Genomic DNA, 239958 nt, shown 5'->3' on the forward strand with positions numbered 1-239958 from the left:
AGGGCCTATGGGGGAGGGAGAGTATCAGGATAAACAGCTAATGATGCAGGCCTTAATACCTAGGTGGTAGGTTGATAGGTGCAGCAAACCACCATGGCACATGTTTACTAATGTAGCAAACCTGCACATCCTGAGCAAGTATCCCAAAACTTAAAATAAAACTTTTTTTAAAAAGCAGATGTTTAAAAACTCTTATTTATCACTCACAGCAAGCTCAAAAGAGGAGAATACCAAGGTTCAGAAGACAAGTGACAACCAGGACTGTGCAGAAATTAGCAGCAGAGCTAGGGTTTGAATTCATGCCAAGCCTTGGCTCTCACACCTACCTGTCCTACCTCTGGAAAGAATATATACTCAGCATCTTGTTTGGTCAAAATATTTTTATGATTTAAATTTATAACAACCACTAATAGTGCATCAACACCAAACAGGTCAAATGTCACCTCCACATGACAGAGAGCTTTTCTTGGAGTAGTCAACCTTCCTCTACCACATCCCTCCCCACAACTTCGTATCTTTCTTTTTCTTTTTTCTTTTCCCTTTTTTTTTTTTTTTTAGATGAAGTCTTGCTCTGTCACCCAAAGTGCTGGAATTACCGGTGTGACCCACAGTGCCCAGCCTCTTTTCTTTTTTTTTAAAGAATTTTTTCCAGATCCTGCACATACCATGTCTTTATTTTTCTTCACAGCATTTGCCACCATGTGACAAAACATAGGGTTATTTGTATTTCTCGTCTGTTCTGCCTACTGGAATATGTGCTTATAGGAGATTTGGGCCTTGTCTCACTTGTTAATTTCTACATCCCTTGTGCCTAGGACAGTGCCTGAAATAAATAATAAACAATTGTTAAGTGAATGACTGGGTCAAAGCAGGTTTCTGAAGGCAGAGTAAATAGCAAGCCTGTGACCCGTTGAGAGCACAGTATGGTTTAGTCTGGAAAACATCTTTCAGTGCAACAAATGTAGCAATTTGTATCATGCTTTTGCCTTAATCAGCTAAAAGTGATTCCCAATTTAAGAAATTTGGCTGTGATATAAAGCTTACCTAGGAATGCATTGGCATCATTTATTTTACTTATTGGGCATTTTTTTTCTTTGCATAAATGGATGGGGTACAAGTGTAATTTTGTTATATGCAGAGACTATGCAGTGGCAAAGTCAGGGTTTTTAAGGTATCCATCATCTGAATAACATACATTGTACCTGTTAGAGAAACAGGAACATAAGAGAGCCAGGGTGACACTATTTTAAAATCAACTTTGTCTTAAAACAAGCAAGGCACATTCCTTGCCAGTCACAACCCATGGTCATAAGATGTTTATGGCTTAAGAAACAGCTTAAAAATACCTGCAAGGACAAACTCATATGACAACAAAAAAAGTATACAGATGCCCTGATATTGCATAATAATGCATGTTTTTAAAATGACTATAGTCATGATTTGATGTACTTACTCATTAAAATGGCATTAATAGTTTTTTTTAAGTTAGCAAAATAATAAATTTTGGCATGCTGTCAGCCCACCCACACGCAGAAGTAGCATAGCTTTTATATAGATATAAGAAAAACTTAAAACAAAGACCAGGCATTCCTCCTCTTGCTTTCTGAGGATGCCCTACTCTGTATCTGAGTACCTTTCAGTGAACTATCTTTCCTCATTGCACTCTGAGACACCTTGAATTCCTTCTTTCATGAGCTCCAAGAACTCTCTCTTGCGATCCAGATCATACCCCTTTTCCTGGTGACATACCCATTAAGTAATTTCTCATCATCCACCCCCTCTCACGCACTCCCCCTTTTGAGTCTCCATTATCTATCATTCCACACTCTATGTCCATGTGTACACATTATTTAGCTCCCACCTATAAGTAAGAACATGCAGTATTTGTCTTTCTGTCTGAGTTGTTTTACTTGACATAATCGCCTCCAGTTCCATTCATGTTGCTGTAAGATACATAATTTCACTCTTTTTTATGGCTCAATAGTATTTCATCGTGTGTGTATACACACACACATACACACACATTTTCTTTCTCCAGTCATTCCAATCATCCATGAAAGGACATTTAGGTTGATTCCACATGCTTGCTATTGTGAATAGTGCTGCAATAAACACACAGGTGCAGGTATCTTTTTGATATAATAATTTCTTTTCCTTTGGGCAGATAGTAGTGGGACTGCTGGATCAAACAGTAGTTCTAATTTTAGTTCTTTGAGAAATCTCCATACTGTTTTTCATAGAGGTTGTACTAATTTACATTTTCACCAACAGTGTATAAGTGTTTCCTGTTCTCCACATTCTTCCAATACCTGTATTTTTCTTTTTTGTCTTTTTTTTTCGGATTCATGTAAGATGATATCTTATTGTGGCCTTAATTTGCATTTCCCTGATTATCAGTGATGTGTAGCATATTTCATATGCCTATTGGCTATTTGTATGTCTTCTTTTGAAAAATGTCTATTCATACCCTTTGCCCATTTTTAAATGGGATTATTATTATTATTTGCTATTGTTTTTGAGTTGTGTTCCTTGTAGATTCTAAATATTAGTCCTTTGTTGGATATATGGTTTGCCAATATTTTCTCCTATTCTGCAGGTTGTCTGTTCACTTTATTTCTTTTACTGTGCAGAAGCTTTTTAGTTGAATTAAGTCCCATTTGTCTATTTTTGTTTTTGTTGCCTGTGCTTTTGAGGTCTCAGTCGTGAATTCTTTGTCTAGTTTAATATTCAGAAGAGTTTTTTTCTAGGGTATCTTCTGCATTTTTATAGTTTCAGGTCTTTAATTCATCTTGGGTTGATTTTCATATATGGTAAGAGAGTCCAGTCTCATTCTTCTGCATATGGCAATCCAATTTTTCCACCACCATTTATTAAAAAGAGTGTCCTGGGGGACGGAGCAAGATGGCCAAATAGGAACAGCTCCAGTCTCCAGCTCCCAGCGCAAGCCACACGGAAGACAGGTGATTTCTGCATTTTCAACTGAGGTACTGGGTACATCTCACTAGGGAGTGCCAGACAATTGGTGCTGGTCAGCTGCTGCAGCCTGACCAGCGAGAGCTGAAGCAGGGCGAGGCATCACCTTACCTGGGAAGTGCAAGGGGGAAGGGAATCCCTTTTCCTAGCCAGGGGAACTGAGACACACAACACCTGGAAAATCGGGTAACTCCCACCCCAATACTGTGCTTTACCAAGGGTCTTAGCAAATGGGCACACCAGGAGATTATATCCCACACCTGGCCGGGAGGGTCCCACACCCACGGAGCCTCCCTCAGTGCTAGCACAGCACTCTGCGATCTAACGGCAAGACAGCAGCCAGGCTGGGAGAGGGGCGCCTACCATTGCTGAGGCTTAAGTAGGTAAACAAAGCCACTGGGAAGCTCGAACTGGGTGGAGCTCACAGCAGCTCAAAGAGGCCTGCCTGTCTCTGTAGACTCCACCTCTGGGGACAGGGCACAGCTAAACAACAACAACAACAAAAACAACAAAAGCAGCAGAAACCTCTGCAGACGCAAACGACTCTGACAGCTTTGATGAGAGCAGTGGATCTCCCAACACGGAGGTTGAGATCTGAGAATGGACAGACTGCCTGCTCAAGTGGGTCCCTGATCCCTGAGTAGCCTAACTGGGAGACATCCCCCACTAGGGGCAGACCATCACCCCACACCTCACACGGTGGAGTACACCCCTGAGAGGAAGCTTCCAAAGCAAGAATCAGACAGGTACACTTGCTGTTCAGCAATATTCTATCTTCTGCAGCCTCTGCTGCTGACACCCAGGCAAACAGGATCTGGAGTGGACCTCAAGCAATCTCTAACAGACCTACAGCTGAGGGTCCTGACTGTTAGAAGGAAAACTAACTAACAAGAAGGACACCCACACCAAAACCCCATCAGTACGTCACCATCATCAAAGACCAGAGGCAGATAAAACCACAAAGATGGGGAAAAAGCAGGGCAGAAAAGCTGGAAATTCAAAAAATAAGAGCGCATCTCCCCCTCCAAAGGAACGCAGCTCATCGCCAGCAACGGATCAAAGCTGGACGGAGAATGACTTTGACGAGATGAGAGAAGAAGGCTTCAGTCCATCAAACTTCTCAGAGCTAAAGGAGCAATTACGTACCCAGCGCAAAGAAACTAAAAATCTTGAAAAAAGAGTGGAAGAATTGATAGCTAGACTAATTAATGCAGAGAAGGTCATAAATGAAATGACAGAGATGAAAACCATGACACGAGAAATACGTGACAAATCCACAAGCTTCAGTAACCGACTCGATCAACTGGAAGAAAGAGTATCAGTGATTGAGGATCAAATGAATGAAATGAAGCGAGAAGAGAAACCAAAAGAAAAAAGAAGAAAAAGAAATGAACAAAGCCTGCAAGAAGTATGGGATTATGTAAAAAGACCAAATCTACGTCTGATTGGGGTGCCTGAAAGTGAGGGGGAAAATGGAACCAAGTTGGAACACACTCTTCAGGATATCATCCAGGAGAACTTCCCCAACCTAGTAGGGCAGGCCAACATTCAAATTCAGGAAATACAGAGAACGCCATAAAGATACTCCTCGAGAAGAGTAACTCCAAGACACATAATTGCCAGATTCACCAAAGTTGAAATGAAGGAAAAGATGTTAAAGGCAGCCAGAGAGAAGGGTCGTGATACCCACAAAGGGAAGCCCATGAGACTAACAGCAGATCTCTCGGCAGAAACTCTACAAGCCAGAAGAGAGTGGGGGCCAATATTCAACATTCTTAAAGAAAAGAATTTTCAATCCAGAATTTCATATCCAGCCAAACTAAGTTTCATCAGTGAAGGAGAAATAAAATCCTTTACAGATAAGCAAATGCTTAGAGATTTTGTCACCACCAGGCCTGCCTTATAAGAGACCCTGAAGGAAGCACTAAACATGGAAAGGAACAACTGGTACCAGCCATTGCAAAAACATGCCAAAATGTAAAGACCATTGAGGCTAGGAAGAAACTGCATCATCTAACAAGCAAAATAAGCAGTTAATATCATAATGGCAGGATCAAGTTCACATATAACAATATGAACCTTAAATGTAAATGGACTAAATGGTCCAATTAAAAGACACAGACTGGCAAACTGGATAAAGAGTCAAGACCCATCAGTCTGCTGTATTCAGGAGACCCATCTCACATGCAGAGATATACATAGGCTCAAAATAAAGGGATGGAGGAAGATCTACCAAGCAAATGGAGAACAAAAAAAAGCAGGGGTTGCGATACTAGTCTCTGATAAAACAGACTTTAAACCATCAAAGATCAAAAGAGACAAAGAAGGCCATTACATAATGGTAAAGGGATCAATTCAACAGGAAGAGCTAACTATCCTAAATATATACACACCCAATACAGGAGCACCCAGATTCATAAAGCAAGTCCTTAGAGACTTACAAAGAGACTTAGACTCCCATACAATAATAATGGGAGACTTCAATGCCCCACTGTCAACATTAGACAGATCCACGAGACAGAAAGTTAACAAGGATATCCAGGAATTAAACTCATCTCTGCAGCAAGCAGACCTAATAGACATCTACAGAACTCTCCACCCCAAATCAACAGAATATACATTCTTCCCAGCACCACATCACACTTATTCCAAAATTGACCACATAATTGGAAGTAAAGCACTCCTTAGCAAATGTAAAAGAACAGAAATTATAACAAACTGTCTCTCAGACCACAGTGCAATCAAACTAGAACTCAGGACTAAGAAACTCAATCAAAACCACTCAACTACATGGAAACTGAACAACCTGCTCCTGAATGACTACTGGGTACATAATGAAATGAAGGCAGAAATAAAGATGTTCTTTGAAACCAATGAGAACAAAGATACAACATACCAGAATCTCTGGGACACATTTAAAGCAGTGTGTAGAGGGAAATTTATAGCACTAAATGCCCACAAGAGAAAGCTGGAAAGATCTAAAATGGACACTCTAACATCACCATTAAAAGAACTAGAGAAGCAAGAACAAACACATTCAAAAGCTAGCAGAAGGCAAGAAATAATTAAGATCAGAGCAGAACTGAAGGAGATAGAGACACAAAAAACCCTCCAAAAAATCAATGAATGCAGGAGTTGGTTTTTTGAAAAGATCCACAAAATTGATAGACCGCTAGCAAGACTAATAAAGAAGAAAAGAGAGAAGAATCAAATAGATGCAATAAAAAATGATAAAGGGGATATCACCATCGACCCCACAGAAATACAAACTACCATCAGAGAATACTATAAACACCTCTACGCAAATCAACTAGAAAATCTAGAAAAAATGGATAATTTCCTGAACACTTACACTCTCCCAAGACTAAACCAGGAAGAAGTTGAATCCCTGAATAGACCAATAGCAGGCTCTGAAATTGAGGCAATTATTAATAGCCTACCAACCAAAAAAAGTCCAGGACCAGATGGATTCACAGCTGAATTCTACCAGAGGTGCAAGGAGGAGCTGGGACCATTCCTTCTGAAACTATTCCAATCAATTGAAAAAGAGGGAATCCTCCCTAACTCATTTTATGAGGCCAACATCATCCTGATACCAAAGCCTGGCAGAGACACAACAAAGAAAAGGGAATTGTAGACCAATATCCCTGATGAACATCGATGCAAAAATCCTCAACAAAATACTGGCAAACCGGATCCAGCAGCACATCAAAAAGCTTATCCACCATGATCAAGTGGGCTTCATCCCTGGGATGCAAGGCTGGTTCAACATATGCAAATCAATAAACGTAATCCAGCATATAAACAGAACCAAAGACAAAAACCACATGATTATCTCAATAGATGCAGAAAAGGCCTTTGCCAAAATTCAACAGCCCTTCATGCTAAAAATGCTCAATAAATTCGGTATTGATGGAACGTATCTCAAAATAATAAGAGCTATTTATGACAAACCCACAGCCAATATCATACTGAATGGACAAAAACTGAAAAAATTCCCTTTGAAAACTGGCACAAGACAGGGATGCCCTCTCTCACCACTCCTATTCAACATAGTGTTGGAAGTTCTGGCTAGGGCAATCAGGCAAGAGAAAGAAATCAAGGGTATTCAATTAGGAAAAGAAGAAGTCAAACTCCCTGTTTACAGATGACATGATTGTATATTTAGAAAATCCCATTGTCTCAGCCCAAAATCTCCTTAAGCTGATAAGCAACTTCAGCAAAGTCTCAGGATACAAAATTAATGTGCAAAAATCACAAGCATTCTTATACAGCAGTAACAGTCAAACAGAGAGCCAAATCAGGAATGAACTTCCATTCACAATTGCTTCAAAGAGAATAAAATATCTAGGAATCCAACTTACAAGGGATGTAAAGGACCTCTTCAAGGAGAACTACAAACCACTGCTCAGTGAAATAAAAGAGGACAGTAACAAATGGAAGAACATACCATGCTCATGGATAGGAAGAATCAATATCATGAAAATGGCCATACTGCCCAAGGTCATTTATATATTGAATGCCATCCCCATCAAGCAACCAACGAGTTTCTTCACAGAATTGGAAAAAACTGCTTTAAATTTCATATGGAACAAAAAAGAGCCCGCATTGCCAAGACAATCCTAAGTCAAAAGAACAAAGCTGGAGGCATCAGGCTACCTGACTTCAAACTGTACTACAAGGCTACAGTAACCAAAACAGCATGGTACTGGTACCAAAACAGAGGTATAGACCAATGGAACAGAACAGAGTCCTCAGAAATAATACCACACATCTACAGCCATCTGATCTTTGACAAACCTGAGAGAAACAAGAAATGGGGAAAGGATTCCCTATTTAATAAATGGTGCTGGGAAAATTGGCTAGCCATAAGTAGAAAGCTGAAACTGGATCCTTTCCTTACTCCTTATACGAAAATTAATTCAAGATGGATTAGAGACTTAAATGTTAGACCTAATACCATAAAAATCCTAGAAGAAAACCTAGGTAATACCATTCAGGACATAGGCATGGGAAAAGACTTCATGTCTAAAACACCAAAAGCAACAGCAACAAAAGCCAAAATTGACAAATGGGATCTAATTAAACTAAAAAGCTTCTGCATAGCAAAAGAAACTACCATTAGAGTGAACAAGCAACCCACAGAATGGGAGAAAATTTTTGCAATCTACTCATCAGACAAAGGGCTAATATCCAGAACCTACAAAGAACTCAAACAAATTTACAAGAAAAAAACAAATAACCCCATCAAAAAGTGGGCAAAGGATATGAACAGACATTTCTCAAAAGAAGGCATTCATACAGCCAACAGACACATGGAAAAATGCTCATCATCACTGGCCATCAGAGAAATGCAAATCAAAACCACAATGAGATACCATCTCACACCAGTTAGAATGGCAATCATTCAAAAGTCAGGAAACAACAGGTGCTGGAGAGGATGTGGAGAAATAGGAACACTTTTACACTGTTGGTGGGCTTGTAAACTAGTTCAACCATTATGGAAAACAGTATGGTGATTCCTCAAGGATCTAGAACTAGAAGTACCATATGACCCAGTCATCCCACTACTGGGTATATACCCAAAGGATTATAAATCATACTGCTATAAAGACACAGGCACACGTATGTTTATTGTGGCACTATTCACAATAGCAAAGACTTGGAATCAACCCAAATGTCCATCAGTGACAGACTGGATTAAGGAACTGTGGTACATATACACCATGGAATACTATGCAGCCATAAAAAAGGATGAGTTCGTGTCCTTTGTAGGGACATGGATGCAGCTGGAAACCATCATTCTCAGCAAACTATCGCAAGAACAGAAAACCAAACACCGCATGTTCTCACTCATAGATGGGAACTGAACAATGAGATCACTTGGACTCGGGAAGGGGAATATCACACACCGGAGCCTATCATGGGGAGGGGGCAGTGGGGAGGGATTGCACTGGGAGTTATACCTGATGTAAATGATGAGTTGATGGGTACTGACGAGTTGATGGGTGCTGACGAGTTGATGGGTGCAGCACACCAACATGGCACAAGTATACATATGTAACAAACCTGCACGTTATGCACATGTACCCTAGAACTTAAAGTATAATAATAATAAAATAAAATAAAATAAAAAAGAGTGTCCTTTTCCCCTGTGTATGTTCTTGTTTATTTGGTCAAAGATCAGTCAGCTATAAATATGTAGCTTTATTTCTGGGTTCTCTATTCTGTTCTATTGATCTATGTGTCTGGTTTTATACCAGTACCATGCTGTTTTGGCTACTATAGCCTTGTAGTATAATTTGAAGTCAGGTAATGTTATGTTACTAGGCATTTTAAATACTACTATTGCAGCTGTTTAAATATTCATTTGATATTATAAATGTAAATGTTATTTATATTTAATATTACTGGCTTCCAGAAGCCTAAAGGCAAAGTAGACATTTTAATTCACCTTGTAAAGCTGTGAAGGAAGAGATGGGATAGGAAGAATGATGTGGGAAATTAAATGGTCAGAAGAGGGCCAAATAAATAACAATCTAAAGACTGTTGATTTTATCTATGGAAAAATTACACAAATTAATCCCTGTTAAAAGGCAAGATTCTCTCCTAATTTGTGTGACATCTTTTTTTTTTTTTTTTTTTCTTTTGAGACGGAGTCTTGCTCTCGCCCAGGCTGGAGTGCAGTGGCCGGATCTCAGCTCACTGCAAGCTCCGCCTCCCGGGTCCACGCCATTCTCCTGCCTCAGCCTCCAGAATAGCTGGGACTGCAGGCGTCCACCACCTGGCCCGGCTAGTTTTTTTGTATTTTTTGTAGAGACGGGGTTTCACCGTGTTAGCCAGGATGGTCTCGATCTCCTGACCTCGTGATCCGCCCGTCTCGGCCTCCCAAAGTGCTGGGATTACAGGCTTGAGCCACCGCGCCCAGCCGACATCTTTTTAAAAAATCAAAATAAACTAGAACTAAAACCAGTGGACACTATGTGATACAACTATGCATCTGATATATCTGAAACTAGCCCTGTGACTGAACCATGGCTCTTTTTATAGCTGGGTAAGTTTTGTTGCGTTTTCTCCCTGCTGTGGACCTCCTTGCTGTAAGTAAACTGGGAAAGAGTAGATAGAGGCTTTGTGGGGTCTATACTGTTACAATTCAATGGTGGTGTGGAGGGCTTTTAAGAAAAAAAATACAAATTATAATTATAAAATTAGACATGAAATTGGATATTTATTTAAAATGAGAAAAAAAACAAAAATGTCAAGTTTTTAAAAAGGTAATAGATACCACAAACACACAGCTGCAAAAATACACAAAATTCAGATAAATGACTGTATTTTTTTCCAACTTTTAGTTTAACTTTGGGGGTACATGTGCAGGATGTGACGGTTTGTTACATATGTAAACGTGCGCCATGGTAGTTTGCTGTATAGATCATTCTATCACCCAGGTATTAAGCCCAGCATCCATTAGCTCTTCTTCCTGATGCTCTCCCCACCTGACAGGCCCCAGTGTGTGTTGTTCCCCTACCATGTGTCCATGTGTTCTCATCATTCAGCTCCCACTTATAAGTAAGAACATGCGGTATTTGGTTTTCTGTTCCTGTGTTAGTTTGCTGAGGATAATGGCTTCCAGCTCCATCCATGTCCCTGCAAAGCACATGATATTATTCCTTTTTATGGCTGTATAGTATTCTGTGGTGTATATGCACCACATATTCTTTATCCAGTCTATCATTGCTGGGCATGTAGATTGGAATAACAGTATTTTTATTAACCATTTGACATACTTTTTTTCGGTTGAGTACTCTGATATTTTATATGACAATAATTTTGTAATATCATATTTTACATTAACCTCTAGCATGGTTTATCAAAATTGGTTTTTTATTATTGATCATAGGATTGTACGCAACATGCAACTTCCTATACAGATGTCATCACTGTAACATGGCTGCAGGTTTGTGCCCCAAAACACAGGAATTCCAATAAATTATATTTCTCATGATAGCCATAAAAATGTATGCTGTGATTATGATTGTGTGTGCTTGCATTATCTAGCATGTTCCTGAAAAGGGAGTCCTTTGTATGTGACTACACCTTAATAAGAAATGAATCCTTCACTGACATTTTTTATTTTTGATGATTAGAAGCGTTTTCCAAAGATTACCTTCTGGCTCTGTACATGTCAACCTTTATTTCTCCTCCACTACCCAAATACTTACAGTGTCAGCATCTTACAATGTGTTGGTGTTGTGGTAAACCTCTGCCCTTTAATGTTTCCACGCTGGGCGAATTGGCACATGATAGAAGTATGACCGGAAGCTGTTCATCTCTTCAATGGGCAGTGGCAATAACTTTACATGAATGCAATTTCAAACCACATACATATATTCCACTAAACCCAGACTGAACAAATCCTCAACTCATCTTCCCTTTAGCTTGGATTCCAAAAATGCTCGCGGCTACTCCAGTACCATAAGACGGGGAAGTTAGAGTTGACAACAATCTTAACCAAATTTGGTTTAAATATTTTACTTTGGCAGATTTTACAAAGGCATACGAACATGTGAGTACATGCTGGGGTCCTTCAGATTCTTGAAGGGATTCTGAAAGTGAGGGCCCAAGAGGCTCAGCTTCATCAGCGTCCTATTAAATTGTTCTCTGGTAATAGGTAGGAATCCACCACACTTCAATTGCACTAGTCTATCTGTTCTTTGTGTTGACAAAGCATGTTTTTGCCCTGCCTCCCACTCTTCTGCTTTTCAAGTTCCTATCTCCTTGTCAGTTTGTGTCTCAGCTATTTGTGTCTCAGCTCAGGGAGGGTTTTTTGATCACATTATGTGTTATATTACTCTCATCACGCTCTGCCATATCACACTGCTTTATTTCTTTGTTAACCCTCATTTCTCTCTGAAACTCTTTTGTTTACTTATTTACTGTCTGGCTTCTCCAGTAAAATGCAGTCTCCAAGGGAGGAGGCATCTTTCCTTTGTGGTTCATAGGTATGTCACCTGAATTTAGAAGAGCACCCAGCATTTATTTGTTCAGATACTTTTCCTACCTTCCTTCCTTCCTTCCTTCCTCCCTTCCTCCCTTCCTCCCACCCTCCTCCTCCTCCCCCTTCTTTTCTTCTTTCTTTCTTTCTTTCTTTCTTTCTCTCTCTCTCTCTTTCTTTCCTTCCTTTCTTCCTTCCCTCCCTCCCTCTTTTCTTCGTTCCTTCCTTCCCTCCCTCCCTCTTTCCTTCCTTCCTTTCTTTTTCTTTCTTTCTTTCTTTTTCTTTCTTTCTCTTTCTTTTTCTTTCTTTCTTTCTTTTTTCTTTCTCTTTCTTTCTTTCTTTTCTTTCTTTCTTCTTTCTTTCTTTCTTTCTCTCTCTCTCTTCTCTTTTCTTTTCTTTTGTCTTCCTTTTTTTTGAGACAGGATCTTGCTCTGTTGCACTGGAGTGCAGTGGCATGATCATGGTTCACTGCAACCTTGACCTCCCAGGCTCAAGTAATCCTCCAACCTCAGCCCCCTGAGTAGCTGGGACTACAGGTACATGCCACTATGCCCAGCTAATTAAAAAAAAAAAATTTTTTTTGTTGTAGAGACAACGTGTCTCTATGTTGCCTAGGCTGGTCTTGAAATCCTGGGCCCAAGCGACCGTCCTGCCTCAGCCTCCAGAAATGCTGGGATTACAGGGAGCCACTGCACCTAACCTTCAGACGCTTTTCAAATGAATGAATGAACTATAAACTTAAAAGCACATGAATGTGTTTTTAGTTTGCTCAAGAATATTATTTTACCCCTTCTTTACACCATAAACAAAAAATCAACTCAAGATGGATTAAATATCAAACCCGAAACTATAAAAACCCTGGAAGATAACCTAGGAAATACCTTTCTGGATATAGAACCAGGCAAATTTCATGAGGAAGACACCAAAAGCAATTTTTACAAAAACAGAAATTGACAAATGGAACCTAATTAAATTAAAGAGCTTCTGCACAGCAAAAGAGACTATTAAGAGAGTAAACACACAACCTACAGAATGGGAGAAAATATTTGCAAACTATGCATCTGAAAAAGGTCTAATAAGAATCCGTAAGGAACTTAAACAAATTTACAAGCAAAAACTGAACAACCCCATTAAAAAGTGGGCAGAGGACATGAACACTTTTCAAAAGAAGACATACACGTGGCCAACAAGCATATGAAAAGAAGATCAACATCATCAATCATTACAGACATGCAAATCAGCAACACAATGAAATACCATCTCGCACCAGTCAGAATGGCTATTATTAAAAAGTCAAAAAATAACAGATCCTGGTGAGGTTGTGGAGAAAAGAAAACACCTACACACTGCTAGTGGGAGTGTAAATTAGTCCAGACATTGTGAAGAGCAGTGTGGCAATTCCTCAAAAAACTTAAAACAGAATTACCATTCAGCCCAGCAATTCCATTATTGGGTATATACCCAAAGGAATATAAATTGTTCTACCATAAAGACACGTACATGTGAATGTTCATTGCAGCACTGTTCACAATAGCAAAGACATGGAATCAATCTAAATGTCCGTCAACATTAGACTGGATTTAAAAATATGATACATACACAAAAAGGAATACTATCCAGCCATAAAAAGAAGGAGATGATGTCCTTTGTAGCAACATGGATGGAGCTGGAAGCCATTATCCTCAGCAAACTAACACAGGAACAGAAAACCAAATATCACATGTTCTCATTTGTAAGTGGGAGCTAAACTTTGAGTACATATTGACACCAAAAGGGGAACAATAGATATCAGGGCCTACTTGAGGGTGGAGGGTAGGGGGAGGGTGAGGACTGAAAAACCACCTATGCACTATACTTATTACCTGGGTGACAAAATAATCTATGCACAAACTCCTATGATATGCAATTTACCTGTATAACAAATTGCACATGTACCCCGAACCTAAAATAAAAGTTAAAAAATAAATAACTAAAATGAAATAAAACAAAAAATATTATTTTATCACTTAAATCAATTTACTTCAGCCCTAGTTCTCCATCTCACTGAGTAGGTGGGAATGCCAATTCAGACATGGTTAGGGCCCCCAGTCCCCAGGCTCTATGAACTGAACTTTTTTGTCTCCTCCAAAATTCATATGTTGAATCCTAAATCCCCAGTATATATTTGGAAGTGGGGCCTTTGGAAGGTAATAACCTCATGAGGATAGAGCCCTTGTGAATGGATTAGTGTAAGAAGAGAGATACAAGAGAGATGATCTTTCTCTATGTTTCTGCTATGTGAGGACACAATGAGAAGACAGTCATCTACAAACCAGGAAGAGAGCCCTCAACAGACACTGGCCCTAGCAGCACTTTGATCTTGGACTTCCCAGCTGCCAGACCTGTGGGAAATACATTTCTGTGGTTTAAATCGCCCAGTGTATGATACTCTGTTATGGCAGTCTGAACAGACTAAAACACCAGCGGCTGCAAAGATCTTGGGGTTCAATAGAGCAGCAGGTAATCAATCATTTGCCCTCACTGGTCACTGAACTGTCAGTGGTTTTGGCTGGCAGTCAGGTACCTAACTGCAGCTTTTGTGACATGCGTGTGGCTGAAGAATGTTGGCGGGGTTGGCAGCCCTGCCCTTGATGTCCACCTCCTCCTGAGACCCTGCAGCCGTTTGCCTCTGAGGCCTGTCGCCTGTCAGCAGCATGGAGGTCTGCACTACTCGAGAGGCCCAGGTGCAGCAGACCATCCCTGTTAGGACGGAATCCTTCCTTGCTTCTCTCAGTGATGCTCCCCTTTCTTTCCTCTCCTTCTGAGACTCCTTGCATTATCATTTCATGAAGGCTAGGCCTTACAAAACTGGGAATCACTGTTACCACCTTCTTTTCCTGCTCAGCAAAAGTCCCTGAGGTAAGGAAATTGTAAGGGTCTGACTACTTGCTCAGAATAGAAGGACCAACAAAATGATCGAAATCTGAAAAATTATTCTGTCATGCTCATTTTATATACTTTGTGCATTGGAAATAAACTAATAGGCAGTTTGGCTATTTGTATGCTGTGCCTTCCTGTTATGGGGGGAATTATGTCCCTCTAAGTTCATATGTTGAAGACCTAATCCCCAGTACCTCAAAGCTCCAGATTTTCACACTGATTTTGAGGGGTAAAATTTAGTGGCAGTTCCAAATAATCATGACCCATGAAAAAAATGATTTTGTTCATTTAAAATCATAGAAGCTGGCTGGGTGTGGTGGCTCACACCTATAATCCCAGCACTTTGGGAGGCCAAGGCAGGTGGATCATGAGGTCAGGAGTTCAAGACCAGCCTGGCCAAGATGGTGAAACAACATCTTTACTAAAAATACAAAAATTAGCTGAGCATGGTGGCAGGCGCCTGTAATCCCAGCTACTCAGGAGGCTGAGGCAGGGAATTGCTTGAATCCGGGAGGTGGAGGTTGCAGTGGGCTGAGATTCTGCCACTGCACTCCAGCCTGGGCAACACAGCAAGACTCTAGCTCAAAAAAAAAATAAAAATTATGAAAGCCACTATTTAAATTTTATTTGCAGTAATTCATTGACATTACACTTTTCCTTAAAAATTATCTTTACTCTTTCTGATATTTCAGGTAATTCAGTATTACTTAAAATATAAAATATGCAACATTTATTAGTAAAAACAGAACATGACTGTGTTTGTGAAAGGGTCTTTAAATAGATAATTAAATTAAAATGAGGTCTTTAGGGTGGGCCCTAATCCAATATGAATGGTGTTCTTATAAGAAGAAGAGGTTAAGATATAGACCTGTCCAGAGGGAAGACCATATGAAGACAGAGGGAAGTGACCATCTGCAAGTCAAGGAGAAAGACTTCAGAAGGAACCAGCCTGCTGACACCTTGACCTCAGATTTCTAGCCCCCCAAATGTGAAAGAATAAACTTCTGTTGCTTAAGCCACCTAATCTGTGGTGTTTGTTATAGAGCCCTAGCACAGTACTACACTGTCTTATGCCCTGATGGGGAGCAAGGCTACAGTCCTGGGCTTTGTGTAAAAGTAAAGCCTCTATGGCAGAACTTTAAATCACTGGCAGTAGTAGCAGTAGTAGTTTTTCCCTAAGCCACCTTCGGCCTCCAAGCGAGAGAGGGCACACAGATCACAGGGAAAATGTTTTGGGGAGGGCCTGAGGGCGTCTTCTTTCACACTGCTCATTCCCTCATTGGAATGCTACAGAGCACCACCCCACCTGCTCAGATGGCTTTTCATGGAGGGGCGCGTGTTTCATTCCTGGAAACCACACAAGTATTCCAGTTGCATCAGCCCCTAGTGTGCCCAGCCCATGATAAATGCGTGATTCTCCAATAATCAGAGAGTTGCATACTTATTAAATATAGGCCCTCAAGTGTTTATCCATCCTGTTGATGATCTATTTATCTATCTGGCACTTATGATAAAGTTCTGTTCTGTGCAATTAATTCCAACCAGCATGTTTCTTTCAGAGGTTAACAATGAGCATTTAAAGACCTTGCTGTCTTTGTCTTGGATATTAATTTCTTTCCCTATACATAATTTTACCTCTTATTGTTGTCGGTCACTTTTTATTGGGGGGAAATAAAATGAAACAACAACAAAATACATTATTTCAAAGCTCCAAATTTTAACACTGATTTTGGGGGGTATAATTTAGCAGCTGTTCCAAATAATCACAACCCATGAGAAAATGATTTGATTGCTTAAAAAATATAGAGGCTATTGTTTAAATTTCATTTTCAGTAATTCATTGACATTACATTTTTCCTTAAAAATTATCTTTACTCTTTCTGATGTTTCAGATAATTCAGTATTTCTTAAAATGTAAAACATGCAATATTTATTAGTAAAAACATAAAGTAGCAAAATTATAGTCAATAGACATTGAGTCAACATTGTCATTTCATTCCTTGACGTTACAGACAAATGCCCTTCAATCTTTTGGAAAAATAAAATGCCTAATATGTTTATTTATCTCATCTTCATTATCCTAAAATATGTGCTCTCTCTCTCACACACACACCCCCCACACACCTTTATAAAGCATACTTTTTGAAAATGAAGCTTTTAATAGACATGTATCCTAAGGGGGCTTTAATACGTGGGGTTTTTACTTGTTGAGCCATTCAAACCATACTCACATAAATATATTAGCTAATGCTGTAAGATGCCTGCTAGTTTTTTTGTTTTTTTGTTTTTTTTTTTAAGGCCTTTTAATAAGCAGGAAGATTTGATGGCCTAAAAGGACAAGAAGACTTAGGCTTGCTTTAGATATTAAAATCATGATGCATCTTTCCCCGTTTTGCCATTTTAAATTTCACATAATTTTATAATAATGTTTACTTCCTTGCTGTAATGCTTTATTTTTCTCCAAAACTTTTACCATTTTATTCATAATGAAGAGTAACTTCTAGTTCTTCGGATAATTAGGAAGCAGTCATAGACATTAGCTCAAAATGGAAAGTAATGATGTTTTTTGAATGAAAATTGAATTAGGAAAAAAAAAAAGAGGCACAAGCCAGGCATAGGTAGCCAATATGAAATTATTGTAGAATAAGTCATTCCTAATGGAATATATGTGCTTCATAATGTGCTCTCTCAGTTCATGTTAGGCCCAGAAATCTTACAGTACTATCAAAATGGGGAAAGATAGAAAAGGTATTATTTGTTAAATAAATAATTACTCGAGTGAATGAATAAATGGTAGTATAAAACAAAGTATCTGATACATTGTTAAATCATTAAAATGGCATAGAATTAGAGTTAGTCCCAGAAGACCATTGTCAACACGACTTTAGCCTTTTTTTTTTAAGAAAATAGATTTTTTTTTTTTTTGCTCTTGCTTTTATTCCTAAAACCCAAATAAAATAAAAGGAGGCAGGCTTGTGTGCCCTTTGATCAGGGCTCTGGTTTCATTTTTCTACTCATTTCTCAGTTTCACCCTGTTGGGTCTGGGATTTGATTTTACTGTCCTTACAGGCTATGAAATTAGCTTGTTACTGTTTCATAGATGCTGGAAGAACCTATGAAACTTCTGGGTCAGAGACAAAAAACTTTATTACTCAGAGCTCTGCAAGCAGCAGAAACATCAGCATGTTTGCATCAGTTCACCTTGCCCTAAGTCCCATAAGCATGACACAATATGACCCAGATGGATGCTACACACACAGTGGGTTTGTATCACAGCTAGGGGGCACTGAGCTTAGATAATTCATTGCTTTTATAATAATGAGTTAGCAAATCTGCTCTTTGTTTCAGATTGAGTTATTATCTGTTTTCTCAAGTTGCTTGCTGTAAACATAATCCTGAGAAATGGCTCAGGAAAAAAGGCATCAGGACTTTGCATTCTGGCATACCCAGGAAGACATATAGAAGCACTAGAGACCCATGAAGGACTGTCTCTCCAAACATACCTTGTGGTGGTTTTGTCCTCACATTGACTTTCTCCATTGGCTGCTAATCAATATCCATGGACAAGGGGCCTTGCCCTGACAACTATCCAGAAAAGTCTTGAGCTTTCCTGTGATTGGCACATACATGAATTAATCACTCAGGCCAAGGGAATCTGCTTGATTTGGCCTAGGTTTTGTATCCATCTCTGTGTTAAGGAGGAAGAATTACTCTGATTGCCTTAGATCAACCGCACTGCTGGGGTGGGAGGATCGATTATACCTAAACCAATAGCTACTAAGGAATGGGAAATAGAATGTTAGGGAGGTGGCCACTACCTATTCCGCAGGTCTCTAAGGAGTATAATTGAGGAATTTTGGTCTATTTAAAATGTTCCAAGTCTAACAAAGTAAAGAAAAAAATAGGCCGGGCGCGGTGGCTCAAGCCTGTAATCCCAGCACTTTGGGAGGCTGAGACGGACGGATCATGAGGGCAGGAGATGGAGACCATCCTGGCTAACAAGGTGAAACTCCGTCTCTACTAAAAAATACAAAAAACTAGCCGGGCGAGGTGGCGGGCGCCTGTAGTCCCAGCTACTCGGGAGGCTGAGGCAGAAGAATGGCGTGAACCCGGGAGGCGGAGCTTGCAGTGAGCTGAGATCTGACCACTGCACTCCAGCCTGTACGACAGAGCGAGACTCCGTCTCAAAAAAAGAAAAAAAAAAAATTAGAAAACTTTGTATCTCTTTTCTATGTCTTTATTCTAGGAACTCTTATTTAACTGTTTTACTCATATTAATTAGGCACCAATCATTCATCAGGAACTATTAGGCTTGGGGATAGAATTCTGAATAAGTCAGCAATGACCCTTAATCTCACAGGGTTAATAACCTAGCATAGGATTCGGACGATTTAAGAGACCATTAGACTGAGAGGGAAAGTACAGAGTGATAGTAGCACGTGGAAGGAACACCTAACCTGGACACCGGGAAGGTCGGGAAAGGCTTCCTGGAGAATGTGATCTCTGATCTGAGGCCAGAGAATGAGGAGGAATTATTAGGTGATTTATGTGTGGGCAAGGACTGAATAGCTTGGAAAAATGCCTAAGCAGGTGAAACAACAAAGCAAGTTTGAGAAAAGAACAGTACTTCTGTGTGTCTGAGTCATAAAATTCAAGGTAGGGGTAGGAAACAAGGTGGAAGAAGTAGGGAGTGGGAGGCAGAAAGTGTTTCCATGTAAGAAAGTTCGGACTTTATTCTGGGAGCCCTTTGATGATTTGAACCATTAGGAAAAATAACATAGACATTATATTTCAAAATTTCACCCTGGCTTTAGAGTAAAAAATGAATTGAGGGTGGAAACAAGCCTGGAATAGAGATAGCAGTTAGGAGACTGTTGAAGTCCAGGTCAGAGATAGATGTGGTCTCGGGAGAAGGAAACGAAGGAAGGAGCAGATTTCTAAACTATTTAGAAGTTAGATCCATAGGTCTTTTTTTTCCCCCCTCAGATGGAGTCTCGCTCTATTGCCCAGGCTAGAGTGCAGTGGTGCGATCTCGGCTCACTGCAACCTCTGCCTCCCAGGTTCAAGTGATCCTCCTGCCTCAGCCTCCCGAGTAGCTGGGATTACAAGTGTGCCCCACCACACCCAGCTAATTTTTGTACTTTTAATAAAGACAAGGTTTCACCATGTTGGCCAGACTGGTCTTGAACTCCTGACCTCAAGCGATCTGCCCACTTTGTCTTCCCTAAATGCTGGGATTACGGGCATGAGGCACTGTGCATGGCCAGATCCATAGGTCTTAATGGATAACTGGATGCATGAGATGAGCATCAGGGAATACATAAGACCTGGAGGCAGAATAGCAATGATAAAGAATAGGTATTAGGAGGCCAGGCGCGGTGGCTCACGCCTGTAATCCAACACTTTGAGAGGCCAAGAGGGGCGGATCATGAGGTCAGGAGATTGAGACCATCCCGGCTAACACGTTGAAACCCCGTCTCTACTAAAAATACAAAAAATTAGCCGGGCGTGGTGGCGGGCACCTGTAGTCCCAGCTACTCAGGAGGCTGAGGCAGGAGAATGGCATGAACCTGAGAGGCAGAGCTTGCAGTGAGCTGAAGCTGAGATCACCCCACTGCACCACACTCCAGCCTGGGCAACAGAGTGCGACTCCATCTAAAAAAAAAAAGAATAGGTATTAGGGCAGACAAATTTGGGCAGACAAAAGTTCAAACCCTGGCTCTATCCCTCAGAATTTAAAGCATAGTTAATTACCAGCAAAAGAGGAACACTAATACCTATCTAGCATGGTTGCTTTGAAAATAAATACAATATTATATTTCGAGTTCCTGGCACAGAGTAAATCTTTGATAAGAGTGGCTAGAGAGGCAAGAGGAAAGCCTACAGCTTGCTGGGTCCCAGAAGCCTAAGAGAGAAATGATTTAAGGAGGACACTGTCATTAATTTCAGGCTAGACTTAAGTGGGTTGAGGAGCAGAAGGGACATGAAAAAGGGAAAAGAACAAATACGAAAGTGTTTTTTTTGTTGTTGTTGTTCTCAGAACTCATTTAAAAAAAAATTTTACTTTAAGTTCTGACATACATGTGCAGAATGTGCAGGTTTGTTACATAGGTATACATGTACCATGGTGGTTTGCTGCACCTATCAACCTGTCATCTAGGTTTTAAGCCCCACATGCATTATGTGTCCAAATGCTCTCCCTCCCCTTGCACCCCACCCTCCAACAGGCCCCAGTGTGTGATGTTCCCTTCCTTGTGTCCATGTGTTCTCATTGTTCAACTCCCACTTATGAATGAGAACATGCAGTGTTTGGTTAACTGTTCCTGTGTTAGTCTGCTGAGGATGATGGCTTCCAGCTTCATCCATGTCCCTGCAAAGGACATTAACACACTCTTGTTTTTATGGCTGAATAGTATTCCATGGTGTATATGTGCCACATTTTCTTTGTCCAGTCTATCACTGATGGGCATTTGGGTTGGTTCCAAGTCTTAGATATTGTAATTAGTGTCATATCTTATGATGTCTCTTGTAACTATTGTTTAAAGGAAAGTCTGGGAAAGTCAATTCGTGTTTCTGAAGAGAATCAAACTGGGGATGAGTATCTGGCCCTCATGACCTTCGAAGGGTCTCTTCCAGTGCCACAATTTCTGATTTCATTGTCCTTACTCCAGTGATGAGTCACAGATAAAATCACTTGATGCCTTTGACTTCGGGGGAGCATGGGCTGCATAAAATGTTCATTGTACCACAGGTCCTTGAATGGGTTTTCTCCAGGTCCTCTGGTTTCCTGCTGCATCCCAAAGCTGTGCTCATGAGATGAACTGGTGTGTCTAAATGGTCCCTGTCTGAGTGAGTGAGAGAGAGAGAGAGAGAGAGAGAGAGAGAGAGTGTGTGTGTGTGTGTGTGTGTGCGCGCCCTCTGATGGGATGGTCAGAGCTGTCCAGGCAGGGCTGGTTCCTGCCTTGCACCCTAAGCTGCAGGGAGAGGCTCAAGCCACTGGAGACCCTGAATTGGAATAAGTGGGTTGCAGGAGGAATGAATGTATGGATGCAAATTATTGTCAAATAAAAATGCATAAAATATATTATAATCACACAAATGAATGACAATAAATGATTCTGTATGGAATTGCTCAGTGAGCCTGCTGTATTTGTGATGGTTTTGAACTGCATTGTGACAGGAAGTACTCCTTGTAATTTTCCCTTTGCAAACATTTGTTCCTTGATTGAATCCACCACTACTACAGCTGCCCTCACTCACTGATTCACCAAAAATTGGGTCAATGATTATCTTGTTTTTGTTAATCTTTCTTAAATGCACGTGTAGCTGACATTTCCATGTTTAATATTAGAAGTGTTTTAATCTTATTTAGAAGTTTGGTGATGTCTTTGTGACCAGAAATAGACTGTAGGCACTTAACCTTGTTTTTATCAATCAGTCTATGGTAAAATTGGTTTTAAAGTCACAGTTTCCATGAACCTATCTGTGATGTTTTAAGTGAGAACTTACTATATATAGTGTTTCTTAGTGCTGAAACAGGCAGTGTGTCTGGAAATCACTTTTGTTTGGTACCACAAGTAACACAAACTATCTTTCCCAGGCTCTTCCTTATTTAGTATGTTTTTATGTGGATGAATGTTATGGAAAACAAAAGTATTGTGGGAAAATTAAAATGTCCCATTGTACATTTTTGGCAGATTGTATTCAGATTTAAAACATTGAAATATTTGGAATATACAAAATCCACTTTTATATTGGACCACCCAGATTCATGATATGGGATGACAAACTATAAAAATAAGAAACCTGTAGGTGACATTGTACATTTTATGCAGTTTACTAACTGTTGGGTTTAGGTTTAGGAAGATCAGCAGGAAGAAAGAAAACAAAACACGTTAAAACTTAACATACCCAAAACTATGCAACAGATGTAGTTATAAGAATGTAGTCTCCAGGAGAAAAATTCATATTCATTCTCTCTCTTTCTCTCTCCCTCTCTGTCTCTTCTCTTCCCCCTTCTCTAAATATATGGTTCAGAAAAGTACTTTTCAGAGTTGGAGGTTTATTAAAAAAAAGTTTATGCTTTCTTTTGTTTCCTCTTATAGGAATAATTCAGGACGCTGCAGACAGAAAAGTAGTAATTTAACTCACTTTAACTCTTTTTTTTTCTATTCCATTCATAAATGTGACAATTCTCAAAACATTTATTTGAGAGAATCTAATTCTCTAGTAGTTGAATTCCCAAAGCTCATACTTTATGACGTCATTCACGGCGTGGAGATTAGACCTTCATGTGTCCTTTACTATTTACAGAATTATTAAATGTAAGTGTTTCAATCATATTTATACCTTTAACCGCTTGAATTTAATCTGTTAGTGCAAGAGAACTTTGGCTCTCCCGTCCTCCTTTCCCCTACCTCGCCCCACGTGGGGACATCCTCCTGTGTGTGAGGCTGCTTTCCTTTCCCTGAAGGTGGGCCGAGCAAAGGAGAGTGACGCAAGAGTGGGCTGTGTCCTGGATGCTGCGAGCGCCTCTGCCTCCTTGAGAATGAGCCCATTAGCTGCACAAATTCGCAGCGGGCAGCCGGGGCAGCGGCTGCAGCAGCAGCGGCGGAGGCTCTGCATTACCCAGTCCTGCGTCCTCTGCAGGCGCCGAAGCTGAGTGCGCATCCTCTACCGCACCCAAGCTTCGTCTCTCATTTCAAGCTCTTCATGCTGCCCAACTAAAAGGAAAACATGGGCACGGGGGATTTTATCTGCATTTCCATGACTGGAGGGGCGCCCTGGGGGTTCAGATTGCAAGGTGGCAAGGAGCAGAAGCAGCCCTTACAAGTTGCAAAGGTAGGACCTGAACGAAGTGTCACGGCTCTGTGCTAGGAAGGAAGGAATGAAAGCAACCTGTTGATGGTGTTTTCAAGTTCTGATGCAGAAGTCTAAGTATTAGTTTGATTTCGCGGCGGACATTGATTTTTCTAGGATGTGAGTTGTTTTCTAAGAAACTCTGGAGAGTAATGGACCACATCCTATGTAATTAACTTGCGATCGATGAGGGGTAGGTGGGAAGAATGCCATATTTATCCGCAGAGGAAAAGGCCTAGTTAACCATGTTCTTCTGACAACCAGCGAGACACTGGGGAGCGTTTTTTCCAGGCAATTTTAGAACGTTCAGTTGAGTTATTGTTTCATGTCACTTCACTTGGCTCTGGCAGAGGAGAAACGCTCAGTTCAGCATAACTACTTTGCTTGGCTATTTTGGGGACTCATATAGAGCGTTGGTAGTGACATTTATTATGCAGCATTCATGAAAAGGCCAATTTTGGGCAATAATTTTAAAAGTATGATGAAATGGCATAAAATCTATTTAAAAGAATACCCTTTTAAGGATTTGACAAATAAATGCAAAAATCCAAGTGCTGTATTCCTTCTTATGTACTCTTTTATTCAAGATCTCAAAAATAAACTTAGAAGATAATCTAAATATATTATAATTAACTAAGAGGTAACTTTGTAACACATTCATAAAAGTGCTTTATGCTTTTATTGCCATGAGATTGCCTGCATTACCAGTTAGCCAGAGGGGATCTGGTATTCTCTAATTGGCATTCAGCTAAAATAAAACTTAAAATGCACAAAACGAAGCAAACTTTTCCCTAACTTCATCATCAAATTGCAAATTATAGTATTGTATTGAAGAACATGCAAGAGCATGGGATTAATTTCCTACTTTATGCTTATGTTAAAAATGGGTACAGATCTTTATGAACTACATGGGCCATTGCCTTTGTAGTTATTGCTTGCCTCTGGCTTTTCCTTTTTTTTTTTTTTTTTTTTTTTTTAAGTGTCCCTTGTGAAGAAAGAAGTTTCTTTGAAACTTCTTTTTGCTTCCAGGCATCCATCTGAAAATCCTTTCGTAATGTGATGGTGGAATCCTGCCACCTAGTGAAAATTGCGAACATCAAGAATGAAGCATAAAACAGTAGATGAAAAGCAGAGTTTTTATAACTGGAAAGTTCCTCCGAGGTCTGCAGTTCAACCCATGAATTTTAGATGAGGAAAGAGCCCAGGGATGTTAAGTAACTTGCCTTGAGTTTTCAGCTTGGAACTGGCAGAGTGATTAAAGGCTCAGAAAGGTGGTTTTGTTGGGTTCCTTTAGGAGTCAATAGCAGGCAACCTCAGATAAAATATGAATGCCCAATTTAGCATATGTAGAATTCATGACACTGAAGCAGATTCGTCCTGAGTCTAGAATAGCAGTTGGCTGGCTCTAGGTATGAGATTTGGGTTCTAATTCCAGCTCTGATCTAACTTGCCGCCTGGCCTTAGGAAAATCTCTCACCCTTCCTGTCTCATCTGTTCTCTCTCTCTCTCTCTCTCTCTCTGTGTGTGTATGTAGGGAGAGAGAGACAGTTTTAACTTAGGTAGTAAAGAAGTAAGGAAGAAATTGGACTGTGCAGTCTACGAAGCTCTGTCTTGCCCAAGTATTCTACGATCCTTCTAGTGTACAGTTTTAGAATCACTTGCCTGCTAATTGAAATATGGGGACAGAGTGGCTGAGTGCTGTTGTTCTCTGGTGGCTCTTTGGCAGTCAGGCCTGAAGAGTAGAGTGGGTAGTGGGTTTCTTCTGAGTTCTCCATGTGCCGATTTCAATGTGGAACCTCCTTGTGGTGACTCACTGAAGAGCTGAAGCAGATTGCTAGGAAAGGGTGCTGTGGAGGAGATTCTCTGCTAATGGCATCTCTATTGCCAGGATTCAGTAAGGTTGTTAGGCTATGTCAGAATCCAGTCCTACACTCCCCCCAATCATCCTTCTTAAAATATCCAGCAATACATTTGTGATTTTCAAAAGATCATTATTGAAGCTTTATTTATTTATTGAAGATTTATTTATTTATTGAAGATCATTATTGAAAACTACAAAAGCTTTGCTTTTGTAGTTTGTGATACTATAGTTAGAGCTATAAATTTTAAAATATCATTATGAAAGTATCTGGAAGTTTGCCTTAATTCTTGTGTGTTTGTGTGTGTAAGAGAGAGGGAGAGAGAGAGAGAGAGAGAGAGAGGAGAGAGAGAGAGAGCAAGAGACAAACTGTAGTCTACAGCCTACCTTTTGTCCGTATGTTAAAAAGACTAAAGAGCTATCTATAGAAGATGTTAAGTTCTAAATTACCGTGGCAAGTCATATTTTTGTTGATCTTTTTCTTTTTTTAGTTGAAATGATTATATTCGATTTCTTATACTAGCATTATTTGTGGGAGAAATTCCTTGGAACAAAGTGCTTATCACTTTCTCTGTTATACAGCTGTTGCCTCACTATGATAACTGTATTTTATTTTAAACATTAAGTCAATTCAGATCTAGTCATGGTATCTCACTGAGTTCAAGGCAAAGTGAATGTTGCTTGGGCATACACTTTCTCTTCTCGTAAGGACTGGTGATAGCTTGTTAGGACTGGATGCAAGGAAAGAGACAGAAAGGCTAGAGAGATGGTTGCTGTCAAATCAAATGTTCACGGTTTTGAATAACATGCACAGAATTAATTTGGGAGTTGAAGGAAAACTTAAATTTTCAAAGAAAAGAAAATTTCAGCAAGTGCTTGAACCATGCTCCTTAAAATGGGAATGCTACAAAGCAGTTCTGTAGACAATAACACATTTTGGCTTGCTGTGAAATATCTACATATTTAGGTTTTTCATAATTCTATATAGAGTAAAAAACTAACAGGCTGAAATAGTGTGAAAAAACTCGTCTAATGTTATTAAGAACAATAAAAATTGAATAACTTTATAATTCCCAATAAATACCTTTATAGTGACATATTTAGTCACTTCTGAAATATGTCCAAACATGTTTAGTATTTGGTTAGCTGGTTGAACTATATACAAACCCCCAATTTTAAAGATAAATAACAGGAATATTCATTATCAAAACCTGTCATTGACATTTAAGCTCAATGCCACGAAAATCTGTTTTGTTTTAAAAAATAAACTGAATTTTTATAAGGCCCAAATAATCAGTAACATAAGCTTGTTTTTAAAATGTTTATATATCTTTTAATTTATATTCTAAATATATGTGATGGGAGGCAAACATTTCTAACACTGAGTTATAGCATAATACTCTGCAAAGTATATTTTCAAGAGATTATAAACAGAAACAAATTTATCCAAACAGAAAACCACACTGTGTGTGCAGATGGCTTTACAAAAAGAATGTGAGCACTTCTTCTTTACAGAACTCTCTCTTTTGGGACATATACTTATCTGGCTCTGTCTCAGGACATACTTTTGGCAAATCACTTTGAAAAATCCTCATATAAAGGAGTGGGGAGAAATTTTTGTTTTATAAAAAAATCTTATCTGCAATTGAAAAATTACTCACATTTTGAAAATAATTAAGAAAAAAATGTTCAGACTGTTTATCCGTTATATGTTTTAATATAGTTAGAAATTTATTTTTTCTTCAAATCTTATATACCACTGTAGTATGCATTTTTCTGAATTTAGTTCAAAATTACAAATAATTGTTCATTAAAATTGAGGTGACATAGTATAATCCTTCATTTAATAAGGCCAACATGGATTTAATAATTCTTATCTATTATTGTATATGTGTTCTTTAAGATTTTGAATAAAAATGTATTATTTACACAAAACACCTTTCAGATAATATAATTCTTTTCCCTTAGTGCCATCAGTAAGGTTTTTAAAATGTTTCAAATAGAAGAATTCCAGAAACATAGGTATTTCTAAAGGGGGTAAAAGATTTTAATGTGTTCGAGTGTGTATACTTGAGAATAAATGCTCCTTCCTATATATGAAAACTAGTAATATCTTTATGAAAATATGCTTAATCACTTAATTTTTAAATTGATTTTTAAGCCCTTTCCAGGAATTTTAAAGCCAAACATGCTTATAGAAGTTAATGTGCTCTAGGTAAATCTATTAAGTAGGCGATATTTAAAAATCCTTATTTTGGAATAATATATTTTAAGAGAGAGTTCTGAAAGATGACAATGAGATAAAATATTCACTATGCATGAACTTTGCCATTAGCTGGACATAGCACATATGTAGCTTACATGTATCAAGCCTTTGCCATGTGCCAGGAAAAGTTGCAAGTGCTTTGCTGGTATTATCTCTTCAAATGTTCCTCAAAACCTAAGCAGTAGGTATGAGAAAGGCTACATTGCTTGCCAATGGTTAAGCTACAAAAAATGATGAGATCTGATTTTTCTTCTTCCTCATTGGTGGCAACAGGTGCCTGAGAGGATAAAAGTAGGTTAAATCAGTCCCAAAAGGAAAGATTATTTAAAAGAAATGCCATAGTTTGTGTACAACCCTGATTTAATTGATCTGGGGTTCACCCTGGACATCAGGATTTATAAACACTCCAAAGGGAATTGTGATGTGTGGTCAAGATTCACAAAAGCTGCTATAGAAAGTTGAGGCCAAAAAAAAAATCTGATGTTCTACCGCACAGCACGGTGACTATAGTTGATAATAATGTATTGTATATTTCAAAATAGCTAAAAAAGAGGAGTTTAAATGTCCCCATCACAAAGAAATGATAAATATTTGAGGTCATGGATATGCTAATTAGCCTGATTTGATCATTCCACAATGTATACATGTTTTGCTACATCACGTTGTACCCCATAATACATGCAACTATTATTTGTCCATTAAAAATAAAATAAAACTTAAAAAAGAAGATATATATGTATATGAATATATATTATATATATTTTGCTGGTTCATGAAATCATCATCATCAATCATCTAAGATTCTTTACTGCTCTGATGTTCTATAATTGTCATGAAAATTCAAGAAAAGGTTAAAAAAAAAACAAGTGAGGCCAGATAGGTCCCCACAGGACTTACTGACGGGTGGTGGCACGTTATGTCCCTTCCGCCCTTCTCCACTGCCTCTCTCCTAGTCAACTTAAGAGGAAGACCAGAGAGAGGCTAATCATTATCTGGGTTTTTGGCACTGTGAGCAGGTCATAATAGTGGTGGGAGGATTTTCCCTTTCTGAAGCCAGAATGGATGGGCTGCCCGGGTCAGCGGGAGTGGGGAAGAGGAGATATTGGGAAGCTCCAAAATGATTACTGTAAAGATCAGAGGAACTGGCAAGAAGGGGAGACTAGCAGTTTATTCCCTGGTAGTTTGTATTCTCCGTCCATGGACTTGCTAGCCTCCCTAGTGCCTTCATAAGTGGGAGTGGGTGCAGAGTGTTGGGGGAAAGTCAGGGGAATAAAACTGCAGAAAGATGCAGGGGGAAGGAGAGTAGGAGAAAAAGGAAGAAGGAGAGAGAGAGATAATATGATTTGCTTTAAAAACAATTACCTTTGTTTAATACTCAATAAAAGTTCAGAGATTTTATTTCTAAGCTGAGAGTTCTATACTCTGACAGTAACATTCAAGAAACACTTCTCTAGGCTAACTGAAACTACACATCTGCCTAATATCGAAACGCATCCCAGGTTACTAAAGTACTGATTCACATTTAACAAAAAGAGAAGAAAAAGGAAGAGGGAGAGTATACAGCTCTTGTCATGCCCAGTCAAATTTTCATTCATTCTGCCTAGAAATACTAGTTTCAACATGATCATCAATGGAAGTCACATGAGTTGGTGATAAGTTTTCAGGACTAACATACATAAAGAACACGTGATTGATATGAACCTATGTGATGTAACTGATTTTTTTTAAAGAGCGTCAACTCATTCCGTTATAAACATATATTTCTTCCAGTAACTGCTTTCGACATGATAAAGATGAATCCCTTTGTTAGTAATATTTTGGGCAGATCTCATCATTCCTGGTGGCTTTTAGTTATTAAAACACTCAACTTTAATTAAAGCTTCAGTCAACTATCTGACTCTAAACTCTCTCCCTAGTCACTGTGGCCAGGCTTGTGGCTCCAGGGTGTGGCATGGAAAGGAGGGTGTCTGCTGTTTACCCATATCCCTCTAGTCCCTCCATGGTTGAAGGAAAGAGGAAAGATTTGAAGAGGAAAGGGGCAGATAGATATATTTATTCATAACTGAATGAGGTGGCATTTCTCTCTTCTTTGGGTGTTGTGCTTTTCTGGTTAATGTGAATGGCCATTAATGTCCTCTCTGAGGCTGGTGTCCAAATTCTGGAGCATGTGTGTGGTTTCTTCCGGGAGAGCTAGAGGGCCTCATTAGTGTACAGCCCCTAATACAGGAAATCAGGCTTCTGACAATCTCTTCTGTACCTCCTACAATCCCACTGGTTCATCAAGATACCAGCTTGCTCCTGCTAGACTCTGGTTGAGTTTGGCCTTTCTGGGTAGGGCCTTGGCAAGATGGTTCAAATCTAGCTACCTTTTATGATAGTAACTCACCCACAGGAAATGCAAGGATCCTTGCCTTGCCAAATGGGGAAGTCACTATGCAGTGTCATTATGACATACACATTATACCTAACTGGATATTCTGCATATTTTTCATAGCTATCATCTTAATGTAGCTTCCAAAATAACATCTGTCAGTTAATTAGTGTTTAAGAATATAAACTAATTTATATATTTGGCTAAAAATATTTCACATGTGTATATCTTATAATTTCTGAAGTGTCTTAATATATGTTATCTCTTTTAACATTAATTCGGTTGATAAAGTTTTGTAATTCTCAGTTTATAGATTAAAAAAACTGATCCTGAAAAATAAATTAATTGTGAAAACATTATATAAAGAAGCCCAAAGTTAAATATAATTCTTTCTGTCTATTAGGGGCATCATGCTACTCCACTGCCTCTACCTGGATAAAAAGAACAGGCTGTCACTTAGTACTGGTGAAAAGTGCAATGACTTCAGTACAGGGTTTCTATGAAATAGAATCTCACCAAATTTAACCTTATTCCTTAAAAACATTGATAAGAAACTATTCTTTGTTTAATGGGCCAGAGGAAGAGGATTATAGGTAGTGTGCAATGGGAGAAAGACTGAAAATGGAACCAGTCTGCTTATCAATAAATCTGAATAATATATAGACTCCAAGTTTATTATGTCTTTTCTAACAAATTCATGATGAAACTGAATGCAGTGAGGTTCTTATAAAAGGAAATGGAGAATTTCTGAAACAGGTTCATTAAACAATTCTGAAGAGTAAACACCTTCATGAAGTTAAAAGACTCGTCTAAGAAAGAAAATAACATCTGCTCTTTTGATGGATATTTTTGACAACCTCAATGAGAACATGTTTATGATTTTGGATTACTTTAGCACTTAATGTTTCTGAATTGTCTATCATTCTTTTCTGTTTTTCAAAAGCAGGGATGGCCAGAGTCTCAACAAACTGTATCTTCAAGTCTTTGTGAAATTGTTTGCATGTGGCAGATTATTGGATGTCGTTTCCTTTAACTAGCATATAAATCTGGTGTGTTTCAGATAAATGAACAGCGAAATGTGGTGGATTTACCATTTGGAACGTTGTGAATGAAAATTTGTGTCTCTAGATTATGTAACAAATAACTATTTCCTAACCATTGGTCTTTGGATTTTTATAATCCTACTCACCAATAACTAGCTTCTCCTCTTGTATTTCGAAGCAGTGTGGGTACTGGATTGATTAAAAAAAAATGAAGGATGAGCTTTCCGGAACAGAATTATGGATTTATGTCTGTATTAGTTCATTTTCACACTGCTACAAAGAACTATTTGAGACTGGGTAATTTATAAAGGAAAGAGGTTTAATTGACTCACGTTTCACATGGCTGGGGGGAACTCAGGAAACTTACAGTCACGGCAGAAAGTGAAGGGGAAGCAAGGCACATCTTACACGACATCAGGAGAGAGATAGAGAGTGAGTGGGGGACTGCAAAACACTTTCAAAACATCAGATCTCATGAGAGCTCACTCACTATCATGAGAACAGCATGGGGGAAACCATCCCCACGATCCACTCACCTCCCACCAGTTCCCTCCCTCAACATGTGGGGATTATAATTTGAGATGAGATTTCAGTGGGGACGCAGAGCAAACTATACCAATATTTTATCTGATTTGACCTATAGATATGCCCCCTTCCTTCACCCTTCTTCCTTCATCCGGTTTAACAAAATTTACCTTCTTAAATTTCACCTTTTCAGGACATGTTATTTTTATCCTAGGAAATCTGTAATCATGACCAATGACTGCCATTTAACCCCAAATATCTTTTTGTCTTTAACAGTATCTTCTGGAGAAATTTTTATTTAAGAAACTCATATATGACGTTTACTAGGTGCCAGGCGCTTCTTGAATAACCGTTTAAATATAATGACAGAACTCTGAGGTTACCCTTAGTTAAGATCCCCATTACAGGGGCACAAAGAGGTTAAGTGACTTCTCCAGGTCACATGGGTAGTTTAGACCAGAGCTGGGGTTCACATCTAAAGAGCCTGGATCCAGGGCTTGTGTTCTAAGCTCCTACACATGTCACTTCTGGATCTAGTGTAGTTTGAACAGCCAGTTAAGACAGGAAGACGGCATCTCAACAAGAGCATGCTGGAGAGATTGTTGTGACCCCTTAAACCAAACCTGCTTTTCTTGTTCTGACATTAAGTATAATCTCAATTACTTAATGTTAAATCATTTTATTTGAAACTTTTATTTCCAAAATGAATAATTTAGGAAATAAAACAGAAATAGGCTAGAAACATTCATAATTCTGTCTTCTGAAGGATAATTTTCTTTTATTTTCTTAGCAAGATTTTCCATGTCTTCTTGAAAACTATGGCATGATACCTTGTTTTTGAAGCAAAAACTTTCAAGCAGCTGACCATTTTTGAGAATTTTGTTATTCAATTCAAGACATATCAGAGGTGAAATTATTAAGAGGATATAAATCCAGTGTGTTTTGCTGGCAGTCTAGATACTGATTTTCTACCTCCTCAGTAACCTCTACTCCATTTCCTGCTCTGTATTCCTGCTCCCACCACCTCGGCTCAGGTCCTTATTTTTGTCTCTTAGATAATTACATTGGCCCTGTAACTGGTCTCCTTGTTTCTGGTTTCACATTCCTTGAGTTCATGCTACACAGAGCTGCCAGAGAGATTTTTCTAAATCACCTGTTATATCACTTCTTAAAATACTTCAAAGGCTCCCCATCTCTGTCATCAAGATAACTATAACATTGGTTTATCTTATGTGCAGACATGGGTTAAGCACTTTAGGAATTATTTTGTTCCTAATATTCCTACAATCCTTTTTGTTTTTTTTTTAACAGTGGAGGAAACTGAGGCTTAGATAAGTTAAGTAAAAAATTGAATATCATATAGTTAGCAAATGGCAAAACGAGGACAGAAGCCAGTTTGATGACAAAGCCCATGCTCTTAGCTGCCACCCTGCAGTGGGGCTTGTTCACAGACCGACGGCCCCGCTGTGGCACACGAAGCTCTCTGTGATCTGGATGCTGACAAACTGTCCAGCCCCATCACCTGTCACCCTCCCAGAAGTGCATTTAGCATTTGAAAATACCACGATTCTCTCAAACACTGTTCCTCCCTGGTTGCTTCATCCCTGCTGTGTCCTTGGCTGGAATACTTGTCCACCCCATCTCCTGGCGCCTTCCCTAAAATGCTTGGAGAAATTTTACTTACCCTGGACATCTCTGTTAAAGTCAGTTCTCTGAGAGGTTTGACTCAATTGTCTAGTCGGAGGGGAGCACTTGCTCTTCCGTGTTCCTGTGATCACACACTGCTTTCACCTTGAGCTCCCACATGCAGCCTGACGCTGAAGCTTTTGTTCACAAGTCTGCTTCCTCCATTAGACCAGTGGTAGCCAAAAGGTTTGATTGTGCCTCTTAAAACAATTTTGAGCATATCCCATATACAGGGTGAATGTACGTATATATGAAATATAGTATATATGTATATGTACTGATGGGCTATATTTTATCTATAGCGTAAAACATACCAAAAAGAAAACTTTAAAACATGAGATAAAAGGTGAAATAAACAATATTTCAAAACTATTTTTATTTTATTTTCTTGACAATACAAAATGTCTTTTCATTCTCGCTGACCAGACTTTTTTTTTAAGTGAGAACAATGTTATTGACAGACTTTTTCAGATTTTGAAAATCTTGATGTGACCCCATGGGGTACAATGATTCAAAGGTCTAGTGAAACTTTAATTTATTTCAGTTCTTGAGTTTAAAGATTGTCATAGCTGAAATGATAATCTCTTAATATACGCAGGTGTACACTGAATAAATTAATCATTACCTGATAATCATTTTTCATTTTCATCAACAAATAATGCAACTATTTTTGTTGCAATTTGACCAGTAGATTTTTCATTTTCTCCGATGTCTACCCTTTGTTCTTACAAACTAATTGGAATAGGTTACATTTTTATTTTTGTATTAAACCCTGACTGTACTTTTTTTTTTTTTTTTTTTGAGACTCAGCCTCGCTCTTGTTGCCCAGCCTGGAGTTCAATGGTGCCATATTGCCTTACTGCAACCTTTGCCTCCCAGGTTCAAGAGGTTTTCCTGCCTCAGCCTCCTGAGTAGCTGGGATAACAGGCACCCACCACCACCCCTGGCTAATTTTTGTAGTTTTAGTAGAGATGAGGTTTCACCATATCGGCCAGGCTGGTCTAGAACTCCTGACCTCTGGTGATCTGCTTGCCTTGGCCTCCCAAAATGTTGGAATTACAGGCGTGAGCCACCGCACCCAGCCTGCTGTACTTTTTATTTAAAAAATATGAAATCAGGTTAGAAATTCTTCTTCCTAGTTAAATGTGCTATTATGACATTTTAAAGAATAATACATTTAAGTGATTTCCAGCCCCAAATCACTTAATTATAGAAATATTTTCAACAGTGGCCGGGCGCGGTGGCTCAAGCCTGTAATCCCAGCACTTTGGGAGGCCGAGACGGGCGGATCACGAGGTCAGGAGATCGAGACCATCCTGGCTAACATGGTGAAACCCCGTCTCTATTAAAAAATACAAAAAAAACTAGCTGGGCGAGGTGGTGGGTGCCTGTAGTCCCAGCTACTCCGGAGGCTGAGGCAGGAGAATGGCGTGAACCCGGGAGGCGGAGCTTGCAGTGAGCTGAGATCTGGCCACTGCACTACTCCAGCCTGGGCGACAGAGCGAGACTCCGTCTCAAAAAAAAAAGAAATATTTTCAACAATTCTGTTTCATTTCTTTTTGAAGTTGCTTTCAAAGCAATTCATGTTAGGGAATGTATCATGCTTATTATCCTAAAATGTGTGTCAGGTGACCAGCAACTAAAAGCCACTTGTCATCACAGAAAACGTCAACAAATTTGGAATATTCATTTATCTGTTAAATAAAACTGAAATATCCTTAGGTTCCACAAGTATTTTAAGGATTTGTAAGAGATACCATTGGAACCTCAGTAGTACAAATTTCTGTATGATATAAAACTTTTCCTAGTCACTCCCTATATCATTGGTACGTTTGAAAGATTCCAGTATGGTTTAAATGTGAGTTTCTATAAAATTACTCATATTTATGACCTCCTGTAGCACTTTTCCACTTCTATTATTTTGCTGCATGAACTCGCCTACAAGTAATGCATTGAATGAATTTGATTTAAGGCACCTCTGTAATCTTACCCTAGAATCTCTCTCTATATAGGTAGGTAGGTAGGTAGGTAGGTAGGTAGGTAGGTAGATAGATAGATATTTGTCAATTCCTGCTAAAGTCGAGTACTTTATTAATGATTATCAGTGTACATAGTTTTTCTACAAAATATTCATTTTCTTGAGTTAAAGACTTCATTTACTTTTGAGAATTTATCTCCAGTATCTTTCTTTCTTGGATCCCCAAAGAAGTAATTTTTTATTTCAATATTGAAATATAACTTAGAAAATGCCATAAGCCGAGGTATACCAGCAACATTTTTTTAATCCAACCATACAGCAAACTTCCTCCAATATGTAGTTTGTTTCAGTATTATTCATACTAATTTTCTGGTATTTTGTTTTCTTTGCATCTTCAACAGTACTTGCAAAAAAATACATTTTGTTGCCATATTGTATTATTTTAGCCATTTTTAATTTGTACCCATAAAGATCTTTCTAAACATTACACTTGGCTTAAATTCTGTTAAGTTTTAAATTGAGTATTGCCTTTGCTGAAAAAACAAATCCAGAAGTTTTTCCTGCTCAGATGTTAGTTTTTAAATAGCTTCCAAATCCCAATTGCTTCACAGTAACATTAACTAAACTAACATCATAGGACACAATAAGGCAAAGTTCCTCTGTCACATATTCCAAATAACCCATATTCCAAATTATCTTCTTGATAATTTTGAATATTTTCCCTACCTGTCACATAGGATTAAGCAGTAATGGTATTAATCTCACAATATGATGAAGAGTATCCATAGGAGCAGAGCGGAAGAGTCAGCTCTGGCTCTGCTGTATTCTTGTTGTTCTGTTGTGCTTGAAATGTGTTATTTTTAATTAACAACTTCCTTTCAGAAATATTTTAATAGGAATCATTTTGTGAGAGTCGATTTCCTTGAAACTAAATAATTATGTGGAAAATCACTTAATCAGACACAGTAAAACATAATATGTTGCAAAATACTGAAAGAGAATGAGCTGACGAGAAACCCTCCACCCTTCTGGGAGGTGAGTCCCCTTTTTGGTGAGGTCACCGAAGCACTGTGGGAAGTACATAACTGTCTGGCCCACAGACCAGACTGGACCAGGATACCACTGTCAATTCACATTGTAAAGTAGATTCAATGTTAGTTGGTGCTCATTTCCTTTTCATGTTGTAGATGAAAATAAATGTGCATAAGAATCCAGTGGGCTTGTTAGATAGTTGGGGGAAGAGCCTTCCAGACACAGGGTTCTAAAGGTACAGGAGCCCTGAGACAGAAGTGTGCTTGATATGGTCAAGGAACAGTAAATGTGCCAATGTAGCTGGCACATATTTCCATGACACATTGTTATGAGAAGTCCAGTCTTTCACAGTGGTAAAAATGAAAAACTCTCTCTCCTGGGAACTCTGGCCATGTGGTTATTTTCCTATCATTAAATAATTAACACACTGGTCTTATAAGAACGACTTTGCAATTAGATCTTTGAATTTCCTCTTTATCCGTTTCGGCTTCTCATAATGTAGCAGCCTACTGACCTGTCTCTAGAGCACCTGTATTAGTCCATTTTCACACTGCTGATAAAGACATACCTGAGACTAAGTAATTTATAAAGAAAAAGAGGTTTAATGAACTCACAGTTCCATGTGGCTGGGGAGGCCTCACAATCATGGTGGAAGGCAAAATGGCAGCAGACAAGAGAGAATGAGAGCCAAGCAAAAGGGGTTTCCCCTTATAAAACCATCAGATCTGGTGAGACTTACTTATTTACTACCATGAGAACAGTATGGGGGAAACCGCCCCCATGATTTAATTTTCTCCCACCGGGTCCCTCCCATAATACGTGGGAATTATGGGAGCTACAATTCAAGATGAGATTTGGGTGGGGACACAGCCAAACCATGTCAAGCACTTATTTAAGTGAATAATCACTACAACCTTTTATGTAACAATTCTGATAAAAATAATATTAAAGTAATCTTTTCTCTTCATCTGAAGTGCATTCTCCCAGTGTGAGAAGAGGAATTTAAGGAGTATTGAGGAGAATTTTAATACTTAGATCCTGTTTGTTTTAACCTTGACACCATATCTAGAGCAAAGTAGAGTTTTGCTGTATTTTCTAATGTGTCTTAATTTCAGTTCTCCTTAAAAAAGAGATAACCCTATTTGGATATTGTTTGGAAACGAGCCCATGGAAAGGATAAAAATATGTCTCTGCTGGTTACGACTTAATGTGTAAATTTAAAGACATTTTTCAGAGCTTCAGTTTCCTCATCTGTAGACTAAGGTACTATGTAATGAAATTGCTGCCTTTGTAGGTAAAAAATATTGGAATATTACTCAGTTTTATAGGTGAGAAATCTGAGACCCAAATAGCCAGTCAATAACATAACTCAAAAGGCTTTTTAAAGACTGTATATTAAGATGATTTCCTTGAAACTAGATAATTATATGGAAATTCACTTAATCAGGCACAGTAAAACATAATATATTGCAAAATGCTGAAAGAGAATGAGCTGATGAGAAAGCGTCTTTCTCTTTCTGTGTACCTGGCACACAGTAATCATGCAGTAAAGGGGTTTGTCTTTAGTATTGTTATTCTAGTTAAAGGAGGAAGTAACTGTCTTCTAAACAAGTTTTATTTATTCAAAAATTAAGAAAAGCAGTAGTCCAATTCACTGAACTCCAGATATACACATAAAATCTGTAGCACAAAAGCCAGTTAGAACAATTTGTGATGACACTTTCACCCAGTGCAAGTTTTCATTTTTGATAAATATGACATTTCAGAAAATGTTTGCAGTATCAGTTACTAATCAAGGTTACTTTCTTACGTAGTTTAATCAGTTTAAGACACAGGATCCTAAAATTATGTATTTTATGTGGCCAAATACAATCAAATGATTGTCCCACTTAAAAATGGTGCAATTTTTTTTTTTTTTTTTTTTTTTTTTTTTTAGGCAGAGTCTAGCTCTGTCACCAGGCTGGAGTGCAGTGGTGTGATCTCGGCTCACTGCAACCTCTGACTCCCTGGTTCAAGCAATTCTCCTGCCTCAGCCTTCCGAGTAGCTGGGATTTACAGGCACACGTCACCATGCCCAGCTAATTTTTGAATTTTCGGTAGAGATGGGGTTTCACTATGTTGGCCAGGATGGTCTCGATCTCCTGACCTCATGATCCGCCCACCTTGCCCTCCCAAAGTGCTGGGATTACAGGCATGAGCCACCGTGCCCAGTCAATGGTACAAATTTTTGAAAGGAAATATCTCAAGCTATAATTAATCGCATATAATTCTGTTGAGCTCTATTTAGAGCAAATGGGCTTTCTTTCAATATATTAGTCTTTATGCCTCAGTTTCTTCATTTGTAACACAGCGATAGTTATAACGCTCATTTCCAAGGATTGTTTTCAGGATTAGAAATTATACATTCAAATCACTTAGTACTTAGAAAACATTCAAGAGTTTAAAAATTATTATTAGCATGTTTGCGGTTATTCTGATTTTATCTCAGTAACTTTTATGAAATTAAGGCATATCTGCTGTCTTCTCTTCAGTGATTTTTGAGACCCGAATGTCATTGGAAGGGCTCCTGTAGTCCTTGGAGTCCCACCTTGTGAAGTGGCATTTAATAGTTTTAGAATGCTGCCTCACATTTGCTGAATAACCTATTGCCCTTTAATTGGAAACAGCATATGGAAATCATCACGAAGAGAAGAAATCATTTCAAGTGCTTTGAAAATATAAAAGAAAATAAATTGTCCTTGGTAAGTAAATATAGGACACTGATCTCTGAATAGTCAGGAAAATTCTGTGCCAGGGCCTTTGGCAAAGGCTAATGAGGATTTTGTTCCCTCCCCCACCTCCACCCCCACATGCTTGTCTTCTAAATTACAAGACCTTATTACTATATAAGGCTGCTTTTTCTAAGTAAATGATAGTACATTCAACTCCTTGGAGTTTGTAGCTTTTCAAACAGTGGTGAGTTATTTTCATCAGTCAAGATCAAGCTAAAATGAAAACCAAAATCTGTGAGAGTCAGATAATACCATAGAAGTTACCTTTATTTATTTTTTTTTCTTTCATGAAAAACATAGCGTTTTCCACTGGATGGTGCTCAGCATGATTGCTATTAGATTGACTTGTGTAAATATTATATTACATTTATCGGTTGCTGTAGGGAGTCAAAATGTAATGATCCATTTTCAGATCTCCACTCTTTGGCTGCCGGCCTGCCAGATGGGGAAATGTTGATCAGAACAATTGTATCTCAGTGCAGAGCTGTGGTCAGGGAGAGGAAGCTCATTACTCCATCCTACCCCCATGCCACAATGACCAGATAGCTTCATGTTGACTAGGTTACTGTGGATCCCTTCAGCTGCAGGCACAGGACTGAGAGTAGACACAAATTCAACTAAGGATCCCATCATGTTATTTATTCCATTATGTTCTTCATGATATCCAATTACCCTGACCCTCTGCTTCTCTTTCTTATTTGAGCTGGAAAATTCCTTCTTCTTTCTATTCACGGCTCCCATTCTCTTAATTCCCATTCTTTCTTTATCTAGATTTTTGAAGTCTCTTCTCCCTGTAGCTGCCTGAGCAAATTGAGACATTGAACCTAATACTGCCTTACGTGCAGAAGAAACAGAAGTGATACCTGATGTGTGTGTGTGTGTGTGTGTGTGTGTGTGTGTGTGAGAGAGAGAGAGAGAGAGAGAGAGAACACAGGAAGTCTGGCATAAGTCTGTCTTAATTCATTTTCATGGAACAGTAACAACATAGTATGGAAAATTGTTTCATCCTTATAGGCATTGTGTGATTTTCCAGGAGTGCATTTCAACAGTCCAGCACATCTCTCATAGAAAATCCCTTTTCAGGGTTGTAAGACCCTTTACTTCCTTTCATTGTACGTGTCCTCCTCCCTTTCCCCAGCCAACCACACAACTTTCCTATCAGACAAGCTTGTTTTGTCTAGTGAGGCTGTTCTCATGTTCTCCTGAATGTGTCATCCTCATTCGTCACTCCAGTCTCGAATTCTCACCTGGGCCTAGTGTCCTGGAGCCAAGGTGGCAAGGGAGACTGCAGTCATTGGAATGCGTACCTATTTGATACTTAAACAAATATTATTGTTTTGATATAGCTAATGTTATGATATAGGGGCTTGTTCCTCATTGGTATTTTTAGTTAAATGGCTTGCATTTTTTGCACTTACATTGTCACCCTGCTCTTTGAAAGTAGGAACCACATCTTTTCATAGTTCTTGACATTTTCCAAAATAATGCTCTTCAAGGTGAATGATTAACATATGTCACATACATGTATAACTAGATACTTAAGGCAGGCTGATATACCTGTTGAAAGGTTGTTGAATAAATGAATGAATGACTATATATCTTTTACTGTTTGTTCAAGAGTGGCAACTATTGAAAAGCCTGATTTTGCTGAAGTTTTATCTGATGCTTTTTTTTAAATAGGCAACTTATATAAAGAGTAATTAGAAGAGTGATATGTATGTTGTACATATGTGTGTTCAGATTTTTCATGTAACAGTATGTAGCAACAAGATGCAAATCCAAGAGCTTCAGTGAAAAGACTGTTGGTTGAACTGAGAATCAGGAGACCTGAATCCTAGGTATGAGTCTAATTTCCCTCGTGTCCATTACTTTAACTGTATCACTGACACTAACTGGCTCTCAGTTGCTCTATTTATAAAATAAAAAAAATTTAGAGTTAATGATTTTAAGGTTCTTTTTGGTTAGAGCTATTTTAAATCAAGACAATAATGAGAGAAAGAAAATGCCAATGAATGGTCATATTTTCTCAGTGAATTTGAAAAATAAAGAAATGTTTTCTGGAAATGATAATTATTTATACAGTATTGTATGGGGCTTTTATTTGAATTTCTCCAAATTATAATTTGCATCTTAGTTTAAAAAAAAGAAAAACTCTCAAAATGCTACCAATTTAATGTGTACCTTACTAGATCCTTTTTTATGCCTAAAGTGGTATTTCAGCAAATTACTATTGAATTCAGCATTTTCCAATGCAGCTCCTTTCTAATTATTCTGTTATTTTTATTTTACTTAGGAAACAGGTTGCCCAGGCTGGACTGTAGTGGCACCATCATAGCTCATTCCAGCCTCCAACTCCAAGTGTTTCTCCCACCTCAGCCTCCTAAGTAGCTAGCTAGGACCACAGGTGTGTGCCACCACACCCAGCTAACTTTTTTTTTCTATTTTTGTAGAGACAGGGTCTCGCTTTGTTGCCAGCGCTGGTCTTGAACTCCTAGTTTCTTTTTTTTTTTTTTTTTTTTTTTTGAGACGGAGTCTCGCTCTGCCGCTCAGGCTGGAGTGCAGTGGCCGGATCTCAGCTCACTGCAAGCTCCGCCTCCCGGGTTCACGCCATTCTCCTGCCTCAGCCTCCGGAGTAGCTGGGACTACAGGCGCCCGCCACCTCGCCCGGCTAGTTTTTTGTATTTTTTAGTAGAGACGGGGTTTCACCGTGTTAGCCAGGATGGTCTCGATCTCCTGACCTCGTGATCCACCCGTCTCGGCCTCCCAAAGTGCTGGGATTACAGGCTTGAGCCACCGCGCCCAGCCTGAACTCCTAGTTTCAAGCTATTCTCCCACCTCAGCCTCGCGAAGTGCTGGATTACAGGTGTGAGACACTGAGCCTGGCCCTTTTGAAAAATAAATGCTTAATTCTTTTCTTTTCCTTATAACTTTTAAAAATAATGAAGCAGTTCCCCAGCATATGAAAATGTAATCAATTTTTTTAAAAAAAAAATCATTAACAGTGCATGACTTAAACACAATTGATGTTTTTTTTTTTTTTTTTTTTTTTTTTTTTTTTTTTTTTTTTTTTTTTTTTGAGACGGAGTCTGGCTCTGTCACCCAGCTGGAGTGCTGTGGCCGGATCTCAGCTCACGCAAGCTCCGCCTCCCGAGTTCACGCCATTCTCCTGTCTCAGCCTCCCGAGTAGCTGGGACTACAGCGCCGCCACCTCGCCCAGCTAGTTTTTTTGTATTTTTTAGTAGAGACGGGGTTTCACCGTGTTCGCCAGGATGGTCTGGATCTCCTGACCTCGTGATCCCCCGTCTCGGCCTCCAAAGTGCTGGATTACAGGCTTGAGCCACCGCGCCGGCCAATTGATGTTTTTATAAATCTAACTTCTTTACTCAAACTTTGGATCCAATATGATTTATAGCTTTTATGTTTTGTTTCCCTTCCCCCACTAGAAATCCCAAAGAAACAACTGATACAGACCATCTTGTAGAGTTAAAACCATTCATTTCCATTATTAAAACTGCTACAATACTCTGACCTGGCTGTCTACTTCTATGAAGTATTCAAATTTGATGGAAATGGGAGAAGAGAGGATGTGTTTATTCCTTAAACCCCTCATTTGGGCAAATATGTCAAAGAGAAAAAGGAGTCATTGGTATACTTGGACTTGATTAGTCTAGTGCCACATCTTAAAATGCACTATTGTAATCAAACCATGGCTGTGTCCCACAAATGACTTTTTTTTTTTTTTTTTTTTTTTTTTTTGAGGCAGAGTCTCGCTCTGTCGCCCGGACTGGAGTGCAGTGGCCGGATCTCAGCTCACTGCAAGCTCCGCCTCCCAGGTTTATGCCATTCTCCTGCCTCAGCCTCCCGAGTAGCTGGGACTACAGGTGCCCGCCACCTCACCCGGCTAGTTTTTGTATGTTTTAGTAGAGACGGGGTTTCACTGTGTTAGCCAGGATGGTCTCGATCTCCTGACCTCGTGATCCGCCCGTCTCGGCCTCCCAAAGTGCTGGGATTACAGGCTTGAGCCACCGCGCCCGGCCACAAATGACTTCTTTACAGTCTATACTACAAACCCCTAAAATAACTAGAATTGAAAATGGCTTTAATTTTTGGAACATAAAAATGACATATTGTCATTATAAAAGTAAATCAAACATTACAGAAAAGGATAAAAATAAGTAAAAACTATACCAGCCAGAAATACCACATTATTAACACTTTGGGGAGCCACTTTTCAGACCCCTCCGTACACACAGCAACTCACAATCACTCTTACTTTCCATTCCATGAAAAAGAATGGTACTTAATCTGCTTTGTTATTAAATGACACATCATGGACATCTTTCCATGCCCCCCATGAATTCTGATTTACATCATAATTTTTAATGGCTGTGTAGTATTACATTATATAGATTGACCATTATTGACTTAACGAATTCCCTATTGAACATGTAATTTATTTCTAAGTTTTAACCGTTACAGATAGTGCTGAGATTCATACTTTTGTATATGTAAAATATATTTGTGCACTTTTCTGATCATCCCTCTAGAATAAATTCCTAAATGTGGAGTTGCTTAGTATGAGAATATGATAAATGATGGCTTTCTTAAAATTATTTCCTTTCTTTTATTTTATATTTTTGTAAAAATTAAGAATATGTGAATTAATTTGAAGGCTGTTTTATACATAAAGAGAACTTCTCTTGTCATGTACTTGTTACTCATTATATTGGCCAATACAGATTTCTTTTGGTTGATAAAATAAGTGTATGTCAATGTCAAATAATCTAGGTAATATACTTCCATTTCTAAACATTTAAAAAATATTTATAGTGATTTGTAACTTTAAAAAATGACTTGAAAAAATTTTTGATAGAAAAAATTTCTCACATTTTAGTTTGATTAGATTTCCAGATCGTTTCAGGACAAAAAACATCCGTAAGTACGATCAGTGTTCTAAAAGCAATGGGCAGGAAGATATTAAAGCTTAGGAAGTCTGGGTCTGCAGCTTTTCATGGAATTATCACGACAGGATAAATCAAATAAAAAAATCTATCCTAAAAATAATTAAATTCTGATATGTCTGTTTTGGGAGATATGTGAAAACAGATTGCACACATGATAAAGCCTTATAGAACAGGAGTTACAAATGCCATCATACCACTGTCCTACTAAGGTTATAGAATCCGTTTCAAGAGAAGGCCATTGAAATTTGGATCTTGTAATTAATTTTTTGTTCTAATTCACAAAAATATTATAAAAACTTTTATTTTGTTTTTAATATAGTTTACATAATTTAGTTTTAGCATCGTTTAAAGGTTCCTGACCTATCTGGTTGTTAGAAAAAGGAACTAAATAATTTTTTTTTAAAAAGATTGGGCCCCCATAACATAAAGCCATAGAGGAATGACCATCTTCTGATCCATTGTTCAATTATCTGGCACTGCAGACGTACCCCTCAACATGCCCAGCAGCCTGACCTGGAGTCCTGATCCATGGGAGTGACCCTGCAATGAAATATGGACATGTGGCTCATATGTACCCTCAAACATCCTTGTGACATTAACAAAAATACCTGTGATTGCAAATTCACACTGAGGGATGCCTAGTATGGCAGATAAATCTCCTTTCAGGGTTGTGAAACATCCGGGGAATGAGAACTGACATACATGTAGACATCTCTTCCATTTACATGGCTCTTAATTGAGTTTTGAATTGGTAATGGGGCTGGTCCTGAGTAAGCCTAGGCTAAAAAGATGTCCCTGCGGGTACTGACCTACAGGAGTTGATATGTTTGGGGGTGTGGCAGAAGGGAGAGCATGTGTGGGATATGACGATGCCTGTTCCCTGGACTTGCTCAGGGACACTCTGGAGAGAGTAAGTGGAGAGAGAGTAAGTGGGAATTTAGGAACTGTTTTCCATTAAACTCAGGACACTAATTGTGCCAGAGTCCACGTGATAATGTGGGACACAGCACTGTGGAAGGGTGTTTTCTCATTCTTTTTTCTCATACAGTTTTGATAGGGGCAGATGCAGAATAAATTGTGGGCCCTGCTCACGCCTGGGAAGGCTGGAGTAGAGGATGTGAGTGAACTTATTCCTGTGCATGGAGGAGGAGCAGAGGGAGATGCTGCATCTGTTGCCAGAGCTCTTGAGGCAGCAAACTTGCAATTACTAGTGTCCCAGAGGCATTGCCGTTACACTTATATCTGTGTGATTTCCAGGGCCCAGCCTGAGTCCATATCTCTGACTCTTGACAGAAGTTGGTATCCACATACCAAAGGTTATCTATAAACTAAAATAATTACAAATAAGACAACACCACAATTGTACCGTGGCATTTACTGATCACTCACAATGTGATCCTGATCTCTCCCGTTTGTTGAAAACAGATGACCTAAACATAATTCCACCTCCTTCCCCATTATTTTTTGTTTTCCATTTTCAACGACTGTTTTACTATGACTCCCAAACCATTTATCTAGCTGAAGTATTGACGGCTCACCAGTCCCTTCTGGATTGTTGTGTTCCATCTTAGATTTCTGTCTTTGCAACAACACATGTGGCTATTTCTCACTGTCGTTTTATCTAAAAGATTTTCCAGGTGCGGAGTTTGATATGATGCTTCTCCTCTCCTAAACCCTGACTTGTAGCCTCCTTATGACAGGAGACATTATGAAAAAAGATGTCAGTGGAGAATGAAGTGAGAATGAGATCAGTCAACTTTGTTTTTCATTTCTATGCTGTGATTGTTTTTCCCTCCCTCTGAATTTGCTTTTGACCTTGCATAACACGCCTATACTCGTATCTGAAAGGGGTGCGTTGCACCGGGAATTTCCGTTTTTACAGCTTTCAAAAATCCCTTAATTTTTATGAGCACAAATGTTTAGAAGTTACTTGTTTAATTATGTGTGTGCATGTGTTTATGAGAAATATGGTGCACTTAAGTATTGCAAGTTTCTGCTAATTGATAGGATAGGCTCGGAAAACCAGTGTGCTGATTTCCAAACAAAGAGAATAGTGCTTTTAGGGACTGGTGGCTTCAGAGAATTTTCACCAACTACCTTCAGCATTTCATAGAAAAGTTATATTGTTTAAAAGTTTAGCATGTGGGTGGATGAGTGTGATTCTGTGTGTGTGTGTGTGTGTGAGTGTGCAGTCCAATTCAATAGTTCATTTTGAGTTAGCTTCAAAAGAACGCAGCACCAGAACAAATTCTTGTTTCTTATTTATGTATCCAACTACTTTTCTTTTACTTTCTTTTTCTTTTTTTTGAGAATCATCCTTTAAAGTCCAGTTGTTTTCATGACCCCTCTCCAAACAAAACATGAGTACTTTATTTTCTAAAATCGTCAAAGCCTTGTGCTGTCAATGCCTGTGCACTTGGTGCTTAATCATATAGTGCTAATTTATTTCGACTTTTCACAAGTGTATGTACTTTTCCTCCAAAGAAAATGGACAGTCTCTTACAGACAGGGAATAAACTTTATATTTCTTTTATCTGATGATTTCTCACACATAAAAGATCTTTAATAAGTATCTAAGAGATCTATCCTGGATTTTCCTATTTATTGTCTGTCCTTTAGTCCTCGGATGAAGGAAAGATAAAAAAAAAATTTTGGTTTAAGAAAATCTAATTGGTATGAGGATGAAATGTTGAAGCTAATGCATCTTTGAGTTGAGATATCAAATCATTTTATGCTATGCCTAGGTCCATTATCAGGGATAATTGGGAATTGCCTGCATTATAACTGCATGAACTGCCTTGGTTATCTATTAATATGGATCAGTCACAAGGAATTTCTCTGCTTCTCTCTTATAAACTCCAGATGTATGTCTGAGATTAATTCAATCTTTGTTTTCCCCACTTGATCATTTGTTTTTCTATTGAATCTAGTCACTTTTCAAGCAGCTGGAGTGGAAATATCAGAATGTTCTTCTCTGATGCCTGATCCTTTCGTTCGTTCTTTTATTGTTTTATTTTCTTTGTGCATGCAGAAAAGTTTCTTGGCATGTTCCTATGATAGCATTAAAAACTCTATTGTCTCCATAGTTTGCATGAAGTCTCTGTGTAAGAGTCAAAGAAAAACTATGCGTGAAAGATCATAGGGAAGGTTTTGCCATTTCACCATCATGGGAAGAAATAAGAGATACCAACATTTAGAAGCTCTTTAGATCATTGATTCTAGGAGTTGAGATGAGACGTGAAGTAAAAATTATTTTGTTTACAAATCCCATTTTCATTTAGCAACTCCCCTCCAACTCCATATTGTATTTAGCTTCATTGTAGAGCTATTGTATTTAGCTTCATTGTAGAGGTAAATACAATGAACACACAGATTTATATGGTAAAGAGAAATTTCCCTCAAGGCACAGAGATGAATCACAGGTTAAGCCAATTGACAGGATTAAGTCTAGATGCAAAATAAGATTGATTGAAAAATGCCAATGAGTGAAAATTATGGAAAGCATTAATGGGCTCATAAAATCTTAGAATTTGATATAACCTGCCTCTAGATAGAGGACGTCTTTTTACAACATCACTGATAAATAAACCACTAGCCTTTAAAAAATTAGTTCTGATCACGAGATCCAATGAAATATAAAGAATTAATTGTTGGTCATCATTAAACAAAGAAATTTGTTTGTTTGTTTGCTTGTTTGAGGCAGGATCTCACTCTGGTTGCCCAGGCTGGAGTGCAGTAGAGTGACTATGGTTCACTGCAGCCTCAACTTCCTGGGCTCAGGTGATCCTCTCATTTCAGCCTCCCTAGTAGCTGGGACTACAGGTGCGTGCCACCAGACCCAGCTAATTTTTGTATTTTTAGTAGACACAGGGTTTCACCATGTTGCCCAGGCTGGTCTCAAACTCCTGGACTCAAGTAATCCACTTGCTTTAGCCTCCTAAAGTGCTAGGATTACAGGCATGAGCCACAGTGCCTGGCCAAAAGGAAAAAAAATGTTTAAAAATTTAGGTAAAATCTTCCTCCTTATAATTTCTTATTGATTTAAGTTCTGCCTTTAGTAAAAACTTGATTATATACTCCTTTCTATGACAGCTGTTCAAATAAAGACTTTTCTATAAATTCTAATCATTAATTTCCTCTAATTATCCTTCGAATGGAACTATCTACCTGAAAGCCCTAGATAGAACAGTACATGCAAAATCCACGTTTAATTTAAAGAATTATTTTTTAAGGTAGTACCAACAAGATAGTAGTTCTGAAAAAAATAGGACTTTAGGGTTTTAGTTGGGCAAGGGATTCAGCAGTTATAAAACAATCTCAGACATAATTAATAGAAAAACTTTTAGCTAAACACATGGTTATTATTTTTGTTTGTAGCTTCAACTTCATTGTAAGAATTATTTTTTCAAGTAATTTTCCAAGTTAGGTCTATAACCTTTAGAAGAGTTATTTCAAGGCAAAATCAACCATACTTCCCAGGTTTATGGATTCCCACTAATTGTTAGCATCAGCTTTTGATATTCATTTTAATTCAGTAGCATATACTTACTGTTTGCTTTGTGCAACAGTACTATGCTAGGTTCTGGGGTGAATAAGACATTATTCTTGCTCTTAAGAAATTTTCATGGAAAAGGCAGATTTATAACTATTATACAAGATGACAAGGCTTTAGGGAGAGGAATATATTAATATAATGTATTATGAAATACAAATCATGAAAAAAATTAATTCTGCATAGTATCATCAGGGAGCAATAAAGAGAAGCGTTAACGTTCAAACCAGACCGTGATGTCTGTATCGGACAAAGAACTTCCAGACCTAGGGAGTACCTAGAGCAACGACACAGAAGGCTTGCAAGATCATGGCATGTCAGTGAATGGCAAGATGTCTGTAGAGACTAGACTCTTTCAAGAACATTTTCAGTTCTGGTGCTATAGTTTCAGATTCAGTATTGTGAGAAAGGTTAGTGAATTATGCATAAAACAGAATTCAAATAGCTAGAATTCAAAATGCCTATCTTGAGCCTTCTTTCATGTATTGTTTTGTTTTTTTGTGTGTGCACACATAAAAATTCATTGGTGTGTTCCTGTAATAACGTTCAAAGCTCTACACTCATTTTCCATAGTTTGTGTGAGGTCTTTATTTCAGGGTCAAAGGAAAACATTGTGAGAAAAGCCATAATGAAGATCTTGCTACCTCATCATCATGGAAAGGATTAAAAGATACTTTTACAACCTGTGAGTTTATTAACTCAAAGAACCAGGTTTAAAAGTCTCTGTCTTCTTCCTTTCAAATGCATCATCTTATTCGTTAAAATTGTTTCTCCCAAATTCTTACTAAAGATTTCTAAACAGGGAGGTGACGTCATCTGATGCATACTTGAGTAGATGACTGATGGCAATGTGGAAATGGATCCAAAAGTGGAGCTTGGAGAATGGTGATTACCATACGTTATGTGAGAATTACTAGGATTCTAGATCACCATAGCACCAGGGCTGAAAAGGAAGAAACACAGACAAATTAGAAGAATATAGGATATGGATGGTGAGATCAGGAGAGGAGTGGACAGTAATTTGATTGTTTTATCTTGGATGACAAAGGGATGGATGTTGGGTTTATTGAGAGATTGTATTAGAGGACAATGAGCAATTATAGAAAAAGAAAATAAATTTAACTTTAGATTAAATTGAATTTAAGTTATCTATAGAACATACAGAAGGAGCTGTTTAATGCAGAAATAAGAGTATCAGTCTGGGCTCAGGAGAATGGCCAGGGCTGGAGGAAATCTAGGGATAATAGCTGAAATACATGAGGTAAGAAGCCAAGAGAACAGAGTATGTACAGAAACTTGGAGAAGACCAATGATTAAAGTATGGACAGAGAAAGAAGAGTCAATGGAAAGAAGTTAAAAGAAGTCACTAGAAAGATAGAAAGAGGATAAGTATTTCTGGTAAGTTTAAAAAGGAGAGTATTTCAAGGAATGAGTTATTAGTGACAAATATTGTGGTTCAATGAAGAGGATGGTAAGAAGACTATACATTTGATATCTAGGAGGTTTTTTGTGATCTTTCTCAATAAAATGATAGGGATGGAAGCCACATAATAGTTGGCTGAGAAATGAGAATTAGAAGAGAGCAAGTGGAGACATAGAGTCTAGACAATTATATTTAAAGTTTGGCAGTGAAGGAAAGACAGCAAATACAATGTAATTGGTGAGGAAACAGGGAGAGTGAAGATGGCACCTACTTGAGGGAAAAGATGGCCCAGGAAAGTGTTTCTTAGAATATTGGTAGGAGAGGGAGAAAGAAAGACTGAGTAAAACAGGGTAGTTACTCTTGTAGCAAAACTAGTGGAGTTAGAAAGGATTAGAATCCACTGAACTTTGTACTTAATATGTTTATATTTTATATACTTCATTTTGATATTTGGAAGTATTCATTATATGATGAAAAATACTGGATGCAAAATAGTTCTACAAAAAAACAGAAAAATCAATGAATAAGGTCATTGCCTGAAAGCCTTCTAAAGCATTTGAGCCATGGATCGTGAATTTTTAGTTATTTAAATTTATTTTTTAAATTTTACTTTGGATAACAGGAATATAGAGCTGAAAAATCATAATTCTTAGTACATATCACACTTCTTAAATTATTTCTAATAATATCATAAACGTATGTAATACCAACTCCCCAAATAAAAACTGAGATAATACCTGATGTCTACATTAAGGACCTCAACCCCAATATTATCACCCTGCCTCTCCCCACCTGAGGTAACTGTCATTCTGAATTCTGTTCCATTACTTACCTTTCTTTTTATATAGTTTTACTGAATACATATTCCTAGGAAGTAGATATTTTTATTTTAGTTGGTTTTAGCTTTGTAAAAAGGGTACCATGCTGTATGTAATGTTCGGGACTTGTTTTTCCAGTTAAGATATTACCATTAGGATTTATCCATATGGCTGTAACTCTGGTTAATTTATTTTTTCTAACGTGTAATATGTCATTGTGTGACTATCCCACAGTCCGCTCACCATTCTCTCGTTGATGGGCATCCGGGTTGCTCCAGGTTTTTGCTATTGTGAATATGTGTTACTAGAACATGTTTCCTGTTCTACATGAGCAAAGACTTCTTTTAGTTGTATACCCAGGAATGGAATTGCTGGGTCATAGGTTTGTGAATGATCAGGCTTAGGAGGAAAAGCCAAACTCTTGTTCAAGTTGATGCATGATTTTACATTTCCACCAACAACATATAAGGCATCCTGTGGCTCTACAGCTTCTTAACACTTCATTAATTTATTAGACTTTTTATTTTTACTTTTTTGCCGTTTTGCTGGATATAAAATGGTACCTCATTGTGGTCTTGATTTCTGTTTCTATGACTACCAAGTAAATTAAATATCTCTTCATACATTTATTGGCTGTATGTTCTTTAGAACATTTTTATATTAAATTGTGTTCTTATTGATTAGTACAAGTACTTTATATAATTTTCACATTACACTTTTTCATTGTATATATGGTGAATGGCCTTTCTACATTATAACTCATATTTTCACATTATTTAAGTCTTCTTTTAATGAATTACGATTTTAATATGTCAAACTTAGGGTTTTGGTGGGTTTTTTTCTGAGACAGAATCTTGCTCTGTTATCCAGGCTGGAGTGCAGTGGTACAATCTTAGCTCACTGCAGCCTCAATCTGCTGGGCTCAAGTGATCCTCCCACCTCAGTCTCCTAAGTAGCTGGGAATAAAGGCACGCACGGCCACGCTGAGCTAATTTTTGTATTTTTCGTAGAAATGAGGTTTCACCATGTTGGCCAGGCTGGTCCGACCTCCTGGGCTCAAATTATCCACCCCCCTCAGTCTCCCAAAGTGCTGGGACTACAGGTTGAGTCACAGAGCCTGGCCTATTTTTTTTTCTTTTACAGTTGATGTTTTCAGGTTTTGTTAGAGAAATCTTTTACTACTCCAAGTCTAAGAAACATAAACCTATTATTTACTATTAGATCTTGAGTTTTTAAATAATTATTTAAAAAATTTTTTAACATGTTTTACCATATTTTATAATAAACTTTTTATTATTAGATATAATACTGTTTTTGAAGTTTCAGAGCAGTTCTGCTTTCTTTTTCTTCTTCCTCTTCCTCTTTTTTTTCTTCTTCTTTCTTTTTTTTTTTTTTTTTTTTATATTCTAGAAACAGGATCTTACTCTGTCCCCCAGGCTGGAGTGCAGTGGTGCAGTCATAGCTCACTGTAGCCTTGAACTCCTTGGTTCAAGTAATCCTTCCATTTAAGCCTCCTAAGTAGCAAGGACTATAAAGATACATGCCACCATGCCTGGCTAATTTTTTTATTTTTAATAGAGACAGGGTCTTGCTCTGTTGCCCAGACTGGTCTCTATCCCCTGGCCACAAGTATTCCTCTTGCCTCAGCCTCTCAAAGTGTTGGGATTACAGGCCTGAGACACAATGCCGTGCCCTTTTGTTTTCAAAAAATTTGTTTTAATCGTCTTGGAGATTTAAAGTCATTTGATTAAAAAACAAAGAAACAGGCCAGGCACAGTGGTTCACGCCTGAAATCCCAGCACTTTGGGAGGCCGAGGCGGTGGATCACCTGAGGTCAGGAGTTCAAGATCAGCTTGGCCAACATGATGAAACCCCATCTCTACAAAAATACAAAAAATTAGCTGGATGTGGTGGTGGGCGCCTGTAATCCCAGCTACTCGGAAGACTGAGACAGAAGAATAGCTTAAACCCAGGAGGCGGAGGTTGCAGTGAGCCAAGATTGTACCACTGGACTCCAGCCTGGGCATTAAGAGTGAAACTCTGTCTCAAACAAAAAACCAACCAATGAACAACAACAACAAAAAAAACCAGAGAAACAAACAAACAAAAAAATTCACCTTAAATTCAGAGAATTCAACCACAGTAATCTCTTGAATGAATAATAGTGTTTTGCGATTTAATACATGAAAATCTAGCTTTTTAATTTTTGAATTCTTCAGCTATAGCTTTGCTGCTAGAAATAGAAACAATTTAGTCAAAACCAAAACGTGATTTCATGCTATGTAAATACATGTGCATAGATGAATATGTTTGTCCCTTATTATATGTGACTTCCAGGCAGCAATGCTAATACAATATTTCAATTTGTGAGAATGATTTTGTGTTACTAAATAGGTATAATCACTTATGCTTTTAAAAATAGATTTTTTATTATGCCATGACTCATTTCTCTAGTCCATCCTGAGACACTGACAAAAAAGATCTGTGATAGAAATACTTTGGTATAATGTAAGGAGAATAACATGATTGTAAAGTATTTGAAAAATAGCTAAATATATAGTGGCAGGCCCTATATACTGAATTTTTACCTTCTGTCACTTTACAAATTCAAAGAATACAAAAGAGTTAGAAATACAAACTGAATTGGCAGTTTTCCCATCAAATTGTTGAGTTAGGTAGAAGATAAATTAAGTGAAGAGTGCCTGCTGCATGAGCTTACCTTTAGCAATCCTTCCCATTCAGCTTTTTATACAAATTATTTGCCATACAAATTCCACATTACAAAACTTTTCTAGGAACTGAAAGTTATTTTTTTAAACTTTAAAAAATCAGTTTTTTAAACAACGTTTGCCGACATATAATTCCAAACTGAAAACAGATGTCTTAATGTTTGCTGAAAAAAATTCTTTTATTTTATCATTTCACATGTACCCAGGTGTGTATATTTATACAATTTGTTTATATGTAATAGATTATGGTATGTGAAAAACATTAAACAAACCTACAGATGTATTCGGCCAAGTGGTTCATCCAATAGGTAATGTGTTTTACACATTATTTCGTAGTATTCTGTTCGTTGGTTGTTAAGACTATGTTCAAATATAAATGGAAAGGGGTTTATCACTAGAAACAGGTTTGATTTCCTTAAAAGGCAGTTGTTTCTTTTTTCCTTTGCTTCTCTGGAGAATTGGCTGCAAACTGGGAATAGCTCTCCTCTGACTCATTTGCAGAGCAGCACTAGAGCATATAGAGTTCAGATAAAATTATAATGAAACATTCTATTTTGATGATGTGGAACAGAAGAGTAGTTTCTAAAAGAAAGTTTTACAGATTGTATTTACTTAAATCTACTTTGCAGATAAAGTAAGTTGTTCCTTAAAAACAACTTAGTCCAAACAATGGGATAAGATTTTCATTTGCCTTTCAAACTCAATAATGCTAGTTTGCCAGAAGACATGACATATACAGTTATATTAGGTAGTAATAATTTAATTCTTCATCAAGTATTTTGAAGATAATGCAATGACTATTTTAGATTTCCAAGTCCATCAAAATACAGATTAAATAGTTTAAAAATATTTGTAAAAATATTATTAATTGTACAAACCAGACAGAATCGGCTAAAATTAAGACTATTATAAAACTAAATATACATTTTAAAACTTCTATGGCAGCACCAGCAGAAATATTCTTCGCCATTTTTAGCATGGTGTTCCTAATGAATATATGCTTTGAATACAGACACTGACTCACTCATGTGCACGAGTATTCAAAAATACTCATTGAATACTTAATCAAAAAGGCTTGCTTATTGAATACTTACATGATGTGAGGGAGAGCAAATATTAGGCATTAATATGACAGGAAGTGCTAGTCGATCATTGCACTCATTCTTCTGAGTTTGAATTGAGCCTCCCTGTCTCTCAAGCTTGTTTCCTTGTCAGTCATTTGGAATTGATGAGAATTGGACTTTGGGCTGAAACCTCTTTGTAGTCACTGTACCTCGCCATACTCTCCTCTCATAATTTGGCTACTTTTTGTATACTGAAGTAATTGAATGAAAAAATAAAAGTTTATTCATCTGGGCATCAACTTTTAAAACTGTTTTGATGTCAGTAAACACCAGTTAAGGGCCCACCATAAATCAAACTGGGCTCTAGGGATGCTAGGATGAATATTATAAAGTTCTTCTCTTCAAAAAGTTTACACTATTATAGAGGGAGTCAAATATGTGACCCAATTAGTGTAATATGATTTTGCAAGTGGTATTGTAGAAGATAGTATAGTGAACAGTGGAGGCACAAAAGAGGATGGAGGAGATCGGAAAGTTTTCTAGAAGGTGGAATATATAGCTGAAGCTTGAAATATGAGAAGGTATTTGTCAGGATGGAGGATAGGATCACGGAAAGTGTTCAAGGCAACAGCCTTAAGGCATAAACCAACATGATCTGTTAAGAGACTGAGTACAGGAGTTGGCTGCAACCAGAGGCTCACTATGTAGCAAACAAGATGTAGTGGACAGTTAGGCGGGAGCCTCCGCGTGCAGGGACTTGTGCTCCCTGCTAAGAAGCTGGAATTTGATAATGGCAATGGGAATCCACCACAGATATTTAAATCATGGGAATAATATGATAACTAATGGAGCAATTATTGGATGGATGAGAGACTGAAGGCTGGGAGAGCAGTTATAAAATTATCATTTTAGTATACGTGGCAGGAATTAGTGGTAGAGAAGAGGAGATAGATACCATTGATGCAAAATAATTGGATCCTGTAGGATAAGGTGGTTGAAGAGTTGTGGGAGGCAATGAAGGTGAAAGAGGAATCCGGGATGACTTGGGTATTTGAGTAGATTTTAGAGTCATTTGTGAAAACAGTGACTATGGGAGAAGGAATAGGTATATTAAAAAGATAAGGAGTTTACTTTTATGTATTTGTAAAGTGAGTGAGTTTGCTGAAGGACAGCCAGGGTGCCTAGTAAGCAATTTTACATAAGAACTCAGAGCTCAGGAAAAGGAAAGACCAGAATTCATCTGTGTACAGCTGGTGGTTGAAGTCATTGGAGCGGGTGAGATCATCCATGTCATAAAAAACAACTTTTATCTAAGTGATTCAACTGTGCACGTATTAGAGTAAATACAAGAACACTTGGCACCCACAGTAGGCACAGCACCAGATACTTGTTCTGTCTTGGACAGAACTCTAAGAACAAAATAATCCACCATGGAACAGAGGAAAGGCAATAATTTTCTCAGTCTTTCTCTAAACTGTAAAGTAATTTAGCCATCAAAAGAACTCTTTGTAGTTTGAGTGTAATATAAGAAATATGTATTCCATACTCCAGATTTATTAAAGTTGCATATTGGAACAATTTTGCTGAGGTTAAAATAAATCTTAAAACAAATAAATATTTTCACAGTACACATATGTAACCATTTTTTTTTTTGGATGCCAATCATATAATAACCAGGCAACAGGTAGGCAAACTGGCCCAATCAAGAATGATGTCTGGCCGGGAAAGATTGTTATTAAGATCCACCTGAGTTATTTTCTTTTCTTTTTTTCTTGTTAGAGAGAGGGTCCAGCCTTATCACTTAGGCTTGAGTGCAATGGTGCCATCATAGCTCACTGTGATATCAGACTCCTGGGATCTAGCATCAAGTGATCCTCCCTCCTCAGCTTCCCTAGTAGCTGGGACTACAAGCGTGCATCACCAAGCATGGCTGTTTTTTACTTTTATTTTGTAGAGACAGAGTCTCGCTATGTTGTCCAGGCTGGTCTTGAACTCCTGGCCTCAACAGATCCTCCCACCTTGGCCTCCCAAAGTGCTGATATCACAGATGTGAGCCACCACACCCGGCCCAACCTGAGTTCTTTACCTAGTCCTTAAATGTTGGTATTCTGTAGGGTTTCATGGTCAGTCCACTGTCTTCTCACTCTACATGCTATCCCTTAGAGGTTGTTTCATTCTCATAAGTACTACTACCATCATTATATTCATGATACCATCTATGTCTTTAGTCTGGATCTTGCCTTCAAACCCTTCTTGTACACAACAGCCAAGCTGATGTATCTAGAACATATATCTGCCCATGCCACTATCTTGATTAAAATCCTTTGGAAGCTACACACAGTAGTTTGTGCCTTTCATCTACTTGGGAGGCTGAGTTGGGAGAATCACTTGATACCAGGACTTCGAGCTCAGCCTGGGAAACATAGTAAGACTCCATCTCTAAAACAAAATAATAGTACTAATAATAAAACCCTTCGATGCTTCCCCACCCCCTCCATAGAAAAGCCAAAGCTCTTTAATTTGGAAAAATAGATCCTTCATTAATGATGTCCTGTCTAAATCTCCACCTTATCTTTCTATTGCCACTTAAGCTTTAAATTCCTACAACATCAAGTTGCTTATGGTTACTTTTCATACACACACACACACACACCCACACACTTTTTTGACATCTTGTCTTCACTCTTGCTTCTCCCTCAATATGCAGTCCTTTCCTTCTTCCACTTGATTAACTTTTGTCACCTCTCCAGATAGCCAGTTTTGGCCCTAAAGTAATTACCTCATCTCAGTGTTTTTATAATACTCTGTGCATATCTTTGTCACTTAACACATTGTTCCACAATTATCTTTCTATGGGACTGTTTTCCTCATTACTGGGAGTACCCTGAGGGTTAGGACTGTATCCTGTTCATCTTTATATCCTTAGTGACTAGCATGTGCTTATAAATGGTTAAATAAATGAGGAGGGAGTGAATGTCAAAGGCAAGCTTACATTAAAAAAATGCCTCCTTGTACTTGAGTGTAATTTTTTAGCCATAGAGTAATTCCAGTGAACCATATGTAGATTTGTTCCTCTGGAGTTGTTTCTGTTACCCTTTTTAATTATCGGATTCTAATCAGGTGTTGTCTAAAGTAGATGTACATCTGCATGATAGTGTTATTTCTTTCCCTCAAGAAATCCTTCAGGCTTAGAGAAAGAAAAAAGTTGGCTTTCTGTAATATAAGACTATGTATTATAAAAATATAAGACCTACAGGTAGATGATTCCTTTTGGAAGTAAAATGTTGTATTTGTGGTGCTCCTTACGTTATCCTTCTAAAGAATTTCCCGAGGAAACTCTAATGATTTACTCACTAGCTTGATAGTGTAGTCACATAGGTTTTGCTCTCCACTCTTTTTTTTTTTTGAACCTTCTTTTCTACCTGCATATTCACAGGATGTAGATATTTTCTACTTATATATTCTACTGGAACCTACATGTTTATAAAGAGAGACACAGAGACACATATCATCTTTGTTCATGTAACCAAAGAGGGTTAAGGTAACAGCCTTTTTTTTTTTAGAAGATCAACTGGCATTTTCTGATTTCTGTTAGTTATGAATATAAGGCTTTTATTAGAATGGGATAAAGAGACTTAGTGTTGTCTTAAATTTTAAACTCCAGGGAAAAGTGTCTGGTATTTTTCACATTACATGTAGAGATCCCAGACAGATATGAGGCTCCGTCTGTTAAAAAATAAAATCTTTTTATTAGAGTATCATCTATATAGTATAGCTTAGCCATATTTGGACTAGCTGGACTTATCTGTAAGTATATCTTTAATTATATATCTCTACTTATAGAACAAAGTAAATCTTTAAAATAAGATAATGAATTCCATAGATATCTATTAAAGGAACTGTGGTTTCTTGCATATATTTTGGAAAACAAAATATTCTCTGCCATACACACAACGTGATGGCAGCTTCAGAAAATTGGTGTTTCCTGGCAGAGTCATGGAATCAACCTAAATGCCCATCAACAGTAGATTGGATAAAGAAAATATGGTACATATACACCATGGAATACTGTGTAGCCATGAAAAAGAACAAGATCATGACCTTTTCAGCCACATGGATGGAGCTGGAAGCCATAATCCTAAGCAAACTCATGCAGGAACAGAAAACCAAATATCATATGCTCTCACTTATAAGTGGGAGCTAAACACTGAGTACACATGGACACAAAGAAGGGGACAACAGACACCAGGGCCTATTTGAGGATGGAGTGGAGAGGAGAGAGAGAATCAAAAAACGACCTATCGGATACTATGCTTATTACCTGGGTGATGAAATAATCTGTACACCAAACCTCTGTGACATGCAATTTACCCATGTAACAAACCTGCACAATTAAACCCAAAATAAGTTTAAAAATCATAATAGAAAATTGATGTTTCTGCCGTATTGCACAAGTAACATATAGTTTAAGAACCCAAATGTTGAACTTTGAGTTTGCTTCTTAATTCGAAATATAAACAGGATGTTAGCTGACCTGTATCATCTCCTCTAGAATATAGAACCTGGCTATTGAGTCCAGCTGAGAAATTGCCTGCAGAATGCAGGTCTACTTGGGAGAGATATTGGCTCTTAACATTGCTGTAGCCTTTGTGCTACCCCTATATTGAAGCTCCTTCTCAGCTTCCCAAACCTCTCCTTATGGAAAATTCTTGCATGAGGAAAGGATAGACATCTCAATAGACTGCACTCAAAAAACCTGAGTTCATGCGGCAACATGTTTTTTAAGAAAGTCTTGAATGAACTGTTATTCTAAGTTTCAATTAATGATGATCTCAGCTGGAATAATTTGCACTTTTATGTAATTTGTGTTTCAATACATATGTAGTTGACAGGAGCTGTCTAGATGCATCAGATTTTGCACATCTGTCAGTAAATCAAAGATTTAAATGTGAAAGGCAGTACCCAGGTGCTCCATGTGGGTGTATAGCATTCCCCAGCAGATTAAAGACCAGCAAGTCAATACAAAGTTACAGACATATCAAAAAACAATCTCTTATGTTACAGGTATATCCTTACTCCAGGACTACATATGTCTGCAGAAATCCTTTGCCCATTTTTCCTGAACATGGGAATCTACAATTGGCAGGAAAGGGTCAAATGTTAACAGTGTATCTTACAAGAAAAATACAGAAATTTTTAATTTGGTATAGGCCATTGCCTTTTAGGTGTTATCATTGGAGATGAACAAAATTATGAGCATTCTGAGTAATAATGTGGCTCCTAAGAGGTAGAAATATTTCCCCAAACATACATTCTGTGCATGGTAACACAGAAGTAACTAGGGGACTCAGAGCAAAGAAGGCCAGGCCCTTGGTCAGTGTGGTTGGATGGTCATGGACGTTGGCATTTCCTTTCCTACCTCTGCCCACATATGCCCATCTTTTCAGACACTTGACAGGCACTTGGCCTTTGGCCCTATCCTGAGATATATGGCACACTTCCTATGTGGACATGTTGGAGGGTTGTAGAATCTCCAAAATGATATGGAGAAAGTTTCTTTCCAATTGTCTTCTCTGACCAGACAAAGCTCAGTATTTGGAAATTGGGCAATCTATCCTGTTGGTATATCTGTTGTTTTAAAGGAAGATTTTTCTTTAGGCCACTCTGTAGGCAATGAAACAACTCCTCTTTAATTCTATTTCTGTCGGTCTTTCAGTTGCAAAAGCCAAAATAGTGTGCATTTGAGTTGAGTAGCTAACATATTACTGGTTTATAGAAAATTATTCTACACATTTTTGCCCTAGGCACATAAGGTCTAACACATCACCTCCGTAGCTGCATTACTGCAATCACTAAATTGTTGGTGTGAGGGATAGGCTCGTTTTCCTTGCATGGGATGTACACAGAAATGCACTGTTAATTTCATTGTGTGGCAAGATGTAGCACTTTGCTAGAATCTGTGTTTGCAGTTTAATTATTTTGGTGGAGAGCACCAAAGTTTTAAGAATGTGATCATTTCAGTGCCTTGGTTATTTTAAAAAAAATGTATTTTAGGGAGACATGAGGATGGCACATATTCCTAACATAAGAGAACCCAAGAAAATACAATTTAATTACCTGGACTTACTAACATGTGAAGCCCTTCAGATGTGATTTGCTATGTACACTCATCAGCCAGTAATATGCCAGTTTTAAAGCAGATGGCTGTTGGCTTCAAAAACCCAGCTGACTTGAAAGTAACACATTGTCTTTTTTTTTTTCTATCTCCAACTCCCACTCCAGTTGCATGTTTTTCTAGTCATAGTTTATTATCATCACCTATGTCTCGGGCTCTCCATCTTAGTATAAGCCCCAGGTCTACAGAGTTTGTGATCTTTGGTATTTTTTTTCCCCTTGTCCTTCAAGACTGGTCTATGAGGACAGAGGCCTTGATACCCTGAGCTCTGCAGCTTTCCCAGACCAACATTCATTACCTTTAGACTTATTAAAATCTAATCCTTAGGGTTCCTGAAGTAGCTGTATTCAATTAGTAAAATCAATGTGTCAGTTTAATTCTGTCCCCAGTATATTTATAAGAAAAGGAAATGGGAACTATTTTTTTTTTTTTTTTTGAGGCGGAGTCTCGCTCTGTCGCCCGGACTGGAGTGCAGTGGCCGGATCTCAGCTCACTGCAAGCTCCGCCTCCCGGGTTTACGCCATTCTCCTGCCTCAGCCTCCCGAGTAGCTGGGACTACAGGCGCCCGCCACCTCGCCCGGCTAGTTTTTTTTTTTTTTTTGTATTTTTAGTAGAGACGGGGTTTCACTGTGTTAGCCAGGATGGTCTCGATCTCCTGACCTCGTGATCCGCCCGTCTCGGCCTCCCAAAGTGCTGGGATTACAGGCTTGAGCCACCGCGCCCGGCCGGAAATGGGAACTATTTTAAGGATTAACAAGTGATGTATGCCTTCCTGCACATACTTATGGGTGGGGTGTGTAATTATAATTCTGCTCGGTGAGTCTGGGTAACAACTGTAGATATCCCAGTATAGAGTTTGTGCTCTGAAATCTCAGTGTGACAATACCCCAACCTTGACATTTCAGAATTTCAAGATATTTAAAATAACTGTCTAAGAAGTACCATGATTTTTGCTAGGTACTTGGCAAACAAAGATGAATTAGACACGGATCCTGTCTCCAAAATGTGCACAGTAGTCGGTGGGATGGTAGTAGATTATCCACCAGGCAGATGAGTAGGAGAAATATGGTTGCAGGAGATGGAGCATGCCAACTTGCAGTGACAATGGTGTAGTGTGGTGTGTTTGCAGAAACGTAAGCGCTTCCATGTGAATGGAGAACACAACTGGGGATTATAGGAGGTGAGCTAGAGAGGCAGGCAGAGGCCAGATTAGGAAGGCTATTGCGAGCTATGATACAACTCTTCCTCCTGTGAGTAGGTGATAGGGAGCTATTCAAAGCATTAGCAAAAATGAATTTTTTTCACATGATTCTTGAGTCCTGGTGAGAGAGGAAAAATACTTTTACTTTTTGATATATATATGGAGCTGCTGGGAAGCTATTTCAACTATGGAACATAAAGATGTGAATTATGGCAGCTGGAGTGGGCTGAGGTAAATAGGACATTGTTAAGAAAAATGTTTAGGTAATGCAGTAGAAAGGTTTTGATGATCAGTTAGAGATAAGGAAAAGAATAATAAAAGTGGTTAAATATTCTTTCTGCCATGGTTAAAGGGTAATGGCACATAATTAAAAGGTAATACATAGCACCTCCTGGAGTCATGTGATGCAAATCTATACAAAAACACACAGCAACCCTGAGAGCAGGGTTGCAGTTTAGTCTCTGAACTTTCTACCAGTTAAAGCAAAGAAAATAATATGATCAGTTAAAAGAGACACCTTGTTAAATGGTGTGATGAAACAAAAACTAAAAATGCTATAAGTTATAAAATGTAATAAATGTAGATTATGATTATTATAGTCAAATAGGCTTTTCTCTAGAGGAGCAGAGTGCTGTTGTCCAGCTCCCTTAAGTCTGTCAAATCCCCAGAGCACACAAGCAGATCCCCTTCTTCCAGACCTTTCATCCATAAGGAATGAGAATGCTTCTACTCTGTGTGGGATGCCACTTGGTTAACAGGCTACTGAAGCAGCATTGATTTACTCTCTGTTGGTGCCTGCCTAGGGCACCCCTGCTCATCAATTGAAACCTATTTCTTAGTGACAAGCCCAGGGAGACACTGAACTGTCCTCCTGTATCACCGTCACTCTTCTTCTAGAGTCTTCTCTCTCTCCTTTTTTCTTTTCAAGCAACACCCAAAACTTTCATGCAAGTTAACTGTCTTGGTCTGCTCGCTAGTTTGCCCAACATGCACAGCTTTGCCTGGATCCTAGTAGGTTCTGGGCAGAGAGGTAAGATGAAATTCCTACCATTGATAGTTTCTGCATTTAAAAAATCCATAATTTGACATTATTCAGGTATTCACTCTTCATTTCCTTCATTCACTGTAGCTGCTGAATTCTCTTTATTTTTTATTATTGATAAGACATAATGTTAGGATCAGAAAGGGCCCTAAAGATGACCTTGACCAGTCCTGTACTTTGGCAGATGAGTAAACCGAGGCCCGGAAAAGTAAAGTGAATCATTAGAGGCTATACAACCGGGTGGTATCTGAGCCGAGTCTATAGCACAAGTCCTCTGACTCTCAGACAAGTATTTATTCCATTACCATGCCATTTCCCAGGGCTTTCTTGAAATTGCATGTGAGAAAGAGAGAGAAAGAGGTATGTGCTTGAGTTTCAAAACTCTGGAGAGTGTTGAATATGTAATGTCCTGACTACAGAGTTTGCAAAGGCTGTGCTGCTACCTAGTAACCGTTATTAGACAATTAGATAGAGAGCTAGCTAGCTAGATAGATAGATAGATATCATTTGAATTTTTATAAAATTTACCTGGCTATCAGCTTTGGAAAAATGCATTCTGCATGCCTGTATATGTTGTACTGGTATTATACAGAAATTGGTCAGGAAACTGTGTTGATCTACAAAGATTAAGCTTTGTCTTTATAATGCAAATGTATTAAATATGTACATTTGTGAATTGAACTCCATTCTGGGAGAAGGAGGTTGTCTGCAGGGTACTCAGGATCTGCAGAGGCCAGGCTGCTTGGCTCCCATCACAGGAGGTTTGCTAGGCAACCCAGAAGGAGCTTTCAAACAAGCCTAGATATTCCTGCCTGGCCTGCTGCCATTCTCCAACAAGGCAAGAAGGCACAATAAATTAGAACTGGACTGTAACAGTTCACATGTTGCCCTTTAAGAAGTGTTAATATTTTATGGCAAGAGGTTTGTTTGTACAGAACTGATCAGTCCATGTAGGGGTTTATTAGCTAATTGGTCAGAATCAAAACTTATAAAAAGCATTCGGAAAACAGTCATCTGTGATTACACTGAAGGAAAAAACCCTTAGATGAAGTTAGAAGTGTTGATCTTTAAGAAAGCTTGCCAACCTGCATATAAATTTGTGTGGGGAGAAATAAATTTAAAATAAGTCCTTCTATGCTAAACTTTAAAACTTCTCCATGCAAGGAAAAAAAAAAAACCAGATGGCATAGGTTTTATGAGGTCATGACTAATACTTTGAGACTTGAAATTCCAGACCAGTTCCAGTGGCACCCACATTTTTGCAGTGACATTTATGTAGAAAGATTAGACATTACCGAAAGTCTCAGGCCATCCCCATGCAGATACAAAAAGATGCTTTTTCTTTAAACCTCTTTTATTTACTCCTTTATTTTATAAATGCCTGGTGAAGGAGGTTGTTAACTTGTTTATTAGAGTGAATCAAAATGCTTAAACCTAGTTATCTTGGGATACTGTGAGACAAAGTTTGATTATGTTGTATTTTTGTATTTATATACTGTTATATAAACACATGTGTAGTAGGATGTAAAGCAGCTTCAGAAGCCTTGGGTAATAAATTTTTTCTTGTTCATGAACTAAGCCACATTCCACAGCCATGTACTTTTGTTCTATACTTGCTTGACTGTAGTACGTATGATCTTATAATAGACACATTTGTTTAATTAACAGTTTTCCATAGAAGTTTGTGAGCTCTGTGAGGAAGGAACTGTGTCTATTTAATTCACTGTATCTTTGCCAGCATTTAGGAAAGTACCTGGTCTTTGGCCATATAAAGAAAACAAAAAAGAAAAAGAAAGGAAGATGTACAGAAAGAAATAAAGGAAAAAAGGAGGTAGGAAGGATGGAGGAAAGAAAGGTAAATGAGAAAGAGGAAAGGATGGTGGGAAAGAAAGAGAAAGGAAGAGGAGAAAGGAGAGGAAGTGGAAGAGCAGAAGAAAATAATAATCAGAGTAATAAAGCCAGTTTAGTGGCTACTTTTTATTTGCCATAAAAATAAGGAACTGGCCAACTCTTAGCATCTTTTCAAATGGAATGTTTTTAAGTTTGCATGAGTAACTGAGTTGTATGTATCTCTAAATGTATATCAACATAAAGAATTCAGAGTATCCAAACAAATATACAAGAAAAAAGCAAACAACCCCATCAAAAAGTGGGGAAAGGACATGAACAGACATTTCTCAAAAGAAGACATCCATACAGCCAACAGACACATGAAAAAATGCTCATCATCACTGGCCATCAGAGAAATGCAAATCAAAACCACAATGAGATACCATCTCACACCAGTTAGAATGGCAATCATTAAGAAGTCAGGAAACAACAGGTGTTGGAGAGGATGTGGAGAAATAGGAACACTTTTACACTGTTGGTGGGATTGTAAACTAGTTCAACCATTATGGAAAACAGTATGGCGATTCCTCAAGGATCTAGAACTAGATGTACCATATGACCCAGCCATCCCACTACTGGGTATATACCCAAAGGATTATAAATTACTCTACTACAAAGACACATGCACACGTTTGTTTATTGCGGCACTATTCACAATAGCAAAGACTTGGAATCAACCAAATGTCCATCTGTGACAGACTGGATTAAGAAAATGTGGCACATATACACCATGGAATACTATGCAGCCATCAAAAGGATGAGTTTGCGTCCTTTGTAGGGACATGGATGCAGCTGGAAACCATCATTCTTAGCAAACTATCACAAGAAGAGAAAACCAAACACCGCATGTTCTCACTCATAGGTGGGAACTGAACAATGAGATCACTTGGACTCGGGAAGGGGAACATCACACACTGGGGCCTATCATGGGGAGGGGGGAGGAGGGAGGGATTGCATTGGGGAGTTATACATGATATAAACGTCATGCACATGTACCCTAGAACTTAAAGTATAATAAAAAAAAAAAAAAAAAAAAAAACTACAATAGAACTAAAAAAAAAAAAAAAAAAAAAAAAGAATCAGAGTATCCTATAAGAAAATAAAATAGCCTATCAAAGTTTTAAAACCATAATGTTTCTAATCTCATTTTGACTAATTATATAGAAAAAAATTTAAAAATATATTTTGCTACATTTTCCTAAGTAAAGTGAAGATCTGGCTTTTAGTTTTTAATAGAAGAACTTGTACTTCATTTCTTCTTCAATGGAATCCCACCCCTCCCTTTAGCCAAATGATTTCTCCAAATCCTCATTTTTGTTGATGTACAAATAGAGTCCTTCAATTATCTCCCAAGGCTCTAGAAAATTGAAATCACTTTTTCCTAAACTAATTATGATGGAAAGTTCCAAAAAGTACACGTATACTTTTTCTAATAAAAATGTACAGTGATTATCATAGATAGATCAATCTGGTTTAAGCCAAATTCCATTAATCAAAACCTTCAATCAACTGATTTATCACAGATGCATACATTTGGTTTCTAATTTATTTATTGTTTACATTCTGCTTTTAGAAGAAAAGGGAAAAGGACCAATAAGCATGTGGTTAGCATTAATTTAGTAAATAAAAAGTACATCTTCAATATTATTTTTGGGAATAGATGGTTATAATGATAAACATCTTTAAATTAATGTTCATAATAATGACCAGATAGAACTCTAAGAATTTGCAGAGAATCTGCTGTTTAAGTAACATTGTATTAGGTACTCAAGCAGAGATAATATAGATGTGCCATATATGTTAGCAATAATGAAACTTCTGAGCATTTATTATGTGCTAGGTACAATGCTAATGCTTTATCTACACTTGCCTCATTTAATCCTCACAAAAGTCCTATGAGAATTTTTTTTTCCCATTTTACAGACCTAGAAGCTGATAGAGAAAGAAAGTAGCTTGGAAAAGATCACACAGTTAGAATTTTAACATAAATTTGATCCTGACTTTTTGTCAGTTGTTCTAGTTATTGTATTTTAGTGCTTTTTACCATCTTCTTCATTGCTTCCCTCCCACTCTTACTTAAACTGTGTGGTGCATACTTCTGTATAGCATTTGCATATTGTGCGGGAATAATTTGCAGCTTAAAAAAAACTGCCTTTTTTATGAGAACACCAGCTCTTTGAAGTCATGGTACAGGGTTTTTCCTATTTGTAGCAAAGGGCCTAGGGCAGTGCTTGTAATCTAGCAGAATCCGTAAATGTTTGTGGAATAAATGAGGGGTTACATCTGGGTGTATTGCCTCCATTAGATTACAAATAGCATATGCTGAGTGAGGTGGCTCATGCCTGTAATCCCAGCACTTTGGGAGCCCAAAGTGGAAGGATTGCTTGAGCCCAGGAGTTCAAGACCAGCCTAGGGAACATAGGGAGACCCCATCTCTGAAAAAAAAAAAAAAAAAAAAGTCAGTCAGGCATTGTGGCACAGCTATAGTCCCAGCTACTTGGGAAGCTGAGGTGGGGGGATCACTTGAGCCCGGGAGGTTGAGGCTGCAGTGAGTGTTAGTGCCACTGCACTCCAGCCTGGGCATCGCAACAATACCTTGCCTCAAAAAAAAAAAAAAAAAAAAATTGTAAGTACCTTGAGGAGAGGGAAATATCTCACTTGTGAATTCTTTACCCACAGGGATGACTCAAATTAAGGTTTATTGAATTGAATTAAGGATTTAAATGAGTGGTATACAATAAACATTATATTAATGTTAAGTTATATTTATTATGTTAACTAAGATGTGAAAATACTATCATATGTTAGATACATGTTCAATAAAGATAGATAAACTACCTTACAGGACTTTTCAATGAAAAAAGAATATATTTTGTTGGATTCTCACAATAAACCTCAGAAATTAAGGATTCATAAGTAAAACAAAAAATCATGATTGAGGGGTCTATGACTTGTCCACATTCACAGAGCTGTAAGTAGGAGAGCTGGGATGAGAACATAAGTCTCTGACTATTAGTTTGGGTGCATGGTATGATATTTAAACTATTATACTACTGGCATTTCAATTTGTGAAAACACTTAATTCCCCAAATATCTAAAGTTATGCTATTATCGTTTTTAATATTTTCTGAAAAATTACAAATTGAAAGGCTCTTTTGTGAAAAAATTTACACAGTATAGCTATGATATGCTCCCAAGGAGCTTTACTCCTCCAGGAAAGGCAGGAAAAACCAATCCTGTGTTCAAATAAATCCATAGCACTCCTTTTCTTTAAATCTGAACTGTATGAAGAGTTTATCTCTGCTGTATAGATCAGGAATATCCTGGAGTAAGTGAGGCATAGAAAATTATGTAAGCAAATCAGTGGGATCCCAGATTCTCAGAAACCAGCTCCACACCCAATCCATTACTACCCACCTGTATACAATTAATCTCTTTCCATTCCTTTGGCTAAATTGAATCAAGAGCTCTTTGGTTGGGATTGCCAACAAATGCCTCAGGCTTTTATGGAATGCCTTGTATAGGGCCAACCTTACACATAATAAAAAATCAGTAAATATTTGTCTATTTCCTGGGTGAAAACTCCTGACTATGTGAGTCAGTAATTTGAATTTGGTGAGTTACAGTTTTTGTTCTGAATACCTGTCACTGCTTGAAATTTCTACTTGTTTTAAACTCTGTTCCTTTTACTCATTTTGCAAGCTGTGAATCTAGCACAATGAAGTATAAGCAGTATACCTGCTGCTATAAGTAAGCCATCGGATTTTGTGGTTATCCACATACTTGTCATCTTTTCTCTCAGAAGGCATCTTTTTTTCTGACTGAAATAAGATCATTTCCAAGCAGACTTCTATTCATATATTTCTTATTACTTACAAGAATTTTCAGTTTGAGGATCCCAGGATGTTCAAAAATAGATGAGAGCATTTTCTTTGGCCTACCTGTATTCTGAGATAGAGGCACCACTGACCCCACAAGAAGTAAGGCACCATTTAAGGTGGAATTCAAAAGAAGATACCAGCTTAGAAAAATTAATCCTTTGAAAAGCTTCCCATCCTTTCCTTCAGAGTTACAGCAGAGTTTTGAGCTTGTAAACTTGTTTGCATCTGACATGTTATTGTTAATAAAATATTTTATCTTATGAAAGTGAGCATCTTGAAATAATTTATCTTCCGCTAGTTATAACCTTAAATTGCTTAGACTGGTTCTGATTTACGTTGGCCAAAAATACCTATATTTAATATTTTGTAGATAATAAATTCTTTTATCATGGTTAAACAAGAGACCTTCATGGAAGCTGAGCACAGACTAAATTTATGGTTAGTGTTTGGCAGAAAATGGTTTTCTCTGTGTCAACATTAAGTTGAAATGTAAGAACACCTGTGTAAGAATTTGTTTTCTGTAATTTGAAACTGATAACCTTAAATAACCACTCTTAATAAAAGTGATAGAAAAGTGGTCGATAGTTCATTGGGATCATTGTATTGAAACAAGAACCCGTCTTTATGGAGTGTCCCTTACAAATCTTCCAAGGACTATGTGTGGTCCCTACAACAAAATTTCTCACTTCTCTGTAGCTGTATGAATCTTGCCCATGAATAACAATGCTGCGAGGAAATATGAACTGTAACATGCTCCACCCTGAAAATTCACAATTTTATTTTAAATCAGAACTCGCTAAAAATCAATTTTTCTAGGAGGAGCACTAAGAAAAAGGCCATAAAAATAAATAATGTTCAAGGGGAAAAGACAAGTGAAAACATGTTATGTCAATGACGAAAAAGAAAATAAGTTTGGGGTTTTCTTGAATTATTTGAATTCAAATTCAAAGGAAAGCCTTAAGTTTCCTTTACAAATATGCTGGCAAAATAATATTTATTATAGGTTGCCAAAGTTGGACTATATCAAGTTCAATAAGAAAAGGAACAAGGTAAAACTTTAAGTCATGTTATTTCGGGTAGTGCATCCTGGAATTTTTATTGCAGTGCCATATGTAGGAAATGAAAATATTTCTGCAGCATTTTGGGCAAACAGGCAAGGCTGCTCCTGACCAGAGGCTACTGATGTGGGGTCTTGGTCTGCCTCTGGCCCTGGCCAGATGCCTTGAGGACTGAGGGAAAACATCAATACCTTCAGCATATCAATGGGCCACAAGTCAGCACCCAGGAAAGTTCTCTCCTGGAGGCAAGGTTGATATTAATACTTAGCCTAAGTATATGTTTGTAGTTTCCACTTTTTTTTTAATCACATATAAACACAGATGAGTAATGACGGTAACATTTGAACCCAGCTAAGGATGACCTACTCATACGGGTCAAAACCTAAATTCTTTGGAACCAAGATTAAGGAGGATTGAAAAACAGCATGCAGAGTAGTTTATGGGTCTTATAGTTCTAGTTTTGAGAAGTTACCAAAACCTTAATCAAATCAAGAAATTATTTACCCAGTTAATATAATCTGTTCACAAGGTCATTAACACTAGGATTTCTAAATTGGTCATAGCTGGTTTTTTTTTTTTTTTTTTGACAGTAACCTTGCAAGGAGAAAAAAGGATTGAGTTTATACATGTAAGATGAAAAGTTTTCTGTAAAACTGCTTTAGATCTTTCAATTCTTATTAATTTTTCAGTTGCAATGCTAGTTAACATGGTTTATTCTGAAAAATATACTGATGGTTACAGAGACCAGCTTTTTGGATAAACTAGGATTTACATGATTCAGAGATCAGTTTTAGAGCCATCTCTTGGTTGCTATGTGGACACTTGTATGCAAAGTGCAGCTGGTCTCTTTTCACTTTCTAAGAATGGGATACTACTTTACACATAGTTGGATAAGAATCAGAAATAATTTATTTGCATGTGTCAAAAATACACTCAAACAGCTTAAATCAAAAGGAGACTCCACTGACCCACATAATTGAAAAGTCCATTGGGACACCTGGCTTAGAAAAGGCTGGATCTACTGCTCTCATGATGTGACCAGGTCTGAGTCTTTCTCCCTTCAATTCTTTGCTTAGTTTCCTTGTTATTAAGTTTATTCTAGGTAAGATCTCTCCTGTGGTTCTAAGACGACTACCAGTTACTGTAGAGACTACATACTTCTCAATCCATAACTCATTGGAAGAAAGCATGTTAGTCCCAGAATTCTCAAGACATCGGAACTGGATTAAATTACATGCTCACCCCAATCCAATCACTGTAGCCAGAGAAATGAACTGCACCAAATACTTAGCCTAGCTTCAGACCTCTTCCCAGCACTCCACAATGCGATGCCGGTGAACTACACAAGTCATCAAATGGAAATTTATGGCTTTTAGAATGGTGAGCATGGATGCTGGAGACATAATCAACTCTACAATGGAATCTTAGAAATAGAACGATGCTTTAGAATCTTCAGCCAAATGCTTACTGACTGATCAAACTTTATAAAACATTAAGCAAAAATGGTCATGTTGTCTCTAAAGATACCACTTATGCCAATGAACCAGCTACTACCTTCTGAGACTGTTTGAGTTTTGAACTGTTTAATTTGGCAAGGCCTGTCTTATATTGAACATAAATTTGCTTCCCTTTGTCCTTTATTCATTGGTCTTTATTTTGCCCTTTTTAGCTGCAGAAGTAAACTCAATCCTTCCACATTACAGCTTTTCTAGTATATGTTAAAATACTAATAGTTAAGATAGTTATCCTAAGCCGCTTTCTCCAGGCTCAATATCCCCCATTCTTTCATCTGTTCTTAATGTTAAAAGGTTTAGAATACCCTCACTATTTTGGCCACTCTTTTTGTATAAATTCTAGTTAATCAGTTCCAAACTCAGACACATAGTTCCATGATACGGACATAGAGACTCCCAGTGAGGCCACTGGGAAGTAGTTTATCGCTGTATGTGTGAGTAGAAAGAGACTGAGTCTAAATCTTTTGCAAAATAGCTTTAATAGCAGCTTGCTGAATAAACCAGTCTCAAAAATGATTATCTCTAAGTAAAATATACACAGCCAGAATGTGTGCCAAAAATATGTTTTGGAACATGATCTCTCTAATCTGTAATCATTAATACTGGGCTTAATTGCTTAATTTTTTGTTGCTGTGGACCTGATATTTGATTTTAAAATTTTTATAAATTATTAGTATTTAAATCAATATATATAATAATACAGTTATGTGCTACATGTGATAGTAAACAAAGGACCACACAATGGTGGTCATAGAAGATTATAATACCATGTTTTCACTGTACTTTTTCTATGTTTAGATGTATTTAGGTACAGAAATAAGTTGGCCCTTGAAAAATGCAGGCACTGGTGTGCCAACCCCCATCATAGCTTAAAATGTGCATATAACTTTTGACTCCCCCTAAACTTAACTATTAATAACCTACTGTTGGCTGGAACCAATAACATAAACTGTCGATTAACACATATTAATATCTTGTACACCATATATATTATAAACTGTATTTTTACAATAAAGTAAGTTAGAGAAAAGAAAATCACAAGGAAAAGGTATTTACTATTCATTAAGTGGAAGTGAATCATTATAAAGGTTTTCACCCTGTCATCTTCATGTTGAGCAGGCTGAGGAGGAGGAGGAAGAGGAGGAGTTGATTTTGCTGTCTTAGGGGCGGCAGAGGCAGAAGAAGGGAGGAGATAGAAGGGGAAGCAGGAGAGGCAGGAACATGTGGTATAACTATAATTGAAAACAAATGTGCATAAGTGAACCCATATAGTTCAAACCTGTGTTGCTCAAGGGTCAACTGTACTTATCATCATCCTACAGTTGCCTAGGGTATTCAGTACAGTAATATGCTGTGTAGGTTTCTGCCCTAGGAGCAGCAATTGGCTTTGCCATAATAACGTAGGTGTGTAGTAGGCTCTACCATCTAGGTTTGTTTAAGTACACTCTCTGATGTTCGCCTAAGGATGCATTTCTCAAACATACCTCCATCGTTAAGCAATGCATGACTGTATATGTATGAACTCTTCAATTTAATGTATTTAATATTTATTTATTTATTTATTATTTATTTATTTATTTTGAGACAGGGTCTTGCTATGTTGCCCAGGCTGATCTTGAACTTCTGGACTCCAGTGATCCTCTTGCCTTAGCCTCCTGAAATACTCTTTATTTTTAAAGATAATTCTTTTTATTTTCTCTTATAAAAATGAAAGAGAAAGTATTCCATCAAAATGACTGTGTTCAGATACTATTTGTAAACTGAACTCTCAGGTCATTAACATTACTGTTAATGTTCTCCAGCAGAGTGATAACCACCCAGGGTATACAGCTTGGAGCATTTTGTATGGGAAATTTGACAAACAGATGGTCCCACAGCTGTTCTATGGGAGTAGACAGCTTTCTTCCATCTCTTTCTCCATTTCCCCCATCCTATCTGTCACTACTATCTACCTAAACATAAGATCACTAACAAGTAACCATTAAGCCTGTGGTATCCTCCTCTCTTTCATGAAATGCTTAACACTGGTGTTAACTCTGAAAAGGACTGGTCCCCATCAGACACATGAGAAGTGGGAGGAAATTGAGCAGTGGTTTAAGGAAAGCCTGTAATGAGGTGTCTGGAGTGCCTCTCTCTTCATCCAGTCCACCTCCAAGTCTTGTAAATCAAATCTACTTCCATATTACACATACATTCTCTTTCTCCCAATTTTACTGCCACCGGTAGTCTAATCATAATCATCAGCCACTTGGGACTCCTGTAATAACCCCTGAACTTGTCTCTTCTCATCCTCCAGTCTGTTTTCCAAACAGCGACTCAAAGACTTTAAAATGCAAACAGGACCATGTTTGTCTTTACTAAAACTCTCCAGTTACTTTTCACTGCACTTAGGATGAAATACAAAATTCCTCATAAGTTGTGCAAGGCCCTGCCTACATGTCCGAGTACATCTCCCTTCATTCTCTCTATTGCTTAGTACATTTCAGATACACTCATTTCCTTTCATTTCCGTTGCTAGAACAAACTCTTTTCTGCCTTGCGACCTTGGCACATACCCTCTCCTCTGCTTGAAACACTCTCTGTCTCTTTGCCTGGCAAACTCCTACTCATCATTAATTCTCAGCCAGTGTCATTTAGTCTCCATTCTTCCCTAACAGCTCATTTTAGGACTCCATGTTATATTCTTCAAAGATATCCTCAAATTTTCCTTTGGAGCACCTGCGTGTGTACTGCTTAAGTGTGTAAAGTCTGCCTCAGACAGTAGACCATAAACTACAGGAAAAGTGGCTTGGCCTACTGCTGGATCTCCAGGGTGTAATCAGATTGCTTGGGTTTGAATCCTTGTGCCCTCACTTGGCAGTTATAGGACTTTGACTACCCAGCCTCAGTTTCTTCACCTGCACAACAGAGAAAAAAATATAACTTTTAAAAAAGGATTATCGCAAGAATCAATCACAAAATCCATGTAAAATACTAGAGTGCCTGGCACATAGTAGGTGTTCAATCTATAATGGTTATTAGTAGAGTTGTCCCTTGGTATATGTGGAAATTTGGTTCCAGGTCCCTGCTTGGATACCAAAATCTAAGGATGCTCAAGTCCCTGGTATGAAATGGCATAGTATTTTCATATAACCAGTATGTATCCTCCCATATACTTAAATCATTTCTACTTACTTATATTACCCATGCAGTGTAAATGCTATATAAATAGTTGTTATACTGTATTTTATTTTTAAAATATTATTTTGGGCCGGGCACGGTGGCTCACACCTGTAACCCCAGCACTTTGGGAGGCCAAGGCAGGCAGATCACCTGAGGTCAGGAGTTCGAGCACAGCCTGGCCAACATGGTGAAACCTCATCTCTAGTAAAAAATACAAAAAAATTAGACAGGCATGGTGGCAGGAGCCTGTTGTCCCGGCTACTTGGGAGGCTGAGGCACAAGAATCACTTGAACCCAGGAAGTGGAGGTTGGCAGTGAGCTGAGATCGCCCCATTGTACTCCCGTCTGGGTGACAGAGCAAGATTCCGTTTCAATTAAAAAATATATATATGTATATATATATATAGAGAGAGAGAGAGATGTACGTTATTTTGAATTGTTATATTGTTATTTTTTATTTTTTATTGTTGTTGGGTTTTTCCCAAATATTTTTGATCTTCGTTTCGTTGAATCCATGGATGCAGAAACTGGAAATATGGAAGATCAACTCTATATTATTATTGTTTAAGATGTTTACATATTGTAGGCAAAAGTCAGTAGGAAATAATACCAGTTTCTTGAATAATTCTAAGAAGTCTCTAAAAAGTTATTGTTGTTCAAGTTAGAACAGTGCTACAAAAATTGTTTTCACTGATAGCTTCCCTGTGTTTTTCCCTCAGTACTTTTTAAAACTGTCAGATATTTCAGGTTAGCTATCCTAATACATAACTTAGTTTCCGTTTCAGAGGTTGTCTTAAAATATTTGAGTTTTTAAACAATTTGTAAGAGATATGTACATACTTACTCTCAGATGCATTCAAAAATAATTCACCACTACTTTCTATTTTTTCCACTGAGATTGCTGAGCTGAGCATATTTCATATGCAGGGCACTCTGTTTGGGCTTATATTATATAAGAATGAAAATACATTTTATTTTTATAAATTTTACCTTCTGGAGATAATAATAACCTTTCCTTTTTTTACTCTCTATATTCACTGTCTTCTTAATGGTATTTCCATGAAGGAGCTTTTTATACCTTCATCAGGATGCAGTAAAAATGCTGCTCTGTGTAAAAGGATTATGATGGTGTACAGACTTCCACTGTCAGACACCTTCCTTTGGGTAAATGTTTATGTGAAATGAGGCACCGAATTTAAAATAGTCCTAAAGAAGCTGCATACTCACCTTGACAACAACAACAAAGAAGTGTGTGTCTCCACAGTTGGTTTAGCAGTGTCTGGCATAGAGAAATAAAGACAAAAATACACTTTGGTCTTGTAATATTTATAGCATTGCCAGTTTAACCATCGTGCCCTATTTAGGAATATTTTTTGAGTGAGATTTATTTTAATATCTAAGAACACAGTCTTAAGTTGCTGAGCGACGCTGGTGCTAACTGGAGAGGATAGCGAAGTGCTTGCGTGCTGTTCCGTGAAGGATGAAGAGGCAACTTGCATTGGTAGAATCTTCCTAAATTCTTGCTTACCCCAACAAAGAAGACATTGCTAACAATGAGGTAGCCACTTGGAAATGCTGTGTTAGGCTTTGTAGGCTTTTGTAGGCTTTTGTAAGAAACATTGTCTTTATGAGTTTATAACTGAGAAAGGCAAGAGATTCCATTTTGTAATTCTGAGTAGTGCCTATCCACGTACGGCAGCAACTTGTGTGTGTGGTGCTCCTATTATGAGACAGTGAGCCAGTCCGCATAATGCTTATATTCCAGGCGACTGCACGTGAAGCTAAAATGCATCATGACTGTAAAATTTTGAATCTTCCTAAAATGCACATAACCTTCACTTTAAAAACTAAAAATAATTGTCATTGCATTATAAATCTATTCAAAATTTATATATACTGACTGACTTCCCTAATAGAGTTACCTGTCATGGTTTGAGCTCCTTAGAGACTCTGTGTTCTCACATGAGCATCACTTTTTGAACTGTGTTGTGGTAAACTGTGTGAATGTGCTGGCCTTGGCACTAAAGGGCATTAGAGTGCCACACACAAAGCATTATAGCCTTTTCTCTCTTCTTCTTCTTCTTCTTTTTTTTTTTTTTTTTGAGATGGATTCTTGTTCTGTCGCCCAGGCTGGAGTGCAGTGACACGATCTCGGCTCACTGCAACCTCCGCCTCCCGGGTTCAAACGATTCTCCTGCCTCAACCTCCAGAGTAGCTGGAACTACAGGTGCACGCCACCACGCACAGTTAATTTTTGTATTTTTAGTAGAGAAGGGGTTTCACCATGTTGGCCAGTCTGGTGTCGGTCTCTTGACTTCATGATCTGCCCACCATGGCCTCCTAAAGTGGTGGTATTACAGGTGTGTCACTGCACCCAGCCGCCTTTTCTCTCTTTTGAGCTCTCAGTGTTTCTGTCAGTGTGTGTGAGCATGTGCTCTTCTAGCTCTGTCTTCCCTCCCCTCTAATTTTCTATTTCTAAATGTCTGTGGGTTAGAAAACATACTAGAATTACTTCTGAAATAAGAGTAAACTGTTTTCAGCTAATTACCCAACGGACTGCCTCACAACTCATGAAAGCATGCAAACTTTTATTTTTTTTCCATTCATTTGACACATATGTATTGAATACCCGCTATGTGCTCGTTATTGGACTGAGGACACTGTGGTGAGAAAACTGGTCCCTGCCATTGAAGGAGACATTAGTATGATGAGGTCGGTGCTGTTTCTGAGGATGGACCCCCACCCCTAGCCCTACCTGGGAGTAGTCAGGGAAAGCACCCAAAAGAAGCAATGCTCGGGGCTGGATCTTCAACAAAGATGCTAGACAGGATGATTTTTCAGATGATGAAGGGGACGCTGACCGTGAGTGAGGCTGGGAGGAAGTGGAGGAGTGAGGGCGTTCCAGGCAATGCTTTTCTTCCCGCCTCCCACCTCTCTCCTGTCACCCCCATCTCGCTCTGCTTTGAGGACTTCTCTTGTTCCTGTTGATTCATGTTGGTGCTTCTCCGGGTTCTGCCCTGGATTTTCCCTTCTCATTCAGCTCTCTCTTTCAGGGTCATCTCATAGCTGCTGTTACTGTTCCTTGTAAGTGAGTCTGAAATCATTGGGAGCTAATTTGTAAATGTTCCACCTGTAGAGCGTCTCTCTTCCCTGCTCCAGAGCAGCGCATCCAACTGAGTATTGGACATGTCGATTTTCATGTCTAACAGACACTGCAAGTTCAACCTTCCCTCCAGATTGGATTCTCTTCCTGGGTTCTTTGTCTCAATGAAAGACACTACCAGACAAATCTAGTCAGGTTTTTGAGCCAGAAACCTCGACTTCTTCCTTTCTCCTCCTCCCTTTCAATTCATCAGCTCTGCTTAGTTCCTTGCCTTGAAAATCTTTCCAGTTTGTCACGTTCTGTTGATTCCCAGTCACCAACTTCATTCAGGACACTGTCAATGTTTTCCCACATTGCTTCACTAGTCCACAACTGGCATCTGTCCTACTCTTTTCCCACAATGCAACCAGAAGGATCTTCCTAATAAGACAGATCAAACCTGACCCCCTGAATCAAATACTTAATAGCTTCCAATTGCCTTCAAGATAAACACTCTAAATGAATCCACCCTCCCAGTCTCCTACTGCAACTTGCCTATACCAGACCATTTATACATTTTTTTATCCCTGGATGAAATTTATTTCCCATTGTATTCACCTTACTGACTCTAATCCTTCCTCAGGGAAGCTTTTCTGGCCTCTCTGACTGGAATAGGGTCCCTTTCTGTATGCTTCTTGTCTCCGTGATTTTAATTTGTAGAGGTGACTGAGTGATAACATGGAGAGGCAGAGGCTCATGTCACTAAGCTTTTTATGACTTACATTTCCTGAAAAGAGGAGGCAGCCCCACTATGCAGACCACACGGGGAAACACCAGTGCCATTCAGCAAGCAAAAAAGAACAAGGGGAAGGCAGAGGCCACTGCCTTTATTGTGTTTTCCATAGGAAAGGCAAGGCAGGTAGGGGAAACAGTTTAGGGTTGGCCAGTTTGAACAATTCTGGCAGGCTTTGGGACATAGCAGCTATCCCTTGTTGGCTGGGTTTCTAGTCCTGTGTTGATTTAGGGCAGGAAATATTGGCTTACTGTGTGAGAGATAAAGGAACTGGTTTGGGAGATAGACTCACTAATGCTTGGTTTAATATGAAAGGAGTACTGGATGGCAAGTTGTTTACCATATTAGGAATTAACTAGCTCTGGGAGGGACAGTCTCTCCCCAGCCCTCAAGCCTTTCTATTCCATCAAAATATCAAAACATCATAAAATACAGAAAATAAAAAACATGATTAATAAATGCATTACTCTACCACCTATAGTGGCAAGGTACATATCTCACTATATTGTAACACATGTCCCAAACTTGCTATGTTGTTTCTTGAGAGCAGGCATCTGTCTATCTTGTTCACCACTGTAACCCCAGTGCCCAGCATGGGGTCTCTGGCACTTGGTATTTGCTCAGTAAATATTGACGGAATTAAAAAATGAATGGACAGCTTTCTCTCTTGTATACATAGTTTGTGTTTTACCTGGAAAGCATAACTTTTTTTCTAAATTTAGATTTTGCTATATCAGTTACTATATGAATTAATTAATTAAACATTTTATTTACTTTAAATGTGAGGTGATTTTTTTTTTTCCTTTAAAAGTTTAATCTGGCTCAGCAATATAATGTATTACTTAAAACCCTATAAAGAGAATGACTCATCTCTATATCCCTGTGTCAGCCAGTAGTTCTTTATTGGGGATAATGTTGCCACAGGGGACTTTTGGCAATGACTGGAGACATTTTGGTTGTCATGACTGGCATCTAGTGGATAGAGGTCAGAGATACTGCTAAACTTCCTACAATACACAAGACAGCTCCCCTAACAACAAAAAATTATCTAATCTAAAATGTCAGTTGGTTGGGTGCAGTGGCTCACACCTATAATCCCAGCACTTTGGGAGGCTGAGGTGGGCGGATCACTTGAGGTCAGGAGTTCGAGACCAGCCTGGCCAACATAGTGAAACCCTGTCTCTACTAAAAATACAAAAATTAGCTGGGCATGGTGGCGTGCTCCTGTAATCACAACTACTTGAGAGGCTGAGGCAGGAGAAACTCTTGAACCTGGGAGGCAGAGGTTACAGGGAACCAAGATTGTGCCACTACACCTCAGCTTGGGCGACAGAGCAAGACTCCATCTCAAAAAAACAAACAAACAGCAAAAAAAAGTAAATAGTGGTGAGGTTGAAAAACCCTTTATTAAAGGATGGTGTGTTGACAAGTTTACCTAAAAAGACCTCAAACAACCAACCATGCCCATGAAGCAATTACAAGGTAACTTGCTGTTATCTTAGAAGTAAAGACAGCAGCCCTAAGGGGAAAAGTAATTTTCGGAAGAGGACACATGGCAAGCTACAAGAGAGGGGCTCAGTATAAGAGCAAATAACTAGGTGGATTGAGACATGGAATGACAATGCTGAAGTCAGGGCTTAGCATGAGAACAAAAATCTTAGGCTTTTAGCTGACAGTTAAAAGATATGACTAAATTAACATAAGTGATGTGGGGGAAGGGAACAATTATATAGAATTTATAACTTCAAATTTGCTATCTTTAAAATTTGAGTTGTTTTCTCATGCTAACATGCTGCCGTTGATCAAAGAGATGCTGTCACATCTTTTTAGAACTGTCTTCATGTGTCATGCTCTTTTGAATATCATCAGTGGTGGTAAACATTGCTCTCTGAGGCAGGAATTTGGTTTTAGGAAAAAATTAAGTTACTTGAACCTATATAAGGTGAACAAGGAAAGTCATCCATGCTCCCAATGCCATTTTCATAAAAATTGAGGACGGGCTATAAATTAAGTAAATCTGACTCTAAAAGGCAATTTTAAAATGAGTGTTAGAAATGTCTTATGCCAAACCAACATCATTGTGCCAAGTGTGTACCTCTCAAGGTGACTGTTTCAGGAGAAACACTCATATTGAGGTGTGTATGTTAGCAAAACATTACTTGACAGTCATGTTGCTTTCAGTGCTACATACCTACGTGGAAGTAACACCACGTTTGTGTACAACCAAATTTCTGTTAAGATGTTTACTAAAGATATTACTGTGCTTTTTATATGTTAAAGTTTAATTTCTAAGCTGTGATACTACCCTTCAAAATCTGGGAATTCCTAGATTAGGCAAGAATTTTATCCTTACGTTCTTTTCTTTGATGTCAGCTTTACTTTGGTCACATAGTAAAGGCCAGGCTTTTTAGTGTCTAGGATGGCTTTTTAGTGTCAAATCAAGCGCACACATTAAGTGTACTTGACATAGATTAGTGTAATAAAAGGAGAATTAATAAAATAATGCTGCTAGTCTACTCCCAGTAGACTATCAATTCATTGCAGTTTGCCTGGAACTGTCCTGGTGCTAAAACTGAAAGTCATACTTCTTGGGAAACTCTTTAGTCCTGGGGAAGTCAAGTTACCCCAACCCCAGTTTCTTAACTAACTCCTTAATTATTTTTGGAATATCTACAGTGAAAAGAAAGCAATGGCTCTTCCAAAATAAATAAAAGAAATGGACATATCCATATTGGGAGGAGCAGAACAACTTGAGTCAAATAGCAACAAATACCAGACAAAACTAAGCTAAGCCACTCACTGACTCTTAATGCTGATTCAAACTAGAGTTAGATGTTCTATATTATGGTGATGGTTCAGGCCATGTTTTACTAACTAATAATAATAACAAAAAACCCAATAATAATGTAACTTTTAAAACTTTAATCCATCATGCTCAGAATGTTTGTTTCAGTTCTCTTAGGAGAAATATTTTGACAATTAATGTCTTTGCACAAGGAAATAATTGCCTTATGTAGTTTTTCAATGGCTTTGTATGATGTATCTAACAATTTTATATGATGCCTGAAAAATACTCAGTGGTGGAGTTTAGCTGAAAGTTAACATTTAAAATATACCATCAATCAGGGTAGTGTTATACAGATAGGAGAATGGTGTGGTGGTTAAGCACTGCAGTCAGGATCTTTGTTGACATCCTACCTTACCACTGACTTGTGCATGACCTTGGACTAGTTGTTGGCCTCTCTACACCTCAGCTCCTTAGTAAAACTTGCAACATGCATAATTACAGTATTTATCTTCTGGTATTGCTGTTTATTAAATGGTAATGAAGTACAGTACTTAATGCTGTGCCAAGCGTAAACACTCAATAAATGTGAACCATTATTATTTGCACCTACCAAAAGTTCCTAGAATAGTATTTTCTGACAATATTTCAGAGTCGTATCGTCTTTTTAACTTATTTCCTATCCACTAGTACTCTTTGCAGAGGATCATGTTTTAAAAAATATACAAAGAACACAAAGAATTTTGATATGAGATGTGTAACTATATCAGTCTAATTGCCAAAGATCAATACAGTATTACTTTAAGAAAATAGTTTCAGGAAAAAAATTATCCATGACATATAACCCTTTGCAAATGCCCCCAAATAGGAATGAGTTAAAGAAAAAAACACACCAAGCATATCTTGGAGCAGGTGACACTGAAACATATCTTACTTGGAACAAGAAAGTGAGATGTATTTGTTATATCTATTAAGATAAAAATGCTAGAAACCAAGACATGACATCCCAGGATAATTGGTGTGCATGTTTGAAAATGCCAGATGATTTGCCCGGATTTGTCCTATATATTTATTTTCCAGTTTCATAACACAATATACCTACCTCAAAACTAGGATACTACATACATGTAGTCAAAATAGCCAACAATTTGTTCCTCAAAAGTATTTCTTATAGCTGTCTTGATGGTAGCTATTTGACTAAATAACACTATTTATTTATTTATTTATTTATTATTTATTTATTTATATTGAGACGGAGTCTTGCTCTGTCACCAGGATGGAGTGCAGTGGCGCAATCTCGGCCTACTGCAACCTCTGCCTCCTGGGTTCAAGCGATTCTCCTGCCTCAGCCTCCCGAGTAGCCGGGAGTACAGGCATGCACCACCATGCCCAGCTAATTTTTGTATTTTTAGTAGAGACGGGGTTTCACCATGTTGGTCAGGATGGTCTCCATCTCTTGACCTCGTGATCTGCCCATCTCGGCCTCCCAAAGTGTGGAGATTACAGGCGTGAGCCACCACACCCAGCCAATAACACTTTCTTTAACACTATTAGGAAAATACCTGGAAAAAGCAAGATGATATAAGTGTAGGGCATTGTGGATCAAGGAATGTCAGCATCACATGATCATTTAACTAGAGGCAGACTGAAAGGAAAAAAAAGGAAGAGGACTTTTTATCTAAGAAGTTCCCCACATAAAATACTATAAGTCGGTCCAGATGCCATAACCTTAAAAATGTGTATCCTACTGTAATGTATATGGTTTTATTTTCTGTATGAGACATGACTTTAACGTTTAGGAAGAAAGGTAAGGAAGGCATCAGTCAAAAGCAATACTCTTGCCAAAATAAGGGCTGAAGATGTGCTGTTTTGTGACCTCCCGTGCTATTTGGAATACAGCTGGCTGATGGCTAGGAAAGGTCAGTGATTTTCTTGCTCTTTCTGTAACCCAGTTTTAGAAATCTGCCACCCAAAAAAGAATGGAACAACTCTTGAAGGCTTCCACAGTCCAGCGATCAGACCATGGTCAGCCTTAGCTTTCCTATGAAAGCCCTACACATTGTTAGCTCGTTCTCTGCTGTATTCTAAATATAACATGAAAGCAGTAACTGATGATCCCTTTTATGTTCTTTATTTTTTAGAATTGGTACATTTATGTCTTGATTCATATTGTTAGAGGTTGTAAAATCCTAGAAAGTTACAATAAAGTACTTTAGTCTCCTTATGATTTCACTCTAACATTTCAAATCCAAGATAAAATAATTTAGCATGCCCTCTTTTCTAAACACCTTATATAAAGTGCATGTGTTAAGAGTGAAATTAATAAAGATTTTTTTTTTTCCCTGTAGAAATTAGTGTCATTAAAAGAACTATATTTAGGCTTGGACTTTCAGGTCAAGCCCTTTGAGTTGACAAGTTGTTTCTCTGAACTTATTAGTTGTGTTGCTTTCAGGAAGTCACCGTTGCTTTCGTGTGACTTTGTGAAGTCACAGCTGAAATTTTTGAACCCAATCCTCTTCCTAATCTGTTCTATCAAAGTGAATATTTTATTAGTGTTTTATGTTTTACAAGGGATTACATTGTTGCTTGGCTTTGAGTCAGCTGAGTTCATCTTAAAGCATATAGAATTCTGTGAACTTCAGAATTTCTCATGATTTCAGATGAATTTCTCTGTCATCTCTGTACTATCTCTTTTACAGCCTGATAGGGACATGGTTTACATCAGACACAATGTATACTTGAACAATGGTTTGTGAGCAGAGTTATATTACCTTTTATGGGCAATGATACACATAACGTGGCACAGCCTTTCCCTTAAGCTACATAGCAAATAGGACACAGCACTTTGTTTTTATGCCTGGATTCCCATACAATATTATTTTCGAAGTATATTCATGTCAACAGCCTGAGCCTTATTTAAAGCAGCATTTCCTCTTGAAGTGCAGAGGAGGAGAATGACCTTCAGTTCCAGTCCTCTTAAGTTTGATTAAAGCCACCTGCAATAAGTTTATTGCCTTGAACTCTGCTGTTTAACCTCTATCATCTTCAGCCCTCTTCCTCTCCCTGTCAGGGCAGAATTGGTATAATACTAATAAAACCTAGCCCAGGAGAAGTAAGCATCACACTTCTGCTTTAGAATTGATTCTCTTGTTAAAAGGCTATTTCGAACCATATGTAAAATTAAATCAACAATGAGAACAACTTAAGAAAATGGGGCAGTTTAATTCTGGCATATGCTTTCATAGCACTGTGTGTGTGAGTGTGTTTGTGTCTATATATTATGTGTATGTACATATAAATAATATATGCCTATATATTAACTTTTAGGACAATGTAGCTCAAAATTGACATGATTTAAATAATAATAAGTAGACTGGATACCATTAGTATTGTCCAAATGACTCTCATTGCTTAATGCCACCTTATTTTGGGGGATCTGATTAATGTTTGATATTTCCAGGAAAGCAGAAATAATATTAAATGTCCATAAAGGTCCAAAAGGAAACTTCTTTGGTTAGTTAATTCTGTAAGCAAAAGAAAAAAAAAACCCTTCTTTTCCTTCTCTAGAATTTTTGTAACTAGAGGTTCAAAATGTTTGGTGTTGGTTGTGCTCTGTCTAATTTCATATTTCCAATAGTGGTTTTTAAAAGATGAAATTTTTTAATTAGTTGATTGCACTAATTAAGTCCGGTTTGCTAACATTTTGGTTCATAGGAACAGAATGAAGAACTAAGTAACCAGGTATAGGATAAAAATCAGCAGTAGGACTAAATGTCCATTTTTTTAAGGAAGAAAAGAAGCAGACGCTCAAGAATCATGTTTTTACAGCAGTGTTTCTCAAACTTCAGTATGCACTAGAACCGCCTGGTGGGCGTCTTATCAAGTCACACATCACTGCCCCCACCCTGCATTTCGGATTCATCAGGTCTGGGCGAAGGTTCAATAATTTACATTTTTGATACTATGGGCCAGGAACCACTCTTTGAGAACTACTGTTTGACCAAAACTGACCCTCCCCGGATCAGAGTACAAACTGAAGGTTATTGTCAGTGTGCTTAACGCCAACTGCAGAATGAAAAGGGGCTCTTTCTTCTTCCAACACCGTGGTCCTGAAATCATGATCTTTGCTCACTTTCTCCTTTTATTCCAGAAATATTTTCTCCACAACCATTTTCTGAGTCTACATGGGGAATCCATATAAATACACAAGTTTTTATTGTAGTGTGAAAGAATCGATGCCTATCAATTTATGTTACTTAATGAGGTAAATTCCAAACCCAGCATTTCATTTTATTGGGTGTCTTTCTTTTATGTTGCTATAAAGGGATATCTGAGGCTGGATAATTTATAAAGAAAAGAGGTTTTATTTGGCTCATAGTTCTGCAGACTGTGCAAGAAGTGTGGCACCAGCATCTGCTTCTGGTGAGGACCTCAGGAAGCTTTCAAACATGGTGGAAGGGGAAGGGGAGCAGGCATCAATTGCGAGACAAAAAGAGGGAGGAAAGAGGTGTCGCACTCTTTTAAACAACCAGCTCTTATGTGAACTAATAGAGCAAGAACTGACTCGTGACTGTGGAGAGGGCGCCAAGCCATTCATGAGTGATTCGTTCCCATGATCCAGACACCTCCCACTAGGCCCCACCTCCAACTGGGGACTAAATTTCAATATGAGATTTGGAGAGGACAAATACTCCAATTATATCACTCAGTTAACTTGCATGGGTTTAAAGCATTAACTGCAGTGACAGTTGCTCCTCTGCTCAGTGGTGAAGGATCTTTCTTGATCTAACCCACTGGAGGGTTTTAGAATAAGAAAGCCTGGGTCTCCTTGCAGACAAATAAAAGTCTTTGAGTAGGGCCTTGGAATTTAAAAGCTTTCCAGGTAGTTCTAATGTGTCACCAAGAACCATTGGCAAGCCTAAGGATGCTTTGTCAATGGGAGTGATATGTCCCCCCAAGAGCATGAAATTTGATGAGGTGGTGGTGAAAAAATTGTAGCAATGACAATGGTTCGTGGATCTCTAAAGAGCCACAGTAGATAAACAGGTATATGGCAGATCCGAAGCATTTGCATTTCATGGTGGGGTGGGGGAGGATATTATTAGATAAACAAATATCTAAAAGGACTCCCTAGGAAGTAATAATGAAAAAAAGTTGAAAAACACTACCCTAACCCTATGAAATTGCTGCTATGGTTTTTAGTAGTCCAACTTCCTTCCAAAATGCAAATCTAGTTGAATGCTGTTGCAGGTGTTGGTAGAGAAAAATAGCATCTTTAAATTCTGTTACAGCTAGGTGTGGTGGCTCACTCCTGTAATCCCAGTACTTTGGGAAGCCCAGATGGGTGGATCACTTGAAGTCAGGAGTTCGAGACCAGCCCGGCCAACATGGTGAAACCCCGTCTCTACTTAAAAAAAAATACAAAAATTAGCTGGGCATGGTGACACATTCCTATAATCCTAGCTACTCGGGAGGCTGAGGCAGGAGTCGCTTGAACCCAGGAAGTGGAGGTTGCAGTGAGCCAAGATCAAGCCACTGCACTCCAGCCTGGGAGACAGAGCAAGACTCTGTCTCAAAAATTAAAATAAATAAAATAAAATAAAATATTCTATTACATGTTGATCACTGAACTAGGGGCTTCTACACATGTTTTCAAGTCAATCCTCATTACCCTGCACTTTTTCTTCAGAATACAAATCACAAATATAGTTAGTTTTACTTGATTTTTGTTTCAACTCTACTTTCAAAATAATTTATAATGAAAGTTACTGTCATTATGAAGCTTACAAAAAATTCCATTTGAAGCTGTGAGGCCACCAGGTAGCTTTAAATTGCTTTCACTTTAAATAATTGTCAGATGCGTTTAACCAAGTTTGAAAAAGATGACATTCTGTTAAAAGAAATCACAATAGAAAACAACTGCCACATTTCATTCTCAATAATATTGTTTTTCTAATGAATTTTAGAAAATCATCATTTCATTAATTTGTAATAAGTTTTAGTGTATAACAGCCACAAAAGGCAGGTACATTAAAATACCAGTGGTTGCATATAATCTTTTGCAAGGATATAGGTTTGTTTTAAAATATATCTGGGATTTTATTTTGTTCAGTTATAGTGAGGCCAACAGATCAGGAGATAATTACCATTGAAAAGATAGCTTGCTACTCACAGTTTCCAAGGTTAGGGCCACACAGGACAGCCCAGGGAAGCACCAGGGTCAGTCAGAAGCAGAACCAGAGAGCGGAAGGCATGGGCAAGAGCCTGTATTGTGGTTTCTACAGGAATGAATGGACCAGACAAGGCAAGTAGCTGAGTAGGCTTAGGATTTGATAACTTAAATAATTTTGGCAGGTTCTAGATTATAAGAATGGTCCCCAACTGTCTGTTACCTGGTGCTAGGGTGACTAGGACAGAGGAATATTGCTTCTTGGAGTGTCAGAGCCAGGTAGAGGAGACAGTGGGAGTGTGGACTCAGGATTGGTTGGTTTACTTATGAAAATGTGCTCAAAGGCAAGTGGACTATCTCTAGGAATTAGCTAAGCCTTGGAAGCCCAGTCTCTCCTTGGTTAGTGAGATCCCACATGCCAGAGCACAAGAATACGGAAAATAATACTGACAAAATAGGGTTTTATAGTTGATACAAGGTTGAGTCTCAGAAATTCAGATCCATAAACTCGATTGGTTGTGAAAAAGGAGAAAGCTATCCAAATGTCATGAAAAAATATAACTGTGAAGTCTGCCCCATTTCTTTACAACCAGTATAAAGATAAAGAAGTCTTCATGCCATTGTATACATAAGTCAAGAGAAATCACCTATCCTAAATGGTGAAACTTGTTGGGAGGAGGCAAGTGGAGGCAGGATTTTATTGACATTGTGGTCTTGGTATTTATATCTCCTGTCTTATTTCTCTGTGTGCTTGGTCTATACAGACACAGTGTGTAACTGATGGGAGTTTAGATACTTTCTATTACCTCAAATCTTAGTTTGTCTGTGCTGCTAAAAATACCACAGTTCTGGAGGCTATGAAGTCCAAGATCACGGTGCCAGCAAGTATTTGTCTGGGGAGGGCACAGTCTCTGCTTCCAAGATGCTGCCTTGTTGCTGCATCCTCTGGAGGGGGAGAATGCTGTGTCCTCATATGGGATTGAAAAAGAAAACTGGTCCCCTCTAGCCCTTATATAAGGTCACTAATCCCATTCATGAGAGCTCTGTCCTCATGACTTAGTCACTGCCTAAAGGCCCCACCTCTTAATACAATCACACCGGCAATTAAGTTTTGACACATGAATTTCGGAAGACATTCAGACCATAGCACCAGACAATGCCAGTACATGAAGAAACAGCAAGTTTGTTGGGACCCAAGGGCAAAAATCTATAGTTTCAAAAAGTACAAAGAGTTTTATGATTGTTGTAGTTGTTATTTTTACTGCTCAACAAAATGAATACAGCATTGTATCAAAAAAAATCTAAATTTTATAGTAATATAGGCCACAGCTGAAAATCTAAGCCAGTTATTTAGTACTAGCATGTTACCTTTCCAAACATGAATTTTTTCATAATAAAATTCATGTTGTAATATCACTCTTGAGGCTAGAAACAAATTGAAAAAAACATAGGAAACAGATGAAGATTAAAATATAAACTTTTTTAAAAAGCTAAAGTTGAATTTGAGGATGTCGCTAAGATGTGCAACCACAATGAACTTACTAATATTTCATCCCAGAAATAAACTTCTCCCCCCAGTCTCAGGCAAAGGAGAGAGCCCACTCTTCTAAATATAGCTGAGAATACATCCCAAGTAAGGGGTCTTAAAAAGGATTGACCTGCACTAGGCTTTCTCAGTCCCTTCTCTTAGTCTCAACAATCAGGCAAGACAATCATCCTCTGTCTTGAAGAGTGAGTGAAGGGTGATAACAGAAGTACATAGTCCCCAACCTCCCAGCTCTGGAATAATTAGACGCAGGTACTGGAAATCCCCTTATACTACTTTGAAGATTATTGTGAAGATCGATTACAGACGACATATGCAATCTGTCTATCCACAGCAATAGGCATTTTCAGTGGAAAGAGATAGTTAAACTCATCAAGACTTCATTTACCACATAGAGGATTGTTCCTTCTTCTGATAATGAAATTTAGTAAAATCACTTCTTTTTTTATTTTAATTTTTTCCATATCTTAGAGTAAACGTTTTAATTCATGAGAAAAGGAGATGTTCTATATGAATTCAAGTTACTTGTAATTATGTATTTTGAATTAACTCTAATTAATTTTATATATGATTCTCAAATTTCATTCTAGTAAGATAGGTAAAATTGGTGAAAATATTGGAAATAATGTAATACCAAACTGCAAACATGAATATTATATTTTACTATTTCAATTGTTATTGTTGGTATTTTAGTTGATCACATTGGATGGTAGATACTTCATCTTTCTAGATAGAACAGTTTAGCACATTTGTTCAAAAATGAGGATTTGCTGTCTCAGCAATGATACTAATATATATTATTTATTAAGAGCTTTATGCATCAGACAGTGTGCTGGTGCTTTACAAAACTTTATTTCTAATAGTATAACAATCTTGGAAGGAATTATTATGATAACAATTTTCTAAAGGAGAAAACTGAAGGTCAGAGAGATAATTTTTAAAAAATTATACAGAATCAGAGTAGTGAAGTCAGGATTCTAACCCTGAATCCTGCAAATTCCTTCCTTTAAGTATGTCTTTCTGCCTTTCTGTAGGAGAATTTAACGCGTAAAGGAAGAACACAAGGTTGTAGTTCCATCAGTGTAACTAACAGCAGTGACCTTGGAACTTCACTTGATTAAAGTATGTAAGGGACAGGAAGATAGCCCTTTTTTAAAGGCTCAGTATGAGTTTAAACACATTGGTCATCTTCACATTGTTTGGCTGATTTATCCAAACTATGTTGAGAGCTTAGAGAACAATAGCACAGGTTTTCCTGCACTGCACACCATTGTTTTCATGGTTTTATGATACCCTGAACTTCTCCCTTCATAGGATTCATCACAATTGTAAACTCTTTGCTGAAGTTTGTGTCAGATTCTAGCCCCTGAGAGGGGCAGTGATGACTTTGTCTTATCACTCTATCCCCCATTGCCCAGTGCAGAGGATAGGGTAGGTGCTCATTACATATCCATTGGCTGTCTGAATGAGTTAATGACTAATGGCTGTTCCTGCAGGTCCTTGTCTATCTCCGCCCTCCTGATATTTAGCATATGTCTGCCTACATGGAACTGCTCTCTCCTCAAGTTTTGCACCTAATTTCTCCTTAACATTGGCAATTACTTATGCTCTTCTTCACATTTAGTTTCATGATACAGTACAGTTCTCAGAAATGAGTGGCAGAGGTATTATGAACTTCAGGCAAAAAAAAGAGAGACTCTGTAGGACTCAATCTTCCTTGAACTGTAGACTTTTTTTTTGATAATTAAAAATTACTCAGAATTGCACACACCTTGAGTCTTTCAACATTTTGTACCATATGGAAATATCTGTTATATTTTCATAATTTGCATGTATAACTGCAAAATCACAATGCTTATTTTAGATTCCTAGGAATTAATGTAGATTGCCAAAGATCACCAGTGTGAAACTCATGAGCCAGCACAACATTAGGTATTGATGAGCTCCAGAGAGAATAAAAGATATTGATCTCTGTTGGTTCTCTCCAGTGAACTCCTCTCTAACAAACTGGACCCTCTGGGCTTGGTGAGGAATGGATCAGAATGCAAAAAAAGGGGGAACAAAATCTATGTTATGTACGTTCTCTTCCTCTCACCCAGAAGGCCGTGATTCCTGCAGGTCCTTGTCTATCTCCGCCCTGCTGATATTTAGCATATGTCTGCCTACATGGAACTGCTCTCTCCTCAAGTTTTGCACCTAATTTCTCCTTAACATTGGCAATTACTTATGCTCTTCTTCACATATAGTTTCATGATACAGTACAGTTATTATATTACAAAGCTGTACTTTCATTTCAGTTTTTAAAAAGATTAAATATATGGGTTTTCATGTAATCATATTTTGTAGTCTGTATCTTTAAAACAAAAAGTCACTTAAAACACTGACAATTTGCCTCCAAATGTGCCTTAAATATCTTCATTATTTAAGAGTGCTTTTTCTTTTTTTTCTCTCTCTCTCTTTTTTTTCCTAACTCCAGAAAGATTATTCATGGGAAAAGTCCTAGAGCCTGCTTCCAAACTGCACACAAATGGTAATACAAAGTGCCCTTTCATATAGGCTCAGCATTGCCATCTAGGGACTATGTAGGTCTCAAATGTGAAAGGATATTCAACCAAAAATGGGCATTTCAGTTTTAGGCAAAGTCTTGACTGAAAATAAGCCTGCTGCTCATGCTGAAGCCACAGTAGGGATAATTCAGGCATAAAACTGAGCCACAAGGGGAAACTACTTATTTGTATTCTTGAAATAGATGATATTTTTTACATTCTCCAAATCAACTGGTTAGTTGATCAAGTATCCTTCTGTAGATATAGATTTATCTGAAAAACCATTGTCTAATATGGTTTTATCTTTCTCTCTCTTTCTGTCTATATAGCTATATACAAGGGAGTCTGTGAGAGAGAATAATAGCTGGCATTTACAAAGTACTTTATGTGCGAACACTGTTCTAAGCACTTTACACATATTAACTCATTTAATCATCACAATAAGTATATGAGGGAGGTATAATATTATTCCCATTTTTACAAATTAGGAAATTTAGGCATAGTAAAATACATTGCCCAAGCCCATACAGGTAGTAAGCAATGACTTGCACCAGACAGTCTGACTCCAGATTCTGTGCTTTCTTTTTTTTCAGACAGAGTCTCACTCTGTCACCTAGGCTAGAGAGCAGTGGTGCAATCTTGGCTCACTGCAATCTCCGCCTCCCGGGTTCAAGTGATTCTCCTGCCTCAACCACCTAAGTATCTGGGATTACAGGCACTCGCCACCACGCCTGGGTAACGTTTGCATTTTTAGTAGAGACGGGGTTTTGCCATGTTGGCCAGGCTGGTCTCGAACTCCTGGTCTCAAGTAATCCACCCTCCTGGGTCTCCCAAAGTGCTGGGATCACAGGTGTGAGCCAGATTCAGATTCCATACTTTTTAACAACATGCCAAACTGCTGCTAGCCTCAGAGAAAGTGAAACATAATGGGAAATCTAAATAGAACTGATAATTCAGCAATATGAACTGTCCCACGATATTATGTACTTACATGGCACATGGCCTCTAAGATAGCAATAGCTGCAGATATAGAGTATGTATTTCCCCTGCCTGTTTTACTGTGGATTGGGGTAATCAGGGAAGCTTCTTAGGAAGAAAACTATTGAACTGGGCCTTCTAAAGTGGCAGAATCGGATGAGAGAAGTAGCGTATAGAAAGCATTCTCAGCAGGAAGAAAGGTTTGAGCCGAAATGTACAAAGCATTATTATAGGGGATAGTGGGAAGGCCAGTTTGCCCAGAGCAATAGTCTCAAGTAGAGAAAGCAGATATATTTAGAAAAGTTGCTTAAATCCAGATGTTACAATGATGTGACTCTCATGTGAAGAATGTGGACTTCATTTCATAGACAAAGCAGGGTTGTCTTAAGGGGTCAAGAACAAGAGTGGGAAAATGAAAAAAATGTTTGAGGGAATATTAATCTGGCAACCGAGTGCAAGAGAAATAAAGGATAACAAAAAGGAAGCAGAGCCTTACCTGGAAGTTGGTGCATTTTTCAAGATGAGGGCCTAGAATTTAATAGACATGGGTTAAATAAATAAAAGGAAGGCATCAATCCTAGAAATATTACTAAGGGAAAATTAGTAGGAATTGTCTGAATGGTTATGAAACCCTAAGGGAAAACATCAAAGATTATTTCAAAAATGTTAAGCCTGGGTAACAGTAAGATGGAATCCAAATAAAAAGTAGATGCAAACTGGAAATGAGAGGAGAGATTGGGGATTTGAAGACGCTGATTTAGAAGTCATCATCATAAATAAGAACTGATTTTAAAGAGAAACTGGGGGACTGACATAACCTTAGGTAATGTCCATGTGTGAAGGGTAGAAAGAAAAGTCTACAGAAGTAACCAGAAAGACACTAAAACTAGAGGCTGTGGGGAACCAGGATAGCATAAGCTTCATGGGTGTCAATGGAGGAAATGGTTTCAAGGTAAAACTATTGTGGTCAACAGTTCCAAAAGTTGCAGGAAATAAAAGGAAAATGAGAACACGGAAAAAGAGAATTGAATCTACAAACTCACATTGCATAGCATATACATAAGTCGACTTAACTTTACTCTTTTAACTGTAATTATTTTTATTTTGTCAAAATCAAAATTATTTCCTATTGGGTAAATCAATGATTCCTTATTCTTAGCCAGCCAATTAATCAGCAATACTTATTGAGCAGTCACTATATTCAGAACACAAGAGGAAGAAAGCTTGGTGGGAGTGGGGGAGGTAAGTGTAACTCACAGTAAAATCAAATGGTCTCTGAACTGCAGAGTTTGGGTGACTTTCACTCTGATATCCTTTTCTTTAGGCACATGGAGAATAGAGGCAAAAAGGTGACATGGTGGCTGGACATGGTGGCTCATGCCTGTAATCCCAGCACTTCGGGAGGGCGAGGTGGGCAGATCACTTGAGGTCAGGAGTTTGAGACCAGCCTGGGCAACATGGTGAAACCCCGTCTCTACTAAAAATACAAAAATTAGCCTGGCGTGGTGGCGGGTGCCTATAATCCCAGCTACTCAGGAGACTGAGGCAGGAGAATCACTTGAACCTGGGAGGCGGAGGTTGCAGTGAGCCTAGATTGCACCACTATACTCCAGCCTGGGTGACAGAGTGAGACTCCATCTAAAAAGAATTTAAAAAGGTGACATGGTGATAAGAAGCTATGGACTTGCATTATAAACCCCAAGGGTGTACTGGCAAATCTCATCCATTTAATGGATCTTTGAAACTTGGGTCTTTATTTGGAAAAGTCATTCCCCACAAACACAGGAGGTTCCTCCCCAGGGTTGTTCTCTCTGATCTTCCATGGCAGGGACCTCCTGAATGCTTCTAATTTGAAAGATCTATTGAGGATTAGTTAAGAGAAGAGGTAGGCTGGGAAATGTCAACACACCCACCCATGCAACTGGGGGCTATGTTGCACATCTCACTGGTCTTTGGCTAGTGTGACCTACTGTGTAAGAGTATGTGCTTTGGAATCAGATCTGGATGTAGCCTCCCTCCCTCTCCATTTACCAGAATTGTGATTTGGAAAGTCACGTAACCTCTTCAGACTTTTTTTTTTTTTTTTAATCTGTAAAGGTAGACATAATAACCATAAATAAAAGATTATTGTTAAATGCTCTGTTCATGGGATACACTAAATACCTGGTAGCTACTCTAATTATTGTTTTAGGAGTTGAAAGAATGTTGATTGTCCTAGCTGATTATGGGGCCTTAAATAGTGTCACAAGGTCTCCATCCTGACGCCTTTCGCTATGTAATAAAATGACTTGCATCTTCAAACTTCTGCAAAGCCCTTCCATCTCCACTAATACATGTTATCCTCACAACAAACCTGTAAATGACTCAGCATGTCTGTTACTACTCCTATCTTGCAGATGGAGAGAGAGGGCCTTAGAGAGAGGCAAAGACTTGTTTCAGTCACAACATGAAAAGGTCACAGAGTCTGAACTGGAACCCATGGCTACTCACTCCCATCAGAGCTTGATGGGAATAATCAAGAATATGCAGCCACTTTTCTTGCCAAAATCCCCATCCACTTTTGTGGAGAACACAGTGCCGAGATGACCTAATTCTCTAGACACATAAAAGAGCTGCTTGTTGAACTTTTGACTGTTGGCAAGTTGTGCTCATTTCTTAGCCTCAGCAATGCCTCGACACTTCTTCTGCTTTAACCTTTTATCTTTCAAAGGACTTTACTCAGCATTTTTGAAGAGTGGGCATTGTTTTCATCCTTCTCACATCTCAAAAAATATGTATCTTATGTTCCATTAGTCCATCCACATACTTACTTAAGTCAGAATATTGGTTTGGATGCCGTGGTGCGTGTATGTTGGGGTTGGCAGTGGGGTGATTTAGCTTGAGGAAAGTGCACGAAACGTAACCTCAAATATTTTGAGATACGTAATATTACTTTAAGTCTTCTCATTTCGCGTATGAAATATGCTTTTCTTCAGCTTTGTACACCAAGTTAATTAATTAAATAGTCCATGATTTAACAAATTTCATACTTGCTTGGAAGGCTTAAGTACCTAGACAAGCAGGCCTTGGTCTTAAGTTATTGGGTTTACTCGTTGGGATCTTGCGGCAGGTAGGTGTGAGGGTGGGCAAGGGAGGAGCGGGGTCAAAAGCACAACACTGCAACCCCCGAATCCATTTCCAGTGGTTGGGATGATGATCCTGAGTAACTCTGCCTTACAATGTATCCACAGTTGTGTGAGCAGAGGGAAACCCTGGAAAATTCTTTGCACCTCCTCCTATAGTCTTCAGCCATCTCAGGAAACAGACTGCTTTGGTCATCATGTTTCTTCTAGGAGCAACGTGATATGATTAGGAGAAATGTTGAAAATTTCCCTCAGATTGCTCCCTATAGAGATTTTGAGGGTTAAATTCTACGGTGCCCTTCTAGCCACTAAGGAACCACTTCTGATTTTTTGGTGGGGAGGGAGGGAAGACGAATGTTTCTGCATTTTGGGTCCATAAATCCAATTTTACTTTGATTGAAAATGTGTTTCTCTAAGGTATCAATGTTTACATGATAAGACAGATGGCATTTTGACCCTACATGGTGTATTTCTATTCAAAGGATTTTAGGATCTGTTTATTCGTCAATTAGTAAAGGCAAAATATATTGACTACAAAGTTATTGGGAACACTCAATCTATTATTTTTACAGAAAGACAATGAACTTATTTTCCCCAAGAGTGAAGTATATTAATTGCATCAAGATATATTCCTGATTACCATATCAGGACATCAAAGGAAAGCAGGTTCCTTGAATCATTACTCCCCACCTCTTTCACTTCACTGACCAATCACAGAGGTTTGGATCCTAAATTTAACTTTGAACGTTTGCTGCCAGTTACAAAGAATTTGCTAAATAGGTTTCAAATGTTCACCCTTTGTAGGCTTGAGAATGAAGAATTAAAAGAAGAGTGATGGTTACCATTATAGTAAAAACTTGGCACAAAATAAAAAAGGGCTTTTTTTTTCTCTCACTTTTTCCAGGTGCTCACCTAAAGCAATAAATATGTGGGTAATTACCCGTGAGTTTTTCCAATCCGAAGGCAGTTAAATGGCATGAACAATGTGCTTTTTAAAAAGATCACTCTAAACATTTATTTCAATTCAAGGAGTATTTGTGTACTTACTCTGGAGCAAATCCAAGGAACCTAGGAGATTCAGAAGAAACATGAACTAGAGGCTCGCTCTCCCTGGTATCTGTGACCACTGCATTGCCCGGCCATACTTTACTCATTCATTCCTCCTCTATCACCTTTTTTTTTTTTCTTTTTTTTTTTCCACTTAGCCCAGCACAAAGCTATCTATCAACTTCTATCCGTTGGCATTTCCGAGCCTCTATCCTTTGTCTTTTCTATCTATACTCTCTCCCTAGGTATAGTACATTGGTGACCCACAAAAAGATTTGTTCGTGTCCTAATTCCTGGAACCTGTGAGTGCTATCTTATTTGGGAATGAGGCCTTTGCAGATGTAATTAATTAAGGAACTTGAGCTGGAGAGGGCCTAGATTATACAGGTGGGTTCTATCCTTCTAAGAGACACTAGGAAAGACATGATAGAAGAGGAGGAGGCAATGTGACCACAGAGGTAGAACTTGGAATGATGTGGCCACAAGGGCACAAGTCAAGGATTGCTGACAGTCACCAGAAGTGGGAAGAAGCAAGAAGTGCATGTTCTCCTAGTCCCCAGAGGGATGCAGCCCTGCTGACACCTTGATTTTGGATTTCAGGACTCCAGAATTGTGAATGAAAAATTTTTCTGTTGCTTTTAGCCACCAGTTTGTAGTCGTTTGTTATTTTCCATCCTGGTGGAAAATAAACAGATCTAAAAGATATTCAACATCATTAGCCATTAGAGAAATGCAAATTAAAATAATGACAATATCACTATATACATATCAGAATTGCTAAAGTAAAAAATAGCGACAACACCAAATACTGACAAGAACATGAAGAAACTAGCTCATATTGCTGGTGGGAATGTAAAATGGTAAAATTGTAAATTGAACGTAAAATTGTAAAATTAGATTCATGTGGCAGGAAACTAATATATTAGGTACATTTATCTAATCTCTCATCTTCAAATTCCATCTCTAGGGAACTCATTAATGTAAATCTCCAGTCCTGACTTCTCAGAGCACCCTACTCAGACATCTAATTGCCTACTGGACATCTCCGCTTGAATACCTAATGGGTATCTCAAACTTAATATGGCTAAGAGAATGTTTTTATTTCTAACCCCTATGTTCACAAATCTCCTTGCAAGTCTTCCCCATCAGTAAATGACATTAACATCTCAGGCTTAGGGATTAGGCCCCAAGTACTTCATGGCTCCAGGAGAGGGCCTAAGCAGCATGCTTGATTCTTTCCTTCCTCTTACCACCCTCCACCTAATTCCTAGATGAATCCTCTTGGCTACCACCTTAGTTCATTGTTTCTGATTTGGGCTGTTATAGTCACCTTCTAATTTCCTCCCTGCCTTTAGTCTTATTTTTCTCCACAGAAGTTAGCATAAGTTTAACTCAGTTCTTATCCTTCTATGCCTAAGATGTTCTAATAGCTTCCTATCGCCCCTAATAATATTCAAATTTCTTACCTTTGCCTGCAACAGTGGTTCTCAACTGGAGGCTATTTACCGCCCCCCTCCCCCACCTCCAGGGACACTTGGCAATGTCTTCTGTAGACAATTTTGTTTGTCACCACTAGAGAGAACCTACTGACATCTAGTGAGTAGAGTCCAGGAATGCTACGGAACATCTTATATTGCACAGAATATCCCCCCGCAACAGAGAATGAGATGTCACTAGTGCTGAGGATGAGAAACCCCAGCCTACAGACTCCACAGGAGCCGAGCTCTGCCTTGTTCTGCTGCCACATCTCTGGCTTTTTCCCTCGCTCACCACTGTCCAGACACGCTGGCTTTTATTTCATTCTTTAGGCGTGCTAAGCTTGCCAACCTCTCAGAGCCTTATGTTCTCACTTTGGGTTGAAACATACTTTTCCAAAATCTTTGCATCTCTGTGTCTTCATTACTCAGGTGTCAGTTCAAATAGTGTCTCCTAAGAGAGGCGTTCTCCAACAACCTTTACTAGAGCAACCTCCACCATCCTACTCCCACTGCTCTATCACGTTAGTCTATTTTTACCTGCTATATAGCTCTAATTTATCTTATTTTTTGTGTTTATTGTTAGAATTTTCTCTCTAAATTCATAAGGCTCTCCAAGATCTTTCACGTTCACTGCTGCCTGCCTGCATCTGGACTACTACCCGGCCCAGAGTAAGTGTTCAATAAATATTTGTCAAATCACTGACATACAAATGTAAAGCAATAGAAGATAACCAAGTATTCCTAAAATGTTTGGTGCCAAGAGTGATGCAGTGTATCACCAGGAAGGCAGGGTTTTTCTTCTAGAATCTTATCAATTTCCAGTATATGGCTCTTTAGTGGATGTTACCTCCATTTAAATCTTGACTCTACTGACAGAATGAGGCTTTGGAATGTTCAGCCCATCTCATTGGCCAGAAAGATGAAATTTTTATCTTTGAACCTAGTGTTCTGAAGACACACATAAGAGCAATCACCCTGTGTTCCCTTTTGCTCCCTTTCATCAGGTAGTAGATGGCTGGCAACTGATTGTTCATACGGTTAAACTTGGAAGCATCCGCACAGCAGCAATGGATGAATCCCTGAGAGCAGATGAGCTCACTGAGGGACTGCTTTTTGAAGAGGAGCTGTCAAAGGAAGTAGAGAAAAATGATTAGAAAAGCAATAGGAAAACAAGATGAAACTAAGTCTCTGTAGCCCCAGAGTGATAGAAAATAGCCAATTTATAAAGGAAGTCTTGTTAACGTATCTTTGACATATTATGCTTTTTTAATAGGGGCAGATGTTCCTTTCATTAATCAGTGAATAGCTAAAAATGTTCCTGCAAAGCAAAATATAAACTTAGTGATAACAGGTACCTACAGAGAAGGCAAAATTGGGAGCACTTCGAATAATATAATAATAATTAAAGTATTCAGTTCTTACTTTCTAAAAACATTAACCCTGCTAGGACATTTTCCTAATTATAAAGGGTTTTAGAATAGTCCTAAAATCCCTAATTTTTCTAATATTTTTATTAGGAGAACTTTGACTATTTTTAATAGCTCCAAAGTGTTGGAAATAGAGGTCTTTTTTGTTCCCTTTCATCCTGTGTTGAGTGATTGAGAAACCAGTTAGGGAGACTGACAAAATCAAGAACTGGGAAAAGCTTCCATCTGCCCCAATCTGATCCAGTCCTGTTTCCATGTTTGGAAATGTTTCCTCGAGCTTATCCACATTTTGTTGGCAGGTTATATTTTTGGAGAATGACAAGGGCTTTTCTCCTTGCCACCCATTACCCATAATCTTGGCCCTGGGGAATGTACACTGCCTGTAATGTTCAGAATCTGAGGGCAAGTAAGCTGAAGGCCAGGTTGAATTGTGGATGCAGCCATGATATATGAACTACACTGCAGCCACACACTGAGCTTGCCTGGTGGTGGTATATTGTGTCCCATAATATGAAGAGAGAAGGGAGGAATATAGAGAATAAGAGTTAAACATATCTGAGAGTGAACTCAATTTGTAAAACATTTTATTCTAAGAAAAAGGCACTTCTATAACACCTTTAGTGAGAGTAAATTTTTGTGCCCAAAGGCATCCTAGGCAACTGTCTATCCTATTAGAGCATTACGGTGAGTATACAGACCAGTAGTCTCTGCCCTACTGAAATGTGTTTTCATCTAGGAAAAATATACTTTAATCATATTTGTAATTTCAAAGTGGATGAATTTAATAGCACATTCATACAGACCACCAGACTAAGAAATCATTTTACCCGACTTAATGATCTATATTACTAGTAATTAATTTCTACTTCAATACTGAATAAATCTGAAATAATAAGGAAAACTTATGACATTTAGATTTTTTATGTATTTAGACTGGACTGAAAAACTTATTTTTAAGTCTTGCATCTTTAACTTTTTTTGGAAGATGGAGTCTTGTGATGTTGCCCAGGCTGGCCTGGAACTCCTTGGCCTTCCAAGTAGCTGAGACTACAGGTGTGTGCGACCGTGCCCAGCTCACATCTTTACATTTTTTTAAAAAATCAGATTTTATTATACTTATTTATTTCACCAGTTGATCAAATTCTCAGGGAAATGAGGATAAACTGATTTTTAAAAATTAATATTAGTACATGCTGTTATTATTTATTTCCATAGTCTGTAAAACTTTTATTGCAGAGGTACAACCTCAGATCCTTTAACCAAACAATTTGCATTAAGCTTTTTGAACAAAGGCCTAGGAGACTTATTACTCATATTTAGCCATTGCCTCTAGGAAAACTCATAGTAGCATGGAGGCCACAGCTGTACTGGATACATTCTGTCCTCAAAATGCAATCAATCAATCAATCAATTAGTCAACCTTCCAATCAAATACTGGCCAGGTGATGCACGGTTCTCACTGAGATGGGATTGCATCCTATTGGGATGTCCATGGGTTTTGCATGAGAGGGACCACCCATTAAGATTGTCCACCAGGCTTTTCACTCCATTTAACCTCATTCTAGCATATGGAGCAGGTGCCAAGGAAGTATTGGAGGATAAAGATAAATGATAGATTCTTCAAAATGAGAGATATGGCTGTGCCTGGTGGCTCACGCCTGCAATCCCAGCACTTTGGGAGGTTGAGGTGGGCAGATTAGGAGTTTGAAACCAGCCGGGGCAGCAGGCAAAACCCTGTCTCTACAAAACACACACACACTTACACGCACACGCACACACATTAGCTGGGTGTGGTGGTATGCGCCTGTGGTCCCCACTACTTGGGAGGCTGAGGTGGGAGGATTGCTTAAGCCTGGGAGGTAGAGGCTGCAGTGAGCTCAGATTGTACCACTTTACTCCAGTCTGGGTAACAGGGTGAGAACCTGTCTCAAAAATAAATAAAAAATAAAAACAATTAAAAAATGAGAGATATGGAAAAAATATTATCTGAAAAAACCATCAGGCTTTATTTATTAGGGTGCCATACTATTTCTCTCTCCCTCTCGCTCTGCCTCTCCACTTCCACCTATATCTCCATCTTTCTCTCCCTTCTTCCCTCCCACTCTTTTATTTGATTATTTTTTTCTCATTAATCTTAGGTAGTTTCCAAGGAAGTAGGTTTACAGTAAAGTCATTCATATGTTTATTCAATAAATAGTAACTACTATGTGTTAGACATCATGCTGGAGATGTAGATGTTCTTGCAAACAAGAAAACCCCTGCTATCAAGGAATTCAGTCCAAAGGACAAAAAAAGGCAAGAAAATTAACCTTTGTGTAGAATACATAGTGTGTCCCAGGTGTTAGCTGGGACCTCCTGGCCCCTTGAGATCTGACTGAAATCAGCACAAAACTTCCATTTCACGTCCTTTTGAGGCCCAAAGGCTGCTCCCAAGATTTCTGCTGCATTCACAGTCAGTTCTGCTCTGATTTCCTGCTTTCTGATGTACTGTGCATCTTGTAGCTGTTCTTTTATCTCTGTCTTGGCATAAACTCAAGCTTGGGAGACAACTCTTTCTTATCTATCCTCCCTCCCCTACACCACACACAAAGCAATCATAAAATCCAGGCAGATAATGTATTGCAAAAACTTGAACTGAGAGTTTTTGGGTCATGGGAGAGCACAGCAATAAACTTCAAATGACTGAGTGCACATTCCTGTTATAATAAGTCCATTTGCCAGCACCCCCCAATCCCAACCAGGGCCTTCTCACTGTCTACTTTACCCCACACAACAGCCATACTCCTGCCAATCTTCTCATCCATCTCCCACTTCTACTCCTCATATCATCCCTCCTGCACTGCATTCTACCCTCCTCCAAACTCCAGCTCCAGAAAGTTCTTGCTGTCTGTTGTACAGAGTAATTGTGTTCTTTTCATGCATCCCCAAAATTCAAATCCAGGCCCACTTTCTTCATACCTAAATCCATCCTGGTGCTCAGGCATGGGGACTTTTATGTTCCAGGATCTACTCTTTAGCCTCCATAGAAGGCAATTATGATTACGTAGTATTGTGTTTTTTTCCTTCTTTACTTATATATGATTCATTGATTCCGTCATTCGACAACATTTACTGGATGTCCGCTGTGTATCAGGCACTGTTCTAGGTGCTGGAAATAAAACTGTGTACAAGATGGCACAGGTCCTGTCCTCATGGATTTATATTCTGGGAAGTACGTACAAGATGATATCAAAAAGTAGAGGGGGCTGGGTATGGTGGCTCACATCTGTAATATTAGCACTTTGGGAGGCTGAGATGGGAGGATCACTTGAGCCCAGGAGTTCAAGACCAGACTGGACAAAATATGAGGCCCTGTCACTACAAGATTTTTTTTTTTTTTTTAAATAATTAGCTGGATGGAGACTGAGGTGGGAGGATTGCTTGAGCCCAGGAAGTTAAAGTTGCAGTGAGCCATAATTGCGCCACTGCATTCCAGCCTGGGTGACAGAGTGAGACCGTCTAAATAAATAAATAAGCCCATACCTCATTCTGGGATGGGAGACTATTGTGGATTGTGGAAAGCTAAGTCTGATAGGACAACCAGGATTAATCTAGGTGGATTCGAGGGGTTCAAAGGCAAAAGTTGGCAGCAAAGTTCTCAGCCATTCATTTGCATGGATAGAAAGAAACAGGAAATAGAAAAAGTGTTTTATTTGAGAAGGCATTCATCATCGCTCCCTCCGACTTCTATACCTCAATGCTCAAGCAATACCTTTAAAGCAGAATTGAGGTATGAGCTCTCTAGGGAGAAAGAAAAGGCAGTCTCCCTCCCCATTTCAGCTTCTGGGTAGAGCTGATAGATAGAATAGGCTTGTTTGAGCTGGTTTGTCTTTCCCAGAAACCCTGGAGCACAGCTCCCCACCCTTACCCTTGTAAACCCCAAGGGAGGACTTCCTCTATATAATATTGCCTGAAGAAGGAAAGCCAAGGTATGGCAGAGGGTTTGGTCAAGATCCTAAATTGCTGTGGGATTTAGGATTGGACCCCAGGGCTGCTGCTAGTTCATATGAAGCATTTATACAAATTTAAATTATATATAATCATATATATATACACACATAACATATATAGACACACATGCTGGGATGATATAACCCAAAGCTACTGTTTTACAGGGCTTGGCAAGTGAAAGGCCCCCTCCCCCAGGTCCCCTTGTATTGGGTATTACCTGAACAAATGGTGGCCTAGTTTGTCCCAGATTGTATAGATTTTACAAATGTAGGTTGAACAGATTGATGAAGTTTTTAAAGTATCTGAATTCACTGGTGTACTTGAAGAGCAGGTCCTTCCTTAGAAAGCTCTGAATGATTAGTTAATAACATGGTAGTGTTTAAGGAACTGTACCTCACAGTAAGCACATCTTTTTCCTCTTTATCCAGTTACTTAAAATAACAGTAATAATAGTTAACCATTATTCAGCATAATGGATATGTTCCAGACATGCACTAAATAGTTTACAAATATTAATTCTATGAATTCTTATAACAACCTTATAACACAGGAGGGTACTATTATTCCCATCTAATATTTCAGAAAACAAAGGTTTCAGTGGTTGAACTCAGCTACTGAGTTAATTTCAAGCCCATTTTAGCTCCCACTCTATACTGCACATTTTCTTTTCTCCCTCCCACCCTTCTTCTTTCTCTCTTCTACCTCTGTCTCCCTATAGGAAATAACATTCTGCAGAGGAACCATGTAAATATGGTTTTGGTTGAGCTACCTGATAACTCTACAATTGACCTTTTAGCTCTGATGTTCTCTGAGACTGGGTTTTCCAAACAAACAACTTCTCTTTGTTGTTTGGGTTATACTTAAGAGCCAGCATTCTGAAAATCCTGGCTTCAGGTTTCCAAACCAGCAGGTTGTGCTCAGAGCCTAATCCTTGCTGGATGGTAGCACATTTCATCACACAAAAACCATAGCTCCTCTTGGCCCTTGGCCTGATGCTCTGCAGCTTCTTTGGCCAACTCAACTAAAAGTGCAGTGGGGAAGCCCCATTCATGGTCATTTCCATAGAATCATTTGCCTCGCTGGGGGAAAGGGGTATAGCACAATCCCTGATAGTTTCTGGACAAAGAGGGTCCATGTTTTCCCCTATGCTTTTGGCATGCCTTGGATAATTCCCTTTGGTATTAGTCATCTCCTTAAGAAATCATAAAATATACAGCATTTAACTAAAGTTTGTAACACCAGATTCTCTCCAGAAGGTGTTTTCCTTGATTTGGCTTTTTAATTCTTCTTGATTTGAAAAATCTTTATACCTTAAAAAAAAAAAAAAAGTCAACTTAAAACCTGGACCTATCCATGCAACTTTAAACTTTATTAGAGAATGTCATATAATGAAGATATACAGCTATTCCATAAAATGTCTAACTGTGGTGAAAAAATACGTGACATTCAATGTATTCACTTTCAAATAAGATAACTTACTGCTCTTGGTTATTGGTTTCCAAAGACTTGCTGAGCATTTCCTTGTTTGGCCTTGGAAGAATTTGCTCTGGGATTTCAGCCTGGCCCTTGACTCGCTGAAAAACCACAAGATGTAGAACAAAGGGAGCAGGCTGAGAAGCCAGCTAGTGAAAATGAAAGCAAGAGGTCCTAGCCTGAGGCTTAGTGTGTGTTCTTGAAAGAAGGAAGTGGCTGCAGGGTCAGGAGAATGTCACTGGAGGCCCTTGAACTTGCTAATGCCAATCAGACCTCATGGGCTCCAGGCAAATCAACAAAGTCTGGAGACAAAATGTTTGAATGTAACTGTTAGAGCAATGCCCTGGCTCCACAAAGATGTCTTTTCTCCCAGAGGTTACTGTTTCACCATTAACCATTTAACCATTTTCCCAGCCACTCCTGAGCTCCAGTTCACTCTCCTAACTCAGCAGGGAAAGTGAGTAACAGATTTTCTAAATTAGAGCCCAGACTTCAAAAGGTCACAGCTAAGAAAGCACCCATAGGCATTTGCCTCGCCATTTAGTAAAATTTCTGACCATGATACAGTGATGGGACAATCTAAGAAGGAAAGGGGACTGGATTTGTGTGGGTTTGCAGAGGTTAAAAGAGTAGTGTCTTCTAGGAGGCCTGGGTGGAGGAGTGATGGGTCTTTTTTCTTTTGAAAGAACTTGAAGTATATACTGACTTGCAACGGGTAGAGAAATTTTTTAAATTTCAAATGAATGGCATAACCCCCTTGTGGAGTCCTCTCTTTTCAAAGTTGAAAACAAATTTTTGCAGAAGCAAGCTCAGACTGATTTTTGAGCCCTCCTGCATTTTCCAGGTGGAAATTCCTTGACCTTTGAACCCTGACTAAAACATCAGCAATTATAAATCTAACTGCTAAGTATTATGAAATACAGCGTGGCAAAACAAAAACGAAAACAAAACAGAACAAGAAACTCTACAGAACGAGAGGAGTGAGGAGACCACTGTCTTAGTCTTTCTCTAGTTGAGCGAGTCCGGTAGCTTTTCCAGGTCAGTTCAAAGGAGGGACACGAGTCATTAGTTAACCTCAAGAGGCCCTTGCAGCTCCTAAATTCTATACTCTCATAAACACAACACTCTGTCTCTGGTGGGTTACCACTGTTTTATGATCTCCTACACTGTACAGTTAAGTTTTAGACCAAGTTTACAAGGTAGCATTACTCTAAAACAGTTTTCTGATATGCTAAATTGAACTCTAAGTCCCAGAAATGCTACATAGAAATACATTGCACTTTGTAAAAGTTCTATATGTCTCCAAAACTGCATTAGAGACTAAAAATATATTTCCAAACTCTTACATGCATGGTGTTAGTTTAAAATGGAAAATGTATTTGTAAAAAAATACAATGTTTCTCTCCTGATGGTAATACTGGGTTTATATTATCCATTACCAGTGCTTTCACTGCCCTCTGCTGCTCTGAGGGGGTGTGGAAAGCTAGTCTTTTATATCTCATTGGAGAAGGCCAGCTTTTCATTTATGGTCATGATTATTAATGTTCACTGGCATATTCCAAGTGTAATACTATCTCACTTGGAAAATCCCAACAATGAAGTATCCAATGGCCTGAAACCAAATAAGCACTGTGTTCCTGTGAATCAGGACTTTCTAAAGTCTTCTGAGGTTTTATTAAGTTCTGGGCATTCTTTCTATAAGGTCACTAATATATGAAAATAGCTGTTATTTTGGAAGTTGATTACAAGGGTTTTTTTTTGGTAAAATACCAGTTATTGTTTAAAACATGAAAAATTAGTAGAAATGTCAACAAAAATGATTTGAGATGAGAACCTGGCCTCTTTAAAAAGTAGATTGAAGTGTAATAGAATTTAATTGTGGGAATGTTCTATTGTTTGCATTTAACTATTAGAGATTAGCATAAGGAAAATATTGAGCACTTTCATTGTTTCAATTATATTTATCTATTATTAATTAACAGCATTAGGTAAAATTTCTGTTCATTGTCTAGGACTTCTGTTTAATAATGATAACAAAAATTAATAACTGACATATATGAGCCTTCTTGGAAATGTAATTTGTACTCACTCTCCACCTAGCAAAAGCTTTACCTGAAATCTATTTTACTCTTGAATTATAAATTATCAACAGATTTCATTCTCTTAACAATTATCTGTCATATGCCTACCATGTACCAGACATAAGCATGTAGATGAATAAACTGCACTTCTGCCCTAAGGTGCTCACAATTTATTCAGAACAAAATATATATAAATAAATGTTTTACTGAGAAATTTCCAAAGGTCTTGCTACCGTATGTGCCAATCAAGAGCCTCAGAAGTTTGATTGCTTCTGATCAAGATCAAGACACAGTCACTAGTGAATAATTCTGTCCCTTAGTACTCTTTAATATTCACTAAATAAAACAAGAAGTTTGTATCCCTCCAATTTTTTTACTACATACCCTTTAATAACTTGATACCTCCCTTGGACAAGATGCATGAATGCTTTTACCTTAACCACCCCACATATTATTTACAAATTTGTTTGTAAATAATAGGAAGATAAATATACTTCCCATAGCAGGTAACCTCATTTCATTATTATAAAGGGACTGTAATAGAAAACTAGCCTTTCTATATCAAATTACTGCCAAAATAGAGAATACTATGAACGAACACTCTAGGACCAAGGTGGGTGGGTTTGGCCTATGACCACATTAGGCTTTCTAAAGCTTCCCTTCATCTCAGAAGCGTTTGCACATGCAGAGAAGTCCTCACTTAGGAGGGGACTAGAACACGGTGTGTGCTTTATAACTCATTGTCAATAAATAAATGAATAAAGTTATCAATCAAAAAGATCACTTTTGTTGTTTCTCAGATAAACGTCAACATAACTTCCAGAGGACATGGAATCTTTTCATTTGTTTTGACCCCCCGATGATATTTTGTCTCCTTAAACTGGCCTGTTGTTAGCCCCACACTCTCTGGGGTGGCAAAAAGCTGGGGTCGCTTTGGGACTGAGCACATTCTGGAGCTAGTGAAAGATCCCATCGGCACCTTCCCTCCTTCTCTCCCTCCGTGTTAAAATGCAATATGTTATTCTTTGATGTGAAGATGAATTTATGTTATATTTGATTTCTGAGATTTGCTCAATGTCTTAAGTTAGCTGTTTTGGCTACTGTTTAGTAAATTACTCTAAACAATAAGCAGATAATTAGTATGCATCTTTTAAACTGAAAACAAAGCAAACCCACAACTCTTAAGAACAAGGAGCCAGAATCCGTGGATGGTTATGTTATACCAGTGTTTTCAAGACAGTAGAGGCCTGGGCGACTATCTCAGAGGTCCCAAATGTTGAAGGCTTAGAGTAGCTCTCATACATCCCACCATCCTTTTAGGCTTTAACTTGAAATGATCAGTTTTATTCACAACGAAGATGGACTGGACAATGCGTCTTAGACCTAAGGCTAGAATGGCACTTCCCTATCTTTTAGGAATTAATGGTTTTACTTTAAAGTCAATGGGTCTCCAGTGAAAGGGTAGCCTGACTTATTCATTCATAGACAGCAAAGCTGGCATGGAAAACAGAAGCTAGCTGGGCCAGCTAGGGCAGGGTTTGCCTACTTTCTGGGTCCTGAATCACAAGTGAGTGCACCGTCTGTGAACACAGTGGTCTGAGGCAGTAAGAGAAAGACCTGGCCAGCTCTTCTTTTTCAAGGCAGTAACCATAGTCTCTGAAAAATTAATGGCTCAATGACTTTCAGGCTCTCTATTAATCCAATTAGCTACTCTTCCTATGGCAAGAAGTGACAGGAGAGATCCAGAAGTGTTATGCTGTCCCATCCACAAGAGGAGTGGACTTCCCTCTTTTGAGAAGGTATAAGCCTGATGCGGTGGCTCAAGCCTGTAATCCCAGCACTTTGGGAGGCCGAGGCGGGAGGATCACGAGGTCAGGAGATCATAGCCATCCTGGCTAATACGGTGAAACCCGTCTCTACTAAAAATACAAAAAGAAATTAGCCGGGCGTGGTGGCGGGCACCTGTAGTCCCAGCTACTCGGGAGGCTGAGGCAGGAGAATGGTGTGAACCCAGGAGGCGGAGCTCGCAGTGAGCCAAGATCGCGCCACTGCACCCCAGTCTGGGCGACAGAGTGAGACTCTGTCAAAAAAAAAAAAAAAAAAAAAGAGAGAAAGAGAGAAAGTATAAGAAGGAAAATAATGGTTTCTTCAACATCACATGATTCTACAGGGATAGACCTCATAGCGTGGTCCCAGTGAGCTTCACAGTACTCTGGAGTGGTCCTGAACAGCTTCATAGGCTTACATGTAGAACTCTGTTTAATCTCCACAGAAATTCTGCGTAGGAATTATCCCCACTTCTGATAAGAACTTCATCAGAACATAAAGGAAAGAGAGGAGACAGAATAATATTTAACTGTACTTATAAAAACAGTTCTGAGGCCAAGTGCAGAGGTTCATGCATGCCTGTACACTTTGGGAGACAGAGGTGGGAGGATCACTTGAGCCCAGGAGTTTGAGGCCAACCTGGGCAGCATAGGGAGACCCCGTCTCTATAAAAGAAGAAAAGAAAAAAAAATAGCTGGGTGTAGTGGTGTGTGTCTGTAGTCCCAGCTACTTAGGAAGCTGAGGTGGAAGGATGGCTTCAGTACAAGAGGTGGAAGCTGCAGTGAGCCGTGATTATGCCACTGCATTCCAGCCTAGCTGACAAAGTGAGAGAACCTGTCTCCAAAAAAAAAAAAAAAAGGGGGAACTCTGAGCTTCCAAGCAGAATCTGATTCCCTTACATTTCCCCAAATGGGAAAATAAAACACTTTTTGTGTATTTTTTTTTCTTTTCCTCCACGCCTTCCAAACTGCAAGAGCAGTTTTTCTAAACCAACTCAGAAGGGAAACTAGCAAATTTGTCTCTTTGGTACTGGCTTTATTCTTTTCTCCATCACTTCTAGCATGGTCCTCTTAGGATTGTTGTCAAGTTTACAGAGACAGCAAGGGTGAAACTGTTTTGCCCACTGCCTACAATTTTAAGTTACACATCTCTAAGTTTAAATCTAGTTCTGTGACCTTGGGCAAGCTACAAAAATCTCCTCAAAGTTCAGTTTACTTTTCATCACAGAGTGGGTGCTTAATAATTTCAGTGTCTTTCATTTGAAAATTGGAATCAAATTAGATATTACAGAATCAGAAATATATATTTTGTAAGCTGGCTGTCCCCGCTTGCTTACCTGTTTTTTCTCCCCACTCACACCACTTTTTCTGCAGGCAGCAAGTACCAATGGTCCCCACTTATGATAGCTCAACTTACGATGTTTCAACTTTATAATGGGCTTATCCAGACATTAAATGCATTTTTGACTTATTTTTTTTTATTTATGATGGGTTTTATGGGACATAGTCCCATTGTAAGTTGAGGAGCATCTGTAGAGTGAAAAACATTTGAATTTTTGAATAAATCAGAATTATAGAATTAGTAATTCCATATTATTATGTGAATTCTGTTAATTATTATATGAATTCCATCAATTATATAATTAATAATTCAAGGTTTCTATTATACTATTAATAATAAAATTATAGCACCTCAAATATAAGATTTTCTCAGCATTTTAAAAAGTAGTTTTTATTATACATATATATATAAATATATAATGATTCTAGTAAGGCATACACTTGCACTGTGTGCACACAGAGGTCAGCTTCCTTTCATGGTGGTGCTGATATTTAAGAGAAAGCCACAGGATAGTGCGTATGATATGATACAGGCAGTTTTTGTTTCTGTGATGAGTGAGGATGAATTAATCCCTGTGCATGTCAGGTTTGGCTAACCACCATAAAAATTTCCCTTCACCAAATGTAAATATGTACCTTGCCAAGTACTTTCCACTTACTTTTTAAGCTTCATGTTTTTCATTGGAAATTTAACCCGTGCATGTTGAGTTATTTACTGAACTCAGAATACTACTGGGCAAATGCCAGTTGATAGCCAAAAAATTCCCTCCCCACAAAAGAGTCCACCAGAAATAGCCACATTTTTTTCTCCTTCCCCTTCATTTTCTTAACTGCAATTTTGGATATTAATTAGTATCAGAACTAAAAGAAGCTTAGTTTGGTCCAGAAGTTACATAAAAGCTATATAGGTTACACCAATCAGTAGCCATGGTACATAAAAGCTAAACAAACCCCACTGAAATAAGCAATCTAACATCACTCAGAACATAGTTTAACACATGTAAATTTCTTCATTGATCTGTTTTAAGATTCTTCTTCACAAAAGGAGGAGTCAGGTATTATTGTTCCCATTTTACAGCTGAGGATGCTGACTTAAATCAACCAGTTTATCTTGGTCATATGATTTTAATTTTTGAAAAGAGAGTTGAGAATGAGATTTAAACATAGCTGAATATTAAACCTGGACAATAATTACATTTGATCTAAGAAAAGAGGCATTTCTACAACACCTTTAGTGGGAGAATGAATTTTAGTGCCCAAAGGGAATCAGCCATAGCAAGTGGCATCTGTAGCTTTTCTCAGTGGGATGAGATAGAAAATCTCACACAGGTGTTATATTATTGAGGTTCTCAGGCCGTAGAGATCCCATATCTAATTGTAGTGGTGGCTCTTTTTAGAGCCAAGTTATATAACAGGCTTTCTTGTTTGTGAATATACAGTCCATCCTTGACTCCCTTGCCCATCCTTGGCCACTGGCCCAGCAGAGGCCTAGACCCAGAATATTGTGGAAAACTGTGGACTTCTTGCCAGATTAGGTTTGACTTCCCTCACAGTTCACTTGTCCACACCTGTGACTTCTCCCACATCTATCCCTAATTGATATGTTTACCCTTGATTGTTCATTTGTCTTCTAGTCTTAACTCAACAATTCTATTGACTTTAACACATCCCTTTGCCTGGATACTTGCTAGCAATGTTCTCACATACAATCAGTGTTAATACTGAAAATTTTGAAAAGAGAGCTGAGATTTTAGGGTTTCTTCCCCCAGATTTTGATTCCTTCCCTAGGTTTCTTTCTTCTACCAATAGCATCACCATTATTAGGACTTTAGATTCATCCTTGACTTCTGCTTCTCTACATACCCTATCTCTCACTAAGCCTGCAGTTTTGCCTCAAATGTTGTCTCTTATCTCCTTCCTGGGGTTATTGCAGGTAACGCTAATCCAGGCTCTCATCATGTTGTGTTTGCAGAACTTTAATGGTTTCCTTGTTTCTCTGTCTTCAATTATCTCCTGTCTAGTCCGTGCTACACACTGACTAATCTCCCTAGAGTGCTTACAAACCAATAATAATTTCTCATCACTACTGGATGATAGCCAAATGTTATATTCTGGCATTCAAAACTGTTTTCAATATGGTTCCACCCCAGTAATCCACCCTCACTTTCAACAACCTGTCACACACACCTTCCACCCATGTGAGGCTACCCTTTGCACCTCCAGGAATACATGGGACTCTTTCCCACCACTGTTCTGCCATAGTTACCTTGTGGGCCACACATCACTCAGTCACTGGGCTAAAGGAGCTAGACAAAGACTAGCACACAGAGTAATAAATAATTTGGGTGACAGATCCCAAAATCTATGTAGTGCTAGTGCTAGAAGGAAGACAAATCAACAAGTAGAATAGAGATTGGGTAAGTATGGCAACAGAAAATTTGGGGTTGTCTGGGCAAGGAGTTCCTTTCAGAAAAAAGCCAAGCTTTAAGAGTGGGAATGGGCTGGCATATGAATGACAAACAGAGATGAAGGATCCAATACAACCATTATGAGGAACTTAAGGATACACACAGACAGCACTTGGGATATCTACTAACAAGTGGTAGCAGAGTCCAAGCAATCAGGTGAAATTCAAGAGCAGGACTTTCACCCCTGGGAAGGAGGAGGAGATGCAAGGGGAAATTCCTGTCATAGAAGAGCTGGGTTACCACCCAATTTATTAAGGGCACAATTAAGTCACAAACAGTAAGACACACAGGGATATAGTTACAGGATTAGTTCCCTAGCACAAGGCAGAAGCCTAATCATCAAAACTTGGACTCTGGATCAGAGCCAACCAGCATTAAGTGACACAGTCTCATACCCCAAAAAACACAGGGCTAAGAATATGTGCTCCAGAGCCTGAGAAGGAATCTACCATAGTAAATGCCTTTGAACTTGAATTTCATTCTCCTGCCACTAGCTGCATGATCAGACACAAGTCCTTTAACTTTTGTGAGCCTTGCTTTCCTCATATATAAAAGTGAGGAGAATAATAAATACTTTACAGATTTGGTGCAAAAATAGAAAAGTGCCTGCTATGGAGCCTGCCATTTATTAATAGACTATTGTCCTCTACCAGAGCTTTTGAAATCTTTCCTGCCCCATAACTGGATTGAACTAGATTGACTCTAGTTACTTGAGGAGGTACTAGCCTTGTGGGTGGGATCCAGCCATTCTACTGAAGGCAGGGAAGAGCTCCAGAGGCTAGAAATCAGGCATGTCCGGATCATAATCCTACCTTGTCTGTGGACATCAACTCTGCTCTATAGAAATTTCTCCATTCTGTGGGCCTCCTTTGAACATACATCATGCTGGTTAGTGCTTGACCTTGTACGGTGTTAGCAATCCCAATTTTGACATCTCTAAAGCAACCCTGTAGGTCGATGGCATTGCCACTTATAATCTTGCAAAGACATAACTTCCATTCAGGAGTTCTGCAAACCTGGTTCCAGGTTGTAGGTTACTAGCGAGGTGAGTGAACCCAGCAAATAGGACCTCATATATAGTCCAACATAGTTTTGTTGATGTCAATTTGCTGTTGCGTAATATTTTATGAGGGAATTATATGCTACTGTAGAATTTGTGGATTGGGAATTTTCTAAGATCTTTAGGTGAATTCCTTGAAAAAGTCAATGGCTTATGATATCATAACTTATTGATTTTCTAGTTGCACCTTGCTTCTTGGCCAGATTTGCCCATCTAATTTCAAGCTTCTCTAGGAACGAGCCAAGTCTCATCTTTCCCTTTGCTCCCCACAATTTAGCACAAAGTTGCCCTCAAAACAAGCATTTAACCTGCAGTTGCTGATTGACTGAATTACTGTATCCTGTTGACACTTTACTTACTTTTTAGAATTCCAGATAATTGTTTTCTCTAATTGTTCAGTTGCATCAAAAACAAAATATGGCATTTTCCCTAGCATAGTAAAAAGTGAAGTAAAACACAAAAATGTTGGGTCTAGCATTAATTTTTTGACAAGAAAACATGACAAACCATTTGCAGGGAAATTTTGGCTATACCTTATCCTTGTCACCATTTGTCTTATGAATAATCAGGGTAATTTATATTACCTTGTTCTGTTTACTGTATATATATGTATGTATTCCAGTGGATTTTCCACTTGTCCCAATGATTTGCTGAAATGGAAAAACATTCAACTTCATTTACAAGATAATGATTATCAGTGCCCAATCAAATCTCCCTGTTTCCAGATTTTTTTTAAAAGTTCTTTATTTTGAAAAATTATGCCAGGACTTTATGACTAATAGGTACAAGTATACCTGTGTATTTCATGTGAAATACTCCTGACACACACACACACACACACATACTTAGCCCATTTGTTGAAAAGTGCCTGTAACCTTTTTATGTGTAGGAATCTAATCCCCTTGTCCAACTTGCTGTTTTATCCTATGTAGTGCCCTTGAATTGAATTCTGCTTTTCAATAACACTGCCCCACACACATATGCGCATTCATACATAGTTTCTGATGCCATTGCGCTAGTTCAAATCTTTGTTGTTTAACACCTGGACTGATGCGATATACTCCAGAGGTGATTTTGGATCGGTCTCTTTCCCTTTCCAATCATTCTGTGCATTTTGCTTGCTGGCTTGCAGCTCCATGGCACCTCTCATCTCCTTAGCACAAAACACAGACACCCCTAGAATATGGCTCTGACCTTCCTGTCCAGACTTGCCTTCTACTATTCTTCCTTACCAGCCACACCCTCTCCTGCTCAGCTGTCTCTTGAACCGTGGCTATGCTTTCCTACTTATAGTGTTGTTGTGCCATTCCTGCTTAGCATGTTCTCTCTTCCTGTGGAAAGAAAGAATTTCGTCATTTACAAAAGTCTTTGCATGCTGTAGGGCCTGGTCTCAATGCAATTTACTTTGTAAACCCCTTTCCTGTGTCAGTGATCTAAAATCCCACCCTCAACTCTAAGTCAGAATCACATACTACCATCTTGTCTATCAAGTATTTACTATTGGCTGCCTTATTTTCTAGTTGCTTACACATGCAACTTTTTACTAGATTACGTGCACTTTGTGGGCAAGGCCTATGCCTGGCCTTTGTATTTCCATATTGTTTATGACAATGTCTTGCCAATAATATATGCTCAGTAAATATTTGTTCACTGGATGGATATCCTTTCATTGTCTATACTATATTTTCAGCACAATGACAGTGTAGCAATAGAGGCATTTATTGCAGGAGGCCATACAAATTGTACCTCAGAAATTCATATAACCAGGAATTATAGTCTGAGCAACTACTTTAATAAGTTATAACCTGTCTATAATTATAGGTTACCGATGGTGACATAAAAACACAAAGCGGTCAGGAAGTTTGCATACTCCACTCAGTATACTTGAACTAAAAAGAGTGGATGTTTCATAATTCTGAGCACCTTTGTCTGTTGCTTGGTCTGTGCCCTGTGTTATTCTCAAGAAAGGAGACTGGAGCTCAACCATCATTCATCCACACTTGTATTATCTTTAAGCACTGTAGAGGAAAAACCTGTTTTGGGGCTTGAAAAGTAAAGTTGGATACATTGCATAGTATATGTTGTTTTTAAGCTAACTTAAAGGGAAAACTTCCTGAATGAAAATAAATCATGCTAGTTTAATTAATGATGACTGCTATTAATAATGACATATATACCCATATATAGTATAGTTTAGTAAAACTTTTTCCTCTATTTTGTGGAAATCTTGATTTTCAACTCTTTCTAATGTATTTTTCTTTTGGGGGCCTACTCAGACCTTCTAATATGTCTTCTGGAGGCAGAGTGAAAAGCCTTGTTAGTCTGCCAGTGTGCCTTTGGAGTTTCTCCAGAGTATTCCTTGACTAGAACCATCAATTTTCTGGCTGGCTTTTCTGGTAGAGTCTATCCACACTCCTAGAACTGTCTACTGCTGGCTTGGCAAGGTCTACCTAGATCCTCCCTTGACCTGCACCCTCCTGGAAGCTGTGGGACCACAGTAAGCCTTGTTACTTCTCTCTTTCCCCCCTTCCCCAGCACACACCCACACATGCCATCATTTCACCGGTTGGACTAATTTTATCGGAAACTAGACTTGTAAATTAACAGAGACATATATGATTTCACTTACAATTTGAAAAAATAAAAGAACTTGATCAATAAATGTCAACATCACCATTCAGAGTATCTATAACTATCACAGCATAAAGTAGCTGGGAAAGAAGCACATATATGGAATCCAGTGGTTTTCAGATTCCAATTTATAAAATGAATAAAAGTGAACCTGGTGTAGTTAAAGAGGGGAGGGAAAGGGAACACTGCCTTTAGGCCTCATCCTGGTGGTGGTCTGTGTGGCATACCATCTCCACATAAGCCTATGAACCCCTAATCTGAGTTTGATGAAACACTTTGCCTATGTGGAAACTGAGCCTGGAATGCTTAAGCGACTTGCTCACAGTTACATACCCAGTTTGTGGCAGAGCTGATTCTCAATCTCAAGTTACTAAGCACAGTTTCCTTTTTCAGGGCTTTCCTCACAGCACCAAATAACTGCTAGATAAAGCACTCTTTTCTGCTCATTGGGCTGGTCCAGTTTATCTCTGTGCCCAAGAGCAGTTTAGAGGAACTAGCATTTTTCATGCAAAAATCTTTGTTGAAGGAGATTCATGATTAACTGAAATCACCCAAAGTACCAGAAACAATGCAACAAACCATGAAGGACAGCACAGCGTGTGTTTTTATCTGACCCATTTGTTCCAGGATGGGCTCTCTAGCTGAGCAGGCTAACAGCCCTGCAACCAACCTGTCTCACAAGCCCTGCACAGAACAACCCAGCATAATTCCTAAGCCTGCTCACGTAAACAACCAGAGAAGTTAATCATAGGCATGAGACACTTTTGGTGGTGGCCAATTAGAGCAGACCCCCCACAGAGCTTCATCATAGAGTAGCCACGTCAGTATCCTCCTCTGTGCAGCAATCCTTGTGATTAATGTAATCACCATAATTACTGACCACTCTTCTGAGAGTCTTGGTCGCATGCAAGAGTTGAATGTTTTCCCTGAATGCGTTGTCTCCAAACAATGTATGTCCTTAATTATAGAACATGATGTCATAAGTTCTGATTAGGGGGTTGCCCTAGAGGAGCTGAGGATTGGCCCTAAAGACATAAGGGGGCCAGTTCAACTCATAGCCCACCCTAGTCCTCATGGTCACATACAGGTAGCCAGTTATTTGATAATGAACAAAACAAGCTTGTGGTTGTTGCTGTCGTCCATTTTACTCCTATGTCTTTTGGGGTCATCTTGGGAAACAAAGGCTTCCTTTTTCCTCATGTACCTCATAATTATTGTGCCCCAGAACTGGCACGTAATTAATTATTATTTTTCCATTCAGGAGTTAATGCTTCAGACAAACAGGTCTGAATGGAAACCCAGTTTGCATTCAGAGGAAAATAGTTGACTGTTCTCAGACTAGACCACTTGAGGGCGGTATCGCCTTAGGAGAGTGTGTTTTGACCAACTAATACATAATCTAAGGAGGAAATATGCAGCGTGGGTGCCACAGACACATCACTGTAATTCAGGGAATAAAACCACAAAAAACGACAACATACTCCCAAGGAGTCAACTCACATTTAGGAATGAAGGAATAAATGTCTCATTTTAAACGTGATTGCAAAGTTGTTTTTTTTTTTTTACATAACAATTGCTTGAGGCAGGCATGCTGTAAACCATTTTTATGGGGAAGGATTTATTCTGTGAAATGAAGTGCTATTGGAAAAAAAAGATAATGTCCAGTGCAATATAGAAAGAAAAAAAGCCAGCTAAAATATATTGCTCAATGAAGCCTGGGGACAAAATCATGAGTATGTTTGCAGGTCTTTATAATCCTCTCGGGTGCACATAGTTCTTCACAATGGACATGTCCCCATTATAACCTCTTTTAATTTAGCAGGGAGCTGCTCCTTTGCCTTTCCTTCATATTTGGGGAGTCAATTTAGATGGATGAGAGAAAATAAAAGAGGGGGAAGAGAAGAGAAGGAGGATGGTATGTCCCTCTGTGCTTGTAGAATCACTAGTGGTGGTCTCAGTCACAGGGAGACATACTGGTTCCACTCATCTCTGATCCTGACCCAATAAATTATTTGCAGATATCTTTTTGGTAGTTTTAACAGGATGCTGATAAATTACAACTGATCAGCCTAGTGTGCTAGAGATATTTAAGTTCTCTTTCCAAATATCACTGCATACGTACCTAAATAACAGACCAATCATTGATTTCCAGAAACCTGTCTAGAAGGCATTTTACATTCCTTTCTTTGCTTCTTTTTATGTGCCACAGAACGAATCTGATAGTTCTTGAATACATTTCCCAGATTGTCCAAAGAGGTCAAACTCTTAATGTTAAGCACAGTTCTTTTGAGACTGTGGCTGTGGGGGAGAAATTAAAGAAAGATCTGGAAGCTAATGGAAGCTACTCACATGAGTAGCTTCTTTAGTGCAACCTCAGTTGGAACGTCAGTGACTCTGGGAAATTCTTTCTTTTCTCCCAAGTCAATATCCTATCAAATTGCTTTCTGTGTGTGTGCGTGTTTTTTTTTTTTTTTTTTTTTTTTTCAAATCTCCAAACAGAAACTCATGCCTCCTGAACACAGAGGTAATCTTGGCTAGTTTGCAGAGATGGGTAAGAAGATTAGGTGTGACCTTCTCCGGTTTTCTTCCCTTCATTGTTAATTTTGCCTTTATTCATCCCCTTCTGTCTTTTCCAGGATCTTGTTCCATCAAACATCTCCCTACCTCTACCCTTTTCTTTTCAACCTTTTCGTCTGCACTTACGGGGAAATTTCTTTACCTCATTTCTCTTTCCAGCATCTATCCTCTCTGCCTCCATTCACACTAGATTCCTTGAAAAAGGTCTACACAGGACACCCCCATACTCTGGCATTCCTTTACTATTTCCTTGCATTATTTTCTCCAGAAACTACCCTTTAAACTCCACCAGTGAGCTACTCATCTCCAGGTGGGCCAGGGGTTTCTTCTCAGCCCTTTTCCTTAGTGCACCGCATTCCTATTACCATGATGGCAGCATTGACCTGAAATCCCCCTACCTCTCTCCCTTTGAAATACTTCTCCCCTTCATCAGAATTTAATAACATGCATACTCACTCGCTGAACATCTCTCCTTAGTCTCTCTTGGCCCCACTTCTACTTCCTCCTTTATGTAAGAATTTTTCACTGCTCAGCCCCTTTGTCTGCTATGTGTTCTTTACTGAATTCATAGAATCCTACAACTTTAACTACCACCTCTTTGCTCATAACTCCTCAGTAGTATTTCTAACAATCTCTCTCCCAAGCTATGTGCCTGCCCTTCCAACAGGATATTTGTCATTTCCACATCTATGTCCTATATCTCAGGCAAACATTTTCAAAACAGAACCCATCTTTCCTGCCCAGCCTCCCCATATCCTGGTCCCAAACTGAGTTCCCCTCTTTATACCTTTCCTCAACTCTCAGGTCAAAATTTCAACTATCCTTGACTTCCCTTTTGTCATTTGTAAGTTTGTAAGTTGATTGGACATGGGGAGCACAGGATTATGAAATGTCTTTTCAGAATCCCCCTTCTATATGCACTGAGAGTACTCTATTTCAAGCCTTCATTTCATCACCTAGACTTCTGAAAAGATCACCAAACTGGTGTTTCTGTCATGAGTCCCCTCTTCCTCATTCCAGCCCAACCAATATTTGGCTATTAGCTATTTTTCAAGACAGTCCTTTCCATACAAAATAAACTGATAACATTAGTTGCTTCCAAAATAGGTGACTGGGAGACACAGATGTAAGACAGAGAAAATATACACTATGTACCATCTTGTTCCTTTAAAATGCTGTGCCTTATAAATACATTAGCTATTTAGAATAATAATGTTTAGGTTAAACATTAGATATTATCTGTTTAATTTTAAAAATCCTCTTCAGTTATTCTTCTGATCAAAATCCTACATGCATTGCCTTTGGAACAAAATCAAACTTCATCATATCGTTCTAAGCCCCTAAAATGGCCCTTCTAGTTTTACCTTTACTCTGCTTTCAGTCTGCCCTCTGACACACTCCACAGGCCAGGCACAGGCCAGCACTCTGGATTCTTAGGCTTCCAAACCTTTGTTTAAACCATTGCCTCTGCCAGTGGTGTCTTTCTTCCTCCCAAATTGAAGTCCTACCTTCCTTCCAGCTTCACCTCAGACGGCACCAATTCCAAAGTACTTTTCCAGATCCCAGCATTTAGAACTACTCCTTCCCTTCTGTAAGTTTCCTGGCCTAAGCACTTGATGATTCTATCGAAGTCAGCCTGGTTTTGTAGTTATTTATGCACATGACTGTTCTTATCTTTGCATATTTTGCACTGCTTAGTTCAATGCATTTCACATGATGGATACTTGGGAAATGTTTCTGAATGTCATTGGTCCTTGAGACACTGAGAAATCCAAAATTAGAACTGTTTGGATATGAGACCCAGTGGCATCTTTGTGTCATTTACTATTGTTCGTCATTGACATTAAGAAGTACAAAGCTCAATGGGTTCCCTTTAGGTCAATGCTTCTTCTAGTGTGGTCCTAGACCTGGAGCACTTGCTAATGTGAAGATTCCTGGGCTCCAAGAAACCTACCGGTTCAGAGTCTCTGGGGTAGGATATGGCAATCTGTAGATTAAATACGTATCCCAAGTGCTCCTTATGTACACTGAAGCTTGAGAGCCACTGCTCTAATAGGATGTAACAGGGTTTAGGGGGAAGGTTTTAGAGGCAGATAATCCTTGAGGTTTGATCCTGCTTGTCTGCTCAGTGCTCCTTAGCTACTGCCAGTCCTTCAGCCCTGCTGCTCAGCTGGGTTCATGCGCCTGGCTGTGCCTCGTGCTCCTGGAACGTAATTTGCCCTCTGTCTCTCCTTTCGGGAGACAGCTGAGCTGTCAAACTCTGACTCCCTGCGGAAGCTGTCTGGTGCTGGCACATTTTGATGGGAGAGGGATGCCTCAGACTTCAACAATAATCTCATCTATTTTCAATCTTATCTTCTCCCCTAAAACTGCTATAGGCAAGTGACTATCCCCTGTGTTGTAGACAGGAGGATCCTGTGTCAAGAAAACATTGAGACTTGCCTAAGCCACTGACATATTAATAGAGTTAATGTCAAAAGCCTTGTCATCCAACTGGGCATTCTCAGTGACACTGTGTCAATCAGTAAGTCAATCAATTTATCAACAAGTGTTTAATGAATGCCAATTAGGCATCCAGAAGTGTCTTGTTTAACATCCACTGGCTGGGCTGGGCCCTGCACAGAACTTGGTTCAGTGTACTTACATTATCCCTGATCGAGGATCTAATTCTGTACCATGTCATCCACAGCTGGCTGCCTTTGTGGTCACACCAGTTTGCTGGGCTATATTTCATGTGAACACCACCATTTACTACATTATTCTGTAGGCCCTAATGAAGTTAAGAGGAGCAGGGTATGGGGGCCAGCTATTTAGCCCTCCTATGTGAACAACTGTTCAGCAGTCTTAGCTTGATGTTATACTTCTCACTCTGTTAGGTTTGCCTTGCACTTCCATGGAATTAAAATTAGAAATTCTGTGGACAGGGATGTGACTCTATGAAAGCAACCTTCTTCCCCTCTGCCAATCCATCTGCATGTAAAATCCCCAACCCTCAGCACAAATGACCTTTGTTCTCCAATTTCCAATCCTTTTATAGTTTACAATTATTATTTAAACCCACCCTATGGTCCCCAAACCTTTCTAAAAGTAATCAGCCCATAGGATGCCCTCATGCAAAAGGCTACATTTTCTACATTTACATTTTCATTTATTTTCTAATCGTCACAGTGGAAACTGTAACCATGAATGTACAACTCAGAAATCCAGTTAAGACTTGCTTTTTTCTGCCAACTTACTCTTTTATGAGCCAGAGACAGTAAAATAAATCCAACATATTTAAAAATGCCAATTCGAACTTCAATTTCTATGGCAAGAACGTTCTGTGGGTTAGTATGCATTCTTCTAGGTCACTCAGAGTACTACAAACCAAATTTCACGTGGTTTTCAAAGTAGCCCCAAAACTCGACCTTCATCTCAATTGGCATTGGTGATACCAAAGGTATCTATGAGAACATCACTGGCCCATCTCAAGTTTGAGAGATGACAGTAGGCACATGTGGCCATTTCCACTATATCTAGTCTAGGATTTAGTCTATGATTTAGACTCCCCAGCTGTATTTAAAACTATCCCAAGCCACCACTGGCCGCAGGGAGCATAGACCTTTTCTGAGAGGAATTTTAGCTAATAATTTTACTTCCACATTGTTCCATCCTCTATTTCAGGATGCATGATGTACACACTCTTCCTTTTTCCATCTCATTTCACCATTAAATACATGCCCTGGCTGGGTCAGAGGAACAAGGAAATAGACTATTATTCAGTGTGCTATTGATATGGCCTCCCAAAGCCTCCAACAACTTCCCTATGGACATCACAGAATGGAACAGAAAATTCCAGTGGATCACCGTTGTCCATTCATAGGCACTGCAAATGTGTTAAATATGTCTCACTTAATAAACCAACACAGCTTTGCTGAATTATGCTAAGTCAAAGTCTTCTTTAAATCCCATTATCCTTATCATTGTTCTAGGTGAAATTGCAAATAAATAAAACCTCTAATGAGTTATTTTTAGATATCTAAATGGACACAGGAAAATGTTAATTGACTCCTCAAGTTTACAAAACAAGTTAATAAAGGTAGAATAAAAGAAGAACTAGTTTAATAACTTTCTTCTAAGACTACAATGAAATTTATTTTATCTCATAACATAGAATGTTCCGTCTAAGGAACATCAAGGAGAAATTGGATGCTTTTCATTCTTTAGAATTTTACTTTGATACAGATAATGTTGCATTAGTTATTCTTAATTTTACTTTCTTCACTTATTAAAATGCGTAATATGGGCCAGGCATGGTGGGTCACGCCTCTAAATCCCAGCACTTTGGAAGGCTGAGGCAGGAGGATTGCTCGAGCCCAGGAGTTTGAGATCAGCCTGGGCAACACAGTCTGATCTATAAAAAATAAAACAAAATTTGCTGGCTGTGGCGGTGAACGCCTGTAGTCCCAGATATTTGGGAGGCTATTTGGGAGGATCACTTGAGCCCTGGAGTTTGAGGCTGCAGTGAGCAGAGATCACTGCACTAGATATTGACTGTATCCATTTAGATATCTAATGGACCTCTGCACTGCAGCCCATCTAAAAAAAAAAAAAAAAAAAAAAAAAAACCACAACCCTAATGTGAACTCAAATCACTGCTTCTAGATTATTTTCTTCACTTAGTACTGATGCTTCTGAAAGTAGAATGAGAATTGTATTGCTATTTAAGTATATTAGCAGTGTTATTACTACATTCCATTTTTGTTTTTAAAACATCCATTTTTATAATCACCTACTCTATGGCTAGGTCTTTAACATATCTTTTCTATATTCTTCATAACATATAAGGTGTGTATAATCATCATAACCCTACAGAAAAGGAAAGGGACTCGGAAATATTCTGTACCATGTGACGTACTTTAGTTCAGAGTCTGGCAGGTAATAATTCTCAATAAATATTAAAGTAATTATTATTTTTCCCAAAGCCACAGAGCTATTAGATGGGAGAATTTGAGCTCAAACTCAAATATAACAACATGTTTTTGCTAATCTGCACATGTACTGCCTCAATTTTCACACTTGATTTCATGATCAGAAAAGTTATTTTAGTCCTGTGTATTTGAACAGCTAGAGCAAATATTGCATAAACTATTATTTGCCAGTATCTCTAACATTAATTTATGTGAATGTACACCTGTGTATCTTGTATTTGTTCTATTTTGGTCTGGTTTTTAGGTTGCAATATTGTACACTGTCATGTTTCTATGAAAAGCAACAATTTAGTTTTTGGGTTTTTTTCCCTGGGGATGAGAAAAAGGTGTTAATGGAGAAGCAAATAAATGTGAAATGAAACAGTTCTGCTCCAGGGAACAGAAGGAAACTTCCCTAAAAGCAGAGGCTCCTAGCACAACCTTATACAGCAGGTTTAGCAAAACCTAACTCTAAAAATGGTACTTGCTTTCAACTACAGGACAGGACATTTGGATTCTGTTTAGTTTCCAACTGAAGTTTTGGAAAGTACATCCAGCATTTCCTTTAGAAAAGCTCCAAGGAGTTTCTTTACCTACAAGTTATTCTGAAAAACATTTGTGAAAATGTGGGCTTTTATTTTTATTAATAAATGGCCACAGCTTTCATTTTGGGAGGAATTCAATTGACATTATGATGGAGACTTTCAGGTCCAGACATTCTCTGTAAGCACAGCTGTGAGAGCTACAGGAACCTCACACTTGGCTCTGCCCAAGCACAGTGCAGGAAACTCTGCAAAGGCTGGTGGCCAAGGAGCCTCCACAGGAAACATGTACCTCCCCCCACCCCAAAGTCATCGAATCGCTTCAGTCTTAAGGTCTCCACATCTTGACAGAAGGCTCACCTTTGATGAAAACTTCTCTGGAAGAACACTCAACTGGTACTTATGGTGACCAAGTAGGCCTTACAGTTCCTTTCCTCAATTAAAACAATAAAAACAGAACAAGGTTGTCACATACAAAACAAGAGTCATTGAATTAGGCCAGAGCTAGGCTTTGGAAATTGAATTTAAAGGCCTGGAACCAGGGATCTTAACTGCATACTTTAATGTTTAAACACAGAGCAGTTGAATTGGGAAAGCATCTGAGCTTGGTTTCGGCTGCACTCAGCTGCTTTAGCCTGCTGCCCTTGCCAGAAGACCCTGAATACATTTGAAAGCATCAGGCCCTGGCTCATGATTATGCCTGTGGGATGTTGTGCCCATAGCTTGAGAGGAGATGTTCATCTTCTGGGGGAGTAAACAGCATGTGAAGAGGTTTCTGGAGTGTAACTGGGCACAGCCAAGGCTTTGGCAAGCTTAAGACTGAGTGAGAGTCAGAGCCTCAAACTGTGACTCAAATTGGCATATGATTCTGAACTTGTTTGCACCATTCTCTAATTGTTTCATGTGTGATCATATCTCCCTAGCAAGCCTGAGAGCATCTGAAGACAGAGAGCATGCTATTTTTGATTTCCCAAAAGAATCTGACAGAGTCACGGACTCATCTTATTGACTGACAGTCACTGCTAGCAGTGACTTCAGCCGCAAGTAAAAAAAAAAAACAGTTTGTGCTCTGAGTAATAAAGGAATGTGTCATGTAGTCATGCTTCCATGGTGTATCATTGATTCATCATGATAGAAACATCCTGTGAAGTAAACATAAGCCAAATGCACACAGTATCTGGAATCTTGTGGCACAGACAGAAGAAATAAGTGGATGTATTTAGAGTTAGGGACTTGGTGGAGGAGGCCTATCTTGTGTTCAGGCAGGGACACAGACAGAAGCTCTCCGAGGAGACAACACCAAGAGTCCTGAGAGTAAGCTCTGAGACTGTGAAGACCGCTGTCCATCAGTAGACCGATCCACTTCACTCATTCATGTATTCTCTAATTCAGATGTTAAATCTTTCCTGAATACAGAGATGAATACACATGACCTCTGCCCCTAAAGTTGAGATATATTTGCAAACAGATGCGTTAAAACATCAAACACAATACCATATGGCAGTGTGATTTAATGAGAAAGGGTTTCGCACAAGAAGGAAACAGATGGTTTTGCATACAGGTTTTGTGATCTATTATTGGCTGTATGACTTGGATTTTTTTTAGCCTGTTTTCTCCTCTGCAAGTGTGAGTAATAATACCTACCATATTGGATTATTGAAAGAATGAAAGGAGAAACACAGAACTGACAGCTCACATGGTGTACAGGATAGACCCTCAGGAAATGTTCTATTCCTTCCTCTCACAAAGAAATGTGCAGTGCTGTGGTTGCTCAGAGGCAAGAGCCACAGCTGCCTGAGAAAAGGAGGAGAGCCTTCACCCAGGAAATACATCTTTGCTTGACCCTGAAGAATCAATAAGTTCCTTATTCAATTATTTATTCAGCAAATGTTTACAGAGCACTATTATGCACCAAATATTGTGCCAGATGCTAGGGATAAGATGGTGAACAAAACAGATATGGTCCTGGTTCTCATGGATCTTACCTTCCAGACAGAGTGCAGACCAGACTAAACAAATAGACACAGCAATTCTGAGCAGGGAGACTAAGCTGGATAATTGGTTTTTGTTTGTTTGTTTGTTTTTGAGATGGAGTCTGGCTCGGTCACCCAGGCAGGGGTGCAGTGGTGCAATCTCAGCTGACCGCAATCTCTGCCTCCTGGGTTCAAGCGATTCTCGTGCCACAGCCTCCTGAATAGCTGGGACTACAGGTGTGCACCACCATACCCAACTACTTTTTGTATTCTTAGTAGAGATGAGGTTTCACCGTGTTGCCCAGGCTGGTCTCTGTTTTCCTGACCTCAAGTTATCTGCCTGCCTCGGCCTCCCAAAGTACTGGGATTACAGGTGTGAGCCACCAAGTCCGGCCTAAGTTGGATAATCATAACCCACGGGTGCATCCAGGGGCTTCTGGCAAGAGCACCAGGTGAAAGCAGCTCGACATGCCGCCTGAACTGGGCCAGTATGCCCTTCCAAGTCAACTCCTTTGGGTTTAAACATAAAATTGTGCAGCTAAGATCGTCAGTTCCAGGACTTTAAATTCAACTTCCCGGGCCTAGTTCTGGCCTAATTAAATGACTCTTTTTAGTGTGTGACCACCTTTTTATTTATTTATTATTGTTTTTTTAGACGGAGTCTTGCTCTGTCACCCAGGTGGGAGTGCAGTAGTGCCAGGTTGACTGACTCACTGCAACCTCTGCCTCACAGGTTCAAGCAATTCTCCTGCCTCAGCCTCTTGAGTAGCTGCGATTACAGGCACACACCACCAAACCTGGCTAATTTTTGTATTTTTAATAGAGACGGGGTTTTACCATGTTGGACAGGCTAGTCTTGAGCTCCTGACCTCAGGTGATCTGCCCACCTCAGCCTCCCAAAGTGTTGGGATTACAGGCATGAGCCACCGCACCCAGCCTGTTTTTGTTTTTTTGATTAAGGAAAGGAACTGCATGACCTACTGCTCATCATAAATACCAGTAGAATGCTCTTCAAGAGAAGTTTCCATCAAAGTTGAGCCTTCTATCAAAGTCTGAGATTGAAGTGATTATACTTTGGGAGACAGAGCAGGGGGAGGGGGTAAGAAGAGAAAGAAGAAAGAGGTGTATGTTGCCTACTGAAGCTCCTTAAGCACTGACTTTTGCAGAGATGCCTGAATGGTGCTTGGGGCAGAACCAAGTAGAGACTCCTGTAGTTCTTACAATTGTACTTAGAGGGAAAGGGGCTGGGAGGACTTCTGGCATCATATCATCAAAGAATCAAAGGATGAGAAAGAGCAAGCAATGCAAGGATGAGAGGAGGAGCATCTTAAGCAGAAACAGTACATAGAAATGCCCCGAAGCAGAGAAGGGCTTGGCTGAGGAAGTGCAAGTATAGAACAAAAGAGGGAGAGGATAGTGCTTAATGGAGTTCGACTGAAAAGGATTCAGGGGAGTTCATTCCAGAGTTAACAGCATGTGCAAAGGTGTAGAGTCTTAAAAGAGTCTGACACAGTCTAAGAATAAGGAGAACTTCATTGTGGCCTCACTCTAGCCTGGAGGAAAAAGAGGGCGGCAGGAGATGAAGCTAGGGAGGTAGGTGGAAGTCAGATTGTGGGGGATCTTGCTTGTATTGTAAGTGAAGACATTTACATTTTGTTCTGTTTATAGGCAAGACTCTACACAGGTTTTTTATGTGGAAGAGTGGATGCATGATTTGACTGTAGTAGTGTAGAGGATGGATTAAAAGTGAAGAGATTTGAGGGGAGTTTAAACGCCAGGCTGCTGAAACAGTCTGAGGAAGGACTGAAATAAAACAGTGACAAGGAGGACTGGATTCAAGGGACAATCCTGAGGTAGAAGCAACATGATGTAAGAAGTAATGGAGTGAGGGAGTGATGAATCAAGGATGACAATGAGGTTTCCAATTTCGGAAGCACACATTCCATGAGCCATCACAGTGATGGTGCCATCACCTGTCAGGTAGCCTCTGGAAAGTTCCCTTGTATACTCGTAAAAGTGAAAATGACAAATAATGCCTTACTATTATTAGGAAATAGTTTTGACCCCAAAGACCCTCTGAAAGAATCTCAGAGATGCCTCCAAGGTCCTTGGTCCACACCATGGAACCTGCTGTTATAAGCAGTGAGTTAGGACTCCTGTCACCATCCCTGAGCCCTCTCCATGACCTACTCACCCACCAACAACCTCACAAATGCACATGATCTGGAATTATTTGCACTTCGACTTGCTATTGCATCTTAGGTTTGGAGATCCTGACCCAGCTCAGCAAACCCTCTAAGCTTGCCTCTACTTCCATTTAGAGTACTTTTGTAAGCACCCACCAATTTTAGGACCCTGACTTCTCTGCATGGCTTCACCTCTTGCTACTTAGATGTGGGGCATCTCCTGTTGTCTACAAGACAGTTCCACACTGGCTCTGCACAAAGAGAAAATACTGTCTACTCTGGACCCTGGGTAGGTGATTAGGCAAAGCTAGATTCATCTTCTTAAGAAAACTACTCAAACCAAGCAGAGTCAACCTGCAAGATAATAGGAGTAGATATGTGAGTTAATGGGAAACCAGTGTTAGTCCTTGGAAAATAAAGCAGCATAAGAGAATTACTTACATTGTCAATGAAAGTTTTAAATTAAATTCTGATTTTCAGAATCAAAGAAGGAAGAGAGAGAAGACAAGAAATAAAATGTGTATTTGTGTGTGTTTGTGTACATGTGTGTGTGTTTGTAGGTATTCTCTTTAAAAAAAGATAGTGCCTTACAAAGTAGAAATGAAATAGTAAGCTTGATGGACTGTGTAGGATTAGCCATTGTAGAGAAACATAATTTTAGTGGATTGAAATTTATTTGGAAACCTTTTCCTAAAGACAAATGTATCTCATTTTATGAGGCCTCCATGATTTAGTTTGGTTTAAAAGTCAGAGGAAAAATATATGCCATTTGATCAAATTGTCAAGCACAGCTTGTTAATGTGTCTGCGTGAGTTTCAACATCTCACCACTAAAGTGTTGGATTTGTCCTTGTGTGTAAGCCACAGCAATGTCCCTCCTTCCTTCTCCACTTTCCTTTTCAAGCACAAGTCTCCTGGCCTACAAGTTTCTAGGCCGACAGACTCCTATGACAGATGTTTTTCCCCTGTGTGACCTACAGCTTAGTACGGTATTTCCAGATGTTTGTATGAGAACCTGTTTAACTGATTTCAGAGTCTTTTCTCTCTTCCCATATTTTCCCCCCAATTACTTTTTACTTTGTATTTGAAATATTTTTTCTGAATTTTCTAAATTTTAAAGGACTCTTGAATGTTTACTTATATTCTGACATGATGAAAATATATTCCATTATTATGTTTAATCCCTGGACTTATGATGCTGGAAGCACGGAGTTATTTAATGCTTTGCCTAGTCTTACCTAGCAAGCCGGAAGAGACATAGGCTTAAGCCAGACCAGCTGATTGTCAGTCCTATGCACTGCCCCTGAGCTGATTAATATTTCCTTTTATTACTGTTGAATATTTGGTTCTTCCAGGGGGCCTCTGGATCAGTCACTACCATCATATTAGGCCACGCTCTGACAAATAGTTTTGTTCCTACAAAGAATCTAATTTCTTTCTCCTACGTGTGGCCTCCTAAGACCACTGTGCTCTGCTGATGATGCTTGAATTGCTCAGGGGAAGAGGCAGATAGCCAAAAATTCAACAATTTTAGCAGAAAACCCTGCCATCAGTGACAGCTGCAGCACCACAAAATCTATAAACGCACTTGTTACTCATCTGCTGTGCCTGTAGGGGCAAGCCAGGTATGTGACCACTGAATATCTTGTAGAGGAGAGGTTTCCTAGGCGGGTTTCCTGACAGAACCTGAGATGAGAAGAATCAAATGAGCTTGGCATTCAGAACATTGTGTGTTATTAGTTTAGCCCTGATTTGAAAGAGGAGACCTACCACCTAAATGTGATTTAAAGAATTGAGGGGTGGAGTGACAATTGGATTAGATGCATCAATATGAGCACTGTTAATTCAATATATGAGCTGGGGAATCATCAGTTTGAGTACTAATTGGTTACAGAGCAATTTTCTTTAAAAACTCTTGAAAGGCTTTGTACCTAGCATCTTATCACCTAGAAAAAGGCAAAGATTTAGTAAAATGCAATCCTAATGACAGAGTAAATTTACATCACATAACCACAAGCTTGGTAGAAAGTGGCATGTTATTCCCATAAATATTTTGGAAATCTAAAGTTAAAAATCCTAGGGGTTATAGAAAAAGATCTTTGTTTCTAGTTTGGGGGTATTTATTTTTTAAAATTTTGGCATTTATTTTCTTATCCGAATGCCTGCCCATGCAAGAATTAGATTATCTGGGCCGGGCGCGGTGGCTCAAGCCTGTAATCCCAGCACTTTGGGAGGCCGAGGCGGGTGGATCACAAGGTCAGGAGATCGAGACCATCCTGGCTAACACGGTGAAACCCCGTCTCTACTAAAAAATACAAAAAACTAGCCGGGCGAGGTGGCGGGCGCCTGTAGTCCCAGCTACTCCGGAGGCTGAGGCAGGAGAATGGCGTAAACCCGGGAGGCGGAGCTTGCAGTGAGCTGAGATCTGGCCAGTGCACTCCAGCTTGGGTGACAGAGCGAGACTCCGTCTCAAAAAAAAAAAAAAAAAAAAAAGAATTAGATGATCTGAATAGGAGATAAGATGTACCTAGCCCCTATGAATAAATTTTCGTGGATTTTAGGCATATAACCAGAGATCCTTGATGAATAATTTTTATTTACTATTTTTCAAATCACAAACTAATGAAAGGACATACAAACAAACATGCTCTCATAATTCAGTTCATTCTTTTAGACTCCTTGAATGTAAGAGCAAGTTTCATATATTTTACTTCTAGTACAATTCTCTATAATATCTAAGTGCCATGAACACTCAACAGTGCTGTCTCATGATCTAATGATTATTTGCGCTATTGACTTAGGATGATCCCAGCCTGTAGCTCTCATTTGCAAAGTTCTTTAAACATATGCCTTTGTGATGAATCAAAGTCATTTCTTGAAAAAAATAGAGCTCTGACCAGATACTATGTTAGATATTTGATGGAAATATATATTCCAACGTGGATATATACTGAGCTCCAAGCCTAATATATGTGATAATAGCAACTATTATTTACTATTTATGGTATACCTATCACTGTGATGGGCATTTTATATACATTATGTCAGTTATTCCTCTCAAAAACCCCATAAGATAGGCATATTATTTCCAGTTTTACAAATGAGAAAAACCAAAGTTTGTTAATTAAATAACTTGCTCCAAGTTACGCAGTTAGTAAGTGAAGGAGGAGTTATTTGAACTCAGGTTGTCTGATTTCACAGGCTGCATTCAGAGTGGCAGCATAATGTCTTTTGTAAGCATCAGCGTCAAATTATAAGCTTTGACTCTGAAGCTAGACTACCCAGGTTTAAATCTTAGCTCTGCCCCTTAATAACCAATAATTTATGAGACCTGTGACAAATAACTACAAGAAAGTTTAAAATTGAACATGTGGCTTACATTTGAGGTCCATGTTATATTTCTATTGGACAGTGCTAGGTCTGGACTTTTCCAAATGCTGTCTTTCATTCTTTATCTATCTATTTATCTCTATCTATCTATCTATCTATCTCTGTCTCTCTCTCTATCATCTGTCTAATATTGCTTTTTTCTGTCTTGCCTCTTTTTATATTTCTTTGTCCACATTGATGCTCAAGATGTCTTACTAAACACAATCCAATCCAGGCTCTTTTGTACTGAAAAACCTTTGCTAGCTCCTATCACCTACAATGGAAAGCCTGAACTCCATTATGCGGCATACACAAACTTTTCATCCTCTTTCTACCTACCCAGCCTCGTCTCTCTCATGACTCTCTTCCTTGCACTTCACATCTTGGAAACACTAAGCTGTGCTTTGGTTCCCAGGTCAGTTCACACTTTTGCCTTTGCACTTGTTGTTCCCTTTGCTTTGAATGTTCCTCCCCTTCCTGGTTGCAGTGACTGAAGTTTTATTCATCTCCCAAAATCTAACTCAGACATCGCCTCCTCTAGAAAGGTTTCCCAATATGGTCAGCCACCCCCTTCCCCCACCGCTTTTGCAATGCTTGTGTTCTTTATACATAATTTTATTACCTTTGCCAGATGTATAACTTGTTTTTCTGTCTGCACCCCTACCAGCCTGAGTACATGGAGAATATAATTGTATATCATTTTCATATTGATTTAAAAAGTGATTGAATAAACAAAACAATACCTTCTCTCAAGGAGAGAAATACACTTTTGTACAATAAAAATCAATATAGCACAAGATATAAGATATGTCATAAGGCCGGGTGCAATGGCTCACGCCTGTAATCCCTCCTTTGGGAGGCCAAGGTGGGTGGATCATGAGGTCAGGAGATTGAGACAATCCTGGCAAACACGGTGAAACCGCATTTCTACTAAAAATACAAAAAATAAGCCGGGCGTGGTGGCACATGCCTGTAGTCCTAGCTACTTGGGAGGCTGAGGCAGGAGAATCGCTCGAACCCGGGAGGTGGAGGTTGCAGTGAGCTGAGATCACGCCACCGCACTCCAGCCTGGGCGACAGAGTGAGACTCTGTCTCAAAAAATAAAAGTCGTAAGACAGAGCAATCAATAAACGTCTATTTGCAGGCAGAGAAGAATTCAATTAATTTTGACAAAAGTGTAAAAGATGTAATGAGGTAGGGAAATATTGACTGACTGGCTGATATAAGGTCTCTCAAGATGGCCTTACCTTTGTCAGTGTAGCATAGTCCAGGGCTGACTCTCAAATATGCAGGCTCTAAACCAGTCTTGTTATTGCTCAGATAGTATCTAGGGATACTATACTCATGCTACCTGAAGACACAGAACACTGAAGCTAAACTAGAACTCTGGTGTGTTGCTTCAGAGAGAGGGAAAAAACGTATTGATAAGACTGAATACCTGCATCTTCTAGCCAGTATGATAGTTTCCCTTAGGAACCAAATTTATTAGTAAAGCTAGATTTGTGAGTGTGGAATCAGAACAAAGTCTGTGAGTTGAAAGATTCAGTAGTGGATGCCTGCTCTGCTTACCTCTGCAGTTGAATGCACCTGTTACTTGCACCAGGCAGAGCAAATCTTTGGTCTGGCTGCCTTCCTTTCTGGGCAGTACTTTTATGGGCACTGTTTGTCTATGACTCTTTTCTAATTTCTATTTCTGGACAACCCATTCAGAAAGACACATTCTTTCTTTAGATATGTTAATACCTCCCATTAGTCAGCTCTGTTCTGTGCTCAGTCCACTTATGAGGCAACTTTAAATATTTCTGTTCTCATAGGCAACCTGTTGATTTAGGGTTAATCCTCCAAGGCAAGCCCTGTTCCCTTATTTACAAGATCTTAGATGTCCCTGACTCCTGACAGTACAATAGCTTTGGGAGAATTGAGAAGGAAGGAGAGGGGGGCTTCCTGGAGGAGACAGTGTTAGGATTCTGACAGGAGTGGTAAGGATGGGAGACTAGGACTTGGTTAACTGTGCTGCTTGATAATCACATTTTTCAAAAAGCATGTATCAGTTATTTGAGCAAAATTACAAGGCCTTGAATTATGTAAATATATATTTTAATATGCACACTTCACTAGCTTTGTCATATTCTAAATTTTGCAGCCTTTTTGCTGTTTGAAAGTATGAATTTAAGAGAGTGCTCAAGGATGGAGCATTATTTGTATTGCTAGGAGTTAAGCAGTGAAACACACTTCTTTTTTTTTTTTTTTTGGAGATGGAGTCTTGCTCTGTTGCCCAGCCTGGAGCGCAGTGGCCGGATCTCGGCTCACTGCAAGCTCCGCCTCCCGGGTTTACGCCATTCTCCTGCCTCAGCCTCCCGAGTAGCTGGGACTACAGGCACCTGCCACCTCACCCGGCTAGTTTTTTGTATTTTCTAGTAGAGACAGGGTTTCACCATGTTAGCCAGGATGGTCTCGATCTCCTGACCTCGTGATCCGCCCGTCTCGGCCTCCCAAAGTGCTGGGATTACAGGCTTGAGCCACCGCGCCCGGCCGAAACACACTTTAAGGGCAAAGTTTCCTTTCTGGTGAATAAACAAAAGAGAATTATATTATCGTGTATGTTTTATGTATTTTCTATGTGTCTGATGATGAGAATATTAATTATGAAAACTTCTAAACATTGTAGTTCTTGCTTCTTGGGAGCCAGAGAACTTCAGTAAACCAGAGTTTAAATGAGCAAGTTTACATGTCTATTAGTAGCCTTCCTGTTTTAAATGAGTATTAATATCTTAGTGCCTGGTTCAAAATTTACATCTCACAGAGAAAGGCACCTTAGAGTGTGACTCAAGATCACTGAGGTCTGTGCTAGTTTCAGCTGTGTCAGTAGCTATGCAATCTTTAACAGGGATCTTAACCTCTCTGGGTCTCAGTTGTTATGTCCGTGAAAAATAGAGGGTAGGTATGTTAATGTTTTCAATCTTTCACAACTCTGCAACTTTGTGAGTCTGTGAAGTATTACTCCAATAAATGGATCAAAGTTTGAGATTAAATCTTCTTCCTCTCCATCCCTCCTCCCCGCTCCCTCCCTCTCTCTCTTACTCTGTTGTTTTTTTCTTTTTTCTTTTTTTTCTAACTTGTGCTAGAATGTGCAGAGCACAGGATGTCCTTTAAACATCAGCAGAGCTAGATACTTGTTGACCTTGTGATCTTGGGCAAGCCATGTAACATCTCAAAGGCTTAGTTTTGTCTTTTGGAAAATGGATTTAACAGCCTTTATCTCTCAGGGTTATTGTGAGGATTAGAGATAATGTATGTAAAGTGAAATGTTTAGCTGTTATTATTACTCATTTATCATGAAGGATATGACTTTTTTTGTTTTTTGAGTCAGGGTCTCACTCTGTCACCCCAGGCTGGAGTGCAGTGGCACCATCATGGCTCACCACAGTCTCAACTTCCCAGGATCAGGTGATCCTCCCACCTCAGCCTCCCAAATAGCTCAGACTACAGGCACGCACCACTATGCCCAGCTAATTTTTTGTGTGTTTTTTGTAGAGATGGGGTTTCATCATGTTGTCCAGGCTGGTCTCAAGCTCCTGGGTTCAAACAATCCTCCCGTTTCAGCCTCCCAAAGTGCTGGAATTACAGGCGTGAACCATGGTGCCCAGCCTGGATAATAAGATTAAAAATTATCTTATTATATTAAAATAAGGTTTCTGCTTTTGTAAAGATAGTAGAGATAACACATTATCCAATAGTTACAATATAAAGTACCGGAAAAGAGATACAGGCGCATACCACCACACCCAGCTAGTTTGTATGTATGTATGCATGTATTTATTTATGTAGAGATGGGATCTTGCTATGTTGCCAAGGCTGCAAAGTACTTTTTACTGAGTTCATAGACTAATAATACCTCTTCCTAGGGAGTACAGGAGAATAATCAGGCAAAGGGCTTCATTGATCTGGGCTTTGCAGGATAAATCATATTTGAAGACAGAAGGACATTCTGGGGCACATAGGGTAGATTCTGAACACAGAGAACAGTTTCCTTCTAATCTACTACCATCTTCAGGGTTTGGCTCTATTGCCTGGTACTTTTTAAAGGTTTTGAAGTAGAGATGTTCAACACCACTGTGTATTTGCCCAGGAAGTCATGTGTCCTCTGAAGGAGCTGGCAAAGGAAAGGTTGAAGGAGCTTTAGGGAAAGGCCCTTTAAACAGAAAGGAGCTCCTGACCATGGGTTTACCTGGGAGAAAAGCAAGCCTCCTTTAGTAAGCAAATCAGAGTCTTATTCTGTCACCCAGGCTGGAGTGCAGTGGCACCATCATGGTTCAATGTGAGCCACTCTCTCTGCTGCAATGTGAGCAAGAGAGCCTTCCTGTTATCACCCTATCAATCTTTCTCCACCAGGTAGCAAGGTTTGGTGACTTAATGAGGTAATAAAAAGCAAGACACTGACACAGGTAGGGGATGTGAGATGTGAGGCATTGTTTCCTTGTGAAGGAAAAAGACCACTTGTAACCCACTGAGATAACCTGTCCTTCATTTTCCTGGGTCAGAGAGGGTCATTCTCCTTTCACCTTTTCTTTGCTTTCAATGTGAAAGACCTTGCTAATAATAGGTGAGAGCCCCCCTCCCTTTGATATGTCCAAGCTGAGGAAGACTTCCTGATGACTGTCATATAAAACAGCAGAAGACACCCACAGACACACACACAGAAACAGACACACACATGAGTAATGCAACCCCAGGGATCACCACCCAGGATTAATAAAACAGCATGAGCTATAGTTGCTCACATTACACAGGCTTCCTTCTCGGCAGTGTGGCGTGGTGCTGAAATGCTGTTCAAAAATTTGTGCTGCCACCTTCATACCATGGCCATATTTTGGAGCCCATGAGCTCATTACTGTCTGAGTTGCCAGGGCTGGATTCCAGTAGAAAGGGGAAGGGAGGTGGACAGGAGAGAGAGGAAGCAAAGATTAGCAAGTTGAAATAACTAAAACATTTAATTCCACTTCTTTGAATTCAATTATATCATTTGCAGAGAGGGTCCATGTTTTCCTGCTGTTCTTTCTTTCTGTCTTTTCTTTTTATCTCTCTCTCAACATCTGCTGAGACATAAGTAGAAAATTTGTAACCACCTGAAAGCATTCACTGGGGCACAAATCTCTTAGGTCTAGAGTTTCATATGAGTGCAGTGAAGTTGTATTTGAGCTCTCCATCGTAGAATTTCTATTCCACATGGCTGTTCTTTCTACCCTCACACTTCCCCCTCAAGAGGTAAAAAGTCTCTCCATTTTCATACCCACTGCTTATTTTCTCCTTGGCTTTGTGCCCCATAGGGGGTGCCATTAACATGTGTCTAATGTGGTCATGCCCCCTTGAACCTGTGCAGTGTCCTAGCCCTATGGCCCTTCCATACATAGTTAAAAGAAGAATGGATCAATTGACAGAAAAAAAAATGGAAGAGAGAAAGGAAAATTGCTTCTCCACCTCAAAATCTTAAATCAAACATAGCGTTGTACACAAGACACAGATACATTTATATATATTTATATTTACATACTGACTTCTAGACTAAGGACAGACACTGAAATAAAAACAGCACTTTAATATTGTCCTTAAGTGGATACTCATTGCTAACTGAAGAAATAGGCAAGTAGCTATTTAACCCTTCATGTCCATAGCACACAGATTATTTAATATTCTGCAGCAGAACTTTTAGAAAGTCAAGGCAACTTTCATTTGTACAGCATTTAAGTTTAAATTCACAGTTCACTCAAATCCAGTATACTGGAAAGCCAAAGTATCAAAAATGCAAGGATTTGGTGAAAAGCCATCATGCTTTTTAAAATTTAGTTCTTATTCTTTATCAAAGTTACACATACCTAGTTTAAAGAGTCAAACAATTCTAGAATACTTGTTATGAAAACCCATCAATTTTAGATTTCCCAAAGGTAAAACATTTTCTTTTTACCTTTGTCTAATTTTCTTATTTCCAAAATATACATCTGTGTGATTTCTTGATTTTTCTCAGTTGTAAAAATTATTCATTATTCATCGTTATGCCACAACAGAAGATGAAGATATATAGTTCTGCTACCCTTCTCCAGGCCCTCCTTCAAGCTCGTGTGATTACCTAGTACCCCCTATCCTCCCAATTTAATTATGTTTTGACTGAAACACTGTTCAGTGCTTAGATTATTAAGCTTAGCCAGGTAGCATGTTAATAATACTTTTTCCTTTCTCGCACAAATTATTTTCTCCTTATAATTAACAACTGTCTTTCTTTTTAAGATTTTAGTTTTCTAAGTATTTGTCGTTAATTCATCCTCAAACTCACTCCATCTAACTGTCCTCCGGGATATTTTAAAATATATCAGGAGTGCTATCAATGTCATTTTTTTTTTTTTCTGAGATGGAGTCTTACTCTGTCACCCAGGCTGGAGTGCAATGGCATGATCTCAGCTCACTGCAACCTCTGCCTCCCCGGTTCAAGCAATTCTCCTGCCTCAGCCTCCTGAGTAGCTGGAACTACAGGTGCTCACCACCATGACTGGCTAATTTTTGTATTGTTAGTAGAGATGAGGTTTCACCATGTTGGCCAGGCTGGTCTCGAACTCCTGACCTCGTGATCCGCCTGCCTCGGCTTCCCAAAGTGCTGAGATTACAGGCGTGAGCCACTGTGCCTGGCCAATGTCATTGGTTTTGTAGTCATCTTTCCTGGAGTCTTCTATTCTCCTCTAATTTAAGTTGGTGACTCTCTTTGCTAGGCGCACAGCTGTCTTCCTGGAGTCTCTTCTTAATCATCCTGGGGATTTCTCTTTCTCTCTCAAGTTGAATTCCCTGTTTCTTTGGTTTTTCTTCCTCATTTTTGTGGTTCACTTCCTCCAGTTGCTTCCTAAGAAGGAGTGAAGAGAGCTGAATTTTTGAGACTGGGTATATTTGATACCATCTTTATTCTACCCTCGCACCTAATTGATAATTTATCTGGGTATAGCATTATAGGCTATATTCTAGGCTATTGATTTGAGTATATTTTCATCTATTGTATAGGCCTTTTATATACAGCAATGCTTGCCTTCAATTATAAGAAATTTTCTTGAATTATTTGATGACTTACTGGTTTTATTTTCTGTTTTCTCATTCTGGAATTTCTGTTATTTAGATGTTGAACCATTTGTATGCATCCTCTCTAATTTTCTTAGTTTTTCCATTTTATTTTTATCTCTTTGTCTTGCTGTATTAGTCCACTGCTCACACTACTATAAAGAAATACCCAAGACTGGATAATTTATGAAGGAAAGAGATTTAATGGACTTACAGTTCCACATGGCTGGAGAGGCCTCAGGAAACTTACAATCATGATGGAAGGCAAAGGGGAAGCAAGCACTTACTTCACAGGGTGGCAGGAGAGAGAAGTGCTGTGAAGGAGGAACTGCCAAACACATGAAACCATCAGATCTCGTGAGAACTCACTATCATGAGAACAGCATGGGGGAAATCGCCCCCATGGGCCAATCACCTCCCTCCCTTGACACGTGGGGATTACAATTCGAGATGAGATTTGGGTGGGAACATAGAGCCAAACCATATCACTGCTATTCAAACTTGTTAGGTTTCAGGAGACTCTAGAAAATGTTCTCAACATTGTCTTCCAAATTCTCTACTCAGCTATTCACTTCTGCTAAGAGAGTTTTAATTGCCAAAAGTCCTTCTCATTCTTTTTTGTATCATTCTGTCTCTGTTCTATGATTTGATATCATTCTGGAGACATTAATCATAACATTTTTTGACATTTTCCTCTCCCAGTATAGTCTCTGTGTTTGCATTCTGACTTTTTAGTATCTGTCTTTTAGAGTAGAGGCTTTCCTTTAGATTAGGACTGATGTCCTTGGCTCTCTGCTTACTCTAGGGGAGTCAGGCTGGGCTGTTTCTTGGCGAAGTCCTAATATCACCATTTTAATTGACTGGCTAATCAGAATCTTCCATTCTCCTCCTAGAAAGGTATAAAGTCCAGCTGCCAGAGTTCTGGGAGCCCAGATAGGACACGGCTTTAAGCGGGAATTTCAGGATCCAGTAGTTAATCGTTCATTTCACCCCTTATTTTCCACCCTAAACTGTGCCTGGTGTCCTGTAGGGTAAATAAAGGATATTTGCATGGCTGTGGGGAACAGAAAATGGCATTGAGAGGGTCTACTGTGTTCTTAGACTTTCAACAAGGCTTCCTGTTTTCAGCCCTACATTCACTTTTGCTGTTCCCACAAATTCCTAATTCTTCAAGGAATTCTGCAGAACAAATTGTATTGTTTGTTTGGCTTTCTCTATCTCTAACTTAGGGTTTGCCATTACCAAGTCTGTCCATTTGTGGAAATTGTTCAAAATTACCTTTTCTTATAACTGAGAAAAGTTTTAAAATGGCAAATAAATATCTACCTTTAGAAAACAGTATGTGCAAACAGTTGCCAAGAACAACTAAATGATTGTTTTGAAGTAGCATTAACACTAAGCTAGTCTAGGAACATTAAAATCCAGTTGGAGCACTCAGTAACTATAATTATTACATTCTACAAAGATAATAAATGGTTTCCTATTGAACCACTATGTGTCCATGCGGAGAAACTGAGGTATCTGAGCTCCAGTCGGAGGAACCTGGGCAACAGAAAGACAAAGATGTCTGCCTCCTTAGCAAAAGGAAGCTGCAGCTCACCCAGGCCACACTCACCCTGACACCATCAGCAGTAAACAATACAAAACAACTACTTACAGATAAACCTGAACATGAAGGTGTGAGAGTTGGCGTCCTAACCCTGGCTTTTCTTATACTTTTTATAATGCATGAAGCCAAAAAGACACGCTGATGAAGTTGTTCAAGATGGAATCAGTGTGTTCAAGGAAAAGAAAGCACAACTAACACTCTTAGGGACAGAAGTGGACTATTCTTTTACAAGAACACAAAGTATCCAGTAAGTTTGTGTACATAACCCAGACACCAAAGAATCTTCTAGCTGTGGAGAAAGACCCTAAAACTATTTCCTTGGCTGTCAGACTCAGAAATATGCTCATGGAAACCTTGGGGATTACTAAAAGAAATTATGTGACTATTAAATCCTCAGGATTTATAAACTACAGCTGCCTTATAAAGAAAATAAAGGAATGCATTTTGGGAACAAAAATATGACACATTCACAATTTGTGGTACTTATCTCATTTAAAAATGTCAATATCAAAAGAGGAAACTAATAAAGATCTGGTAAGCATCACTAATAATTGTATATAAAATAATGAATTAAAGTTAGGTAATCCCCCAAGAAGCATGCAGGTTGTCTATTTCTTTATTTTCTTTGTAACACTTACAATATTTTATTTTTATATGGATACATCTGGAAGTAGCTGCTCTAATTCAGCTCTTGAGAGCAAGGATTATCTGCATAGCTAGGGTATCACAACATGCTGACATGGTCTGTCTCATTACATTTACCTTTCAAGCTATATTTATTGTCAACCAAGTTTTTCTTTGTTTTATGCTTGCAACAATTTTTGTGACCATCCTAAATTACCTCATATTTCTTCAGGTACACTTAATTTCTTGGTTTGTTGCATTTTTATTTTACTGTTGTTTTCATTACATTTTGGGACTTCTAAGGGTTATGGACATCACATGAGGCAATGTACTTGGCTCTTTGTACCAGGTAGAAAGACATGATCTCTAACGTCAAGAGGCTTACAAACAATTCTCTCCCCTCCCCTTCTCTTTCCCTCTTCTCTCTCTCTTTTTCTCTCACTCTCTCTCTCTCTCTCACACACACACACACACACACAGAAGGAGCCTGAAAATCCCCAAAACAAAAAAGAACAAAGGTGTGTGTGTATATATATACACACACATACTGTCTATTTTACCACTAACTTTTTTAAAAACTGGAAGGCATGGGAGAAAAAGATCATCCTGAAATGTTAAAAAAATATATATATATAAAACAAAATGATTTCATCTGGTAGTTTGACTTTAAAATTATTGAGCTAGAGGCACATAAAGTACTTACTTAGATTTATGTCTATAAGCCTTTTATATGGCATGGTCATATGCTTATATGGCATAAATCAAAATCTATATTTCATGATACTCTGTTCATCATTTATCAGCCAACAGCTTCACTCTTGGGAACCAAATCCACATTGCACTCATCAGTGGCACCAGAGTGAAGCCACCTTGGCCTTGGTCTTCATGTTTATGTCTTAGCTCCTAGTGCTAGGAGTGTCACTCCATGTTTGCTACAATCACACCCTTTCCTATTTTAATATAGATTTTAATGTTTTTTTAACCACTGATATTGGGGGACTGACGAAACATTTATTTGTACACTTATATGTGAACAACATCATCTCATACTTCTGCTGCATGTATTTTGTTTTAAGGAATATGAACATGTCAAGTATATATGTGTTAATAGAGGAATATATGAGAATGGATCACTCATGTAGACCCATGAAGAATTTGTAAGATACATTATTATTTTCCAGAGGAGGAGGAAGGGAATAGAGACAAATAAATGAAACACACATGGGAGACTAAATTTTGCAGCAGAGAATGCAACAGCTTTCCATTTCTGAGAGGCCTTGTTCGGGAACTCGACCATATTCATCTTCATAGATTTCATAGTACAGTACCTTGCACATATTAGGTGCTTAATACTTACTTGTTGGATTAAGTCAATCTTGATGAGTTTAGTGCCCCTCTCACTGTGGGTACTGGTGATTATCTGTGATTATCAAGGCATGTCATATATCCAGTCTTTTAAGATGGGACTCCAATTGCCAGTTCTTCCTGGGTCCATCCTGGGAAAAGCAAGCCTAGAACACTACCTCCTGCTGGAGGTACTCAGTACTCAGTGAATGAATGAATACCTTCCAAACTGAGGGGAAATGAGCAGTGGAAATTTGCGAGCACACTGGTTTAAATTGCATAGGCTTTTTTTTTTTTTTTTCTTGGCAAAGCAAGCTTTGAATGAAGTGTCTTAGCAAATATAAATGAGATTAAATAGTAACAGAAATTACGATATTATTATAAAAGATGGATGCCAAAACATTTATTTGAAAAGAAAAAGTAGGTATTTAATGTTTTCATTGAAATCCAAATTGTTTGGTAGCAAGATAAGGAGACTCAACATTACTTACATTTTATTTTACAAACAATTTTTAAGATTATAAAAGTTCATCACAAGAAATTAATGTTTATTTCCTTTAAAAGCATAATTTATATATGATGCTGTGTAGTTGCTTGGGTTAAGTAATTTTTTTTGCTGAACTTTAACTCTTATTAAATATTTTAATATATTTATGTGCCATTTAATTGCTCCATTTCCTTCAAATATTAAAAATGCCATATTATTTACAACTAATTTAACTAATGTGGAGATCATTTTTCTATAAAACAAGCACTTAGTAATTTCATCTGTTTGCTTCAGGTTTATGTAATAATAGAGAGGGAATGGAAATTTCATCATATTTAGTTTCAAATGAAAATCAAGAACAAATGAAAAGCCCTTGTCTTCAGCATGTTAAATTTTGTGATCAGGTAGAGACTTAATAAAAATTATAGTCATTGTACATCTAGCACAAATATTATCACATGCTTCATAAAGATTGTTGTATGCTTGCAGTTGATACAAAATATTTTTGTAGAGCTAGTTATTGGCAAGCATGATCTGTAGGGATAAAATTTGGGCTATAGTTTTTACACATGGGTAGTCAGTCTTCAGCAGCACACCAGCTTACATTAAGTTTGCCACTTCTAACCCAGAGAGTCTTGGCTTTAGAACACCTTTGCTTTCAAAACAATAAGAAGCATATAGTTTAAATAAAAGAACATGCCAAAAAATCTTAAAGTAATAATCATAGACTTATCGTCTAGTCTCCCTGAAAAATATGATTATTTGAAGCTCAATAGAGTTAATAATATGGTTCCTTGTAGAAAAGTCACTCAGACATTCAAAGATTTGCCTATTTCACACACACACACACACACACATTAACATAATTGATTGGCCCCCAAAATATTTCCCTGAAGTATTTTATAGAAAATAACACCATGTTCTGTCAAATAATGGACCTCAAAATCACCCGGGGAAGCTCATTAAAAATGCAGATACCCAGGTTCCCGCTTCTAAGAATCGGCTTCCATGGAAGGCAGGGGAATAAAAGTGGGGTTCTGTACTTTGAAAGTCCTCTCCAGGAAAGCCTGATATTTGCCAGAAGTTATTAACCACTATCTTATAATAGAAGGCCATTAATGGTTTATGAGTCTTTAGTACAGCCCAGTCTCAAACACTAGTGTGTATAGAAATCACCTGGGAATCTTGTTAAAATGCAGATGTTGATTTGGTAAGTCTGGGTTGCGGGCTGAGATTCGGTGCTTCTCACAAGCCTCCAGGTGATTCCAGTGTTGATGGTCTATGAGCCTCACCTTGAATAGCAAGGATGGGTTTTTCTCCATAACCATTTTGTAGGGTTACACCTGTCAGCTCACCTACAGAGTAATTGTTCTGAGTACTCTATTAGATACTATAGTATTCACAGAAGGTGGTATTGTGTTGTGAAAAAATAGGTCATCCAGTAAGCACTGACTGAGCGTTTACTATGTGTTAGGCTCTATGCCTTTGCCTCACTGACTTCCCTTGCCCCTCTGCATGAAGTTAACATTAATTTGTCTTTTAGGAGTGTATTAGTCCGTTTTCACACTGCTGATAAAGACATACTCGAGACTGGGAAGAAAAAGAGGTTTAACTGGACTTACAGTTCTACATGGCTAGGGAGGCCTCCGAATCATGGTGGGAGGCAAAAGGCACTTCTTGTACAGCAGCGGCAAGAGAAAATGAGGAAGATGCAAAAGTGGAAACTCCTGATAAAACCATCAGATCTAGTGAGACTTATTCACTACCCTCAGAACAATATGGGGGAACCGCCCCTGGCTCAAATTATCTCCCACCAGATCCCTCCCACAACATGTGGGAATTATGGGAGTACAATTCAAGATGAGATTTGGGTGGGGACACAGAGCCAAACCATGTCAAGGAGAAACTGTCTCCTTTGAGAAGCCTTGCCTGCTGTGTGCTATGTGCTGTGTGCTTCCATTGTGTACTGTGTTCACTTTGATCATATAAATTATCACGTTGAGTTGTAGTTATCTACTCTCTTACACATTTTAGAATATGAGACTCTTGAAGGCATTATTCTTTATTTTAGTTCGGAGCCCATAACACTGTTTGTCACATTAAAGACAATCGGCTAATATATAGTACAATAAACTAATTAACCAAATGAGGTAACATAAGCGAAGTTTTAAGCTACAACTCCATTTCCTTACATAAGTTCAACACAGACCCCTGGCTGAGTAAATAGAGAGTAGCTGAGGGTTCTTGCCTGCCTCTGCAAGGCTCTCCTTAGCTAGCTCTGGCCCAGGATCTTTTTGGCAAGATGGTGACATTCATGCAGGCTCTCCTCAATCTGAAATAAATAGCAGAACTATTAGTCAGTCGCAGCAGGGAGCATGACTGGTTTTAAAACGCATTAACAGAACACTTACATGGACACTAAGGGCACTTGGCATGACCCTGGTTTCCCTTCTTGAAGTACAGGATTTGGAAATCACTGCCACAGCCCAGTTCAGCTCACATGGACCTGCCAAGACCAGCAGAGTGCACAGGAGGTGCAGCAGCACCTGGGGTAATGCCTTTGCTCCAGCACCTCACTCTGCTTCGATGCATATATTTATTTCCATAAATTGCAACCAAGCCGACACAGTGATCATTTTTAAGTTCTACTGATTGCCTTGTGACCTTACCTCTCTCATGGGGCCAGAATAATGATGGCGAAATACAGTGATTGGCAGGTACAGCTGTGGAGTTGCTTATTGAGTCATGGTGGGACCATTGCCTTTGCTGGGGAAGACTCAGGTATCTCTGATGTCCAACATTCAATAGGAGCAAATCTTTTGCACAAATGCACTGGGAATTCCCTATGTATTACAATACTTTTGTAATAATCTCATACCCTAAAGAGACTATGAAGAAAGAATAAATAGAAAGTAATAGGTTTAGGAGTGCCTGTTGACCCAGGCCTTAAGAAAAGTTGAGACAGACTTTTGGGTAAATCTTCCCATATTGTCATTTATTCAGCACATATTTATTGCAGTCTACTATGTGCAAGACACATGTCAGGTTGTGGGAGATACAGAGATCTTTGTGTTGCAATCTTAGCTCTCAAGGAATTTCAACCAGCCAATAGTTTGGAAGCTACATGGGAGCTATTTCCAAAGTAACGTTGATGTGGTAGCTTGGCAAAGATTTTCTTCTCCCCTTCCTCTCCTTTCTATAGACTTTTTTTTTTAATTATTTTTTTGAGATGGAATCTCACTCTGTCACCCAGGTTGGAGTGTAGTGGTGCCATCTTGGCTCACTGCAACCTCCACGTCCCAGGTTCAAGTAATTCTCCTGCATTAGCCTCCCAAGTAGCTGAGATTACAGGTACCTGCCACCACACCTGGCTAATTTTTGTATTTTCAGTAGAGATGTGGTTTCACCATGTTGGCCAGGTTGGTCTTGAACTCCTGACCTCAAGTGATCTGCCTGCCTCAGTCTCCCAAAGTTCTGGGATTACAGGCATGAACCACCATGCCCAGCCACCTCTCTAGAGACTGAATCTACAGAACTGGGCTGAAACTGTTTGCCTCTCCATTCCTCCTGCCAGCATTGCCAGAGTGATCTTTAGCCTGAATTGGTTGTTGGTTTTAGTCTTGTTCTTTTAGCACATGGTTCTTTTTTTTTTTTTTTAATTTTACTTTAAGTTCTGGGATACATGTGAAGAACGTGCAGGTTTGTTACATAGCTATACATGTGTCATGGTGGTTTGCTGTACCTATCAACCTGTCATCTAGGCTGTAAGCCCTGCATGGATTAGGTATTTGTCCTCATGCTCTCCCTCCCCTTGCCCGCTTGACCCTGACAGGTTCCGGTGTGTGATGTTTCCCCTCCTGTGTCCATGTGTTCTCATTGTTCAACTCCCACTTATGAGTGAGAACATGTGATTTTGGTTTTCTGTTCCTATATTAGTTTGCTGACAATGATGGTTTCCAGCTTCATCCACGTCCCTTCAAAGGACATTAACTCCTTCTTTTTTAGAGCTGCACAGTATTCCATGGTGTATATGTAGCACATGGTTCTTAAAAGGCAGCGTTTTCTGGTTTCTGTCAGCCTATCTTCCCTAGATCAGACCTTACTTCTACTTACTCTTGCATTGTCTTCAGTGGAACTTCCTCCTGTCCAACTCAGATACTCAAAAATGCTTACACATGGAATCCCTGTCCCTTTAGACCAGTTATTCTCAAAGTGTCATCTGCAGACCTCTGGTGGTCTCTGAGATACTTTCAGGCCATAATAATTTTTGTAATAATACTAAGGTGTTATTTGTCCTTTTCACCATGTTGACATTTGCATGGATGGTACAAAACCAACGGGCCTGAAACCACTTGCACCTTAGCCCTTAGCATTCAAGACAGCGACACATAAATGTACCAGGGGCCTTTGTGTTCCTCACTATCATACATTTGGCTTAAAAAACATGATGCCAGTTTCAAATAAGGATATCCTCTTTTATATATATATATATATATTTTTTTTTTTTTAAATTATACTTCAAGTTCTAGGGTACATGTGCACAATGTGCAGGTTTGTTACATATGTATACATGTGCCATGTTGGTGTGCTGCACATATTAACTCGTCATTTACATTAGGTATATCTCCTAATGCTATCCCTCCTCCCTCCTCCCACCCCACAAAAGGGCCAGTGTGTGATGTTCCCCTTCCTGTGTCCAAGTGATCTCATTGTTCAGTTCCCACCTATGACTGAGAACATGCACTGTTTGGTTTTTTGTCCTGTGATAGTTTGCTGAGAATGATGGTTTCCAGCTTCATCCATGTCCCTGCAAAGGACATAAACTCATCCTTTTTTATGGCTACATAGTATTCCATGGTGTATATGTGCCACATTTTCTTAATCCAGTCTATCATTGTTGGACATTTGGGTTGGTTCCAAGTCTTTGCTATTGTGAATAGTGTCACAATAAATATACGTGTGCATGTGTCTTTATAGCAGCATGATTTATAATCCTTTGGGTATATACCCAGTAATGGGATGGCTGGGTCAAATGGTATCTCTAGTTCTAGATCCTTGAGGAATCGCCACGCTGTCTTCCACAATGGTTGAACTAGTTTACAGTCCCACCAGCAGTGTAAAAGTGTTCCTATTTCTCCACATCCTCTCCAGCACCTGTTGTTTCCTGACTTTTGAATGATTGCCATTCTAACTGGTGTGAGATGGTATCTCATTGTGGTTTTCATTTGCATTTCTCCGATGGCCAGTGATGATGAGCATTTTTTCATGTGTCTGTTGGCTGCATAAATGTCTTCTTTTGAAAAGTGTCTGTTCATATCCTTTGCCCACTGTTAATGGGGTTGTTTGTTTTTTTCTTATAAATTTGTTTGAGTTCTTTGTAGATTCTAGATATTAGCCCTTTGTCAGATGAGTAGATTGCAAAAATTTTCTCCCATTCTGTAGGTTGCCTGTTCACTCTGATGGTAGTTTCTTTTGCCGTGCAGAAGCTCTTTAGTTTAATTAGATCCCATTTGTCAATTTTGGCTTTTGTTTATTGCTTTTGGTGTTTTAGACATGAAGTCCTTGCCCATGCCTATGTCCTGAATGGTGTTGCCTATCTTTTCTTCTAGGGTTTTTATGGTTTTAGGTCTAACATTTAAGTCTTTAATCCATCTTGAATTAATTTTTATATAAGGTGTAAGGAAGGGATCCAGTTTCAGCTTTCTACATATGGCTAGCCAGTTTTCCCAGCACCATTTGTTAAATAGGTAATCCTTTCCCCATTTCATTTTTTTGTCAGGTTTGTCAAAGGTCAGATAGCTGTAGATGTGTGGTGTTATTTCTGAGGGCTCTGTTCTGTTCCATTGGTCTATCTCTATTTTGGTACCAGGACCATGCTGTTTTGGTTAATGTAGCCTTGTAGTATAGTTTGAAGTCAGGTAACGTGATGCCTCTAGCTTTGTTCTTTTGGCTTAGGATTGACTTGGCAATTCGGGCTCTTTTTTGGTTCCATATGAAGTTTAAAGTAGTTTTTTCCAATTCTGTGAAGAAAGTCATTTGTAGCTTAATGGGGATGGCGTTGAATCTATAAATTACCTTGGGCAGTATGGCCATTTTCACGATATTGATTCTTCCTATCCATGAGCATGGAATGTTCTTCCATTTGTTTGTATCTTCTTTTATTTCATTGAGCAGTGGTTTGTAGTTCTCCTTGAAGAGGTCCTTCACAACCCTTGTAAGTTGGATTCCTAGGTATTTTATTCTATTTGAAGCAATTGTGAATGGGAGTTCACTCATGATTTGGCTCTCTGCTTGTCTGTTATTGGTGTATAAGAATGCTTGTGATTTTTGCACGTTGATTTTGTGTCCTGAGATTTTGCTGAAGTTGCTTATCAGCTTAAGGAGATTTTGGGCTGAGACGGTGGGGTTTTCTAGATATAAATCATGTCATCTGCAAACAGGGACAATTTGACCTCCTCTTTTCCTAATTGAATACCCTTTATTTCTTTCTCCTACCTGATTGCCGTGGCCACAACTTCCAACACTATGTTGAATACAAGTGGTGAGAGAGGGCATCCCTGTCTTGTGCCAGTTTTCAAAGGGAATGCTTCCAGTTTTTGCCCATTCACTAGGATATTGGCTGTGGGTTTGTCATAAATAGCTCATACTATTTTGAGATACATCCCGTCAATACCGAATTTATTGAGAGTTTTTAGCATGAAGGGCTGTTGAATTTTGTCAAAGGCCTTTTCTGCATCCGTTGAGATAATCATGTGGTTTTTGTCATTGGTTCTGTTTATATGCTGGATTGCGTTTATTGATTTGAGTATGTTGAACCAGCCTTGCATCCCAGGGATGAAGTCCACTTGATCGTGGTGGATAAACTTTTTGATGTGCTGCTGGATTCAGTTTGCCAGTATTTTATTGAGGATTTTTGCATTGATGTTCATCAGGGATATTGGTCTAAAGTTCCCTTTTTTTGTTGTGTCTCTGCCAGGCTTTGGTATCAGGATGATGCTGGCCTCATAAAATGAGTTAGGGAGGATTCCCTCTTTTCCTGTTGATTGGAATAGTTTCAGAAGGAATGGTCCCAGCTCCTCCTTGTACCTCTGGTAGAATTCGGCTGTGAATCTGTCTGGTCCTGGACCTTTTTTTGGTTGGTAGGCTATTAATTATTGCCTCAATTTCAGAGTCTGTTATTGGTCTATTCAGAGATTCAGCTGCTTCCTGGATTATTCTTGGGAGGGTGTATGTGTCGAGGAATTTATCCATTTCTTCTAGATTTTTTAGTTTATTTGCGTAGAGGTGTTTATAGTATTCTGTGGTGGTAGTTTGTATTTCTGTGGGGTAGGTGGTGATATCCCCTTTATCGTTTCTTATTGCATCTATTTGATTCTTCTCTCTTTTCTTCTTTATTAGTCTTGCTAGTGGTCTATCAATTTTGTTGATCTTTTCAAAAAAACCAGCTCCCAGTTTCATTGATTTTTTGAAGGGTTTTTTGCATCTCTATCTCCTTCAGTTCTGCTCTGATCTTAGTTATTTCTTGCCTTCTGCTAGCTTTTGAATGTGTTTGCTCTTGCTTCTCTAGTTCTTTTAATTGTGCTGTTAGGGTGTCAATTTTAGATCTTTCCTGCTTTCTCTTGTGGGCATTTAGTACTATGAATTTCCCTTTACATACTGCTTTAAATGTGTCCCAGAGATTCTGGTAGGTTGTGTCTTTGTTCTTGTAGGTTTCAAAGAACATCTTTATTTCTGCCTTCACTTCATTATGTACCCAGTAGTCATTCAGGAGCTGGTTGTTCAGTTTCCATGTAGTTGAGCAGTTTTGAATGAATTTCTTAATCCTGAGTTCTAGTTTGATTTCACTGTGGTCTGAGAGACAGTTGGTTAAAATTGCTGTTCTTTTGCATTTGCTGAGGAGTGCTTTACTTCCAACTATGTGGTCAGTTTTGGAAAAAGTGTGGTGTGGTGCTGAGAAGAATGTATATTCTGTTGATTTGGGGTGGAGAGTTCTGTAGATGTCTATTAGGTCTGCTTGGTGCAGAACTGAGTTCAGTTCCTGGATATCCTTGTTAACTTTCTGTCTCGTTGTTCTGTCTAATGTTGACAGTGGGGTGTTAAAATCTCCCATTATTATTGTGTGGGAGTCTAAGTCTCTTTGTAGGTCTCTAAGGACTTACTTGCTTTATGAATCTGGGTGCTCCTGTATTGGGTGCACACAAAAGGATATCCTGATGAAGCAATTAAAGTTTGATTTTTATTAAATCTTGAGTGCACATCTTTTTAATATTCTGCGTGACAAAATGAAAAGTACATATAAAGCACTTTGGCTGGACACTGAAATGCAATGTTTACCTCAAGGGAGAATTTGTAGGAAATTGTTTGAATCGCAAGCCATACTAGCCCTTTTTTAAATTTATGGGACATCATTTTTATTTTAAAGAATGACAGAGAAAATATGGTTATTCAGACTTTGATATTCGGCAGATATTTTCTAGAAAATAAGCAAAGTCATCCTGCTCATTTAAGAAAAATGACTGACAATATTTGAACTTTTGAAGGAAAATTAAAATTTTGAGAAACTCTCATCTGTCACTGTGAATTTGACAGCATCCCAATATTTAAAGACTTCTCTGATGAGATCATTGGTGATATTGAGAATGATTGTTTGATATTGTACAAGGAAATGTGTCAGCATTTGAAAGATGTGCATAACTCAATGAATTGATATTTTCCAAATGATCAATCCAAATGTAACAAAGTCACGCATGCATAAAAGATGCATTCAAAATGCGAAATGGACCAATAGATTTTTTTAATTAATAGAGTATGAAAAATGTATTCCTATGGTTTCAGATTCTGCACTGCAACTTTAGAAACTACTGCTTGTTGAGTTCAATGTGATGTCAAAGAAGAATATCCAAAATTACCCTATAAGACTATTAATGTACTCCTCCTTTTCCAACTATATAACTGTGTGAGGCTCAATTTTCTTCACGCATTTCAATCAACACATCACAACAGATTGAATGCAGAAGCACATCTGAGAATCCAGCTGTCTTCTATTGAGCTCAGACATTAAAGAGATTTACAGACCAGGCACGGTGGCTCACTCCTGTAATCCCAGCACTTTGGGAGACCAAGGCGGGTGGATCATTTGAGGTCAGGAGTTCAAGACCAGCCTGACCAACATGGTGAAACCTTGTCCCTACTAAAAATGCAAAAATCAGCAGGGCGTGGCAGCGCATGCCTGGAATCCCAGCTGCTCGAGAAGCTGAGGCAGGAGAATTGCTTGAAGCTGGGAGGCGGAGGTTGCAGTGAGCCTAGATCATGCCACTACCCTCCAGCCTGGGCAACAAAGCAAGACTCCATCTCAAAAATGAATAAATAAATAAATAGATTTACAGAAGTGGGAAATGATACCACTATTCTCACTACAATACCTGTTTTATACAATATAGTTTATTTTTCATAAAAATGTACTTATGTTAGCATGCAGTGGGTTTGTTGTTTTTCTAATTTAATAAAAATTTACAATTTCTCATTTTTGATATCTAACATGGTAAATACCAATAGAGATAACTCAAAACAGAGTATCTTTGAAGTTCTTAGTTATTTTTAAGAGTCTAAATTGTTCCTAAGACCAAAATGTTTAAGAATTGCTTCTGTAGATCGCATACTCTTAAACACCAATGATAGCCTAAATTAAATTCCAGTTAAGGCTTTGAAAGTGATCATTTAAACCAGCTCTTCCCTGAAAGGGCAGTCTTTCTGATGTGATTAAATCCCCCTGGCTCCAGCACCAGTCAGTTTTTTTGTCAATCAAACCTCTCAGTATGTGCTGTGGCTGGGGAGGTAGATGTTATATCAGTCATGTGAAGACATTATTGGCCCTGTCTTTTCCCCCAGTACTCTACTACAGTAAATGTTCAGTGCAGTCAACTTAGCTTTCTTGAATTAAAACTATGAAAAATATTTATAAATTTGTACAGTTACTTTTTAAACTAAAACTTCAATGACAATTTGATGTGATTCTTTCCAAAATGGAAGCACCCTAATATATTTTGTATGTATTATAGTTTGACAAAGTATAGAATTAGGAATCTGGAGGGAATTCCTTCATTCTCCAAATGTTGAAAATGATTCCCTAATAACTTAAATGCTTTGCTCAAAATCACATGAGTTAGTGACAGAATTAAGACAAGATCTCTAGTTTACTAATAACTGCAAGTCTGCAGCAAAATAATAGAACTTATCAATTTTTAAAAGTCTCTACTCCTGTCATTTGGAGAAAAAGTTTCATTTTACATATGTCTCCTTAACTGTAGTATTATTTATGAGAAAACTAGAAGAATAAACTGATTCATCCAGTTGAGACAAATACAGGAAAACTTCGTATGTCTAGAGCTATAGAAAAACAGGGCGCTCCAGACAGGTATGTTTGTTGAGTACATGAGACGTTTATCTCTGAAACTAAATAGTTTCAGAAAAAGTAGCAATACAAGCAAGGTATCAATCCATTTCCTTCACTTTATTAATGCAGAAATGCCTCAGGTTCAATTATACCTTCAGATATCAGAAACTCTTTTAACTATTTGGGATGTACTCTTTCCTAAAGGTATCACATGTTTTTCTGTATCGAATCAGTCTGCTAAAAATGATATAAACATTTTAAATGTCTTGGGATCATTATTATTAATGCTCATTCTTTTACTCGAATAGAGCAGAGGCATTAAGTCCTATTGAGCATATGAGAGTTTTTTACACCTTCAGTGAGTGGCCCAATCTCCTGAGCCTTTTTGTTGTTGTTAAGATTTTCGTGTGTTTTTAAATTTGGCTCTTACTTCCGAACTTTGGCGTTTGTATTAACTTTGCCATTTTCCTTTATACAAGATACATGATTTTCTCCCCACTTCAAAACCAAATAACGATGGTAAATAGAATTGTATAAAATTGATTAAATAGACTGAGGATAGGCTCCATACACTTTCAGTAATGTTCAGAAGTTTTAGTGAACTTTATTTTTAACTGTATTTTGACGATTCAAAATACTGTAGGGAGCTTACTTATAAGTTCTTTAGCTAACTAATTCTTATTAGCATGTTAATTTCTCAGTTAAAAGTTGTATGTCTGGTTAATAAATATGAACTGAGGCCAGACACGGTGGCTCACACCTGTAATTCCAGCACTCTGGGAGGCTGATGTGGGTGGATCACGAAGTCAGGAGTTCGAGACCAGCCTGGCCAACACGGCGTAACCCCGTCACTACTAAAAATACAAAAATTAGCTGGGCATGGTGGCTGGAGTCTCCCAGCTACTCAGGAGGCTGAGGCAGGAGAATTGCTTGAACCCGGGAGGCGGAGGTTACAGTGAGCAGAGATCGTGCCATTGCACTCCAGCCTGGGCGATAAGAGCAAGACTCCATCTCCAAAAAAAAAAAAAAAAATCAACTAAAATTTAGGAAACCCAAATAGTGAGTTCTAGTTCTACTCTCTTTTCTTAGTAATTCTTATTAAAAGGAGTATTTACATAGAGTCGTTTAAATTTTACATGTGCTTTTATTATGAGTTCTTTAAAAACATTTTTTTGTATTCTGTACAAATGTTTATAAAAATTTGTATTCTGTACAAATGTTTATAAAACTCTGCCTGTAGTTCAGAGACCTCTGTGCAATCTCTCATGATTTATCCAACAAAAAGTAGACAGGCACATGTCCTGCTAGGCTCTGATCTATCAGTGTTTGCCTGAAAGAGCTAGGATGTTTACATTCTTAGGAAAGAAAGAAAAGCAGAGAATACCATTCCATATTTGTACTTAGTTTTCTAGCATCATGATGGCTGCTTTATAACAGCTCATAGCAGTTATATTGCAGCATCGTTTCTGCCTGTGGAATCACTTTGGTATGAAGATTCTTAAGTATGCAGCCCCACAAATTAGGGCTCTCATTCCTGTCAAAGATAGTTATTACTCCAGGAAGCTTTCCAAGGTTGCTACCATGAATACTTTTTACTTTTATGGTGACTTGGTCTCTGAGGGTAAAGACAATCATCCAAAAGAAAACGTTTTTGTCTGGACATATCTTGGTGACAAGAGGAGGAAAGGTCATGATCTTCAAAACAAAACTCAAAATGAGAGCAGGTTATGAGCTTGAACTGAGGTACTGAGTGTAGATTTGAATTGTAGTGTCTATTTGAATTTATACCTGTCACCTGATTTGAATATACAGTTTTACCTTTATTTTCATTATTTAGGCACATGATGTGTAGAATTGAATCCCAAGGGCTGAGGTTGGTGTTTAGGATCTGGAGAGCAAGCCCTCTGAAAGTGGAATTATGAACTTATTTCTAAGACCTTAGCTGCTATCATCTTGCTCTGCCTCCTCTGACCATTCCTCTGGTATTAATTGAAGAATACAGACCTACCTAAGGTTTTGATTTAAGAGCCAGTTGGGGTAAGGGAATGCTAACTAAACCTTGTCTTACAGGTATGAGGCAGTTTTGCAAAATGCCTGAAGTGGAAAATTGAGGAAAGGCGGGAGCTTCCAAAAGAGCTACTAGAACATGTATATTACATTTTCTGTCAAAAAAAAAAAAAAAATCTCTGAAACTTTAATTGTTGCCTGAGATCACGATCATCTTTTTTATCCTCTCTTAGTTATTGCCAGGTCCCTGAGACTTCATCATGTGGATTGAGAATAGCCCCACATGTGATAGGCAAATTTATGCTAATTTTCTCTTTTTCCATCGATTTCAATAGATTATAATAGTGGATTTAAGGAAGAGATTGTCTTGTTTCTATCACTCACTCTGACATCTTCCAACAGGACTTGTCAATGAATTATACATGAAAATGCAGCTCCTGAGATAAAATTTAGTTCTCCTGACAGCAAGCTGGCATGATTGAGAGGCCATATACACAACGTAAAATAATTTATGTAGTAGGTCAATGAGAAATCAAATCTGATACCTGCTTTCTAGTCAGTCTTGGAAAACCTGGAAATGAAGAGAGAACAACAGAAGAGAAAAATTAGGTTTCTTTTTTATTTGCAAGGAATTATTTATTCATAAAACTAAATTAGCATAACCAAAAATCTTCTCAGATTTAGTCTATGAAATATAAATAATGTCGTTAAATTTCCCAGAGAAGTCTTAACTTTCCAATTTCACTTGGTGTTGGTAAAATAAATCTTTCCTGGCATGGACCAAGAAATGGAAATCTCCACAAGTGAGTGAGAATGAGCAATATTTGTCTTTCTGCACATGGCTTGTTTCATTTAAGATAATGCCCTCCAGCTCCATCCATGTTGTTGCAGATGACAGGATTTCATTTTTTATGACTGAATAATATTCCACTGTGTATATTTCCACTTTTTCTTTATCCATTCATCCACTGATGGACACTTAGGTTGATTCCATATCTTGACTATTGTGAATAGTGCTGCAATAAACTTGGGAGTGCAGATATCACTTTAATATACTGATGTCCTTTATATTCAATATATAACCAGCAATGGGACTGCTGGCTAGTTCTAGTTTTAATTCTCTGAGGAACCTCCATGTGGTTCTCCATAGTGACTAGACTAATTTGTATTCCCACCAACAGGGTATGTGGATTCCCCTTTCTCCACATCCTTGCCAGCATTCATTATTAGCTCTCTTTTTGATAAAAGAGATAGAGAGTAGAATGATGGTTACCAGAGACTGGGAAGGGTAGTAGAGAAGAGAGGGGGATAAACTGCAGATGGCTGATGGGTACAAAAATACAGTTAGAAGAAATAGGATCTGGTGTTTTGTGGCATAAGATGACTATAGTTAACAGTAATTTATTGTATACTTCAAGATAACTAAAACAGTGCAATTGAAATGTTCCTAGCACAAAGAAATGATAAATATTTGAGGTTATGGATACCCTAATTACCCTGGTTTGATCATTAGCTTGTATCAAAATATCACACATACCCTATAAATATGTATAACAATTATGTATCCGTAATAATTTTAAATAAAAAGTTTTTAAAGGTGGTAAGCTGCATGTTCTCACTTATAAATGGGAGCTAAATGATAAGAACTTATGAACACAAAGAAGGAAACAACAGGCACAGGGGTTTACTTGATGGGGGAGGCTGGCAGGAGGGAGAAGAGGAGAAAAGATAAGTTTTGGGTACTGGGCTTAGTTCCTGGGTGATGAAATAATATGCACAACAACCCCCCGTGACATGTGTTTACCTCTGTAACAAACCTTCACGTGTATCCCCAAGCCTAAAATAAAAATTAACAAAACAAAACAAAAAGGTGGTAAGCAATGAAACACAGTACTGCATTTGGCAACTACCGACATTACCAATATCTCTTAGTTATGTGATGTGATTAAACCGGGAGACACTGAAAAAGAATCCAATATTTTCGGGATAAGACTCGCTCAGGGTCTAATATGTTATGTGTGGAATGAGGTCTCTAAAGGAATGTTTTCAAGGGAAAGGAATTCCATCATGTGCTCACACAGGTATTTTGTGTCAAATTACAGTTTATGAAAGATAATTATACTCAATTTTGAATTTGTAACACATTGAGTCATAATATTGTCTATTTTTTAATTTTTAAAAATATTTTACATCTAACTCTGTGTGTGTAGTAAGCCAACAGGTCTGAATTCACCAATCCCTTCTTGAGCACCTCTTTGAGCTGTAGGTACATCATAGAACTTTACACACGTTATTTCTAATCCTAATTAAACATCTAGACTGATAAAATTTATTAGCACCATTTTATACTTTAGAAAAACTAAAGCTCAGAGTGGTAGTGTAACTCACCTAAGTTCAGACAGGTAGTAAGCATAGGAGCAACAAAGTTGAAACCCATGTCTTGCTCCCTCGGAGTTGGTACCCTTTCCCACTACTACATGTATTTTATGAATCCAAGACTAACGGCTTAAGGAGACTGGTTGATAAGTTCACTGATAGATAATTGGTATCATCAGTACTAATAATTTGTGTGTCTAAATTTAGTTTTGTGATGCACAATGTCTTTCGTTTTCACAAATAAGAACGTTTCCAAGTGTTAGAATCTTTATTCACATAAACATGCACAATTACACAATTACAAAAATACATAATTATACACAATAGAAGGTAAGGATCTTAGGTACACTAATACATGTTTATCCTTCTTGATACTATGAGACCCTGTCATACCGTATTTATTTGGTTGAATAGTTCCATAAAAAAATGGAAAAAGAGTAGTCCTTCAGAAAAACTTAAGTGACAAGAAAAGTTCTCATCATATGTAACAAGGTTCTTGAGGGAAAAAGATTCCTTGTTGTTCAGATCAATGTGAAAGGTCAGTGAAACGCAATCACAGCAGTTGATTGTGAATGTTGACCTCAGAATGTTTTCTCTGAAGGAATGCTAATGACTCTTACCATGATGCACTGGCTTATTTAGATACCATTAAAAGCTCCAACTTGACAAGCAGGATGATGAACTGCACTTTTCCTATCAAGCAACACATGTTTGGATAACAGGCAGCTCTGTTAAGTTGGGAGATTATTTATTTTTGAAGAATCAATTTTTCATCTTCTTCCGCAATCCCAGTTTAAAACTCAGACAACTCATGGCTGATAAAGAGAACTTCTACCTAAGATTGGATCTTGGGGTGTACAGAGTATAATGACACCTCTGTTTTATCAACATAAAACCTCCTTGGTCCTCCAAAGGGTGAATTTTCTGTTCGAATCCTGGTATATCTGACTCCATTTAATGAAAGATTTTATGCCTCAAAAATATGCCCTATTATTTACCTAATTTTTTAAATAAATACATTTCAGTAACTGAAATGTGAATAACTCTAACCCTGACACAGATGTTCGTTGTTGGATATTGTTGTATCCTTTACTTATTAAAAATTTTCTTGTGATCTTTCAGCTTAAATATTTCATGCAAGACAAAACAAAACAAATATATTTAACAGCTAAATGGATATTTTCAAAATTCGGTGAAATCCTCTTTCTCATTGCTTTTGTGACTTTCTTGTAGTCTTGGAATATTGAGTTCATTTAATATTTTCCAATAAATTAGTATTTTCTAATAAATTAGTATTTTCCAATAAATTAGTATATTCCAATAAATTAGTATATTCCAAAAATAAATTATATTTTCCAATAAATTAGTATATTATTCTGCAAGAGGTAATGATATTGATTTGTCAGAAATGGGGAAGGCTTTCTATAGATTATAATTTATGACAATAGAAGGATGAGCTCTCCAAGAACGAAACTAATTGAATCACTTCAAATTTCAATAATGCTATTGCTTTGGCTCTTTAAGGTAATATTATATTGCTTCAAGAGTGTCATTTAAAATGAACTTGTAGATGTAAACGTTAAACCTATATGAGTTAATACATGAATTATCATTTAAGACTTTAGCAGGAATTAGTGGGCAGCTTTTAGAGATAAATTGAAATACATTTTGTGCCCAGTCAGAAATAAATCTAGCCATGAAAACATTCTTCAAGAAGTGCCACCTACCTGGTTTTCACCTCTCTAGGCTCAGAAGCTTTATTTTAATAAAAAGGAACAATGCTTGGTAGAAAAAATCTGGGAAAGTATCTTATTCTTAAATTTGAGACTGTATGGTCATCATACTTGGTTCATTGAGAACAATTGCACTCATAAAATGAAATCTAAGCACGTTAGTATCACTTAGGGCTCCAGCAGGAAATAGATGGCATGCTCAAAGAAGAATTCAAATAATGTAATGCAGAGACTAAAAGTAGTCTTAAGGGAACCGACAAATGACAATGAAGCACCCAGAAACCTAGAGATTGAAAGCAGGAAGCTATTATCACCTGTAGGCACAAAGGTACAAGGAGATAATGTGTGTTGTTGGAACCTAACAAGAGTTAAGGCAATGATAGAGGGGCAGTCTGACAGGAGCTGCGACTCTCTAGACTGAAGAACAGAGCCACTGCCAAGCCATGGCCCAGCACGTCCACCAAGGAGAGCATAGACCTGATCTCTCATTTTCCTTGGTCTTTGATCTCTTACTGGAATAAGAATATTCCAGTAGAATATGACACAATGCTTATGGCAGGGCTGCTGCTTTTGCTTTCTGCAAAGTAATCTCCTTTTTCTTCCTTTTTTTTTTTTTTTTTTTTGGCTAAAGTTTGCTTAGTACCATGCCTGGAGTAGCTCATTTCAAGGAAGCATTTCTCTCTTTGACATATTCCCTAATATCCAGGCTCCCTGGTGCCCCACTATACTGGGATGGTTTTTATCAGTCCATTTAGCTGTACAGCTCTCCCCTCAAACAAGTTGCCCTGTCCTGTAACTCCTTCTTAATAGTCATGGCATTTCATTCACCTTGGCAATGGGAAGGATTTTAAAATTTATTTTAATGCAGGAGATCACTTTCTCACTGGAGTGAAAAATTATGTTTTAAGACAGGGTCTTGCTCTGTCCTCCAGACTGAAGTGCAGTGGCGTGATCTGGGCTCACTGCAACCTCCACCTTCTGGCTCGAGCAGTCCTCCCACTTCAGCCTCCTGGCTAGGATCACAGGCATGCACCACCAAGCTGGGCTAATTTTTGCATTATTTGTAATTTTCTTTTTTTGTAGGGACAGGGTCTTGCCATGTTGAACAGACTGGTCTCAAACTGCTGAACTCAAGAGATCCACCTGCCTCAGCCTCCCAAAGTGCTGGGATTATAGGTGTCAGCCACTGTGTCTGGCCTGAATTATTTTATTTTATTTTATTTTTGAGATGGAGTCTTGCTTTGCTGCCCAGTTTAGAGTGCAATGGTGCAATCTTGACTCACTGCAACCTCCACCTCCTGGGTTCATGCAATTTTCCTGCCTCAGCCTCCTGAGTAGCTGGGACTACAGGTGCATGCCACCATGCCCAGCTAATTTTTGTACTTTTTAGTAGAGACGGGGTTTCACCATGTTGGCCAGGCTGGTCTCAAACTCCTGCCATCGTGATCCACCCACCTTGGCTTCCCAAAGTGCTGGGATTACAGGCATGAGCCACCATGCCTGACCTGAATAATTATTTTTAATGTCATCAATGTAAGCATTGAACATCTTTTGTCATTCTGCTCTATTTTTTATTTCTTTTATTCTGTCTGGTTCCTTTACATTGATTTACTTTCTTTTTTCCTGTTTGCTTACAATGCTATGAATTAAATGTTGATATTACAGTAAATGTTGATACATGATAAAGTGTGTGTCTGTGTGTGTGTTCATAGTGTGGCAAGAAGTGTTCAAATGGTCTTACAGGTTAACAGGTGAATTAAAAATCAGGGCTGGTGTTACAATTGACAGACTTGTTTCTCAGAGATGGTGGCTTGCTTTTTACAAATTATATCATTCTGCTATGTCTCCTTTTCTACTCCACTCAGATTCGAAATCAGAGCAAAGCCTCCGGGTCTGGGCTCTGTGAGGGAGATGAAGTGGTTTCCATCAATGGCAACCCTTGTGCAGATCTCACCTACCCTGAAGTCATCAAGCTCATGGAAAGCATAACAGACTCTCTCCAAATGCTCATCAAAAGGTACAATGGATTTGCTGGAATATGTATTTTCTCTTGAAGCTACATGGGAATGATTATAGCTTTTACTACATATATAATTTGTCATTTATGGAGAAATTAGGGGTGCTTTGTACAAGGTTAGTACAGTTAAACAGAAACACCACTGTGTTTGAAAAATAGTCAATTCTATTCAACCAAACTTTCTGGTTAATTGAGAATTAAGTTGAAAATCCTTGTTTCAAGCACTTTGTTGAAAATCTTAGGTATTTTAGCCTCCTTCCTTAGAAAGCTCAGTATATTGAACATAACTTAAAATTTCTTTGATAGGTCAAGATTTTGTGATGGATCGGAATCACTCAATTGTAATTATCAGATGGACAGATGAATTTAAACTGTTTAAATATTAGACCGTTAAACTGTACAATTTTTCGTTAAAAGAGGATGACTAAGAAACAGAAAAGAGAAACAACAACAAAAACTTACAAGCAGCCAGATTTCTCCAGTAAAACCAATATTTGGGAATGGACAAAAGCAAATGATTAGAACAAGGTTTTTGCACTACCAACATGAGTCATTTGGGAATTCAATCTCTTCAAATACCACTATCCCCACGTAGTTGTATAACAATATAAAAGAAACCTTCAAATATAAAAACAAAAGAAAACAATGAAGACAATAACAAAAAAAACTACAGCACTGACATTTTTATGGTGTACAAATCAGTACAGTCCGTACTGATTTTGCAACAGAAACCCTGACTATTGCATTATAATGAATCCAGAAAAGAAAGCTTTGACTTCCTGGAGAGCAGCTTTTAGGAAGATGTCAGAGGACATCTCAAGATGAACCTCAAAGTCCTCCAGGTTTTTCCTCAACTCTGCAGAAGCACTACATACAGTTCCCCCTCTGCTGATCATTCAGTATGATTCTGTTCTGGGATAAAAATGAACTCACTATGGCCAAAATCTTGAGACAACAATGGAAATCTAGTATTATTCTTATAATCTAAATATTTACCCATCAAACCCAGTGTTTAAGGCCTGAGAATCCTTCCTTCATCTTACGAAGAGAAAATAAGTTTATAAAATACATAATTTGCTAATACATAATTAAATTTATAAAATAAAAAATTTACAAAATAAGTAACTAGTTGGTAGGATTCAAAGTGGAATCGCAATTGAAAATAAAGTCAAAAGCAATTATTTTTATCACCACCACTACCACTATTTTAAATATCTGAATACTGTTTCCTGCAATAAATATTTCTCTCATTCATATCACTGTCATCTATCAGTGGAGGACAAGTGTTTTTACTTTTCCTGAACTATTGCCCAGAGATAGCTAGGTAAGACTCTTTTAAAATAACTCCTTTAGCATTCCGTCTCTATTATCTTAAATGTTATTAAAATAAGATTTTTAAAATTCTATAATTATGGCACATAAATTGTGGACTTGATGAGTACGTATGTAGACTGATGGGAAATAATTGTTTTAAGGCATAAAGCTTTACTCTCTCATGCTTTTATGATATTTACTCATGTCTATGTATTTTACTTCAGCTGCTGATAAATGTTAATATTTATCTGGCCATTTGTCTGTATTCCAGTCTACAAGGCTGGCATGAATTGAAACTATTCTCTTCTCAGCTTCACAATTGATTGCTAACATAATTCAAAGTGAATTAATCTATTTCCATCCCAAGGTCTTCCTAAATTAAAACTCTCTGACCTTTTGGTACCCTCAAATTCAGTTTAACAGTGTATTGAACATTTTCTACATAATAATGATCTAATTTGCTAACATCATGCTTTTTAAATAGTATATTATAATGCTGTATAAATACTGTATTACCAGGAAGCTTTTCCAATTACTTGCATATAGAGAAAGGTGCATTTTGTTTAACTGTTAGTTTGTTTGTATTTGGTTTAGCTTTGTTTTGCCAAATGCAGTTGAAAGCAAAGTTAGGAGTAAGTATTTTGAGCATTGGTCTGAAATTGCACTACCACATAAATTCTAAGGTAAATTCCTTTGAGTAGAATACAAGTAGAAACTCATGCCCTTCAACTGATGTTCCCTGCATTAGTCATAACTATCTTTTAAGGAAGGAGGAAAGGGGCAAAGATAATTATGCTGCTTCTAAAATTAAAAAAAAATACGAATACAAAAATTGAAGGCATTTCCTACAGCTGTTCTGTGAATGATACTTCTAAAAACATTTACAGTTTAAATTAGAGTTTCAGAAAGAAGTTATTTAACTCTTAAACTGACATGGCTTCTTCTCACAAACCCAAATTTGCACAAACCACCAGGAAGATCAAATCAAAGAAATGTGGTGTGCAGCTCTAGGCTCCTTAGCTGAAAGATAAAGGAACAGTTTGACTTCAGATATCCTAAAAAGAAAATGCTCCAAGAAACAGGTTCAAATAGAAGAAAGGGAGACATTTCAGATTATAAATACTCTATGACTTAATGATTCATTGCGGCATGGAAAGGATTTCTCTTTACACAAGAGTACTGGGCTGGGTCCACTTATTACAAAACACATGCTCACTGGAGCTTAAAAAACAGCTTCTATTTCATTCCTTTCAAGAAAGCACGGCCTCAGAAAGGCCTTCTTGAGTTATCTGTAAGTTAAGATTGATCTGAAGGTGCTAGATATGTTTATCTGACTTCATAAAGTCTAGACCAAAACTTAGTCAATAAGACATTGAAATGCTTTGTCACATTCTAGCAGACTCATTACAGGAGATACCCAGATTCCAAGTACTTACAGATAAAGGGGATCCATTTTTTTTTTTTTTTTACAAATAAAAGCTGAATTTAGGATGGATTCAGGTTTCATAATCTTGTGTAAGCGTTTTGTTGTGCTTTTAAAAAGTTTATGTGGTATCTCTTTAAGTAATAATATGAACATGTTGCCACCTTCTGTTTTCAAATATGTTGCAATGGACATTTAGAAGAAAATATTTTGACTATATCATGTATTAGACATCACAAAAGTGTCAGGAAGTTCTTTGGCAGATGTAACATAGTCTGATTTAACTGTCTGGAATGATTTTTCTGTGTGCAGACCATCCAGTGGAATAAGTGAGGCTTTGATATCTGAAAATGAAAACAAAAACTTCGAGCATCTCACACATGGGGGTTATGTGGAAAGTACCACCCTGCAGATTCGACCAGCCACAAAGACCCAGTGCACAGAGTTCTTCCTCGCCCCCGTCAAGACTGAAGTTCCCCTAGCTGAGGATCAAAGAGGTGGTCCCGATTGTGCAGGGAGCTTGAAAGAAGAAACAGGCCTGAGCTACCAGAAGGCTCCCCAAATGCCTGACTCCCAAAGAGGACGCGTGGCAGAAGAGCTGATCTTAAGGGAGAAGATAGAAGCGGAACAGCCTGGCCCTGTGGTTGAGCTGCAACTGTCCCTTTCACAGGAGAGACATAAGGGCGCTTGTGGCCCTGTAGTGGCTCTCCCGGGACCTGAAAAATCTAAGTCTCCTGACCCAGACCTTAACTTGTCACATGACAAGATTGTCCACATAAATTCGATCCCCACTAATGAGAAAGCAGACCCTTTCCTGAGGTCCAGCAAGATAATCCAGATCTCCAGTGGCAGAGAGTTGAGAGTGATCCAGGAAAGTGAAGCAGGAGATGCGAGACTGCCCCGGGTGGAAGTGATCCTCGACTGCTCTGACAGGCAGAAGACAGAAGGGTGCAGGCTTCAGGCAGGAAAGGGGTGTGTGGATTCTCCAGTGGAAGGAGGGCAGTCAGAAGCACCTCCTTCTCTGGTATCCTTTGCCGTCTCATCAGAAGGCACAGAGCAGGGAGAAGATCCACGCTCGGAAAAGGATCACAGCAGACCTCACAAGCACCGAGCGCGGCACGCACGTAAGTTCTGCCTGGGCTGTCAGAAGGAGCTTGGGAGTTGGGGGCATTTTGCTGCTTCTTTACTTGCATGAGTTTTTCAGCAAGATTTTTCTTGTTTCTCACTGGCTTAAAGAAATATTTAATTAATGCACAAAATCACACGTGAAATTATGGAGAATACCAGTTTCTAAATGGGAAGCAATAAGTCTGAACTTCATATAGATTTAAACATTTTTCATGAATTTATTTTTATCCCCAAAGGCACAGGAACTGTTAAAGAAAATAATATTGTCAATGTGCCTATTCATTTTGTTTCAGGAAGTTGAAATATTTCATGTTAAAATAGCATAAGAAAGCACTTGAAGTCATGTGGACTCAGTTTAAATGTCAGAAACTGTTGAGTCTGCTACTGAGAGGTGTCTTTAAAATAAAAGCTGTACCACTGATATCAAAAGCAGATCCTCGTTTTGAAAAAAATCATTGTGCAGCTTGATGATGCTTGCAGAAGTGAGTTTGACAGACAAGGACATATGTATAGTGAGGAGTTACATGATCCTCTCTGTTTTGTAAGTCTTCATTAGACTGCAAAGTGTTTCATCTACATTCTAGATGCAGAAGTCAGTCTCCAGGGCCATGTGGAGGTATTTAAATGTCTCCAAACATAAAATATATTTAAATTCAGTGCTTTGTATGGCATTTTGTTTTACCCAGGGGAGAGAAGACAGAAAGGAGACTAGGGATAAGAATTGCAGTTAGGTTTTAGGATTTCTGTTGTTTTATTTCATGTTTTTTTTTTTTTCTTTTTTCTTTTTTTTCTTTTTTTTTTTTTTTTTACTAATTTTGGAATTTTATTTGAGGATGTAAAGGCTGACAGGCAAAGGCACTTGACTGTATATATGATACACAACGACAATGAATTCGGTTATTCAAAGTAGAATCTTAAGTCTTCTAACCTATTGTTATTCCTTTCAAAGCATATTGTTAGCATAACCATTTGTAGCTTTATTGGCAAGTGCTGTTAATCATTCCTTATACTTTAAGCCTCTGTAGGCCATCTTCACATTTATAGCATATTAAACAAGAGTATTGAGACACCATTCACATACTTTACATGTTGGCAGTGAAGTTAGCAGCAACTGTGCAATTGTGACTGTCAGTTTAATAAGTTGTATAACACTAGTCAAAAAAGGAATTATATTTAGTAATAACCTCAGTTTCAACTATTTTTTCTCTAGAAAATTTGATCACCAGTAAATGCCTGTAATCATATTATAAAATTATTTCCTTGGATTATATTTTATTTTTTTAAAACTCAACCATTAAGTCTGTGACAAAAAGAGCTAATTTTCAATCATAAAATAGTCAAAAATTTTTTCTTAATTTTCCACTTAACTATTTTGAGGAATTAAAAAATTTAGGGGACTCATACTCATTATCATTGAAAACATGATGTAATTATAAATTATAAATGATAGATGCTATACGTTTAGTTACTATAAATTAATTTGCCACCAATTTATTTTTTATAATAGTAATAATGAAAGAAAATTTTAAATATTTTTGTTTTATAACCATCATATTCTTGGTTTAAATGACTTGATTTCTGCATCAGTTTTTACACAGCTAAGTGGGTCACAAGTCAATTTTTAAATTTCTCCAAGATTCATTCTTGCTGCAAGGAAAGTAATATTGTATTTCCAAAATAGCAATACATTTACAAACAAATCTGTCTAGAAAACTTTGTAGCTAGAGTTCTTATATGTATTTATGATAATGTCATATTTTGAATTTTAACTAATTATTGATTCAGTACCTTCAATGATTAATTCAGTGTTTCAAATTTATATTAATCCAGTAGCTGTGAATGGAAAGATTTGGGGTAGTTGTCAGAGTAAAAAAAGAAAAAAGAGAAAGAAGAAAACCTAAATAGCTAAACTCATTACATTAAAACTTTTAGAAAATTTTGAAACATCTTCTTGGGACACTCCTCCGTTTTTAAGATTTCTGGAAACAGTTTTATATTGACACTTTATTTTAAAATATGGAAGTATGAGATATGTCTCATCTTGTTTTTCAGAAAATATTATGTCTTTATGTCCTTCTTAATTCTAATTTTATCCTATTAATTGTCATTTACTAACTAGTTTTTATTATTAAAGTGGAAGGATCGCTAGAGAAACAAATGTATGAAACATATATTCTAATCAGTGTATATAAAATTTTTTTTTTTTTTTTTTTTTTTTTGAGACGGAGTCTTGCTCTGTCGCCTGGGCTGGAGTGCAGTGGCCGGATCTCAGCTCACTGCAAGCTCCGCCTCCCAGGTTCCCGCCATTCTCCTGCCTCAGCCTCCGGAGTAGCTGGGACTACAGGCGCCCGCCACCTCGCCCGGCTAGTTTTTTTTTTTTTTGTATTTTTAGTAGAGACGGGGTTTCATCGTGTTAGCCAGGATGGTCTCGATCTCCTGACCTCGTGATCCACCCGTCTCGGCCTCCCAAAGTGCTGGGATTACAGGCTTGAGCCACCGCGCCCGGCCTAAAATGTTTTTATGTAAACAAAGAGAACAGTATATTATTGTAGAAGGAAATACGTTAAGAGAAATAAGAAAAAGAAATGTGTTGGATTCTTTCAAAATTCAGTACTCAATGGTAATTTTATACATATTTATTTTCCCCCAGGAGAGTTCATTTCTGAGTTGCTGTGGTGTTTTCCTTGAACTCATCAGCTCAATATAATTTTTTTTTTTTTTACTCTCCCTAGGGCTCAGGAGGAGTGAAAGCCTGTCAGAAAAACAAGTGAAGGAAGCAAAATCTAAATGCAAAAGCATTGCGCTTCTTCTAACAGATGCTCCCAACCCCAACTCCAAGGGGGTGTTGATGTTTAAGAAGCGACGTCGGAGGGCCAGGAAATACACCCTAGTTAGCTACGGTACAGGCGAGCTTGAACGAGAGGCGGACGAGGAGGAAGAAGGTGACAAGGAGGATACATGTGAAGTAGCATTTCTTGGTGCAAGCGAATCAGAGGTGGATGAAGAGTTATTGTCTGACGTTGACGACAACACACAAGTTGTGAACTTTGACTGGGATTCTGGACTGGTGGACATTGAAAAGAAACTGAACAGAGGGGACAAGATGGAGATGTTACCAGACACCACAGGCAAGGGAGCCCTCATGTTTGCCAAGAGGAGGGAGAGAATGGATCAGATCACAGCCCAAAAAGAAGAGGACAAGGTAGGTGGAACGCCAAGCAGAGAACAAGATGCTGCCCAGACGGATGGCCTGAGAACTACGACTTCTTACCAAAGAAGGGAGGAAGAGTCGGTGAGAACGCAGAGCTCTGTGAGCAAAAGCTACATCGAGGTGAGTCATGGTCTTGGCCATGTTCCTCAACAGAATGGCTTCAGTGGGGCACCTGAGACAGCAAACATCCAGAGGATGGCCCCCATGAATAGAACGGCCAAACCCTTCCCAGGGTCTGTGAATCAGCCAGCCACCCCCTTCTCGCCAACCCGAAATATGACGAGCCCCATTGCTGACTTTCCTGCACCTCCACCTTACTCTGCAGTCACTCCACCCCCTGACGCCTTCTCCAGAGGGGTATCAAGTCCAATTGCTGGCCCAGCACAGCCCCCTCCATGGCCCCAGGCTGCCCCCTGGTCCCAGCCAGCCTTTTACGATTCATCTGAGCGAATAGCTTCCCGAGATGAGAGGATCTCAGTGCCAGCAAAAAGAACAGGAATATTGCAGGAGGCCAAAAGAAGAAGCACGACAAAACCCATGTTTACTTTCAAAGAGCCCAAAGTAAGCCCAAATCCTGAACTCTTGTCACTGCTTCAAAATTCAGAAGGCAAACGGGGCACTGGAGCTGGAGGTGATTCCGGACCGGAAGAAGACTATCTCAGCTTGGGGGCAGAGGCTTGTAATTTCATGCAGAGCTCCTCTGCCAAACAAAAGACCCCTCCTCCTGTTGCTCCAAAACCTGCCGTCAAGTCCTCATCCTCTCAACCAGTAACTCCAGTTTCCCCAGTCTGGTCTCCAGGAGTGGCTCCCACCCAACCTCCTGCCTTCCCCACATCCAACCCATCAAAGGGCACCGTTGTCTCCTCCATCAAAATAGCCCAGCCTTCTTACCCTCCTGCCCGGCCTGCAAGTTCTTTGAATGTGGCTGGTCCCTTCAAAGGACCACAAGCAGCAGTAGCCAGTCAGAATTACACACCCAAACCAACAGTTTCCACAGCAGCAGTCAATGCTGCTCAGCCTGGTGCAGTGGGACCATCCAATGAGCTTCCAGGAATGAGCGGTAGAGGAGCTCAGCTCTTTGCTAAGAGGCAGTCGAGAATGGAGAAGTATGTGGTGGATTCAGACACGGTGCAGGCCCACGCTGCTCGAGCTCAGTCTCCCACTCCATCTCTCCCCGCCAGTTGGAAGTACTCCTCCAATGTCCGAGCACCTCCTCCTGTGGCCTATAATCCTATCCACTCCCCCTCTTACCCACTGGCTGCTCTCAAGTCTCAGCCATCAGCCGCACAGGCCTCCAAACCAGGCAAGAAAAAGGGGAAGAAACCCCTTAATGCATTAGATGTCATGAAGCACCAACCGTATCAGCTCAATGCATCCTTGTTTACTTTCCAACCTCCAGATGCAAAGGATGGCCTCCCCCAAAAGTCATCAGTCAAGGTCAGTTCAGCCCTGGCCATGAAGCAAGCTCTTCCTCCCCGGCCAGTGAATGCTGCCTCACCTACGAATGTGCAGGCTTCCTCAGTGTACTCGGTACCAGCCTATACCTCTCCTCCTTCCTTCTTTGCAGAGGCCTCCTCACCAGTCAGTGCATCCCCAGTGCCTGTGGGCATTCCCACCTCGCCAAAGCAAGAATCAGCATCATCATCTTATTTTGTGGCACCAAGGCCAAAGTTCTCAGCCAAGAAAAGTGGTGTCACAATTCAGGTGTGGAAACCATCTGTTGTGGAAGAGTAATCTTGTAGCTGAAGCTGAGTGTCCACTTTGCTTGAAATGAATTGTTTGCAGTGTTTCTTGAGTCCCTGAGAATGCCTAGCAAAGTCCTCAACTTACTTAATTTCAGATATGTCACCTCCTATTCTGGGTCCAAGGAGTATAATATTTTTAATGAGTCAAAAATCCAACTCAGATTGACCTAAAATATATTTATCTTCTTTGCACACTTAAAAAATCCAGGAGCACCCAAAAATAGACGTGTACCATTATATTAAGTAAGCAGGATACTTAGGATTTGTGCTGTAGCCACAAGAAAGACAGTGATCAGTGATATCAAACATCAGGAATCAACCTTTATGTAACATAATAGTTGTGCTCCTATGCGGAAAGGTTCAAATGTAGTGAAGGTATAACCTATATTGACTGAGATTTCCCTTTTAGGTAGTGCCTTATCTCTATTACTAGTGTTAAAGGAATAAAGAATCTATCAAGGACAGGGAGCAGCTCTGGTCTGTCAATCTCAGCCACCTGTTTGATATCACAGAGAAGGTACTCGGAGGGCTGTTGGAATGTATATAGTTTAGTAAGAAGTGGGTAAGAAAGAGGGTCTTAATAATTACTGAGCACTTATTATGTATTAGGTTCTTTGCCAGATGTTTTCACATATATAAACTCATTTCAGAAGACTTATTTAAAGTAAATGGGGCGGGCATGGTGGTTCTTGCCTGGAATCCTAGCACTTTAGGAGGCTGAGGTAGGAGGACTGCTTGAGGCCGGGAGTTGGAGATCAGCCTGGGCAACAGTGAGACCTTGTCTCAATAATAGTAATAATAATAATAATAATAATAATGAAGTAAATGGGATAAGGAAAGAAGGATAATTATCTTTAAAGATGGATTCCCACCCTCCCTCCCCGGTTACTTAAGGAACTAAGTGATTAGATCTCCAGTTGCCCATGAAAGCATAAGTTTGTTTTCCTCAGCTGAGGCAAGTGGTAGAGTACACAAGATAATGAAGTAACATGTAAAAAGCAGGACGCACATAAAGGTATGCATGGCTATTGTTTTACCTGGAGAAACCACGTGATTGGGACCTGAAGGTTTACTGACTGACTACAGGGGCTGATTGTGAAGCACGAGGAACCCCATGTGTGTGGAGACTGTAGGGGTGAGAACACACAATTATTAGCATCATTTCTGAGTGATCTCACAGATTTTTTTTCTTGTGTTCGTTTTGCTTTTTGACAACTGCTTCTCCCATGTTCCTTGTAATTCTATTCTCTCACCTTCACTTTATTATTTGTATTCGATGGACCAGGATAATTCAGGCAAGGTTACCTTGTAAACTTGAATTGGCCACACACCATGTCGTCACCCAGCTGGCTATGAAGTGAATAATGGTACTGAAAGTAAACCTGAAGACCTTTCTCAGATCTATTTTAAGTCTGAGTCTGACCAACCATGGAAAATATTTGACATGAATTAATGTAGAGAACTATAAAGCATTTATGACAGCTCCAAGGAAAATCATCTGCTCTATGCAGAAGATATGTTTAGAGACCTCTCAGAAAAACTTGCCTGGTTTGAGGGTACACAGTACCATTTTAATCCTCTGAAAATATCTGTATTCCTGTTCTTTTTCTGCTGTCACTGTCAATCTGCTGTATTTTTCACTATCCTATTAAAATATTACTGTCTTCTTTATCTGTTCAATGTCTATATTTTTAAAAAAATCTTCCTTGTATGAAGCTATTCTGATCTAAGTAATTTCTCTGATATTTCTCTGTATGGCTCCTACAACAATTTCATTGTTGTTAGCATATCTATTTCTCCATACATTGTAAAACTGTAATCATTAGGTATTTCTAAAACATAAAGAGGAGAATTAAGTCAGCTGCAGAACAATGGGGCTGATTCTTCTGCTTTTTCTCTGGAAAATCTTTCATTGCTTTTGGCGGAAATTTACCTAGAGGTTACAGCCACAGGCTGTAGCTTGGTCTCTTATTTGCCTTTTTGGGAAACCAATTAAGATTAATACAGGATAAAGGAAAAAAGCAATCTATTCATTATATAACACAGTTGTTTGTATTACTTGTTCCCTGCAAAGGAAATCTGTTGAATGCTTGCATTTTGAATTCTTTTGTAATAGAGCAACCAAAAAAGGCTTCTTATGGTGCAGCAGGAAAAAAGATCATTTTTATAGCTTTGCATTCTTAACATAGCATTTAAAGAACGGCATGAATTAGAGGAAAGACATGGAACACACAGGTAGTCAGTTTGAGATCATCGGCTTAAAAGTATCCTAGGATGGTAATGACCCAGAAGTATTTCCAGTTGTCTAGTGGTGTGGTATGCAGGAATGAGAAGTGTTTTCTTTCCATTTCCTGTTGGACAGGTGGCAATCTTAGCAGAGCCATTATTTGGAGTTGATAACTAAAGACGCAAATAACATGACTATGTCTTCTGGTCATCCTGGGACTATTTGGAGTTCCCCAAAACTTTATAAGAGGCATGTCAGGCATGCAGTAAAAGCATCTACAACTTCAGCTGGGCACTGGCAGCTTAGGTCTCATCTTGGACCATACAGTCCCACTTTATAGAAGAGGGTGGAAGTTCTCCAAAACCAGATCCACAACAAAGTCTGACCTCACTCTGAGGGAGATGGGAAGTGGGAGGGAGAAGGACTAACCAGCTCCCTGGAGTAAGAGGAATTTGCTTTCCCTATTTCCCCACCAGGGGGCTGTATGTGCCACCTTTCAGTTGGGGCCAAGGAAGTGATGTCAGTGTGACAGAAGGGAGAGTTAGACCTCCAGACGTCAGCCTCCTTCTCAGCGGGTACATTTTCAATCTGAGTGTTATTGGCTTAGCTGTGTTGGTATTAGTTTGATTGGTTGGTCAGCTGGTTACAAGGTGTAGGCAGGCAGTTTTTGTTTGGTTTTTAGGACTTTGCTTCTTCCTTTGTCCTTAGCATAATTTCTAGGCAGAGCATCCACGAAGTCGGTTTTCATTGCCAGCTCAAGAGTGACAATCATTTACTGAGTTCCTATGTTATGTTAGGTGCCTTATGTATATCATTCCAAATCCACTGCACGGTTTAAATACAGGCACTAGAATATAAATGAACAAGGTCATCACAGTCACTGATTTTCTGCAGGACCTTAAACATTTCTCTTTCCACAAGTTTCCCCTTAATCATGTGTCAACCTCTCTTCCTGACCGGAATATTGTGCTGTAGTGAATCTGCATAACACTTGGGATTCTAGGAGGAAGAAAGGTTCCATGGACATGTAAGTACAGCATATTCCCCTCAGTCTTCTAGGAGGGCAGAGTGAATCCCAGAACTGGTAAGAGTGGGAATCTGAGCATTGCCACTTTAATCTTACAACATTTGTCATTTTGACACATCCTGTTTTTTAGAGAGGAAAAAATACACAGTTTCTGCATTGGTAGTGTAAAGCATACCTTGTTAGGAATATGTTTTATAAGACACATTTGGGTTGTCATTCTAGAGCATGTCAAACTTTGTACTTCAAAATATGTTTAGTATGATTGTTAGTGGTAATGTGTATAAAGCCTTTGAATTGACTGTTTTATTTAATTTTCACAAGAAGCACTTATTTTAACCATAGGAAAACCAATCTGAGTTACAAACAGTGCTTTAAAATAAGCCCAGGTTATTTAGCGATTGTAGAAAGTGTCGACTTCTTTCAAGAAGCAGGCATTGTAGGACAGCTGAGAATTATCACACAGCCTAAATTCTAGCCTGGCAGCACGAGTCACATCTGAGATGTCAAAAACACATGGTCTACATTGAAAGGGGGTGGACTAACGTATGTGAGACCATTTTCCTATTTGCAGTTACAAGGTTAAAGAACTTTGAAGGTCATTTGACTGCTGAGTGGCATGTCGAACGCTCTGTGTGGCTCTTTCACAGTAAACCCTCTTCAGAGCAGAAGACACATGGCTGTTAGTGTCTGCGTTTAGATTTAATCTATCAAATAAAGGCCCTTTGCTGTGTATGATTCCGTCCAGTTACAAACTAGGGCTCCTGCAAGCACCCACATTCTAAGGGTAAGTTATTGAAATCAGTTGCTGTTTGATGAGTCACCACTGGCCCAGCAGGCATGGCATTTGAAGTCATGGTCATCAAAAAGAAATGATTGTTTTTTGAAAATCTAAATGCTTGAAATGCTTCTAGAGGGAAGTCGTGGGGCGTGTGCTCATTCCCTTTTAACATCAGAGTTGTTGAGTTTGTTTTTAAACATTTTTATAAGTTCATGAGAAAAAATATATAAATTCTAAGAGCCAACATTGTATTCCCAGAAACATGACCCTCGCTGGTCTTGGTTCCACATATCATTGGACTCTGGGGGACACAAAGACGCCTGTGACACTTTGGTGCTGCTGAGTTAGTCAACAATTATTCTGGGAAAAAGCAGAATTGAATTCTTCTCTAGCTGTCCCACCAGGGATGGCCAAGGGCCACAAAGCAAGCTAATAAATTCCCACAGGATCCAGACACCAGGCAAAATTGCACTAAGAAGCCAGTGACTGTCATCCCTCTATGGCTCTAGAAAAAATAGTACAAAAACAACAGGTCATCCTATGAGCGTCATGCCAATGAAACCCCATCTTCTGGAGAAGCCCTTGAATCAGAATTATCTTTTTTCTTGATGTTGTCAGGTGCAGCCAGTTTCTTAATTTTTTTAAAAAACTGTATGTTTCTGTGGTATGTATATTTGTACACCAAACTACCTGGCACTTGGAAATCACAGCACTACTCAATGGCAATTGAATAAAGAGAAATTTAATTTTAAGTATCAAATCTTGTCAGACATTTCTCAGACTTCTGATGTTATCAAAGGTTTTGCCAGCCAATAAAGTGCATCCCAAGTGTACAGGGGAGAAAGCTAGACTTCTACAGAGTCCTAGAGTTTAAGTAATTTTTTGTTAATATAGGTAATAATTTTTCTAATTTTTATTTTTTGGTTCCACATGTAAAGCTCCTCGTGTTTACCTCTGTTTATGTCATTCTTGACATGTTTATCTAAATTACATGTGCTCTGTGACTGCTGAAATGTAAATCTGGGATCTGTAGTCAAGATATCATAAGGATCTACTTCCCAGCCTACCTTTCTTCCTCTACCTGATAATGATAATACTCAAAATAACAACATTCAAAGGTAACATGAAGAAATCCTGCTTTCACAGCTCCTATTTCTTCGGCTCCTTAATAACTAGTGATGGTTTGTTCATGAAAAAAATTTTTTAAATCAAAAGATTGTACTTGGCCCAGAGTTGAAAAAATTTTTAAAACCAAAAGGTTGTACTTGGCCCTGAGTTGAAAAAAAAAATGCACATTCTAAGAATAAACAGAAAAATGTTCTTCTTGGAAGTAAATAACAAAAGCCATAGTGTTTTGATTTGTCTTTTCTTCAGGATACACGGTAGAAGTCAGATAATCTTTGATACTTTTATTTGGCACAATAATCAAGACCATGCAACAACCCAGAATGAAGCATTTTGGTTCAAGTTAGGATGACATGGGTGGGGACAGAAGCTGTAGCAGTTATTCAAATAATCTCATGAGTCCTGAGGAAAAGATAGGAGTTAATGTATTAAGTTTCTACTATACGCAGGAAGTGTGTTAAATATTTTACATAAGTTTTGATAATAGCTAACATTAGCTGAGCACAAAATTTGGGCCCTGACTTGTGCTGAGTATCTTTCACAGATTACTGCTTTTAATCAGCAGTCCTCGTGAGCTAGGTATGAACATTATCCCCATTTTACAGATTACAGATGAGATTCTGAGGCACAAAGGGGTTGAGTAACTTGCCAAAGATCATACAATGTTAAGTAATGGCCCCTGGATTCATTCTGCAGCCTGAATTCTTAACCAGTTATACTGTGATTTCATTTATTCTTCAGTATTACACTGAAAAAGAAGATATTATTCCCATTTTACAGATGAGGTATCTAAGCTCAGAGAAGCTAAACAACTTGTGCAACAATCACTAAGCTTATAAATAGTGGATTAGGGTTAGACTTAGATATTTGTCTGGCATCCAAACCTGTGCACTCCCTACAGTACCACGTGGTTTCCACAGTCTCATCAGACCCCAGAATTTCACTCCCTGAGACTGCTTAATTTTGAATTTCCCAAACTGATTCACCAAGAGCCTACTGTTTATGCTTCGTAGATGGCTTTGACCACATTCAGTGATATTAGGAAAGACTCCATTTCCCAAGATGGCTCAGAAAATCAGATGCTATGATGCATGTTGAAAGTGAAAACCCATCTCTGAAAAAGAAGCATCTGTTTTATTAGTTTAAAAAAAAAAGTGAAATTGACAGCAATGTTGCGTGACTTCTCAAAATTCTTTCATTTTCTTATTTCAGAATGAATAGGTGTTGTTCATCGGCTGGGAACAGGGAAGAATGTGATTTTTTAAAATAAAGCATAATCAAAGTCTCTGCATAAAAGGAAGTGCTCCCTTTGGCTTTCTGCCATTTTAACTAAATGTAATTCAGGGAACTTTCTTATTAAGTAGTGAATCAGCACCTAGCATGGCTTGCTACTAAATCAATGATAACATAAGGCATTTCAACAAGAGTAATTCTAAACAGAATAATACCGAGGGAGTCACAAGTTTTCAGTATTTCAGACTACACTCTGAAAAATAGTTACCCCTGGAATCTTAGAGTGTCACGGTGCCAATCCCAGTCAGGCTAGCAGTCAAGTGCATGAGGCAGCAAACCCTTCCTGCCTCAAAGATTCCTCAGTGGAAGATTTCTCAACAGTTATTTCTGTCAAAGTCTTCCCAGCAAGGACACTTTTAAACCTTATATTTTTTCCAGTAGTTTTTTTTTTTCCTTTTATATATCATCGTTATTTTGAAAACATCTCCTGAGGAACTAGTGTAATAGATTCTAAACATGGGTTTTGAATAGTCCCATCATCAACTTCCAAAAAAGAAGATGTGAGCTTCTAGGTTAATTGTAAAAACTCATTACATTTGCAGAGCTTTATTGCCTTAATTTAAAATCATAGAGCCACTAATAAGGTAACAATGATGAGGGCTTATGATGTGCTAGGTAGCACTCTAAGCACTTTTTCTTGTCACCACAAAATGAAGAAAGTATGATGTAGGCACTATTATCATCTCACTTTAAGATGAGGAAGTGGAGGTAAAGAAAAGTTAAGGAACTTGTATAACATGGTAGGGCTAAGCCTCAGGACCCAACAGTCAAAATCCATGGCTGTCTTCTAACCACAAGGCTATATTATCTTCCTTAATTGCAAGAAGACCCAGGTCACAGATAAAAGGAACTGCTCATCAGAATTGATGAGTTTTACATGTCTCAGAGATAACTCCAAAGTTACACTAAACCTTCTCAATCAAAGTAAGAAATACTGAAACATCTTAGAGTGTGGTAGCTCCAAGCGATAAACATTTTTAAACAGGGTACATGGGGAAAAGCTGTAGCTTTTATTTCCATCAGCCTAATTGCTTATTATAACTCAGTAACGGCGAAGGGAAGTTCAACATTTTGCTGGTTTTCATTGAACAAATTCTCACAATGCACTAGACCAAATGCCTCAAACACCTACTGCTTCCAGCCAACTAGCATCATATATTACCAGAGTTATGGTAATTTATACCTGTGCCAAAGGAAGAACAGAATAGTGATGAGAGAAACCCTCAAATTTCAGTAACAATAATGCAGAGATAAGATTCCTTCCAATTTTTAAATTAAAAAGAAGACATGATTTTTTTTAATTTAGGAAAAGCAAAAAGTAATCATGTATTAAATGAACTTCACATACTATTAGATGAGATAAGATGTGTAAACCTTGAGCCCACAAGAAATACACTTGTAGTGCTTAAGAGTGTGGGCTCTAGGGCCACACTGCCTGCCTCTGAGTCTCAGGCCTGCCTCCTGCTGGTTGGGAGACTTTAGATAAAAGATTCAGTCGCCCTGTGCTTCAGTACCTCAGCAGTGAAATGGAAACAGTAATAGGTGTACTTCACAAGTTATTATAAAGGTTAAATGAAACAATATGCATTATGTATATAAAGCAGTGCCTGACACAGAGAAAGTATTCAACACATGTTAGCTATTGTTATTATTCTAAGGGGCACTCAATAAACAATAGCTACTATTTCAAAAACTTCCAATGAGGAAAACACAATTAAAGAAGTTCTTTTGTGTTCTCTGTTAATATGAATCCCAGTTTGAGACCCACAACTAAAATAGAAAAGGTAGAAGTAGTGTCGCTATCAATCTCACATTGACACAAGAAATCTATTCCCAGGAGTTGTTAATTGAGAGATCTTTGTTTTTTCTCTTTTTTCTTTTTACTGAAGTTTATATGTTTACATTCCTCTGTATTCAGCTGTTTGTCCATTTTTTCCTGCTTTGCATTCATCTATTGTGCTAGCATTCTTTTCGTGGTATACAAAGATGAGACCAGATTCAAAAAGACTGGTTCAATATTTTTATAAAATAAACTTAACATCATCTTTGAGCCTCTACTATAAAGACACTGTTTCAGTTCAAAGTACCAATATTAAATACAATGAATGTAGTGGACTTGGCAATATGAAGAGAGTTCTTCTGGGGAAATGTTTGTAAACCAAACATATTCTCTAAACAGGATAGTTGGTATCCTGAGTAACCTGGTAGCACAGTTGAAGCTTAAATAGGCCTATTACACTGAAAGTGGAGCAGTTGGCAACTCTATCCCTGAGACTACCCCACTTCAGACCTGCAACAGTTGGGCTGACCTAGGAGGGTGCAGCTCACAGCTGTCCTTATCCCTCCTTTCCACACTGTCCTAGGACAAAGGGTCAGCAACCTGGCCTTTTTAGAGTAATTGATCCCCTTGCCTGAGAAGCATGATCACTTTCCAAAAACAGAAAGAGTGAAACCTTGGCCTGAACAGAGCAAACTCCCAGCTCAGGGCAAGTGATGAAAAACAGTTCTAAGAAGCTGAGCCACTGACATAGGGAGGAACTTAATATTCCAGCTGCCTTTCAAACCCAGGGAATTTTTGTGGGTTTTCTGGTACTTCTAGAATCCTTCTGAGTCAGAAGCAGAAGACTCATCTTGAAGAAAAGAATCAAAGCAAGCTGAGATTCTGAACATTGTATCTGAATCCAGAATAGCTTTTGTTTCAAAAACAACTAAATTGATTTAGTTTTATTCTCCTTTTGTGCCATTTAATTACATTTGAAAATAAAGCAAAACTAGATCTCTTTCTGCACTAAAAACCCGTTAGTTCTTTTTTCACCTAGCATATCTAATACTGATAAAGAAATGTTCACAAAACCATTTTCTAGAGCTAAGAATCTCTAAGGAATTGGTTGCAATAATATAAAGTACTAATTTAAGGTTTCATTCCAATCCTTCCACAATTAGATCTTTGGTTTGGAGTTTTGTTTTTGTTTTTGTTTTTTTTTAATTCACACTCATAGTCTGCTGGTTGTGGCTGGATTACTTATTACTGTTTATCAAGTGGTGCAGATCATAATTCTTCACGTAAGTCCAATGTGGGCTAGATTTTGAATTCTACATTATGAAATACTCACTGAAATGTCACAACTCATTGTGGGTGGTATTACTGAAATAAAGAGCAATGCTAAATATACTACTTAGAACTTTTAATTTTAATTTTACACTGAATGGACTATTATGATTTCCTTTATATACAGCACTTTAGTATGAGCAAACTATTCCCTTCATGGTGTTGCAACATATAACTTTCCAATTTTTGCTCCTAGTGTAAAATTAAGATTTCCCCACCTTAGAGATAGCCCCACCTTAGAGATTCTGATTTACTAGGTCTGGGTGGGGCCTAGGAATTTGTTTTTGTAACATTCAACCTAGGTGATTCTGATGCTAATGGGCTGTGAACTACACTTTGAAAAACACTTTTCTAACATGCGAACCACTTAAGTCAACTTTATTCTTTAAAACCCATAAATAGTTTTCCTGTTTATCCAGTCAGGGACAGCCAGACTTGTAAACTGCACCTGCTGCCACAGTCTTAGTGCCCTGTCTAAAAGGAACAGGCGCTGAAGCACTCATCCTGCAGATTTTATTTCAAACGTCCAGGAGGTGGCAGCAAACTCTCCTTCCCTCTCAGGGCTCCACAGGCAGCCATTCTAAAACTCGTTGCATTGCAATTTGCTTTGAATATTCTTTAAAAAAAAAAAAAAAAGACTAAACGAGGTCTTGAGACGTGATTTTTATCTGATCCCCTGCCTCTAATCAAGAATGAGTATAAATATTTCTAGGAATAGAATAGAATGATACAGTTTTATCATCTAGAAAAGAGATTGAATTTCCTTGGCTGTTGACTTCCCTCGGCTGTTGGGCCCTAGACTCTGTTATCTCCAAATCCAAAATGTTCTTACTAATAACTAGCTTAAGTATATCTGGCAGTAATCTAAACATTCTTATTTTGGGATCTAGGCTAAAGGAAAATTTTGAAGCACTTTGAATGCATATTAGCTTTTTAAAATGAAAATAAATATGATTATAAAATTTTCAAAAGAAAAAGGAAGTTCATGCACTTTATGCCTCATAGGGAAAGAGCCCAATATTTTTGTTTAACTTTAACATTAATCTTGGCAAATACAGTAGTATGTCAACAAAATGCAAAATCAGTCAGAGGCTGCTTACATGTTACAAGAGTATACAGAACAAAGAAACAGGCAGGCCCACTTGGTGACGGCTTTGATCCTAACGAGCACATTGTTTTCAAAACTTTGAGGCACTAAAGTTTATTTCTAAAGCAAAAAAGATGGTGACGTATTTGGAAGTTCTGTGATGTGAAATATATGTTTGTACATTTACCAGGAGGAGAAAAGACTAATGGGAGAGCTGGATATTGTAAATGACGGGTTAATGCTGGAGCCTAGGTCACTTCACAGGCTTGATGCCATGTGGTCAGTGAACGACTGATCTGTTCATTGTATTTTTTTTTTATTGTTTGTTTGGTTGGTTGGTTTTTTTTTTTTTCCTTTTTTTTTTGTTTTGTTTTGTTTTGTTGTTAGACAGTCTCGCTCTGTCACCCAGGCTAGAGTGCAGTGGCATGATCTCGGCTTACTGCCAGATTTTTTATTTTTTTAATGGATAATTGCTTAAGAATTTAGACATACATACTACTAAAGGATCTCTCTCTTCCTCTCTTTCTCTCAAATGTGTATTGATGAGGGCCTAGCCATTTTAGTATCTCCAGAAGTTACTTTTTATCTTAGGCTAAGATTATATATCCATAGCAGTTAAGAGGGCTGATGTAGTATTTTAGTTGATTCATAATATTTTTGTAAATTCATCAATGCATTTGTGTGAATCAATACTAAAAGTGAAAAAAATTATTTAACAATTGTAATCGTTAATAAATACCTAAAATCAAATCAAAATGAAGGCAAACTTTGGGATGGGGAGAAGTCAGGAGAATACTAAAGAATGAGATCCTTTTAATAAATGTGTGGTCTACATAGCAAAATTTGCTGTAGTATTAACATACAATGCTATCTCTAGACAATTATACATTGCAGCTTCATGAATGCATTAAGAAAGCTGTGCCAGCCAGGCGTGGTCGTTCACGCCTATAATCCCAGCACTTTGGGAAGCCGAGGTGGGTGGATCACTTGAGGTCAGGAGTTTAAGACCAGTCTGGTCAACATGGCGAAACCCCGCCTCTATTAAAAACACAAAAATTAGCTGGGCGTGGTGGCACATGCCTGTAATCCCAGCTGCTCAGGAGGGTGAGGCAGGAGAATCGCTTGAACCCAGGGAGTAGAGGTTGCAGTGAGTCCATATCATACTACTGCAGTCCAGCCTGGGCGACAGAGCCAGACTCCATCTCAAAAAAAAAAAAAAAAAAAAAAGCTATGCCAATAAAAACCAGCTGTAATAGCAGCTAAAGCCATGGGCAAAATTAAGTATTTGGTCTCTAATTTCAAATGTTTAATAAGTAGACATGCATTCCAATACCTCCCAAGACATCCTTTCAACGATTAATGACAGACTACAAATATATCTGGAATTAGTGTTTTCAATGGAAGTAAATGCTACTTATTCTGAAGAAATGTAACTGGGATACTTCTGATAAAAGATTTATCCTAAGTTTCCCATTTGTATTTGAAAAGCACATGATCGTGACCATCATTGTATATTTCGCTTTAACTCATGTTTCTCCTCCAGCAAAACAATCATACATTTGAAAATAGTTTGTGGCATCTCCATGTCTCTAAAATGAAATGACATACATGAAATTATTGTGCAAATTCCCTCAAACAGGAAAGATATCATTAAATAAAACTTACCATTTGGACCAGAGATGTGATAAGGGAATTGAGCATAATTTTTTTCTACTCTGTGCTTAAGAAAACAAGCTGTTGATGCCTTTCCTGATGAAGAGCTGGATTTATGATTCCTAATTTTATTTGTATGTATTTATTTTATTTTTGAGATGGAGTCTCACTCTGTCGCCCAGGCTGGAGTGCAGTGGCGTGATCTCGGCTCACTGCAACCAACCTCCGCCTCCCGGGTTCAAGTGATTATGATCCCTAATGTTAAACCTCACCCTGGGGTCATGTTTTTGACCAGGAAAACATAAATATGATAGGGAGTAAATCTTACATGTCTCAAAGAACAGTAGGTTAAACAGTTTCCCCAGGGCCCAGGATATTAATCAAAGGTTCCATTTAATAAGCTTAGAAACATAGTGGACAGAAAAACAGTTACACAGGTCAAGTCAGTCATTTTCCTCATACTGTATTCTCCATATCTTTGTGAAATTATGTTGTCACACACTGTATAGTTGCTGATGTGTCTTCGTCATTGCCATTAGCTAGCTTTGAATTGTCAGAGATTTTTAATGTAATTAGAAGTTGGAATAGAGGATGCTTCTAAACACATCAGTGGGAAGTTTGGGGAATGTTATTGTGCAAAAGCCAAATCAAGGTTGTTACATGGTATGTACACATTTCTTAAGAGTCCTTGTTTTTAAAGTCATAACTGATAAAATTTTCCTCTAAAAAAGCAAAAGGCATTTTAGTTGGGAAATAATTTTTCTTACAGGCTTTTATCTCCACTTCAAATAGCAGTCACATAATTATAACTGAATACAATATAAAATATGTTAGTTTTTTATAGTGATAATCATGACTCTCATATCAAATTAAGTGCTTACCATGTGCCAGGTACCAACATTTTTCTCTACAAAAACTTTCCACATGCTCGGTGCAGTGGCTCACTGCAAGCAGTTTGAGAGGCTGAGGTGAGAGGGTGTCTTGAGCCTGGGAGGTTAAGGCTGCAGTGAGCTATGATAGCCCCACTGCTCTCCAGCCTGGGTGATAGAGCAAGACCCTGTCTCAAAAAAGCAAAAACCCTAAAAAACTCCCACAAGGTCAAAAGATTATTTATTTTAAACAAGATCAACATCCTTTGTTTACTGTGAAAATTACTTTTTTCTCCATAGAAACTGATGAAATCTGAACTTTTTATATATATTATTCACTTTTTCTACCGTGGGAATCTAAATGAATGACATTTACTATTTAAATCTTTTGAGGAAAGAGAAAACTTCAGAAAATATTTTGAAATGTGTTTAACAGATTTATTCTTTACATTTGAACCAATTAAACTAGACTTTTATGAAAATAAACTTAAATAAGGCTGTTCCCCAAGAATTATAAAAAATTAAAACAGCAATCCCAGCTACTTAAATAGAACACAGTCTATATTAATACAAGTATTTTCACAGGCTCTAACTTGTAGAGTGACATACTTCTTTTCTGAGAATAAAGAAAGAGGATAAAACTTGCTGGTATAGTAGTTTTTTTCTGTAAACAGAGTTAACGCCTTAACATACATTATTTAAATAAAATTTTATTACCTATAGCTTTACTTCTCCAACTTCCCTATACAAGCACATACTGGCTTATATAGGGAAAATTACCTAATTTAGAGTAATATTAGGGTAAATTACCTAATTTATATGCCTCACTTTCCTTATTTTCAAAATGGAGGCTATAAGGCTGTTGAGAGGATTAACTGAGGTAACAAATACAGTGTTTAGAACTGTAGCTAGTATATAGTAAAAGTTTTATACATTTTAGTTATTATTATCATTGCTTCAAAGATGAAAGAGACAACAAAAGTATATGCATACATTCCTCCCTCATGTTGGTCTTCTCAACCTTAAACTGAGCATCGTTATTTTTATTCTTTTATAACAGAAGGTTTAAAAAAAATCAAGAAGTGTGTATTTTGGCCCACTTAGACCTAGCAGGGAGATGAGGTCAGTGGCAATGTTTCTGGCCAACCCAGCTGCCTGCGTTCTGATGACAGGAGGGCAGCAGGGGTTGGCACCGCAGCCTCGGAGGCGTGCACTGCTAATGCCACTTCAAAGGCAAGTCTCCCTCCTATTTTTATCCTGGGTCAGCAGCCTGCCTTTGCAGTTGCCTCTTGAACAAAAGGTCCTGCCAGGTCTCTGACACCTTTAGGGCCACACAGTCTCTTCCCACAATAACAAAAATAATCACCATTTGTTGGGCTACGTGGCATTCCATTTATAAACACAATCTTTACTCTGCCCATAATCTTGAAATTGTAGCCAGCAATACTCCCATCTTACAATTAAGGAAAGTAAGACTGGGAGAAGTTGAATCGCATGGATAACAAGAGACAAAGGCAGAACTTTCAGGTCAGTGTGACGTCCAAGTTTCCATTCTTTCCAATATAAGATGCTGGCCTCCATTGTCATTTACAAGCCTTACACTTTCTCACAAAGAGATTTCCTTGAAGCAGGAAGTAAAACTTTTTATTTAAAAGTCTATTGTTTTGGAAGAGAAAATTTAATCTAAAAGTTAATCTAAGATGACCAGTCAGTAACAGAACCAAGATGATATGCTACGTACAAGACCCTATCTCTTGTTTTGATGTCAGAGTATGTCCATTGCATTCATGAAACTATTTGTTTTATTTTATTTTATTTTAGATGAAGTTTCACTCTTGGTGCCCAGGCTGGAGTGCAATGGCACAATCTCAGCTCACTGCAACCTCTGCCTCCTGGGTTCCAGCGATTCTCTTGCTTTAGCTTCTCAAGCAGCTGGGCTTAGAGGCATGAGCCACCACGCCCTACTAATTTTGTATTTTTAGCAGAGACGGGGTTTCACCATGTTGGCCAGGCTGGTCACGAACTCCTTACCTCAGATGATCCACCCACTCGGCCTCTCAAAGTGCTGGGATTACAGGCATGAACCACTGAGCCTGGCCCATGAAACTATTTAAACGACGTGATTACCTGGCCACTTTTCTATTCAAAAATACGGTTTATTAGTCCTGATTCTCTGTCCTTCTTGGCAGGCAGAATAATACTGTGAACTTCTGCTGAAAGAAATAGAAATTCTCTTTCATTTTCTAGATAAGAGAGTCCTACAACAGAATTCCCAAAAACTTCAGTTGGTAGAAGTAAACTTAAAATCCACTTTAAGAAGGCAAGTGTTAGGGAAGGAGGAAAAGACTATTTTATAGAGACTAAAACAAAATGACCTTAAAAGTGTTTTTATCCTCTGACTTCAAGCTTGGTTGTATCTAAATCATCTCAAAGGAGCATTTGTTTTATATTTAAAGACCTTTAGGTAAAGGGATTCTATATCTCAATGCAGAAATTTTTTCCAGTGTTGAACTCTTTCTACTGTCAAGAAAATTGTCACTGAGAGCTCATTAGAGCTGGGAGTGACTCTAAGAGATTAGTTAGCAGAGGCTGCCATTGCCTAACATCTCCTTGCAGTCTCATGATAAATGGTAAATCAACTTTCAGCTTGCTCTTCTTCAACCCTAATTCCAATCTCCTTTATCTTTTTCTTCTTAGATCTTATTTATTTAATCTAGCAAATGTATTTCAGGTTCTCTTTAGGGTTCATGCACAAGTTTCTAAGACTTTTCTCAATTGTGAAATCAAAACCGTTTGAAACTCTTAAACTTCCACAGACCTGAATGCAAATCATTTATTTAAACGTTAAAAATCTTCCACCTGTTTAGAAAAATTGATTTGTTCATAAATATTGGCGAACCCTGTCTGTCTTGTTGAACGTGACTTGGGGTGCATATTGGTTTGCATATATTTAAGGTGGTGGGGATAGTTCTGTTTGTGTCCCTTGTCACTTGTAACATGAGTGAGAGGGGCTGCATCTTGTGAACTGACCTAAAATTCTGGTGAAGATAACCAAATTTTCAGTTTAGGACAGCCTGATGTAGAAATTATCATTCATTCATTCAACAAATACTTACTAAGCACCTACTATTCTGGTGCCAAGTACTGTTCTAGGGAAGCCTTAAGGAAACAAAAACCTTTATCCTTAGATGGACCTTAATTTCTGGTGGAGAGAGAAAAATAAAATGATTAAGTAGAATATTTATTACGTTAGATGAGTATAAGTCTAAGGGAAGGATTAAAGCAGGGGAGAAAGGTAAGGAATTTGAGAGAGGGAGGGAATTGCCAAGCTGAGTGATCATGTAATATTTGAGCAAGGCCTGAAGAAAACAAGATAGGAGTCATGCTGGTACACGGGGAGAGCAAGTACAAAAATCCAGAGGATTGGCAAGTACAAAAATCCTGAGGCATGAGTGTACCTGGTGTGTTCAAGGTTCAAGGCCAATGTGGCTGGAGCGAAGGGAAAGGAAGAGAACACGAAGAAGATGAAGTCAGATAATGCAAGGAGCCAGCTGGCAGATTTTGTGGGGTCTTGTAGGTCAATGAAAGGACTTGGGTGTTTCCTTTTTTGAAATGAAAAGCCATGGGAGGTTTTTAATCAGTGGACTGAATAACATAATCTGACTTGAGTTTTAGCTGGATTGTTTTGGCTAGCATATTAAGAATAAATTAAAGGAAGTGAGAATGCAACTAGGGAAATCAATTAGGAGACAGTAGCAATAATCCAGGTGAGACTTCTTAGTGGCTTAGTCCAGGATGCCACCAGTGAAGGTTGATAAGACTCGGTCGGATAGTGGATGTATTTTGAAGTCAGTGCTGACAGATCAGGTCTGGAGTGTGAGATGGAGAGCAGTCAACATTGATTCCCAAAATTTCAACTTGAGCAAATGGAAAAATGGAGAATACCTCGTGCTTCCTGCATGGTTTCTTCTATTTGTGTATCCCTTCTAGGACCTCTGCTTTTCAGAAATTCTAATCAATGATAAAAAAGTCAAAAGAAATACCTTTTATTCCTCTTTGCTTTTCTTGGACCTCCCAGAATCTGTGTATGATAAAGTATATGTTTGTGATGAATATTTACTGATCATGTGTTTAAGAGAGAAGAGAGTCAAAGGAATTGGAATCATATCAGTTGAAGCCCCTTTCTCTACAGTGTATGTGTAAGCAGGGTTTCAGCCAAGAGAATTTTATCGCTTTCAAGGTTTATGGTATAAAATAGTTTAAACTTTGAAACATACATCACATTTATCTTCTTTGGCTTCTAGGACTGTTTACATTGCTTTAAAATTCACCTCTTTGTGCTCAGATCACACTTTCTTTTTACATGTCAAGTGTTCCCTGCCAGTTAAATGGGTTACTATACAGTTTAACAAGGACTCTAACTAAGCTGTTTTATTAACAAGATGTGTGGATAAATCAACATTTAATTAACATGAGAAGATGGTTTATGTTAAGCTGAGAAAGGCCCTCAGATCCTCTGAGCTTTTCTCCTGCATGCAGAGCCCCAGCTCTCTCACCTTCATGCAGCAGAAGTGCATCTAAATGCGATGCTCTGTATTCCCTACGGCCTGGTTACCTGCCTGTTCTTGTGACAAATGCCAAGACGCCAGTAGTCATTAATCCAAATTTAATCAAAATTTAAATGACCTTTTCCAAAATTTCTACGATCTCACTCCATTTAGTTTGCATGGTTTTGAATCTTTTTAAAAAAAAGATATTCTCAGACTGGGCACAGTGACTTATACCTGTAATCCCAGCACTTTGGGAGGTCGAGGCGGGCAGATCACCTGAGGTCAGGAGTTTGAGGCCAGCCTGGCTAACATGGCGAAACCCCGTCTCTACTAAAAGTACAAAAATAAGCCGGGCGTAGTGGTGGGCGCCTGTAATCCCAGCTACTCAGGAGGCTGAGGCAGAAGAATCGCTTGTACCTGGGAGGCGGAGACTGCAGTGAGCCAAGATTGCCCCACTGTACTCCAGCCTGGGCAACAAGAGCAAGACTCTGCCTCAAAAAAAAAAAAAAAAAAAAATTCTCTCAAAACAATATCGTTGCAAATACAGTCCAATTAGATTTAGGAACTCTGGTATAAGACTGCCTGCCTGGGTTCAATTTTCCACCCCAACTCTTACTAGCTTTTACCCTTGGGGAAATTACTACCTTCTTCAAGTCTCACTGTCCTCTGGAAAAATAGGGATAATAATAGTGTCTCTACTTCATGGGGTTGTGACAATTACATGAAACACTCCACATAAAGCAATTAGCCCCCACTGCCTGGCACACAGTAAGCAGTCTATTAATGTTGGCTATTTTTAAAGACAGAGGTAGAAAAATGCCTCGTTAGCATTAAGCCCTTTTGTGGGACTGTATAACACCCAGTGACTCATGAATTCAGTGGGAACCTTGCATGCATTATATTGGGCCAGCTAAAGATTGGCGTGTGCTCTCATGGGTTGAACAATTAAAGAACAGAATGCTCTAAATGCACACAGATTGAATGTTCCACATGCAGTATTAACTATACCATCTGCCAGATGACACGGTCCCTCAGTCATTTTGAATGATGTCTTCACTCAGCACATGGCCTTGTGTTTATGTACACACATCAACATAAGAAGATCAAGGTATTATACCTGCATTAGCTTTGCCTAACAAATTGGAGGAAGAAGGATGTGGAGAACTTGAGGGAATGAATGACAGGGATATTATTTTTCCTTAGTTTGAAAAATAACAGATAGCAACAGGATAGTGAAGATACTCAAGGAAGGTGGAAGAAACTGGGAATGTATGAAGGAATGGCTGCATAGAAGTAGAAGCAGATGTAATCCATGTTAGCGGAATCACTGGGGTAAAGCCATGGGAAGCAATGTTTGATTCAATGTAATAAAGACGTTCCCAAAATCTAGAGCCTAAGGATTGACCAAGATGCTCTGGAAACAAGTACCCCTCTTCTCTAGAGAAAGGCCTCAGTGAGGTATAAGGTTTCAACTTTATTTGAAGTTATTAGAGAAATTTCTTGGAACTGATTTGTAGAAAAAATATTTCCAATTTTAGCTTACATTTTACTTTAAAAAGAAAAATAAGAGAATGGGAGCTTTGTACTGTACTGAAAATGAGAGGACAGGATATTGAAGTTTTACCCAAGGCCCCCAGATAGAAGAGATGCTGCCCACTGAAGTGACATTCCAGATTCAAATACAGACTTTACAAAGAAAATAGTAGCAAATGACTTCCACAATTCTTGAACCCTTCAGCCAGGTCCGAGCGATTAAAAGGGGTTTGATTATGGCAAGGAGAGGGGATTCTGTGAGAAGGAATTCCAGAGTGCTGAAGATGTGTGTGTTTGGAGTAGGTGGCGTGGAGGTGGTTTCACCTTTTTACCTCAAGCTGTGTGCTAGAAGAGTTTCAAAGTGTCTTCCTAGAGAACTTCATGGGAGACTCTTGCATGAGGATGGGTAGGAGGTCAGAGTGGGGTCTGAGTGCCACTCAGGAAATTTGGAGGGCAAGGGACAGGCCGAGAAACTGTTCTGGCAAAGAAGCAGGAAATTTTCTTCTACATCCCCGCAGGCAAATGATGTGAGTGTTCCACACGGACCAGGCCAGCCCAAGCCAGGAGCAAGGGAGAGCTGGATGGGGTCAACCTGGGGCCTCTCCAAGGGGGCAGATGAATCCTAGTAGCTACGCACTGTAGGTAGACAGCTGCCTAAGGGAGCACACAGGATGAGTCCAAAGTCACCCCCTAGAAGAGAGAAGAATTAGCATGAATCAAGGACCAGAGGTAAGATGTCCCCAGTGATGGGAATCTTTCAATATCCCATAAAAATGTCCCTCTCTGGACCTGTCTGGCCCCAAAAGTAAGAGGCCAGAATATCATGTTGCCCAATCAAGTAAAAATTTCCTTCTGCTCTTTTCTTTCTACTCCTTTTTTTCCTCCAACCTCAGGGGACCAAAAGGCAGAGTTAGCGACCTGAGAGAAGAAGTGGAAGTAGAGTGAAGAAGTCAATCAAACTCCTTCCCTGAAGGAAGGCAGGCTTTCTGAAGTGGGCCCCAGCTGGAGAAGGAGAGGAGATTTAACTTTAATAAAGTTGAAATTGGAGTTTGTTATTCCAGGAGATGGAATCTTCTATCTCAAAATAAAACTGGTTTGAGTAACTTAAGGCAACCATTGAACTATTCCTAAAAGTAAGCTAAATGCCCCAGGATCTGCTAAGTTTTCTTCCAGTGGCAGCAGAAAACTTTTTTTATTAAATAAAGTTTAAAAGGTGGTGGGAGACAAAAAGAAAGAAGCATTTGATGACACATCATGGGTAAAGCTAATTTAACATCTTGGTTACAGTTAAGTGCTCTCATATAAAAAAAATTAAATTCCCTTGATAATGATACAACCCATGGTTGAAAGGACAACCCAGGCCCTAATCCATGCTATGCTAGGATTCCAGCCTTAGACATTCAAACTCCAAAACAAAAGAAACACCTCTGCTACTTTCAGGTTCCTTTGGTCGTTTCTGGCTCAGGGTATATCACATGGCTTCATTCAGCAAGCCAAGCAGAGAACAGCCTGAGCCTTGGAACTGTGATGGACAGAAGCAAACAGCACCAAAAAAAAAAAAAAACACTGTGAAAATTGCTTTGGGGAAATACATTAAAATTAGAAGTATGGGTGCAGGTGGATGCTAGAGGCTTGCAGTATTTTGGGCACAAACAGAAACTACATTGTACCAATGGAATGATTTATTTATATCCCAGTTGGATCTCTAACCTAAAATGGTCTATCATTTTATTCTCTATTACTAGCACGTGAAAGAATATGGAGGCATGGTCGTCAGTCTGGGGAAATGCAGAAGAGCAATGGTCATTTTGCTCATTGAGCTGATTGCTCCTTTTTCCTCACAACTGACCTTGCTCTTACATTTGTCATATGCATGTTTGGCATGAGATTTTTGCTTTCAGCTTCAATCCTAGGTTTTAATTTCCTTTCAGAAAGCCTTGGCTTACTCTTTCCATCCCATACTTCAATATTTTAGTTTTCTCCCTGCACATTCATCTTTGTTAATAGGATATCACTGAACGATATTTTGAACTTTCTAAATTCTGTCAAATTTCAATTCTCCTGGATATTTTCAAACTCAGTGCATGAGAGCAATACCAAAAAATAATTTCTCTCTTTCATGCAGTGTTTTGGATGTCTTATTACTGCAATGTATGCTTTCACATAGTACTTAATACTCCCAAGTATATTGATAATTATTTCTTTTCCAGTTATTAGTCAGTGAATTAAACACCTGTATATATGTTCAGGGGCCTCACTGAGATTTCTGTAAAGTCTTAGCTCCCTTTATCTATTGCCATCCCCTCAGCCTTCTATCTTTTAAAATACCTAAATAATTGACTAAAGCAGTCCCTCAAGGTGTACATCTAATTGATGCAGGATTTTTTTAACCTCTTTACCAGACTTGCAACAGGGGTGCCCTGTTTACTCAGCCCACTGTGCTCAAACCCTTGAGGGAGGGAGCACATGAGTGAGTGAGTGTGGGATCTGGTTGGCCACTCTGGGCACTGACAGGAGCAAACTTCATTTGGGGCCCATGGCGGTGCCCAAGTGGGGGTGCCTGCAACCTCAAAGCCCTAGAGGGAGCGTTACGGTGCTCTCTTAGTTCTGCTGTCCGCAGACGGTGGTTAGCAGCTCAGCTGGGCTCTTGCCTCATTGTGTGGGGTGGTTGCCCTTCATCAATGAGGGCAAAGGGCTGGTGTGATGGCCTTTCTGGGTATCTGCACTTGGTGAGTTCCAAGCTCTTGGCCAGCATCCAAGAAGAATGAGGTCACACAGACAATTGAAGGGCAGAGAATTTTATTAAGTTATGAAAACGGCTGTCAGTGGAGAGAGGAGCTGGAGAGGGAAAGGGATGGGCAGGTTGTCTTCCCCTGAAGCCAGGTCATCTCTTCTGTAGTCTGGCCATCTCCCTCAAAGTTCAGCTGTCTCTCTGAAGTCTTGCCATCTCCTCTAAGGTCCGGCCATCTCTCCCCTCTAGTGACTGAGTCTGGGGTCTTTATAGGCACGGGATGCGGGTGGAGTGGGCCATAGGTAGTTTTGGAAAACATTCGACTGGTAAAAAGCCACTATTCAGCTGGGCATGGTGGTTCACGCCTGTAATCCCAGCACACTGGGAGGCTGAGGTGGGTGAATCACAAGGTCAGGAGATCAAGACCATCCTGGCTCAATGTTGAAACCCTGTCTCTACTAAAAATACAAAAAATTAGCCGAGCGTGGTGGCAGGCACCTGTAGTCCCAGCTACTTGGGAGGCTGAGGCAGGAGAATGGCGTGAACCCAGGAGGTGGAGCTTGCAGTGAGCCGAGATCACACCACTGCACTCCAACCTGGGGGACAGAGCGAGACTCCGTCTCAAAAAAAAAAAAAAAAAAAAGACACTATTCACAAAGAACCAATCAGGAGAGAATGGGCAAACAGGAATAGAAGTTCTCACTTTGGGCTGTGAGTTTCAGACTATTTTGGCTTGAAGGTGGGGTTTCAGCAGGGACCCACCTCTGTCTTCCTAGAATTTCTCTGCTGCCTGCCTCTACCATAATCAAAGACCACACAAAGCAAAATCATGGGACTCTGAAAACTCTCCCAGGGACGCTGTAGACCAGTGTTGTTCTAACTTTTCTACAGAAAGGACAAAAGTGAGATATAGACACACACCACAGGAGACAGCTACATTTCCCTTTATCACAGTGAGACTTACCACTTCTCACAGTTTGGAAAACTTCCTATTTTTTCCTGTCAAGATAGTTAAAGAGTCTCTTCTCTATCTTCTCTAATCTTTTATTTATTTATTTGTTTGTTTGTTTATTTTATTTATTTATTTATTTTGAGACAGAGTCTTGCTCTGTCACCCAGCTGGAGTGCAGTGGCTTGATCTCGGCTCACTGCAACTTCTGCCTCCTGGGTTCAAGTAATTCTTTTGCCTCAGTCTCCCCAGTAGCTGGGATTACAGACCTATGGCATTACACCTTGCAGAATTCTTTTGTATTTTTAGTAGAGATGGGGTTTCACCATGTTGGCTAGGCTTAAACTCCTGATCTCAAGTGATCCATCTACCTTAGCCTCCCCAAGTGTTGGGATTACAGGCGTGAGCCACTGCACTGGCCCAAACTGGTCTTCTATATTTGATTTAATTCAGCTACTGTGGGGCTAAAACTAGTACTGGATTGTGTGCTTGTTGAGGGCAAGGACTTTATCATCTTTAAGTCTTCAGCTTATAAAAGAGGAGTACCTGGAAATATTAGGTGTGCAATATGTTAATTTATGTTAAATGAGTTTATGAAATGAACACATACATAATGTGAAATAGAAACTAAGACCTTGAAGGTGACTAAAAGTCAGGATTCCCTACACCTCACCCAAATATATAGTAAAGAGAATTATGAGTGGTTCTGAATTAAGACAGGATTAGTGAAAGCAAGTTTTTGCTAAGATTCAACCGTTGTAAGTAAAATTTAAGTGATTAAAAAGAGAGAATCAAGATTCATTATATTGACTCCCTTATTCTTCAGCTAGAAACCAAGAATGAACCATCTGCCTTCTTTGTGTGCCTAACAAAAAAAACAAAAACGAAACATTTGAATCTGAGATATTTTGCCTAAATCCAGGTATTGATATTCACTTTAAAGTTAAAAACTTAACAGAAAAGCTGTTGAAACTGTTTATGAAATTAGAGCAATTTTTAAGCATAGTAATGTTTTTTGTTAGGAAACAGGATGTTTTGATCCTTTCAAAGTTGATACTCCTGTCCCCTAGGTGTACCCTTTCTGCGGTTTTGCCAAGAGATTATCTCAGGTAGTCTCACGCATACTGGAATGTGTAAAGATGTAATGTAGATAGCCAGCCATCAGCATTCCTAGAAATGCAGAGGAGTAAAAGGAGAGAATGAGAACACAAGAGCTTTCATTAAATTATATTGCTGTAGCCGGGCACTGGGGCTCATGTCTGTAAGCCCAACAACTTGGGAGGCTGAGATGGGAGGATGGCTTGAGGCCAGGAGTCTAATACCACCAGCCTGGGCAACAGGGAGATCCTGTCTCTAAAAAAGATTTTTAAAAATTTAGCCAGGCATAGTGGTGTGCACCTGTAGTCCCAATTACTTGGAAGGCTGAGGCAGGAGGATTTCTTGAGCCCAGGAGTTTGAGACTGCAATGAGCCATGATCATGCTCTGCACTCCAGCCTGGGCAACAGAGTGAAATTCCCACTCTAAATAATAATAATAATAATTAATAATATCTCTGTGTTATTAGTCAAGCAGAATATTTAGTATAGACAGAGGAATGTTGCAGGGGTACAAACTCTCCAAGAAATGGGAATGTAATACACATGAAAGGAAGCAAAATGCAAATTAAACAAGAGGCAGGAGTAATTCCCTCAGAGACAAAGGCAATACACTCCACTTAGGAAATAAAAATCCATGTGATCTTCATCATATAAACAGATTTTGAGAGGAAAAGGGCCAGTCATTTAATACCAGTAATGTTAACTACATCTACAGAGCTCTTGTTTGTTTTTGCTATATTCATTCACTAGACCAAAATTAGATAACGGATTAAAAGTCACCTGGGAAGAGTAAAAAACTCGGTAATTTACAGCTTGTTTCTGAGGTTATCAATAGGTTTTGTTTATTTTGTACCAGGAAAGCAGGATAGGAATGAGGTTGGGATGTGAGTGCACATATGCCTATGTAGAGGGCAGAGAGAAGGAAAGGTGGTTCCTAGTGATGACAGAGCCCCTGCCCTGCCCCTAGTGACTATGCCTAAGAAAGATGACAGTAATTGGGGCTATGCGTTCACAGATGGGGAGCAACTAGGAGGGCCAAGTGCAAAAGGTGGGGTGGGGTCAAGTGGCAGCCCACCATTTGCCCTTGGCCCACTTTTGCAAAGGTGGGGACAGGCAGCCTGTCCTGGCTTTAAGACTAAGCATTCTAGGGGGTTAATTTTTTTTTTTTTTTTTTTTTTTTGCAGTGCTTGGTAATGATGCTAGGAATGCTTTGGAGTAACAATCAGCACAAACCAAAATGAATTAGATATATTAATATTTTCATTGTTTTTAGGAGAGTGGGCGCTCCCTTTCTCTTCCCGGAAGATCAGTCCCACCCACCATTTCTGCATCTCCTTGGGTATACCAGCCTACTTATAGTTACTCTAGCAAACCAACTGATGGACTAGAGAAAACAAACAAGAGACCAACTCCTTGGGAAGCAGCAGCAAAATCTCCTCTTGGTCTAGTGGATGATGCTTTCAGACCCAGAAACATCCAGGAATCCATTGTGGCAAATGTGGTCTCAGCAGCTCGGAGGAAAGTGCTACCAGGGCCTCCAGAGGATTGGAAGGAAAGACTGTCCTATATTCCTCAAAGCCAGAAGGCCTATATGGGCTCATGTGGAAGGCAAGAGTATAATGTCACAGCCAATAATAATATGTCCACCAACTCCCAATATGGTTCACAGTTGCCATATGCATATTATAGGCAGGCTTCAAGAAATGATTCCACAATCATGTCCATGGAAACCAGGTCTGATTACTGTCTTCCAGTATCTGATTACAATTACAATCCACATCCAAGGGGATGGAGACGCCAAACCTGAAAGTTAGACGAATGGATCATGTGCCAACTGTGGTTTTTAAAAAAATGCTCCTTTGTAGGGTTTTAAACTTTTCTAATAGATTTAATTTCACTTTTGGTCTTGGCTTGTTCTCATAAGTCATTTATCTAAGTTTGTGTTTCTATGTGTGTGTGTGTGTATATGTATGTGTATACACACACACACAAGTAAGTGTGAATACTTCCTTGTGGGCTGATGCATAGAGAATTCCTTTGAAGAAAATTTCACTATCTGCATTGATGTACCAGCACTTATATGCAATTCATAATTTTGATTCCATTTGTAGGTATTCTATGCAACTAAACTCTGCTCAATTAAAGTAAAACTAACTATTTCTTCATTGCACCTTAGTCCAGGAAGAAATTAATGGAATATGGTGTGCTAATTATCACTACCTATAACAGCAAGGAATATAACATTGCAGAAATTTCTTATAGGGGCATGCCAGTGAAAATTATTTATTATTTTATTATTTTATTTTTTATTTTTTTGAGACAGTCTTGCCCTATCACCCAGGCTAGAGTGCAGTTGCGCGATCTCAGCTCACTGCACTGCAAGCTCCGCCTCCCGGGTTCACGCCATTCTCCTGCCTCAGCCTCCCGAGTAGCTGGGACTACAGGCGCCCACAACCACGCCCCAATAATTTTTGTATTTTTAGTAGAGATGGGGTTTCACCATCTTGGCCAGGCTGGTCTTGAACTCCTGACCTCGTGATCCACCTGCCTCAGCCTCCCAAAGTGCTGGGATTACAGGCGTGAGCCACCGTGCCTGGCACCAGTGAGCAATTGTTTTATAAAAATATTTTCCTTGGTGTTAAGTATTTCTCTGCAACTTTTTTGTTTGTTTGTTTGTCTTTGCTTTTAGACAGAGTCTTGCTCTGTCCTGCCCAGGCTGGAGTGCAATGGTACGATCTTGGCTCACTGCAACCTGCGCCTCCAGGGTTCAAGCAATTCTCCTGCCTCAGCCTCCTGAGGAGCTGGGATTACAGGCACGCACCACGACACCCGGCTAATTTGTGTATTTTTAGCAGAGATGAAGTTTCACCATGTTGGTCAGACTGGTCTCAAATTCCTGGCCTTGTGATCTGCCTGCTTCAGCCTCCCAAAGTTCTGGGATTACAGGCGTGAGCCACCACACCTGGCCTTTTTGCAACATTCTTTAAAAAATCTAATAAATTTTAGATTAAAAAAAAGAATTAAAATGTGGGAGTTCTCAGAAAGAAATAAATACATAACAATAAGATTATTATACATTTTAGAAGGGCTTTTGAGGAATGTTGTGATGTGTGGAGAAAAGAAAGATTTAGATATATGCCTATGTCAGGAATAGACTCTGGGTTCAGGTGTCCCCATTTGTCAAATGAGAAGATTGGATTATCTAATCTTTTAGATCTTTAACAACTCTGATATTCTGAGATTCTCTCATCTTAGAATGCCCTCTGATGCATTGTTTATTTTTATTGCTCATTATATAAATATCAGATTATGTTTAGGAGTGGATTAGGTAATTAGTGTCACTACATGTATCATTAAATGTCTTAAAAGGAATTGTTAGGCGGCAGGCTTTGTGTTACGTGTTACATGGAGTGAGGGTAGATGTGAAGATTTAAAATGATTAATGGATTTAAGGAAGTGGTACATAAATATGTCTGTTATTATGCAATTGTAGGTCATGATCATTTATTCAGTTATAGAAAACATGCCACAGAAGCCGATGTAACAAGTGGTGCTTCTTTAGAAAGTTGTCATTAAGATGTTCAGAGGAAGTTAAGCAGCTGCTTCATCAATCCCATGACACTTGCCTTGTTAGCATGCCCATCAAATAATCAGATCAAACACCTGCTCCTTATTGCCATGCCCACGAAGTGTCAAATAAAAAAAAAAACCCAAAGTATTTGACATCTTAAGCAAATATCCAGAATAATTTTTTTTTTTTTTTTTTTTTTTTTTTTGAGACGGAGTCTCGCTCTGTCGTCCGGGCTGGAGTGCAGTGGCCGGATCTCAGCTCACTGCAAGCTCCGCCTCCCGGGTTTACGCCATTCTCCTGCCTCAGCCTCCCGAGCAGCTGGGACTACAGGCGCCCGCCACCTCGCCCGGCTAGTTTTTTGTATTTTTTAGTAGAGACGGGGTTTCACAGTGTTAGCCAGGATGGTCTCGATCTCCTGACCTCGTGATTCGCCCGTCTCGGCCTCCCAAAGTGCTGGGATTACAGGCTTGAGCCACCGCGCCCGGCCCAGAATATTTTTAAGTAGAAAAACATCTTGAGGATTCAAATTTTCCTTAGCTTTTTAAAGGTGATAATTTTGCTTTGTGTTACTTTTTAGCTCTTGAATGTATCACTATGATGGTCTCTTATAATATTTCACAGAATAAAAATTAAAAATAATGCCAGGGTGCAAGTGACCAAGGCCTTATCTTGAAAGTTAAAAAAAAAAAAGTGAAGAAGGTGATAATTTTGCTTTGTGTTACTTTTTAGCTCTTGAATGTATCACTATGATGGTCTCTTATAATATTTCACAGAATAAAAATTAAAAATAATGCCAGGGTGCAAGTGACCAAGGCCTTATCTTGAAAGTTAAAAAAAAAAAGTGAAGAAATCACAGTAAGTTCCATTAGTGATGATAGAACCAGATACAAAATTGTTCAGTGATGGAGAAAAGAAATGATAAATACTTTCCAGGGTTATATTGTTAAATTATGTTAAATTATCAAGGTGTAAGACGTAATTATTGACTCCCAAGAGTTTTTATAGAATCCTAAAAAATAATGCCTGATGTACAGATTAGTTAGCAAATTCTCAGAAATCCCCCACATAAAAGCCTTACTTGGTTCAAAATTTACTATAGTGGTTTAATCATTTTAGATTAGAATGTTTTAAGATAGGAGAGACTCAGCAGAAAATATTTTGCTTGCCAGGGTCGTGTTCTACTTCATTGCTTTCTTTTATAAGCGCTGGGAGTTATTTACATCAGTTGACATAGATATTATTCACTAAAATTTTCAGCAGACTCGAAATAGAGAGGAAATGTTTTAAACTTCCATATTAGTATAAAACAGACTTCTCTCTCATTGCATGTACTAGATCAATATTATCATCTGTATTAAGCTATCTGAATTTATTCTAGACATTAAGAGAAAGACAGTACGTGGCAGGAAAGTTGCACATTTCTCACTCACAAGGAGAAAAACATTCTGTATTTGTAGCAGAAATCAGTAGTTTGAAAAGTCATACTTTACAGATATGAACCTGAAAAGTCAAAGTGCCATTGTTAAATCATCCTAAAGTGTACTGTGAGTATTCTTCTCCAGTATACTTGAAAATGAATAAAATTAGATTGCTCACATTGAAGCTAATGGTTGAGACAGGACACCTGCCACGGTGAAGTTTGATTCCTATGGGTGAGAAGATGTAGATGACTATTGTTCTCACAAAAGTAAAGTGAGTTAGTCCTATCTTCTAAATAATAGCATGTGTAGAGAAGAGCTGTTGCTTTGAAAATACATACCACATTTGTTATAAAACATTTGTTTGTTAGTAGCAATCAGATAGGTAGAAAGTGTTTGAGTTATACTGTGGATTAAAAAGCCTTCCCTAAAAGGCGAGTATGCCAGTCATAGAGACACTAATTTGGTATTTTTCCTCCCTCTTAAGTTTAAATGTCATACCAATGCATGTGTTTGAAGTATACATTAAGATGATTTAAAATTTGTCTTGTATTTTGAGTTTCTTAAATGCATGGATTCTTGTTCATTTATCTCTGACTATGTCTCTTTTATATTTTGGCACCATTATACACATTGGAAAGGACCAACCTATTAGAGCTTAAGTATATATATGCATTAGTGACTTGAAATTTTGGATAAAAAGTTATATCAAAGAGGAGCAGTTATTACAATTAGAGATAAATTGCAGAAATATTTTTTAAGAGAAAGTAGATTTTCACATTTGATTTCTATTGAAAGTACTAATATCTACATGGTCCACACTTTTCTATTTTAAAAAATTGTGTTCTCCTGTTAAATAGATTGACATTTCAACTTCTGTTTATCACAAAAGACTGTATTTGAAAGATGCATACTGAAAATTGAAATTATAGTAGTAATAAATGTAACTTGAAAAATCAAGTTTAGGAGCCTTTTCATTTTTTTCTTAGAAAAAATTGTTCTGAATTACTCTTTACCACAAAGATTTACTCTTACCTACTACGTATTTTTCCATTTTATTTTCTGTGAGTTTCTATACACATCAAAATAATTTCATGCTAAGTGGGGCAACATTTTAACTGTAACATTTAAAAACTTTTGAAAAAATTCCTGAAAATACAATTAATTTCACACGTAAGTTAAGAACTTTAGGATCCAAATGTATTTTAATACTATTTTTAACTAATTCTTTCCTTCATAGTATATTGAAAATCAGTTTTAAGCACAAGCATAGCCAATGGTAATATGACTTGCCAACATGTTGACTGAATGTCTACAACCACTCTGGGCTCTGTATCTAATCTGCCTTGTTTGTCTGTCCAGTTCTTCCAATTATTTGTCCTCTTTTGACTGGCCCAAGACTGACCTATGTTAAACTGAAGCCCTCATTACAATAAGGCATATTTAAGTAAAACTTTTTTAAAAATGACTTTGGCTCTTTCTACACAATATTAAAACTATCAGCTGAAATGTGAACTCCCTGGTCAATTGGTATCATGTAGCACACCTTTCAGACACTTTTTTTCCTGGTAATTTCTAAATAAAATAACATGCTGATGAAAAATATTTTTTAAAGACTAGTACTTGAAAACTTTAAGAATGAGGTTGAGGGCATGGCTCACACCTGTAATTCCAGCACTTTGGGAGGCCAAGGTGGGTGGATCACTTGAGGTCAGGAATTCAAGACCAGCCTGGCCAACATGGTGAAACCCCCTCTCTATTAAAAATATAAAAATTAGCCAGACATGGTGGTGTGTACCTGTAATCCCAGCTATTCAGGAGGCTGAGGCACAAGAATCACTTGAACCCGGGAGGTGGAGGTTGCAGTGAACTGAGATTGCACCACTGCACTCCAGCCTGCGGTAGAGTGAGACTCTATTGAAAAAAAAAAAAAAAAAAGAATGAAGAGTGTTTTAAAGATTTAAATGACTTAAGAGTACTAGACTATCTTAAGATGCTAATGCTATATAAACAGCCTGTTTTTTATAAGGAATCCTAGTGCTTACTAAACAATAAACTTCAAAACATACTGAGAGGTAGGTGATGTCATCTTCACACAGAGCCAATAGGCAGCCTGAGGCAAGGACAGTTCAATTCCCTGGCTTGTCTCCCAGGAAGACAGCAACAGAAATACCTCAAGATTAGTCAGTGTTTCCTAAGTCTACATAATAACAGAAGCATTTAGCACAAAATGCTCCTTCTCCACAATTTTGGAAAATCAGAAGATCTGTGACTTCTCAAATTTAACAGAACAGGACTTACCATGAAGGGGCATTTCATTTTTTATGGCCCTATAAAATATGACAGTTTATATTTTTAGAAAGCATCTGGCCATTTCCTCCCTCCCCCAATAAAAATCAAGTAATTTTATTAAGGGCAATAAAAGAGGAAATGCCTCCAACGTATTTTGCTCTGATACGTTTTTTCTCTTTCTGAAGTTGTAGTAAAGATTTGCTATGTTGTACTTTTCTTCTTGACTTTTCTGTCCCCCTTCTTCATAAACTTTACTCCTGCCACTCTCCAAGAGGAAAAAGCTTCACTGACTCTCCAAAGTTTCACAACTGATTTGTCTTACTGAGGGTCTGAAAAGGCTTTATGAAATAAGGCAGGACTGTCTCGTCATGATCGTTTGAATAAGTATGAAGGTTGCTCTAAATTACCAAACAAAGCATAATAGATCATACGTAGGGAAAGGCACAATCTTATTTTAGGCTAAACTCCCCCTGAAGAGACTTATCTATAGTACTATGAACATACAGAGGTAGAGATAGGATTTCCTGCTTAACCTTTTCTCAGCATCACCTTTTCTAGAAAAAAGTTACTGATTTGGATAGTTGAGCTATAAGTGTATTCTTCAGGGATAGTTCTTCAACGCAGAGTGCATGTGTCAGAAAATAAAGGGACATCCTTGGTACTGCCCCTGCCCCCACTTGGATGAAGCAGTCATTGTTGAAACAATGTAGAAAACCAAATCACAGGATTCTGCAGAAATTTTGCAGCACCCAGAGCTGATCCTTCACCTGTCAGGACTAGCCTCATTTTAAGAGGTTGGCTTGGTAAGTTTTTCTTGTTGATTTACCTGTCATTCATACCACAGCTTTCTGCCAGACCAGTACATAGGACAGAGAAGAATAATGGTTTAAAAATAAATTAAAGGAGTATATTTTTTCCTTAACTTTTTATTATTTGGACCTTTATGGCAACTAGATGCCTCTTTATCCTTGAATTCAAATATTCTCTCTCTCTCTCTGGTTTTATCTACAGTAACTATGGCTACGATTAGTAGCAATACAAAATGCCTGTGATTTATTGAAGTTGACGTTTAATAAAAGGTTGATGAAAGGAAAAAGAATCCTGATTTTGTGATAAAACCACCAAAACTCAATGCCTAGCTAAGCTAAATCCTATGTTCAGCATGAACTTGATACAGGAAATCACAAAAAAGAGGGACAAAAGTTTCATGTCCGGCAGTGTTCTCTGGTTGTGATGTTTAAAATTTTCATATTTCGAATGAAACTCAACTGGTTCTTCTACAATATGTTTGAATAAGCAATGTATCTGAATTTCTCATTTTGCATACAAAGGAAGACTGAGAAATGAATAAAAATTAATGGTTCAAGTTCTAAAATGTTATCATGTAGGAAAAAAACAGAGATATGAACAAATTTTATAGATATTTTGCCTGAGGAGGTTGCAAACAAACAGTACGTTTAGCTTTCACTTTTTACAGTATGAATAAATACTTTTTTCTCAAAAATAAGTCTTACATGAATTTGTAACATGTTTGTATTTTATCATTACCCTGCTATAGAATTGTCTTAGTCTGTTCCTGCTGCTATAACAAAATACCTGAGACTGGATTATCTATGAAGAACAGAAATATGTTTTCTGAGTTCTAGAGTTGGAGTCCAAGATCAAGGCTCTAGGAAACTTGGTATCTCATAAGAGCTGCACTCTGTTTCCAATACGGCACCTCTAGCTGCATCCACACATGGCAGAAGGAATGGAAGAATTGAACTCCCCTCCTCAAGCTTTCTTATAAGACACTAATCCCATCAATGAGGGTGAACCCTCATGACCTAATCACTTCCTAAAGGTTCCACTTCTTGATATTGTTACATTGAGGATTAAGTTTCACATGAATTTTGGAGGGGACAAACTTTCAAACCAAAGCAATGGAAAAATTTAAAAACTATTCTTAAAACAAAACACATTTAAAAATAACTAATACAAACATACAGTTAGATAAAAGAAATAAGATGTAGTGTTAGGTAGATCAACAGGGTGGCTATATTTACAATAATCTATTGTAAATTTCAAAATGGCTAGAGAGAATAATTTGAATGTTTCTAGCAAAAAGAAATAACAAATATTTAAGGTGATGAATATGCAAAGCACACTGATTTGATCCTTACAAATTATTTGAATGTATTAAATTATCACATGTACCCCAAAACTATGTGCATCTATCATGCATCATTTAAAAACTTCAAAAAATTTAAAAATAGTCATTCCAGAATTTAAAAAAGGTGTGGAGTGCAGTGAGGAGTTCTGAGGAAGAGTGAATTTTAGCCATAAGTATAAAACAGATGTTTTTACTAATATGAAGTGATTGATATTTATTTCACAAATATTTCAATAAAACATGTATTACATTCACTGTAAAAAGTTTCTCTTCAGTCATAAATTACCCCAATTTAACATTTTCTCCAAGTTATTATCATTTGAAGTTATCAATGGCAAGATTTTATTTTAATCCAAGAAAATTGGAGTTTTTGTCAGTATAATTAAAGTTCACCAAGTAAAGCTCATGATGATTTTTAATTTCTCTGACAAAGGGAAACATGAAATTTCATCAGCATGAGTGGTCAGCAGATATAATAACATTAATTATTTCTGTTTCTGCCCTCAACTTTTTAACAGAGAATACCAAATTCTACTTTTGCATCAACGTACTACTGAAACTAATTTTTAATAAAACTTTATAACAAATCTGTCCAATCTCAGTCAGCTTTAACTAAACAAGATAAGATTTTCACAATTCTTTTGCAACTCCTTTAATTTTTTTTCACTTATGTGTATGAATTCAAAAAACCATTTGGGTAAGCTTCTATTTTTCTGAGAGTTTTATGAATACTTAATTTGTTTGAGTGCTCATTTACTCCTAAGCCAATTTGGGTATTTTAGTTTTGTCATGTCATTGGATGTAGAAAAATATCATGTATATCTATCATACCAACCTGGATATATACATGTACACCATCCATAAACATACAGACAGATGGAACCAGATCTTATGGCATTTTATTTTTAAAAAATTTAGTCAGCTGGGCGCGGTGGCTCAAGCCTGTAATCCCAGCACTTTGGGAGGCCGAGACGGGCGGATCACGAGGTCAGGAGATCGAGACCATCCTGGCTAACACGGTGAAACCCCGTCTCTACTAAAAAAATACAAAAAACTAGCCGGGCGAGGTGGCAGGCGCCTGTAGTCCCAGCTACTCCGGAGGCTGAAGCAGGAGAATGGCGTGAACCCGGGAGGCGGAGCTTGCAGTCAGCCGAGATCCGGCCATTGCACCCCAGCGTGGGCGACAGAGCGAGACTCCGTCTCAAAAAAAAAAAAAAAGTTTAGTCATAGAATAAATGACCGATGCTGATGAGAATACAGAGAAAAGGGAACACTTATACACTATTGGTGGGAATATAAATTAGTACAGCCATTACAAAAAAAAGTATGGAGTTTCCTCATAAAATGAAAACTGAAACTACCTTATGATCCAGACAATCCCACTGTTGGGTCTATAGTCAAAAGAAAGGAAATCAGTATACAGAAGAGATAACTGTACTCCCATGTTCATTGCAGCATTATTTACAGTAGCCAAGAAATGACATCAACCTAAGTTTTCATCAAAGGATGACTAAAGACAATGTAGTATATATACACAATGGAGTACTATTATTCAACTGTTAAAAATAATCCTTTCATTTGTAGCAACATGGATGAGCCTAGAAGACATTATGTTAAATGAAATAAGCCAGGCACAGAAAGAAAAATATTGCATGTTCTCACTTACATGTAGGAGCTATAAAAAAGTTGATCCCTTGGAGGCACAGAAAAAAATGGTGATTGCCAGAAGTTGGGAAGGAAAAGGGGAAGAAGTGTACAAAGCATATGGTTAATGAGTACAAAAATACAGTTAGATAGAAGGAATAAATTCTAGTGTTCAATACCATAGTAGGGTGAATACAGGTGTTAATAATTTATTGCATACTTCAAAATAGCTAGAAGAGAATATCTACAATGTTCTTAACACAAAGAAATAATAAATGGGGTGATGGATGTCCCAATTACTCCGTTTGATCATTACACATTGTCAGCATGTATCAAAATATCTAATGCACTCCATAAATATTTATAATTATTATGTATTAATTTAAAAATGTAAAAATTTTAGTCATGAAGCAGTAAAACAAAGTAATACAAACTCACTGGTTTATCTCTATATTTTTAACCAAATTGTATTTCTGACAAAAATGGCACAAGTTGAGCTTACCTTCTCAATAGGGGCTAAAGCTTTTTACCAATCTTTGTGGAGAAGGATTTAAATTTTTTTCATTTACCCAGTTTCCAAATAGTTCCTTTTCAAATTCTCTTTTCAACATCAAGTACTTGCTTTTGAGGGAACTCTGAATCCCTTGAGCGACCCCAGTGGAGGGTAGGGTGCCTAAAGTTCCAGTGACTGAGGAGCTGGAGTGGGAAGGGAAAGGGACTGGCAGGAGTAGACAGAGCTGGCAGAGTGGATTGTCAGCGGAGGTTCAAGAAGAGGGATTTCAGGTGACAGAGAAGTTCCCATGGGACCCAATAGAAAGAACAGAGGAAACAGAAGAGAGAGGTTTTACAAGCCAGGAAAAGGACTTCCAGCTTGCAGTCAGGGAATCATCCCCACTCAGGAAAAGAAAGCCAGGAAGAAGAAATTTCTAGCCCAGGGAATTGGGGAATAATTCCCACTCCTAAAAAGGAGGCAGGAAGAAGAGCTTCCAGTGCAGGAGGTACCTTTCAAAAGAAGCCTGGGGACTCTAACCCAGCCCCAGAAAGTATACTTATACCTTTAGAATCAACATCTGTCCTTGCCAGCTTCAAGGAATGTTTGTCTGGAACAGTAGTTCAGAAGTCTGAGTCACCAGTGGATCCTCAACCAGTCAGTCAAGAGTGAAGACAAAGGAAAGGCACACATTCAGTGTCCTGAGTGAGAGGCCTGGGGGTCCAATGATAAGTCTAATCCTATCTGAGTTACAATACCATAACTGTTAAAGAAAAAATTATTTCATAATATTCATTAAAGCAACTCAGGACCATTGCAATAGGTATAGGGACCATCGCAGTGGGGACGTGCAGTAGGGAGAGATAATGGGTTCAACCATGAATACGACATAGGCTAGTGGGAATTCATAGCCAAGGAGCAGTAAGAGGATGCTGGCTAAACCAACTAAATGGGATTCTTGATCAGACAACACCTTGGGGATGATGGAAGATAAAGAACCTGCTCGTACCAAGTATGACCAGATATGGAGGATAAGAGTTCTTACTAAACTAACTTAGCAGGATTCTTTGCTAAAACTGTGTTTTACAAGGAAGTATACAAGTGGATCTAGCAGAAGACTCAGCAGCTTGACTAACGTTTAGCCAAGCAAAGAATCTTTGATGTTAGTCACCAATTATTTACCTACTTGGCTTATGCAGTGTTTGATGTTAGGAGTACACTAGTGAATAAAATGTGACCTCTGTCCCCAGGGAGCTGACAGTTCTAGGGAGGGTACAATGACAAGAACAATGATGGGATTACGCACAGAGTATAATGAGAACACAGCAAGAAAAAAAGAAAAAAGAAAAAATCCAAACTTTAATGTGGAAAGATTGGTGCATGAGGAGTGGAGGAAGGATTCTCACAGCAGATTCCTGGAGGGATTTATGGCAGAGTCTTAGAGGCTGAAGAGTAGTAACTGGTAGAGGTGAGAATAGCCTAGAGGCAGCCCATTCCAGACAGAGGGAACGGCACAGTGCTGGAAAATTCCAGGCATCTCTGTGTTAGTCTTGAATAATAAAGTGAGAATCGGAAAGCAGTGGGTTTTTTTCTGCTTTTTCATTTCATTTCATTTCTGCTTTTTCATTTACCCAGTTTCCAAATAGTTCCTTTTCAAATTCTCTTTTCAACATCAAGTACTTGCTTTTGAGGGAACTCTGAATCCCTTGAGCGACCCCAGTGGAGGGTAGGGTGCCTAAAGTTCCAGTGACTGAGGAGCTGGAGTGGGAAGGGCAGAGCAAACTTTTTCTGTAAAGGGCCAGATTGTAAACACTTTAGGCTTAAGTAACCCTTGAGTCTGAATTCAACTCTGCCTTTATAGTGCAAAGCAACCATGTCCAATATAAAAGTGAATGAGCATGGCTCAATAAACTTTATTTGCAGTCATTGAAATTGGAATTATATATAATTTGCACAAGTCATGGAATAGAACACTCGTTTTTGTTGTTTTCTAACCACTTAAAAATGTAAAAACCATTTGTAATTTGCTATCCATACAGAATAGTGTTTGACCAAATTTGGCTCATTGGCTATAGTTTGCCTCTTCCTGCTACAGAGCAACCATGGGGCCATTAAAGGATTTTAAACAAGAAGTTGGCATGATCAAGCCTGTGTTGTAGGAAGTTCATTCTGGCAGCACTGAGGGAGATAGATTTGAAAGGGCAGGACAAGAGGAAGGCAGAACACACAGACTGTCCAATCTTTCCACATGGAAAGGCAGGCAGTAAGAACACTCTGTAGTAAATCTGTCAACAGCAGAATATTCCAAATGCATTCCTTCCCTCCCCACTACTGCCCACCATTCTCTGACATTGTGCTTCTTCCTCTTATCTCACCATCCTCCCCATCTCAAACACACACTATCGCTGCCAGCTGCCACCTCTTTAAAATTCTTTCAACGGAATAGAGAATAGACGGTGGTGCTGGGTGACCTCCAGCAGCATGCTTCCTTAGTTTCTGGGAAGATGGTGATGGCTTAGTGAGCACTAGGATGACCCGACCTTCCTCCAGGCCATCAATATATACCAGAGATGTAGTTACAGTCTTTGGAACATTTATTTTTCAGTTGACAGAATAAGTATTTTTTTAAATTTTCATTTGGCAGATCAAGTCATGTAGTCTCAAAAACAAGGAATGATTAGTTCCTTTTGCTATAGCATAATCCAAGACTTTGCTAAATATCTTCAATCTTGATTCAAAAATATTTAAAATTAAATATGCCACAAAAATGCTTAGATACCAAAATTATTTTTTAAAGATTAGAACTAAAACAGGAATATCGTTGGTAAGTCCTCAAAACTCACAGACTACAAAAACAACAGACCATGTAATGAAATTCAGGAGGAATTTTAAAAGGCAGAATGAGAACAGTTTCTCTTTCCTTTCAATGCTGAGTTCTTTCTTCAAAGAATTTATTGCAAAGCTTTTTTCACTCACATCTGCTAGATTTAAGATGGCAATATTATCCTACCTTTGGTAGAATGCCATTTTCAAACATTGCTGTTGCTGTACTATAGAGTCCATTTTAAGCTTTTAAGGTACTTATGTATAGACCTGAACAAAGGTTGTTCCAGACATGGCCTGTGTTAACATCCCTCCTCCTTTCCTGTTGTACAGACAGAGGTGAGGTCACTGTCAATTGAGGGGATAATTTTAGGTGACACTATATTATTATCATCATTCTGAAATTCTCCCAAAATGGAGAAACATAAAATGAAGGAGAACATAGTAATGCAAGATGTATAATAACGTGTGCTTCTAAAAGAGTGAAACAGAAAAAGCCAGAGTTGACTACAATAGTAACTCATTCTAACAAAAGTAGCTCTGGAATCTGATAATTGCCAATTTTTATACCCACACAAATAGTAAAAGCTCAAGAATTATATAAAAATCTTTCAATAAATTATGTGTGAAAATCTTTGACAAAAAATTTACAAGAATTTAATTATTATGGATTTCCAAAATCAAACAGAAATAATTGGAAAATGTGTCACAAAACCCAGGCAATTCTTCCACATGTTCTTATGATCTACTCTAATTTCATTGCATATGTCATTCCAAATGAAGCTTCCTAAACATGGCAAGGTGAAGATTTACACTGGAGATTTAGCTGTTGACTATATATTTTCATATAATTAACAAAAATCATATTCAAATAATCAAAGGAAAAAAGTAGAGATTTATTTGGCATAATTTACCTGAATTAATATCCTCTTTTACTGCATTCATCCAATCACTCATCAGGAATGCATTAAGTATTTTCTAGGTGTTAAGCACTCTCCTAGGTAGAGTGATGATGATTATGATGATGGTAATGATAACAATGATGACAATGAGATGATGATAGTAACAATGGCAGTGATGAGGATAGTGATGATAGATACCTTTATAGACACCCACAATGTAACAAACCCTACACTAAATAATTTAGCTCTGTTGTCTCATTTAATGTCCTTAGCTTTTTGAGGTTGGTACTGCTATCCCCATTTTACAGATGAAGGAACTGAGGCGCAGAATGCATAAATTAGTGACAGGGTCATACCACTAGAAATTAATATGGGATTTGAATTTGAACCTTTCTGTTCCATAGCCTATATACACTTGTCTATATATACGTGATAGAAAGATGTAGATGACATATCTTCCCATGTTTGGGAGACTAGACAGATACATTTATAGCAAAAGAAAAATTCTAAGGCATATAAGAGATCATCATGCTGAAAGGAATCACAGACATTATCTAGTCAAAACTCATTTTACAGAAAGGAAATGGAGATCTAGCTAGAACAAAATACCCAAGTTCGCCTAATGGAGTGCAGAAATACTTTTCTCTACTCCTTGTACTACTACTCAACTCCAGGCCCCCATCATCTGTCACTTGAGCTATTACAATAGCATCTGGACCCCTGTCTCTCATTATATACAAAAATTAACTCAAGATGGATTAAAGACTTGAATGTAAGACCTGAAACTTCAAAATATTAGAAGAAAATGCAGGAAAAACTCTTCTGGACATTGGCCTAGGTAAATAATTCATGACGAAGACCTCAAAAGCAAATGCAACAAAACAAAAAATAGACAAATGGGACCTATTAAACTAAAACACTTCTGCACAGCAAAAGAAATAATCAACAGAGTTAACAGACAATGTGCAGAATGGGAGAAAATATTTGCAAACCATGCATCTGACAAAAGAAGGACTAATATCCAGTATATCTAATATCTAATATCTAATATCTGTAAGGAACTCAAACAACAACAAAACAAATAACCTCATTGAAAAGTGCACAAAGGACATCGATAGACATTTTTCAAAAGAAGACATACAAATGTCCATGAAGCATGTGAAAAAATGCTCCACATAGCTAATCATCAGAGAAATGCAAAGTAAAACCACAATGAGATGCTCTCTTACATCAGTCAGAATGGCTATTATTAGAAAGTCAAAAAACAGCAGATGTTGGTGAGGATGTGGAGAAAAGGGAATGCTTATACACGGTAGGAATGTAAATTAATACAATGTCTATGGAAAACAGCATGGAGATTTCTCCTAGAACTAAAAATAGGTCTAATATTCAATCTACCAAGCAATGCCACTACTGGTGTATATACCCAAAAGAAAAGAAATCATTTTATCAAAAAGATACCTGCACCTGTATGTTTATCACAGCACGATTCACAATAGCAAAGATAAGGAATCAACCTAAGTGTCCATCGACAGATGATTAGATAAAGAAAATGTGAAAAACATATATAAGTGTGTGTGTGTGTGTGTGTGTGTGTGTGTGTGTGTGTGTGTGTAGGAATAATAGTCAGCCATAAAAAAGGCTGAAATTATGTCTTTTGCAGCAATGTGGTTGGAACTGGAGGCCATTATCTTGAGTGAAACAACTCAGAAACAGAAAGTCAAATACTGCATGTTCTCATTCACAAGTGGGAGCTAACTAGTAGGTACACATGGACATAAAGAGTGCAATAATAGACACTGGAGACAGAAGGGTGGGAGGGTGTGAGAGGGGTGAGGGATAAAAAATTACTTGCTGGATACAATGTACACTATTTGGGTGAGGGTTAAGCCCAGATCTCTTTGCTATGTAATATATCCATGTAACAAAATGACATTTTTTATCTTCTAAATGTATTTTTAAAATTTAAAAATAAAAATAGCATCATCTATATCTCCCTGCCTCCAATTTTATTCTTTTGTCTGTTATAATTGTATTTCTGAAACTTAGATCTGTTAATATTGAACTATTTAAACTCTCAAAATTGTTTCCTTTTCCTTCCTGAAAAGCCCAGTACTGCCTTATCAAGCACAAGTCTGTCTTCCCAGTTCCCGTTTGAACCACTACTACAACCAGCCAATCTATTTCCCCAATCCTACTGTTTATGTTTCCTTCTTTATATGTTTGAGCAGCTCTTCTCTCTGTGTAAAGTATTCTTCTTTTTTCCCAGCCTGTGGCCCTGTTCATCCGTCAAGAAGCAACTCAAGCGCTGGGTGCAGTGTCTGACACCTGTAATCCCAGCCCTTTGGGAGCCTGAGGCAGGTGGATCACATGAAGCCAGGAGTTCAAGACCAGCCTGGGCAACAGGGTGAAGCCCTGCCTCTAACAAAAATGCAAACATTGGCTGGGCATGGTGATGCGCACCTGTAATCCCAGCTACTCAGGAGGCTGAGGCAAGAGAGTTGCTCAAACCCAGGAGGTAGAGGTTGTAGTGAGCCAAGATCGCACCACTGCACTCCAGCCTGGTGACAGAGTGAGAATCTATGTCAAAAATAAATAAATAAATAAATAAAATTTAAAAAGAAGCAACTCAAATATTACTCATTAAAGTATTTCATTCTCTAAGTAGTTAGTCACTCCCTCCTCAGCATTTCCATAATTCTTCATTTCTAGTCAATGTTAGAGATGACCACTTGCTCACCTTTTATTTTTCAACACCTAAAGAATACATGAATGACTTATAGGAGGTCCATAATACATGCTTGTCGAATAGATGAATAAACTGAGAGTGCTATGGTTTCTTGATCTCCAAATCAATATTTGCCACAATAGATTTCATTCAGTCTTTTAGTTCTTCCAACAAATATTTATTATATTTCTATTTTGTACCAGGTACTCTGTTAGCCAAAAGGGTAACAGTGGTGAAAAGGTAAATAAGGTTTCTGCCCTCATGGAGGCGCTTCTAGCAAGAAATACAGATAATAAAAATAACAAATAAATAATAAGTTCCAGGAAAGTAATAAGCAGTGGATAAAAGAGAGAGTAAATAAGAAAGGCCATCTTAGAAAAAGCAATGGGAAAGAAATCCTTCTCCAAGCACTTAATATTTTAACTACGATCTCAGGGATAATATGCTCAGTCTTGTAAGGAGTTGAGGAAGAGTATTTCAGGCAGAGAGAACAGCAAGTCTTGTTGACAAGAAAGGGTTTGCTGTGGACGAGAAACAGAAAGGCTCACGTGGTCATGGCCCTAGCAGTTGATGGTGAAAAATTTGGCAACAAAAGGTTTGAGAAGTAGGCAAACCCACAGTTCTTGAGTGGCTTGGTATGCTTTGTAGGTTATAAGCAATTTGAATTTTATCTTAAAAACAATGGGATGTCGGAAGCTTCCTAGCTGGAAGTAAACTGATTTGATCTATGCATTTACAAATTGGGGCAATGAATTGAAGAAGGTCAAAGGCAAAAGCAAAAAGACCAGTTAGGAAGTTCCTGAAACAGGTCCAGGCAAACAGTGGTTAATGTGGAGTAATCAGAGATGGAACAAACACAGATTTTAATCATATTTGAGACTTAGATTTAGCAGGCCTTGGAAATGTAGCTGATGTGGGCTGTGGAAGACATGGAGGTGTTACCGTTGATTTTTAGATTTTTATAATTTGAACCATTAGAAGGTTGGCATACTTTTTACTGAGATGAAAACGACCAAGGTAAGAGATAAATTTAGGAGGGACTTAATAAATTAAGTATGGACACTTTAAGCTTTGATTGTGGAAAACCACTGCTACAGTAAAAGAACCACTAGATGGCAATAATAATAATTATTGGGAGTGCCTAGCATGTGTCAGACTTTTCTTACATATTAACTTCTTTAATCCCCACAGTCATTCTATAAGGAAGTTACTACTGTAAACTCCATTTTACAGATAAGGAAAGTAAGGTACAGAATTGTCACCTTACCTCCCCAAGAGCTCACATTTGTATTAATAAGTGGAAGATTCAGGATTGAAATCCAGGCACTCTGACTCCAGAGCCCGGCCTTTTAATCTGTGTACCACAAAAAATTAAGGATGTGGTGCCAGGACAGTTATTAGACACTTCTCATTTATATATAACACCAACAGGAAGCAAACATATCTCTCCACACTTTACATGACTGAACTTACTAAACATTAGCTTTAATAAATGCCAATTCTGTGGCTGAAAGATCACTTTTCTCAACATTGATGCCATCACAGAACCACATTATGTACCGGGCTCCAAGTAGGCGGCAAATAGTATAATAGTCTGCTTCTGCCTAAATATTTATCGCTCAGCAGCAACTTCTCCCAGGGGAATTTTGATGGCTATTTAGTTCTCTTGCCTGGAGGAAATCACCTACAGAAACCCCCTTAATCCACAATTATCACATCAGAAATGATGGATTGACTGTATAATGCAGCAGACACTGGGATAGACATGGGAACTACAACTCTCTGCCTTCGTAGAGCTTCCGAGTAGTGAAGGAGACAAAAAAAGTAAATGAAATAGCAAAATAAACTGTGATATGTGCTGAATGTAGTACCCATCCCAGGGGCACCCAGTCCTTTATGGAGAAAGTTACGTTTGAGCTGAGACCTGAAAAGGGAGGTAGGACTTAACCTAGAGGCAGCCCAATATTTAATTGCTACAGAAGAAACTTACAGAGCACAATATTTAGTTGCTACAGAAGAAACTTACAGAGCACTTGGAAGTGGCACAGGAGCTTTTGTACCATTTGACATAGAAAGCTGGTGTCCCAAACTCCCAGAGGTGCAAATACCGAAATTGCCTTCACCTGTTGTTGGTGTCAGTGCTCCACCTCCAACCCCTTCTTTTTTTAACTTTTAAGTTCAAGGGAGGGGTACAAGTGCAACTTTGTTACATAGGTAAACTTTGTCACGGGGGTTTGTTGTGCAGATTATTTCATCACCCAGGTATTAAACCTAGTGCCTATTAGTTACTTTTCCTGATCCTCTCCCTCCTCCCTCCCACCATCCTCCGATAGGTCCCTGTGTGCATTGTTCCTCTTTCTGCGTTCATGTATTCTCATCATTTAGCTCCTACTTATAAGTGAGAACATGTGGTGCTTGATTTTCTGTTCCTGTGTTAGTTTGCTAAGGATAATGGCCTATAGCTGCATCCATGTCCCTGCAGAAGACATAGTCTCATTCCTTTTTATGGCTGCATAGTATTCCATGGTGTATATGTACCATGTTTTCTTTACCCAATCTGTCATCAATGGACATTTAGGTTGCCCATTGCTCATCAACGGGCATTAGATTGCTCCTTGGTTTTTTGGAATAGTTTCAGTAGCAATGGTACCATGTCTTTGCTATTGTGAGTAGTGCTGCAATGAACATACACATGCATGTGTCTTTATAATAGAATGATTTATATTTGTTTGGGTATATACCAAGTAATAGGATTGCTAGGTAGAATGGTATTTCTGTCTTTAGGTCTTTGAGAAATTGCCACACTGTCTTCCACAATGACTGAATTAATTTACACTTCCATCAACAGTGTATAGGTGTTCTTTTTTTTCTACAACCTCGCTAGCATGTTATTTTTTGACTTTTTAGTAATAGTCATTCTGACTGGTGTGAGATGGTAACTCATTGTGGTTCTGATTTGCACTTCTCTAATGATTAGTGATGTTGAGCTTTTCTTCATATGATTGTTGGCTGCATGTATGTTTTCTTTTGAAAAGCGTTCATGTCCTTTACCCATTTTTTAAGGGGTTTTTTTTTTTGTAAATTTGTTTAAGTTCCTTGTACATGCTGGATATTAGACCTTTGTCAGATGTATATTTTGCAAAAATTTTCTCCCATTTGGTAGATTGTCTTTTTACTCTGTTGATAGTTTCTTTTGCTTTTCAGAAGCTCTTTAATTTAATTAGCTCAAACTTATCAATTTTTGCTTTTGTTGTAATTGCTTTTGGCATCTTCATCATGAAATCTTTGCCTGTGCCTATGTCCTGAAAAGTATTGCCTAGGTTGCTTCCAGTGTTTTTATAGTATTAGGTTTTATGTTTAAGTCTTTAATCCACCTTGATTTAATTTTTGTATATGGTATAAAGACAGGGTCCTGTTTTAATTTTTCTGCATATGGCTAGCTAGTTATCCCAGCACCATTTATTGAATAGGGAATCTTTTCCCCATTGCTTGTTTTTGTCAGGTTTGTCAAAGATCAGATAGGTGTAGGTGTGTGGCTTTATTTTTGAGTTCTCTATTCTGTTCCATTGGTCTATGTATCTCTGTTTTTGTACCTGTACCATGTTGTTTTGGTTACTGTAGCCCTGTAGTATAGTTCGAAGTCACATAGTATGATGCCTCCAGCTTTGTTCTTTTTGTTTAGGATTGACTTGGCTATGCGGGCTCTTTTTTGGTTCCATATGAATTCTAAAATAATTTTTTCTAGTTCTGTGAAGAATCTCAATGGTAGTTTAACAGGAAGAGCATTGAATCTATAAATTGCTTTGTGCAGTATGCCCATTTTAACACTATTGATTCTTCCTATCCATGACCATGGAATATTTTTCCATTTGTTTGTGTCATCTCTGAGTTCTTTGAGCAGTGTTTTGTAGTTCTCCTTCTAGAGATGGTTTACCTTCCTAGTTAGCTGTATTCCTAGGTATTTTACTATTTTTGTGGCTGCTGTGAATGGGATTATGTTCCTGATTTGCTTTTGGCTTGACTGTTGTTGGTGTATAGGAATGCTAGTGATTTTTGAGCATTGACTTTGTATCCTGAGACTTTGCTGAAGTTGTTTATCAATTTAAGGTTTTGGGCTGAGACTGTGAGATTTTCTACATATTGGATCCTGTTGTCTACAAACAAGGATAGTCTGACTTCCTCTCTTCTTATCTGGATGGGCTTTATTTCTTTCTTTTGCCTGATTGCCCTGGCCAGGACTTCTATTACTGTGTTGAACAGGAGTGGTGAGTGAGGGCATTTTTGTCTTGTGCCAGTTTTCAAGGGGAATGCTTCCAGCTTTTGACCATTCAGTATGATGGTGACTGTGGGTTTGTCATATATGGCTTATTATTTTGAGGTATATTCTTCCAATACTAGTTTATTGAGGATTTAAAAAAAAAAAAACAAGAAAGGATATTGAATTCTGTCAAAAGTTTTTCTGCATCTATTGAGATAATCATATAGTTTTTGTCATTAGTTCTGTTTATGTGATGAATCACATTTATTGATTTGCATATGTTAAACCAATCTTGCATCCCAGGGATAAAGCCTATTTGATTGTGGTAGATAAGCTTTTTGATGTACTACTGGATTTCGTTTGCCAGTATTTTGTGTAAAATTTTGCCATCAATGTTCATCAAGGATATTGGCCTGAATTTTTTTTTTATTGTTGTATCTCTGCCAGGTTTCAGTATTAGGATGATGCTGGCTTCATACAATGAGTTAGAGAGGGGTCTCTCCTTCTTAATTTTTTGGAATAGTTTCAGTAGGCATGGTACCAGCTCTTCTTTGAGCATCTGGTAGAATTCAGCTATGAATCTGTCTGGTCCTGGGCTTTTTTTTTAGTTGGTAGGCTATTTATTACTGCCTCAATTTCAGAACTGGTTATTAGTCTGTTCAGGAATTCAATTTCTTCCTGGTTCAGTCTTGGGAGGGTGTATGTGTCCAAGGATTTATCCATTTTTTCTAGATTTTCTAGTGTATATGCATAGAGATGTTCATAATATCCTCTGTCGGTTGTTTGTATTCCTGTGGGGTCAGTGGTAATATCCCCCTTGTCGTTTCTAATTGTGTTTATTTGAATCTTCTCTCTTTTCCTCCTTGTTAGTCTAACTAGTGGTCTATCTATCTTACTAATTTTTAAAAAATAAACAGCTTCTAGAGGCATTGATCTTTTGAAAGATTTTTCATGTCTCTATCTCTTTCAGTTAAGCTATGATTTGGGTTATTTCTTATTTTCTGCTAGCTTTGTCAACCCCTGCTTTGATGGCCCTCCCTGGGTAATCTAATGAACAATTACTTAAGTTGCTACCACTTACAGGGTGGTGACAGATAATTAATGTCCAAACCCAATTTCAAATATCTTTTCAGCTCCAGCCCTGAATCTATTTACTCACTAGTCCTTACCACTTGAGTGATTCTCAGACACCTTAGATCCAACACTTTCAGATGAGACCCTTTCCCATAGAGCCTGCTCCTTCTCCTATGGTCTCCACTGAGTGACTGGTACCACCACCCACCCAACCAACTGCTTATATCAGGACTGGAAGCATTACCCTAGTTTCTCCCTAACCCCGTTCCTTATTCAATGCATCAATCACCAATCCCTGTGAACTTCATCTTCTTAGCTTCTCTCATCTCAGAATACCTGGCCCTGCTTACCACCATTGTCACAGCATTTGATCAGGCCCTTACCACCTTTCCCTGAGACAACTGCAATAGGGTCAAAAGGTCTCACTGCCTGCATCTCCAGTCAGTTCTTCATGTTGAGGCTGGAATAATATTATAAAAATGCACATTATATTATACCCTTGCTTTAAAGTCATCAATGGCTCCCATGGTTCACAGGCTAAAGTTCAAACTCCTGTGAAGCCATCTTTCTGCCTTTCAGCTTTACCTCTTGCTAGTTGTCCCTCTTTATCGGGGGAACCCACCCTCGATAATTCAGCATAGGTTCTTTTCTATTTTCCTTAAGTGTCAACTGGCCTGAGAAATAAAGGGAACGAGTACAAAAGAATGAAATTTTAAAGCTGGGTCTACGGGGGAGATATCACATGTTGGCAGGTTCCGTGGTACCCCCTGAGCCGTAAAACCAGGAAGTTTTTATTAGCAATTTTCAAAGGGGAGGGAGTGTACGAATAGGGTGTGGGTCACAGAGATCACACTCTTCAAGGGCAACAAAAGATCACAAGGCAGAAGGTCAGGGCAAGATCACAAGGTCAGGGCAAAACTAGAATTACTAATGAACTTCCCTGTTAATGAACTTCCATATCCCGTTGTGCACACATTGTCATTGATAAACATCTTAACAGGGTTCAAGAGCAGAGAACTGGTCTGACTAGAATTTGCCCAGCTGGAATTTCCTAATCCTAGCAAGCCTGGGGGCGCTGCAGGAGGCCAGGGCGTGTTTCATCCCTTATCTGCAGCTGCATAAGGCAGACACCCCCAGGGTGGCCACTTTAGAGGCTCCCCCCAAGGAATGCATTCTTTTCCCAGGACTGTTAATTATTAATATTCCTTACCAGGGAAAGAATTCAGTGATATTTCTCTTACCCATTCTCAGTAATAAGAGAAATAAAGTCTCTGTCCTGCCCAGCCCAGAGACAGCCAGACTTTAAGGTTATCTCCCTTGTTCCCTGAAAATCGCTGTTATCCTGTTCTTAAGGTGCCCAGATTTCATATTGTTCAAACACACATGCTTTATGAACAATTTGTGCAGTTTACACAATCATCGCAGGGTCCTGAGGTGACATACATCCTCAGTTTACGAAGATGATAGGATTAAGAGATTAAAGTAAAGACACACACAGGAAATCACAAGAGTATTGATTGGGGAAGTGATAAATATCCATGAAATGTTCACAATTTATGTTCAGAGATTGTAGTAAAGACAAGCGTAAGAAATTATAAAAGTATTGGCAGGGTGTGGTGGCTCACACCTGTAATCCCAGCACTTTGGGAGGCTGAGACGGGCGGATCATGAGGTCAGGAGATCAAGACCATCCTGGCTAACATGGTGAAACCCCGTCTCTACTAAAAATACAAAAAAAACTAGCCTGGAGTAGTGGCGGGTGCCTGTAGTCCCAGCTACTAGGGAGACTGAGGCAGGAGAATGGCATGAACCTGGGAGGCAGAGCTTGCAGTGAGCCGAGATCGTGCCACTGCACTCCAACCTAGGCGACTGAGCAAGACTCTGTCTCAAAACAAAAAAAAAGAAAAAAAAGTATTAATTTGGAGAATTAATAAATGTCCATGAAATCTTTATGATTTATGTTGTTCTGTCAGGGCGTCAGCTGGTCCCTCCCTTCGGGGTCCCTGACTTCCCACAACACCTCTTCCTCTTGTGCTTCATACCTCACCCATACCAAACTACCTACAATCCTACAATCTCCTTATGTGGTTTCAACCTCCATGCTTTACCTCATGTTCTCACTGCTTGAGATGCCTTTCAACACCACCCCACACCTTCACTCCTCGTGTAAGTCTCAATTTATGGGTTAACTTGTCTTTGAAGTTCTTTTTTACTCATCACCCTTCCTCTGCCCCAAATAGAACTGACTTTTTTCCCTTTATGTCCCTACTACTTCCAATACAGGCTATTTTCAAAGCCCTTTTAGTATAATAAGCCCACAAGTCTAGCACAATGCTTGCCTATCTGATCCTTTGATAGACACAAACATAATTCATGGACCATGAATTATGGACCATGAGAGGCTGTGGCTAAATGCTGGAAAAGAGGAAAGGGTTATCTCTGCCCTCATAGCTTATGCATAGTCACGAAAGAAAAACTTGCAGTCCAAAAGTCAAAAGCACTCCCAAGCCCACTCTGTATCACAGATGATACGGGTTTACCCTGAAACTGACATAGTTTAAGCCAGTTTAATATAGTTTAAGGGATCTGATTTATAGACCTTCTAAAGTCCTGTGCTCATTTAATATTTTCAAATACAAAATTATATTTATATATATATTTTTTCTTAAAGAGGGCCCCTAAATTGTATGCATTTCAAGCCCTACAAAACCTGATTCCAGGAGTTGTACCATTTATCTGTGGTCATGAATTTTGTAAACAAAACTAAGGAAAAGTCAACAGTGATTCAGAACAGATTGGTGGCTACATAACTTCCTCCTGGGCTGGCCTGGCTGGACTGAGTGTTGAGTGGGGGCGGGTCAACACCACTCCTTCAGTGGTCCCCTAAAGTAAAATATGAGTGCTCTATGTCTCTCTGCTATCCTTCACAACCCCTAAAAAGAGAAGTAAATTAGCATGCAAGGAAGGAAAAGAAAGATGAGAAATACTTCATGAGTAGCAGAATACCATGGTTCTGAGCTACCAACAGAAAATGCATTGCATTGGCTTACTCCATGTAATCAGGTTCACAGTGATCCTGCAACATGATTGAAATTCCAGGGTAAAATGTCTGTAGTAGTCAGAAATGGGAGGAAGAGGGAAGTTAGAAGCTAGAGAAAAAGGGAGGAAGGACATGTGACAAAGGCAGTGAATATGATTAATGAGTCCAATTCTTCCTTATGTCACCTGTGGCCTACCTGAGCATCAAAAAAGAAATAATGGGCTGGGATTCGGTCATCCACATTCCTTCTTCCTACCCCACCCCTTCCTCAGCATTTCCTTGGTATGCCAGGACCTGGTCCAATAGCTCTACGTGGCAAAAAGGGAGGAAGACAACAGGCAGTCAGAGGCAGGGCTGAGTTCAGTTCCTGGTTCTGGCCAGGGCAGAATTCAGATTTTCAGGGCCTCAAGCAAAGAAGAGACTATGGAGCCACCATACTCCCAAACATATATGCTGAAATTAGGAGAATTGTTTCTGGGTTTTGTGATTTTTACATTTGAAAAAAGCTGGTTGGAACTGAACTTCCAACTTTCTCTCTCTCTCTCTCTCTCTCTCTCTCTCTCTCTCTCTTTCTCTCCCCCACCCCCCGCCCCCGTCTCTCAGTTTGTCTACACTAGCACCTTTCTGGCCCTTACTGATGTTGTGACCTTAGGAGAGTCCCTTACCACTATGAGTCTGTTTGCTCATCTATAAAGGTGTTGTGTCATGATTCTCTAATTTCCATGAGTCTATTAGCAATCATTAGGTTTCATCTTCTAAAGCAAAACAATTTTAAATACCCCTGCTCTGGCTTTGCATTCTACTGACTTGTACAGAGTTGAGAATTCTAGTCTGAATTAGTGAGGACATCCTATGTATGCGGTGATATATCTGATTTTACTTATTCTACAAACATTCACTGAATACCTACCAGGTAACAGCTGCTGAGTGTACGGTGATGAAAAAAGCAGAAATTCTCCTCGCCTTGTCCGGTAGAATACGTCAGTGGAGCTTGCAGTCTATTAACTGTAATGGTGGAGCCTGAGATCAGCCCAGGTGTCTGGTTCTAACAGCTAGCCTCTTAGTCACAATCCAGGTTTTGACTCTGCAGTTAGGCAGCCTGGGTTCAAATCTCAGTTGTGTCACTTCCTTCCTTAGTGACCCTGAGCAACTTTCTTAACCTCTCTGTACTGATATTTTCTTGTTTTTAAAACCAGGCTAAAAATGGCAAATCCAAACACCCAAAGTGGATGTCCCAACAAGCTCAGGATAGAGGCACAACTCTTCTGCCAGAGCTTGTGCTACGGCTTGCTGTGCAAGGGACCATGGTGAGTTTGCTCCACAATGCATGCCTAATGTTTGGCCAGAGGGAAGAATGATTCTCTCCCCAGTTTGTGTCTTAATTGGGCATCTAGGTTAAGCAGTTCTATCCTGATGTCCCATTGAGATTTTAGAGAAAATACCCATTTCAGTTTTAACTCAAGGGCCATTTTAACTTCACCATCCTCTCCCCAGATTTGTAAAAATATCCTTAGTGACTTAAGAGATCCTTGGGGGCTACTGGAGGCCCAGCAGATCATGGGCGAGGATGATCCAGATTTTTCCTGTCCCCTTGTCCTTCTGTTTGAGCTTTCCAACATCTGCTTTGCCCTCAAAATAATTAATCCACTTCACAAAAAGATATTACCAAGAAACGTGGAATTTACATAAGATTTTATGGGAACAAAAGACAAGAAAGTTAACAACCCATATCCCACAGATGACCACTTGAAAATTCCTGTTGGACATTTCACCATTTCTCTTCTCCAGACTCCTCTTTCCTGTCACATTACTCCCAAAGGTCTCCCTCTTTCCCCTCTAGGGTGCCCTGCTTCATTGCTCCTCTCCTCCTGTTCCCAAAGGCGGGCCTCTTTAGAAGGCAGTAGGTATTACAAATACCAACAAAAATTTCAGTTACACAAGTAACAGATGCCTCCCCATATTAAAAAAAACCCACCAGCCTATCATCCCTAGAGCTTTAAAACTGGGAAAACCTTGTCTACCTGTTCTCTTAGGATCCATTCTTCACTAAGACACTCTTGGCATCTCATGTAATTAGTCTCCCGTGAGGCCAGCCCCCTTCCCACCAAACGTTATCTGAACACTAGTGGGGAGCAAGTTATGCCCTTGTTGAAATAAAGATGCTGGGTAACGGGTTCCATTTTCTTCCATCTTATCTCTTCAAAGCAGCCTTGCAACACAAAGCTGTGCTAGGAACATTTAATTTTCACCACTCTCCTTCAGGCTTCAAGCCTTCTCTGAACATGCCTTCCCACTTCCCACCCCCAACAAAACGATCTGCTTTCTACATGTTTTCCACAGTACCCCCACTTGCCTCTACCTAACATTCAACATCTTGTAATTTCTTATTTGCTGATCCATGTCCCCTAGTAGACTGTCTATGAAAGGAGGCATGCAGTTCTTAACCCAACTGGGAGTTTAGTATACATTTGTTGAATTAAGGGATGAAGAAAAAGCATAGGCTTTACTATTAACTATCCTCATTACAAAGTAATATATGTCATTGCCTTTGTGGCTAACCTCATATGTCAGAAACCTACAATGCTAAATCTGTCATACTAAGAATGCTCTGCGCTTTTGCTAAGTTTATCCAGGATATGGTTAACTTCAGAATTCTCTCCTTCCCAGTGACTGCTAGGGCCTCATAAAAGATGCTACAGTGAATATCTTTCTTTATTTCATTTGCTTGCTTATTACTCTTATTCCTTCTACATAAAACAAACCAAACCAAACCAAAACAAAACAAAAACACAAGCTCTGGTGGCAAATAGACATGGATGTGAAACCCAATTTCACCACTGCTAGCTTTACGATTGTGAAAAATTAGTCTTTTAGTTTCAATTTCTTACCTATAATACTTACATCCATATCATAGGATTGTCAAAAATTGATTGGTACATATCAAGGTCTCCTGGCACATAGTAGGATGTTGATAAATATGAAACCTATTGAATCTCTTTTTTCTCTTACCCCTTTCTCATAACTCCCATTATTACAGCCTCAATATGCTTACTACCTGATTCTTCAGTACACTTTATAACTTATGATTCTCCCCCTAGAGCTGCTTCTCATATTTTCTTTTTATCTTGGTATTCTACAATTTCACAATGATATAATTAGGTATAGATTTGTTCTATAGATTTAGTCATCCTGTTTGGGCTTCTGTAAGCATCCTGATTTTGTAGATTGGTGTCTTTTATTAGATCAGACATTATCTTTTTAGAAACTGCTGCTGTCTATTGTCTCTGTCTTCTTCTACAACACTGATTAGATTTATGTTAGTGGCTCTTCATCCTAGTCTCCAAGTCTTCTCCAAGTCTCTTAACCTCTCCTTTATTCTTTCCTTTTCTTTTATTCACCGAACTTCATTTTGGATAGTATCTTCAGAGCTACTATACTCTTTTGTGAGCTGTGTCTAACCCACTATTCAATCCATACATATATTGTGTGTGTGTGCGTGTGTGTGTGTGTGTGTATGCAATGAGCTGCTCATTTTGGGAGGGCTCTGCTAATGAAAATTCTTTAAGACCTGGGAAAAAGACGGGTTCCGATAGAATGGATTTTCATTTGTTTCTGTCATGTGTCTTTATATTATCAGCCTAAGATCACTTGAAACTAACTCTTGGCTTAAGATTTTTCAAGCCACCATAGGTAATGGTAATTCTGTCTTCAAATACATATGAAAGCTAGTTTACGGTTAGACATTCTCAGGGGATTTTTTTCTCAACTCTGTTTATTGCCAAGATTTAATACAGGCAGTTTTCCTTGAAATACCTAGAGAGGGGCAATGTGCACAGGACATGCATGTTTATTTGTAGTTCACCCTTTCACTGAGGATATAGTTCTCTAGTGCCTTTACTTTATAGAGGGTGTGTCTCTTATTAAGCTTCCCATACTAGGCTAGCCCTAGACTTTGTTTTCCATCCCCATAAAACTGCAAAGATATACAGACTAAAGTTCAAGTTCATTCTGGTGCAGGAAATACTCCCAGAAGATGTATTCTGATATTTGGCTTACCCCTCTAGGTCCCCACCTTCATTTAATTTATAGCCTACAGGTTCTAGCTCAAGGACACAATTCATTTTTTTTTTAATTTGCATTTTAAGTTGTTTTCAGCAATAGGCTTAGTTTGAGCACCCAGTACACCAGGTTACCCTTTGTAGTTTGTGCAGTCTGATATTGGGTCAAGTTGCCTGATCACTTTGCTTGGTGATCAGCCTACTATAAAGTCACAGTATTTAAATCATTATGCTGAGATTTATATGTCAATGAGGTAGTTGCATTATCTTTCTCCACTTCTTTTCTGTAACATTGCTGTACATTATAACATTGTAAACATTGCTGTAGAAGAAAGAGAAATAAAGAAACTAAAGTTAACAAAGAATCCAAATTTGGATGTCTTAAAGGTTGGACTGTTTTCTTTGCCTTGCCCTGATTAGGACTCTGCTGAGTTGGCCTTCACATTAGGAAAATTGATTATTTACAAATGTTTGAACATTTTCTCACTGACTCCATGGTTGGGTGTGCCTTTGGGATAACAAAAGATGAACAAGCTAAATAAATGTAATTTTATCCTTCTTTTGAAGGAAATGTTGTAAGTAAGCAATAAAAAAGAGAAGTAGGAATTTATACTTGGATTTTAGCATGTAAATTTGTTTCCATACACACACTCCAGAGGCTTAAAATAGAGTGTGAGACAATTAATGCTGGAAGGGAAAAGAGATTCCCCAATGCAACCCTGTCTTCTTACTGATGAGGAAACCAAGTCTCAGAGAAGTTATATGACCTGTTTAACATCACAAAACAGAATGATTTTTCAGGACTGGATCTCCTGATTCCAAGGACCTGATTTCTTTCAATGATATCATGCTGTCAGGTAAAATGCAGGTTCCATTTCACCAAAAAATAATGAATATATTTAATAAAGTTAGTAGATTTGGTAGATTTAGTTTATTTTGTGTACTATACAGAAAATTATGCAAAATAAGCATAAAGAATTTATTGGAACTCAAAAGCAAAACAAAAACAACTGCAAAAATTAATCCTTTCCATTATGTGGTGTGGGATTAATCTTTTAACTCTTCAGTATCTTAGTTGTCTTTGCCAGCTCGGTAATTAGAAAACTAAGCTACATCAATGGCACTTTGGGCTGCTATAATTAGTAAAGACAAAACTTTTATTATTTACATATACTGCATTTTAAAATAAACTAAGAAATTTGTTTAGACATTTGGAAATAAGCATCCTCATCATGAATCTCTTCTCTGCTATCATCTCTAATTATAACACCCAAGTATATTATCACTAAGGAGCTATGGCACTGTATCAGTGAGGCTGAAGGTTGAACGTGAACTGGGGACCTGTTAGGAGTAAACCTCAGAATACAGTGAAATAAATGAAGTCAGAACTAGTGACAGAGAGAAGAGTCAAGTATCATCTTCATTACTCATGATAAGGCAGCAGCAAATCACATTGACCTAAGAACCATGAAGTTCTCTTGGTATTAAAACCAAATCATAAAAATGACCTTGTCAGGACATCTCTGACAGGTCAGCATTGATGCATCCACTTATAGTACAGGAATAATTACATATTCAGAGCCACATGTTTTTATTTTTATCTGATATTATGCAATTTTGAATTTCCCTCAAAGGGAGCAGTAATAACCCATGCTTGAGATTATTTTTGGACACATTAGAGCTTTAACCTCCTATTTTAAAAACAGAATCCAAGATTTCAATAGATAACCCAGGCTCTCTGTTGCCAGTACATTCCAGTCTCCACAGGTTCACAGAATTTTTAGTCACCTAGGAATAATCAGATCCAGTTGAGATTTTTATTTATTTTCTTTTGTTTTAAGTAAGGACATTGAAAGTTCACTTACTTAGTACAGGGTTTTGTTTCACATCTGCAAGAGATCAAAGTTAGTATGGGAAGTATTTATGGCATGGGTAAGTTGTGAAATCAAAAGAACTGCATGTGCCAGTAGAGTTTAGTTTATGGATAGTCTCATGAGCAAAAACTGTAGATACAGTAAGCATATTATATATCAATAATAAAAAGTGCCAATCAACAAAACATAAAAGGGGACTACTCTACAGAAATCAAACTTCATGTGGTAAAAGAAATGCTAAAATTATTAACAAAAATTGCCAAGAGTACCTATTAAAAGAAATATCATTTCTCTCTTGACAGTTTTCTCTCCAAAATGAACTCAATGATGCAGGTACTAGTGAGGAAAAAATGAACACTTTTTAAAAAATTCTACTTTAGGTTCTGGGATACATGTGCAGAACATGCAGGAGTTACATAGGTATACACGTGCCATGGTGTTTTGCTGCACCCATCAACCTGTCATCTACATTAGGTACTTCTCCTAATGCTATCCCTCCCCCAGCCCCCAACCCCTGACAGACCCCAGTGTGTGATGTTCCCCTCCCTATGTCCATGTGTTCTCACTGATGAACACATTTTTATTACTATTGCCAAAGGAAAAATTTCTCTAACTTAAGCATCATATTTCCAAAATTTGTTTAGCTATTTTTAGGACTTTTCCTCCTATTGGAAATTTGATGAGCATGAAGAAAAAGCTTAATGGAAGAAACAAATTCGAGGAGAGAGTTTATGGAAAATGGAGAAAGGACAGTGAGAACCAAGAAAGACTAAATAAGAGAGAGTAAAGAACAAGATGGTGACATAGACTACTTATTCATTTTTTCTTTTTTCCTTTCTGCAGCAAGTATTTGTTAAGCTTTGCTAAGTGCCAGGTATTCTTCTAGGCCCTAGAGATACAGCAGGGAACAAAACAAAGCACTTTCCTTTGTAAGATTTATATTTTAGTATAGGGACTGGCCAACTTTTTCTGTAACAAGCCAAATAGTAAGTATTTTAGGCTTTGAGGGCCATGCAGTCCCCATTAGGGCTGCTGAACTCTGCCATTGTAATGCAAAAGTTGTCACAGAAAGACAAACACGTGGCCATGACTGTGTTCCAATAAAACTTTATTTACTGAAACACATGACAGGCCAATGTGTCCTGCAAGTCATAGCTTGTAGAGTGCAAAGGAAAGAAGGAAGTCCAGGATGACTTTGAAGAGTCTTGCTTAAGCAACTTAGTGACCATGACAAGAAATGGTTTCCATGGAGCAGTAGAGAGAAACTGAAGAAAGCAAATGTAGACAAATTTTTATGTTAAAAGGGAGCACAGAAAAGGACCACAGAAGGTGTTTTATTGTGCTTGTCTCTATTTGCAAGGTATTTTGCTTTTGTTTGAGGTGAGAAAAATAGTATAGCATGTTTCTATGATGATGGAAAAACTCCAGTAGAAAACAGGGTTGGGTGCAGTGGCTCATGCCTGTAATCCTAACACTTTGGGAGGATGAGGCAGGCAGATCAACTGAGGTCAGGAGTTCAAGACCAGCCTGGCCAACATGGTGAACCCCCTATCTCTACTAAAAATACATAAATTAGCCCGGCATGGTGGTGGGTGCCTGTAGTCCCAGTTACTCGGGAGTTTGAGACAGGAGAATCACTTACCCAGGAGGTGGAGGTTGCAGCCTGGGATACACAGTGAGACTCCATCAGAAACAAGAAAGAAAGAAAGAAAGGAAAGAAAGGAAAGAAAGGAAAGAAAAGAAAGAAAGGAAAGAAAGAAAGGAAGAAAGGAAGAAAGGAAGAAAGAAAGAAAAGAAAGAAAGAAAGAAAGAAAGAGAGAGAGAGGGAGGGAGGGTGGAAGGAAAAAAGGGAGGGAGGGAAGTGAAAACAATAGCAATGGAGAAAAAGAGGGTATAACTGCAGGAAGAAAGTCTTTGAACTTTAAATAGAGAAGGGAGGATGAGGTCTATGCACAAGTCCTTGACTCTAAATAAGAACATGGGCCTAGAGCAGTGGCTCACACCCATAATCCTAGCACTTTGGAAGGCCCAGGTGGGCAGATTGCTTGAACCCAGGAGTTTGAGACCAGCCTGGGTAACATAGGGAGACCCCATCTCTACAAAAAATACGAAAATTAGCCAGGTGTGGTGGCACATACCTGTAGTCTCCCCTACTTAGGAGGCTGAGGTGGGAGGATCACTTGAGCCCAGGAGATCGCAACTGCAGTGAGCCATAATTGTGCCATTTCATTCCAGCCTGGGTAATGGAGTGAGACCCTGTCTCAAAAAAAGAAGAAAGAAATGTACAATTCACCTCTCGTAATAGGAAAGAGGGCAAAATATAAAGTTACAGATGAAAGTAAGGTGTCATGTATGGTTGGGAGAACATGGATCGCTGACGGAAAGTGATGATGAGACAGAACTAAACTGACTACAGCTACCCCCTTGGTCTTCTTCTGTTTTCTACTTTCTGAAGACAATAAATATAATAACTATCATGGGCAGATAAGAACACCACAGCAGAAAATGATTTTTAGAGCAGGCGAGAGATGTCATTGGAATTGGGGGGCGGAAGTATATTCCAAGAATGACTAGTAGAGGGAGCAGCCACTTTGAGGAATATCATATGACCTGAGCATAGGAACGAAAATTACATTGCTGGACTGAGGGCCTGTATTCTGATGTGCAATGGCTGTCATTATGTAAGGAAAGTAGGAAGTGATCAGAAGAATTTAGACAATGTTATTAAAAGTTTAAATTTTATTTAATAAGCAATATTGTTGATCCATGGGGTCCCTGTAAGGTTCTGTGAAGCAGAAGCAAAAGGAGATACTTAAGAAAGGTAAATCTTCCTATTAGTATTGGCTGTATTAAGAGATACCAACAAAGTGGTCTGCTGTTCCAGTCCAACTGGGGTCATCGCTGGCTTGTCTCAAGAAAGATATTGAAGTATAGGTCAGCAAGGCTAATTTTATGTATTCACAGTTCATGGGAAAAAATTGTGATGGAAACAACTACTATACAGAAATTACATGGTAGATAGAATTAGGAACAGACAGAGAAAAACAAAGTTGACAAAAGAATCATCAATGTATAATGTAGAATTAATTTTGAAGCTCTAAAGCCCTGCAAATAAAAACACATTTCATGAGACATGAACTCTAGAAATCATTCACGTCCAGACAACAGTGATACCTGTGTGAGTCAGAGCTAACAGTGCCTGTCCTGAAATACTACATCATACCAAGTGAATGGGTAATGGTTGTAAACTATGTTTCAAAACAAGAGAGCAGTGGGGCACATTGTCTCCACTCCTTATACCCACACCTCAACTCATGACTGCCTGAAGTTCAAAGACTTTGTCCTTCAGGAACAATAAACTTTGTTTGTTTTTTGAGATGGAGTCTGGCTCTGCTGCACAGGCTGGAGTGCAGTGGCGCAATCTTGGCTCACCGCAACTTCCGCCTCCTGCCTCAACCTCCTGAGTAGCTGGGATTATAGGCGCCCACCACCATGCCCGGTTAATTTTTACAATAAACTTTTAGGGCAAAATTTGTTCCAAGAAATTAACAATCAACATGTAATCTTCATTTTTAGATTTAACATCTCAAAATAAAACTATGAGGCTTATATGCCAACCATCAAAACAAATCCTCATTCAAGTTGATGCATCTCAGAGCAGAGTGGTGGTCACACTCAAGAGCAAACCCACCTGGCCTTCACAAAAAAGCCCATAGTTTTGAAGAGGCAGCAATAAAGAAAGGGCAGGTGGAGCTGCCAGCACATACCACGCTTGTATCCAGGAAGTTCCTTGCTCTCTTTTTGGCTGAGTAAATGACTCACTGCTGTAATCTTGAGTAAGTCACTTAAATTCCAAGCATTCAACTTCCTTCCATCCACTAACAATGACCTACTACTAAACATGCTGGAAAATGATGTAAGACCATTTCCTCTCCATTACCAGCAGCTAAGAGTAACAGGTGACTAAGGAGAAAAAAAAAAAAAAAAAAGGAATGATACATAAAACCAAAGTAATTCACCCTTTACCATAAGACCACTCCCACTAAGTTAGGAGTATTTCTCCTAGGAATGTTTTTGAGCTATTTCAACATGGGTACTGGGATAGCTAATTCAAGAGCTAGGGTTCAATGTTTTTCACAAAAACAGATTTTCAAACTATGATCTGTTGTCTAGGTGAGAATGCGTGTGCCAGTGTCTTTTAAAAAGTGTTTTATACTGTGTGTTCGTGAACTTGTATTCTAATCTTCTAGTTTAATTAAAAAATGCTCACCAAATGTAAGAAAAGTTTATAGCTTTAGTTCAGAAGCAAGTAGTAATTAGAAAGAATGAAGGCTTTAGCCAGTTCACTTTTATAAGATATAAAATGCAGATTAAAAAATTTTTTTTTCAAAAAAACCCCACAAAGGAAAAACTATAATATGAGGGTTAGGTATGTAGATTTAGCCAACACACCCAGCTTCAAATCCTGGCTCTGTTTACTAGCTCTAGGTTGAGGGAAAGCTTCTTAATTGCTCTAAGTTCTACACTTTTCATTTGCAAAATGTGGATAGTAATGCCTAATCCATGCATATTGCTGTGAAGCTTAAGCAAGAAAAAATATACATATTAAAATTATGCATAAGGTATATATGTAACAATGAATGCAATTTGATGCATAATTAATACTTGGGTTTTATAAGTGAGGAAAAAATTGACCTGTGTAATACGGTAGTTTAATTTTATTCATTGAGTTTTCAGCTATTCAGAGCCTTTATTAAGTTCTTTAGAAAGAAGTGATTTCTCAAATTCTTCAAAATCATCCACTAAGTTTACAGCAGATATTACACACAATGTTTTGCTTCTCTTTGGTGACCAATGTGACTTCTACAACAAATTCTATTTCTTATCTCTATGTGTTATTTCAGATATTTAAGTAATTTAATATTTCCAATATACTTAAAATTTCTAGTTATTCTTGGGATTATTTGCATGTCAGACATCAACATGTAGATCATTGCTTTGTTAAGTAATATCTTGAAATCTAACTGTTTAGCAAAGCAGAAGGCCCTAGGAAAAATAATAATAAAAAAAAACAGAGGGACTAATCCTTCCCTTCCTTAGCCCTAGAGTATAAATGATTAAGCATCGTAATTGCAGGGTTTCTTATGCCTTATACAGTAAAAATAACAGAGAACAAGGGAAACAAACACGGTTCTCTTTGAGTCAGTGGCATGCTTCCCTGCCTACCACATGTCCTAAGCCAAGACTTGAGAAATAGGTGACTTGGCAAAGAAAAAGAAATAGCATATACTCATAGAAAGCCCATAAACCAGAGCGGATATGTAACTTGAAAACCCAAGCAAGGGCCTACTGCCCTTTTATTAGTTTTGCCTCTTGCCTCTATTGCCTTGTATTACCTCTGTTGGTGGCAATCAAGGCTGTGAACATGGTAAGGAAAAAAAGAAAGACTGCTAAAACCGGCTTGGCACTGAATCCCATCACACAGCATTACAGGTCCATGAGCACACAAGCAGAATTTGACTTGCCCTTTCACATATCTTCACTATAACCTTGTCACTTTCTTAACTGAATTTATGGATCTCAGCTTGGTTTGGTCTTTACTATTCTTTACTGAAAATTTACATCATATGGGTATTTGTTACTGTCATTATTTTATTGTTGTTTTGACAATTTGTTCAATGAAAATGGCCACAGCCAAATGACCAAGAAAAACTATGCAGAAATATTTGCTTGTCATAAATCATATATCCTAATAATATGTTAATTATATGCAACTGTTGAGTGCATTATATAACCTTTTATAAATGAATTCCTTCACTTCCAATTTGAATAGAGTTAAAAACTTATCAATCACAAAGTTATTATGAAGAAGATAATCAGAATTACGCAGCTTGAAGAAAGTTATTTAATTCAGTGTCTTATTTCTATGCAAAAAACCTCACAACTTATTAAAGACAAAGTTTATATTAAATTACACATAATATACACATTGCATGTATATAAACACGCGAATACTTTCACAGTGGAAATCTACACTTAAGTACTGTTATTTAGGAATAAAGAGTTGAGATCAAGGATTCTATAATATTGAAATAACCAAACTGTTCTATCAAACAAATAGACGAATTAGAGAAAGATTTTGAAAGAGGTTGGAATAGATCATGCAACAGTAGCTTATGTGTGTATTCAGAAAAATGAAAAACCATTTCCTGTCATTCAGGAAGAAGGGGTCATCTTATTCTAGTGACTAAAGGGAGCAAAGGATTAAACCAAAATAAACTGGCTATATTTCTAAAATCAACTCTTCCATGAGACCGTCAAAATCCATGTTTGAAAAAAATCCTTCATATTTTCACTTATTTTGCTTTGATTACTCAAAGAGAGAAAAGCTGGTATCTGAGATATAAAAGCAGATAAAAAACAAATTCCAAATGTTCAAATCTGAGCAACATACTTAATTCCAAACTTAGCTAATCCTGAGTCTACCTGGACATTTGCCTTTTTAATTTAATTTTTTTTAACCAGAAATACTGGTCTAGAATAATCAGGAAGCATAAATCATGAGAGCCAAGAGGGAAAGCCAGAAACTTGCAGCTGGCACAACTGATCTGGTCTTGTCAGTATAAATGACCATGACATGTTGATTGCAGTAGGACCTGAGGCCCCCAGAGAAGAGGCGTGATGGAAATTGTGCTTTGGTGGAAATAGCATGGAAATTCAGGTAAGAGAATTCACTTGAATTCAGTTTCTGCCTCTTTCCAGTTGTGTTAGTCATGACTCCTAATGGAAGTTCCAGAAATCCAACTAGAACTAGCCTAGGCAAAGGAAAATGAGACATTTATTGGCTGAGGAAAGCAAACTGGCAGAAGGACAAAAATACAGTTGTCACCAAGGACAACTGGCCCTGAGGTAGGAATGCTGCCGGGTTCCTCTCTTCCATTGCCATTTTGCCTGTATGTCAGCTTCCTTCTCTAGGACTAGAGCTCTCAAGCTACATATCACAACAATCTTCAGTGGCCCCTGCCTCCCCTGTGAACAACTTCCCAACCAGCAAAGAGGGGTCTCTGAACTCTCTGAACTCCCTACATCACCATCCTCCATCCTTCTTCTCATCTTAGTAAAAATGTGAGGAAAGATTCCCAATGACTAGGCTCCCCTCTTTCATTCAAGTCCTGGGACGGCAGGGTTGCCGCCATTAGTCCAGCTTCTGTCAGACGGCCATTCTGAGGTCAGTGTAGCCCAGGAGATTAAGGTCACACAACATGAGGCAGTTTCCAACCAGTCCAAATATTGGAGGTTGGGATTGGGGAGAAGTTTCTTACAATAAAGGGGTTAGTACAGGTAAGATTTCTGTGAGCAAGGCAGCCCTGGTGATTTAACTCTGCTACAGTAGCTGCTGGCCTGAGGCCAAGTTACCTTAACCTCCTTAGTTTCCTAAACTATACAATGGGTAAATTATAATATTTAACTCAGAATCATTGTGAGGAGTTATTAAATTAATACATGATAAAGTACTTAAAAACACAAAATGCTTACAAATGAATACATTTTCAGTTTTTTCCTCAGATTAGATTCAGATATATTTCTGGAATCTGGTGTAAGCCAGTGAAGAACTGCCTTTCCCTCAGCCCCATTTTAAGCATTAGATGCTGGCCAGTGAATTTATCAGTTAATAATTCTTAGGGAAAGGTTCTAATAATTAGCAGGTTATTTGTAGCAAGTATACCAGATCAAATGTAAGAAGATATGCTAGCAAGAATGAGGTCTAGCAATTTAAAATATCAAGCCTAAAAGAACAAGAGTTTCCTAGCTAACACTGTGAAACCCCGTCTCTACTAAAACTACAAAAAATTAACCAGGCGTGGTAGTGGGCACCTGTAGTCCCAGCTACTCTGGAGGCTGAGGCAGGAGAATGGCGTGAACCCAGGAGGTGGAGGTTGCAGTGAGCCGAGATCGTGTCGCTGAACTCCAGCCTGGGCGACAGAGCGAGACCCCATCTCCGAAAAAAAACCAAGAGTTTATTCTGTCTCATCAGAAAAACAGCCATTTTTGCTCCATAATCTGATATCTAAATTATGGACTACTCCAAAGAAATGTGTTTTTCAGAGAATGTAGCTGAATACTTAGGGAAGTAAATTTTACTTAGTGTTCCTTACTCGTAGCATTCTGAGTCCTTTCCTTAATACTGATTTACATATCATGTGGGAGGCTGGCAACACAAATTCCATGCTGTTGAAAAGGAAATGAGGGTGGAAATATTTAGCAGCTCACCTGCAGTGGTTAGTGACATCACTCAAGTAATGACACCAAGTGAAAAATTCTTCTCTTCCATCCCCAAATTCAGGACTTCACTATTTCTTGAATTAATTGACTGTTCTTAATTCCATAGCATTCGACTTTGGAATTGAAATATGTGGTATCTGATGCAGTTCATAAAGCAGGCAGTTAGCTCTCCCTGTGTGTAAGGCCTCCTTAAACTACTAGCTTTTGTTGTATTTCCCTGCCTCGAGCAACTTTTCTCTGGTGGGAGAAGGCCAGGGTTGACACTGAATTTCTCAGTGTCAATCCCACCTACTTTATCCCACCCAAAACTATTCTAAAGAAAATAAAGCAATTCACCCTCAGTTTAGTGGCACACTAAACACAAATTCCAATCTCATCTCCTCTGGGATCACCTCTCTGAACTCTCAAGCCTGGTCAGATGATCCTCCTTTGGGTCTCAAAGTACACTGGGCATGTCCCTTGTCTATTTTCTTCAGCATGTATGTATCTTCAGTGCCTAACAATGTGCGTACTATTTATTAAATAACAAGTATTTATTGGGCATCCACAATATGTCAGGCTTTATTCTAGTAGTTGTAGAGGTTGATACTTAAAACATGAATGAATGAATAAGATTTCCAATTTCATCTGTAGATGGGATTAGGAACCAGTCGTATACCATAAGTTTGGACTCTCCCAGGCCCATTAGGTTATTATAGTTTCCATTAACCCCCACTGTCCTTGTCCAGCCATTACAACTGGGCCTTTCCAAAATTTTCTACTAGTTCCTTAAGCGCTTGTATATGGCTAGAATTCTGCACCCTGATCCACTTGGCAAGAAAAGAGCTTTGGCTTTTTTATTGATAGTCTCCTTCTCCTAGGGGCTGTGTCTAGCACAAGTGTTATGAACCACCTGAACCATGATGTCTCTACCCATTGAACTTCAACATAGCCTCACCCATTGTCTACAGTGGCCATTTCAATGTCCATTATTCCTGCACCTCCTGGGTCACCACTGCCACCTCTCTCTCAAGAGATGATCTCAACTTCTATCGTGCAGAGTAAATGGAAGATATTAGGTAAAAACATCCTCAAATTTATATCCGTACATCTTCAAAATTATCTGCCCATATACCTGTTGTGTCCTTATTTCCTCTTTTCATTATGGAAAATGTCTCTCCTCTGCTGGAAAAAATTAAGCCCCCAACCTTAGTTGTGGATCCCATTCCCTCCCGCTGTCTCTGACTTTGAAACACAACTTTTATTTGAATGTATAAGTTCCTTATACATCAGACCTATTAACTTTTCATATAGTACCTAAAAATTCTCTGTAGTAGTTGAAAAGGTAACAAAGCAACGTTCCCAGTAAAGGTTTTTATAAACCAGGGTTTCCCCACCTCAGCACCGTTGACATTTTGTATGGGATAATGAGGAAGCCGGGGTGGGTTGTGGGGAGCTGTCCTATGCATTTAGCATCTCTGGTCTCTACTCACTACATGCCAGTGGCACCTTACTCCTCAGGTTGTAACAATCAAAAATGTCTCCAGACATTGTCAAATGTCCCTTGGGGGGCAAAATTACTCCTGATCGACTGAGAACCACTATTATAAGCAATTAGAAAGCAAAATATAGGATTTGAGAGCAAGATCAGAGGCTTCAGGTATCTGGATACAGAATCAACCTGAGTTGTGATTTTGAGTTTGAATGCCATTAACGATAAAACTTTAAGGGTCAAAAACATACTACACAGTGAAATTGTGGCAAAGAATCAAATGATTAAAAATTCAGCTAGGGGTCTAAGATAAAGTTATGAGTGCTAATGAAATAGTGGATTGAGCATAGAAAGACCTTCATTTTGAAAGATAACAATGATTAAGAGTTTGATCTTCTCTATTCTTTGTATAGGAAGCTTTATTGTAAGAAAAGGGACATTGCACAAAGCTGTGAAGTGATCCAATGTTTCACAAAATTCTCCAGATAAATGCCTATAAATATCCTCCTAAAACATTTATGAATTCCATATTCCTGATACAAATGATCACCTCCTACTCTGATTTGTAGAAAATTAAGGCACAGAAAAAGAAGACAGGAACTTTCAAATAGTATAATAAAATAGCATATGTTTCTTATAATTTAAAATGGTTCATGACTGTGTTGCCCTGCTTACTTCATTTACACATACTGATACTTGCTTTGTATACTAATCAATAAGTTAAATATATTAGTGGTCACTCCTACTAAAAGTTAGGCAAAGGGTCATTAAAAATACATATAAAATAACCCTCATATTAATCTTATTTCCATGAAAAAGTTCAATCTCATGTTTAACACGTCAATTCATTAATCTTTCCCAGAAAGGGAAACAACTTGATAATAACAGAATATGTTGTGGTTAAGAGTGAGGGACAGAGTCAAACTGTGGGGGTTCGAATGCCAGGCTCCCTCTCTTCTTGCTGTGTGACCTTGGGAGAGTCATTTACCTTCTCTGGGCCTACACCACACAATTAGAAGAAACAATCGTGTGGAAAGTAGAGTGTCCAGCATGTCCATAACTATCACCATCATCATCATTATCATCATCATAGATAACCAACCCTACCCACCAGCCACTGCATAGAGGCCAACCAACATACCAGTCAAGGACAGGGCTTCCGGATCTAGCCAGACCTTGCCACTGAGAACGACGACCAATAAATATCAGCTTCCTTCCAGACGCGCATCTGAGACTCACTATTATCTGTTTCTGGCAGGGTTTTAAAAGTCTCTCAGGAGCTTGCTGATAGTTGATTACTATACTCATTGTCAAAAAAGGAATTATCCAGAAATTAGCATATTCTTCTTCAAATAATATGATCTCTTTTTTTTTTTTTTTTTTGAGACAATGTCTAGCTCTGTCACCCAGGCTGCAGTGCAGCGAGGCGATCTCTGCTCACTGCAAGCTCCGCCTCCCGGGTTCACGCCATTCTCCTACCTCAGCCTCCCGAGTTGCTGGGACTACAGGCGCCCGCCACCACATCCATCTATTTTTTTTTTTTTTTTGTATTTTTGGTAGAGACAGGGTTTCACTGTGTTAGCCGGGATGGTCTCGATCTGCTCACCTAGTGATCCGCCCACCTCGGCCTCCCAAAGTGCTGGGATTACAGGCGTGAGCCACCACGCCCAGGCTTTGATCTCATTTTTTAATTAAAAAACTAATATATAAGAAAATATGCATTGTAAAAAGAGGTAAAGAAAAATATATGGAAATAATGATCTCATTAATTCATTTTACATTGATTGGATATCTACCATATGCAAGGAGGGATTTTGTTAGGTGTTAGAAAAAAAACAAAAAGATGAATATAATACAGCACTGACTATCAAGCAGTAGAGACATAAAACATATATTAGATATCAAATTCCACATCAGGAGTATGAAATAAGAGCTATAAAAACACAAAGAAGAAAGAGAAAATTAAATAAAATATAGGAAAATGGAGAATTTCCTTGGTTTTTAGGAAGGCATATATAGGACTACTAATGGGAGAATACGGATGAGAAAGAGTGAGTTTCCAATCACACTCAGCTAAAAGTCCTCTTCCCCAACCTCCCTTAACAACCACAATTTTTGTATAGGAGATACAGTAAATATCAAAGAAAGCCATTAGAATAACCAAAAAAAAAAAAAAAAAATTGCAAAAGGCAGCATCCTGAGAAACACATGTGAAAACGAAGATTGGCCCATTCACTTTACAAAGCGAAGGATTTTATGGGATGACTGTATACATGGGACCATAATAGCAACCAGAAAAGCCACTGTCACCCTTATGCTACAGTGCCAACCACTTACCACATGAATGAATGTGGTCCCAAACTCAAGGCCCAAACTTTGTTTTCTATAAGACCACTGAGGTTCTCATTATGCTTGGAATAGCTCCAAGGTAATTAAGGTAAAAAATAAATAGACCAAGTTTATGTAATTTCATGAATCTACCTTCTCTTCATTTTGTGGTCTGCTTCACTGTAGTCAAAATTCAAATCAAGAATAAAGAGCAGCAAATGTTTTCACAGTGTGTCTACCCCTGGTTGCCAGTCACAGTCATGTTTTCAAGCCCTGTGAGCGTGTAATAATTTGACTTTCTTCAGAAAGAGAAAATCAGCAAAATACTTTTAGGTTTGTAGCTACTCTCCAATCCCCACCTTCACTTATTTGCCTTTCTGTACATCTCATTTATCCGTTTTCTCCAATACTTATTTTTCAGATTTCTAAAACAACCTCGAACATATCTATTGTCCTCTCATTCAGAGTAACCTCTGGAAAAGCACCATGCCTGGAGGGAACATGGCCCACTGAACCTAAGTAGCAACTTGGAAAGGCTGGTTCTGGAAAAAAGTAAATCTAGAATTTGATTAATACACTGTGTATAGCAGAGCAAAGTGATGAACTTCTGAAAGATATTATAAATATGGAAAAAAAAAAGCAGAAGGGATAAATTGTCCTAGTTTATATCTTATCACAAGTAGTTGTAGTGTTATGAAAATTAAAACTATTCTCATTGAATAATAACAGATACAAACAACTAGGGATCAGTTTCTGGAATGGTCTCTAATAAACTCAAACATAATTTTCCATTCTTCTCAGAATCACATTTAAATTTATTCAGGAAGATT

At 38.5% G+C, this 239958-nt stretch overlaps 1 protein-coding gene and 1 long non-coding RNA gene across 5 annotated transcripts; both read left to right on the top strand.

Annotated features, from left to right (window-relative positions):
- Positions 1-23428: 23428 nt before the first annotated feature.
- SYNPO2 (synaptopodin 2) lies at positions 23429-197078 on the top strand. 4 transcript variants are annotated; one of them, XM_033215117.1, is made up of 5 exons: positions 23444-23728; positions 161721-161872; positions 164922-165733; positions 168470-170652; positions 195996-197078. In XM_033215117.1, exons 1-5 carry the CDS (start codon positions 23624-23626, stop codon positions 196527-196529), a joined length of 3786 nt encoding a protein of 1261 aa, XP_033071008.1. In that variant the 5' UTR covers positions 23444-23623; the 3' UTR covers positions 196530-197078. The 4 variants fall into 4 exon arrangements, with proteins under 4 accessions (XP_033071011.1, XP_033071008.1, XP_033071009.1 ...); XM_033215118.1 differs by lacking the exon at positions 195996-197078 and adding an exon at positions 190463-190673 and having other exon boundaries at positions 23445-23728; XM_033215119.1 differs by lacking the exon at positions 195996-197078 and adding an exon at positions 175734-177141 and having other exon boundaries at positions 23445-23728; positions 168470-170653.
- Positions 197079-198780: 1702 nt separating this feature from the next.
- LOC117085833 lies at positions 198781-200671 on the top strand. Its single transcript, XR_004438091.1, has 2 exons — positions 198781-198840; positions 198993-200671. It is a non-coding gene; the product is annotated as an uncharacterized LOC117085833 (long non-coding RNA).
- The last annotated feature ends 39287 nt before the right edge of the window (positions 200672-239958 follow it).

This window comes from Trachypithecus francoisi, unplaced genomic scaffold (assembly GCF_009764315.1).
Source record: "Trachypithecus francoisi isolate TF-2019V2 unplaced genomic scaffold, Tfra_2.0 Lachesis_group1, whole genome shotgun sequence".
Classification (NCBI taxonomy): Eukaryota; Metazoa; Chordata; class Mammalia; order Primates; family Cercopithecidae; genus Trachypithecus; species Trachypithecus francoisi.

Excerpts from the sequence above, each read along its gene's own strand:
- SYNPO2 (XM_033215117.1), top strand. The coding sequence starts at position 23,624 with ATGGGCACGGGGGATTTTATCTGCATTTCCATGACTGGAGGGGCGCCC. Across the intron at positions 161,873-164,921 it reads CTCCAAATGCTCATCAAAAG|ACCATCCAGTGGAATAAGTG; the intron begins GTACAATGGATT and ends TTCTGTGTGCAG. Across the intron at positions 170,653-195,995 it reads AAAGTGGTGTCACAATTCAG|GAGAGTGGGCGCTCCCTTTC; the intron begins GTGTGGAAACCA and ends CATTGTTTTTAG.